Source organism: Pinus tabuliformis, chromosome 7 (genome assembly GCF_031772625.1).
Source record: "Pinus tabuliformis cultivar Carrire ecotype Pingquan chromosome 7, CPIR1, whole genome shotgun sequence".
Taxonomy (NCBI): Eukaryota; Viridiplantae; Streptophyta; class Pinopsida; order Pinales; family Pinaceae; genus Pinus; species Pinus tabuliformis.
Window position 1 is genome coordinate 756,332,301 of NC_142293.1, and position 288,358 is coordinate 756,620,658.

At 36.3% G+C, this 288,358-nt stretch overlaps 3 protein-coding genes and 1 long non-coding RNA gene across 9 annotated transcripts; 2 read left to right on the forward strand and 2 right to left on the reverse strand.

Annotated features, from left to right (window-relative positions):
* Positions 1-22,338: 22,338 nt before the first annotated feature.
* On the forward strand, positions 22,339-23,689 carry LOC149249727 (uncharacterized). Its single transcript, XM_089453454.1, has 4 exons — positions 22,339-22,431; positions 22,557-22,758; positions 22,998-23,439; positions 23,538-23,689. The coding sequence occupies exons 1-4, from the start codon at positions 22,339-22,341 to the stop codon at positions 23,671-23,673; spliced, it is 873 nt and encodes a 290-aa protein (XP_089309580.1). The 3' UTR covers positions 23,674-23,689.
* Positions 23,690-24,548: 859 nt separating this feature from the next.
* LOC149249728 (uncharacterized) lies at positions 24,549-27,616 on the reverse strand. Of its 5 annotated transcripts, none has more exons than XM_089458771.1 (6): positions 27,223-27,616; positions 26,815-26,973; positions 26,056-26,729; positions 25,744-25,836; positions 25,120-25,648; positions 24,549-25,006 (listed from the first exon to the last, which is right to left on the reverse strand). In XM_089458771.1, exons 3-6 carry the CDS (start codon positions 26,112-26,114, stop codon positions 24,875-24,877), a joined length of 813 nt encoding a protein of 270 aa, XP_089314897.1. In that variant the 5' UTR covers positions 26,115-26,729; positions 26,815-26,973; positions 27,223-27,616; the 3' UTR covers positions 24,549-24,874. The 5 variants fall into 5 exon arrangements, 4 of the variants coding, with proteins under 4 accessions (XP_089314897.1, XP_089314896.1, XP_089314898.1 ...); XM_089458770.1 differs by having other exon boundaries at positions 27,192-27,616; XM_089458772.1 differs by having other exon boundaries at positions 24,550-25,006; positions 26,090-26,729; positions 27,105-27,613.
* A 1,244-nt stretch (positions 27,617-28,860) lies between these two features.
* On the forward strand, positions 28,861-163,498 carry LOC149249729 (polygalacturonase-like). The gene is made up of 11 exons (XM_089453455.1): positions 28,861-28,902; positions 29,005-29,067; positions 29,183-29,258; positions 31,661-31,740; positions 137,766-137,900; positions 138,002-138,139; positions 162,033-162,053; positions 162,173-162,380; positions 162,492-162,573; positions 162,653-162,761; positions 163,067-163,498. Exons 1-11 carry the CDS (start codon positions 28,861-28,863, stop codon positions 163,196-163,198), a joined length of 1,086 nt encoding a protein of 361 aa, XP_089309581.1. The 3' UTR covers positions 163,199-163,498.
* A 20,053-nt stretch (positions 163,499-183,551) lies between these two features.
* On the reverse strand, positions 183,552-184,782 carry LOC149249730 (uncharacterized). 2 transcript variants are annotated; one of them, XR_016265895.1, is made up of 5 exons: positions 184,654-184,763; positions 184,409-184,482; positions 184,269-184,331; positions 184,147-184,183; positions 183,552-184,047 (listed from the first exon to the last, which is right to left on the reverse strand). It is a non-coding gene; the product is annotated as an uncharacterized LOC149249730 (long non-coding RNA). The 2 variants fall into 2 exon arrangements; XR_016265894.1 differs by having other exon boundaries at positions 184,409-184,782.
* Positions 184,783-288,358: the final 103,576 nt, after the last annotated feature.

The following is a 288,358-nucleotide window of genomic DNA, read 5'->3' on the forward strand; positions in this document are numbered from 1 at the left end:
TCTCTCAGTCTCTCTCTTCTTCACTCTCTCCCTCCTCCATTTATATCTCTATCATCCTCAGTATCTCCTTCTTAGTCTCTCTATATCACCCCCAAAACATACACACACTCTCTCCACATCTATCTATACGTCCCTCTCTCCCTCTTCTCTCCCTCTCTCTTTCTTCCCCCCCCCTCCGCCTCCCCCCCCTCCCCCCCCCCCCCTCACCCCCCCCCCCCACCATTTCTCTCTCTCTCTCTCTCTCTCTACCCTCCAAATATGTCACTATCTCCCTCCCTCTCCCCTTCTGTCTTTGTCCCTCTTCCCCTCCATATATGTGTCTCCCCTCTCCCTCTTCCCCTTCTCTCCATCTCTCTCCTCTCCTTCTCTCTCTCTCTCTCTCTTCCCATCCTTTCCCTCTCTCCTCTCCTTCTCTCTCTCTCTCTCTTCCCTCATTATCTACTCTCTCTCCATCTCTCCCTTGTCATGCCCTTTGTCTCTCCACCTCTATCTCACTATGTATTTTTCCCTCCCTCCCTCTCTATTCCCCTCCAACTTCATTTCTCTCTACTTATCTCTCTCAAGTCCTCTCTCTCCCTTTCTTTCCCACCTTTGTTTGTCTCTCCTTCTCTCTAACTCTCTACTCTCCAACTTTATCACTTTCTCTATCCGTCTCTCCTTCTCTCTCTTCGCCACCCTCCCCCCTCCATCTCCATGTCTCCTTTCTACCCCTTCCCCTTCTTGTTGGAAATAATACTGAGAGGGGGGGTGAATCAGTATTATCAGATCAATCAAACTTTTCAATGCTCAGAAACATATACGCTACTTCAGTTAAGTGAACCAGCGTGTACACGCTACTGTGACTAAGTAAAACAGCGTATAAGAAGAAAACTCACAATTTAGTTAGCTTATTCTTCAGTTAAGTGCATCAGGACATTATTCACCACATTAACAGTAAACATGTGCAGTATAACAGAACAGATCAAAAGCCACACACATGAACACCAAGATATAAGGTGGAAACCCAATGTGGGTGAAAACCACCTGCTGCAAGTTGTCTCTATCTTTCTTTAATATGAAACTTCAGTTTACAATCTTTTGTACTGGTGCAGCCTTATACCAGTACGCAGGCTACAACCTGCAGAAGGCTACAACCTTCTCTCGTTCTCCAAACTTCCTTGGAAGGGAGCTCCAACCCCCTTTGCTCTTGTACTAGCCAAGATACTAGTACGTAGGTGCTGACCTACAATCTTCTTTCTTTCAGGTATCACTTTTCATACATTTTCAGACTTGGATATTCCTGAAGCACAACATTACAATCTGAAGACCACAATTCATTCAATTTCCACAACAGATCATTGAAGCATAAAACAACCAAACTTTGAATCACTGAACCACTGAACCCTGTCAATCACCAGTTACCAGAACACAGAGCAGACTACAGAACTCTGCAATAACAGTCAGACCCCACTGTAAACCCAAAATCAAGCTTCAAAAGATATACGCTACTTCAATGAGCAAAACCCGCGTATACACGCGCTTTTACCGAAGCCAACCTGCGTACAGATCTAAAAATAAACTTTCTCAATTTGCAGCTGTACCAGACATTAATTGCGACAATATGCAGATCTAGAAATACGCATAATCAACCATATCATGATAGTGCATTTCAAACCATTAGATCCCGATCTATCCTTAGATCTAGTCTTCCATCAACCGATGTGATCTCTCCTTGGCTTAGATCAAGCAACCCAGAACCTGCATATCAGATCTCTTTCTCTCTTAGATATTCAAGCCTTGTCGAAAGATGATTTTGCCTAATGATCTTCTTCTCCTTATATAGTCTTAGGCCTAGCTCAATACCAAGAGCCAAAACCATAGTAACACAATACCATCAACTTCAAAACTAGGGATCGACACGCCCGTCGAGACACAATGGTCCGAAATCATAGGCACAACTTCCAAGGACTAACCACCATGGACCAAAGATACTTTTCCACATACACGCGCTTTTTCTGAATCCAACTAGCGTGTACACGCGACTTGGGCTTAACGAACATGCGTATATGAACTTCCTTGGCATGCTGTACTAAGATCTGTCTTCTGATTAAGTTGCCATCACCTGTACCAACCTCTGAGCACCTGTACCATCCTCTGAGTGAGTTGCCATCAAGGACAACACTTGAATCATAATGCCAACAATCTCCCCCTTTGGACTTGATGGCAACCACCACACCAAGTCACTCTCCCCCTTTGACATCAAGGGCAAAGGGCTGTGCTCCCCCTGAGGACATGCTGATACCTCTGCTTGGCTGTGCTGACTCGTGCTCCCCCTGACAGTAGGCCAGATCTGCAAAAGATGTTCTTCAACAAGAACCAAGACTTATATCACCAAAAGACTCAATACATACATCCATACTCCCTACCAAGAGGGGACATATCAGAAACAACCAATTATATTACAGCATTCATCCCAGGCATAGTGGGGAAACCAACATAGGCCGTTACATGACCTTGACACCATAAAAGAGATATGACAAGAGAGATACATGACATAGAGACAACAGATCTAGACCAAGACTTAGGAAAGGCACCAGCAGCATCTGATAAACATCTTGTTAGATCAGCAACCAGGATTTCTTTCTGAGCTCCTTCTCCTGAAACCAACAACCAAAACATCTGAATGCCAACAATGCTTTATGAGACTTTTAAGCTGCTCCCCCTGAACCTGTGCCTGTTGCACTCCCTGAAACTGTGCCTGAAGAATTCTGACATTCCCATTGCTGTTCAGAACTCCAGAGTTTTCCCTTGCTGTTCAGAACTTCATATACGCGATTTTTCCTGTATAAAACGGCGTATGTACGCGGATATACTTTCTGCAACAAGCGTCCAGCATACACGCGACTTACCCATCATGAAATCGCGTGTATACGCGCATATCCCTTCCGTAACCTGCGTATACCAACTTTTCTGTAGAACAAACAAACTTCAACAACAGGATGAAGCATCAACTACTCCCAGCTTTTGTCTGAGATATTCAAAAGTTTCCCTGGGCAGTGGTTTTGTGAGAATATCAGCAACTTGCTCCTTAGAAGGAACATACTCCAACTTGACCTTCTGCTCAAGCACTTGTTCCCGAAGAAAATGGTACTTGATTGGTATGTGCTTGGTCTTTGAGTGCATGACTGGATTCTTTGAAATGCTGATTGCACTTGTATTATCACATAAGATAGAGACAGGTGGAGTGCAAGTGATTTGAAAGTCCTGCAAGGTCTGCATCATCCAAAGAAGTTGTGTGCAACAAGATGCTGCAGCCACATATTCTGCTTCAGCTGTAGATAAGGCAATCGAACTTTGTTTCTTGCTGAACCAAGATACTAATCTGGAACCCATGAAGAAAGCACCTCCACTTGTGCTTTTCCTATCATCCACACTTCCAGCCCAATCTGCATCTGTGTAAGCATGAAGAGTGAGATCTGTATTTCTAGGATACCATAAGCCATAGTTTTGGGTCCCTTGAAGATATTTGAAGATTCTTTTGACTGCCTGAAGATGAGTTTCCTTTGGGTTGGCTTGAAATCTTCCAACCATTCCTACTGCATGTGTAATATCTGGTCGAGTACCTGTCAAATAAAGCAAACTCCCAATCATGGATCTATAAGTGGGTTGGTGAACTGCTGCTGATTCATCATTTGCACTGAGGCTGCATCCTGTAACCATGGGTGTACATACTGGCTTTGACTCTTCCATGCCATACTTCTTCAAGATCTGCTTGAGGTATTTGGTTTGAGACAAGAAGATACCTCCTTCATTTTGTTGGATTTGCAATCCAAGAAAATATGTCAATTCTCCAAGAAGTGACATTTCGAATTCTTTCTGCATAACCAAGGCAAAGTTTTGACTCATAGTCTCTTCATTGCTGCCAAAAATAATATCATCTACATAAACAACAAGAATTAGCAATTTGTTATTTTCAACTTTTATATAGAGATTGCTATCTGCTGATCCTTTTGAAAAGCCTTGTTGGTGAAGATATTTGTCCAACCGATAGTACCAAGCCCTTGGAGCTTGTTTGAGCCCATAGAGTGCCTTTTTCAATCTGCATACAAGGTTTGGATCATTCCCAAGAATGAAACCATCTGGCTGCTCAATATATACTTCTTCTTCTAAGTCTCCATTCAGGAAGGCTGATTTCACGTCCATTTGAAATACCTTGAAGTTTTGAAAGCTTGAGAGAGCAAGGAACATTCGGATGGCCTCTAGTCTTGCCACAGGAGCAAAGGTCTCTTCAAAATCTATTCCTTCTTGCTGTGCATACCCTTTACAAACAAGTCTGGCCTTGTTTCTAATTACTTCTCCATTTTCATTTAATTTATTCTTGAAGACCCATTTTGTTCCTATTACATTCTTATCTTTTGGTCTAGGAACTAATTCCCAAGTGTTGTTCTTTTCGATTTGCTCAAGTTCTTCATCCATTGCTTTGACCCAACATTCATCTTTGCATGCTTCTTTCACATTTTGTGGTTCAATGGAGGAGAGTAGAGCCAAGTAGCTTGAAGCTTCTGCAAGTGTCCTTCTTGTTTGTACTCCTGCTTCTTTCTGCCCCACAATCTGAGTTTCTGGATGATTCTTTTGGACATATCTGGATGGAGTCTTCTCTTCTATTCTTGTCTGCTCCTCTGGTTCTTCTTGAGATTCTTCTTCTTCTTGAGGTTCTTCTTCTTCATCATTTCGCCTTTGAGAGTAACCTTCATCTTCTTCAATGTCTTCATGATGAACTTGCCTAGGAATATATCCCTTCTCATCAACCACTATATCAATACTGTCAACAATTCTGCCAAGTCTTTTATTGTAGCACTTGTATGCTTTGCTATGTGGAGAATAACCAAGAAGAATGCCCTCATCTGCTCTAGGTTCAAGTTTGCCAAGTTGCTCATCAGTATTCTTAATATAACATTTGCTCCCAAAGATTTTGAAATGCTTCACGGAAGGAGTTTTACCACTCCAAAGCTCATGAGGTGTTTGAGTGCTGTTTACTCGGACATTTGTTTTGTTAAGAATGATAACAGCAGCATGTGCAGCTTCACCCCAGAAGGTTGCAGGAGTACCTGATTCATCGAGCATAGCACGAGCCATTTGTTGGATAGTTCTGTTCATTCTTTCCACAACCCCATTTTGCTGAGGAGTTCTAGCTGTAGAGAATTCTCTTCTTATCCCATGTTCATCGCAGAAATCGAAAAATTCATTTGATGTGAACTCCCCACCTCTGTCAGATCTGAGGCACTTAATTTTGTGTCCTGATTCATTTTCAGCCAATGCTTTGAAGGATTTGAATTTTTCGAATGCTTCATCTTTGTGCTTCATAAGCCCTAACCAAACAAACCTTGAGAAATCATCAATGAATAATATCAGATATTCTTCTCCTCGAGGTGTCCTTTTCCTAAATGGACCACATACATCTGTATGGACTAGCTCAAGAGGCAAGCTAGCTGATCCTTCCTTCTCTGGAAAGTTAGTTCTGGTTTGCTTTCCAAACTGACAAGATTTGCATATGGTGTTGTCTGGAATTTTGATATCTGGAAGATCGCGAACTGCCTGATATTTGCATGCTTTCCTTATTTGTGAGAAGCTTAGATGTCCCAACCTTCGATGCCATAACCAGTGCTCTTCATCCTTGCTAAGATAGCATTGTTGTTGTCCTTCTTCAAATATGTACAGATTATTTGGAGTTCTTTTGCCTTTGAGAACTGTTTTACCTGTATCAAGATCACGAACAAGACATCCATTCGATCTGAAAATAACCTCGGTTTTTTGATCACACATCTGGCTGACACTTAGAAGATTATGCTTCAATCCATCAACATACAAAACATTTCCAGCCTTGACCTTTTCTTTCAAAGGAGCAATACCTTTTCCTTTTATAGTTGCAGGAGTATCATTTCCAAAAGAAACTTTCTTTCCCTTTTCTAAAGTAGAATAAGATTCAAGTTTTTCTTTATCACCTGTCATATGTTTCGAACATCCACTGTCAATGTACCATAGATTTTCCTGTCCTTCTGCATAAAAAGCTATCCCACATCTTTCTGTCTGAGGTTCCTTTATTCTCCATTTTTTGGTGCTCGTGGCTTGTTCCTTTTTCTCCTGAAACCTGCTCCTGCATTCAGATTCTTTATGACCAAAATTATTGCAAATAGAACATTCAACTTCATTTTCAAGAACCGAAAAGTTGTTATAGGTCCTCTTTGTAATCCCTGTCATACTTCTTTGTTTTTGAGCTTCCCTAGTCATGATTGTTTTATATGCAACACATTGAGCTGCTTTGTGACCAAAGTTATGGCAAGAAAAGCATTGTCCATTGAAGAAGCTTCTGCGGTTATTGAATCTACCAGCCAACTGATTGTAATTTCTATTTTCATCTATTCTTGTGCCAAACTGAGAAGATTTTACCTGTGGTTGGTTGTAGCTTTTGTTCACCCTTAAGAAGGATTGTCCCTGATAGTTTCTGTTTGTAATTCGTCCCTGCTTTACCTGATTATCTTCATTGTTCTTCTGCTCATTTCTTCTTGCTGCATCAAGATAACTTTTTGAGGTGGATGCTTGAGAGGTTTCTCCATTATAGCCCAAACCTGTCTTGTTTAGAGGAGACCGCTGCACATTGATAATCTCATCCAAAGTTTCAGATCCTTTGACAAACTTAAGATTAATAGCTTTTGTTTTCTCAATTTCTTTTCTGAGACCAACAATTTCACCTTCTAGTTTTTCAAGATGTTTTTCCTTTTCATCAATTTGAAATTGCAAAGTATCAATGATCACACTCTTTTCTTCTATGCATCTCTTGAGTCTAGTAATTTCATTATAGAGATTATCCACATCTACAGCATCCTCATAATCATCATCTTCAAATGCCATTAACAGCTTATATTTATTACCTTGTTCATCTTCATCACTGTTTGATAAGCCATCACTATCTTCATGGGTGTAGTAGCTTTTCTTATTTGCACTTTGTTTCTTGTTCCATCTAGCAGGTTCTTTTCCTTTATCCTTATAAGGACATTTTGCAGCATAATGACCTACTCTTCCACAAGCAAAGCATTTGAAAGGTAGCTTACCTCTGAACCTTCCAGCACCCCTTTGAAGATTTCTGACAAAATTTGATTCTTCTTCCTCTTCTTCTGGAACATGGCTTGCTTCATAGTAATCTTCTTTTCCTGATGCCTTAAAAGCAGCTTCCCTTCTGTCTGATGGACCTCCCTTTCTCATTTCATAAGCAGTTAGAATTCCATGTAGCTGAGACATAGTGAGAACTTTGAGATTTTCCTTTTCTTCTATTGCAGATACTTTAGATTCAAACTTGGGGGATAATGATCTTAGAATCTTTTGAACTACTATAGTCTCTTTTATTTCTTCACCCAAATTTTTCATACAATTAACAATCTCATCTACCCGAAGAAAATAATTAGCCACACTTTCATCATTATACATCTTGAGAGTCTCATATTGAATCCTGAGAGTTTGAAGTTTAGCTTGCTTTACCTGTTCATCTCCTTCATAGCTAGTGATCATTTTGTCCCATATCTCTTTTGCTGATTTGAAGTGCATGACCTTCATGAATTCTGTTTGAGATATACTTCCTAATAGAGTACTGACTGCTTTTGCATTTGTTTCATATGTCTTTTTCTCAGCTGGATCTGTAGGAGTAGCTGAAGGAAAAGCATAGCCTGTTTCTACAATGTCCCAAACTTCTGTACCAAGAGATTGAAGATATGCAGTAACTCTTACCTTCCAATAATTGAAATTTGTTCCATCAAAAACCGGTGGCCTGATTGATGCTTCTTTCTCGTAGTTGCTCATGATGAATGATCTACCTTCAAGCGATCAAGCTTCTCTGAAGGACCTGCTCTGATACCAATTGTTGGAAATAATACTGAGAGGGGGGTGAATCAGTATTATCAGATCAATCAAACTTTTCAATGCTCAGAAACATATACGCTACTTCAGTTAAGTGAACCAGCGTGTACACGCTACTGTGACTAAGTAAAACAGCGTATAAGAAGAAAACTCACAATTTAGTTAGCTTATTCTTCAGTTAAGTGCATCAGGACATTATTCACCACATTAACAGTAAACATGTGCAGTATAACAGAACAGATCAAAAGCCACACACATGAACACCAAGATATAAGGTGGAAACCCAATGTGGGTGAAAACCACCTGCTGCAAGTTGTCTCTATCTTTCTTTAATATGAAACTTCAGTTTACAATCTTTTGTACTGGTGCAGCCTTATACCAGTACGCAGGCTACAACCTGCAGAAGGCTACAACCTTCTCTCGTTCTCCAAACTTCCTTGGAAGGGAGCTCCAACCCCCTTTGCTCTTGTACTAGCCAAGATACTAGTACGTAGGTGCTGACCTACAATCTTCTTTCTTTCAGGTATCACTTTTCATACATTTTCAGACTTGGATATTCCTGAAGCACAACATTACAATCTGAAGACCACAATTCATTCAATTTCCACAACAGATCATTGAAGCATAAAACAACCAAACTTTGAATCACTGAACCACTGAACCCTGTCAATCACCAGTTACCAGAACACAGAGCAGACTACAGAACTCTGCAATAACAGTCAGACCCCACTGTAAACCCAAAATCAAGCTTCAAAAGATATACGCTACTTCAATGAGCAAAACCCGCGTATACACGCGCTTTTACCGAAGCCAACCTGCGTACAGATCTAAAAATAAACTTTCTCAATTTGCAGCTGTACCAGACATAACATTGCGACAATATGCAGATCTAGAAATACGCATAATCAACCATATCATGATAGTGCATTTCAAACCATTAGATCCCGATCTATCCTTAGATCTAGTCTTCCATCAACCGATGTGATCTCTCCTTGGCTTAGATCCAGCAACCCAGAACCTGCATATCAGATCTCTTTCTCTCTTAGATATTCAAGCCTTGTCAAAAGATGATTTTGCCTAATGATCTTCTTCTCCTTATATAGTCTTAGGCCTAGCTCAATACCAAGAGCCAAAACCATAGTAACACAATACCATCAACTTCAAAACTAGGGATTGACACGCCCGTCGAGACACAATGGTCCGAAATCATAGGCACAACTTCCAAGGACTAACCACCATGGACCAAAGATACTTTTCCACATACACGCGCTTTTTCTGAATCCAACTAGCGTGTACACGCGACTTGGGCTTAACGAACATGCGTATATGAACTTCCTTGGCATGCTGTACTAAGATCTGTCTTCTGATTAAGTTTCCATCACCTGTACCAACCTCTGAGCACCTGTACCATCCTCTGAGTGAGTTGCCATCAAGGACAACACTTGAATCATAATGCCAACACTTCTCTACCCCTTTTCTCTCCTCTTCTTCTCTCTCTCTTCCCTCTTTCATTTATTTCTCCCTCACTCTCTATCCATCTCTCCCTTTTCACTCCCTCTCTCTCTCCACATCTATATCTCTTTGTTTTTTTCTCTCTCCCCCATCCAAATCCATCTCTCCCTCCCTCCCTCTCTCCTCCTCTCTCTCTTCCTTCTTCTCTCTCCCCATCTCTCACACCTCCTTCTCTATCCCCCCCCCCATATCTCTCTCTATGCCCTCAAACTCTATCACTATCTCCCTCCCTCTCAACTTGATGTAGGATAATTATAGTTGTCACAAATACTCAAAACTCTTCCTCTCTTGGCCTCATTCTACATTCATTTAGCCATTAGCTTTTCCCGTAGTATTTCAATGATTAAATAAAAAGTAAGAATAAAAGTATATTTTTCTACATCCATAAATCACTCCTAATTTATTCCCTAAATCTCTCATGATTTATTCCATAAAGATCTCATGAATTATTCCATAAAGCTCTCATGCTTTTCAAGGTAAATTAACTTTTTTCTTATGGACAAAATCTTTCCTATCCATAGTTTTTTTTTAAAACTATTCTATAATGATTAAAAGAACTAAAAATATTTACTATTAAGGAATTATAATTCCTTTACAATATTGAAACCCATTTTTGCTCTATATCTCCAAAAATCTTGATGACTTGGAAGCTCTAATGCTCTTACATCAGACTCCCAAGGTAGAAAAAATTTCATGGTCTCTTGACCATGTGTTGTTTTTGTTGACATCCTCGTGGATCCCATACATATTTTGATGTTGATAGTCAACTTTGTCATGTTTATGTATTATTCCTTCATGAATTCCACTATGATTCATCTTTTTCCTTCCTTGCTGCAAACCAGTTGTTTTGAAATTCATACTGCTACTCACTATTTCAAGAGAAAATTTTCCAAAAAAATATGCAATCATCCAAGTATATATTCAACCCCATTCCACGCTTGTAAAGTTTCTCTCTAAACTATCTATCTCACTTCAATCTCTTGATTGAGCGTTGTCTCCATGCTGCCAACAAACTCTTTCTCCTTTGACTTTATTGCATCCTCATTCAAAACAACTTTTACAAGTTGTTCACCCTTGGTTTTAGTTTCACTTGCATTAGTTTAAAAATTGATAATCACTTTTGCTGCAACTACATGCACACAATCAATGTGAAAACTGAAATTTTTCTCTGCCTTTAGCTCATCATTCATTATGAGCATGCCATTTAAGTATTTCTCCTTCTCTTTACTGAGAACAAAAAATGAACTTTGTTCTCCTCTATCTTCCTCTTTCTTCATGACAACTTCAAAGGGTTTTTCATCATCAATAACACATACGACCATAAACAAATCATTAAGAAAAAATAAAGCTTTTCAACCTCATTTGATGTCTCAAACATCAAATATCCATCAACATTGTTGTATTCTCCATGGATTTCTCCTTACTCAATTCACCTTTGTGAATTGCCTCCTCACACTCTGTAGCTTTGAGTTATTCCTTCCACTTGTGTCTTTGTTTTTATCTATGCTTCTTGGCCCAGTATCTCAACATGACACTTAACTCTTTTCCTCAGGTTCCACCCATACATCTAACTCTTCGCATTTTGTTGTAGCATCTCTGTAAGCGCATTCAACTTTGCTTTTATCTCAATGTGTTCCCTGTCGTATTCTTCATCACTCATTTTCCTTATGCCAACTCGTTTGGCATCTTTGTGGCTTCCTTCTAAATTATTCAAATGAATTCCCATAGTCATCTTCATCTTCCCATTTCGTGGGCTTCCTGCTACCGACTGTGACTTGCAAATCACCTCTACAATAGAAAACCTCTTTCTCACTACACACACCTCACCAATCTTCTCCTTTGATATTAGATTGTTGGCATTCTTGGTCCACTCCTCTGGAACTTTTTTCGAGCATTCCTTTCTCTTGAAGTTTCTGTACTTACTCTTTTTTCTCCATCACAACTTATGCTAGCTATCAAAATTCTCACCACATCATCTTCCTCAATTGCTGCCTCATATCATCAATATCCACAAATTATAAAAAAACCCAAAATCAATTTACATGCCGCTATCTTAATCTCGTTATAATTTTTTCTCCATATTGTTGCACTAAAGTTTTATGTTGTCTTCAGATGTCCCTCTTTGATACCACTTGATGTAGGAACATTTTATTTTTCAAAAATACTCAAAACTCTCTTCCTCTCTTGGCCTCATTCTACATTCATTTAGACATTATCTTTTCTCGTAATATTACAATGATTGAATACAAAGTTAAAATACAAGTATATTTTTATACATCCATAAATCAATCTTGATTTATTCCCTAAAGCTCTCATGATTTATTCCATAAAGATCTCATGGCTTATTCCATAAATCTCCCATGTTTTTCAAGGTAAATTAGCTTTTTCCTTATGGACAAAATCTTTCCTATCCACAATTTTTTCTAAAACTATCCTATAATAATTAAAAGAACTAAGAATATTTAATATTAATGAATTATAATTCATTTACAATATTGAAACCCTTTTTGGAGCTTCATCTCCAAAAAGCTTAATGACATGGAAGCTCTAATGCTCCTGCGTCACTACTTCTCTCCCCCCCTTTATCTCTCTTTGCCTCTCTCTCTATCTTTCTTTTTCTTTGTCTCTCCCCTCCATCCATATGATTGAGAATTGTCACTCTATGTAATCAATAATAAATGTAAGGTATAATATAATAATACTTATAATGGAGACCATTATTATTATAATATATTGGAATAATAATAATACATATTTTTTATTATTATACCAATATTAATATATAGAGAAATAACATGTTAAAGAAACAATAATATGTTAACTTTACATTATAGACAAACTTGTTTCTTCTGATCAAATTGGTAGCTCTGTGCCTTACATTTCGCGTTATATTTGACATGTTGCATTTTATATTTTAATTTTTGATTGTGAAATAAGTTATGGATTGATATAATATTGTAACAAAACCTATTTACAAGTTAAATAATATCCATAGTAAAGTGAGGGTGAATATATATAGCTAGAAATCTTGTTATATTGTACACTTATTGTAAGTATTAAGATTTTACGTGCTTATTTGTTCTTAAGTTTACTAGTTCCTTCTAAAGCAAGACTATAGAATGATTTTCCTATGCATGACTATTAATTTAGCATTGACCAATATAAGTTAAAATTATTTATGTAATTATTGAGAACATAATTTGTAACTTGAGTTGAGGGACTAATCTTCCCTGCAAAACAAAATTACAATATAATGAATTGAATTTTATTATTTTTATTCCTTTTAAATTACATCACATCTCTATATCACTTTTAAACTTGTACTATTTTTTAATTGAGGCAATATCTAAATGTTAAATGTTAAATGTTTACAAGCATTTACGCTACTACAACCTTACCCCATATTGAGCTCTAAAGCACTTCTAGGGGCAAAAATATTTTTATTTTTAATATGTTCATTAATTAAAAATTTTAACTTTTTCTATGTTTATTAATTATATATGCCGAAATAGTTTAATTATGAATATGATTCATTATTATTATAATTTAATGTACAATATAACCAATTGAATTGAATTTATAATAATAATTTAATGTACAATATAACCAATTGAATTGAATTTATTTATTATTTGCATTAGTTTTAATTTTATATTACTTTTTCCAATTAAGTTAATTATTATTATTATAAATGTAATAACATGTTAAATTTTTTTTATTTTTAATATATTCATTAATTAAAATTTTTAAGTTTTTCTACATTTGTTAATTATATTTGCTGAAATAGTATAATTATGAATATAATTTATTATTATTATAATTTAATGTACAATATAACCAATTGAATTGAATTTATTTACTAATTTTAATTTTATATTACTTTTTCCAATTAAATTCACATTATTATTATTATTATTAGATTTAATTTTCATTATAAACGTAATAACATATTAATAAAGAATTTGATAAATGAAAATATTAAATTAACTTATACTTCTACATACTTATTTGAAAAATTGATATGGTTCGGAAAAAGTTTTAATATTCTTCCAATAAAAGAATTAAATATCTATTTGGTAATGCAATACACCTTTTAAAGAAAGAGATTTTAGAAAGATTAAATGGTAAGGATCAATTATTCTTAGTTTTAGGTTGGATAATAGTGCGAGAAACTTTGTTGATTTGACTTGCCTTAGGGTAGTCATTAGTTTGCAGAAGCGGGAGAGATACTATAACATGGTAAGGTGGGAGGATTAAGTATTATTGGTTTTATGTAGGATCATACCATGAAATGCTTTGTTGGGTTCGGATCAAGAGTAATCAGTACCTAGGAGCTGGTATTTGTAGTTTGTTTAGATTTTGGAGAGCTGGTATTTGTAGTTTGTTTAGATTTTGGAGAATTATAGATTTGAGTAGAAAATAAGTTTCTTTAAATTTGAGGAATTTAATGATTTGAATAAAATGAAGGTTTGAAGAATTATAAATTTTAAATTAAACTATCGTTAGAATGAGTTTCGAAATTTTCATGTTTATCCAAGAATGCAAGCATTTTGTGTTCAATTTTAATGGTAAATGGGATGTATGAGATAAATTATTAGATTGGAATAGAATAGAGGTTTGAAAAATTATAGATTTTGAAATAAATGACAGTTAGAATGTTGTTGTTGTTGTTTTTTTTGGTAGGAGAAAATACTATTATGAATTATTATATTAATAAATAATTAAAATATCAAAAAATTAAAAGGAAATTATTTTCATGTTTAATTACGTTCAATTTCAATTATAAAATAGATGTGTAATATAAATTACTAGAACACTTATGAAATGAATAAAATTTATAATAATTAAAAATCACATGGCAAAAGTGTCATCCATATATTAAAGCTTAGCATTTAGAATTTTTAATAATTATTAACTAAACATCTAATAAATTATGAAAGAAACTTTAAGACTATTTGATGTTAAAGATGTATTATTCTTATTCATTATTAAACACTATTTTCAAATATATTCATGATGCTTATAATGAAATTCAAAACATTAAAAGATTTGTTAAATAAAAAACATCATTTAAATTCATTTTTTTTAACATAATTTCAATCAATTTAATAATTTATTATTAATATATAAAAATATTCTATTTATAATATAAAAATATTCTATTTATAATATAAAAATATTATTAAATAAAAAAACTTATTTAAATTTAAAATTTCTAATATAATTTAACTAAATTTAATAAATGATTACTAAACTAGCAATTGTCCCAAAAGGTACAAAGAGAGGCCGATAGGATTATTAAATCGGAATTGTTGAATTTTTCTAGAAGAGATGTTGGTTCAAGCCTAACGAATGAGCAATTTGAGTTGGCTAAAGGCTTTCTAATTGTTTTTTATTATGGTAAAATTATATTGATAATTCATTGGTTTTACTTTACTTTCAAAAGCTTGAAGGAATTTGAAAAGCAAGTATAGAATTGCTTTGTGGGATTTGATCCCAAAATCATTGCTTTGTAAATACATACTCAATGAAATGTTAATTGGTTGAAACCCTGCAAAGAACACATTGAATGTCTTATTTCATTTTAGTGTAAGTTAATTACCCAAAATCAAAAAACCTCTATAGATGGCCAAGCATATACGAAGCTTGCTAGTGACCAAGGCAATAACCACCATGACTATCCCCTACCAATATATTTCATTCAAAACCATAATTGTATATTGCCTTTAGAAAGTCAAAACATAATATTACAAAACATATTGATATATTGCTATTAAAAAGTTGATTCCATTAGAAACCATGATATTATCGGATGCCTCGGATCCATCAAGACTGAGGCTGAATTTGTTGATCGTAAGGGCTGTATTCCACAGCCTCCAACCCACAACGTTGACAGCTGAGTCAACAGTCCCAACGAATTGGGCCAAGATTTCAATTCTGCGCAATCAGAAACCCACAACTTCTTCAAGCTGCTAAAGTGACCTAGAGAACAGGGCAGCATTTCCAACAAAGCATTTCCCAAAGAAAATTCTTCCAAACTGCTTAGGTTTTCAATATCCTAACAATTCTTTTTATGTAATTCTGAATTTTCTAATTTTTTTAATATAATTATCTGATCATTAACTTGCAATTTCTAAATCTGTTCACATAATTTTCAATTACTAAAATGATTAATTTGTCAATCAAGTGAATTACAAAAATCTACTTTTTAATCTAGAAGGATTTCTTATTGATATTGAAAAGTTTTAAAACAAAACTAATGCATTGCTTATTATGCCCTTTGGTTATTAACTTATTATGCTTTGTATGACCAAAATGATAACCCTACTAATAAATTTGAGAAGATAGGTTATGCTTTGTAAGACCAAAATGATAACTCCACTAATAAATTTGAGAAGGATGAGCAGCAGAACATTGAAATAAGTCATCCGTAAGTTGTAACAAAAGGATTTAGGATTTCCAACCTGCCTAAAACGTTGGGAAGCCTAAACAAAGTTCAACCCGGTTAAGAGGCTGGAAGCCTAGACAAGTTTAGTCAAACCCATAAGGGTAAAATGACCCTATACACTGAACAAGGGTGTTAACACCCATGCTGGGGAAGAGGCAAAATGAAGCAGTCTCCAGGTCCTCCCTCATGACGCATGATGTAATCTACTTATTTTGCAAAGTAATATAAGATGTATTCTCTTTCTAGAAATGGAAAATAAACAGATCAAAAGAACAAATCCGGTTGAGAAGATTGGTTATGCTTTGTATGACCAAAATGATAACCCTACTAATAAATTTGAGAAGATAGGTTATGCTTTGTAAGACCAAAATGATAACTCCACTAATAAATTTGAGAAGGACGAGCTACAGAACATTGAAACGAGTCATTCGTAAGTTGTAACAAAAGGATTTAGGATTTCCAACCTGCCTAAAACATTGCAAAGCCTAAACAAAGTTCAACCCGGTTAAGAGGCTGGAAGCCTAGACAAGTTTAGTCAAACCCATAAGGGTAAAATGACCCTATACACTGAACAAGGGTGTTAACACCCATGCTGGGGAAGAGGCAAAATGAAGCAGTCTCCAGGTCCTCCCTCATGACACATGATGTAATCTACTTATTTTGCAAAGTAATATAAGATGTATTCTCTTGCTAGAAATGGAAAATAAACCGATCAAAAGAAAAAATCCGATCTAACTTCATTTGTAAAAGCTACAGTCCTTAAAGGTGTCTCTGCAAGAAAGATATCATGGGATACAATTCACATTTAGGCAGGGAGAGTCAATTTGTGATTCTATTCAACTTCAACCAAATGGAAGGCAAAAGAAAACCGATCTGGAAACCAATTTATCATCCTTTTGAGAGTGAATCCCCTAATCTTGTAGAGTGAATCCCATCATATTACAGAATGAAATAGAAGTCTAAAGGATTTATCAGAGACATTACAAAGAACGCTATCACAGTGGAGAGCTGCTTCACAAGGCAGGACATGGATTCTGCTTATTCACCACAGAAACTCTTGTTGTTGAAGATGAGAAGCAGCACAAAAGTAAGTCATTCCACAACTACTTCAAACTTACAACAATATTAACATCCTGCAAATATTCTCATCTATGAGGAGCTTTGGGGGCCTATAGATTACAAGAGAATCGCAGAAATTCTTCACTAAACATGTTAGTAGCGTACTGATCATCTTGGCGGTTGGAGACAGAACTGGTGTTGAAGCTCTCTTTCCTCACAAACCCAGCAGGGGCTTTCTTGTCATAATTCTGAGTACAAAATTTGACTGTCATTTTCTACATCTTTCTATTTATATACATTGTTTGAACTCCTGTACAAAATTTCCCACAGAAGAGAAACAAAAGATATTACAATCATATTGTAAGAGAAAAAAAGATATTACAATCATATTGTAAGAGAAATGATCTGGCTACTAACAAATGAAAACCAACATGAAATGATGATTCAAGCACTACAAAGCTAAATCCTAGTTTTCAAAATACATTCTATATTAACTACATGTGGGCATCAGACTGTCCTTGTACAGTGACTTAAGCTATTTGGCTAGCAAGAAATGAAAAGAATTCAAAACAAAGATGTTATTACTAATCAAGTTTGACACAAGAATAGATATGCATATTAAGGGACACAACCACCTTTAAAGGAAAAGAAACAAATAATACTAAGATCCCCAGATATATATAACAATAGTGTGGATTTATTTCAACGAGGCTTGTCAAGGTAATCCCAGCTATTGTGGATCACAAGGCATTACTTTAAGAGACAATTACGAGATCAGTTTCAAAGCAGAGATGTAGGAGATGGATTAAACAACAGAGCAGAACTTTATGCTTTTTGGTAGATTCTGAAAATAGCAACAGAGAAAGGTTTAAATTGTCTACAGGTGATAAGAGATTCCAAACACATTGCAGAGAGGTCAAATGGAAATTTCAATCAGGAAAATTTGCAGCTGGCCCATGATTGGACGGAATCAGAGAAGCAAGGAAAAATTCCATGTCATTATCTTTTCAGCATGTCTGCAAGGGATAAATATGAAGGTTGATATAGTGTTCAAGTAAGCACTGAGGATGCAGAACAATGGATGGAGATGATTGAATACCCCATCTGGACCTTCTCATTCAATCTATTTCTAATCAAGCTATTATAGTAATGACCTTTTGGATGGCTGTTTTGGAAGCAGTTTGTTGTAAAATTTCCATGTTTAAGAAACTGATCGTAAGTAGTTTTCTTTGGTGTCTTGAAAAACCTGGAGGATTGCATTAGGTGAAGGCTTTTGAAATTTCTTAAGAGTTCATGTATGGCACAACACACACACATATATATGAGAGCACTAGATTTATCAGAGGGTTGATGGATGGGAGATTGTTGAAGAAGTTGTGGTCTCTTTCCCAATTTCCCTGTGATCGCAGTTTCTGTGGGAAAACTCTCAACATCCAATAAAAGTTGCCAACTACACTCAAGGGAATCAAGTTTTTCTTAAAATCTCAATGAAATTTTGTTTTTTCCTTCTAGCAGAACCCTTTCATTCAGATGTGCTTTTGCATGCTGCAAGCTAGAAAAACTTCTTGTCACTTTCATCGTGCCAAAACAGAGAGATACAGAGCATGAGATGTGCAATAAAACCCTAAGAGGGAACTGAGATGGCTAAATACCGGCTGTGTTTGCAATGTACATAAACCACCAAGAACAAACATCTAAACATCTTCAAGAACAAACTTCATTAATTCTGAAATAAATATAGACCCAATTTAACAATAGTATATAACAATTTGTTTTGAACAACACCAATTGGTATTGAGGCACCATTAATCTCCCATTCTCTGTTAAAAAGCTATTAGATCATATTTGAAGAGCATGATCGTGAGGAAGAATCATACAAAATGCACATAATCTGTAGCTTATGCAAGAGGTATTGACCAGGCAATTTCTTTGTAGCATACAGCTTACAAAATAATGTTACAGAAAATCACCTTGTTGAGATTCAAGCCTGAATCTGCTTAAAATTGAACAATCTGGTTCTAGTCTTTCACTGGCAAGAGACCTCATTAGATCCATAGCTAATAGCAGCAAGGCTCAAATCCGACATGTTGGTTGCCCATCTTTTAGGTCTTCCTGCTGGGCCTTCAATGTTGTAAGCATAAGAAGCCACAGTTGAACCTTCACAATCCTGCGCCCTATCCATTCTCATGGTCCTCTGCAACACTATGAGACTCAAAAATGTAGAAAAGCTATTCCCCTCAAATGTATCAGCCTGCAGGCATACTTCATAATCAATTGCAGATTGAATGAGATAGGGATACTTTGAGTAGATATCCAGCACGCCCAGTTTCTTCTTTTCGTAAGGGGCTGGTGTAGCTGACCATGAGCTAGGTCTCGCTGAACCTGGCAACCATGATCGAGAGGACCATCTTATTTGTGGACTTCTTTGGATTTGTATGAAAACAGTGCTGAGGCACCATAAACGCTGATGATAAAATACAAGAATTGAAACATTAAACATTCGCTTGCATGGATGCAATTATGACCAGGAACATTTTAGGAACCATTTTAGTAGCAGAAAGCGCTGAATTCGACTCCATGAAGTATTTTCTGTTGTTTTGATAAGAATAGTATGCTGGAAAATTAATCATACGAGAAAAATAAATTCTAAAACAAGCAGCATCTCCATTGAACGGGTCAATTCAAGAGGCATATACAAATGAAATTAAACGAAATGATGATTGTCGTAAGCCAATTACGACCAGGAACAATTTTAAGACAACTTTGGCAGCAGAAAGCACTGAATTCAATTCAATAAAGTAATCTCTGCTGTTTTGATAGGGACAGTATGGTGTAAATTAATCGTACAAACAAAAATCCTAAAACATGCGGCATCCCCATTGGACAGACCAATTCAGCAGGCACATACATATGAAATGAAACGAAATCCAACGGACTAAATGCTCATTGCTAATTGCAGTAATGCAGTTAGAAGCAGGAACATTTTTAAGACCACTTTAGCAGCAGAAAGCACTGAATTGGATTCAATGAAGCATTCCCCGCTCTTTTGATAGGGACAGTACGGTGGAAATTAATCATACGACCATAAATCCTAAAACAAGCAATATCTCCATTGAGCAGGTCAATTCTACAGGCATATACATATGAAATTAAACGAAATCCAAAGAAATAAATGCTGATTGCAGTAACAAAACTACGAGGAACGTTTTTATGACCAGTTTAGTAGCAGAAAGCACTGAATTCAACTCAATGCAGTATTCTCTGTTCTTTTGATAAGAACAGTATGGTGGAAATTGATCATAAGGGCCGAAATCCTAAAAAGACCAACATTTTCATTCAACGGGTCAATTTAGCAGGCATATACAAATGAGATTAAACGAAAATATCCAAAGGACTCAATGCTGATTGAATAACAGAATTGAAAGATATTTTCAGCGGACAAAATGGCATTTCAAGAATATTATAAAGAAAAAAAATGTATATCTCAAAGCCCTCAAAGGCTAAACAAGAACATCCTACGAGTCGTTGAAGACCTTAATATTGTCTTCCTACACAGAAAATCAAATTATTTTCGTTATTAAGGACATCAAAAGAGAAATAAGCTTCTTTACAAGGCCATTCAGTGAGTTAAAAACGTAAAAATCAAACAACACTGTAACAGAAAATAACTAAAGTATGAAATTAGAAAATCCCAAGATAGGTAGAAGACTGCCAGCAGCTATAAACAACAAATTTCTGATAGGAATACATTTTTGAAAAGAATGGGAGATATGGAAGGGCTGGCACCGTTAGCTGCAAGGAAATACCTTCTCTGTTGATCAGTTTATTGTAACAGTGATTTTAAATTGAATCACCATTAACTCTCATATTATGACTAATATGATTACATGATGAACACTTCTTTTTAGCAAGTTTCTGTTGTGAATCCCTCTGTTGTGCACTCTAATTTGTGTCAGTTGTTGCATCAATAGCACAAGCCAGGGCCAATTTTAGAATGTTATAAAGTAAAATATAGGTAATGCGTTCAAAAAGCTGCCAAATCCTACGCACTGTTACAAACCATAGAAATGATAAGAACCATAAAAGTTGATGTTTTTAAACCAAAGGACTAAATTTACATTCTTTTGCATCTATAACAACACAAATTTCAGTGCATTGGAGGTCAAATCAAACCACTGCAGGAAGGACTTAAATTAAATTTCCAAAGTTAATTGGGTTAGTCGCACACCAACCTCACACTGAGATATTTGAGTCTAGATCTTCCAGTTGCAACAAATAGCAATTTTACCAATCTTCATGATCAGATTCATAACTATGGAGTTCAAAGACACTGCACCACACAGAAAATATTCAACGTGCAGAGGCTATGAATTTGTCCCAGTCATAGAATGGATACATCATTTTGACTAACCCAAAGGACTAAATTTACATTCTTTTACATCCATAACAACACAAATTTCAGTGCATTGGAGGTCAAATCAAACCACTGCAGGAAGGGCTTCAATTAAAAATCCAAAGTTAATTGGGTTAGTCGCACACCAACCCAACACCAAGATATTTGAGTCAATAGATATTGCAGTTGCAACAAATAGCAATTTTACCAATCTTCATGATCAGATTCATAGCTATGGAGTTCAAAGTTACTGCACCACATAGAAAATCTTCAACGTGCAGAGGCTATGAATTTGGCCTAGTCATAGAATGTCAATGGAAACATCATTTTGACACATAACAAAACATATATCGGATATGTGAGAATGTAATATAGTATATTTAAACACCTCCAACGATTTTAACATATAGACCAGCTCAATACTTTATTTTTTTTTTCTGGGATTAGAGCTGTCAAAATGCATTACACAGTACAATTGGGTCGAACAAATAAATCCTGTTACCGCATATTGTGGAGCAAATGTAATAGACCCAGAATTATATAATATATATAAATATGCATGCAATATAGAGGAACGGAGTGAAACTTACAAGCCAGAATGAATGTGTGACTGCACTCTTCTTCATCACCTGTGTGAATTTTGGTTTGCCTTTCTTGACTGAATTGGCAGTTTTATCTTCCTCTAGTTCCAAATCATGCATATATTAGGTCAATGAGAACAGATCAAACATTTTTTTCTTAAATTTCAATTGATAATATACCTTGCTAGAGTTATAGGAATTTTTGAACTTACTACGGGATGCACTTTCCCTTGAAGAACCTCTGAACTAAAATGATAAGATACCTCATCTGAGTCTTCATCGTGGCTATATGACGATAAAGCTTGAGAATCAAATTCTTCTTCACTATCCAAAATAATAGGGTCCTTTGCAGAGGAACCCACTTTATTTTCAGAGAAGTTCCAATATGATTTTGGAAGCCTTAGTTCTTGTTTCACATTGATCTTCGGATGGGCAGGGAATTCTTGTTTTACAGTAGAATGACGTCTACCATTGGGAATACAAGCTTCTGCAAAATTCTCAGTGATTGCCACCTTCAATCCTATGCTTCGAGTAATTCTCCTCGGCACATTGTTAGCATCCCCAGAGGCATCCTTAAAGGGATTTCCTTTAACAGTCTGTCCAAAGGTAGCTGCTCCTGTGCCATAGATGCCTAGCTTATTCAAGTTGTGAGATTCACAATTTTTAACAGTGACAGTGTTTTTCTTCTCATATCCACTATCCAAAGCTAGAGTGGCAGCCTGAGGTGAAACCTGAACCAGCAAGTGCTACTTCATTATTTCCTGCATCTGATGCAACATCAGCTCAATCTATACAGCACGCTCCATCATCTGGTCTTGGACCATCTGTTGCTGCTGCCAGCTCCCCATCATCAACTCAGACTCCTGTTCACTCAGGAGGTATGATTTTGATGCTTATTCCTGTAGATACTGAATCCACATTGTGAAGACAATTCTTTCTTAATCTACAATTAATTGAATTAGGTTATAATCCCAGCTTAATTCCCATGCTCTGTGGTCCCAACACTGCAAGTGCGGACTTGATACATTTAAAGCTATGTTTTAGCTGTGTTATTTTACTTCCAAAATCTTCTTTCATTTCACTTAACTACTTTCATTTCACTTAACTATATTGGCAGCACCCAAAAAGAAACGGCCACATGGCTCAAAGGTGAAGGTTGGGGGAAAACCAGTGGCATCAACTGCTACTAGCCCATGCATATCGGCCACTTCATTGGGAGTTGCTACAGAGTTTGTTGATGCCAAACAAGTTCAGCAACAGACACAGTCTGCCAGAATACCTTCAGCAGGATCAATAGTAGTCCCAGAGATATCATTGGCAACTGGCTCCTCTACCTCAACTGCTGTGCCAGTATCATCTTTGCCAACTAAACAATTGCAAACGGTGGACAATAACTTTGCAACGAGTGATAAAAAATCATATAGAATTGAAGTCAGTGGCCATGCACTGGTGGACAACACAAGTACCAAAGAATCTGTAGCTGTTGCTGACAAGAGCGAGGATGTTGTTGGGAGCTCTGTTGCCAGAGAAGACATGACTAAAGTTGAAAATGAGGAAAGGTAAGTTTAATTTCTGGCCTTTGTAATTCTGAATATGTTGGTCTAGCATAAATGCCACTGATGTGCTATTCTAACAATGTTATCCATGTTGCTCACAGATCAATGCCATCACCCCCAGTTGAAGTTGCTTGTACTACAAAAGTTGAAATTGATTTGATGGTAAGCTTTAGGGTAGTCGCTTTTGCAACTTACGGATATATTCATGTGTGTTGGAAGTTAAATGGGCAGTCCTAAATGGGTTGCTTGTGTTTAATTTAAGAAAGGCGGGAACAATCTTGTAGCTTCTGATCATGTATTATCTATTTTGAATTATTTTTTGGACATATTGTACACATAATTGTGTCCAACCTGGATATTGAATTGTATTTATGTGACGATGGCTGTCTTTGGCTTCTTTGCTATTAGAAATAGCTGTTTTGATCACTTTTTTCATGAGAGTTAAAAGTTGTATGGTTTATTCGTTATTTTACAGGTCCTTGCAATTTTCTTTTACAGTTCCCTGCATGCATCTGCCCTTTTTTCTTAAAAGAATGTTCAAAATTAATTTTTGGTCGCCCTCCTAGTGAGCTTTTGTAGGATACAGAAAAATGTTTGGACTTATGTAATTGTAGATTTAGCAAAACAAAATGACATTTTCTAATGTTTGGAAGATATTTTGTAATAGTCAGAGGACTGTTTGAAATTATGTAATTCTAGCTTCAGCAAAACAAGACTGAAATTTTGTAGATTCAGCAAAACAAGACTGTTTGGAATTTTGTAATGTTTGAAAGAGATTTTGTAATCGTCAGAAGGCTGTTTGTAATTGTAGATTCAGCAAAACAAAATGCCATTTTGTAATTGGAAGAGATTTTGGAATTTTGTAATGTTTGGAGGAGATTTTGTAATCGTCAGAAGACTATTTGTACTTGTAGAATCAACCAAACAAAATGACATTTTGTAATTGGAAGAGAATTTGTAATAGTCAGAAGACTGTTTGGAATTATATAATGGTAGCTTCAGCAAAACAAAACAAGTTAATGGAAAAATAACTGAAATTAGTTGGCTAATATTTTTCATAGTGACCAACAAAACTAAAAAAAGCAGTTGGCTCTTCTCCATAGATTTTACCAATCTTCATGATCAGATTCATAGCTATGGAGTTCAAAGTTACTGCACCACACAGAAAATCTTCAACGTGCAGAGGCTATGAATTTGGCCTAGTCATAGAATGTCAATGGAAACATCATTTTGACACATAACAAAACATATATCGGATATGTGAGAATGTAATATAGTATATTTAAACACCTCCAAAGATTTTAACATATAGACCAGCTCAATACTTTATTTTTTTTTTCTGGGATTAGAGCTGTCAAAATGCATTACACAGTACAATTGGGTCGAACAAATAAATCCTGTTACCGCATATTGTGGAGCAAATGTAATAGACCCAGAATTATATAATATATATACATATGCATGCAATATAGAGGAACGGAGTGAAACTTACAAGCCAGAATGAATGTGTGACTGTCACCTGTGTGAATTTTGGTTTGCCTTTCTTAACTGAATTGGCAGTTTTATCTTCCTCTAGTTCCAAATCATGCATATATTAGGTCAATGAGAACAGATCAAACATTTTTTTCTTAAATTTCAATGGATAATATACCTTGCTAGAGTTATAGGAATTTTTGAACTTACTACGGGATGCACTTTCCCTTGAAGAACCTCTGAACTAAAATGATAAGATACCTCATCTGAGTCTTCATCGTGGCTATATGACGATAAAGCTTGAGAATCAAATTCTTCTTCACTATCCAAAATAATAGGGTCCTTTGCAGAGGAACCCACTTTATTTTCAGAGAAGTTCCAATATGATTTTGGAAGCCTTAGTTCTTGTTTCACATTGATCTTCGGATGGGCAGGGAATTCTTGTTTTACAGTAGAATGACGTCTACCATTGGGAATACAAGCTTCTGCACAATTCTCAGTGATTGCCACCTTCAATCCTATGCTTCGAGTAATTCTCCTCGGCACATTGTTAGCATCCCCAGAGGCATCCTTAAAGGGATTTCCTTTAACAGTCTGTCCAAAGGTAGCTGCTCCTGTGCCATAGATGCCTAGCTTATTCAAGTTGTGAGATTCACAATTTTTAACAGTGACAGTGTTTTTCTTCTCATATCCACTTACGTCAAATATTTGCACAAGAAAGTGTGCATCATCCACGTGCCTAAAAACAACAATATCTTCAGGCTGTATCCAGTGATCAGAAACAAATTTTTCCCAACCCTCTGTAAAAATTGTTAATTTATCAGAAAAATGCACCTTTGTCTGCCATAAGTGACCACATGGGCCTTCCAAAATTGCAACTTTGAGACCCTTAATCTGACTTCGTTTAAACCAGTCTGAAGGCACCTCCTGTGAAAATAAGATAGAATATCAATTATTAGGGCCCAACTTTTCATGGGCACAGATACATTAAAAAGGTACCTACATTATTTCTTTTAATGAATAATCGTTCAAAAACCAAATGGAAGCAAGTAGCTATAAACTTCTAAACAGAAATATACAGCATTGAACAAGCCAAATACTAAGAACATAGAGCTAAAAGCAATTGAGAGAAGTTTTTGTACATACAGTAATATTTTTGCAGAAAAGTTGGGTGCATTACATTGCAGGGTAGAATATATGTTCATTTTCAGGTTGGTGTTCCACCCATAGTGAATAGGTTGTAACCTCTACGAATCTCTGATTCCTTGAAATAGTTCTCGGCCTTACGGCACCAAATCCACAATATAAATTCTAGCGAAAACAGCATTCTGCATCTCATTCCTAAGAGATAAATTATAAAAATCCCTCCGAATGTCCCCACCGATTCTCCTTTCGTGGCGCCGGTATTAAAAATATTTGGCCATTGCATAAAAACCCTTCTACGTTTTCTCACTGCTCCTTATTATATGCAGGGCCGACAAGATAAACTCAAATACAAATCTACTACATGCAATCTCGTTATGTTTTCCCTTGCTTTCCCATTTCCCACTCTTCCGGACCACAAAAAGAAACCAAATTTTAGAGGCAAATATTTCTCAGAGGCTTTTACGACCGTACAGCACCAAAGCCTCCCAGAGCAAACACACTTTCACTTTTAAATTATTCCTACCAAATTGCACGTAATATACGCATACAGCCTTCAGCAATTTTCCCAAGGCAAAATTTCTCAAGCCGGTTCGCGAACCGAAGCTTCTTAAATTTCACAGAGTAAAAAGCGGTGCCAAATATTCTTTACAGTGCCTTCAAGAGACCGGAACCAGCTGCGCTTCAAACACATACTGAACTTCAAAATCTCGAAAATGTTAACAGAAAACCTACCAAATTCTCAGCCATAAAGCAAATTACCTTTCAGACAAAGCCGAAATTTCTAGCTGTGAAAGAATTCAGCAAAGAAGACTTCAAAGGAAACGCCTTTCTGCACTTTATTTAAAGTTTCAATGTACCGGCAATTAAAGAAAGCAGTCCATCCTGCGGGAACCGCCCGCATTGAACCCCAGCCGCAACCTGCAAAAAACCCATCGACACGTTTAAATCTTTAACCATTATCGTTATCAATAAACAGACAAAATAATAACTAAAGCAGCTCCTGCGGTACGAAGAGCATTCGACCTCACAAATCAAAACGATAGCTCTACCTCAGAAATTAAACCGACAGCTCAACTTCCGATTGATCTTTTGCAGAATCTAGAAAAAGAAAATGCCAAACCGACAAAGAAAATTGCATTTTCTGCCGCCAAAGCCAAAGAATTGTACGAGGAGCAGAGCTGACAGAAAATAAAACCAAAAATCAAGCCCTGCGAGCTGCAGAGCGACGACGGCCTCAATTCCGTGGAATTCACCGGTAAATCCAGCGGTTTATCCGCACACCGTAAAACGGAGGAGCAAAAACAGAGCCAGTTATACTGTAAGTCTGCACATTATCTCTTTGCCTCCGCTGAAGGTAGCCATCCAAATGGTTTATCAAATAATTCTGTAATGTTCCAGATGTGCCATATCCCTTTCCACTGTCCACCGCCGCCCACTCCCAACAAAAACATCGGAAAAATTACGGGAATTCATGCTGATTATGCGAACGAAGCCGTTGCAGAGGGAATTGAAACGATGGAGCGAGAAGAGCCGATCGACCAGGTGTAGCATGAGAACAAACACTAATCAAATTGCCCAGCCCGCCAGGTGTCAGCATCAGAAGCAGTAGGACGACGAAAGTCCCTTTCAAAGGGAGGTCTATCGGGCTAACTAAATATAAACTTAATTTTAACTAAATTTAATAAACAAATACTAAAATATAAATTTAATTTAATAATTTGGTTTTAGAGGATGTTAACCACCACCATCATCATCATAATATATATAAATAAATGTAATTTATACCTAAATTCAAATAAAAATACTATTTTTTTTTTTATTATAAATAAAGTTTTTAAAGATATATATATATATATATATATATATATATATTTTTTTTTTTTTTAATTTTAAAACTCCAATATTATAATGGACACTTCACTCATTTCTTCAAACAAATTAAATCTTTCATTAAAATGTATTAGAATGAAATATTATTGATTTTTTTTTTCTAAATTAATTTATATGGAATGCATTAGAATTAAATATTTAGAATAATTTTTTTATTTAAATTATATAAAATATATGTAAATTAAATTAAAATAAGTTAAAATTAAATATTATTATTTTTTAAATATAAAAGAGTTTTAGAAATATTTTATTTTAATTTTAAAATCTCAGTGTTTTAAGAACACTTTACTCATTTCTATCCAAATAAAATTAATAATTTTATATAAAATGTATTGGAATTAGATATTCATTACTCATTTCCATTCAATCAAAATAAATTTTATATAAAATGTATTACAATTAGATATTCAGAAACCTTAGAATGTTTAGTTAAATATGGATGTTATTTATTTATAATGAATAATTAAAATTATTAAAGCATAATAATTACGGGAGAAAATAAATAATCAATAATTACAATTATATTTAATAATTAAAATATTAAAAATTATGTTTTTGAATAAAGTAATTGGTAATGTGAGATATGTGAAATTGTTAAAATTAAAAAATCTTAAATTCATTTTTTTTTTTTTGGAACCCAGTGATGCTATATATTAATTTTGAATCCACATTATATATAGTTTAAATAGACTTAATAGTTAAAAGTATATACTTCTTCCTCAAATTAAATTTTTCTTATATATAAAACTAAACTAATCCTTTATATTAAACATTTCTAAATATAAAAAAAATAAAATATACATTAGTTTTCGTCTTGCAATTGGCCCAACCATGCTAATAAAATATAAAGATTAGATATGACAATCTTATTGATTAAGTACTTAGGTGTCTTAAAGAAAAAGTAGATCCACGGTGATGTACACTCCAAGGCGATCTGACGGTGGAGCCTTCGCCAGAGTTATTACAAACCCAAATGCTTATGGAATGACTTCAGTTGTTTCGTATTTCCCTCCGCGAGTTTGCTCTGCAGCGGCCTGTTACGCCTGCCGTGCAGTTTAGGTGGTCGATGGCACAGTTTGGGTCCAGCTGCACGTTCTGGCAGAGGGTTCAATATGTTTTATAGTTAATACTTCGGTTTTCATTAGGCTCTCGGCCCTTTAGTTCTTTCTCCGTTGAATCTGTTTAAAACCCTGTCTGAAAATGCTAATCAGCTTCGTGTGTTTTACATTGCAACAAGGGTTGCTGGAATTCTCGGAGATGGATTGATCCTCTGGGCAGGCGACGACTCCACAACACCTTGCTTCCAGTCACGGGTAAGCTTTTGCCCCGAATTAAAAAGGGTCCGAGACAGGGTTACGATTATGCCAAATTTTAAGTCTACCTCTTCGACTGCAAGAGGAATGGAGTTTATTTAATGGGTTTGAAGTCCCGAATGTAATTTATTTTTCTGGAAGCACAGGGAGCTTCTCATTTCAGACATCACCCAGATTATATGTTATTAATGTATTCATGTAGTCTCGTTGTCTACCCTCTTATGAAGACGAAATTCCCAAATTGGCACAATTTTAATTTGTTATGAGATTTGGCTACCATAGCTGGCAGTCGTGTGCTGTAATTCAATGATTTGTTCCTGATTTACAGTTAAACTCGCATATTTTGTTCTGGGTTCACGGCTTTGTTTGGAATTGTTTACTATGGTGATATATGTATTCTGTTTCTGCTCACTTATGTATACGCTGTATGTTATTTTGCTTTCCAAGTTACAGAAAAGGGTTTACGTTATGAAAGGTTGTAAATCTATGGTTGAATTTTGCGAACTTGCCTGACCTGTTCACGTCTTTGGGTGCTGTTGGCGATTTAGTCCACCAGCTTGTCTCTATCCCTTACATGCTCCATCCACTGTATTACAGAGTCTGCTGTCCCCGGGCTTTCCAGCTTCCAAATTGCCCCGGAAACTTGTGCTCCTGTTACCCCCGCTTCAGGGTTTCCTCGGCTAGGAGGGTTCCCTTTCCGGCATGGAGAGGGGTCATGGTCGCAGGATTCTGCTGGTAAAAAAAAATGAAATATTCGAACCCTCCCTTAGCTGCCAGCGCCCAGTGGTTTACTTTTTTTTGTTTGTTGCCTCTTTTATGGTTGAAACCGCATCCCTGAATGCCTTATATTCGCACGAGAAGGTGCTTCCACGAGTCTTTGTAGTTATCGGGGCTGTTAAGCTACCCGGTTTCGAGTCTCACCACTCAGAAGTTTTCAATAACCAGGTCTGGGTACGTGCGGCCTGCGGGTGTGTATCCACCCGCATTCCAAGGCTGGAACAGTTTTCCGGGACCTCTCGTTATAGTTTGAAATTTCAAGGCAGAGGCGAGTTACTGGTATCCAGGCTACGATTCTCTACTTTATTCTGTTTTTGCTATGCATGCATGGTTCTTGCGGTTTAAATTTATCAATAGCCCCCTCCTCATGCGGCTATCCGCTTCCAGTTTTTTTTTTAATTGTATCTTATTAAGTTTGTTTTACTATCGGGGTTAATTAATTTCCCTCGTCCCCCTATCTATCTTTGGAACTAGCTGTCCCACTAGCTGTCCCACAGGTTATAACTTCTCCTAGGCTACTTCCCCAAATGAAATACTGACAAACATGCTCATTCTTCACAAAAGAAAATCTGCAAGCAATAAAATTTCAACGTTGCAAACTTCAGTAGGTATATCTACAGTAAATTACTTTGCCTTTCTGCCATAATCACGGATAAGCAGAAAATCTACCCAACCTCCCGACTGTTAATCTTTATCTTATTAAATTTTAAATTGCAAAATTACAGATAACAGGAACATTTTTCTTCAAATACGAGTCAGAGCTTGCATACCTGGGTTGCTTCTGTAGAGCCCTGAGTCGCCTTCTGTTGAACTCCTTTTTCCTGTCGAAAAGTATTATTACCACTGTCTTTCGCAGCTAGTCATCCATCTGTCTTTGAGACTGTTTGAGACTGTTTTTCAAGGCCAGTCTCTCCTTCTAGTTGGCTCGAAGATGCCCCTAGCTGGCTCAAAAATTACTGTCTTCGTTTACAGGCGTACTATGCCCTTACCATCTGATCCTCACCCGACTTGGTAAATTTTCCATCCTTCTCTGGTTGTCTGTCCCTACAGCACACCCCCCTTCCTCTTCCTGGAAAACACTCCACGGTTGGAAAAAAAAGGTAACCAATTCTGCCATTATAAAACATGACCTCCTTGTCATTTTATTTCCATTTACTTAAAAAAAATACAAATTTATACAACTGATAATGTTCTTGTTTTTTTACTGCGGTAATTAAAAAAAATATTTACAATACTCTGAGATATGACACAAGATTCCAAAAAAAATTTAAATATTATAAGATACCTGAAATCTAAGAAGATATTGACGTCGACATCCCTGAGCGATAGAATTTTGATATAAGTTGATAAAGGATAAAAACTGAGGTCAGTGATAAGGAATAACGTAAGGACGATGGAAATTGATGGGTATTGGGCTTTAACGAAAGGTTATGTTTATTTTCTTTTGCACATTTCATTTAAATTCATCTCTGATTTATTCTCTTGTTAGCGTCTAGATTGTTGTTTATTAAGGTACACCTTATTTTCCTTTCCAGTTATTTTAATTCTAACTTATTTTATAGTTAGCGTCTAGATTGTTGCTCACTTATTTTATTTTAATTCTGACTTATTTTATGGTATTGCAGCAGTGTATAACGTGGATACTTATGGAGCCAATGAAAACGGTGCCTGCGGCGACTGTCAGAACAAAAATATTTACTCACAAGTAATCCATTTATTTCATTCTTTCAAGTTGATGGTTGTAGTAAATGTTTCGAGAGGTTAGGTTAATAAGGCATTTTTGCGATAGGTCGTTGGTTTAAATTTTCGTGGATACTTATCTACCAAAAAAATTTTATTTATTTATTTATAAATAATTCTATGTAAAATTATACAAGTATTAAATTAATATAAATTAATGTTAATTTATATTAATTTAATTAATTTTATATCTTAATGAAATCTTTATATATATAGACAGAAAATAAGTTTATTGCATAAAGAATAAATTACATTTTGCATATCTTTAAAGCATTTATGAAAATTAAGATCATAGTTTTATAAAAAAAATAAACTATCTTTTAGCCCAAAAAATAAAATACAACAATTAAAAAAATTAAATGTGATAAAATCTTAACTTCTTCTTCTTTCCTTTATTTTTTTTACCCCATATGAACCCCATGATGGGGTGTATCTATAGCCATTATTGCCAACTCTGGCACATTCACCACAGGGGGATATTCTTTGTGAGAATCATAATGTGTTGTTGGTTCTTGCTATCCCATTATCTTTAAGTGTGGATCATGAGTTGTCTCTGTGTCTTGCAATTTCTGCGTTGCAATTTCTGCATATGTTGTGAATTTGAAATTGGATTCCAAGGGTTTATATCATCTTTAGAGAGGTGGTCTTCCTTGTTCTCCTTTTTTTCATCCTTAGAGAAAATGGGTTCCTACGTCTTCTAACTTTGGGATCTACCAAGTTGCCCTTTTTTCTTTTTTGGAAGTTTTTTAACTAATGGGAGAAATCCTGCATATGCCCTATTCGAAAGCATGCGTGACATATGAAGACTGTGTTTTGATAAACTAAAGTCAAGCATGCGTGACATGTGAAGACTGTGTTTTCATAAACTAAAGTCTATCCATCACGAAGATCTATGATTTAACAAATTACAACTTGGTAAACCTTCATTGAGATCAATTTACACACATAGATGAACAAGGGTAAGTAATCCTTTCTATAATTTTCCACTATCCATCTTTATGAACTTGCTTAGAGTATTCCCAATTTCTTCAATGACCTTTTGATGCTCTAAAGGAAGAAGGAGATGTGACCATCTAACCCAAACTAGGTTTTTTTACAACCATGTTAAAGGGATCAAATTGCGGAAACCATGGAGTAAGGAAGAGCCCTAGTCTTCCCCAAAACTACATCCTAGATGCCATACATTTGTCATAATCTTCTTGGGAATCAAGTTGTACAATGAAAAAACCATTGTAACATGAATAAATATAACATTTTTTCCCAAGTTGAAAAGTTCCATTGATGCAATGCTTTTGACTTTGGCCAGAATCCATTGCATCTACAGATGATAACTCTAGTTTGTAGGAATGTGAAGAGATTCTTTACCTCTTCGTTGTTTATTTCCAAAGTAGGAATTTCTTTCATCGTCTCCACAATATATGGTCTTGGAAGAGCTTGAGGTTGGACCATTGAGATGAGATCTTTACCATGTACAATGTCCTTGTATGAGGATGAAGTAGAAGGCCTTTTCAAACAGACGACTCCTTTGCAGAGTCTCAAGGCTAAAAATATAAACAAATTCTTGGATATTTTGCATGCACTCAAATGGAAGGAATCCAACAATTGTTTTCCCTCATAAATAAGACACTTTAAGATTTAGGAACTCAAAGACATTGTTCCAATATATATTTCAAATCCTTCATCTTGTCTTTTGCATGAAACTAGAATGGTATAGATTTTCCACTTAGGGTTTTAACAAAAAATTGAAACCCTTACATGAATTTTAGGCTTTCAATATTGTCCATTTCCCCTTTGGAAAGGGAATTTGGAGGGATATTCTATAGATATACATATACCAAGGACGCATGACTTTGTAAGAAAATGAAAAACTTGTAGATCAACACATATGAGCCTAAAAATCCAAAAAGTGGTATCTTTTCCCTCAAAAACCGAACCAAAGGCTTGGAACAAGAAAGGGAAGGCATTCCATTGCATAAAAACCTAAAAAATTTCCTATATCTAACTAGATCTTGTAATGGTCCTCCTACAAAGAAAGGATTAGTCACCATCCTTACCTCTAATAGGAATCAAACTAAGAGAATGACACTTGGTAGGGGCAAATCCCGTAATCATTCAAAACTAAAAGTAGCCTCACAAAGCCCTTGAAAAAGTAAGAAATTTTCTGCACAAGCAAATGTCGATTGAAAAAGATGAAGGGGCTCACATGTGAGACCCATATCACTCTAATAAAACCTTGCATCAATGGCCAAATCTCCATATAGAATATCCAGTGTATATATATGCCATATCATGGCTCCATGTTAAAGGAGGTAAGAAGTTACACATCTCCTTTATTTTAAAACACATATATTATTTAAGATAGATATTCAAATATTTTATTTGAGACTTAGTAATAAATATTTTTAAAAAGTGAAGGACACATCTCTCTCAAAGTGCATATATATATATATATATATATATATATATATATCAACTCTATGTTGATTAGAAAAGGAATGACATGTCTCTTTCATACTAGGTTATGATATCAACTATCATATATTTGTGTTAATCGAAATCCAATAGGTGTCAGGAGGGAAATCTTCAAGACCAAACCTTTTTTTATAGTGCAAAATTTGGGGAAATATTTGCACCTCCACAAGTTTGATTCCTTTAAGTGCTTGGTAAATCTAGAGTTACAATGGATCTATGTTGGTCCTTTATATATATATATATTAAAATCTTGATATGCAATGGGCATTTTTCATGTTAATAATTTTTTAATGTGATGTGCATAACATTGATTATCTATGTAGTTTGCAAAAATTTTATTGTATGTTTTATATGCTTATTCATTAAATTTTGAATATAAAATTTTGAAATATAATGATTGTCATTATTTTAATTGTGTCGAGGCTCTCTCTAGCCCAACCCAATATGGAAGAGATGTTAAAATGTCCCTTTTTTGTCCTATCCTATAAACAAATAAAATAAAATAATAAAATAATAAAATAAAACCAACATGAGTTAAAATAAAATTAAGATATTCACCCATGGTATTCATGTAGAATATGACCTATTCAAAGGGAAAAGGGCTCTTTAAAAGGGAAAAGACCAACCTAGATCCATCTTCAGATCTAAAAAACACCATCTAGACTTAAGGTGGATCTAGGTTGGTTTATATAACCAAACATATTTTAATTGGGTCAAGAGCCCAATATTGAAGATATGTTGTAATGTTTTTTCTTGTCTTGTTATGTAAACATTTTGACTTGTTCAAATTACATAAAAATAAAAATAAAAATAGAAATAAAATTCAATTTTAAAAAATAAAATAAAATTAATAATTAAAATAAAATTGAGGTAAAATAGTCGATCTAGAATTTGGTTCTAGGTTTTGACAAACCCATGGTTTTTCCAATGGTATTCTTATATAAAAATAAATACATACATACATACACTACTAGCTTAGATTTAGAGGGAGGTTTTGACAAACCCATGGTTTTTCCAATGGTATTCTTATATAAAAATAAATACATACATACATACACTACTAGCTTAGATTTAGAGGGATCAAATCGATCAAACCTCTTTTCATTCTAAAAGTGGCTTCCACCTCAATATATTTGATCCCTTTGGACACTTGGTAGGTCCAAAGTTAAGATGGATCTAGGTTGGATTATAACTATTATTTATATTTTATGTATATTTCACATCTCTATGTAAAAATATTATTATATCTAGATTTATTAGGATTTTATACATTTATGTTTTATTATTATTATTATTTTGATACAATATTTCATGTTACATACCACTTCTCCACACCACAACAACAACAACAATAATAAACTAATCAAATAGATATATTTATTTTTTATTTTTCTTATAGCAGATATTGTCCTTCTCATCTAAATCCAACAAAAGAATCACATTTTTTAAAATGCCTCCCCAAAACTTATGTGTGTGTGTGTGTATATATATCAATCATAAACTTAAAAGCTCTATTGATTAGCAAGAAAAACCATACATTATACTATTTTTGTCCATGGTTTGCCACTGGGGAAGCTAGACTAGCGATGGAAATATAGGTCCTTGGTTCAAAAGTTTAGATGAACAACATAAAACTTTGACGAGGCCACAGAGTATCAAAATAGACTATATACATATGCAATCTAAAACAACTAGCAAATGCAAAATCATAGCCTCTCTGCCTATAGTACATACTAAAAGAAATGACTATCAGATAACAAAGAGTAGGTATATAGGTCTATTGGTGCCATAAGGGTACCTGGAGATGCTGGACCTTTTCCTTTGGATAGTATAACCTTAATTATGGTTAGCAGCATGACCATGTCGCATTTCTCCAAGGACATCCTCATGGTTTTTGTTTGAATGATGCTTAATTTGAGTGAAATATTGCTTTTATTATCTTCCTTATCCTCCAAATCCTTTCCCAAGAGTGTCTTAATGTGCTAGTAGTGTTCCACTTTGCACATATACTAATGTTTTTGCCCATGAATGTGCCCAGGGTTTGCAATCCAATCAATAGTGTGAGTGAGAATATCTTCATTTTTGTGGGCATGCCTTTCATGCATAGCTTTAGTAGTAATTCGATCGATTAAATTTTGAATGTTTTTAGGAAAATTGTCCTATTACGCATTTTCAGTGATCTTGACATCTTCCTTTTGCCTTGCATGCATAGCCTTGTCTGTAATGCATGTGCTATTGAGGCATGGTGTTAAGAGATAGCTACTGAGGGACCAAACTAGGAATATGATGTCGAATAGATGGGAAGGATACAATGAGAGGAGACAAGGTGGTTGTATAGGATGTAACACCTCTAAATATTGCTTTTATTATCTTCTATGTCCTCCAAATCCTTTCCCAAGAGTGTCTTAATGTGCTAGTAGTGTTATACTACAAACATATACTAATTTTTCTTACCACTAGTGCGCTTGGGGTTTGCAATCCAATCAACAATTTGAGCAAGAATATTGTCATTTTTGTGGGCATGTCTTTCATTCATAGCTTGAGTAATAGATCAATTGACTAAATGTTGAATGTTTTTAGGGAAATTGTCGAAGTATCTATGTGAAACATATTGGGCCCTTCAGTGATCTTGGGAGATTCCTTTTGCCTTGCTTGTAGAGCCTCTTTTGTAGTGCGTGTGTTATTGAGGCATGGTGTTAAGAGATAGCTACCGAGGGGGCAAGCTAGAAATATGATGTCGAACATACATGAATGCTACAATAAGAGGAGACAAGGTAGTGCAATAGGATGTAAGTGATTGACAATTAGGAGGAGTGCATAAAGGTTCAAGATGCAACCAATAAATTGAGGATGGCATGAGATGGTGACATGGTTGAGCAACTAGAGTCCAAAAATGAGCAAATTACTCAATAGAGGTTGTCACATAGGGAAAGAGACTAAGATGAAAGCTAGAGTGGAAAGCAAAATACTTGTACGTAGAAATGAGCTTGCATAATAGATCAATTATCAAAGCATCCATGGATGGAGATAAATATATACCAAGAGTAATTAGAGACACCTATGTGTTGATGAGGCAAGGCTTGAGTTGTTGTAACATAGTTGCTAAATTCCCTTCACTGCAAGTGCACTAGGGTTCCCCTTCTTTCACCACTCGTGGAGCTAAAACAACATGTAAGGGATGAAAGCCTCTTAGCTGACAAATTGCTATGAATTTTGAAATTTGGGGAGCCCGGACCTGGTCCCACCCTAGTGAGTGAGGAAATCCACACCAGTATGTCGAAATATATGGTGATAAAAATATTTATAATTATTAATAATATAAAATTAACAATTTACTAAAAGTATTGTAGAATCTAACTTGTTTTTGTAACTAGATTTCAAGGAAATTGACTCCTCATTCCTCGTTCTTTTATTTGATATTTTCTTCTTTATTTAATTATTCTATAATATATTTCTTTATTTTAATAATATTTAAAATTTTTACTATTCTTTAAAATTTATTTATTTAATTTTTACATAACATAAATACTGAGAAAATAATCATAGCATTATAATTAATCATAAAAATAAAAAATAATAATAATTATTTTTAAATTTTAAATTAAAATTAAAAAAATAAGTAAATATTATAATTTTTTAAATAAAAATTTCAATTTATGTTGAATGCACTCGTCCTCCTAGCCTTTTCAATTTCCTTCATTCTCATCCCAATGGTGCTAACACACTCTAAACCCTCTCGCAAAAATACATGTAAGGTAATCAATTTTTTTTTTTTTTTTTTCAAAATTGTCCGAAACAGTAGGAAATCAGAAATAATAGAAGATATGAGGAATATAAAACGAAATGAAAATTAACATGTTGAAGTGTAAAAAGGAATGGTTAACAAAGCGGCTAAACCTTGAATGGTTATTCTTATGCATCGTTGGACTGAAATGGTATATTTGTAGAAGAAAAAGAATCCAAAACATTGAAAAAGGTGCTAGGGGTAGTGAAATAGCTTTAATCCTTAAAAATTAAATATGTCTCTAATTTTTTTAATTAAATTTATAAAATAGTATTTAAGATAATGCAAAAATGTGAAAAAACATTATATCAAAATGATAATTAATGGAGGAAAAGTCATGATGATTCATTGGTTGAATAAGATTCCTTCAATCATGATAAATGTTAATATATCAAATCCCATGATAAAATAAATTGATTATTTCTGAATCTCATTTTAATCCATATAAGTTTTTCATTCTTTTCAACCAGGCTCATGAAGGATATGCTTCACCTCAAGTGCATTGATAAATGGATCAATATAATTTTTTGAGATGAACGAAGGGACCGAGGAAAGGCTGTTTATGGCCTCTCATTTTTAAGTTAGTTGTTAAAAAGATTGAGTAAAATTATTCATAATTAAAAATGAATTGGTAGACTAAAAAGGTGTAAATTTTCTCATAAGCTTAATCTATATCTTATCCTTTACTTGTTTATGATGTTACCCTTCAAAGCGCGCGCACAAGAAAAATAAAGGAAAGAAATATTAATTACATATTTCTAAGCAACACTAGTTTATTATTTATACTTATCTATTTAATTTAATATAAAAAATGTGTCTTAATTTTCTTTGGAAGAGTCGAAAAGGAAAATATAGGTATTCGGAAGGATAATGGCTATAATGGTTATAGAATATTAATTTTTTTATAATAAAATTTTGGGTGGATGACTATATGGAGATTAACGTGACCAATAAATTATGCTATTTCACTATCACTTATGTAGAGTATTAAATGTAGAGTGCTAAATCCTATTAAAAGAATTTTACTATATTATTTCAATATCACTTGTGTAGATTACTAAATGTAAAGTGCTAAATCTGATTAAAAGAACTTTACCATGTGAAAAGAAATTATATTAGCATTTTTTTATTTATAGAAATTTAGTTGGTATGGAAAGCATCAAATCGAACTAAGTTTTGGGTACTACACTCATGGGTTAGGCGTGATGTTAATGATAAATTAAAATGATGAGATTATTAAAGGTTTTAGAGAAAAATGTATTAGTAAATTGGAAGTTATGGCCAAACTAAGTGGAGGTAATATGTGGAAAAATAGAAGAAAATATGTAGAGGATTCACATTGGAAAAAACAATGTAGAGAAATAGAGATTTGACAATAACAAGCTAGAGATCAACTACATACATGACTGTTTTTTGTGAATTCAATGATTAAAAAAATGATATAGGTTGTGAAGGAATGTGTGCATGTAAGAACATGTGCAAATTGTTAGAAATGTATGCACATTCCTAATGTTGGGCCTTGTGTGCTCATTCAACCACCACACACACTTGCCAACTTGAAGTTTTTAGAAATGTGCACATGTTCTTGAGTTGATTGAGCATGTGTTTAGGAACATGCACATGTTCTTGACTAGAAGAATGTACATTTTTAGGAATGTGCACACATTATAACTTAGGAACTCATGCACATTCCTTCGTGTATTCTTCTATACGTTCTAATATTTTTGAAGCGATATCCAAAAAAGTTTTCTGAGGGTTCCCACCTTATAACACTAGAGAGGGGAGCCTAGCCACCCCAATGTCCTCATGCCTAGTAGCAGTAACGATTCTAATAAAGCCACCACTTTTTACTAAGGTAAGATTCAAAGTAATACTAGAATATTGACGAAAATGAGTAGAAGAAGAAGCGCTCCCACAAAAAGAGAGCCAGTAGAATCCATTACAACCAAAGAAAAATAAGGTAAGCGGAATCTAGTGAGACGAATTTCAAGATATGACCAAAGTGAACTAATGATATGGATTAACGAAGGAATGAAATGAAATACAAATTTAAGATAGAAACACAAAGATGCAGTGAAACTAAACTTAAACTAATAAATGGAAAATGTTGAAACTATTTAAATACAAAATAAAATAAAATTGGCTTGAGCGATGATAGCTCATCTCTAAGAAGAGATGTGACGGCTACTCGCCTCCCTGAACTATGTTACAATGATGCTAAAAGGCATTTTTATTATGAAGAAACAATGAGGAAGTCTAAACATCCAAAACCTTAATGCTAGGAGATGGAGCACCAAAGGTTTATAGGCCCAAATGGGGTAAGTTGGAATGTCAACTTCCCAGGGTATTAAGTTTGACATACGATCTTTGTTTAGCATGAATGATAGCCCATTATAAAGGTCTATTCAAGGAGAACAATTTTTTATTGCAAATATCAGTGAAAGACACACATTTTTTTGTTTCCCAAAAATAATTATGTTTAGGACCTTAAAACGACTCTAGTAGTTTAGGACCTAAAACTGTCAAAAATAGGAAAACTATGTTGAGAGCCAGTGGAATAAGTTGGTGGCCGCCAATATCCACCTATGTAAGTCCTCCACCCTTAGGGAGCAATGGTCTCCATTGCATTGAGTGTCTACATGAGATGAGGATAATTTTGTTGAACTTGGTCCATAGTGAGCCACTTACCTTGGTGCAGGAGTTGGCTTTCTTTAACAACCTAATATAACTGGATGTTCTATTAGAAGGTGTTCGTAATCTATGTCCCCATAATTTGATTAGACATGGCCTATTTAGTGCAATCTAGGTTGAACTCTGTCAATGCCAACTACTCTACAATTTATAATGTGTCAAGGAATGGTGGAGGGTATGGTTGAAGGTGATCCACAATGACAAATGGGTGCATCCCATGGAATGGGGGGATACTAAGATAAAAATAATTATCATCCATAGCCTTGGTAATCATTTAAGGTCCATAGTGGAGTGGTCGAAGCTTTTTATGGGTCCCTGCAAGGTGTTTCTTCTGTAAATGTAACCAAACCTTGTCTCCCACTTGAAACTTTTGAGGCATCCGGTGTTGATCATGATGTTATTTGTACTTAGTATTCGATTTCCACAAGATATCATGAACCTACTGGCCAATGTTCTGACTGTGTTCAATAAACATGGTGGCTTTATCAGCTTCAAATTGAACATGTGTTAAGTTTGTTTGTGTAGTTGTCAAGGGAATTAAAACATTAATGAGACACAATGGTTGAAATCACAGGCCCACTTGAAAGGGGTTGTGGTTAGTGGAGATATGGAGAGCTTTGTTATAGTTGTGTTGAACATAAGGGAGACTCTTAGCCAATGTTTCTGGATTATTGGAGTTTTACATGCATAATATCTTCACGATCATGTTAATGGCGACCTTTGCCTAACCATTAGTCTGTGGCTAGAAGCAAGTTCGCTTTGTGAGCTTGGTGTACAACAATGACCAAAGGCTTGCCTAGAATGTTGAAATTGCTATCCAAATCTGATATGATGGTTTTTGGGATCCAAAAATGTACCTATGCATGTTCAAAGAAAAGCTTGGTAGTGGATCTGCTATGATAGTCTTCTTGTTGATAGGAAACATGATCATCTTACAAAATATATGAATGACCACAAACACACAGTCATTACCATGCTTGGTAGAAGGAAGGGAAAAAATATAGTCCATTGAGGTGGATTTCCAAGGAAAACTAAGAGCTGGTAGAGGAGTGTACAAGCCTTGCATCTTAATGGATAGCTTGGCAATGGAACAAACAATGCAAGGTTTGATATATATCCAAACATCTTGTCAAAGTTTCAACCAATAAAAATAATTACATAATATCGCTACTATCTTCTCCACACCAAAGTGCCTTGCTACTCAAGTGTAACGCACCTCCCAAATCAACTTGGCATGCTCACTTAAAGGAATGCGGAGGATTCCTAGGTAGCACAACAATGCTTCCTAGATGTGGAAGTCTGGAACTTCCTTTCCTTTCATCATCATCTAGTATGTGTCATGGAATTTTGGATAACTGTTGTATAGTTGCAACCATTCATAAGCCTCATTCCCACAAGATTTTATAACAATGGTCAATGCCACAACTCGGGGCCAACTAAGGCAATCTACAACTTGATTGGTGCTACCTTTCTTGTATTTAATGTTCAAATAATTTTTTTATAAATATGTGGAACATTTCTGATGACAATTATTATATAACTTACTTTGTGTTTTCATAAATTAAATAGGTCAGTGATCTGTGTGGATGATCGTCTCCTTCCCAAAATATAATTTTTCCAATCTTGACATGCCTACCAATGGAATACATATCCTTATCATATGTGGATATGTCCAAATAATATTATGGAGTGTCTCATTGTGATAGGCCATTAATTTCCCTTACTAAGTGAGGACTACACTAATAGCATAGTAAGAGGCATCTATATCAATCTCTAATGGCTATTGCAGGTTTGTGATGGTGAGGACTGGTGTAGAGAAAATCTTGTGTTTCAATTCAATGAATGCCTTATTTTGTGACTTGGACAAAAAAACACTTCTTTTGATCCACCGTTGGTAACTTGACTTAAGGGTCAAGCGATATGAGAGAACTAAAACATGAATCTTCAGTAGAAATTAGCAAGGCCTAAGAAGCTGAGAAGATCTATGATAGTTCTCAAGGCCAACCAATACCAAATGACTTGGATCTTAGCTAGATCCATATTCACACTTTTCTCATCAATAATGTAACCTAGATATTGGACCTTGTCTATGCCAAAGGAGCATTTTTTTAAGTTAGGACATAACTTGTGCTATCTCAAAGTATGAAGGACCTAGCGAATATGTTGCAAGTGCTCTTCCTAACCCTTGCTGAAGATGATGATATCATCAAGATATACAACCACGAACAAGTTGGTGAAAGGTTGCAAGATATCATTCGTCAACCTCATGGAATTTTTGGGGGAATTTGTCAAATCGAAGAACATGACCAACCATTCACAAAGACCCCCCTTGGACTTGAAGTTAGTTTTCCACACATATTTGGGATCTATTGGAACTTGATGATAAATAGACTTCAAATCGATTTTGCTGAAATACTTGACCCACTTGAGTTGGTCAAGAAGCTCATCAATCCATGGAACCACGTATTTGTTCTTGATTGTGATTCTATTTAAGGCTCTATAATCAATGCAGAGTCTCTAGTACCCATTATTCTTTCGTACTAGTACAATTGGGCTCCCATAGGGTGAGGAACTTGCTTAGATGTTCTCTTTTTGTACCAACTCTTGGATTTATCACTTTCTTTCCTCGTTTCTAGAAGATAGTGGTATTATATTGGCCCCTTGGGTAGAGGTACATTGGGGTTCAATCGATTGAATTCTCTACGTTACAGTGTAAAGGTACCCCTGTGGGTGAGAAGAAGATATCTTTGTACACTTCCATGTGTTAGGCCCCTATACTACTACTGTAACCCCTTATTGTTAATAGTACAACCCACTTATTATATTGACGTACTCATGTAGTGCCCATATTGTTACTATTGTGCCCCATAGAAGCCCACTATTGTTATTATTGTGCCCTAACATTATTATTGTTATGTCGGCTCTGATTATGTTATGACCCCTTAGACTCTTATATATAGAAAGGAGGTCTTTTTATTTGTATTATCCAAGAATTGTTCATTTATGTAATGTAAAGAGGTTGCCCCCTCGAAGAGGCTGAATTCTAAGGTGTTGAGTTATCTTTTCTATTTTTTTGTGAGCTGGTTTCATAACATTTGGTGTCGGAGCTTTGGCTTCTAGGGTTTCGTTGTTGCAAACAGGTCATCGTGGCATTTTTGCTGTAACTTTTTTTTGTGACGTTTCAGAAGCTAAAAAAAAAACCCATTTGAGAAGAAATCGCGCTGAACCTCAGGTCTGAATTTCAGAACTTTTCGCGCTATATTTGCAGAGATATGATCTGAGGAAGTTGGTCTTTTGGTAGACTCCTGACTTACTTTCCAAACAGGTGACCTGGGGAAAATCGTCATAACTTTCTTTCTAAGCATCAGATTGAAATTTCGTAAGAAGGTACAAAAATAGGAAGGACTGTAGTTTCTTGTATATATTTTTCAGAGCCAAAAGTCGAAACAGTGACTCGTGCAACTTCATACAAGTTCGCTCTTTTGGAAAGGTCTATAATCAGGTCACCTTGGGAGATTGTGCACAAGTCTTTCTTGGAGAATCCAATTTGGATCAGACTTGTGGAATTGGAAAGAGCATGTAGAGGGCTACTACAGGTCGCAATTTCATAACTTAAAGATTTGAAATTACAAAGTTACAGTCGTTTCAAGATCAAGCTCCTAAAATAAAGAAAAAGCAAGACGAGGAAGTTTGATGGCAAGGATCCGTTAAATTGGATACTTCAGATGGAGCAATATTTTGATCTACATGGTGTATCATTGTTACAAAAGGTATGTATTGCATCTTAATATTTAGAACTGGATCAATTTTTATGGTATGAAGGGCTTTGTTCTCGTAAACAACTTGTTACGTGGTCAATTTTCACAGAGGAAATGATAGCACATTATGAGGATACAAAGAGCAACACCTTTAGAGCAACACCACAACAATTGGAAAGAATAAAAGGGCTTTGTGACATAGTGGAAAGCAAAATTATGGAAACCAGGAAGCATACCCCTCACAACTATAAAGATGGAAGTGTTGTTTCTCCTAGCCTTCCATAATCTACAAGGGTTACACCACAACAACTGGAAGAAAAACAGAGAAAAAGGGCTTTGCTACAATTGTGATATCAAATGCACTAAAGGTCATAAGTGTGCTGAGAAGAAATTATTTTAGATATAATATGAAGAGGAGGAAGAAAATGATCAATAAACATCAAAAGAAGAGGATATATGCCAGGACCCCACCCTAGAGAAAGAAGAAATGAATTAGACCATATCTCGTAAAGCATTAGCAAGAAGTACCACTCCTCAAATTCTCAAGATAGAAGGACATATCAAGAAGAAAAGGGTGCAAGAAGTGAAAGATCACATCGAGAAAGAAGAAATGAATCCAACCATATCTTGTAATTCATTGGTCGAAATTACCACTCCTCAAACTATCAAGATAGAAGGACATATCAAGAAGAAAATGTTTAAGAAGTGAAAGATCACATCGAGCATCAAGAAATGAATTTGACCATATCTTGTAAAGGATTGGAAGAAATTACCACTTCTCAAACTCTAAAGATAAAAGGACATATCAAGAAGAAAAAGGTTCAAGTAGTGAAAGATCACATTGAGCATCAACAACAAGTTCTCGAACTTTTAAAGGATAACGCCACTTCGGTGCAAAATCAAACGAAACAACAGGTAGATCAACATCGTAGTGAAAAATGTTTTGATGTAGGTGATTGGGTATTTTTACTGCTACATCTCAAGCAAGTTATTTATGAGAAGGAAATGTTGGCAATACTACATGCACTTAAAAAATGGCGACCTTACCGAATGGGAAGACTCTTCAAGGATGAGGATGTGGAAGCATTGTTTTGTGCTATTTCTATTATCCAACCAGATGGGATAAACGAAGCAAGGGATGAATGGAAGAAGGACGAAGAAGTATGGCCACTTATTCAAAAGTTGAAAAAGAATTCAAACAATATTTCCAGAAATTGAAGAGGAAGGAAAAATCATATTGGAACCTGGAGCAGTCACAGAAACTAAAACCCGACAGTTGCGAAATCGATCAATTTCAGAGTATCTCATGAAGTGGAAGAACTCACCCGCTGAAGATTCCACATGGGAGGACAAGAATTTTATACAGAAGCAACGCTTTTTAAAGGAGCGGGGCATGTTAAACCCCTATACTACTAGTGTAACCCCTTATTGTTATTAGTACAACCACCTTATTATATTGATGTACCCATGTAGTGCCCATATTGTCACTATTGTGCACCATAGAAGCCCACTATTGTTATTATTGTGCCCTTACATTATTATTGTTATGTCGGCTCTAATTATATTATGACCCCTTAGACTCCTATATATAGGAAGGAGGTATTTTCATTTTGTATCACCCAAGAATTGTTCATTTATGTAATGTAAAGGAGGTTGACCCCTCAAAGAGTCTGAATTCTAAGGCGTTGATCTATCTGTTCTATCTTTTCTTGAGCTGGTTTCATAACATTTGGTATCAGAGCGAAATTTTTTTCGGAGGAAATGATAGCACATTATGAGGATACAAAGAACAACACCTCCTTTAAAGCAACACCACAACAATTGGAAAGAGTAAAAGGGCTTTGTGACATAGTGGAAAGCAAAATTATGGAAACCAGGAAGCATAACCCTCTCAACTATAAAGATGGAAGTGTTGTTTCCCCTAGCCTTCCACAACCTACAAGGGTTACACCACAACAATTCGGAGAAAAAAGAGAAAAAGGGCTTTGTTACAATTGTGATAGCAAATGCACTAAAGGTCATAAGTGTGCTGAGAAGAAACTATTTTACATAGAATATGAAGAGGAGGAAGAAAAGGAAACATCAAAAGAAGAGGATATATGCCAGGACACCACCCTAGAGAAAGAAAAAATGAATCGGACCATATCTTGTAAAGCATTGGCAAGAATTACCACTTCTCAAACTCTCAAGATAGAAGGACATATCAAGAAGAAAAAGGTGCAAGAAGTGAAAGATCACATCGAGAAAGAAGAAATGAATCAAACCATATCTTGTAATTCATTGGTCGAAATTACCACTCCTCAAACTATCAAGAAGAAAAATGTTCAAGAAGTGAAAGATCACATCGAGCATCAAGAAATGAATCTGAACATATCTTGTCAAGGATTAGAAGAAATTACCGCTCCTTAAACTCTAGAGATAGAAGGACATATCAAGAAGAAAAAGGTTCAAGCAGTGAAAGATCACGTCGAGCATCAACAACAAGTTCTCCAACTTTTAAAGGATAACGCCACTTCGGTGCAAAATCAAACGAAACAACATGTAGATCAACATCGTAGTGAAAATGTTTTGATGTAGGTGACTGGGTATTTTTATTGTTACATCTCAAGAAAGCTATTTATGAGAAGAAAATGTTGGCAATACTACATGCACTTAAAAAATGGCGACCTTACCGAATGGGAAGACTCTTCAAGGATGAGGATGTGGAAGCATTATTTTGTGTTATTTCTATTGTCCAACTAGATTGGATAAATGAAGCAAGGGATGAATGGAAGAAGGACGAAGAAGTATGACCACTTATTCCAAAGTTGCGAAAGATCCTAATTCAAACAATATTTCTAGAAATTGAAGAGGAAGGAAAAATCATATTGGAACCTGGAGCAGTCATAGAAACAAGAACCCGACAGCTACGAAATCAATCAATTTTAGAGTATCTCATCAAGTGGAAGAACTTACTCGATGAAGATTACACATGGGAGGACAAGAATTTTATATAGAAGCATCGATAAAGATTCCACATGGGAGGACAAGAATTTTATACAGAAGCATCAATAACTACTCAAGTGTTGAGGACAATGCTTTTTGAAGGAGAGGGGCATGCTAGGCCCCTACACTACTACTGTAACCCCTTATTGTTAATAGTACAACCCACTTATTATATTGATGTACCCATGTAGTGCCCATATTGTTACTATTGTGTCCCATAGAAGCCCACTATTGTTATTATTGTGCCCTTACATTATTATTGTTATGTCGGCTCTGATTATGTTATGACCCCTTAGACTCTTATATATAGAAAGGTGGTCTTTTTATATGTATCATCCAAGAATTGTTCATTTATGTAATGTAAAGGAGGTTGCCCCCTCGAAGAGACTGAATACTAAGGCGTTAAGCTATCTTTTCTATCTTTTTGTGAGCTGGTTTCATAACACCATGACTTTATCCACTTTCCTTTATTGCACAAAGGCTCCTTGTGTGGAGACCATAGATGTGGCCATTATATTTTCATTACTTTGAGATAGAATCAGGAGGAATACAAATTTATTAGTCTGGGAGATGATCTTACTGCATTGCTTAGCAGAGATCATAGAAATAGTAGCAAGCAGAGATACATATGATATTTTATATAGTTTTTTTGCCTAAAGTAATAATAATAGTGCAAGGTTTAGAATCATATGGTTGGACCAAAAAAAATTATAAACTTCAAGGGAAACAACATCACAAAATACTTTATCCATGAAAGGCTTGATGTGGTAGGGTAGGAGACATTATTGGTTGACACAGAGACCTTGCCCTTGGTGGAGCCACTTGATGGTGTATGGTTGTGGGTGTTGTGTTTTTGATAGGCCCAACCAATTAATAGCCTTTATTGAGATGAGGTTATTTGGACTCCTACAATTGAGAATGAAACATAATTAACCACGCTTCATCGACATTTTTGAGTGGAAGAGATGCTTAGCTTCCTCTGGATCTTCAAGATGACTTTGTTGGACCTTGGTGGTAGCAATAATAGAAATGGGTTTTGTATAAATGATATTTTTACCCTTATCGAGGTCCAATTTAAATTCTAAACCTACATCTCACTCTGAATCTTTCATCTCGACCACGAGTGACTACTTTGCATGATACTCATTTTGTTACGAATAGGGATCTTGTGGAACTCGCAACACTTTCTCGTGTATTTATTGATCTTCCAATTGCTATTATTTTTTTATGAATTCATTGGGTTGTCCTAGGATGCTCCACCTTGGCTTTTTCCTTTGTTCTCTATGGTAGAGGGAATTACTCCCCTAGGGCTTTTTGGGTTGAAACCCTAGCAGACTGAAAGTTATCTATTCAAAGAAACATGCATTCATATAGCCATTATGCTATTGTAAGCAAATTCTATGATAAGGGTACGTACCTTTGGTCCTACGTTTGAGAAGGCCTTTAGGGTCCAAACCCTTCTTGGAGTTCCCTTCTTCTCTTTTGTCCTGCAAAACAACCAATTCAAAGAACACAGCAGTACATGGACAAAACTTATAAAGAAACCATCTTCATGTTATAAAGAAAGGTAGTTAGTTATGAAACCCAAACAACCATTTACATATGAATTCTAAACATAACTATCATTAACATAAAGAAGATCCATTTCGGGAACCAAGACATGTGTTTCTTTTATTATAGACAAATAAAGTACATAAAAAGGAATATGTTCACCTGAATCACCTTCAGCAGGCTCCAAGCAAAGCTTCCTTCCGGATCCGTTCCAGCCTCAAGCCTCTAACAAAACTCCTTCCATGAGTCTCTCCATGATGTCATAAATGGTGCATGAACATCAACACACAAGGAAACAAAGGTTTCCTGTACAAAATGGGGGAAGTGCAGAAGGCACAAGGGACTTCAGACCTGGTCAAGGGAAAAATCTCAGCATAATAACCTTTCTCTCTATTCTCTCCTCCCTTAGGCCTTCCCTTTGAGGTCTTTTTATACCATCTCCAAAGTAGTTTTTTAGTTAGGAGTTGGTTGGGAACAGTTGGGCCACAAGCACTAACAGGTGATCAGCAGGGAAAATCCGCGATCTCCGCCCGAAAATAAGGAGTGTTATATTTTTTTAAGTGTTTTAATACATACACGCGGGTTGGCTATACACATACCCGCGTATACACGCGTTTAACTCAGGTCAATGTCGCGTATAAGGGATAAAACACTGTTTTTTAAATTTTAGGACCAGGTCTGGAAGGAGGGGTTGCCCTAGGCCATGAGTACAGCATCACAAACCATAAGAGTGAGATTTGGAGCTATAACATATGCCCCCTAATATATGAGGTCAGAAGGGGTACATGATGGCCAAAATATATTATGCGAGTACATGGAAAGGAAGTCTGTCAAAAACTGAGGAGGACTTCACCAGAATTCAGCCTGCCAAGCCACCAAAGGAGATCAGAAAGAAACACTGTCTGAGGCGGGCATACCCATGGTCAGAAAAAGTAAAGCATGTCCGCATATCAAGTACAAGCGGATCCACTAAGTATACAAGTATAAATGACTGAAAGATACATAATGGATCATCTGATCATAATGAACAAGTAAATGTCTGAATATTACATATAAGACTGTCAATGATGCTGAAAGATGCAACGGATCACTGATATCAAAGACTGATCCCCAAAAGGTACCAACTGAACATGATGGAATAGGATGGTACGACACTGCAAACTCAGGTGCCAGCATATAGAATGTCGCCATGACTGACTGCAACATATAAAGTGAAGTGGTATCAACTGGCAGCAACAGGAGCAACTGTCAAGGGAACCAATGAATGCTGATACAACCTGAGGTCTTCACCGACCGTCGTGGTACATTTCTACACCATGGGAATAAATGATCTGAAGTCGACCATGTGAGAAATCGTTTGATTACCGGTCATTGATGTATACCGTTAACAAACGCGAGACTACTCACCGATAATGATAATGAGCGTCAAGGTACCCAGTACAATCTAACAAGTGTGAATAGATGAGCTGGAGTCGAACACCTGTAAGAATCTATCGATCAGGAGACAATGGTGGTTTCCCACTGTCGATAGCGAAGGGTTTGCCACTAATGACTACAAACCCCAAGGTACTGCCAAATGGACTCTAGATCTTTGCCCCAGAGCAATGAGTCGGAGTCGATACTGAAAGATCCGCTAGAAGGAAGGCATTAAGGCATCCTTCATCAATCTAGTGCGAGTGTAACCCGTAGGCCAATAATGTGGAAGGAATCGGACGAAAAAAATGTAGTAACCCAACCGAAGTACGTTTCCGGCGTACACAAGATGTGGCTAGCGCACGGCAGAAACCCTCTGAACCAACCAATAATGAAAGCTGACACAGAGGCGAGGTATCCACCAATAGGGTCAAATGGAAACCAAGGTGCTGCACGAATCCCAATGTGTGATAATGTATGCTGATGTCGAACACAAGGGAAACCACTCAGTGAAAGATCCATGATACTGATCGATGCTGAGCACAAGGTAACCTATCAATAATGAAAATAGGGCCAGGGTGCAGCTCTAGGCCTGTCCTCAGAGCAAGATGTCGTCGTCGATAAGGACAAGACCCGCCAGCAAGAAGTCAATGGGGACCTTCTCAAACCGGCACGAGTAAAGTACCAATATAACTGATGTGATGATAGACATGACACTGACAACCAGGGATGGCCGACTGAAAAATGAGTCAAGAGACACTGTAGAGAGGTCGACTCAGGCTAACTTCCCTTGAACAAAAGCACGATTCAATGTGACTATGTGGCAGCATATGATGACTCTGTATAAGTTCGCCATGCAGGAGGCACGAACGAACCCTACATATGATTGGAAGAGATAACCAATCGATGGAGAACTGACTCAATAACAAGGTTATGGTGTACCTAAGTCAAACTAAATCCCACCCATACGGAGGAGACTTTGTTTTGAGTGCTTTGTTGAAGGGCGACACGACTGACTCTAGCTGCCAACAATAAATGGAAATAATGTCCCGTTCCCGCTCTTTTTGGAATATTTAATTCTTTTGTCTTTTTCTGTTAAGCCGGAAAAAGAATAAAAGAATGCTATGGTACAGTGGAAAGAACGAGTGTCGGTGAAACAGATGATCTAGTTCCTGGGAAAGGAACGTTCCTATGCTTAATGCAGGGAGGTGAAAATTGGTCAGTGACACTCAAAGGTATGTTCCTTCCACGGGTCAAGGTGTGTCAAGCTGCAGAAGTCAAGGGTATGCAAGGTTGATTTTGTAGATTTCATGGTCAAAAGTTGGCTTAAACACGAGTCCAAGTGAAGGCGGCTCTAGGCCAAAAGGTGCAAGTGGTCAACATGCAATGCAGTAGTACAACTCAACACAAAAGAGCCTCTAGGGTATAAGGCCAGAACAAAGCAGAGAAGCTAAGAGGAATGAGTCTTCAACGCATAAGTCATGGAGGTGCTACAGAGGGCTCCTGAGCCTAAGGATGAAAAATCAGCATGAGTGCCAAGCAACAACAAGGTACTAACTAGGGCACCCATGATAGGGTAGGCTCTACCGCACAAGTCATGATACTTCTAAGCAATGAGAAGGTTCCGCACCATAACTTGGTGGGGTCGATCCTAAGGCAAAATGGGAAAGGAAACTGACAAGTGCACAATGCAGGTGGAAAAACCTAACCTATATGCCAGTTTCGAGAACCAATACCTGTCAGAACGAACCAACCATAAACTTCCAAAGGAGAAATCTTCCAAGTTCTGTAAACATAATTAGGAACACTAGGCACGAAGTTAATACATCCCACATATAAACTTCATATAAAATCTTTGTGTTATAGAATACAAAACTTGAAAATGTGTACCTCATATATACAATATGGTACAGGGAACCACGCAGCCTTGCGGCTTACGCATAATAGTTCTGCTGAACAAACCCCTTGCAGGGCTCAGGCCAAGGACTCCTTTGGTAGTCATAACTCATGGTTTCGAAGAGTTCCTCCTGTGAAGGCAAAGCAAGATCTGAGAAATCATGAGAACTATAAGGATTAAAAGAGGGAATTAAGGGGTCACATGTCCCTATAGGAAGAATCTCTCAGTCAACTGCCGGGACCAAGTCCCAAGAAGGAGAATAATAGGTCAAAGGATCCTTCTCAGAAGCGATTGAACATTGAGGATTCAATGCCACATAATTGACCCGTAGCGGGGTAGAGTCTACTTGAACACTTGGAACAAACCAAGGGGCATTCTGCAGTAAAGTCGAATTAGGGTGGTGATTATTAGATGCAAGCTGGTCAATAGTGACAATATTCCCGTTATGAGGAAAGCACACTACTCGAAAGAGTGAAGACACCACAACATTCATAGCATAGACATAATCACGCCCAAGTAGCATATTAAAGTCTAAAGGGCTATCAACCACCATCATATCGATTAAAACAGTCTTCCCTCCTAAAGTGATAGGCAATTGAGGAAGAACACCCATAGATTCACCAGGTCTTCTATCATAGGCTAACAACTGACTCTGAGGTGTCAACAACTTTGGGGAACCCAAAGCTTTCCAAGTCAAAGAGGATATAATACTTGTAGAGGATCCTTCATCCACCATACATCGATAGACATTTGTGGAAATAACCCTGACCTTTATTTGGAAAGGTGCAGCAGAAGGAAGACGAGGCTCAACAAGACTATCCCAATCAAAGGAAACACTCTTAGCACTTGGAGGGGGAACATTCGAAGTAACCGGAATGCCCCCTATACTAGAAGACTTTGTACTAGAGATCAAACAAACTCTTTTGTTAGGCACTTCACCCCCCAAAAGAGGAGTGTAATCGGCCAGCGATTGCACTGGCTCTACCACATTATCAACCAACGGTTGATGGGATTGATGAGAAACCATATCAGATCTAGGAGTAGAAGTACTTTCAGACTCGGACCATATCTTTTGAACCTCTGGAATACCAGGGCATAAATGAGTAAGATGGTCTCCCTTGCATATCTTACAAGGGAACTTAGGTTTAAAACTTCTACGTCCAGGTTTCTTATCAACCTCCATTCCGCCAACATGACTAGGAGTGGTTTGCGGAGAGTCCTGAACATGACTTGCAGAGGTCGGTGACTCTTTGCTAGTATGACTCATAGTGACTAGACCTGTGCCCCCAACATGACTAGCAGTGGCTGAAGGCTCATCTCTAACATGACTCGCAGAGGTTGAAGATGAAGTGCTAGTGTGACTTTCAGTGACTAGACTTGTGCCCCCAGCATGACTAACAGTGGCTGAAGGCTCATCTCCAACATGACTCGCAGAGGTGGAAGATGAAAGGATATAATTATTCTTCTTCTTTGACTTCCTCTTTCTCCTCTTTTTAGATTTCTTGGTACAAGAAGGAGGAGGAGAAGGAATCCCAAATTTCTCTTTGAAAGAAGATGAACAATTAGCACCCATGTGATGCCCTTGAAATAAAGCATTCAACCGAGAAGCTTCAAGAGCATTTGGAATATTCGGAGTGGACCACAGCTAAATGGGTAGTCCAACATTCAACCCAGGAACATTCAAAGTGGCCATCAAGGGAGTGCCAACGTTTCCAAAGAAAGGAAAAGCACAAGGATCCCCTTTTGGAAGGGTACCTTGGTTGGATTCCACAGGAATATTGGCCATATCTAACTGATCCAAAGACCCTTCCCTTACGGGAATATAGAAATAAATTTTCAAGGAATATGGATAAGCAATCAAAACCTTTGCCCTTGAGGAGGCAACTCCACAACTTCTGAAAGAACAACCAAAAGCCTTTCAAGATCGGTAGAGTGGTAAGCTAGTCACTCAGAACACAAAGTCCAAACGTGACTAGACAAAAATACCTAAAGCCAACTATATACAAGGAGCAAAGAGCACTCACTAAAAAGTCCCTAAAGATATCAGCCAGTCAAACAACTTCCAAGTATTTCCGCTCCGGGTGATGAGGACCGGACACCAAAATAGAAGAAAGTGGAGTCAGGGGCCTTCCGAAGATAGTTTGGGATAATGACGGCCCAGTCCTATCAGAGAAGGTATCAGAGGAAGTTACGCTGACCTCCTAACAACAGCCTGCGTCGGTGCAAGCCCCCAAGCTTCGCAAGGGTGCCCTCTAGTAGTACTGTCGAGAGTGATGCAACGTCGACCTCAGGTGCCACGGGATTCCCCTTCGCAGCCACCTGTGTAGTTCCCTAGGAGTAGCAACTATGGATACCAATTCATCGCAGAAGCCAGGCGGAACAGTCGTGAGGTAAGTTCGGACAAGTAGGAGAGGGGGTATCTCTCTTCCCTGTCTTCACAGACCCTCGTGCTTAACTCCCAGATCCGGAGCTTTCCTGGTCTTCCTAACACTATTGGATTTTCTCTCGTTATTCAGACTCCTACGTTTGACGTTTATATGGCCTTGGAGAGTTAACTCTCCACTCGCCTAATCCAAGGCCCTAAAATCCTAATCTTGTTGGTGTAACTGACTAAAACAAAAAGTTCTAGTGAATTTTAGTTAGCGCTTGATTTTATTAGGCTGTTCTTTAAGTCACAAGGTAACGGAAGTGAAACTAGTGGTGTTTTTTGACGCAAAAGAAATTAATAAAAACTTAACTACATGCACATGCACTTTTTCGTTTTTCGATGAAGAGCAATTTCTATAGGGTTCAGAGGTACTTCTAATAAAACAAATTTTCCTTTTCTTTTTGTTAATGCACACTTCACACTCACAAAAACTAACAAAGCTATATATGCCTAGAAAGGGGATGCAAATCTATCCTAATGCAACAACTATATGTGGATGCAAGATCTAAAACTACTCTGAAAACAAAAATGAAAGTTGCTTGCTTATCAATCTTTATCTTGCCACTTACAATGCCTAGATGGAATATGAGATGTTACCATTCATTTCGTCTAAACACTAAAAACAAGTTCTAAGACAAACATAAAGCATTTTCACTTCACTAAAAGGAAACCAAATGAAAAGCAAGTTCAAGAAAGCAAAACTAAGATTTTCAAAAGATTTTCTTCAAAGCAACAAACAAAAAAGTCTTTTCAAAAAATGCTCTCAACAACACTGAAACTTGTGATTGAAGAATAGGCAATTAAACACTTTTGCGAATCAACACCACTCAATGGATGAAAACCCAACAAAAAATAAATGTGTTTGAAATCGCTCTTAACAATCAAAAGCAGCAATGAAAGCCTTGGCAATGAAAACCAAAAAGATCAAAAAGACAAATTCCAAGAAAGTGTCAAACAACAACTTTAATGAAACAAAGAAGTGGATGGTCACAAAAAGCGACCTTGTCAAGCAAACAAAAAGTCACCAAAAGCAAGATTAACACAAAGATTGTGATCAATCTCCCTACTCCGATGAATCAGAGTAGCCAAGATTCCTACCAAGAAATCTTGCGTGATTTAGCAAAAAACGATGACGCTTGCAATCAACAAAAAACAAGACCAATACTCCTTATAATCAGAGAGAATTCAGAACGAGATGTTCGCTGTAAAACAAATAACTGATACTGGAAAATGACTGTTTTAGACTGACTCAAACCACCAGACAAACCTTCAGAGACTAAAAAATTTATAAATCTTGAAAATTGCAATATATACGCCACTATACTTAAGTACATATTACGTGTATACGCGACTGTGTTTGAGGAAACCTGCGTATACGCGGGTTCACTCAAAGAAACAAGCGTATATACGCCTCTGTATCTAAGAAAAACAACGTGTATGAAAAGCTTCAAGAAAAATAAAAAACAAACTGAAGAAACTGGCAAAGCTTAAAGTTCAAGAACAGACCAGACAGTAACAACAAGCAGACAAGGCAGCTGAGCCCTGATTGGCTTGAAAAACACCCAAACTAGGAACAACAAGAGTGTTGTCCCCAGCGGAGTCGCCAATTCTGGTAGAGGGAATTACTCCCCTAGGGCTTTTTGGGTTGAAACCCTAGTAGACTGAAAGTTATCTATTCAAAGAAACATGCATTCATATAGCCATTACGCTATTGTATGCAAATTCTATGATAAGGGTACGTACCTTTGGTCCTACGTTTGAGAAGGCCTTTAGGGTCCAAACCCTTCTTGGAGTTCCCTTCTTCTCTTTTGTCCTGCAAAACAATCAATTCAAAGAACACAGCAGTACATGGACAAAACTTATAAAGAAACCATCTTCATGTTATAAACAAAGGTAGTTAGTTATGAAATCCAAACAACCATTTACATATGAATTCTAAACATAACTATCATTAACATAAAGAAGATCCATTTCGGGAACCAAGACATGTGTTTCTTTTATTATAGACAAATAAAGTACATAAAAAGGAATATGTTCACCTGAATCACCTTTAGCAGGCTCCAAGCAAAGCTTCCTTCCGGATCCGTTCCAGCCTCAAGCCTCTAACAAAACTCCTTCCATGAGTCTCTCCATGATGTCATAAATGGTGGATGAACATCAACACACAAGGAAAAAAGGTTTCCTGTACAAAATGGGGGAAGTGCAGAAGGCACACGGGACTTCAGACCTGGTCAAGGGAAAAATCTCAGCATAATAACCTTTCTCTCTATTCTCTCCTCCCTTAGGCCTTCCCTTTGAGGTCTTTTTATACCATCTCCAAAGTAGTTTTTTAGTTAGGAGTTGGTTGGGAACAGTTGGGCCACGGGCACTGACAGGGGATCAGCAGGTAAAACTTGCGATCTCCGCCCGAAAATAAGGAGTGTTATATTTTTTTAAGTGTTTTAATACATACACGCGGGTTGGCTATACACATACCTGCGTATACACGTGTTTAACTCAGGTCAATGTCTCGTATAAGGGATAAAACACAGTTTTTTAAATTTTAGGACCAGGTCTGGAAGGAGGGGTTGCCTAGGCCATGAGTACCGCATCACAAACCATAAGAGTGAGATTTGGAGCTATAACATATGCCCCCTAATATATGAGGTCAGAAGGGGTACATGATGGCCGAAATATATTATGCGAGTACATGGAAAGGAAGTTTGTCAAAAACCGAGGAGGACTTCACCAGAATTCAGCCTGCCAAGCCACCGAAGGAGATAAGAAAGAAACACTGTCTGAGGCGGGCATACCCATGGTAAGAAAAAGTAAAGCATGTCCGCATATCAAGTACAAGCGAATTCTCTAAGTATACAAGTATAAATGACTGAAAGATACATAATGGATCATCTGATCATAATGAACAAGTACATGTCTGAATATCACATATAAGACTCTCAATGATGCTGAAAGATGCAACAGATCACTGATATCAAAGACTGATCCCCAAAAGATACCAACTGAACATGATGGAATAGGATGGTACGACACTGCAAACTCAGGTGCCAACATATAGAATGTCACCATGACTGACTGCAACATATAAAGTGGAGTGGTATCAACCGGCAGCAATAGGAGCAACTGTCAAGGGAACCAATGAATGCTGATACAACTTGAGGTCTTCACCGACCGCCGTGGTACATTTCTACACCGTGGGAATAAATGATCTGAAGTCGACCATGTGAGAAATCGTTTGATTACCGGTCATTGATGTATACCGTTAACAAACGCGAGACTACTCACCGATAATGATAATGAGCGTCAAGGTACCCAGTACAATCTAACAAGTGTGAATAGATGAGCTGGAGTCGAACACCTGTAAGAATCTATCGATCAGGAGACAATGATGGTTTCCCACTATTGATAGCGAAGGATCTGCCACTAATGACTGCAAACCCCAAGGTACTGCCAAATGGACTCTAGATCTTTGCCCCAGAGCAATGAGTCGGAGTCGATAGTGAAAGATCCACTAGAAGGAAGGCATTAAGGCATCCTTCATCAATCTAGCGCGAGTGTAACCCGTAGGCCAATAATGTGGAAGGAATCGGACGAAAAAAATGTAGTAACCCAACCGAAGTACGTTTCCGGTGTACACAAGATGTGGCTAGCGCACGGCAGAAACCCTCTGAACCAACCAATAGTGAAAGCTGACACAGAGGCGAGGTATCCACCAATAGGGTCAAATGGAAACCAAGGTACTGCACGAATCCCAATGTGTGATAATGTATGCTGATGTCGAACACAAGGGAAACCACTCAGTGAAAGATCCATGATACTGATCGATGCTGAGCACAAGGTAACCTATCAATAATGAAAATAGGGCCAGGGTGCAGCTCTAGGCCTGTCCTCAGAGCAAGATGTCGTCGTCGATAAGGACAAGACCCGCCAGCAAGAAGTCAATGGGGACCTTCTCAAACCGACACGAGTAAAGGACCAATATAACTGATGTGATGATAGACATGACACTAACAACCAGGGATGGCCGACTGAAAAATGAGTCAAGAGACACTGTAGAGAGGTCGACTCAGGCTAACTTCCCTTGTACAAAAGCACGACTCAATGTGACTATGTGGCAGCATATGATGACTCTGTATAAGTTCGCCATGCAGGAGGCACGAACGAACCCTCCATATGATTGGAAGAGATAACCAAGCGGTGGAGAACTGACTCAATAACAAGGTTATGGCGTACCTAAGTCAAACTAAATCCCACCCATACAGAGGAGACTTTGTTTTGAGTGCTTTGTTGAAGGGCGACACGACTGACTCTAGCTGCCAACAATAAATGGAAATAATGTCCCGTTCCCGCTCGTTTTGGAATATTTAATTTTTTTGTCGTTTTTTGTTAAGCCAGAAAAAGAATAAAAGAATGCTATGGTACAGTGGAAAGAACGAGTGTCGGTGAAACAGATGATCTAGTTCCTGGGAAAGGAACGTTCCTATGCTCAATGCAGGGAGGTGAAAACTGGTCAGTGACACTCAAAGGTATGTTCCTTCCACGGGTCAAGGTGTGTCAAGCTGCAGAAGTCAAGGGTATGCAAGGTTGATTTTGTAGATGTCATGGGCAAAAGTTGGCTTAAACACGAGTCCAAGTGAAGCCGGCTCTAGGCCAAAAGGTGCAAGTGGTCAACATGTAATGCAGTAGTACAACTCAACACAAAAGAGCCTCTAGGGTATAAGGCCAGAACAAAGCAGAGAAGCTAAGAGGAATGAGTCTTCAACGCATAAGTCATGGCGGGGCTACAGAGGACTCCTGAGCCTAAGGATGAAAAATCAGCATGAGTGCCAAGCGACAACAAGGTACTAACTAGGGCACCCATGATAGGGTAGGCTCTACCACACAAGTCATGATACTTCTAAGCAATGAGAAGGTTCCGCACCATAACTTGGTGGGGTCGATCCTAAGGCAAAATGGGAAAGGAAACTGATAAGTGCACAATGCAGGTGGAAAAACCTAACCTATATGCCAGTTTCGAGAACCAATACCTGTCAGAACGGACCAACCATAAACTTCCAAAGGAGAAATCTTCCAAGTTCTGTAAACATAAATAGGAACACTAGACACGAAGTTAATACATCCCACATATAAACTTCATATAAAATCTTTGTGTTATAGAATACAAAACTTGAAAATGTGTACCTCATATATACAATATGGTACAGGGAACCACGCAGCCTTGCGGCTTACGCATAATAGTTCTGCTGAACAAACCCCTTGCAGGGCTCAGGCCAAGGACTCCTTTGGTAGTCATAACTCATGGCTTCAAAGAGTTCCGCCTGTGAAGGCAAAGCAAGATCTGAGAAATAATGAGAACCACAAGGATTAAAAGAGGGAATTAAGGGGTCACATGTCCCTATAGGAAGAATCTCTCGGTCAACTGTCGGGACCAAGTTCCAAGAAGGAGAATAATAGGTCAAAGGATCCTTCTCAGAAGCGATTGAACATTGAGGATTCAATGCCACATAATTGACCCGTAGCGGGGTAGAGTCTACTTGAACACTTGTAACAAACCAAGGGGCATTCTGCAGTAAAGTCGAATTAGGGTGGTGATTATCAAATGCACGCTGATAAATAGTGACAATATTCCCGTTATGAGGAAAGGACATTACTCGAAAGAGTGAAGACACCACAACATTCATAGCATAGACATAATCACGCCCAAGTAGCATATTAAAGTCTAAAGGGCTATCAACCACCATCAAATCGATTAAAACAGTCTTCCCTCCTAAAGTGATAGGCAATCGAGGAAGAACACCCATAGCTTCACCAAGTCTTCTATCATACGCTAACAACTGACTCTGAGCTGTCAACAACTTTGGGGAACCCAAAGCTTTCCAAGTCAAAGAGGATATAATACTTGCAGAGGATCCTTCATCCACCATACATCGATAGACATTTGTGGAAATAACCCTGACCTTTATTTGGAAAGGTGCAGCGGAAGGAAGACGAGGCTCAACAAGACTATCCCAATCAAAGGAAACACTCTTAGCACTTGGAGGGGGAACATTCGAAGTAACCGGAATGCCCCCTATACTAGAAGACTCTGTACTAGAGATCAAACAAACTCTTTTGTTAGGCACTTCACCTCCCAAAAGAGGAGTGTAATCGGCCAGCGATTGCACTGGCTCTACCACATTATCAACCAACGGTTGATGGGATTGATGAGAAACCATATCAGATCTAGGAGTAGAACTACTTTCAGACTCGGACCATATCTTTTGAACCTCTGGAATACCAGGGCATAAATGAGTAAGATGGCCTCCCTTGCATATCTTACAAGGGAATTTAGGTTTAAAACTTCTACGTCCAGGTTTCTTATCAACCTCCATTCCGCCAACATGACTAGGAGTGGTTTGCGGAGAGTCCTGAACATGACTTGCATAGGTCGGTGACTCTTTGCTAGTATGACTCGTAGTGACTAGACCTGTGCCCCCAACATGACTAGCAGTGGCTGAAGGCTCATCTCTAACATGACTCGCAGAGGTTGAAGATGAAGTGCTAGTGTGACTTTCAGTGACTAGACTTGTGCCCCCAGCATGACTAACAGTGGCTGAAGGCTCATCTCCAACATGACTCGCAAAGGTGGAAGATGAAAGGATATAATTATTCTTCTTCTTTGACTTCCTCTTTCTCCTCTTTTTAGATTTCTTGGTACAAGAAGGAGGAGGAGAAGGAATCCCAGATTTCTCTTTGAAAGAAGATGAACAATTAGCACCCATGTGATGCCCTTGAAATAAAGCATTCAACTGAGAAGCTTCAAGAGCATTTGGAATATTCGGAGTGGACCACAGCCAAACGGGTAGTCCAACATTCAACCCAGGAATATTCAAAGTGGCCATCAAGGGAGTACCAACGTTTCCAAAGAAAGGAAAAGCACAAGGATCCCCTTTTGGAAGGGTACCTTGGTTGGCTTCCACAGGAATATTGGCCATATCTAACTGATCCAAAGACCCTTCCCTTACGGGAATATAGAAATAACTTTTCAAGGAATATGGATAAGCAATCAAAACCTTTGCCCTTGAGGAGGCAACTCCACAACTTCTGAAAGAACAACCAAAAGCCTCTCAAGATCGGTAGAGTGGTAAACTAGTCACTCAGAACACAAAGTCCAAACGTGACTAGACAAAAATACCTAAAGCCAACTATATACAAGGAGCAAAGAGCACTCACTAAAAAGTCCCTAAAGATATCAGCCAGTCAAACAACTTCCAAGTATTTCCGCTCCGGGTGATGAGGACCGGACACCAAAATAGAAGAAAGTGGAGTCAGGGGCCTTCCGAAGATAGTCTGGGATAATGACGGACCAGTCCTATCAGCGAAGGTATAAGAGGAAGTTACACTGACCTCCTAACAACAGCCTGCGCCGGTGCAAGCCCCCAAGCTTCGCAAGAGTGCCCTCCAGTAGTACTGTCGAGAGTGATGCAACGTCGACCTCAGGTGCCACGGGATTCCCCTCCGCAGCCACCTGTGTAGTTCCCTAGGAGTAGCAACTATGGATACCAATTCGTCGCATAAGCCAGGCGGAACAGTCGTGAGGTAAGTTCGGACAAGTAGGAGAGGGGGTATCTCTCTTCCCTGTCTTCACAGACCCTCGTGCTTAACTCCCAGATCCGGAGCTTTCCTGGTCTTCCTAACGCTATTGGATTTTCTCTCGTTATTCAGACTCCTACGTTTGACGTTTATATGGCCTTGGAGAGTTAACTCTCCACTCGCCTAATCCAAGGCCCTAAAATCCTAATCTTGTTGGTGTAACTGACTAAAACAAAAAGTTCTAGTGAATTTTAGTTAGCGCTTGATTTTATTAGGCTGTTCTTTAAGTCACAAGGTAACGGAAGTGAAACTGGTGGTGTTTTATGACGCAAAAGAAATTAATAAAAACTTAACTACATGCACATGCACTTTTTCGTTTTTCGATGAAGAGTAATTTCTATAGGGTTCAGGGGTACTTCTAATAAAACAAATTTTCCTTTTCTTTTTGTTAATGCACACTTCACACTCACAAAAGCTAACAAAGCTATATATGCCTAAAAAGGGGATGCAAATCTATCCTAATGCAACAACTATATGTGGATGCAAGATCTAAAACTACTCTGAAAACAAAAATGAAAGTTGCTTGCTTATCAATCTTTATCTTGCCACTTACAATGCCTAGATGGAATATGAGATGTTACCATTCATTTCGTCTAAACACTAAAAACAAGTTCTAAGACAAACATAAAGCACTTTCACTTCACTAAAAGGAAACCAAATGAAAAGCAAGTTCAAGAAAGCAAAACTAAGATTTTCAAAAGATTTTCTTCAAAGCAACAAACAAAAAAGTCTTTTCAAAAAATGCTCTCAACAACACTGAAACTTGTGATTGAAGAATAGGCAATTAAACACTTTTGCGAATCAACACCACTCAATGGATGAAAACCTAACAAAAATAAATGTGTTTGAAATCGCTCTTAACAATCAAAAGCCGCAATGAAAGCCTTGGCAATGAAAACCAAAAAGATCAAAAAGACAAATTCCAAGAAAGTGTCAAACAACAACTTTCATGAAACAAAGAAGTGGATGGTCACAAAAAGCGATCTTGTCAAGCAAACAAAAAGTCACCAAAAGCAAGATTAACACAAAGATTGTGATCAATCTCCCTACTCCGATGAATCAGAGTAGCCAAGATTCCTAGCAAGAAATCTTGCGTGATTTAGCAAAAAACGATGACGCTTGCAATCAACAAAAAACAAGACCAATACTCCTTATAATCAGAGAGAATTTAGAACGAGATGCTCGCTGTAAAACAAATAACTGATACTGGAAAATGACTGTTTTAGACTGACTCAAACCACCAGACAAACCTTCAGAGACTAAAAAATTTATAAATCTTGAAAATTGCAATATATACGTGACTGTACTTAAGTACATATTACGTGTATACGCGACTGTGTTTGAGGAAACCTGCGTATACGCGGGTTCACTCAAAGAAACAAGTGTATATACGCCTTTGTATCTAAGAAAAACAGCGTGTATGAAAAGCTTCAAGAAGAATACAAAACAAACTGAAGAAACTGGCAAAGCTTAAAGTTCAAGAACAGACCAGACAGTAACAGCAAGCAGACAAGGCAGCTGAGCCCTGATTGGCTTGCAAAACACCCAAACTAGGAACAACAAGAGTGTTGTCCCCAGCGGAGTCACCAATTCTGGTAGAGGGAATTACTCCCCTAGGGCTTTTGAGTTGAAACCCTAGCAGACTGAAAGTTATCTATTGAAAGAAACATGCATTCATATAGCCATTATGCTATTGTAAGCAAATTCTATGATAAGGGTACATACCTTTGGTCCTACGTTTGAGAAGGCCTTTAGGGTCCAAACCCTTCTTGGAGTTCCCTTCTTCTCTTTTGTCCTGCAAAACAATCAATTCAAAGAACACAGCAGTACATGGACAAAACTTATAAAGAAACCATCTTCATGTTATAAAGAAAGGTAGTTAGTTATGAAATGCAAACAACCATTTACATATGAATTCTAAACATAACTATCATTAACATAAAGAAGATCCATTTCGGGAACCAAGACATGTGTTTCTTTTATTATAGACAAATAAAGTACATAAAAAGGAATATGTTCACCTGAATCACCTTCAGCAGGCTTCAAGCAAAGCTTCCTTCCGGATCCGTTCCAGCCTCAAGCCTCTAACAAAACTCCTTCCATGAGTCTCTCCATGATGTCATAAATGGTGGATGAACATCAACACACAAGGAAACAATGGTTTCCTGTACAAAATGGGGGAAGTGCAGAAGGCACAAGGGACTTCAGACCTGGTCAAGGGAAAAATCTCAGCATAATAACCTTTCTCTCTATTCTCTCCTCCCTTAGGCCTTCCCTTTGAGGTCTTTTTATACCATCTCCAAAGTAGTTTTTTAGTTAGGAGTTGGTTGGGAACAGTTGGGCCACGGGCACTGACAGGTGATCAGCAGGTAAAACCCGCGATCTCCGCCCGAAAATAAGGAGTGTTATATTTTTTTAAGTGTTTTAATACATACACGCAGGTTGGCTATACAGATACCCGCGTATACACGCGTTTAACTCAGGGCAATGTCGCGTATAAGGGATAAAACACTGTTTTTTTAAATTTTAGGACCAGGTCTGGAAGGAGGGGTTGCCCTAGGCCATGAGTACAACATCACAAACCATAAGAGTGAGATTTGGAGCTATAACACTCTAGTTTAGGGGTGCCCTTTCCCTGCTTCAGAGTCACAAATCCAAGTCTCACTTCTTTTGTCTAAATTTTTGCTTGATTCTAGTAGCATATTTGTATGCTGTGACAAGCGAGGAAATTTCCAAGAACTCCATTTATGTGTAGATTCATTTATGTAGACTTCCATGATACTTGAGCACCAATGTCACTAAAAGTACTTGATACCAAAATTTGTGCACAGGGCATGATATATTTTTGTGAACTATGGCATTTCTTGGTCACTATCCTACCATAGTGGTCCATTTTATATATTTATCTTCATAGCTTCTAAGAGGGAAATATTACTCCTTAACAACATCCTTAAAATATTTACAAAAAGACGCGACTAAAAATAGTGTGGAATCCTCTGTTGCAATTGTCTCATAGTATGTTTCCCACAAGTCCTTGACATTGCGGGCAACTTTAAGTAGTGCACAAGTGATCTTTTCTCCATCAGAAAAATTATGGACTGAAAAATATCCTTCTATTAGATTTAACCATTTATCTAAAACATATGCATCTATCTAGCCTTTTAATATAGGAATATCAAAATTAACTTTCGCCTTAAAGGGGATGGTGCCTCTGAAGTGGCTTCTATATGAAGATGCATTTCCTATTGGTATCCACTAAAATATATGGGAAAATTCATCCATCATTTCATTCCTTTAGCTCTATGGGGCTCCTTTGAGAAATAATAGTGTTGGGCCTCCTTTCTTATGCCTTCAATACCCCATATTGTTGTTTATTTTTTTCCAACCCTACCATAGTTGATAAATCTATTCTGTCAATAGAGTCTTTAGTTTTGTAGTTTTCTATTAGCTTTCCTTGTTAGCTCGACAAGGGCCCACCGAAGCCGTGAAGGCAAGTTTTTATTACAGTTATTGTGAATTTAGTTTGGTTTATATCTGAAGAGTAGGTTAGTGTTATAATTCAATTTCAAAGCATTTGATATGATTTTAGTTTTGATTCTATGCAAGTAATATGTTTGAGAGTGTGTGATTAAAGTCTGGAGATGTTAGTTTTTGGGTGATACTTCATTGGTTTTATGAATGCAAAATTTATTTCTCACGCTTTATGTTTAGTTTTTGGTTTCTATTTTGAAGAATAGGAAGAGTTAAGATGAGGGATCTCATCATTCACATGCATGTGTTGTTAAGTGAAGACTCTTTTCATACCTAACATTTCTTGTATAAGAATGCATAGTTTCCTTTAGAACCAATTGAATTAGGAATGATTGCTTTGATTGATATTTAAGTGCAGTAAGTTAATTTGAGCTAGTTGCTACAAGAAAATAGAGTTGAATCCATATTTTTATTTCACAAGCGTGTAAATAGATAGATTATTACCTGAGCAAAAACCAATAGATCACATGCTTGTAGAGATTTTATTTTTGAGTTTTGTTTTTTTATCTTTAAATTGTCTGAGGAAATTAGATTGAAACTTGTAAAATGAAGTATTGGTTTTGGATGTTTCTTATCTAGATGTGTGCAACAACTCCCCCATTTATTTATATATAAATCCCTTATGAAATTATTATATAAATAAATGGGGACTCTTTAAAATTTAAAAACATAGGAAAATAAAATAGTTTATGATTTTAAAAGGACAAATTTGTTTTTTTTGAATAAACAAATCCAAATTCATTAGGACCAAGCAACTTGAATAAGTCTGGCTTAAACAAATCTCGACATATCGCATGTCGCAAGTCTCAATGAAAAATTCCTTGTTTTATCCTTTCGAAACTTGTGATGCAATAAATAATAGCCCTTGAGAACCAAACATGTCCAAAACTCAAAAGGCTCAAGTATTGTCAAAAAAATACTTCATGTCAGAACTTGCTTGCATCAGAATTTTATAACGAACACGATATATGGAAAACCCAATGACCATTCTGATTGCGATTAACCATCTAGACCCAATAAAACAATTAATGCAATCCATAAACATGTCACATCCGGAGGGATTGCAAATTAGCAAAAGGCTCGCCACTCTTTTCACCTTCGATCTTCCGATTGCGATAAAGATACTTGTTAAAAGGTGCGCTTTAATAAAATCATAAGACTAAATAACGTAAAGGAAAAGCCGTGTTCATGAATCATTAGTCAGGCCTGCTATAATGCCACTTCATTTCTTGCAATTTCGCAATCGTGAAAAGCCTTTGGCTATATCCATTCCCCTTTACTCCAAAACCTCCAATTACGATATTGCGACATCGCATCACACACTTTCCATACCCGAAGAGACGATATGATGATATCGCTATCGCATATCGGTAGAACACATGGAAACATGTTCTAAATACCGTTTGAAAGGTTTTTGCGATGCAATCCATCAATAAGATAATAAATTACCATGTGAAGACATGATTTCAATTATGAAAGACTTCTAATGGTATTTATGATTTAAAATCCCAAGGTGATTTGATGACCAATATATATTTGTTTAGATTTAAACTATGCTTCCCGTCATTTCAATCCTTGTATGTTCAAACACTTCTGCATTTCACATGTATTGCTCTTCATTCCTCTGTGTTTCCAATTTGCAGGTTTAACCCAAGGATGCCTAAGACAAAGAAAGGAAAGAAAGCCATGGAGACTTCACAATCCGCACCTTCTGCCCCTAATGTAATAGAAATGCCCCCATTTTTCTTAGATACTACATGCATAATAGATAGTGGAACATCCTCTTGGGAATCCATGTACCAATTTCACGAAAGCGAAGGGACTAATGTAATTCAAAGGGTGGCAACAATTGACTCTACTTCCTCTTCTGAAGCCTCCAACTATGAAGCTTCCAACTCTTTTCTTCACAAGATTGTTGCTCGATCTAAGATCCTTCCTTGTACGAATATGGTAAAATGGATAATTGAGAATATTAACATTGCCAAGGAGTTACGCTACCCATACACCAAGTTGTTTTTGACAAAAGAGCCCCAAGATTGTCTAATGAGGCCAAAATTTATTTCATGCCAATAGGCGGGTGGTTTGGAGAAGAGATTTTTACCTATGTTTGAGTTTATGGAAGTCTAGCACCTCCTCATGTTCTCCCATTGTATATCCTGAAAAAACTACTGGCTAGGGAGATTTCTTATCAAACTGTAGGGGATTGATTGAAAAAGGCCTTAAAAGAAGCCAAGAAATCTATTTAGCCTTCATTCCCCATCCAATGCGGTGTTTATGCTCTACATGATTTCAAGCATGTTGTGCTTGAAATCGATAATATTACATGCTTGAATCTTGCTACCATTCCTGGCAGACAGTTTGACCGTAACGAAGTTGCAATAATTTCACTGCCCAAATGAAATTAGACAGCTCAGTCATGAAGATGACGAATCTGATGAACTATTTTCACAAGTGCAACATTTCACAACTGCAACATTTGGCCACATTAAAACTAGATCCAGAAAGGGTAGCCCAATTCCAACAATACAGAGAAAAAATATTAAAAATGCCCCTTTGGATCTATTGAGGATCCCTCAACCGATTGTCCAAGAGAAGGGTTCAGAGCAAGACTCAGAAAAGGGATCAGAATAAGGTTCACAACAGAATTCAGGGCAGAAGTCAAAATAGGGCTTAAAGCAATAGTAAGAGCAGAATTCAAAGAAGAGTTTAGAAAATAATTCCGAACAGAAATAAGAAAATGTTTCCAGGGATATTGAAGTGGAGGATAAATCTACATAAATACATACTGAAAAAACTCCCTTCAAGAATCAGTTGGATGAACTCTAGAAACAATTTGATCAATAGCTTAGAGGACAACAAGGGGAAACAAACTCGTTTAGTGATAGGGCTAATGATAAAGTTGTATCTATAGAAGAAGTTGAGACCATCCCGACATTTGACTCATCTGAGATAGTCCTTTAAAGTGGAAGAAATCCCTCTTCTTGATGTATTTTATAGTCCCAAACATCGAGTTGTGGTTAAAATTCAAAGGAAAAGGAGAATAACAAAGCCATCATCAACAGTCATTTCTGGTGATGTACCTATGGATATAGTATGGAAGGATACTCCAATTGATCCTTCAGAAAATTTGACAAAGTTGTCACAATTTGCAGGTGCTCATGCATCCTGCTACAATTGACAAAGCACCAAAGGTTCGACAACTAGTCAGAGAGAAAGAAGAGAGAATTCAATAATTAGAGCAACAGTTGGCAGAAGAGAGACAACGGATTGACCATCAAATTAAGACACAAATGTCCAATTTACAATAGAGCTTTAATCAATTAAAGCTCCAATATCAGGCAGAGACAAGTACTAAGGATGTCCAAATACAATAGCTCTAGTTTTCACTTGATCAATTGAAGGAAAATCCTAAAGTGGATGATTTTATAACAAAAGAATTGGAGCTCGACGCTCTGTTGTCAAGGCAACAAGCAATGTTTTGGCAAAAGCTGTCTATCATCAATCCACTGTGTGTTACAAGTGATTCACTGATGCATCAATCATCTGATCTGAGGGTGACTTTCAATTATATTGATGATGATAAAATCTTGAGATTTATAACATGGCAGGATACTCCAGAAGGAAGAGCAACAAATCTTCCCAGAATAGAGGAATCACACAAGGAAATCCTCTTTATTGATTGGTACATTCAATTGAAACATGAATAAAGAGTAGTCTCCAGAGCAACTGATGCTACAAGTAACATCATTGAAACTATCAATGATAACTTGCATAATGCTAACCTAATTCAATAATTCCCACCTAGAATTCTTCCTGATATCAAGTCTTGGAAAAGCAATGGCAAGAAACTTCAAAAGTAAAGGAAGAAGCAATTAAAATGTTGACCAAACTCTACTGGCAAGTATATTGGAAATATCTGGTGAAGCCACATAGTCGGTGGCTATTGCTACATTGCCTTGATGACTCATCCACCCATATGCTTCCTACAATTTCAGATGCAGTGTATACAGGACAAGTACACATGAGGACAGGTCAACCTCCTGAAGTTAAGCCAATGATCGATATTTACGAGCTCAGAGAGTGAATGAAAGAATAGACACAATTGCCTTCTTGAGCTTGTCATTTTAACAATTTCTATTTCTGTATGTATTTTAATGGGAGTTGTTTTAACCTCCTCATAACTTTCATGTAATATCTATTTGTATACTTCATTTTTCTTATATAAACCCTTTCATGTCTACAAAGTCATGGTCCCCAAATATTATAAAGAAAAACTTTGAAAGCTTGCACTACTGTACTTTTGAAGTTTGTCTTATTAGAACGACCGGATCATAGTCCTGAAGTTTCGTAAAGAAGGATGTGGAAGCTTTCACTTTTGTACTTTTGAAGCCATCTTAATGAAAAAGACTTGACTGGAACTATTTCTTTCATGAGAAAAGTCATATACATTGGGTACTTTTATCATTATATATATTTTTTTGTTTAAGAATTGATAGTCATTTCTCTTTATATTGTTTACTATGTGCATCTCTTCTAATGCAATTTTGTATTAATTCACTTCTGAACATGTTAGAATCATCATCTTTAATACATATATCAGCAATTTTTGAACGTTATTTGATGTGATATATGTTTCATCAATTATTTTGATTAACTATTTAATCAAAATAATTATCTTAAAATATTTTCATTTCTATAAGTGTTTGATTAATCTTTATTATCATACACTAAGGATAATTATTCTTGATCGCATAAACATAAGTAAACCTCGAGTAATAGATAGATTAATATAAATATATTCTAGTTTGTAAACCACCCCATCTATCACTTAGTTTTTGGTCATAAACACACTATCCATTCTATGACATTTTTATTGGGAAACTGGTCCCATTATATCCAGTCAAAGCCACTATTCCAAATGGATAAGGGACAATATTCAGGTTCCTGACTGGGTGGTTTTTTCCCATGTTGTTGCAATTATTTTCGAGGCTTCAACACTAGGCTATACTCATTAGACATAGGGACTTATCTGTTATCGGCACATAGTGTATCAAATCTACTGATTACGAATCGCTGGTTGATAACTTAATTTGTGGAAATATATCCTTCATATAATTGCCCCAACAAATATAATAAAATCTACTTCTCCCTCATCTTTCTTTTCTTCTGCCATGGGAGGCCATCGGGATTAGTTAGGACAATATTGCAAGACCTCAAGCAGTTTGATTCCCAACTCCTTATATCTTGACCTCTTTGGGGACATGAATAGAAAAATAAAGAAAGAGAAAATTTATTTAATTCCACTGATTTATATTCATGAAGGAATGGAATGAAATACAATTTTAAAATAGAAACATGAAGATACAAAGAAACTCAACTTCAATTAATAAATAGCACATGTTGAAACTATTTACGTGTAGAGTGAAAGAAAACTAGCTCGAGTGGTGGTAGCTTATCTTTGAGAAGATATGATGATAACTCGCTTTCCTGAACTATGTTATAATGAGGATTTAAAGGTCTTTTTATTATGAATAAATAATGAGAAACCTTGAACATCGAAAACCCTAACCATAAGATATGAAACATCAAAAGCTTATGGGCCCATTTGGTGCACGTGATAGCCTATTAGAAAGGTATATCCGAGGAAGAAAAATCGACTACAAACATCATTCAATGACTCATGCTTTTTATGGTTCCTCAAGAAAGCAACATTTAGGGCCGCAAAATGGATTTGGAATTTTATTACCTGAAACTCCCAAAAATAGAAAACTGGCAATATAGGAAAAGTATGTTGTGAGCCAGTGGAATAGGTGGGTGGCCATCCATATCCATTAGGATCAACTAAGCATGGACATGGGATGAGAACCTTAAACAAACTCTAGAAATGTTAGATTGCAAGCTAAGAAGCACAAAGTTTACCATGAAGAATGTATCCCAAGCTATTAGCTGCTTCAGTTGGAGATGAAGAGTTAGTGTAGTAGTGATTGACCACAATGTGAAGTTCAGATTTGAAGGTCATCGTTGTTTCACTTATGTTACACCATCGAAAAGGATCCCTCACCCAACTAAATCTCTTCTACAATTGGAACTTGATTTTTTGTGCCTAGCCACCATTCACTTTTGTAGCACCCGTGAAATCCCAGGATTCCTCAGGCCCAGGGTCGAGGACAAAAAGGATCAAAGGAATGGCATCCCCTCCATAGAAATTCTCCCCCGTGAAATCCCAGGATTCCTCGGCCCAGGATCGAGGACAAAAAGGATCAAAGGAATGGCGTCCCCTCCATAGACATTCTCCCCCTTTCCACAAGTTCTGGATAATCGCAATTGCGGTGGGGGATATTCATAGTAACACCATGAATGCTAGAATAAAACCTCCCTTCAAGCATGAATGAGACCATATTGATGGCTATTTATATTAGTAACCCAGAAAATTTAATCCTTACAAACTTCTTCATGTGTGGCCCATCCATGCTAGCCCCCTCTTAAATGATTCTTGAGGTGGTGGGGTGGCGGGCTTGGCCCCTACCTCTTGAATTGCATCGTTTTCCACCCTCACCAGTGAGAATGTGTGTGTATTATTGTGCGTACCTTCCATTTCAATTTATTCAATGGCAATGACAACAATAACTTACACATTCACTGAGTTGAGTGCCTTTAATTTAGGTTTATAGTGACAAATCTAGTGGTTTGTCCTAAAATAGATTAAAAACCTAATTTTTTAACACCTTTCATTAATTTTATATTTTACATTGTTTTGTATACGTTACAAAAATCCATTTGAATGAAACCAATTATTTAGATTCCAAGTCAATTGGATGTCTCTATGTGGTTAAGAGGAATGGATATTCTTCATGGCAGATATAAATATATTCTTCAAAAAGAAAATGTAAATTCCAAATAAATAATTCAAAATGTTTAATATTTATTATTATTTTAATATATTTTTATGTTGATATATATTAGAGATAAAATATACACTTTTTTTCATTATAACTTTTTATTAACTTAAATACTTTAAAAATAAGCTATATCCCACACTAGAATATATCAATATTTATAATCTAGAAATAATGTGAAATAGTTTGATAATGTTAAGACCCTCATACCTTGTACCAATTCAATTCTTTTTCTTTTAATTTTTAAGATATAATGACTTTAATAATTAAAAAAATAAAAAATTATAGCATCACTATTATAAAGTTTGAAAAATTAACCCTACACTATAATAATGTGTTCCCTAAAATTATATATATATATATAGCATTAGGTAATCAAAGATTATACTAATTAAAATATATACATTATATTTAGTATGAAAGAAAAATTAAATTTCTCATAATTATACATCAATTTTATAAATAAAATTTTTGAATAATTTATAAATAAAATTTATATATTCAAAAAGCTAATTCAATTTTCTAATTTTACCTATTTAAATAATATTCAAATTGATTATAAAATAGACAGCTTAAATAATCTCTTCTAATTAGTATATTGTTCCTCATGTTTACATTTCTACTAAAATAACATCATTAACATGTTTCCACCCACCCTTAAGTAATAAAGAAAAATTTATTAGTCTAGTCATGAAAACTAAACCTAAAGAAATATATAAAACTAAAATCTAGTTTTTTTAATGAAGGAAGACAATTAAATATCACAATATATGTTATTATAAAACCTTTATATGTTTCCTAAAATTTTTATTTTACTTTCAGGTAGTTAACTTAATACTCTTTCTACTTAATTTTATTTATCTTTTATTTTTATAAGAAAATTTATAATATAAATATTTCTCTTATATTTATATTTCGTTAATGAAATGCATATTCTAAAAAAATCTATTAAACACTTTGTTCATTTTTAATAATTACAACTATTATAAACTAATGAATTACAATTTTCACAATCTAATAAGAACACCAACTAAAACCTACCTCAATAGCATTGGCAAAAGTAACTAACTTGGTGATATGAGCTATGATTTCCTACCTCTAATTCATAGCATTCCACCATTAAAATTTACCCACTAAGTTATTTATCTACACTTAAAAAAAACTTCAAAACAACTTGATAAAAGAATAATTAATTAAAATGACTGAAAAATAAATAAAAACCAATAATACAAATTTCACTTCATATTCAAGCTCTGAATATATTTTCCCATTAACTTTATCACCCACTTCTCACTGAATTGAGTACCTTGTGAAAATATCTTAGTGTATTTTTCCTTATAAAGTAATAACATCATCAGAATGTTTTTGATATATTGTATTTTAGTGAACTCCAAATAGGAAAATAAAATTACAATTCATTTTCGAAATTTCCGAGGAGAAGAAAAAATAAATCCAATAGGGGTCGTTAAGTTTCCAAACTACTTTTGAATATGTGTAGAGTGTGAATTACATGAAAAGTAACAAAGATATGTAGAATATGGAATACATGAAAATTACTATGTTCAGGTGTCCAACCAAAAGTAAAAAAAATGTGGTAGTATATCCCTTTTAAAAAAACAAATTGATATATTAGGACGAGATGATGTGGTTCTTTTTTTCATCGAAGTCTCGAGATAACTAATACAATAATTTCATTTCTAGTATTGAAAAGGATATTTATGTATAATCAAAATTATCATAAAATAACGATAATAATATCATTATAAATTTTTTAAAACAATGATTATAAATTATGAAAATTAGAAATGTAAAATAAAATTAATAATAAAAAAAATTATATTAAAAAAGTTATAAAAATAAATTATATTGATATTGAAATCAAGACAAAATTTTATTCTTTATTTAATTGTTTTTTTTATGATATGCTAGAGTGATGAATGTTTGATGACAACATTTTTCAAATTAAATGCTTAGTATTGGATGATTTAGATTTTGAAATGCATCTACAAGAAGTATTAATGTATGTTTCTTGAGATAAATTTGGATTAGGAAATTAATTTGATATCAATCAAATTAATTGTAAGTAAGGAATTTGATTTAGATTTTTCACTTACATTTTTAAATAAGTCTTTTAGGATCTTTCAAGCCAAAGTTTTGGATAATTAATTGTTTATGTTATGAATTTAACATAAAACTTTGATTATGGAATTGGAAAATTTAGAGCTTTATACAACAGAACAATGAGCAAATGCTCACAATTGATTTTATCCATCACATAATAGTTTACATTTATAAGCACACCTTAGAAGACTTTTAGACAAACTAACTCCTAATAATCCCGATTTCACATTCTAAAAATAGCAAACCACCTCAAATATACTAACTACAACAAAACCAACTCAACAAATCTAACAACTATGAAGACACCTCCATGCTTCTAAGGCAACTAATTGGTGGTTGGAATTACTTCTTCCAACACTCTCTCTTAACTACAACCACAAACATTTCAAACATTAGAAACCTACAACCAAATACAATGTCACAACTTGACAAAATAATTTAAACTAGGATGTTTGCTGGTATGAGACTCAGTTAGGCTTACAAATATGATTGAAATATTTCCTTTTCACTTTCTTTGCCTCAACATATTAGTGAAATTCTTTCTTGAATTTGTTGCTCCAAACTCTGACACTTTCAACCTATTTTTTGTTCTTCTTACTTGAGATCATGAACTTTGGATATTGCTTCTTTTTGCAACTAGGATGATGCCAATCTATTTCAACTCCTTTTTCAACAAGTTCACTTTTTCATCAATAGATTTTGTTTCATTGGACAACTCCCACATCAACCCATAATCATTTTTAACGTCTTCAAGGCTCCAATAAATGAAAAATTCATTAACTTTTTCATTTTCTACATCGCCCATGCTATCTCCAACATTCATTGTTGCAAATTCTATGTAAACTTCATCAAAACATGTTGTTTCAAGCCATGCTTGAAGGAAGTTTAATTATTCTTGAAATTTTGTTGCTTCTTCCTTGTTGTTGCTAACACCTGCACACTAAGAAACATTTATGAGATTCACAAAATCATCATAATTTCAATTCTTTTCATTTTCCTCCATTTATTCATCTTTGTCAGATCCCGATTCTTTTCTACATTACAATCATTGTACTTAGTTTCATCTTGTTCATCGAGTTGATCTTCAACTTGGGTTATTGCTCCATTGAGCAATTTATCTACAAGTTGTTTTTCCGGCAACATTTGGAAACAACTTTCTCTTAAAAGTTATTCATTATCAGATTTCACTTTATGTTCCTTAATTCCTTTAGTCTCTTTTTCTATAACCTTCTCTATCATTCTTCTAGTGACTCTTCAAACATGTTTCTCCCCCTCACACTGTATTTCATCTCTAGGATATCCCAAAATTCTTTTCCCTTTTTATTTCACCAAAAAATTTAAAATTCTAGAAAGAATATTTTCATCCATTGATGATATAATAAGATATAATTCTATATCTCCTTTCCTCTTATCATGGAGGTTAACAAATTCTTCTTGATCATAAAAGGAATAAATTAGCTGAACAAAATAAATATACCATTTTATTTGCCCAAGATTCATAATTGAAGCTTGAAAAACATGGTAGAATCAACATTAATCGTTTCAAGTTTTCATCTATTTCTTCGATTTCTTCATTGATTTGGTCCAGTTATATATTATGATCCTCATGGATGGGTTCTTTTGCCAAAAACATTCCATATTCTTCTACAACTTCTGCGCTTTGATTCTTTCTCCTTAGTTGTTTAAGTTATCTTAGTAGCTGCTTCATTCTCTTTTAGTGATCCATTATTTACTTTTTTTCATAACAACTTACATAAATAAATAAATATAAAGACATATTTCCTGCCCACCACTTTATCTTTACCATTACCACACCAATTTATCTTTACGGTTACCACATAGCCAAATATGCAACTTCACAGTCTAAATTAATAAAAGTAAATGCATAAACTCAAGATAATTTCATTTGCTTTCTTAACTCCCACATTCAATGCTCCACACAAAGGTTGCTCCCTCTCCTTGATAATCGTTCCTCAATATTACTCGGCCACTACATGTACACATGGCCATTGGGAAGTCAGACATCAGAGAATGGAAAATGATCTTAGAGATACTCTATGATTTTGGGCAGGTAACATGGTTGATGATAAAAAAAGAGAAGTTAACATTGATATCATTGTACCATAATAGGGATAGAATGTTGGAAATCACTGCTATGTTTAGTGTTCAATCCACGTCTTTGGAGGTGGGTTTCAAATATATTGGATTCATTCTCAAACATATTAGATATGACAACGACTAATTAGAGGAAATTTCAGCCTAAAAGTTCCCATGAATTTTTCACGTAATTTCCATGTCAAAATATCTAAACCAATCAAAATCTTTTAAATTTAAAAAGAGGTACATGTAAATATTTTGGAGGGAAAATAAAAACTACTTTTTTTAATTGTATTTATAGCTTATCTTCATATAGGTTTACTCAAATTTCAAGTGTACACACTTGTTGGACGTGGAATTAAATTCCACATTCAATGAGTACCCATTATGCAAACTTTTGAGAAGACCTACATTGAAAAAAATTGAAGATACATTAAAAAAGTGTAGGTCTTCTAAAAAATATGCATAATGTGTACTCGTTGGATGTGGAATTTAATTCCGCATCCAATGAGTGTCTACACTTGAAATTTGAGTAAACCTATATGGAGAGAAGCCAAAAATACAAGTAAAAGGTAGTTTTATTTTTTTCCCTCCAAAATTCATAACTCTTATCTTATTATTTTAACTTTTACTTCAATATTTTTCCTTAGGAGTCCACTTTTAGGCTGAAATTTCCTCTAATGAGTCTTGGCTAATATAAAAGTTTGAGAAGTGACTTTCAATATGGTCACAAAAATGAATTTCCATAGGCCGCAGTCTCATCTTAACTAATTTTGTCTTGCATAACACTTAAATTTACTAGATGCACATCTTTATAATTCCTAAGGGAATCATCAAGAAGATTATATCCATCCTTTACCATTTCCTTTGGTCAAGTTCCCGTAGGGAAAAGTAGAAATTTCATGTTGCAGACTGGACAAGCTAACAAGGCCTATTATGGCTAGTGGTTGGGGCCTCAAAGGCACTGAAAATTTCTACGTGACATTACCTGTTAAGAACCTTTACAGGGTTGTCAACTGCGAAGGCCTGTGAAGTAGGATCATCAAAGAAAAATACCTATACAATATGGAATTACAGGGGTGGATTCGAGCAGGAGCTCTAGTTACTACGAAGATTTGCCAATTGTGGAGAAGTATAATTTTAACTAAACATTGGTTCCTAAGAAATCTATCTTGGAACATTGGCTCAAGATCCACTACGAAAATTGACATCGACATTTTCTCAGGTATGGTCGGATCACCCTCCCTCTCTCTTCCGTTGATCTCTTTGTTGCATGGAATGGATATTCGGGTGATCAAAGATATTTCATTATACTTTTTGCACCATCCATTTCAACTCATTGGAAAGATGCCATTGTGCTTAACCTTTTTGCTCATGTATTCCAAGAATGGTTAGACTACATTCTTAAATTCCAGCTTGTTGGGATCTCGATATCCCTTTCAAAGGATGTCCTACAATGAAATGATAGTTTGCACAGAGGACAAATCCTTGTTAAGGAGGCATATAACATAATAATTCAGCGTGATGCCCCAAATCCGATCTGCACTTGGTTGCCTAAGACATGGATATGGAAGGTGCCTTAGAAGCTCAAATGCTTCCTTTGGATAGTGGCTCACAATCATATTTTAACTTGGGAAAATCTCACCAAGTGGGGATTTTAGGGTCCGAGACATTGTAGCCTATGCATAAATCATGGAGAAGTGATCTCTCATATTTTCTTACACATGATTCTATAGATCGGTGATGTAGGAGAATTAGACCGAGTTTGTGTTGGAAAATGAAGGGGGCTTGGTATGGTGGTGGATTGGCCACATGTTGGGCTAGAAAAGTCAATTTTGTCTCCTTTAGTGATATTTTAAATAATATAAATACAAAATTAGAATAATATGTATATTTTAAGAAATGAGGAGTCATTTTCCTTGTGTCTTTTCGACTTCCCTCAATTAGAGAGAAGAGGAAGCGAAACAATTTCCAAGGATGTGCATAAAAAGAGTTTAGATTGAGAGGAGAGCTTTTTCTCTTGCCTTGAACTTGTACCTGTGAAGTAAATAAAAGAAATGTGTAACATATTATTTCCATATCTCTATTATATTTCTCTACATGGTTATCTCTATGTTCAAATTATATATACATTTTATTTAGGTTTAGAATCAATGTGACCCTAGGCTTGTAACATTATGTGTTGGTGGACCTTCGATTTATAAGTTTCGGTCATTATTCACAATTGTTATTGAGACCCAAATCATTAGTTTGCAGAGTCATTGTTTTGTAGGAATTGACACAGTTATGTTGACTAAGCATGCTCAATAATTCGATGAGTGGATGTTAGGTGCAGACACAGCTGGAGGAGATCATTTTTTGTAAAAGACAATGAAACAAAAAAACAAAAAAATAAAACCTTAGTCAGTCAAGCGCTGGACATAAAGACTTTGTTATGAACGTTGTCTTGGTTATGTTGGAAGCTGAGTGTAGCCATTGGTAAAGGTGATAAGGGAGTCCATTCTTAAGTGTGGAGGGTATGTTCAGAGGTGGAGATTATAGTTTGTAGACAACGCAGGCATTCTTCCTTCCCAGAGATGAAAACAGAGGTTTCAGGGGCACTACGAAAATATTTCATAGCACGCTACATAAATATTTAGTAGTGCCTTCAACAGTGTATTTATGCACGATGTTATGCCCAATTTTGCATATGTTTCCTTTGTTCCATCAATTTTTTGTATCAGAACGAGTTTGTGACAGAGCTACGCCTATCAAAAAGTTACATTTAGTTTTGGTGGTGTTTTCTACTGAAAAGAGAGATGGCAATGTGAGCAAGAAGAGGAAAAGGTCATGGAGGGAGATCTGTAGCTAATGTAGAACTTTGAGAAGAGATACAAAGGATACAAGCTTGTTTAGAGGCCATGGAGACCATTAGGCAGTGAGACTCTTAACGCTGGAGATGGTAATGGATCAGAGGAAGAAGCTACATCGGAAAGAGGGAAAACCTGTGGATGAGGCTCCACAAGCTAAATTATTGAGGTTAGTGCTAAGCGCAAATCCAGACCAAAAGTTAAGTTTTCCACCTATGATGACAGTTTGGTAGCTGAGAATTTGATGGATTGAACTAGAGAACGAGACAAGTATTCTAAATCGAAGAGATTGAAGAAGATAAGCAAGTGAAATTTGTTGTAACTAGGTTGAAAGGCCATGTTGTATTGTGGTGGGATAATGTGTAGGCTGAAAGAAGGAAAAAGGGGAAACCATTGTTCGAAATTTGGGACAAGATGATAGCCAAGATGAAGGGGAAGCTTCTGCCAAAAGACTATCAACTATCCCTCTATAGGCAGGTGCATAACCTAAAGTAAAGGTTGCTAATAGTTAGAGGATATACTAAGGAGATTTACAAGGTGAATTTGAGGGCAGGTTATGTAGAGGACACCTCGGAGAAGACAAGGAGGAATATCAATGGCTTGAATCTTGAGATTCAAGATGAAATCAACATTCTTTCACCCCAAATGATGGATGAAGCATACTAGTTTTCCTTGAAGGCAGAAGAGAAGATAATGAGGAAGCAAAATTCAAGCTTAGGTCGTGGTTTTATGCGAAAAGGATAAACAACTGGAAGATGGAAGGCTCCATCCCAAGAGAATGAGGTAGGTAACCCAAGGCATCAAGGACAATAAGGGAGAGAATGTGATTCTAGAGGAGGAAGACCGAGCAGGTGCTTAAAATTAGGGTCAAAACTCATACTGTTGTAATCTTGATAAACTTAGCTTCGGATCGAAGAGCTCATCGTTCTGATTTAAATGGTGCGAACGACACTCAAATCTAAGCTCATATGCAGAAGTTAGAGCAAGTGAAAGTTCAGGTTTGACTTGGACACATGGTAGGATTGGATGATGTGGGAAGGTTCTTCAATGAATGAGGAGGCTCCAAGTTGCAAGTTGCCATTGGCCCTCACATGTTGCAAATCACAATCGTAGGTAGGTAGGCGTGAAAAATTAACCCTAGAATAGTCAAGGTGTGATGTGATAAGGCAGGCGGGAAGGCTTTCAAGAATCGGTCGGACGCATGATGCGATATCGCAATCACACACCGTAGGAAAATAGAGTCCCACATTATGATTACCCGTCGATTCATTTCCAAACAACGATTTGTGATAAGTTCCCGGATGCAAGATGTTTATCGCTACCATTTTATAGTGTTGTCGGGTCCGCCACATCGCAATCACACAATCGCTTGCCACATACACAAACCTTAAGCCCACCGATCCTTGCCGATTGCGATTTGCAATGAATAGTCGACCGATAGAATATGGCCTGCCTTGCGGTGAAATTTTCTCCCAGTTAGAGAATTTTTGGGGCTAATTTTTAGGATCGTGCCGGATGGGGCAATTTGTGGAGCGAATAATGGGAAAACAAGGGGAAGCCATAAATTCTTCAAATTTTCAGTAAACTGGATAAAAAAAGAGACTCGATAGCCATTTTTGGACATTTTGGATTCATTTGAGCAAGTTTTAAAAGCATTTGAACATTGTAAACACATTTTTTACACTTTGGAGCATAATAGAGAAGCCCAAGCCCATTGGAAGTTGGACCAAGGAGACGTAGCTCAGGAGGGGTGAACTCCTTTATCATGTGCTTGTTGTAATGGTTTTTTGATGATGTTCTGTATATGTTTGTGTTGTTGTTCAGTTTTTGGTTTATGTTAAATTACTCATAAAATCATCATAAAAAATCATTATTTCACTTGCAAAAATTGATGAATCATTAAGCACAACGAAAGAATTTTGTTTATAATCTGAGGAGGATCTTAGCACTGCAATCTAATATTCTAAATCACATCAAATTTGGTATCATAGTAGTAGGTTTTCTCTGCGAAAGAAGGATTTAATTGTTTGCAAGTTTATGTCATGATTACAAGGTTAAAGCTCAAAAGAGGTGAAGGAAAGCTAGTTGGAAGCCCTGAAGTTGGGTCAAGGGGAAGAAGAGCAAGGGTGCCACAATCTCCAACACCAGTTCAGCCTCAAGTTGCACTTGAGACTCCAGAGATCATGTCTCATGAAGGAGAAGCAACAAACATGACAGAAGATGAGAAGACCTTCAGAATGTATTTCTTTGATATGACAGAGATGGTGAAGGTCCTCTATGAAGAGAGGAATAACATATAGCAAGGAGAAATTTCCAAAACTCCCAAAGGAGAAGGCTCTTTAGGAGGAGGTAATGGAAAAGGAGGTAATGGGAATGGAGACAAACCTCCACCCTCTCCACCATCTTCTTCTTCACAAGAATCTTCACACTCTTCCAATAATACAACTCTCAATCATGCTCATCATCATTCTCCAAAAAGAACTCGTAAATAAGCTTTTTTAAAAGTTGATGTTAAATTCAAGTTGCCCATGTATAATGTTGAAGTGAATTTAGAGAAGCTTGATAATTGGATTCATCAGTTGGAGGTCTATTGCAAGATTCAAAACCTTCAAGAGGATGACATAAATATTCATTTAGCTTCCTTGAGAATGGAGGGTGCAACACTAGTATGGTGGGAATCAAAGACCCAAGAGGAGATTAAAAAACATGGCAAGATCTCTATTTCTTGGAATGATTTCATTGCTGCAATCAAAAGACAATTCTACCCTCTAGTTTATATGTAGAAAGGCATCATGAATTGGCAAAACTTTAGACAACTTAAAGGTCAAAATGTGCAAGATTACACCCAAGAATTCAGAAAAAGGTCTTTGATATTAGGTGTAGATTTGCAATCATAGAACACTTTGCTGAAATACATAGGGGGTTTACACAGTTACCTTAAGAATACTATCTTAATGTTTAATCCTAGTAATATAGATCATGTGTGTGTGAAAGCCACTCATCTTGAGGCAAGAGGGAAAAAAAATCTTAAAAGAAGGTATTAAAAGGTCGTTTAAGAGTAAAGAGAAAGAAAAGGGTTTCAAGGGAAAGAAAAATGCATCCATTAAAAAGGAAGGAGAGAAAACAATTTGTAAACATTATTACAAAGAGGGTCACAATGAAGCTCATTGTTGGAAGCTTCATCCCGAAATGAAACCAAAGAAATTCAACAACAAAGGAAAAGAAAAGACAACTACAATCACTCAAGAAGAATATTTGGGATTTGAATCGGGTGATGAAATGAAAATCACAACCATGGGGTTTCAAGGAAAGGAATACAATGTTAGCACTAGTTCTTCACACTCGCAAAATGAAAATTCAAATGAAAAGATGAGAATAGAAACGTTTCACGTAAGGGTGATCTAAAAACATAACAAGATTGATACATTGTTTGATAGCAGCTCTCAAGCCAATCTTATCTGAAAAAACATTATTTAGAGTTTAAATCTGGAAACTATTCCACATCATAAACCGTATCCACTTGGATGGGTATGTGACAATGCACAATTTCAAGTTATGAGAAAGTGTAAACTGAAATTTACAATCATTTCAAAATTCATAGATGAAGTGGTCGTTGATGTTTTGTCGTTAGATATCTGTGGCATCATTTTGGGCAGCCCATACCTTTATGACAAATGTTATTTTCCATTGACATAAAAATAAATATCACATATTAAAAATGGAGTAGAATATATTGTGAGAGCTCACAACAAAAAAACAAATCTTTCGATTGTTAATGCAAGGTAGATGAAAAGACTGGTGAATTCGAGCAAAAATCTTGTTCTTCTCATGATCAAACCTGAGAATGATATTGATTATGAAGTATTTGAAGGTTGTAATTCGAATTTGAAAACTGATTTGGTCGACGTTGTTAACCAATATGATGTAATGTTTCAGGAATCAAAGGGATTACTTCCCAAGAGGGGAATCCAACTTGAGTTATAGTTGTAGCAAAAGTGTCTTCTTCCTAACATTGGCATGTACAGGATGTCAGTGATGGAAAGCGTAGAAATTAAGATGAAAATGTAGAGATTGTTGAATAAAAGGATCATCCAACCTGCTCTTTTACCATGTGGTTCACATCATGTTTTAGCACTTGAGAAGAATGGTAAGCATTTCCTTGAATGGGATTCAAGAAGTAGTTTTCATCAATGTAGAGTTGTTGAAGGAGATATAGGGAAGACGACATTCAAAACCAGGCAAGTTTATTTTGAATGGCTTGTTATTCTTTTCGTTCTTTGCCATGATCCTACTACTTTTATGCATATGAAGAAAGATGTGTTGAAGCCATTTCTAGACAGGATAGTCTATTTGGATGACGTTTTCATTTTCAAAAAATTTCATTATGAACATGTCATTTGTGAGAAAAAAATACTTGATGTCAAAGTATATGTTGGATAAAACTTCTTTGATGTACTTGAGCCATGAAATTGGTTCTTCCAAGTGTGTTCAGGTTCCGAAAGGATTTTTGGCAGTTTGCGTGGGACATGGAATAGGTGAGTTGAAGTTAGACCTCTCCAATATTGATGTCGTAACAATCTATGGTGGTGTTGACTCCATTCTTGTAGACACAGGTGAAAGAATCATACATCCTTGTGAAGCCACATATGCCTTTTCTATGCTCGCAATTTACACAGACAGGGTCAAGATAGTCATTTGGATAAGAGGTTTTTTGGGAGCAACCTAATGTTGGAAGATAAATTTTGTTAATTTTTCTTCTATTGTAGTTCATTTGCATTCGTTGGCAGTTGTGAAAAAGGTCTTCTAGTGGAGAGGCAAACAACGAGAGGCATTTGAGGCTTTAAAACAAAAGATTAGTACAACTCCAATACTTGATTTTCCAAACTTGTGACGGTCATTTAAGTTTCAAGTTGTTGTATGTGACTATGCCATGGGCCTAGTATTTTTGCAATGTGGTAAACCCATTTCTTTTCATTCAAAATTTTTCAATGATAAAGTGTTTAAGTTGTAGCGACAAAGGAACTTCCATTGGATGGGTTTTATTTTACTCTTCCACTTGGTCAAAAGGTACAAGGAAGGTATAAGTGACAAGTTTGTTGATGTACTTTCCAAGCCTATAGTTTGTATAACTACTTTCCTCAAGCACCATTTTGTTTTACATGAAAGTTATGTTCAGAAAAATACATACTTTCAAGATGTATATTCAAGCTTGAGTCAGAGGAATCAAGTGGAAGAATTTGTTTACCATTTTCATCATAATGTATTGTATCATCTTGGCAAGAAGGATGTTGCTATTGATAGTAACATGGACAAGGCCAAAGAGTTCATTGAATGACTCCAAATGGTACCTCAAATAGTGGAAGAACAGATTGAAAAGGTTAAAGGAAAGTACACATAAAGGCACGACAAGAATCGTGGAGATCATAAGTTCCAATTCAATTATCAATGGATCGAGATTGGAAAGGTGAGGGAACTGTACCCTCACTTGCTGGTCAATTGAAAGTGATCTTTTGGGGTCGCAAAGACTTCCAATAGGGAGGAGTGATCAGGTGCTCAAAATTAGGCTCAAAAATCAAAGTGTCGAAATCTTGATAAACTTAGCTTCGAATTGAAGAGCTCATCATTCTGATTCCAACGGTGTGAAAGACACTCAAATTTGAGCTCATATATAGAAGTTAGAGCAAGTGAAAATTCAGGTTTGACTTGGACAAATGATAGGATTGGATGATGTGCCAAGGTCCTTCAGTGAGTGAGGAGGCACCAAGTGGCAATCCACCATTGGCCCAAGCATGTCATAAAATTCAATCGCAGGTGGGCCGACGTTAAAAATCAGCCCCAGAAAATCCCAATGCGATAAGGCACGTGGGAAGGCTTTCAAGAATTGGTTGGAGGTGTGATGCGATGGATCGCAATCACACATCGATGAATGGAGGTGTTACAGAATTGGCCCTGACATGTTCGGGTTGCAATGTGATATCATAATCACACATCGTAGGAAAACAAAGTACCACATTATGATTACCTACTAATTCACTGTTGATTTGCTATTTACGATAAGTTCCTGGATGCGAGATGTTTATCGGTTCCAGTTTATAGTGTCGTCGGGTCTGCCACATCACAATCGCTCGGCGCGTACACAAACCTTAAGCCCACCAGTCCTTGCCAATTGCGATTTGTGATGAACAGTCGACCGACAGAATATGGCCCACCACGTGGTGAAATTTTCACCCTGTTAGCGCATTTTTGGGGCTAATTTGTAGGATCATGCCGAAATGGGGCAATTTCTGGATCGAATAATGAGAAATAAGGGGAAGTCATAAATTTTTCACTTTTTCACCAAATTGGATGAAAAAATAGGCTACATAGTCATTTTTGGACATTATGGACTCATTGGAGCAGGTTTCAGAAGCATTTGAGTATTGTAAACAAAATTGTTTACACTTTTGAGCATAGTAGGGAAGAACGAGCCTTTGGAAGTCGGACGAAGGAGACGTAGCCCAGGAGGGGTGTAATCCTTTATCATGAGCTTGTTGTAATGTGTTTTTGATGATGTTCCGTATATGTTTATGATGTTGCTCAGTTTTTGGTTTATGTTAAATTGTTCATAAAATTAACATAAAAGCTATTCATATCACTTGCAAAAGTTGATGAATCCTTAAGCACAATGAAAGCATTTTGTTTATAATTTGAGGAGGATGTTAGCACTGCAATCTAATATTCTATATCAAAGATCTTATCATAGGGTTAGAGGTTGAGGAAGAGGCAGCGAGACTGTCTATCGGTGCTATAAATGTAAGCAATTGGGTCATAGACGTTTTGATTTTCTTGGGAATGAGAATGGAGGACAAAGAGATGCATATGCAACTTAACCAGAAGAAGAAGAAGAACATGCACCTATGGCAGAGAATGCACCAGAAACAAGAGAATCTTTAATGATGAATAAGGTCTTATTGAAACCAGCCAAGGAGAGTGTTGAACCAACATAGATGAAAGCCTTGTTTAGGACTGTTTGTAAGGCTGGAGGAAAATGCTGCAAAGTTGTGATTGACAATGAGAGCACTGACAATCTAGTTTCCACATAAATGGTGGAAAAACATGGATTGAAAAGTTTGATGCATCCGACACCATATTTAAAAGTGTCAATGTTGTAGAAAGTTCACCAATTGTTGGTAAGTGAGGAGAGTAAAGTAGAGTTCCAGATCGGTCGATATAAGGATAAGGTAGGTTTTGACATCATGGTAATGAATGTATGCCACCTTCTTTTGGGATGACCTTGCCAGTTTGATAGAAGAGTAGTGCATGATGGAGAGAGAAATCCCTATAAGTTTGAAAAGAATGGCATCAAGCACATCTTTGTACCATTGAAGAAAGAAAGTGCAATTAGGAAAAGTAGCTCAAAGTCATTGTTGTTGGGAAGAAAGGAAGTTTTGCAATAAATGGAGGAAGAAGAGGTCATCTATGCAGTATTTTGCAAGCCAAAGGTAATACTTCTGCATACTGAAATTATATATTTACTTGTTGAGATTCAAGAGATGCTGGATGAGTTTATTGATATTGTGGGAGATGACTTGCCAAGTGAGCTACCACTCGAGAGAAGTATCATCCATCACATAGACTTGATACCAGGAGCAATCCTTCCGAATAAAGCTACTTAGCAAATGACACCCAAGGAGAATGAAGAGATAAGGAAGCATGCTCAAGGATTGCTAGACAAAGGATTGATAAGGGAGATATTGAGTCCATGTGCTTTCCCTGTGGTACTTAGCCCAAAGAAAGATGGAGAATTGAGTATGTCCATAAATTCCAAAGAAATTAACAAGATTACAATGAGGTACTGATTACAATTGTGAAGGATGAATGACATTATGGATTGTTTTGAGTGGGGAAACCAACTTTTCAAAGGTTGATTTGAAGAGTGGTTACCATCAGATCCAGATCAGAGAAAGAGACGAGTGGAAGACAACTTTCAAGACCAATAGTGGACTATATGAATGGTTGGTGATGCCATTTGGACTAATAAATGCATTGAGCACCTTCATGTAGTTGATGAATGAGGTCTTGAAGGATTTTGTTGGTAATTTTGTTATCGTTTATTTAAATGACATATTGATTTTTAGTTGAACAATGGAAGAACACCCTAGGCATGTAATATATGTTCTAGAAAGGTTGGAGCAAGAGAAACTATTGATTAACCTGAAGAAGTGTACTTTCATGTATTCTGAGTTGGTATACTTAAGCTTTGTCATTTCAAAGGATGGGTTAAAGATGGATCTGGAGAAAATAGAGGCAATTGTGAGTTGGCCTTCACCCAAGAGCATATTTTAGGTTAGAAGTTTTCATGGTCTAGCTAGTTTCTATTGGAAGTTCATCAAATATTCTAGTGGTATTTGTGCACCTATCGTTGAGACAATTAAGAAGGATAGATAGCCATTTTGTTGGACAATAGCAACTGAGAAAAGTTTCCATCTCTTGAAGAAAATGATCACTAAGAAGCTGGTGTTGAAGCTACCTGACTTCAATCAACTTTTCTAGGTCATATGGGATGCTAGTGGTACAACCATTGGAGTAATATTAAGTCAATAAGGCAGAGTTGTTGCTTATTTCAGCGAGAAGTTGTGTGACTCAAAGCATAAAAACTCCTCTTATGACAAGGAATTTATGCGGTGGTTCACGCATTGAAGCATTGTAGGCACTTTTTGATGTCAAGGGAGTTTGTTTTATTATCTGACAATTCTGCATTACAATATATAATGCAGAAACATAAGTTGACCCATAAACATGCCAAGTGGGTGGAATTCCTACAAAGTTTCACCTTTGTTCTCAAACAAGTGAGTGGACAAGAGAACAAGGTAGTTGATGCTTTGAGCAGGAGGAGCTTGATCATGCAGGAGTGCCATGTTCAGATTTCAAGCTTTGACTATTTAAAGGACTTGTACAAGAATGATGTTGACTTAAGAGAAGCCTTTGAAGCATGCAAGAACCCCGTGAGTAGAGATACCAACCCCTGGAGGGAGTTTATGTTGCAGGATGACTTGTTGTTAAAAAACAGTCAATTATGTATTCCCCGTTGTTCATTTAGAGAGAATTTGATGCAGGAAAATAACAATGGAGGATTTTCAAGGAATTTTGGTGTGGACAAGACACTTGGGCAGCTAGAGCACTTCTACTTATGGCCGAAGATGAGAACTCATGTGCAAAAATATGTGGCAGATGAAGAGTATGTCAGCATGCAAAAGGGGTGAGTCAAAATGCTGGGTTATATACTCCTCTATCCATCCCAAGTACAACATGGGATTCAGTGAGAATGGATTTTGTTTTTGGTTTTCCGAGGATGCAATAAAGTAAAGATTCTATACTTGTAGTTGTGGACAGATTTACGAATATGGCTCACTTTATCCCATGTTGCAAGACTAGTGATGCTACACATGTGGCTCATTTGTTTTTCAATATCGTCTAATTACATGGTTTTCCAAAGAATATAGTATTTGATAGGGACATCAGGTTCACATGACATTTTTGGAGGACTTTGTGGAAGAAACTTGGAATGAAATTGAACTTCAACTCAGCCTATCACCCACAATTTGATGGGAAAACTGAAGTTGTGAACAGGAGTCTTAAAAACCTATTGAGGAGTCTCATGGGGGAGCATCCCAAGTAGTGGGTTTGTGTATTAGCTCTAGTTGAGTTTGCATACAATGATTTGTGAAATAGGACCACCAAGAACAGTTTGTTTCAGATCTTGTATGGAATGCACCCTGGAGGATTTTGTGAGATGAGAGATTTGGGAAAACTCGAGCAGAGGAGTGGTAATGGGGAGGATTTTGTAGTAGCAATGAATGAATTACATGAGGAAATAAAACAAAAGTTACATGATGGTAGCCACAAATACAAATAAAGAGTAGATTCAAGAACGAGGGAGGTAAATTTTGAAGTAGGGGACATGGTTTTAGCATATTTGAGAAAAGAGAGGTTCCCAAGAGGGGAGTATAACAAGCTCAAAATGAAGAAATAGGACCTCGCCGAATACTCAAAAAGTTTTCTATAAATTCCTATGAACTGGAGCTACGTATGAGCGTAGCTATTGCGCCTATCTTCAATGTGGTTGATTTGTATCACTATCAAGTTGGTGATGAAGGTTCCACTACAACAAGTGGGAGTAGTAGGGAGGTCAGTGAACAACATTGGATAAAGTATATGCTTATGGAAGAGGATCTAGAGGTTGAGAGAGTTATGGACACGAGTGTTGCAAAGAGCACCAAGGGAAAGGAGTATATGGAGCGTTTAGTGAAGTGGAAGGACCGTATGAATGAGGATTCTACATGGATGAGTGTTGCAGTGCTACAAAAGGGATGTTTTTCTATCGAGCACCTTATGAGAAAGAGCTCATGTGTTTTTTCCTTTTTTGGGGATTATGATGTAGGAGCATTAGATCAAGTTCGTGGTGGAAAATGAAGGGAGCTTAACAATGTGGTGGATTGGCCACATGTTGGGCTGGAAAATTTGATTTTGTTTTTTCTAATGAGATTTTAAATGATGTAAATACAAACTTTGAATAAGCTGTATAGTTTAGGAAATGAAGAGTCATTTTCCTTGTGCCTTTTCGACTTCCCTCAATTAGAGAGAAGAGGAAGTGAAACAATTACCAAGGATGTGCATAAAAATAGCTTTGATTGAGAGGAGGAGAGCTTCTTCTCTGGCCTCGAACATGTGCCTATGAAGTAAATAAAAGAAATGTGTAGCATATTCTTTCTATAGCTCCGTATTATTTCTCTGTTTAGTTATCTCTATGTTTAAATTTTATATATATTTGATTTTAGTGTAGAATCAGTGTAACACTAGGCCTATAGCTTTATGCGCTAGTGGGCCTTCGATTTTTAAGTTGTGGTCGTTATGTGCTCTTGTTATTGTGACCCAAATCATTAGTTTGCAGAGTCTTTGTTTTGCCCGCAATGACATGTTAGGGTCACTGAGCGTGCTCAATAATTCAATGAGTGGATGTTGGGTGCAAACAGAGTAGGAGGAGATTATTTTCTGTAGAAAGACTGCGTGAAACCAGGAAACCAAAAACAAAAACCTTAGTAACTCGAGCGTTGGACAGAGAGCCTTCGTTATCAATGTTGTCACAGTTTTGTTGGAAGCTGAGCATAGCCATTGGTAAAGGCGGCAAGGGAGTCCATTCCTGAGCGTGGAGGGTGTGTTCTGAGGTAGAGAGTCTAGTCTCTGTAGAGAGCACGGGGCACTCTTCCTTCCCAGAGATGAAAGCAAAGATTTCAGGTGCACTACGAAAATATTACTCAGTGTGCTACGAAAATGTTCCACAACGCGCTACGAAAATATTTTGTAGCGCCTCGAGCAATGTATTTTTGCACGGTATGATGCCCAATTTTTGCATCTGGTTGCCTCTGTTCCATCAATCGGTATGGTTAGGAGCGCTCAATCTTCTTGACTTCAAAGATGCTATGGACTGGTCAAACATAACAAATTGCCTCCTTCAGTGGTCCGCTGTCAACAGGAAACAAAAAATTCTCCCCTTCTTTCTCCTGTGGGGCATTTGGCGGGCTTGCAATGCTCTTTTCACTGACTCAGCTCAACTAGAAGTTTTTAGGACTTGCTCATCTATAGTGGCATTCTACAAGGAATCTTCTTCTACTTCCATCGAGACTCGCCCTTCTCGCCCCCACAAGGATCTATGCACTACTTGTTGGCTTCTTTGACAGAGCCATCTCGTTCGATTCCTGTAGTGGTGGCATGGTGATCCACTTGGACCCTTCCCATTATTTGAGCTTCTATTGGCATAGTGGCTCGGACTCGAACACTAGGTCCAGATTACTGGCATTATGGGGCGTCCTTCATTGTGCTAAGTGGATTAACTTGTCTAAGATCGCCATTTTTGGGAATTCCAAGTCAACATTTGACCGGGCGAATGAGCTTTGCTATCTTCAAACCCTGGTTCTTCACAATTGGCAAGAGAGGATCAGGTTTTTAACGTTGTCCTGCCAAAAGATCTCTGTCGCTCACATTTTTCGTGAACAAGACAATGTCGCCGACAAACTATCTAAGCGTGGATGGTCTGCGTCCTCGGGCTTGATACTTTTTCAGGAATTTGCCTCAGATCTTCTGCTGCGATTGCGCCAGATAATCCTTTATGCTTCTGTTCTCAAGTATTTATCTTTTGCACTCTGTTCTTGGGACATTATGATATAATTCTGCTTAACATCGAGCTTGACTTAATGATTTGTTAGTTCTTTTTTCAGATGATATAATTCTGCTTAACATCGAGCTTAACTTATCATAATGATTTGTTAGTTCTTTTTTCAGCGAAAATTTTGATCTGTCCTCTGTGACATCAATAGTTGGGGCTAAGTTGGCTGCCCTCGTAATCCTCTATAATTTTGAACAATTTGGAATCATGACTTATGTATTGACATTAAACTTTCATTCACTTTTGATGAAAGCTTTTTTTTTCCTTTCCGAAAAAAACAACGTATCACACACAATCTCCATACAACGTATCACACAACAGAATTAGGATGGTTTCGCCAAACCCACATGCGCTTCTGCAAACCCCAAAATCCTTCCAGCTGTGCGATATCTACCATTTACCGAGAACTCTCCATATAGTGTTGCGCATTGCTTTCCACTAGCATGCGCCAGTATGGGGTCAGCCAAGACCGGATCTATTCCACAACAAACCTCTCCAACTTCAAACAATACACAGCTCAACGGCAGAATAACAAAAGCAACGACAGATTCAGTTGTAAAAGCAAGACACGCCCTCCAATGAGGACAATGATTGGGTTACGCACTACAGTCGCTCGTTTTATAGAAAGAAAGGAAGGATTGTCGTGTAATACTACTGCAATTGTCACTGTTTTATTCCAATCCCTTGAAGATCTCTACCTCAGTTGTCCACGGTGGTTTCTGCTGATGACGATGCAAATTCACTGATCTGATTCAACCTGGTTGCACTTCCATAAAACAATCTGGTTCTTCTTCTAATAACACCGTGCCAGCATCAGCTCCACCACAGCCACAACAGAGAATTTCACCGATGGTTTCTCCCTTTTTTAAACACATTTTCACCCAGCAGAAAACGCACAGCACGAAAAAAGCGTTTATAAAGAATGATGAAGGCCATTGCTTCATTGCCAACACACATCTCAAGCAATCGCGTTCAGCAAATTCAACACAAGCACGATGGCACAACAATCACGTCAACTCAGATCTCGACACACCGATCCGTCCACATCGTTCTTCACACAGCAAACACACCGTGTCGATCCTTCCACATCATTCTTCACACAGTAAAGACGCCCACACTAGGAATCTAGATCAGAGCTCTCATAACGTGGCATTTCTTGGGGCTGATACCAAATTAGAAAAACCAAAGTTTTCGGTAATTGGAAAAATCGATTTTTCCACAACAGAACAGTGAGCAAATGCTTACACTGGATTTTATTCGTCACATTATAGTCTACATGTATAAGCCCACTTTAGAATACTCTTGGACAAACTCGATCCTAACAATTCTGAAAAATAGCAAACTATCAAATCTACGAATTAAGACAAAACCAACTTAATAATTCACTCAATTATGAAGACACTTGGATTGAGAGTTAAGACAATTAAGTGGTGATTGGAATTGCTTCTTCCAACTAATGATATAGTGTGGAGGATGAATATTATTCATTTTGTATGGGAAGATAACATCAAAAATTTCTTAATTTGGGTTTACAGAAACCTTTTTTTTTCAGAAGAAAAAACACACTATTATCTACGAATGAAAACGAGAGATAGTTACAAAACATGGTTTAGAAACCCCAATTCAGAGACAGTGAGACGTTGGATCTCAGAATACATCAAAAGAAACTACAATTAATATCAGAAGATGTCCAAAGTAGTAAATAAAAACTAAATGGATCCTAGTGTACATCAAGAGAAACTACAATCACAATCAATATCAGAAGATGCCCAAAGCATAAAAAAAACTAAAAATATGCACCACTGCTAGCGAAAGAGACGGTTAGACGTCCAGAGTAGGAAGAACGAAAACCTGCTCTTTTGCCAGAGAAAGAGACTGTCAATATCGAATATTAGAAGCCATCTGCTTCAGAGAGCCCAATATTAAAAATCTGAAGAGGAACTAGAAAGCAATCTGTCCCGATCGAATTAGAGTGTCTGAGGAGAGTTCCTGAAAGTGTATCCAGTCAGGAGATGCAAAGACATTGTTTTTTGACAAAATATCAGCCTCCTTGTAGTTATAGAACATATGAAAAGAGAAACAGAGAACAGCAAGACAGATGAAAAGAGACACAGAGAATAGCAAGAAATCGAATGCTCAACTGAAATTGGATCGGACTGTTTTATTGAACAATGAGTTTTACACTACATGGCATTCAATATATTCATGTGAATAGCTACCGTTACATACATAACTAAACTACCCGTTACATAAACCGTTTAACTACATTTACCAAAAAACCGTTGTCAAACTAACAAACTCCACCTTGACAACAATTTTCCCATTCATCATCTCTCCTGCAAGCCAAGAGAAGCTAAACACCACCGCAACTTCTCTACTGTAACTGGCTTTGTGAATATGTCTGCACAATTTTCTCGTGTATGGACCTTTTTAAGAGCTACTTTGCCACCATCGATCACATGTCTCAGAAAATGATATCTCACATCAATGTGCTTGGTTCTGCTGTGATAGGCAGGGTTTGTGGCCAAGTGAATAGCACTTTGACTGTCACAAAGTACACTCACTTTCTCCTGCGTTCTTCCAATTTCATCGAGCAAACCCTTTAACCAGATTGCTTCTTTACTGGCATCTGAAGCAGCGATATATTCAGCTTCGGTAGTGGACAATGCAACCGTGTCTTGAAGCTTTGACATCCAACTAATTGCTCCACCTGCAAGAGTAAAGACGTAACCTGTAGTAGATCTTCTTTTGTCCAAATCACCTGCATAGTCAGCATCTACATATCCGCAGACTGATCCTTCACTACCATTAAAGACGATGCAATGATCTCTTATGCCTCTTAGATATCGAAGCACCCATTTCACTGCTAGCCAATGTTCTTTACCTGGATTTGCCATGAACCTGCTGACAACTCCAACTGCATGTGAAATGTCAGGTCTTGTAGATACCATCGCATACATTAAGTTGCCTACCGCATTTGCATATGGTACATGAGACATATACTGCTTTTCTTCATCAGCTCTAGGACTCAAAACCGAAGAAAGCTTAAAATGGGAAGCTAGAGGAACATTAACAGGTTTCACATTATTCATAGAGAACTTTTCAAGTACCTTCTCCACATAATTCTGCTGTGATAACCAAAGCTTACCATTTTTCCTGTCTCTGTGTATCTCCATGCCCAAGATATGTTTTGCTGCTCCAAGATCCTTCATATCAAACGCCCTAGAGAGTTGAGCCTTTAACTTGTTGATCTCTTCCATGCTTTTGCTTGCAATAAGCATATCGTCAACATACAAAGCTAAGATAATGAATATGCCATTGAAACTTTTGAAGTACACACAATGATCATACTCACTTCTTATAAAGTTCTGGCTCACCATGAAGGAATCAAACTTCTTGTACTATTGTCTGGGAGACTCCCTCAGACCATACAATGATTTTCTGAGCTTGCAAACTAATCTTCCGCTGCGACCTCGTACAAAACCTTCTGGTTGTTCCATATATATCTCTTCGTTCAAATCACCATGTAGAAACGCTGTTTTAACATCTAACTTCAACCTGAGAATACCCTTTTGCTACCAGTCTCGCCTTATATCTTTCGATACTACCATCAACTTTCCGTTTCAGCTTGAAGACCCATTTACATCCAACAACACTTCTCCCTTCAGGAAGCTCTACAAGATCCCAGGTATTGTTCTTGGCTAAGGAGTCCATTTCTTCTTCCACAGCCTTTTTCCATTTCTCGCTATTTGTATCATCTATCGCTTCCTGATAACAAGACAGTTCCCCATCTTCAGTAACCAAAGCAAAAGATGAAGCAGAATCTTCATACCTTTTGGGAGTTTTCCTTTCCCTTGTTGACCTTCTCAGAGTGACTGGTTGTTGAACTGGTTCAGAAACTTGCACTGGTTCAGAAGCTTCAACGGCTTCCTTTGTGTCTTCAACACCTTTGTCTCCAGAAGTCTCTCCTTCCTTTCGACTGTCACCGAAAGATCTAGCCTCCAACTGAACTTGTTGACTCGGCGATACCTGTTCCTGTTCAATTCTTTCAACATTTGATTTTAACAAAGAGGATTCATCAAATGTTACATCTCTACTAATGACTATCTTCTGCAATGTAGGATCCCACAACCTATATCCTTTCACTGCATAGTCATACCCAACAAAGAAATAACATTTCGACTTTGGATCTAATTTTGAACGCTGATTTTTCGGAATAAGAGAATAAGCATCACAGCCAAATATCCTCAAATGAGAATAGTCACAAGACTGACCTGTCCAAACTTCTTCAGGAATTTTACAATCAATCGCTACTGAAGGTGATCTGTTAACTAAATAACAAGCAGTAGATACTGCTTCTGCCCACAACTCCTTTTGCAAGTTAGCATTGTTGATCATGCTTCTGGCTCTTTCCATAAGAGTCCGATTCATACGCTCAGCAACACCATTTTGCTGAGGAGTATAAACAGCAGTTTTGTGTCTAACAATGCCCTCATCCTTACAGTATTGTTCAAACTCAACAGAAGTGAACTCACCACCATTGTCAGTTCTTAGACATTTAATAGATTTGCCTATTCTTTTCTCTACCATTACTTTAAATTGTTTAAAGACATTGAATACATCAGCTTTCCTTTTTAGCATATAGACCCAAACTCTACGAGAGTAATCATCAATGAACGTTAAAAAATACAATGCACCTCCATATGACATAACAGGGGAAGGCCCCCACAGATCAGAATGAATGTAGTCTAAAACATCTCTACTATTATGATTGCCAACTTTAAATCTCTGTTTACACTGTTTCCCATACACACAATGTTTACAGAAATCTAAATTCAAGGATTTCAGACCGGGAAGAGATTTACGTTTCATCAGTATGTGAAGACCTTTCTCGCTCATATGACCCAAATGCTGATGCCACAGACGAGTACCTGCTTCTTCCTTTTTTGACGCAACCGTTGCTTCACCGACCTGAGTACTTCCTTTTAACCTGTAAAGATTCCCGACCTTTTCTGCCTTCATAACCACAAGGGCACCTTTGAAGACCTTCAAAACGCCATCCTGACCTGTAAACTTATAACCATCTGAATCCAACACTCCCAAAGAGATTAAATTTTTCTTCAAATCAGGTACATGTCTAACACTAGTTAATGTCCTAACTGTGTTATCATACATCTTAATCCTGATATCTCCCATCCCAACAGTCTGACATGACATATTGTTACCCATAAACAGAGAACTACCGTTTACATTTTCATACGAAGTAAACCAATTTCTATGTGGGCACATATGATGCGAAGCACCAGAGTCTAATAGTCAGCTATCAAAACTCTGAGAGACATTACATTCAGGTGAAGTTTCATCTATCATACACAATTCTTCAGCAGATAAAACTTCGTCTACAATACCTGAATCAGCCTGATTCGCTTCGTTCTTCAGGTTTTCGGATTCCTTCCGTTTCCAACAGTCCTTCTTCAAGTGTCCAACTTTACCGCAGTTCCAACATTTTGCCTTGCACTTTTTGCCCTTCGATTTCGACCTGGAAGACCCCCTTGGTTTGTCTCCTCTTTCCTTTGAGCGTCCTCTAGCGACCATGGCTTCTGATGTAGTTGTATCGGTGCTGGATTTTCTTCGTACTTCTTCAGACAGAAGAGCTCCCACCACTGATTCAAACTTCAAAGAATCAGCAGAGCTGAAGCTGATTGAGGTTACGAAGTGATCCCATGATTCAGGCAGAGAACACAGCAAGGTTATGGCTTTATCTTCTTCCTGTATTTTGACTTCCATATCTGTTAATTGACAAATTAGTGTATTAAAAACATTCAAATGTTCTGCAACGCTTGAACCTTCTTTCATTCGAAGACTGTATAACTGTCGTTTCAGATAAATTCTGTTGGTTAATGATTTTGTCATATAAAGGTTTTCAAGTTTTTCCCACAAACCTGACGCCGTAGTCTCTTCAACGATGTTGAAGAGAACTTCATCCGCTAGACATAACCGGATGGTACTGAGAGCTCGGGCATCCAAGTCCTCCCAGTCTGAAGTAGTCATGGTTGTAGGTTTCTTAGTAACCCCATCCAATGCCTTGTGCAACCCTTGTTGCACAAGCAGATCCTTAACCTTCAGTTTCCAAAGAGCAAAATTGCTCTTTCCGGTGAATTTCTCCACCTCGAATCTTGCATTCGACATCTTGGCCATTTTTCCTCCTTCCTAGGATTTCAGGCGTCTAAAAAAAAAATAACTTCCCCAATTCAAACAGAAAGACAAGTTTCAAATCCTTTGTTTCTTGCAAACCCTTTTGTTTTTCTAGTTTCACAACATTCGTGCAAATCCCTTGCAAACTTGTTCTTCTACAACATTTGTAAAAACAACACTCTTTTCAATCTCTGCTGTCTTAAAAAAAAATTTCTGAACAACCTTTTCAATCTGCTGTTCTACAATACTGCTGTCTAAAAAAAAATTTCAACCTTTTCAATCTGCTGTTCTTTTAAAAAATTTCTGCAAACCCTTCTTTTTTTTTTCAATATTTTTATAAAACCACAACTTTGACTTGATTTCAAAAAAAAAAATTCTGCTAGAAAAAAAAACAAGTCTGGAAAACCCGATCAATACCCGGATTTCACGCTCTGTCACAAATCCTCTGCTCTTCTGGCTCTTCACGCAGGGACAGCACGTCTACAGGGGTTTAAAAAAAAAACGCTTGCAATTTCCCTCACGCACAGCAGCAATCCAAGATCAGCAGGGTTTTGGTCACTGGACAGCCTCACGCAATGGTCACTGGACAGCTTCACGCAATGGTCACTGGACAGCTCTCCTTCACGCAGGGTTTTGGATACACGCAGCACACTCACGCTGATACAACCACACGTTTTGGATACACGCAGCACACTCACGCTGATACAACCACACGTTTTGGATACACGCAGCACACTCACGCTGATACAGCCATTTCCCAAGCCTCACGTCTCCGTCACTGGACAGTTCCCAAGCCTCACGTCTCCTTCACTGGACAGTTCCCACACACAGCACAGCCTCACGCCCAGGTTTTGGACTCACGGCTCTGATACCACTTATCGAACAGATGAAAAGAGAAACAGAGAACAGCAAGACAGATGAAAAGAGAAACAAAGAATAGCAAGAAATTGAATGCTCAACTGAAATTGGATCGGACTGTTTTTATTGAACAATGAGTTTTACACTACATGGCATTCAATATATTCATGAATAGCTACCGTTACATACATAACTAAACTACCCGTTACATAAACCGTTTAACTACATTTACCAAAAAACCGTTGTCAAACTAACAGTAGTGTTCATGATAAATGTGTGAGGAGGAGACCTGTAGGAAAGAGAGATATAGATTCTTGATCTGCTACTGCCATGAGAGAATGTTTGGAGCCTATCCTAGAGATTGTAACGGTTGGTGGCCCAGTCGAAGATGACTTTAGAGTCTCCATAGATGGAAATGTTATTTAGTCCAAGCCATGAAGCACAGTAAAGAGAGCCCCATAAGGCCAATAGCTCGACCCTAGTGTTCGAGCCCATTCCATCGAACCAAGAGAATCTGAAGTGGTGACTAAGATCCATAAATATAATCATTCCGTAGCCACAAGAGCCAAAGCAATAGGCTCCATCAAAGAAGCCAAAGGGAAAGGAGGACCAAAGATCCAAGGAAGTGCGGCAGGACGAGGAGAGGGCGGGCGGCGCACAGGTGAAATTTTTTTGAAAAATGCCATGGTTGAAGAGCTGATTCTACAAACAGAAGGTTGGGAGGAGTCCAATATTAGAGCATTATGAGCTCTCTAGATACCCCACAATAGGAAAAAGGGAAGGGTCCTGAGGGATGTGTGTAGGGAAAACCAATGTTGGATGCAGCTAGGGATGTGATCCCAGAAAGTGATAGCAGGGGAATCAAGGAGACAAAGCACTTCTAGCCACACCGCTGTGGAGAAAGGACAATGAAGAAAGAGGTGTGAGGCATCCTCACCAATATCCTTGCAAAGGTAGCATCATCCTGGACCCTGGAACCCCCTTTTGGACAGATTGTCCCAAGTCAAAATTTGATTGTGGGCCACCAACCATAAGAAACATTTGATTTTTAGAGGCACTTGCCAACACCATGATCTGGGGAGCGATGGAAAGTTTAGCACTGAATCTGGTTGAGGAGAGATGATTTGATAAGGCATGTTCAGCATTTGTTTGCCCATTGAGGAAGCGATGGAAAGTTCAGCACTGAATCTGGTTGAGGAGAGATGATTTGATAGGCTTGTTCAGCATTTATTTGCCCATTGAGGAAGCCTCCCTTCCAAGTAAGTTTGTCCTCCACTTGTGAAATCGAGATCCATGAGAGTTGTAGATTATGAATATATGTAGACCATTCTGAAGATAGATGGGCTCGGATATTCAGAGAGTGTGCTTCTAGCCAAATGGTGGTGAAGAAACCTGCTTCCGAAAAGACTGCAATGAAACCTGCTTCCGAAAAGACTGCAATGTCTTTGAGGACCTGAATATTCACACCATGAAGAAAGGAAATCAGAGGAAAAGAGAGGGAGTGGGGACCATCCATACCACATAGGATATCAAGGCCAATTTTAGTAGTAGCTTCGTTGCCAGTGTTCCAAGATAAATTAGCTAGGAACCAGTGTTTTGAAATGAGCAAACTTCTCCAAATTTGTGAGGTCTTCGTCGGCACAAGAGCTCCATCTTGTATCCATCCTGCCAGGTCCTTATTAAGGAGGTATTTTGATTTGATAATCCTAACCCAGAGACCTTCGTCATTTACAGCCCTACCAAGATTCTTCAAAAGAAGAGATAAATTGAAAAATTCCATGTTTTTGACGCCGCAACCACTGAGTGCAACGGTCTAGACAGCGAATCCATCTTGACAAGATGAAATTTCCTCCGAAGTCCACGAGATGCAACCCAAAGGAATTGAGAAAAAATGCTATTGATCTTGTGAATGATTCCCTTGGGGATTTTATATATGTGCATCCAATATACGAATTTTCTGTGTAAAACAGATTGTATGAGGATGAGACTTCCACCCAAAGAGAGCCATTTATGAGACCAAGAGAAGAGGTGCCTTTCTAGCTTGTCAATCAGCGAGGACCAACTGTTGTTCCTGTATCTTGTCGATTTCGAGGCGAAGCCCAAGTATGTGAAACCCTCTTCCAAGGGGATGGAATGGACTCCAAATATCGCTGCAATTTCCAGCAATATTTCCCCTCGTGGTCTAGCGATAGCAAGGTAGAGTTATCTTTATTCATGAACAATCTTGGTATCTAGCCAAATTTACTGAGGATGTCATGTAACACCATCCATTCGTTGATGTTTGATTTGCCTATGGCCAAATGTGCAAACATTAAATGAGAAATTTTAATGTTTGTGGAGATGCATCATCCAAAGAATCTAACATCTGTCCTAGCTGCTAGAATGCTTCTGATCAGCCCATTAAAGACCAAAAGGAAGAGAAGAGGAGGGCACAACCTTGCCGAAGTCCTCTTGATCCAACAAAAAAATCCGTGGGACTGCCATTTATCAGAATTGCAAAATTGACCGAAGTGATAGAGGTGCTTTAATCCAATCTAACATGATTTGTCCCAATCCATTTTTTTGCTAGAATCATCCATAAGAATTCCCAATAAACACAATCAAAAGCTTTGGAGATGCTAATCTTCATCAAGCAAGCATCAATGTCTAGTGTTTTGATGGAATGGATGCACTCTTGTGCAATGCCTATTGCATCGTGAGTCTATCGCTTCTCAAGGAAGCTAAACTGTTCCAGAGAAATGAAAATAGATATAAGAGGTTTAATCCGGATGGCTATTGTCTTGGAAATGATTTTATATATTGTGTTGCAGAGATAAAGCGGTTGAAAATTTGAAAATGATTCCAGCACTCCGTATTTTGGAATTAGGGCAATAAAAGTTGCATTCGTCACCCGAGATAGCCTGCCAAGCCTGCCAAGTCTTCTAGACTCCTCCACTAAGTCAGCGATTTCATCGATCATTATCTCCTGGAAGTGTATGAATAGTTCTGTGGTCTATGGTCCATCCGTCTGGACCAGGGCTCTAGGCCCTTGCCATCCCTTTAAGAGTATGTAGGATTTCTTCTTTGTTTATTGGGCGTTCCAGAAGAGAGGTGGTCTATGGATCTATCAAATGTAGAAAAAAAGAAACAAATTCCATATAGTTCAGAGAGGGAGAAGTATCTTTGGCTTGCAAGGAGGATTGGAAATATATGAAAGCTTCTATTTGGATTTCGTTTTGCCTATATAGCATTTCCCCCGAGCCATTTTTGATTTGCCAGATTGTGTTTTTCTGTCGATTCCTGGAAGTCTCCCGTTGAAAAAACTTGGTATTTTTGCCCCCTTCGCAGACCCACAGCTGTCGGCTCTTCTGTTTCCATTCCTCTGCTTGATGCAAGAGGATTTGAGTTTTTTCTGTCTAAGTTTGCTAATTTCAGTTTCGAAGTCTCAGAGAAGTAATGAGAGGATTGGGGATCTTCCAGATGTTTGATGCCTAAATAAAATTAATAAGATTCCTATTATGTTTATTTTAGGGGTTTTCCTTTTATGTTTTGTTTAGATGTTGAGAGTCAAAGACTACTTTGTTTTAGATAATTGAGGCTTGAGAATGAGATGACTCTAAAAATAAAGGTTTTTGAGAGTAACAAATTTTGAGCCATTGGTGATTATCATGAGCATGAATATCTTTCAAAATAATATTTTTTCCTAAACATGTGATGACTGAGAAAACTATCAAATTAATGAGTAATTCTAATATCCAAACAAAATAAAAATAAATTCAATTCAATTTCAATTATAAATTAGATAGGTAGAAATATGTCATTACGATGAAATAAATTATGATGAAATAAATCAAAAGTATAATAATCAAATATTACATCTCAAAAATGTGATTTATAAATTGGAATTATTAATTAGTAGTTTAACTTTAGATAATCATTTAAAGGACAATTTTTCAAATCCATTTAATTTTAAATGGCTTATTCTTATGTTCTCATGCATAGTTAAAGTAGCAAATATCTTTTTTTTTTTTTTGGAAAAGTAATAGGACGATAAATGAGTAATTCTAATATCAAAACAAAATAAAAATAAATTCAATTCAATTTCAATTATAAATTAGATAGGTAGAAATATTTCATTATGATGAAATAAATTAAAAGTATAATGATTAAATATTAGATCTCAAAAATGTGATTTATAAATTGGAATTATTAATTAGTAGTTTAACTTTAGATAATCAGGACAATTTTTCAAATCCATTTAATTTTAAATGTCTTATTCTTATTTTCGCATTCATAGTTAAAGTAGCAAATATTCAATTTCAATTATAAATTAGATGGGTAGAAACATTATGATGAAATAAATTAAAAGTATAATGATTAAATATTACATCTCAAAAATGTGATTTATAAATTGGAATTATTAATTAGTAGTTTAACTTTAGATAATCATTTAAAGGACAATTTTTCAAATCCATTTAATTTTAAATGTCTTATTCTTATTTTCTCATGTAGATTTAATTTTAAATTTCTTATTCTTATTTTCTCATCCATAATTAAAGTAGCAATTTTTTTTTTTTTTGAGAAAAGTAATAGGACGATAAACTATAATGTTTTAGGAAATTTTTTCCTAAGTTTTATTATTAATTATAATAATAATTTAATTTTATGGTATTTGAAATAATATTTTTTTTAATTAATATAAATCTATACTTAAGATAATAAATAATTAAAATAAAAATATTAATTATTAGTGAAGAGATAAAAAAATTTAACATTGGATAAAATTTAGTATTATAAAAATATGACGAAATATTTAAATTTTTGAAAAAAAAGCTTCAGTTGAATATTTAAATTTTTTATTAATATAAAATGATTAAAATTAAAATATTAAAATTATAAATAATAAACTACTAATTCAACAAAAATAAATTTAATTAACTATAGATAAATTTAAATTTAATAGTAAGTTAAAATTTTTAAATAAACAAGTATATAATATAAAATAAAATAAAAATAAAAAAATTTAAATTTAATTGTAAGTTAAAAATTCTAAATAAACAAGTATATAATATAAAATAAAATGAAATGAAAAATTACAAATATGAGGAATCACAAAACATATAATCTACATAAATGTTAAATTATCTTGGAATATTTAATGAATGAATATGAAATCAAAGAATATTTAAGAAGAAATTGAAATATCAAAGTGGAAATAGCTAAATTTAATATAAAGTTAGATATCTTGATGGCGTTTTCTTTAAAGGGAAAAAATAAAAAAATTATAAAAACTGAAGGGAGAAATACAGAAAAGTTGAACGATGAATATAAGAGTTTTCCCTGAAATGGTTAGTTTATTTTTTTATTGCAGTCAATATTTTGTTTAGAGTAAAAATTCTTATTGCTTAATTAAAAATTAATTTAAATTTAACGTAAAATACTTAGTTTATTTTTAATATTTTAATTCTGTGTTTTATGGTTTTTATTAACGTCTGCATTGTCACGGAATAAGATAAGAATATGGTGTACAGACTGTTGGAAAACTTAAGCATCTGGACGCGATTATGCATCGTCAGCGTATTTCTGTGTAGTCGAATAGAGTGTAATTTTATTACTACTGCACCAGTTTTTAACGTGGATGACTATGGAGCCAAAGGAGACTGTGTCACTGACGACAGTCAGGTAAAACGTAAATCTAACCATTGTCCTGATACTGCTGTGTAATTAATAAATTAATTTTTTCCTTAGGTCTGTAATTTATTTATATAAATATAAAACATGCATAATCATATATAGTCGACTCTTATTTAAATCTATTATGTATACTTTAGATATAGCACCCTACCATAATAACGCACAATTAAGTCAATATTTTATTATTTCTTAATTATATTATATATTCATTCATTAATTTATCAACTTGGTCAAGTGGGGACATTTGCTATTTTCTTAATGTGTAGTAGAATTATTATATACATCACATTCGTAATTCGTAATAAAATTTATATTTTATTTTAAACATTTTTATTTTTTAATAAAATTTGGAGAAAATTTATTATTAGAATAGTTTTAGAAATTATAATAAGGTAAATATATATTTTGTATTTACTTTATTTAAAATAAAATAACTCTATTCACACTTTAATTTTTTAATAATAAAATTTTAGAAAAGTATATATTGATATATATTTAGAAAAAAATATAGATTGCTTTACAAAATATAAATTAAATGAAAAAGTGAAAACTTGTTACTTTACTAGCTCCATTACTATTGCAAGTTGGATATTGTTCTGGGATGTTAATGGAGTCATTCATCTATGTTATTTTTTCTAAGGTGAGTAAATCATCTATGCTATTTTTTCTAAGGTTAGTCATTTGTGCAGTCAATCAGCTATGTTATTTCCAAGGGTAGTCATTTGTGCTATATTATTCTCATTTTTTCCAAGGTCAATGATTTGTGCTACATTATTCTCTTTTTCATTATTCCCTTGAATTGAAACCTATCCACTTGATTCCATTGAAAAAGATTCATTGCTCATTTTTTCTACCCTATGGTTGAGCTGATTGCACTACATCAAAATAGTTAATTGTTGTTTCAAATAGAAAACTATATTCATAATTTAGTAGATCATACATTGTTATCCAAAATATTTGAATTTTGAGACTAGAGAAAAGATTCATGTGAGTCCTTAAAATTATTCTAAATTCTATGAAATATCTATGTTTCATTGTGAGAAAATAACCATAATCATTTCCTCAAAATGATTAAAACCTGGATTTTCAAATATTTACAATTTTTCTTGGTAATCAATGTCATTAGGATAATTTAGAGGTAAAAATTGGGTCTCAAACCATAAAAAAACATATTGTACAAATTGATTTCAAAAGAACCCATATGATTCACCATGAAAATGCCAAAGGGTAAATTTTTTTGGATGGAAAGGAAGAAAACCATAATGTTTTAATTGTGTATTTGACTTATCTCGTTATAGATTTATGTAAGTGTAGGGATACTTTGGATGCACAATTAAATTATGCATCCAAGAAGCACCAACTCTATACAGTTTTGATAAACTCATATGAGATAAACTAATATATGAAAAGGTACATTTTTTGAAAGTTTTTGGTAGAGGAGCTTTTGGAATTCTATTTTTATGTAATTATTATAGTTTAGCTTATTATGAATATATTGAAAGTATGTAGAGTGACTACTCTTTGGGTGTGGAATTTAATTATGCAATCATTGAGACCTTGTTTGTAATTGAGATTTCATTAAACCTACAAGGACATAAGTAAAAAATATAATTTAAATGGATAACTTATTTTATCTTCAATTGAAAATTCATAATACTATTAATTTAAATATTATTTAATTATTTTTTATATCCATATAAACCTTAAATTCCCCCAATTCATCCTTTATTTTGAATGAAACAAATTACAAGAAGCCAACCTTTAGGATGGTGTAAAGGATATCCTTGATCAAATGGAAAGACTATTGTTGAGGTTAAAATATTATAACTTCTATGGTTGATAAAGCACTTGAAAATGATACATGTGATCCTAACATAAAATAATTAATGAAGCACAAAGAAGAAAAAATGTAAATAACTATGCATTAAATCAAAATTGAAAAAAGGAAAACTGGAAAATATATGAAAAATATATTTATTGAAAAAATAATAGCTAACAAAAAGTAAACATGAAAAGAAACAAACAAAGAAATTTGAATTCCAATAACCCATAAATCCCAAAATTTTAATTTTTTATTTCCATATAAACCTTAAATTCCCCCAATTCATCCTTTATCTTGAATGAAACAAATTACAACAAAAGAAGCCAACCTTTAGGATGGCCTGAAGGATATCCTTGATCAAATGGAAAGACTATTGTTGAGGTTAAAATATTATAACTTTTATGGTTAATAAAGCACTTGAAAATGATACATGTGATCTTAACATAAAATAAGTAATGAAGGACAAAGAAGAAAAAATGTAAATAACTATGCATTAAATCAAAATTGAAAAAAGGAAAACTGGAAAATATCTTCAAGTATATGAAAAATATATTTCTTGAAAAAATAATAGCTAACAACAAGTAAACATGAAAAGAAACAAACAAAGAAAGTTGAATTCGAACGACCCATAAATCCTAGAATTTTAATTTTTTTATGTACATATAAACCTTAAATTCCCCAATTCATCCCTTATCTTGAATGAAACAAATCACAACAAAAGAAGCCAACCTTTAGTATGGTGTAAAGGATATCCTTGATCAAATGGAAAGACTATTGTTGAGGTTAAAATATTATTGCTCCCATGGTTAATAAAGCACTTGAAAATGATACATGTGATCCTAACATAAAATGAGTAATGAAGCACAGAGAAGAAAAAAAAGTAAATAACTATGCATTAAATCAAAATTGAAAAAAGGAAAACTGGAAAATATCTTCAAGTATATGAAAAATATATTTCTTGAAAAAATAATAGCTGACATAAAGTAGACATGAAAAGAAACAAAGAAAGAAAGTTGAATTCCAATGATCCATAAATCCCATAATTTTAACTTCATTTCCTTGTATACCATTTTGCCTATTTACTTGTTATTGCAACAAGCATAAAAGCATGTAATTTTTTTGTATCTTTGAGGCTTCATTATGTGCTTTGGACAATATAGAGTTAAGCATATGATTTGCGTATTTTTGTTGTATTCATTCCTCTACAACTATAGAAAAATCCCAAATTACATTTATTAGTGAAACATCCCTTCGAAAATAAATAAACATTTTTCTCGTTTATCTGTAAAGATTCTCAACCCCTAAAACATGAAATTTCTAGTGTTCCTCCAAGATCGAAAAAGATCCACTACCCTTACCCTTCCTATATTCTAGTTGAATTTTTTATGAGGAAAATTAGAGATTCCTTGTTTGAAACATGTTCTTTTTCCAATGTTCCTCAAGATTGAAAAATATACCATCCCTTATTACTTTTGGTTTTATAGAAAAATCCCAAATTACATTTATTAGTGAAACATCCCTTCGAAAATAAATAAACATTTTTCTCGTTTATCTGTAAAGATTCTCAACCCCTAAAATATGAAATTTCTAGTGTTCCTCCAAGATCGAAAAAGATCCACTACCCTTACCCTTCCTATATTCTAGTTCAATTTTTTATGAGGAAAATTAGAGATTCCTTGTTTGAAACATGTTCTTTTTCCAATGTTCCTCAAGATTGAAAAATATACCATCCCTTATTACTTTTGGTTTTATTAATGAATAATATTAGAGATTCATAGTTTGAAACATGTTTTGTTTCCCAATGTCACTTGATGTTGTTGGAATATTGAGAAGGGATGAGAATCAACATTTCATAAATTTCAACAATCTAAATGTCACAGAGCATTAACCAATCACAACACAATAAAGGTACATAAGATTTATAATAACAATTTATTTATATCTGGATGGAAGCTAGAACTTTCAATTTTACCAACCACTACTGGAAATGGCTACAACCCCTATTTATCTACCAACTACTACTTTAAGGAGCTATAACCTCAAATCTACTAGCTCCCATTGTAAAGAGGTGACAACCTCCTGAAGGAAGCTACAACTTCTTTGCCTAGCACCACCCTGCCACTCTTTAACAATAAAATATAGAACAAAAATTTTGTGCTCTTGTACTGAGGAAAATGTCCCACTTGCAACAATTATCAATCCTCTTCAATAAATCACTATCATGACACTTTCTCTATAGCTATGTCATTGAAAACTCATTGGTTGCATTCATTCAAAATTTTGTTGTCATCGAAATACTTGTTCTTGAACTACTTCCACTAGCATATCCCAATGTGCATTCTTCCTTGTGACCTACTTATACTAGTCTCAATTTGATATAAGAAAACATAGACTCACCACACTGTCACCTTCAAAATTAGGTCTACTCCTTAAATTCATATGTCCAATTGTAAGCTACTATAACTCCACCTTCCAATCTATGGAGATCTTAAAGGTATACAATTCAACAAAGAGGTTGTAGGTCATACCTTTAATTAGCCCCCATTCAACAATTAGGAAAACCCTAACTTGGGTCTCAATTCCTTCAACATAACTCGTCAAACATGCCAACAAGCTTCCTTAAGATAAGCCGAAGAACATGCTTAAATGTTCTTGAGTAAGGACCTTAGCTTCTACCTCATATTTCCTTTTTAGATGCTAACACCAGTCTAGCTAATCTGTGCCTACCTCAAGTTTAGATCTGGATCAGGCTCCCTCACATTGGGACCACTAAACATAGACTGACCACACTATCACCTTCAAAATTAGGTCTACTCCTTAAATTGATATGTCCAATATGTAAGCTACTATAACTGCACCTTCCAATCTATGGAGATCTTAAAGGTATACAATTCAACAAATAGGTTGTAGGTCATACCTTTAATTAGCCCCCATTCAAAAATTAGGAAAACCCTAACTTGGGCCTCAATTCCTTCAACATAACTCGTCAAATAGGCCAACAAGCTTCCTTAAGATACGCAAAAGAACATGCTTAAATGTCCTTGAGTAAGGACCTTAGCTTCTACCTCATATTTCCTTTTTAGATGCTAAAACCAGTCTAGCTAATTTGTGCCTACCTCAAGTTTAGATCTGGCTCAGGCTCCCTCATATTGGGACCTCTATCTCAGATGGATTTCTTCCTCGTGAATGGGTCTCAAACCACAGACTACCTCAAACTACCACATGTTTGAATCTATCCAAGAATTCAAATCTATGTCAGGAATCCCTAGGTTTGGATGCCTCAAACTCAATCTCAGAATAACATGTGATTCATCCTTGGGGAAACTTTAAATTCAACCTCAAAATAGAGTCAGATTCTCCCACTGTATAAGACAAGAATTTGCCTCAAGGGGAGCTAAAAATACGACTCAGAAGTAGCCTTCAAAGCCTTGAATTGTCCCTTGTCCATTCCAACGAGGAGACCACATAAAATCTGAACAATAATTATTAACCACCCAAAAAAAATCACTCTATTCTACCTTAGAATGTCCAACGAAAACCACCACAGAAATATAATCCAAAACCATTGAATCTCATCCTCCTTTTCGGATGTTCAACACAACTTGTTCACCTCAAATTGCTCGTTATATACTTTTGGATTAGATGCTTGAAATCCCCAATTGGAATGACCCTGACTAGGGTGAATATGTATAGATTGAAGAGGCCTATTATTTGATTGAATTGATCCTTTTAAAACACATGTCATTCACTGGAGATGACATGAAACAATTAGAGTAGAATTGGATACAAAAGGTTAGGTGACTGTCATTGCAAAGAAAACCTTTATTGGGACGGCTTGAAACATGAGTAACACGTTTTCTTTTTTTAATTTCATTATGGATCCTTTTATGGCTAACTTGGACACACGGACTTAGGATAATTTAAATTACAATTTTGTCCTTCTTTTATGGGCAACAATGAAATCCTAAGGCCATAAATTTTTGGTGCTAGATCTAGTGATGCATTCATCCATTTGGGGCATCAAACGTTAAACATGAATATCTCTTCAAGGAATACTAATATAGAATTTTCTTACATTTAAATTCTCTAACATGTGCACACATATAATCAAACAAGTGTTGGGTCATTCACCCTTTAACATCAATGACAATTTCTTCCAACTAATCATTGCCATGTAATTTATTCAAAATGGATATATAATGTTGTGAGATACTAGTGCATATTAGGAACATGTGATACTATTAAAAAAGAAAACTTTAATATCTTGTGTGCGTTTCATAACACAATGATGATGGTGATTATGATGTTGATTAAGATGCATTGATACCATAATTGATATATCAAACCTTAAAAAAGGCAAAAGATAGATCAACGACCTTAAAATTTAGCCTCTTCGAGGGGGAAACCTCCATTACATCACATAAATAAACAATTCAAAGATGATCTTAGTATATATAGGAGTTTAAGGGATCACAATATAATCAGAGCCTACATAACGATAATAATGCAAGGGCACAAAAATAACAATATTGGGGTACATGGGCACAACAATAAAAATAGGGGGATACACTAATAATAACAATAAGGGAGCTGAACTAGTACTATGGGGACCTAACATGCTCTTTTCCTTCAAAAAAAGTATTTTCCTCAATGCTTGTAGTTTTGGATTCTTTTGTATACATTTATCATCCTCCCATGTGGAACCTTCAACTGATAAGTTCTTCCACTTAATGAGAGGCTCTAAATTGATTGATTCCGTAGTTGTCAGGTTATTATCAACATTGTCTACTTTAGGCTCTAATATGATTTTTCCTTCTTAGTCAAATTTGGCAATACTGTTTGAACTAGGAGCTTGTCACTGATAACCTTCTTGTAACACTCTCATCCCACATCTCTACCCAAATAACTGACCAACCAGGGTAAATATGCAATGAGAGGATCCATCCCAACTAGCTAACCACTCAGGCAACCAACCCTTGGTTCCCAGTAAGTTTTTAGACCATTAAATTGTTGAAAAATGGTAGCATCAGATGTGCTCTTAGTCTCAAATTTTGCAGGGAAGCTTGAGCATATGTATTCTAAAGAAATCAGAAAGTTTTTTTGGGAAATTCCACTCGGAGACGGTTTTATTAAAATAATTAATTATTTTTAATGGGTCCCTAGTCTAAACTTAGGACATTAAAATATTTAATGGGTATTAATGTAACTGTGGGTGTAAATTCTAAAAGAAGACAATGATCAAGAAGAAATGATCTTAGTCATTGATTATCTTCTAATATGGGTCTTTTAATTTCAATGAGAAGATTATTTAAGGGGGCTTGAGGGTTATTTGGAATACACACAGAGAGAGTTTAGAAGATCGAATTTCTTAAGCAGAGCAACTTCCAGAGAGAGATTCAAAGTGACATTTTGCAATGAGGGGCGAGAATAGTATCCAAAGGGAATTCTTTATGGTCGAAGAATACTCAACATAGAAGACAAAGGGAGATCTAGTAGTGGTAGCGCAGAGCCAGGTAGGCTGAGGCAGATCTATGAAGACGCACGAAGAGGCAGTGTAGGTTGACGCAAAGGTAGTACAGAAGCCAAGAGGAAGTCTGAAAATATGTTGGGACATCGATTTTTGTGGCTGGATTCATGGGTGTGAGACCATGAGAGTAGAAGTTAGATTTCCAGAGGGAAATCGAGCATCTAGGAAGAGTGACATAGTTTCTAGATAGTGAGACGTTGGGCTGATGTAGACACTATGCAGAGGCAACCATGGGTCGTTCACTCAAGGGTTGGATCAACTAGGATTTCCAGTGATAGGGTGAGGTGATCTCACTTTTCCTTCTGTCAGTTACATTTCTCTGTAACTTGATTGTCGGGAGGGCATCCAATGATTGTATTCAGATTTAATACTACATAGTAATAAAAACCTCAGAGTTGTTGCACTGGTTTTCCCGCATTGGGTTTTTCCAGTGACATTTGTCCAAAAATAGCGATGTCACTTGTGTTGTATCTCTCTATTGTTCAATTTCTTATTTCAACATATTATTTTAAAAGGTGTAGGCTACAGTGTATGTATTTCAATGTTTTCCATAGGAAACAACAATTAACTTGTTCATGTAAATCTAAAAAGAAGGAGAAATATCATTAGTTGATGTTGTAGGGATTCCGGGTTAAGGATTTTTCACATGGTATCCAAGCAATGTAGGTGAAGCAAGAAGAACAGTGCCAGAGAACCCAACACTGAGAAGAAAAGGAGATCAAAATAGGTGCACGAGGCAACAATTCGAATTTCCAAAGGGTTTGCGCAGTGCAAGCTAGGAGGGATAAAGCTTCAAGGAAAGTCTCTCTCTGAGTGAGTCGACAGAGGAAGGGATTTCAGATTGAGATCTGGTCATGGTAGAGGGATCAATTGTGAGACTTAGTGTGATGAAGAGTTGGTGGGATGCAGTTTTTCAGCAAGCAGATTGCCGGGCTGAAAAATGTCAAAAGAGAGAGAAGAAGCACATTGAGGAAATTTTTCCTTAGTAGACTTCCCGTCAAGGAGTCCGTTTTCTTATTGGCTGAGCAACAACAATAGTACGGATGCAATGTTGATAGTGGCAATGTTAGAGCAGTACAGTGGTAGAAACAAGGCAGTAGTTGGTGGAAAACGTGTTAGATATCAACAACGTAGAGGATGATGTTATGCTTGGGTGGGAGGCATTGCTAGAGTACATTCCTCGCTAATAGGGAGTGTTGATTTTTGGTAGCATCATATGTGCTCTAAGTCTCAAATCTTGCAAGGAGGCTCGGGCACATGTATTCCAAAGAACCTAGAAAGCTTTTTGGGAAATTCTAGCCGAAGACAACTTTATTAAAATATTTAATTATTTTTAATGGGTCCCCAAGTCTAAATTTAGGAAATTAAAATAATTAATGTGTAGTAATCTAACTGTGGGTCTAACTTCTAGAAGAAGATGAGGATTAAGCATAAATTGTCTTAGCCATTGATTAGCTTCTAATCTGGTTCGTTGAATGTCAATGAGCAGATTATTTAAGGAGGCTTGAGGATCATTTGGAATATACACGCAGAGAGTTCAAAAGATCAAATTTATGAAGCAGAGCAGCTGCCAGAGAGAGATTTAAAGTGAGATTTTGTAGTGAGGGGAATGGATAATATCTGAAGGGAATTCTTCTCGGTCGGAGAATACTTTAGCAGAGAAGATAGAGGGATATCCAGCAGTGGAAGTGCAGAGCTAGAGAGGCTGACGCAGAGCTACGCAGGCCCATGGAGAGGCATCGCAGAAGCCAAGGGGAAGTTTGAAAAGATGCTCGAAGATCAATTTCTGTGGCTAGATTCCAAGGTGGGAGACCGGGAGAGTAGAAGTCAGATTTACAGAGGAAAATCAAACAACTGGGAAGAGTGACGTAGTTCCTAGATAGTGAGATGTTTTCCTGGCCAGAGGCAACACAGAGGCAACTAGGGGTTGTTCACTCAAGGACTGGATCAGCTAGGATTTCCAGTGATAGGGGTCAGGGGATCTCACTTATCCTTTTGTTAGTGACATTTCTCTTTATCTGGATTGTCGGGAGGGCATCGAGTGATTGTATTCAGATTTACTAATGAATAATAATAAAACCCTTAGAACTGCAGCACTGGTTTTCCCACATTGGGTTTTTCCGGGGATATTTGTCCAAAAATAACTATGTCACTTAAGTTGTATATCTCTATTGTTTAGTTTCTTGTTTCAACATATTATTTTAAATGGTGTAGGCTGCAGTGTATGTATTTCAATGTTTTCGTAGGAAGCTGCAAATAACTTGTTCATGTAAATCTAACAAGTAGGATAAATATGATCAGTGTTGTAGTAGGGATTCTGGGTTAAGGAATTTTCACATAATCCCCGAGACGCTCCCTTGAGACACACACTCGATATGGACAAGGGTGCGTCTAGGAGGCTCCAGACGCTCCCACAACATGGATATGCATGTGTTTGGGGACTTTTCCCCTCATACCTTTGCCTATGACTCTGGGATCTATGCCACGTTTTTAGGCTGATAGCCCAGGTCACTTCACAGAACCCAATTCCACTTTCAGAACTGAAAGATAACAATATAATAATGATACAAATGCAATTTCTTGAATAAGTACTTAACTGAAATTGAATTAACCATGATAGGAATTTCGTTAAACATGTCACAAATATGTAATCTACAAGTTTAAACAACAGATCTAAGCATAGGGGCCTCATACTTATTTGAGAATCACTAAGAAATATTTTATCTTTATATCATTACACGCATTGTCATTTATTAGGTCATAGATACATTGTTCATTCATTTACAAATCAAAACATGAGGAGATCCATACATCATCACTATCATAAAACATGCTTATAACCAGCATAATAACAGCAAAAATATCAAGGATACATCAGTCATAGAATCCACATATAAACTAGTACATTTACACATAAGATGTTAAGGAGAGAACATTTTATTAATGAATGCAAAGGCCAACCCAAGATGGGACTACCACGTTCCACCCAACCATAGATTGGTTGAGCCAAATATCTCTTTAGTCAATCACCCCCATGCCATATTCCAAACATCAATGTGGGGCTTAAACCAAAATAACCAACTAGGGCATCTTGCGGCTAAACCGCCTCACTCTCAATAGAAAACAGGCTTTACCATAATCCACACCAGATCCCTAGGCCAACACAATAAACATGTAATGATATGATTTACCATGATCTCCACCAGATCACTAGGCCAAAAATAACATGGATGCCACCGAATTTCTTAACCTACACCATGAGGATTTTTCTTATCTCCTAGTTTCTAATGATTTACTGCAATCCAGAGTTCGATCCAGGGATCACTAGGCCCTAAACTGAGACTCCAACCTCTATGTGTTATCGTATATCCCTCCATTCACCGACAAGGATTCCTAGGACTAATCAAGGGAAACCACCTCTAGGATTTACTGCGTATCCCACCATTAACTGGTAGAGGATTCCTAGGCCTATGAGGCACACAATACTTGGCTTTACCACAACCCACAGTTCAGTTCAGGGGTCACTAGGCTAGTGGATTTAACACAATCCATAGTACAATTCAGGGATCACTAGGCCATATGTTTTTTCGTTCGGAGATCCACCTCACTCATCTTCGAATTCAATTGGAAATCCAACTCAACCAAAACATCAGAACCACATCACACTATGGCTATCTGGAAATTGAAAGTCTGGGCCAAAAACACTGTCACACTTGGCAAAATGCATGCCATAATATAAAAGAACCACATGCAATACCATGCATGCCAAACTTAGCAAGGAAAACACACATGAAAATCGATACCTGCAAAGAATCCTACTATAATTGCTTGATCCTTCTCTTCCTTTCTTGCTCCTTCATTCCTCTTGCCTCCTTTTCCTTTGTTGATCCCATGCCAAAGTGCTCTAAGAAAATTCTAAGTGTCCAAGAGTGAGAGAGAGAGAATAATGAGAGAGAGCCAAAAATGAAATGACAAAAGGGTACCAACCGATTCTCGGCCTTTTTATCAATTAGGCCTCTATTTTCTTCATTTTCCATTATTTTCTTTCATTTTCTTTCTCACATGCAACCTGTGACTTTTCACCTTTATTTTCTCCTAATTTCCATTATTCTCATAAAAAAATGTGCCAAAAATTCCATTTTTCCTTTCTAAATCCTTAGCCATTGCCTTTTCCAATTTTCTTAGCCATAATAAACCAAATGAATACCCACACTAGAATGTTTTTCCCAACATTCATCTTGGAATAAGTGTCCAATCAACTGTGGTTATTATTTTTCCTTTATTAACTTTTATTACATCGAATTTTCACTATGGCTGTCATAGAAGCCTCCCCCTTAGGGGACATTGTCATCAGTGTTCAACCAGATCTATACCTTAGCAAAAACGCTAAAAAGAAAACATATTTCCCATGGAGATTTATAAATTAACTCGATGCAGTATTTACAATGATTACCTTGTTGAAAAGAAAACCAACATGCCAACATAGCAACATAACAACTATAATGACATGACCCCCATACCACTTATTGGAACTTTATAACTTAGCTCATGGCAGTGTTTACATCCACATACATATGTACATATACCAAACATCACCAAAAAATGTACCGAAAACATATAACAAAACATCTGCTCAATCAACGAATAAGGAAGGATACATAGCCCACATCTAATTCACCATCTCCCATGTAGTTTCATTGGGCCCAAAGTGATTCCACTGCACTTTAACCTACTCGATTGTTCAGTTTCATAGCATGAGCACTTTTCTTTGCAAGATAGACTAAAGCTCCGGATGGAATTCTCCATCTGGCTCCACCTGTAATACAAACCAATTTATCACATGATCAACATCTTTAACATACTTCTTAAGCAATGCCACATGGAAAAAATCATGGAATTTTACTGTCGGAGGCAGTGCTAATTGATAGGATACTGGCCCAATCCTCTCCATAATCCCGAAAGGTCCAAAAAACCATGGTGCCATCTTGGCACATTATCCAATCCACAAGGATCTTTTCTTCGATATGATGTGAAAGTACACCTATTCCACAACCTGAAACTCCTTAAACGACCTATTCCGTTATGCATAGTGTAGGAATTTACAGGGTAAGTTCCTCAGACAGAACACCAAAGGACACCGCTCACAAACAGATCGCAGATCAATACACCAGTGCTTTTGACGTGGTTAAAACCCTCAAAGAGGGAAATAGTCCACGGCCTGAGCCAACGCGGCCACTTCAGGCAATTTATTAATAAAAGAATGAAAATTTACATAAGCTTCTCTCATAGACGGATTACCCTACAAATGGCCTTCCATGCTCTTTAAATAGATATCATGGACCAATCGGGTGTTAAGCCACAGATCAAGTGTCGGTAATACTGAGGAGAGAATGAACCGTCGGATCACTACATATCGTGACCGTCGGATTGTAAGTTACAAAATGTACATAGTAAAGAAACACACTTTACCTAACTCTATACTAGACCAAGTTGTACTTAACTATTTCCTATGTGTCGGAATATCCTAACATCCCCCCTTAAGAACAACTTGGGATAGGATTGAAGGATTTACAAATATGACACAATAGGAGAAGGAAAGAGGCACTAGAGCCTATCCCCCCTTAGTGACAACTTCCTGAACTCCAACCATAAGTCGAAGTTTAGTGAACTTCGCCTCTGTGAGAGCCTTTGTAAAGATGTCTGCAACTTGATAATCTGTTGAACAATATTGCACTTCAAGAACATGGTCGTGAATGAGCTTTCTGATGAAGTGCATGTGCAGTTCAATGTTTTTGCTGCGCTGATGTTGGACTGGATCTTTGCATCGCTGAATGGCACTTTGATTATCACACCAAAGTTTAGTCGGATGCTGCTGCTGAAAGCCAAACTCTGACAGGATCTGACGAAGCCACAAGGCTTCCTTACTAGCTTCGACGGCACCACGATACTCTGCTTCTGCTAAAGAAAGAGAAATGGCACCTTGTTTCTTGGAAGCCCATGTAATAGGTCCTGAACCAAGAGTGAACACATAATCTGCAGTAGACTTCCGATCATCAGGGTCACCAGCCCAATCGGAATCAGTGAAACCAACCAATGGAGGAGATGCTTCAGCACTGTAATGAATCCCAAACTAAACTGTACCTCGAACATAACAAAGTATTCTTTTAGCTGATTTCCAATGACTTTCACGTGGGTTTTGCATAAATCGAGCAACAAGGCCAACAACAAAGGAAAGGTCAAGACGAGTATGGGTTAGATACAAAAGTTTTCCTACAAATTGACGGTATAAGGTAGCATCAACTTCAGGAGAAATACAAGTGACTGAAAGTTTTACTCCAGACTGTAAGGGAGAAGGGTTGGCTTACAGTCTTCCATGTGAAAGTGGCGTAGAATATCACAGGCATACTTGGACTGAGAAAGGGAAATACCTTCCTTGGATTGCAATACTTGAAGACCGAGAAAATAATGTAAGTGTCCTAAGTCTGTCATTTCAAACTTCCTTTTAAGGCTAGACTTCACATGGTTTATAAGGTTGGGATCACTACCAGTCAGGATAAGATCATCAACATAAAGAACAAGAATGATAAGAGACTTGCCCACTTTCTTGGTGTAGACAGTATTGTCAGAATGACACCTAGAGAAGCCAGATTCTAAAAGAAAGTTATCCATTTTGGCATACCAAGCTCGAGGAGCTTGCTTGAGACCATAGAGGGATTTCTTAAGCCGACATACAAGGCTGGAGTCTGTTTGTACAAAGCCAATAGGTTGTTCCATATAGATTTCTTCATGCAAGTCCCCATGCAAGAAGGCGGATTTAACATCCATCTGATGGACTTCCCATTTGAAAGAAGCAGCAAGGGAAAGAACAAGGCAGATAGAGTTCATTTTGGCAACATAGGAGAAGGTTTCAGTGTAGTCAATGCCTTCAACTTGTGAAAAACCCTTAGCAACAAGACGAGCTTTATGTTTATCAACTTTCCCATCTGGTCCATACTTGGTTCTGTAAACCCATTTGCATCTAACAAGTTTTCGTCCCTTTGGTAGAGGAACAAGATCCCATGTATCATTTGCCAATAATGAATGGTATTCTTCATTCATAGCTGCTTCCCAATCTGGATGGCCTGAAGCTTCTGCAAAGGTGTCAGGATCATAATTCACTGAAGCTTGAGCCAGTAAAGAAGAGGCTCTCTCGAACTGAGAACATGTACGTCGCTGATCTGTAGGATCACCGGCAAGATCACCTGTTGCATCCCGAGTAGCACAGACCCATTTTGGAAGCTGAGGAGCTGAAGGAGGATCCTGAGAAGGTGGGGGAGGATTTTCATCCTCGCTTTCATCATCTGAAGAAGAAATATTTTCAAAAGTAGAAGAGATAGGGAGAGGTGGCACATCCACCGAACTAGGCTCGTAGGCCGATACATTTTCAGCGAACTTTACATCTCTTCTAATGATAACATTTTTGGACTTAAGTGGAATAAGTCTATATCCTTTGACATCTTCAGAATATCCAACAAAAATACATTTTTCACTCTTAGGTTCTAAAGCTTTATGTTTCTCATCTGGAATATGGGCCCATGCTTCACTTCCAAAAACACGAAAATGACTTACATCTGGTTTGATTGAGCTCCATGCTTCTTCTGGAGTGATATTCTTTAAAACCTTAGTAGGAGTGCGGTTTATTATGTAATTTGCACAGTTAATTGCTTCTGCCCAATAATTAAGATTAGGTCCTTTAGATTGAAGCATACAATTAGCCATTTCCTTTAAGGTGCGATTCTTCCTTTCAACTACACCATTTTGTTGTGGAGTATATGGAACAGTATGTTGCATTTGAATTCCATTCTCAGTGCAAAAGTTGATGAATGTGTTTTTAACATATTCTCCGCCATTATCAGATCTTAGCTTAAGAATTTGATGTCCAGATTGTTTTTCAACAAAGGTCTTAAAGGCCAAGAACATGTTAAATACTTCACTCTTGAGTTTTAAGAAGTATACCCAAGTGCGTCTGGAGAAATCATCAATGAAAGTTAAGAAATACTTGTAGCCAGAGAATGAAGCAACTGGAAGTGGACCACATAAATCACTATGCACGCGCTGTAAAGGGGCTGAGGCGTGCCGAGAGGCACGTTTTTCAAAATTGTCCCGATGATGTTTTCCGAGTACACATCCGGAACAAACACCATCTCTGCAAGATACCATTGGAAGACCTGTCACCATATTTTCTTTACATAGATTCTGAAGAGAGCGATAGTTTAAGTGACCAAATCGCTCATGCCAAAGTTTGCTCACTTCATCATTATGAGCAACAAATACTAAGGGAATATTTGATGACCCAAAGTTGTGAAACTTATACAACTTTGTAGAATCATCGACAATACCAGTAGCCAAAATCTGTCTAGGATCTCTTAGATCCTTAATTACAACATCGTGAGGTGAAAATTCAACGATTTTACCTTCACCTGAATGGGTTATCTGATATACAAATAGAAGGTTGCAGGATAAGGTTGGAACACATAATACATCATTAAACTGATCATTGTCTAGATGAACAGTTCCAGTCCCTACAACACTAAGAGATCTATCATCACCAACATATATATTTTAAGGTGTTACAAGAAGAAAACATGGCTTTGTTTTTGGCCATGTGATAAGAAGCTCCAGAATCAATGAGCCACTCATGAGAATGAGAAGAAGAAGATACATTTAGTGCATAGCCAGACTGAGATGCTTGACAACCACATGCAGAAAGTGCCATTCCTGAAGATGAAGTTGAAGTTGAAGAGTGCTCCAAATGGATGTTATGCTTCTTCATTGCTGCTTCCAAGGCTTCCATCTTCTTAAAGAATTTGGATTTTAAGTGGACATCTCGATTACAAAAGTTGCAATGTCTATCAGTGTTCTTCCCTTTGTTTTTATTTGTCTTATCATTTTGTTGAAATGATTTTTCATTTTGAGGCTGAAATTGCTTAGGACCCTTGTTTGGTTTATGACCATTCTTTTTAGGATACAACTTCTTAGGATTCTTTGGATTTGGTTGCTGCTGGGCGGCTAACGCTTTCTTAGAAGAGTTTCCAAGATGAAGAAGACCAAGGTGTAAGAGTTTTTCTTGTTCTCTTATTAAAGAATCACAAAAGGAATCAAAGGATGGGGACTTGTAGGTTTGTCCTTGAGAAATGAAGGCTTCTCTTGTAGAATGGAAGGTGGAAACAAACACAGAATAGGCTGGTCCCAACTTAGTAAGAATGGAGTAGATAAAGCTACTATCTTCTTTCTTAACCTTAACACCTTCCAAGAGAAGTCTAAAGGTCTTGAACTTGGACAAAAAATCTTCAATGCAAGAAAAATTATTGGGGTCCAATGTAAGAAATTAATTTTCAAGTTGATGGGCTTTAAGTTCATTTTTAATTCCAAAGACTTTAGTAATTTGTTGCAGTGCTTCATCAGGAGTATCAAGTTCTGCAATATGGAATCTAGATCTGGAGAAATAGACATCCCTATCAACCCACGTGCTTGGTCTTGCCTATTTTCCCATTTAGCTGCCTTATCTTCATCTTTCGGTTTGGTCTCTTGGCCTGTGGCTATTCTGTAAAGACCTTTACTTCTAAGTAAATCCACAATGTAGGACCACCATTGGAAGTAGTTAGTGCTATCAAGAATGACTTGGCATGGAATTTTCATTTTTAACAGAAACTGAAGCTGTAGATGCTGAAACTAAGTGTACCAATGGAAAGATATCGAAAAATTAGGCCGTTTAAAAAAAACGGTTCTGAAAACGACTTTCGGATGAAGACGTTATGGCTTTTTAAAAAAAAAATTGACGAAGTCGCCGACGAAGTGTGGGAATGTGCGGAAATGAAAAATCCGCCTCCACAAAATGGAGACTTGAACCCAAGACCTCTACTCTCATAAATTAGCTTTGCACCAAGTGAGCTATACAAAAAGTTTGAGAGAGAGAGAGAGAGAGAGAGAGAGAGGGTGGGTTGATGCTTTGGGTTGCGTGCTTGCTTTGAGAAAGCTCTTTTTCCCTACAAAACAAAAAACACAAAACCCAACACGGACATACAAAAAAAAACGAACCTTGCGGCTCGAAGTTAGCTTTAGCCGGAAACTAAATATTTTCAAAAATGAACCTTGCGGCTCGAAGTTAGCTTTAGCCGGAAACTAAATATTTTCCTCAATGTTTCTGATTTTCCGAGATCACACTAAGGCGCAGTGGAAAAGAGCATACGCATGAGAAAAATCCTTCCTTTCTGTTTCTGATTTGCCCAGATCGCACAGAGTCGCAAGGCAAAGAGCATACACAGAAATGAAAGGTATAGATCCGGTAATAAAAAAGCTAAATAAACCGAAACCGCAATAAACAGAGAGAAAATAACCGTAAACTGCAAATAAACATTGTATACCTCCAGATCTTAAAAATGACGCAGCTAGGGCTACCGGAAACCTTTTCGCGTGAAACGAAAGGGGTTCCTCACTGGAACAGATACTCCCAACACAACACAGCAGTCCTCTCGGCTCGAAAGCAGTCATAAATAGTAGATCCAGGAAACGGTAGTCGGATGCAGTTCTACCGGCTTCAGATTTGGATCACCAACGGAGGCGGCCCTCAAATAGCTCTGATACCATGTAAGAATTTACAGGGTAAGTTCCTCAGACAGAACACCAAAGGACACCGCTCACAAATAGATCGCAGATCAATACACCAGTACTTTTGACGTGGTTAGAACCCTCAAAGAGGGAAACAATCCACGGCCTGAGCCAACCGGCCACTTCAGGCAATTTATTAATAAAATAATGAAAATTTACATAAGCTTCTCTCATAGATGGATTACCCTACAAATGACTCTCCATGCTCTTTAAATAGAGATCATGGACCAATCGGGTGTTAAGCCACGGATCAAGTGTCGGTAATACGGAGGAGAGAATGAATCGTCGGATCACTACATATCGTGACCGTCGGATTGTAAGTTACAAAATGTACATAGTAAAGAAACACACTTTACCTAACTCTATACTAGACCAAGTTGTACTTAACTATTTCCTATGTGTCGTAATATCCTAACAGATAGCTCTTCTTCCTATCTTATGTTGCTTTCAAATTATTCTTGATTACCTGCATTTCTCGCTCCATGTCTACCAAAATGTCTGGCCCAATAAACACCTTGTTAATTGCATCACTCCCACTGATGGGAGTATTACAACTCCACCCATACAATGCCTCAAATGGACTCATCCTCAAAGATTCGTAGTGCCCGTTGTTATAAGCGAACTCTACCATTGGAAGATACTCCTCCCACTTTCACTGTTGATGCATCATGTACATTCTCAACATGTCCTTTAATATCCTGCTAACCCTCTCAGTCAGTGCATTCGTCTGTGGATGATAAGCTATATTGAAGGCTAATTATGTGCCAAAACTTGCAAATAAATCCTTCCAAAACTTGGAAGTGAACTTTACATCCCTATCTCATACAATATTATTTGGAACTCCATGCAATCAAACCACGTCCCCGATTAAGACCTGTGCTACATCACTTGCTGAGAATGTAGACTTCACTGGAATAAAGTGCGCTACCTTTGTCAACGTATCCACAACTACCATGATGCAATCATGTTGTCTCATTGTTCTCGACAAACCTGTGATAAGGTCCATGGAAATGACCTCCCATTTCCATTTTGGAATCACAATCAGTTGTAGCAATCCACATGAATTCTTACTCTTTGCCTTCATATGTTGATAATCAAAGCACTTAACCATAAACTCTACTACATCCTTCTTCAGATTCAGCCAATATTAAAACTTCTATGCTGTGGTTATTGTCTTTTGATAGCTTAGTTGTCCTGAATATGGTTTCGCATGAAACCCCTCAATATCACCTTCTTGAGCTCACTATTGTCTTTCACATATATCCTGTCTCTAAATTTGATCAATCCATATGTCGTGAGATAATAGTGTACATCGTGTGCACCTATACCCGCTCCTGTACCTATACCTATACTTTGTTGTAACCTATGCATAAGCTCTCTATACCTATCATACTTCTAACTTTCCTACAAGATCCTATCCAGTAGATATGTTCCATAAGAACTCATAGTTGCTATATGATTTACCTATATCCGCCTTCCAAGAGCATTTGTGACCTTGTTCTCCTTTCCTTTGATGTATCTGATTTCAAAATAAAACTTATTGATTGTATCCAACCATCTAGCTTTCCTGGCCTTCAGATTCGGCTGGTCAAATAGATACCTCAATCCACTGTGATCACTCATCAATGCAAACCTCCTACCAAGAAGATAGTGCCTCCACATATTCAATGCATGTATGATTGCTACTAGCTCAAGATCATGCGTTGGATATTTTTCTTGTGCTTAATCAGTTTTCATGACTCATAACACAGTACTTGTCCTTCCGGCATAAGGACTCCACCAACTCCTCTCTTGCAAGCATTTGTACATACTACAAATTCTTTGTCTGGATCTGCGATCATTAACATTGGAGCATGTGTCAACAACTTCTTAAGCTTCTCAAAATTGGCTTCACACTCCTTTGTCCATTCAGACTTCTTACCTTTCATTTGCAATGATGTAATAGGATAAGCAATCTGTGAGAAGTTGTTGATGAACCTCCTGTAATAACATGCCAATCCCATGAAGGATCTCACCTCATCTACAGTCCTAGGAGTTTCCCACTCCATGATAGCTCTTATCTTTTCCGGATGCACTGTTATGCCGTCCTTGGAGACAACATGTCCCTAGTAATGTACCTCAGTCTGAAAGAAACTGCACTTGTTGAGCTTAGCATACAATCGATGCTCTTTTAACAATCTCAACACTAGTGTTAAATGCTTGGCATGCTCTTTCTAATTTTAGAATATACCAATATGTCATCAATGAACACAATAAAAAACTCGTCCAAATAAGGACATGACACACTATTCTTCAAGCACATAAAGGTAGCTAGAGCATTATTCAAACCAAATGGAACTATAACAAACTAAAAATACTCATACCTAGTTCGGAAAGTTGTGTTGTAAATTTCCCTCTCTTTAATGCGTACCTCATGATATCCTCATCTCAGATCAATTTTCGAGAACACTGCTTCTCCATTTATTTGATCAAATAAGTTATCAATCCTCAACAATACCTGTTCTTGATGGTCACTTGTTCAATTACCTGTAGTCAATGCACAATATGAGAGTACCATCCTTCTTATATACAAACAATACTGGTGTGCCCCAAGGTGATACACTTGGCCTAATGTATCCTTTGTCAAGCATCTCTTTTAGTTGCAACTTTAACTCTACCAACTCAGGTGTTCTCATCTTGTAAGGTGCTTTTGACGCTAGAGCTTCCCTTGGCACCAACTCAATAGAAAAGTTTACTTCCATGTGAGGTGGAAACTCCTAAATATATGCATAAAATATATTTTGAAATTTCTATAGAACTGGGCACCTGGTCAAAACATCTACATCCTCAACTTCCTTACCTTTGTCACTAGAGATATGTACTTCAAATAGCATACACCCTTTCTTGTGACTATGCTTGTCCTGCATAGTTGTCACCATCCTCACTGATGTGGCTTTCTTCTTTCCTTGTAAGACTCTTGGTTCCCCATTGTCATCCAAGCACTCAATGGATTTGTCATAACAGTCCACCTTGGTCTTGTGAAGGTATATCTAATACATACCCAAAATAATGTTATACGATCCCAATGGTAATACATTAAAATGTGCTACTGTAAGCATACCATTTAACTCAAATGCGCAATCTCTTACCCAATGGTGAACACTCTTCTTTGTACCTATATCCAACTACACTAACCAAGATTCTTCATGCACTTATTTATTCAAACCACACTTATCCACCATGTTAGGAGTAACATAACTATAATTAGATTGAAGGTCAATCAAAATAGAAAAAATTGTTCACAAAGATTATTGTCCATCGCAATGATAGATGCCTAATTATGTGCTTGTCTGTTATCCAGTGCTACATAGATACGAGGAATTCTTTGACCAACATCCACAATAGTTTGCGCCTCCTGCGTACTATAGATATGAGGCCTACTTCCCTGATTATGTGGACAATCTCTCTTAAGGTGTTCCTTACTGCATGTTCAACACTCTAACTATCGTGTACCATCACCTCTATGTAGTTGCTATGATCCATGTCCATGTCTAGCTACACTTAACTTCTTTTGTGGTGCCACATTTTCTTTCTGTTCTGCATTATGAGGCTTTGCTCTTTTTGGATGCCATTTACCCTTACCTCTATCCTTATCCTTCCCTTTCCACCCTTGCTGAGATTCATTCTTATGTTTTGAATGTTCATAACAATGCTTCAATTTTCCAATAACCTCCTCAAGTGACGAAGGTTCATCATACTGAATTTAATTTTTAAATGCTCATGGAAAACCACTGACAAGTCATTGAACTTTAGCCTTCTCATCTTTGAGATACAGTACATACCTTAATAGCTCCATGAACTTAGTCATGTACTCTTCATCTATCATTGATCCCATTTTTAGCTCATAGAATTGTTTGACCTTACCATCATAGTACCTTTCTGATAAGTACTTCTTCCTAAAAATCCCCTTGAACTCATGCCAACTTAAGTCCTTCGTCCTGATGTCTCTGACCCACTTCACATATTCCCACCAAATGTCTATTTTACCTTTCAGACTGAAGATAGAAATTATGGTCTTAATGTTTTCTGTGTACTCATGCAAGTCAAAGAACTTGTTCATCCCAAGTATCCAAGCCTCTACATCTTATGGTTTATTCAAGTATCCATCAAATGTAGGTGGATTTGCTTTCTTAAATTCATTTGGACGGTATCCACTATCACTCCTATTATAAGGATGATAACGATGACGGTCACGATGTCTGTTAGAACCAAAACTAGAATAATACCTGTATCCATCACCTCTCTCTCCTGAGTATCCAACAATTTGCCATCTCTAACCATGTCATCTCTATCTCACCTATGACCATAATGAGACCTACTTCCATATGCCCCATTAGTTCTATCCTCCTTCCCATGGTTGATTCGAAGTGGCCCATGTTGTTGTAATTCTGACAAACTCTGAAGGTGTATTGCATTAAACGTTGCTTGTTTCTCTTGTGCCTACATGGTTTTGTCCTTTTCCACCTTACAAATCCTTATTTCTTCTTTCAAGCTTCTCAATGTAACTACTAAGTCAGACAAGTGCCCAACACCACCCTGCTCATTTGATTCATAGGAAGAATCTCTATAGTATACCATCTCTCTAGTCATTTTCATCTTTTTCCTGTGAGGCATACTATTTCACCTAAACCAAATCACAATAACCAACGTACCTTAACAAAATTAGGGGAGGATATATCATCTTCAAGATCAGCCAATTAAATTAGTACATGTATAACATAATCATGGCAACACATATACATATAATAGATAAGCATATAACCATGTAACCATCATTCTAGCTAGAGTCCAATCATCAATGCATGACCACATCAACTACACATACCATGACCTCAAGCATGACAACGCAAACCATAACAATGTACACTGACAATACGTAAGAATAAACAACATGTAACCGATCATACACTCATGATGACACATTTAACAAAAACAACATCCTCTTTCACATGGTGACATCAATACAAGTCCAATCATCAATGCATGACCACATCAACTACACATACCATGACCTCAAGCATGACAACGGAAACCATAACAATGTACACTGACAATACGTAAGAATAAACAACATGTAACCAATCATACACTCATGATGACACACTTAACAAAAACAACATCCTCTTTCACATGGTGACATCAATACAACCATGACCAACACCATGCACATGCAACAAGCATATATACCACAAGGATGATTAACACATGTGCAACCGACGTGAATTCATGTCCAATGCACACCTCCCAGTGAGTCTGGGGGTAAAACATGCTCTGATACCACTTTGTGGTATCAGATTTGACACAGAGAGTGCAACCTACTCTGATACCACTCTGATACACCTTGATCCCACATCTACCCAAGTAACCATCCAAGCGGGGTAAATATGTGATGAGAAGCCACTATAATGGGATTCAACCTCCTAATTCACCTTAAGAAAGCGGAATCGATAGACACACACCATATAGACCTTCCACATCAGCAACAAAAATCCCAGGATCCATCCCAACTACTCAAGTAACCAACCCTTGGGTCCCACTGAGTTTTTAGAGCATTAAACCGCCAGACGCTCCCCTGATATGGACATGGGTGTGTCTGGGAGGCTCCATACACTCCCACAACATGGGTATGCATGCATCTAGGGACTTTACTCTTCAAATCTGTGCCTGCGACTACGGGATTTGTACCACTTTTCCAGGCCTAGAGCCATGGTCACTGCCCAGAACTCAATCAGGGTTTCAGTACTGAAAGATAACAACATAATAATGATACAAATGCAATTTTTTGAACAAAGACTTTAATGGACCCCTACTAGCCATGACAGGAATTTGGTCAAACATGTGACAAATATGTAATTTATAGGTTTAAACAACAAATCTAAGCATAGGGGTCTCATGCTTATCTGAGAATCGCTAAGAAGCATTGTTCCCTTATATCATTAGATGCATTATCATTTATTAGGTCATAGATACATTGTTCATTCATTTAAAAATCAAAACATGAGGAGATGCATACATCATCACTATCATAAAACATGCTTATTAACTAGCATAAGAACAACAGAAATATCAAGGATACATCAACCATATAGTCCACATATAAGAAAGTACATTTACACATAATATTTCAAGGAGAGAACCTCTTATTAATGACTGTAAAGGCCAACTCGAGATGGGACTACCACGTTCCACCTGACCATCGATTGGTTGAGCCAAATCTCTCTTCAACCAATCACCCCTGTGCCATATTGCAAGCATGAATGTGGGAGTCAAACGAAAATAACAAACGAGGGAATCGTAAGGCTAAACCACCTCACCCTGATCAATAGAAGCCAAGCTTTACCACAATCCACACCGGATCACTAGGCCAACACAATAGACATGTAATAATGGGATTTACCATGATCTCCACCAGATCACTATGCCAAAAAAAACATGGATGCCACTGAATTTCTCAACATACACCGTGAGGATTTTTCTTGTCTCCTAGTCTCTAATGATTTACTGCAATCCACATTCTGATCTAGGGATCATTAGGCCCTAAACTGAGACTCCACCCTTTATGATTTATCATATATCCCTCCTTTGACTGACAAGGATTCCTAGGCCTAATCAAGGGAAACCGCCTCTAGGATTTACTGTATATCCTGCCATTCACTGTGTAAGGATTCTTAGGCCCACGAGGCACACAATACCTTGATTTACTGCTTCCCACAGTCTGGTTTTGTGGTCACTAGGCCAGTGGCTTTATTGCAATCCACAGTCTGGTTCAGGGATTGCTAGGCCATGTACTCTTTCTTTCGGAGATCCACATCACTTAACTTCGAATCCATCTGAAAATCTAGCTCAACCAAAGCATGAGAACCCCATCACACCATGGCTATCCGAAAATGGAAAGGATAGGCTAAAAACATTATCACACTTGTAAAAACCCATGCCATAATAGCAAAGAACCACTAACAATACCATGCGTGCCAAATATGTCAAGGAAAAAACATGTTCAAATCGATGCCTGCAAATAATCTTATTGTAGTTGCTTGATCTTGCTCTTCCATGCTTTCTCCTTCCTTCCTCTTGGCTTTTTTGCCTTTCTTGATCCAATGCCAAAGTGCTCCAAGAAAAATCTAAGTTTCCAAGAGTGAGCGAGAGAGAGAGAGAGAGAATAATGAGAGCTCTCTTAAACTGAACTGACAAAAAGGTACCAACTGATCATCATAAGCCTTTTTATCAATTAGGCCTCTATTTTCTTCATTTTCCTCCTCACATGCAACTTATGACCTTTCACCTTCCTTTTCTCCTAATTTCCATTATTTTCATAAACAAATGTGCCAAAAATGCCATTTTTCTTTTCCAAAGCCCTAGCCATTGCCTTTGCCAATTTCCTTAGCCATAATAAACCAAATGAATACCCACACTGGGACATTTTGCCTAACATTCAGCTTGGAATAAGTTTCCCATAAATCGTGGTTATTATTTTTCCTTTATTAACTTTTATTATATGGAATTTTCACTAGGGTTGTTACAATTCTTTAAGCATGAAACATGGAAAGTGGTTGTACTTGGGAAGATGTAGGAAACTCAAATTTGTATGCCATAATACCAATATTTTGCAACATCTTGTAAGGACCATAATACTTGGGTGATAATTTATTATCCTTCTTAGATTGCTTGAGGTTAATTTTTTTGTATGTTTGTAACCGTAAAAGTACACAGTGGCCTACAACAAAAATTCTTTCACTGCGATGCTAATTTACTACTTGTTTCATTCGATTATGGACCAGAGTAAGGTTATCCTTTAAGAGTTGGAGAACTTCTTGTTGATGCTTGATTTGATCTTCCACTGCTTGAACCTTAGAATTTTCTCTTAAAGATGATGTGATGGATGGTTGATGATATCCGTAAAGTGCCATAAAAGGGGGTCATTTTTGTTGCAGTATGGAAGGAGGTGTTATACCACCATTCAGCTAGAGATAACCACTAGAACCATTGTATTTGTTTATCATATAAAAAACATCGAAGATATCCTTTTAAACATTTGTTCACTATATCAATTTTCCTGTCATATTGAGGATGATAATATGAGCTATGAGCTAGTTGTGTACAAAGATAAGAAAATAATTCCATCGAAACATTTCTAGTGAAAATGGGTATCTCTGTCACTTACAATAATCTTCGGGTTTCCATGTAGCTTTTGAATTGATTCCTTAAATGCAGTAGCTATTGTACTAGATTTGAAAAGATGAGATAATGCATAAAAGTTGCATACTTGGTAAGTCTATCAACTACCATCATGATGAGACTCTTTTCTTCAGACTTATGTAAACTTGTGATAAAATCCATTAAGGGCTCCTCCCAACATTGACTTGGAATGGATAACGTTTGTAACAGACTCGAGGTCCTAATAGTTTCTACTTTATTTTGTTGGAAAACCAAACATTTTTCCACCAAATTTTGAATATTAGATTTAAGGCCATCTAGAAAAAAATCCTTCTTGACCCTATAGTGAGTTTTTAAAAATCTTGAGTGTCGTCCTAAAGGTGAGGTGTGCAATTCCAAAAGAATCTTCTGTTTGATTTGGGAATTATTACAAAGATATAAGCGATCTTTGTACCATAATGAGTCATTTTTCTAGATAAATGTATCAGAGGTATTGAGATCTTGTTGAAAATTTTGAATGAGTGTCCACACCTCTTCGTCATTTTTCCATTCATCCCTTGCTTCAGTTATCTAATCAGGGTGGATAATAGAAATGGCACCTAGAAATGCTTGCAGATCCTCATCGTTTCTTGAGAGTGCATCTGCTACAATGTTTTGCTTCCTGTTTTTGCAGATGATTTGAAAAATCATAACCCAAAATCTTTGTGACCCACTTTTGTTATGCTTCTTAAGATAATATTTGTTCGAAAAAGTATTTAAGAATATCATGATCTGTTTTTACCTTGAAATTTCTTCCCATTAGGTAAGGTCACCGTTGCTTTAGTGCATGTAGTATTTTCAACATTTCCTTCTCATAAATAGGTTTGTGTAAATACTTTCCCTTCATTGGACGACTTTCAAAAGAAATGGGTCTTCCTTCTTGCATTAAAACAACACCAATTCCATTTCTTAAGGCATCACATTAAATAATAAAGGTTTTTGGGAAGTTTGGTGTAAGCTAAGACCGATGTTTGACACATTTCCCCTTTAAGATGTTTGAAAGCCTTAGATGCTTCTGGAGTCCAAGAAAATGAATCTTTCTTCAGTAATGTTGTTAGAGGCGTAACTATTCTCCCATAATTCTTAAAAAAATTGCAATAATACCTTATCAACCCGAGAAATCCTCAAAGAAGCTTCAAGGTTGTGGGGATTTTCCATTCCTTAATGGGTTTAATTTTGTTAGGGTCTACTTTAACACTCTCATAAAATACAATATGACCCAAATATTCCACCTCATGCACTCCACAGAAAATTTAGGGGTTTTTGCACATAATTGTTTCTCCTCCAGTAGATTAAGGACCCTATCAACATGTTGAACATGATCCTTCCAAGTCTTGTTTTAAATTAGTATATCATCGAAAAATACTAACACAAATTTTTTAAGGAAGGCTTTGAAAATGGAATTCATCAAGCCTTGAAATGTGGAAGGTGCATTAGTGAGGCCAAAAAGCATGACCAGAAATTCATAATCACCTTCATGAGTTATGAATGTTATTTTTGGAATGTATTCAATCTTCATTTTAATTTGATGATATCTTGAACGAAGATCCAACTTGGTGAAGTAAATTTCTCTATGTAATTCATCCAATAATTCATTAATGTCAGGAATGGGAAATTTATCTTTAATGGTGTTCTTGTTGAGCTCCCAATAATTTAGAAACAAAAACCATGAGCCATCCTTCTTGTGCATCAATACTCCTAGAGCAGGGAGAGAACTTTGACTAGCTTAAATCATACCAGCGTCTAGCATTTCTGCAACCAAAAAATCAGTTTCACTCTTTTGGGCATAGGGATATCTATAAGGCCTGATGTTTGGAGGAACACTTCTTGGAATCAAGTGAATAACATGATCATAATCATGAATAGGTGGAAGGCCTTTGGGAGTCTCAAATATCTTGGAATGTTTGTCCAAGGCATTTTGGAGATTTGGAGAAATAGATGATTTCGATGTTTGAACCTCTAGTGAGCATAATTGTGCAATTATGCCACATTGTTCTTTCTCCAAAAGATTTTTCATGCCATTGGAGCTCATTATCTTCCCTGATTTCCCTACAATACTCCTTAATTAAATTTCCTTTTCATCCCAAAAATATTTCAAGAAAAGTTATTGAAAATCGAAAGTTATCATCCCCAAATATTGTAACCATTGGACTCCTAGTAAAAAATCAACATTACCCATTGGAATGGAATGCATTGGACTATTCAATACATATTCCCCCATGTTTAGATTGATATTATGTCACTTTGGAGAGATTTATATTTCCTCCATTTCCAACCATCACTTGACACTATGAAGTTGGATATAGAAAATAATTCAATTCTTTGGCTATCTTACAATGAATAAAATTATGGGTACTACCCAAATTAATCAACACTATTACTTTTTTTTTTTCTTGATATATCCTCCTATCTTGAGAGTTTTTGAGGAGTTATAATTTCAGCCAGTTCATTACAATATATAGTCGCATTCATTTCTTCTTTTTGTGAAGTTAGTTCTTGGTGTATATCCACTCTTTTGATGTTTCTTGTTCCTTTTCTTCCCCCTCTTCAAAATCTATGTAAAATAAAATCACAATTGTAACAAAGCCCTTTTTCTTTTTTTTTTTCGTCCAATTGTCGTGATTTTAGCGTTGTAGGTTATGGAAGGCTAGGAGTAGCAACACTTCTATCTTTATATTTGTGAGCGGTAGACTTCTTTATTGCCATAATTTTTCTTTCAACTTTTCTTGCCACCCTGAATGCCTTGTCTAATGAATCAGGTTCCCGGAGGTAAACCTCATATTATATGTTATCCTTTGAAGTCCTTATGAAGGCATCAATACTATGCTCCTTTGTACTGTCAGCGACCCTGATATTTAATTTTTGGAAGTCCTTGATGTGCTACACCATTGAACCCTTTTGTTTGAGATTTAATAATTAGCTAAAGTAGGTGTTTCTCTTTGTATCCTCACAATGTGTTACTATTTTCTCTGTAAAAATTAACCAAGTGACTAGTGGTTTATGATAACAAAGCCATCGATACCATATAAATTGATTGGGTTCTAAATATAAAGATGTAATGCATACCTATTATGTGTGTTGCACATCATGTAGATCACAATATTGATCCATCTGTAGTATCCATGTTATCGGATCCTTGCCATCAAACTTATATCTATATTTGAAATGTGATGGGTCTTAAACCCAAAATTTGAGTCTCCAAAATCATAATTCATATTCTTTTTTTCGTCATCATGATTTTCATGGATTATCTTGTCACGATTGGGAAGTCTTTCTTCTGGCAACTTTTCCAAACCTTCCTTCAACCCTTTTATCTCGAAATTCATCATTTCTTCCATATCTACTTTTAAACCATCATTCAAAACTCTTATGTCCCTTTTTTTTGCCGTCAATTTTAACATTCATCATGACTTCCAATTTAATTTTTGTTACTTTTTGCGAGAGTGAAATTTGTTGCACTTGGTCTCATAATTTTGATATATCACGTTGCATTACTTACTAGGTGTATGCATTATTTTGTTTCTAGGCATTATAGAATCAAACAATGATATATATGCTTTACTATGCCCTTTGAATCACTTCAAATTATTTTTTCAAACAAATGTTATGAAAAAAAAATACACATCTTTTTCTTGTTTTTAGGAGCTAGATCTTGAAACTATTGTATCTATGTAATTTCAGCGCCCCCATGATCTAAGATTATGTCTTGTGGTAGAAATCTAAGTCTTCTTTCCAAGGCCAATAGTCATACTAGGAATGGATTTTTCAATATAAAGTTATGCCAAATCTCCCACAATGACCTGATTATAGAATAGTTCATTAGAGCTCAATTGTAAGAGATTCCACATGTCACTTTTCCAAACTGCTTCCCTAAAATTGACACACAAAAAAACCATAGTCGATGCAATTGCAGTGATTTTTTACAGGATTCAAATGTGATAGTTGAAAAGAAATTTATGTTGATTTTCCCTAGGTCACTTGCTGGAGACTGAATTCTGGAGCATGGAAAAACCATAACTACTTTGGACGAAATCTCAAGAAATATAGCGAACCAAGATATGAGATTTCTACACTAAGTTCACCAAGATTTCCACTCCATGTGGTCGAAATTTAAGCTTTTGAATCTTTCTAGAAAAAATGTTATAGCAAAAAATTCCAATATGACATGTTTGAAGTAGCAAAAGCCTAGAATCCAAAGCTCTGATACCAATTGTTATGCAACCATATAAAAAAAAACAAAAAAAAGGTAGATCAATGACTTCAAAATTAACCTATTTGAGGGGAAAACCTTGTTTACATCACATAAATGAACTATTCTTGGATGATACAAATGACAAGGCCTCCTTGGTGTATGTAGGAGTCTAAGGCGTCACGATGTAATCAGGTTTACATAACAATAATAATGTAAGGACACAACAATAAAAAGAACGAGTTTATATGGGGTGCATGAGAAAACTTAAATGACAACAAGTGTACGAAACGTGAAACAAACTTGCTTGACTCCTGTGATACAATTAAATTGTTCAAACCACTCCTTAATGTTCCTAAATGTGGCAATGGAACTTTCATACATCCTTACATAACAACTCTTAATTTATAATGAGATTTTAGCTCTCTAACCTATTCGAAAGGTTAGTCCTAGGAACATTGTCAATTTTTTTTTGTAAAATAAACTAAAAAAAAAGAATATTTGTTCTATTATTGCATCATTCTTCCACAATGGTCCTTAATGTAACAAGATGGTCCTTTAGCTCTATTTTTGTGTACTTAATCTATATTATTATATTTTTTCCAAAATGCTTATATAAAAGCTAGCTAAGAGGGGGCTAAACATAATGGTCCTATAATTAGAGAGATTATTTTTATATCCACTTTCAAGGAGAGAAACAATGAGACTTTGTGTTAGGTTTTAAGGAAGACTTGCTTGGTCACTACTAAATAAAAGATCTTGTGTATATATGAGGGATAAGGATAAACCTTTCAATTTTCAAGATTTCAACTGAGTAGCCTTTGATGCCCTTAGATTTCGTTTTTGCAAGTTACAATGTTCAGGGTCAAGGATAAAAGTCTATGATCAAACACAGGCTCATGGTCATTTAAAATGTCAAATTTTACTATTTGATTGTATATAAAGATATCTGAAATCACCTAATCTACGAGAGTACTATCCAACCCATGGATACAAATCATGTTGTAAGATTTTGGCCATTTCATTAAACTATTACCAATTGTAATATCTCCAATATAAGTTATAGAACTTGATTAGCTCTGTTCCAAATAATTTTTTTGGTAACGTTTTCACAGTTTCTTTTGTACATTTCATTGGAAACATGGTTGTGATAGGTTAGAAGAATTACTTGGTTAAGAGGGTATTGCCTTTATTTCTTAGGGTGTAAATATCTTATTCTATGCTTTTGTTGAGTCAATTCTTATTTATATAGTTTTTCCCATAAAGTCTAGAATTGAGAAGCATAATGTAACAAACTGTTATATACATCTAGGATATATACATCTTCCGAGCAATAATATCTAAAATTTCCCTCGAGGTGTACTTATTAAGAGGGTCTTTCTTGTACTACCTTTATCTCTTAGGGTGTAAATATCTTATTCAATGTTTTTGTCGAGACAATTCTTATTTATATAATTTTTCTTATAAAAGGTAGAATTGACAGGCACAATGTAACAAACTACTATGTACATCTTCCTACATTAATATCTAAAATTTCCATCCATCTGGACTAATTAAGAAAGTTTTTCTTATAATAATGAATAATACTTGTGTTTATGTAACAAACTATTCCTAGAGTCCCCCTATAGGAGGATTATTCAAGTCCCTCAATGTGGAGGAGGTTAGTTTACTCATATTCCCAAATTTCAAGAAGAAATATAATATGAATTTCTCTAGAGATGAATTAGAAATATAGTATCAATTTCTTTCTAGATCAACCATGACAATACCATGTAATCATTTGGAGTGTAAAATATTCATATTTAGTATTATAATTTTTTTTTTTTTTTAATTAATTGTTTGTCATTTTCCTTTTCTCTTACCATTTTTAACTTCAACCACAAATCAATTTATCACATATATATATAATTTTATGTGAATTATATTTTATTTTAGAATTATTCTTTTATAATAAAATAAAAAATTGTAATATTGTTAGGTAATGTATTTTCTATTTAAAATTTTTATGTAATATTAAATTGATTTTTTTTTAATAAACAATTAATAACATAAAATATATAAAATATATTGATTCATATCATATGGATTTAAACTTTAAATCTCATAATTTATATAATACTTTATAAACTAATTATCCTTAATAAAAGGAGTTGTCTTGAAATCTTGATTTGTGTTATTTAAACTAGTTTTTTGACTCGATATATGGGTTCTGGAAAACCCCTTGGGCACTTTGATTGCACAGAATTGCCCAACAAGCTTGTGATTTCAATAAATTCTCTCTAAATTTTAGAGAAATTACACCGGGAAAACCCACCATAAAAACTTCTGAAAAATCACACTAAAAACAACTCCCTAATAAAATTACCACATAAAATAAATATATATATATATATATATATATATATATATTTTACCTTTTCTATTTAATATCTTATGCATTTATTGATTCTATCGACATATCTATCTAGTGTGGGTGAAATGCTTGGCAAATTAGGTAGGGATAAAATCACACTATAAAATGTTAACCTTAATTATGTGATCAGGCGTTTGGGGCAGCTTGGAATGCAGCATGCAACAGCAGCTCGGATTCTGTTTTTCTGGTTCCAAATGGGAAATGCTACCTGGTTAAACCCATCAACTTTACTGGTCCTTGCAAGTGTGTCAATTTGACTGCACAGGTAATAATCAAGACCCTTTAATTTTGCAATATATATTTTCATATGAATATAAAAAATTAAACATCGCTTGCTGTCATATAACATCCCTGAATATATAACAGATATCAGGCAGAATAGTCGCCCATCCTGATACATGTGGCCGGAATCTCCATGCTCCCCAGGAATGGCTTATGTTCTCCATGGTCCAAGGATTAACTATTAGTGGCGGAGGCATTATTGATGGGACAGACCGAAACCATGTAAGACATTGCTTGGCAAAATAATCATGATGTGATTTTATAGCCTAGTTCATTAGCTATATGGTATCTAGTGTTAAATAAAAGGATTGTTTTGGCATTTCATCCATAGTGCGGAAGGTGAGAAGAATTTTATTTTATTTCATTTTTTAAATGATATAAAATATTTTAATACAAGTTTTTGGTTTTTTGTTTTTTTATGAGTTTAAATATATTTTAATTCTAGATTTAAAAAGAGGTTATTTCAAGAGATTTGATTTTTTTAGTGATAGATCTAGGTTTGTTCCAGAGATTTGATTTTTTTAGTGATAGATCTAGGTTTTTTTAAATATTTATAATTGAAAATTATAATTTTTATTTTATTTTATTTTTATTTTTATGTAATTTGTTTTACTCAAAATGTTTTAATTAATGCGTATTTTAATTTATTAATGAAATGACTTTTTTCACGACATTTTTTTTCTGGTTAATTATAACTAAAATGTGGCAAAGACTTTAAAATTTTTTTATTGACGAAATGACTTTTTTTAATGACATTTTCTCTCGTTAATTATAACTAAAATCTGGCAAAGACTTCTAAAAACTCCAGTTTAAGTTGTTTAATTTGTAGATAAACTCTAGTTTAAGTTGTTTAATCTTTAGATTTTTAGTGCACCCTAGAGATTTTCTAGTGGTAAATCCATTTATACATTCAAAAAAGCATTTTAAACGACAAACTAGTGAAAAAGAGCATAATAAAAAAAAAATTAAAGTGTAATCTACCAAATCCCAAGAAGGATAAAATCTCTTGAGATGAAAATCTATTTTATAGTGAAAAGGGCTTTAATCCTTTTATGCTCTTGGTAGATTCGAAGTTAAGATAGATAATTGACTATTTTATGTCTATTTTATTTTAATTATTAATTCTATTTTATTATTATTATTAATTTTGATTTATTTTGATTACAAACGATTGACTACTTTACCTATATTTCATTTTATTATTAATTTTATTTTTTATTTTATATATATTCTTATATAAGAATACCATGGGAAAAACCATGGGTTGAAGAAACCTAGGAAATTGACTATTTTACCTCAATTGTATTTTAATTATTAATTCTATTTTTTATTTTATTTTATTTTAAATTTTGTTTATTTATTTTTAATGTAATTTGACCTAGTCAAAATGGTTACAGGATAGGACATTACAACATCAACATCTTTACCGTACCTCACAAGGCATTACAACATATTTACCTGGCTTGAGGATGTTAAATATTAAATAAACAAGTTGCCTTTAGTGAGACATTTTGGAAGCTTAATTATTGAAATCACAAGTTTGATGGGTAACCCCTTTATTGAATTATTGAAATCACAAGTTTGATGTGTAATAATTATTGAATTATTAAATTCTTTTAAATTATAACAAATGTAATGATTAATTATATTATCAAAAAAGTGGAACGTGGGCTATGTCTCTTACAAAATTCAAATTGTTCTCCAGAGACTCTGTATTCTTCATTCCAAAATGCTCACAGCTTGCTACATTCTTTCTACCATCAATTTGATACATATACTATCTGTAGACTATAAAAAAATTCTAGTATCAGTTTATATTTACATAACATAACAAAGTACTAAGTTTCAACAAACTAATTAACATTAGATGGTCCCTCTGTGGTCCTTCTGTGTGAGCTTCAACTGACTGTGCAGATTCTTGGCCCTCATTTTATTGTTCCCCGTCCAGTTTGACCAACATTTTGTCTGGATCCTTGCTAGACTCATTCTTTGTTTATTATATTTTTAATGTAATTTGACCTAGTCAAAATGGTTACAGGATAGGACATTACAACATCAACATCTTTACCGTACCTCACAGGGCATTACAACATCTTTACCTAGCGTGAGGATGTTAAATATTAAAGAAACAAGTTGCCTTTAGTGAGACATTCTGGAAGCTTAATTATTGAAATCACAAGTTTGATGGGTAACCCCTTTATTGAATTATTGAAATCACAAGTTTGATGTGTAATAATTACTGAATTATTAAATTTTTTTAAATTATAACAAATGTAATGATTAATTATATTATCAAAAAAGTGGAATGTGGGCTGCGTCTCTTACAAAATTCAAATTGTTCTCTAGAGACTCTGTATTCTTCATTCCAAAATGCTCACAGCTCGCTACATTCTTTCTACCATCAATTTGATACATATACTATCTGTAGACTATAAAAAAATTCTAGTGTCAATTTATATTTAAATAACATAACAAAGTACTAAGTTTCAACAAACTAATTAACATTAGATGGTCCCTCTGTGGTCCCTCTGTGTGAGCTTCAACTGACTGTGCAGATTCTTGGTCCTCTTTTTATTGTTCCCCATCCAGTTTGACCAACATTTTCTCTGGATCCTTGCTAGACTCATTCTTTGTGTCCTTTTCCTAGTGACCATTAACAAATTTCTAATCTATCTCATTCAACCATATCTCCATCGCAATGATTTATGTCTTGCATTCCAACTCCATTTTTTTTGAAATTTTCCTTCCAGTAAAATCTGCTTCGTTTCCAGTAGTTGCATCTTGGCCCACATCCTTTGTTTGTCCAATTCAATCCTCCTTGTCACTACCTGCATCAATTCTTGAATTATCATTGATAACCAATATAAGAATGTGTCCAATATCTTATGTAGTTGATTGTGACACTCATCATCATTTCTATCCATTGCTAATCGCCAAAGTGAAAGAGCTCTTCGAAAGACTGGAGTTTGACCCTACCCCCTGTTGTTATCTCTCCTCTATGAATTTTCCCTACTTCTTAGAAGAGTGATTACATAGAATATATAATTCCCACCACCATGAAGAGCCATTCCAGAGCTCTTGAATGCAAATCTTCAATGCTTGTGTGAACTTCGCTGCAAATTTTCTGAATTGAATGTTAAGGGAAAAACATAGTGAACAAGCGAAGGAAAATCAAGGCCCTTATGCATATGAAAATACCAATAAATCATCTTCCTGCACCATCACCCTATTATTGGATTATGATCCTTCCTCCATGTGCTTGCGCCATATATTACTTGGGTGCTCCAGGGGTTTTTGTCAATGTAACATATATACTCCACCTTTATTATGTAATTACAATTCTCATTATTGTGCCATCTTCCAAATATTGAGGGCACTAGGGATATAACTATTCTTGGCACCAGAGTATGTTGGAATTTCCTCAAACTGTTTATGAAGGAGAATTTCCAACAAAGATAGTTAGATGAATCGATCATATGAATTCTGTTTTCATTCAAGTTGTTCATTGAATAGGTTGGAAAAATGTTGAACCTAGATGTAATTCCATAATCCCCTGAGCCAATTTTGTTCCTTTATTGAACATTTCATCTTCCTCAGGGTTGAAATTTCTGTACACATGATAGAGTTCAATGTGATCAAATTGATGTGTTTGCATAATAATCCTAGGATGAATTGAAGCAAGGGAGGAATTCAAATTTTCCCTGGCTTTTGAAATTTGCCGAATCACGAGCATTGAATCAAGAAAAACCAAAATATTAGAGGTTTTACTTATTATTTATTATTCTAAACCTTGACACAATGCTAAATATTTAGGCTTATTATTAGATGAATGTCCCAATCCCCAAGAAAATTTAACTTTTTTTCATCAGGTCAATAGATAACCAATCTCGCACTTTCCACACATAGTTTTCCTTTAGAGGCTCCATATAAGAATAGAAAATGTTGCCCTTTGCTTGCTTGCCACCATTAAAATTCAGAGGAATCCATTCTAATGAGCCAGTTCTATTTGGAAACTGGACGAAGTTTAATTATTTTGACTTGATGGGATGGAGGACCTAAATTTATCAACTCCTTTTTGGGTGGTTATATTTCTCCTAGCTTATATTGTTCATATCCTCGAGTTGTGATAGCTTCAAACAATAGGCACAATGCATTATGAGCCACCATTGTTGAAGAAACTTGCTCCCCTTTGAAAATTGATTTATTTTGGGCAAGCGAAATTAACCAACATATGTACTTGGGCATAGATTCCTAACATCTCATTGAAATTGATGTTGGTTTTCTAGGCCACAGAAATTTATTCCTCCATTTTTAAAACATATCACTCCAGGATTCCAGAATTTTGATGATGATAGTTACCTTTTCAAAACCATCTCACCAAACTGATAAAGAGAAAGGTAAATACAAAAAACAAGTGAGGTATATTCTCCTCATCAGCCTTGCAAAGCACAAATCTTGATGGTCCATGTACATTCCCTTTTTCAATATTTTTTGTAGTTAATAATTTGCCATGAATCAACACTTAGCATAATGTATTGACTTTAGGGATTCCATCTCTTTTCCATATTTTCTTCCACATTATATTAGGCAGAGCACGTGGAATCCTTTTCACCAACAACTCATATGCCACTTTGGCTAATTATGTCTGATGCGATCCAACGATCCATGAGTGTTGATCTTTGATAGTCTCCAATATGGACACTAAGCCTTTTTACAGGGAGGTAAATTTATTCCATTGAGGCGAAAGGTTTAAAGGAAAATCAAGACAAAACCAACCTTTCTAAATGCCTTGATAGTCCCCTTTTGATATATATTTCAACCTCACCCATCATGTGCTTTTCATCTAGCTCCTCAAATCTCCTATCTCATCTCATTCTCCCAATGGACCATAATGAGATTAAACAATCTTTCCAAATGTTTATTCATGCTCCATTGCTAGCTCTCCAACTTAGATTATCCAATATTATATGAGTTTCTTTTTTGCATAACCTCCATACATTTGAACCAATCCCATTCCACTTCGCTTTTTTAGCCCTAAGGAGCTTATTTTTATGAAAGAATTTATGGACAAGTCTTTCTTCCACCATTCCTCAGAATCATAGAGAAATCGTCAAACAATTTTGGCTCCCATTTCTAGGTCCATAAGATGTAGATCTTTGATCACTAGACCACCATATATTTTTAGAAGGCGAACAACATTACAACAAAAACATGGGACTTCTTCTCAACTTTTTTACCTTGTTTCCATAAAAAATTGTGACTTATAGTGCTTATTTTATTAACTACACTTTTAGGGGAAAGAATGCCAAAAAACAAGTAAATTGGAAACGCCGATATAATATATTTGATAATAACTGTTTGTCCTACTTTATTAAGCCCTTACACACCCCAATAATGGAGCTTTTTCTTGAATTTTTGAATCACCTCATCCCAATCCTCCAAATTTCAGGGACCCATTGATATGGGAACTATGAGATATTTGAAGTATTTCCACCTCATTTTCATAGAAAATTCAAGGGAGCTAGATATTTCTCTCAAAGTTTCTTTAAAGCATATCCAACCATATAGTTGAATATTTATTTTGTTAATGATACCACTAGAGGGATCCAAATAGGAGTCAATGTCTCTTTTAAATCTATTGCCTATAATTTTGGATGCTCCTTCCACTAAGAATGTGTCATTTGTGAATTGTGAATTTTGGATAACCTCCTTTACGTCATATAAATGAACAATTCTTGGATGATACAAATGATAATACCTCCTTGGTATATATAGGAGTCTATGGGGTCACAATATAATTATATCCTGCATAAAAATAATAATTTAAGGGCACGAGAATAACAATAGTGGGCTTCTATGGGGCACAAAAATAACAATATGGAGGAGACATGGACATAAAAGTAACAATAGGGGGCTACACTAAAAATAACAATAAGGTGGGTATGCTAGTATTATAGGGACCTACATGTCCCTCTCCTTGAAAAAAGTGTTGTCCTCAACGTTTGAGTATTTCTAGATGATTATGTATAAATTTCTCATCCTCCAATGTGGAATCTTCAGTGGGTAAGTTCTCCAACTTAATGTGATACTCTGAAATTAATCGATTCCATAACAGTCGGGTTCTTATTTCCATGACTTCCTTAGGCTCAAATATGATTTTTCTTTCTTTTTCAAGTTATCACAACACAATTTGAATTGGGATCTTGTCACCGATTGCCTTCTTTAAACATGAAACATGGAAAACTTGGGTTACTAGGGAAGATGCAGGTAGCTCCAATTTGTATGCCATAGTACCAATATTTTGTAACACCTTGAAGGGACCATAGTACTTGGGTGATAATTTATTATCCTTCTTAGCTTTCTTGAGGGACATTTGTTTATATGGTTGTAGCCATAAAAATACCTAGTTGCCTACATCAAAACTTCTTTCACTGTGACGCTGATCTGCTGCTTGTTTCATTTGTTTCTACGATAGAGTGAGGTTATCCTTTAAGAGTTGGAGAACTTTTTGTTGATGTTCAATGTTATCTTCCACTGCTTGAAACTTAGAGTTTTCTCTTAAATATGATGTGATGGATGATGGATGATATCTATAAAGTGCTATAAATGGGGTCATTTTTGTATATGCAAGGAAGTGTTATACCACCATTTAACTAGAGGTAACTACTTGACCCATTATGTTTTTTTATCACATACAAAGCAGCGAACATATCCTTCCAAACATATTTTCACTATCTCAATTTTCCTGTCAGATTGAGGATGATAAGATGAGATATGCGCTAATTGACTACTAAGACAAGAAAACAGTTCCATCCAAAAATTTATAGTGAAAATGGGATCTCTATCACTTACAATAATCCTTGGGTTTCCATGTAGATTTTGAATTGTTTCCATAAATGTAGTAGCCACTATACTGGCTTTAAAAGGATGAGATAATACACAAAAGTGTTCATACTTGGTAAGTTTATCAACTACCACCATGATGACACTCTTTCCTTCATACTTGGGTAAATCTGTGATAAAATCCATTGAGACCTCCTCCCAATGTTGACTTGGAATGGATAAATGATATAATAGACATGGGGTCTTAATTGTCTCAACTTTGTTTTTTTGGAAAACCAATCATTCTACCACGAACTTCTGAATATAAGATTTAAGTCCATCCCAAAAAAATCCTTCTTGACCCTGTGGTAAGTTTTTCAAAATATTGAGTGCCCTTGATGCAGGAGCATCTACACTTAGCCAACAATGTGATTATGTGTTCACATGTTGTGGCTAACAAGGGTTGGAGAAAAAAATTGATTATTAATTTTCTTGTTAATTGTTAATTTTGTAGTAGCTAGTTTGTTGTCAAATTCTGGATAAAATAGGAATAAATGGAAAGTTGATCCTCCCTGCGAGGAGATCAAGCCAAGTATATTAGATCATTAAGTTAGGATATGATTTGGTTTCTAAGAAAATAGTAAACTCCTTCATTTGTGGAATGACACTGTTAGTTAGTGATATTGTTTTTTGATTGTAATCTCGAGTGACGGGAGACAGAGAGACAAAGAGGGAGAGTGAAAAATCAAGCCATCGAGAGCCAGATGGGATAAGACCCAATTTCATGAATAAAATTCTATTTTTTATTGGGTATCGAAGGGCTTTCTATTTATTTTGATCATGGAGTAGTTTTGTTGAGTTGTTGATGACAGTCAAACATTGTGACACAGTGAAACCTTCGATTGTACATCCCTTACCTTACCTAAACCATACACACAGTATTAAGATCTGGCTGGATCACAAGTCGTAGAAGTTATTCCTCTGCACGGCCATGAATTTGCTAAGCATTGATTCGATGGTAACCTTCACAATTTTATTTTCAATCCTGTAGATCATGCCTCAACAATTCGACAAAGGAGGAAACCCCAAAAAAAAAAATTCCAGAAGAAAATTAAGTTAAATCGCATTCCTGAGCTCGGGGCTGCATTTTTCTTTTTGGCACTGCATTTTTGTCAGTTAGCACTATGCTTCCCCTCTTGGCATTGCCCTTTTGTCTGAAATTGCTCTGTTTTTGTGTATAATGCTGTGCTTTTGTCAGTAACCTGCTAATCAGTTTTTCTCAGGGCCAAAGAACCCTCAAATCGACTCCATTAATGAGGAAATTCCTCTCCATGATCCACCTATAGTTTTAATCTGGTTATGGTTTATCTGAGCTTCATTTTAGGTGGTTGTGCAGAGAAATTTGTAGGTTGTTGTGGTCCTTTAAGTTGGTTCTACATCAATTGGTATCAGAGCTGACATGAACTGAGTTATGCTCTTAGAACTTCAGCAAACATGCCACCTAGGAGAGGAGCTGGCATAGGTCGGGGAAGGCCTATAGCCAATGTAGTTTTACTTGACAAGATTCGACATCTTCACACAAGAATGGAGGCAATGGAAACTACTCTGAGGAGAATACCTGATGAAGGGGATGTTGGCACTACAGAGGAATCTTTTGAGGAAGAAGAAGACGAAGACATTGAAACAACTAAAGTCCTTAAGATGTTGGCAAAAGTTAGTGGAAGACCAAAGATAGAAATACTTCTGTATAAAGGAGACTATAATGTGGAAGAGTTGATGGTTTGGATCAATTCATTAGACAAGTATTTTGACTATGAGGAGGTCGATGACAAAAAGAAGGTGAAATTTGCAGCTACCAGATTGAAGGGCCATGTAGCCATCTGGTGGGATGAGCTACAACTATCCAGAGAAAGAAAGGGAAAATCAAAGATCAAGCAGTGGGATAAAATGGTGAGTAAATTAAAAAGTAAATTCATGCCAAATGATTACCAACTTAACTATTTCAGAGAGTTGCAAAACCTCAGGCAGAATGGAATGACTGTCAAGGAGTACACAAAGGAGTTTTACAAGTTGAGCATTAGAGGAGGACATACTGAGGATGATACAGAAAATGTAGATAGATATATCAATGGATTAAGATATGACGTATAAGATGAAATTAGTTTGCCGAGTCTGAAGACAATTGAAGATGAATATCAAGTAGCTTTTAAGGTAGAGGAGACAATATCAAGGAAGCAAAATCAAAAGAGATCAAGCAGTGGGATAAAATGGTGAGTAAATTAAAAAGTAAATTCATGCCAAAGGATTACCATCTTAACCTTTTCAGACAGTTGCAAAACTTGAGGTAGAAAGGAATGACTGTCAAGGAGTACACAAAGGAGTTTTACAAGCTGAGCATTAGAGAAGGACATACTGAGGATGATACAGAAAATGTAGATAGATATATCAATGGATTAAGATATGACGTATAAGATGAAATTAGTTTGCCGAGTCTGAAGACAATTGAAGATGAATATCAAGTAGCTTTTAAGGTAGAGGAGACAATATCAAGGAAGCAAAATCAAAAGAGCAGGGGTAAAATTCCAGCAACAGGAAGAGGATATTCCGGACCAAGGTTCCATCACTCTCAAAATGAAGCAGGAGGTTCTAGTAGTCTACCACCACAGAGAGTAGGCTTTGGTAGAGGGAGATTTGTACCTAGAAGTAGAGGTTGAGGAAGAAAAATTTGGCGTTACATATGTTGAGAATTAGGACATGGATCATGGGACTGCCCTCATAACAAAATATCAAACCAATGGAATGTGAATATAGCGGAGACAAAAGAAGAAAACCCTTAGGTCATGGGGTAAGAAGAGCCACCTGAGGTAGGAGAGTCCTTATTGTTAAAAAGATGTTTCTCAAGGCAAATAAGGAAGCAAATGAACCAGTGTAGAGGAAAAGTCTATTCAGGACTATATGCAAGTCTAAAGATAAATGCTGTAAGCTTGTGATTGCCAGTGTGAATATTGATAATCTTTTCTCCACAGAGATGGTTGAGAAGTTGGGGTTGGTTAAGATGGTACACCCTACTCCTTACAAGGTTTCATGGCTATAGAAACGACATCACCTTCTAGTGATAGAACAATGCAAAGTGGAGATGCAGATTGGTACCTATAAAGATGTCATATTGTGTGATGTGATGCCTATGGATGTGTGCCATATATTACTGGGAAAACCATGGCAATTTGATAGGAAATCCATTCATGAAAGCAAGAGGAACACATATACCTTAGAGAAGGGTGGGAAGAAGCACACATTGCTACCTTTGAATGATGAACCAAATAAAGGAGCAGTTGGAGATAATGTTTTGTTGATAAGTGGAAAAAAATTGATGCAGGAAGTCAGAAAGGAGGAAGGAATGCAGTTTGTTGTTGTGGGAAAACCAAAGGTAATTTTGACTTATACTAGTTTAGACAATCTACCTATGGAAATTAAAAATCTGTTGAATCATTATACTCATATTATTGTTGATGAATTACCAAATGCATTGCCACGAATTAGAAGTGTTAGCGATCACATAAATCTAATACCTGGTGTGAGTTTGCCAAACAAAGCAACATATAGGTTAACTCCTTAGGAGAATGAAGAAGTTTGAAGGCAGGTACAAGAATTGTTGGATAAAGGTCTGATAAGCGGGAGCTTAAGTCTGTGTGCAGTACCAACAGTACTTAGCCCAAAGAAAGGTGGTGAATGGCGCATGTGTATTGACTCTAGAGAAATAAATAAGATCACTATCAAGTATATATTTCCCTTACCATGTATGGATGATTTGATGGATTGTTTGAGTGGGTCAAAATATTTTTCTAAAATAGATCTGAAGAGTGGATACCATCAAATAAGGATTAGAGAGGGGGATGAATGGAAGACTATGTTTAAGACCAACAATGGGCTGTATGAATGGTTAGTGATGCCTTTTGGGATCACTAATGCACCAAGTACATTTATGAGACAGATGAATGAAGTCTTAAAGGATCATGTTGGAAAATTCGTGATAGTTTATCTTAATGACATTTTAATTTTCAGTTGGAGTAAGGAAGAGCATCTAGAAGACCTTAAACTGGTTTTAAATAATATGCAAAAGGAGAAACTGCTGATAAATTTGAAGAAGTGTAGTTTCATGAAGGAGGAGCTCATTTACCTGGGTTTTTAACTCTCAAAAGAAGGCTTGAAGATGAACCCGGAAAATATTCAAGCAATTTTGAATTGGCAAACTCCAAGAAGCGTATTTGAGGTAAGAAGTTTTCATGGTCTTGCAAGTTTTTATAGGAAGTTTATAAGAAGTTTTAGTCATATCTATGCACCGATAGTTGAAACAATAAAAGAGAGCAACCAAATATTTAAGTGGACAGAGGTAACAGATCGAAAATTTAAAATGTTGAAAAAGAAGATCACTGAAAAACTTGTTTTAGCCTTACCTGACTTTGGTAAAACTTTCCAAGTTGAGACTGATGCTAGTGGGATAGAAATTGGAGCTTTCATGACCCAGGAGCAGAGACCTATAGATTATTTCGGTGAAAATTTGAATGAGTCTAATTGGACGTACTCATCCTATGATAAAGAATTCTATTCTATTGTTGCAGGCTTTAAAGAAATGGAGGCATTACTTGTTGCCTAAAGAATTTATTTTGTATTTTGATAGTTATGCACTACAATTCATAAATAATCAACAAAAGTTGAGCCAAAAGCATGTTAAGTGGGTGGAGTTCCTGCAGAGTTTCACCTTTGTAATCAAGCATACAAGCGGTAAGTCAAATAAAGTTGTTGATGCTTTGAGCCGAGTAGATCTGGCTGTGCAGGAACTGAATATTGGCATCTTGGGGTTTGAGGAGATGATTGATATGTACAAGGAAGACACTGATTTTAAAGAAATATATGCAACTATTCAAAATCCTGTGATTCATACCAGAAGCCAGTGGTTAGACTACCAAATTCTAGGAGGTTTATTATTCAAGAGAAATAAACTGTGTATCCCTAAATGCTCCGTGAGAGAAAATCTAATAAAAGAAAAGCACAGTGGGGGACTATTTGGACACTTTGGGTAGGACAAAACATTCACTCAAGTGAGTGATTTTCATTATTGGCCAAAAATTAAAATTGATATCAAAATGTTTGTTGAGAAATGCAGTGTTTGTCAACATGTCAAGGGAAGGAGCCAAAACACTCGATTATATCAGCCATTACCAATACCGAACAGGCCTTGGGATGCGGTCAGCATGGATTTTGTTTTGGGTTTGCCAAAAACTCAAAGAGGATATGATTCTATCTATGTTGTTGTAGATAGGTTTTGAAAAATGGCTCATTTCATTGCTTGTAGGAAAACTAGTGATGCAACTCACATTGCCAATTTGTTTTTCTTAGAAATTGTAAGATTACATGGGCTTCTTGTAAGCATTGTTTCAGATAGAGACACCAAGTTTGTGGGACATTTTTGGAGGACCTTGTGGAGAAAACTAGGTACAAACCTTAGTTTTAGTTTAGCCTGTCATCCTCAGACGGATGGGAAAACTGAAGTGGTGAACAGGAGCTAGGGAAACATAGTAAGGAGTTTGGTTTATAAAAATCCAAAACAGTGGGATTTGGCGCTTGCTCAAGCTGAATTTTCTTACAATGATACTCCTAACCGGTGTACCAGAATGTGTCTATTTCAGATTGTTTTTGGCATGCACCCAAGAGGAGTATATGAGCTTAGAGATTTGGGAAAGCAGGAAACCAGTAGTGCAAAGGATGAATAATTAGTGGAACAAATGCAGAAATTGCAGGAAGATGTCAAGCAAAGGTTACAAGAAAACAACAGGAAGTATAAACAAAGGGTCGATGAGAAGAGGACAGAAAAGGAGCTTTAAGTGGGTGATTTAGTTATGGTTTACTTGAGGAAGGAAATATTTCCTGTCGAGACGTATAAAAAATTGAAAATGAAAAAGATAGGTCCATGCATAATTTTGATGAAGTTTTCCTCTAATGCTTATGAGATTGAGTGGTCGGAAGGAATTGGCATATCTCCTATCTTTAATATTACAGACTTGTACTCGTAAAAGGAAACAAAGGCAGAATCACAAGATGAACTTGCAGAAGAGGAGGTTAAGACTCTAAATTGGGAGGAACAGATGCCAAAGACAACAAAGAAGGAAGTAGAAGCCATTCTGGAGAAAAGAGCAACAAAGAAGACTAGGGGCCAAACATATTATCAGTATCTAGTCAAATGGAAGGGACAACCAGTTGAGGATGCTAATTGGATGACAACAACAGAGCTACAAAAATACCAAGTGAATCCTGAAGATTTGATAGACCAGTCTTTTTCTTCCCTAGGAGTCTGATGCAGGAGCATCTAGACTTAGCCAGCAATGTGATTGTGTGTTCACATGTTGTGGCTAACAAGGGTTGGAGAAAAAAATTGATTATTAATTTTCTTATTAATTGTTAATTGTGTAGTAGTTAGTTTGTTGTCAAATTCTAGATAAAATAGGAATAAATGGCAAGTTGATCCTCCCTGCGAGGAGATCAAGCCAAGTAGATTAGATCATTAAGTTAGGATAGGATTTGGTTTCTAAAAAAATAGTAAACTCCTTCATTTGTGGAAGGAGGCTGTTAGTTAGTGATATTGTTTTCTGATTGTAATCTCGAGTGAGGAGAGACAGAGAGATAGAGAGGGAGAGTGAAAAATCAAGCCATCGAGGGCCAGATGGGATAAGACCCAATTTCATGAATAAAACTCAATTTTTTATTGGGTATTGAAGGGCTTTCTATTGAATTTGATAATGGGGTAGTTTTGTTGGGCTGTTAATGACAGTCAAACTTTGTGACATAGTGAAACCTTCGGTTGTACATCCCTTAACTTACCTAAACCATCTGCACAGTATCAAGATCTGGCTCGATCACAAGTTGTAGCATCTATTCCTCTGTACAACCATGAATTTGTTGAGCATTGATCCAATGGTAACCTTCATGATTTTATTGTTAATCCTATAGATCATGCCTCAACAATTCGACAAAGGAGGAAACCTAGAAAAAAATCCACAAGAAAATTCAGTTAAATCGCATTCCTGAGCTTGGTGCTGCGCTTTTTTCTGGCATTTTGTTTTTGTCAGTTGGCGCTATGCTTCCCCTCTTGGAACTACCTTTTTGCCCGAAATTGTTGTGTTTTTGTGTATAACGCTGTGCTTTTGTCAGTAACCTGCTAATTAGTTTTTCTCAGGGCCAGAGAGACCTCAAATTGACTCCATTGATGAGGATTTTCCTCTCCATGATCCACCTATAGTTTGAATTTGGTTATGGCTTGTTTGAGCCTCATTTTAGGTGGTTGTGTAGAGAAATTTGTAGGCTGTTTTGGTCCTTTAAGCTGGTTCTACATCAACCCTCCTAAGGGGGAGGTGTGTAATTGAAAAAGAATATTTTGTTTGAGTTGGGTATTCTTACAAAGATATAAGTGATATTTGTACCATAATGAATCATTTTTCCAACTAAATATATTAGATGTCATGGGATCTTGCTGCAACTTTTGAATGAATGTCCACACTTCTTCATCATTATTCCATTCATCCCATGCCTCAGTTATCCAATCAGGTTGGATAATAGAAATGGCACAAAGCAATGTTTCCACATCCTCATCCTTTTTTGAGAGTGCATCTTCAATAACATTTTTCTTCTCTTTTTTGTAGATTGATTCAAAGTCATAACCTTACATCTTTGTGACCCATTTTTCCTGCTCTTCGGAAGATAATCTTTGTTTCAAAAAGTATTTAAGACTATCATAATTTGTTTTTACCTTGAAGTGTCTTCCCATTAGGTAAGGTCACCATTACTTTAGTGCATCTAGTATTGCCAACATTTCCTTCTCATAAATAGGCTTGTGTAAATACTTTCCTTTGATTGGACAAATTTTAAAAGAAATGGGTCTTCCTTCTTGAATTAAAACAACACCAATTCCATTTCCTAAGGCATCACATTCCACATTAAAGGTTTTTGTGAAGTTTGGCATAGCTAAAACCGATGCTTGGTACATTGCCTATTTAAGATTTTCAAAGGCATTAGTTGCTTCTCGAGACCAAGAAAATGCATCTTTCTTCAGTAATGTTGTTAAAGGTGTCGTTATTCTCCCATAATTCTTAACAAACTTGTGATGATATCGTGTCAACCTGAGAAATCCTCGAAGATGATTTATGGTTGTGGGTATTTTCCATTCCTTATGGATTCAATTTTGATAGGGTCTATCTTAACACCCTCATGAGATACAATATGACCCAAATATTCCACCTATTGTACTCGAAAGAAACATTTGAAGGTTTTTGCATATACTTGTTTCTCCTCCAATAGTTTGAGCACCCTTTCAACATGTTGAACATGATCCTTCCAAGTATTGTTGTAGATTAGTATATCATCAAAAAATACTAACACAAATTTTCTAAGGAAGGGTTTGAAAATGGAATTCATCAAACCTTGAAATCTGAAAGGTGCATTGGTAAGGGAAAAAGGCATTAAAAAAATTCATGATGACCCTCATGATTTCTAAATACTATTTTCGGAATGCCTTAAGTCTTCAATCTAATTTGATGATATCCTAAACGAAGACCCAACTTGGTGAAATAAATCTCTCCATGTAATTCATCGAACAAGTCATCAATGACAAGAATGGGAAATTTATCTTTAATCACCAGCTTATTGAGCTCCCATTAATCTAGACACATGTGCGATGATCCATCCTTTTTGTGGACCAATACTACTGGATCAGAGAAAGAACTTTGACTAGGTTGAATTATACTGACCATTAGAATTTCTGTAACCATCCATTCAATTTCACTCTCTTGGGCATAGGGATATCCATAAGGCCTGATGTTTGGAGGAGCACTTCTCGGAATCAAATTAAATTCATGATCATGTAATGAATAGGTGGGAGGCCTTTTGGGAGTCTCAAATACCTTGGAATGATTGTCCAAGACTTTAAAGGTCTTGAGGAATAGATGATTTCTATGTTTGAACCTCTAGTGAGCATAATCGTGCAATTACTACTCGTTTTTCTCTCTTTAAAAGCTTTTTCATCCCATTAGAGTTGACTATATTTTTTAGTTTCCCTACGATACCCTTTAATACAATTCCCTTTCCTTCCCAAAAAAAATTCAAGAAACATTCTTGAAAATTAATAGCTATCGTCCCCAAAAATTGTAACCATTGGCTTCTAGTACAACAACAACACCCATTGGAATAGAAAGAATTGGACTATTAAACACATATTCCCCTATGGTTAGCTTGATATTATGGAACTTTCTTGAGCAATTTATAGTTCCTACATTTTCAACCATGACTTGACACTCTCGTGCTAGATATAGGGATCAATTCAATTCATTGGCCATCTTACAATGAATAAAATTATGGGTACTACTAGATTCAATCAACACTGTTACCATTTTATTCTTGGATTGTCCTTCTATCTTGAGAGTTTGAGGAGTGGTAATTCCTGCCAATGCATTACAAGATATGATCAGATTAATTTCTTGTTTCTCTGGGTTTTGTTCTTGGTGTATATCCTCTTCTTTTTAGATTTTTTGTTTTTTTTCTTCCTCCTCTTCAAAATCTATGTAAAATAATTTATTCTGAGCACACTTATTATCTTTGGTGTATTTTCTATCACAATTGTAACAAAGCCTTTTTCCTCTTTTTTCCTCCATTTGTTGTGGTTTTAACCCTGTAGGTTATGGAATGTTGGGAGTAGAAACCCTTACATATTTATAATTGTGAGTGGTAGACTTCCTTGTTGCAATAATTTTTCTTTCAACTTTTCTTGCCACCTTGAATGCCTTCTCTAGTGAATCAAGTTCCCAAAGGTGAACCTCATGTTGGATGTTATCCTTTAAAGTCCCTACGAAGGCATTAATCCTATGCTCTTATGGTATATCATTTACCCTAATATTAAATTTTTGGAAGTCCTCAATGTGCTCTACCATTGAACCATTTTGTTTGATATTTATCAATTGGATAAAGAAGGTGTTGCTTTTTGTATCCTCAAAATGTGCTATCATTTCTTATGTAAAAATTGCCCAAGTGACAAGTGGTTTACGAGAACAAATCCATCGATGCCATACAAATTGATTAGGTTCTAAACATAAAGATTCAATGCGTACCTTTTGTGTGTGTTGCACATCATGGAGATCAAAATATTGCTCCATCTGTAGTATCCATATTATTGGATCTTTGCCATCAAACTTCTTTATATCGATATTTGGAATATGGTGGATCTTAATTCCAAAGTTAGAGTCTTTGAAATTATGATTAACATTCCTTTTGTTCTCACCGTGAGTTTCATAGAATACCTTTTCGTCATTAGGAAAAATTTCTTGTAACAATGTTCTCAAACTTTACTTCAAACCTTTCATCTTAGCTTCCATGTCCGCTTTTAATCCATCCTTCAAACCTTCCATGTTTTCTTTTAATCTATCCTTCAAACCTTCCATGTCTGGTTTTAAAGCATGCTTCAAACCATCCATCTTAGCTTCCATTTATTTTTTGGTTACTTTTTGCGTGAACGAAATTTGTTGCACTTGGTCTCGTAATTTTGCTATATCATGTTGCATTTCTTCCTCTTCTTCATGCGTCATAGTAGAGCTTTATGGTTGCTTACTAGGTGTTTTCATTTCCTTTCTTCAAGTCATTTTGGAATCTAACAATGATATTTATGATTCATTATGCCCTTTGAATCACTTCAAACCGATTTTCAAGTAAAACTTACGCAAATTTTAAAAAATACACACCTTTTTCTTGTTTTTAGGAGCTCGATATTGAATTTGTTGTGGCTATGCAATTGCGGAACTCTAAGGTCTTAAATTTAGTTCTATGGTAGTTCTCTGAGTCTTCTTTCTAATTACACAAATAAAAATGAGATTGGATTCTTTAAGAAAGAGTTATGCCCAATCTCCCATGATGACTTGATTGTAGACTAGTTCAGTAGAGTGAACTTGTACGGAATTCCACGTGTCACTATTTCAATTTTAGACTCTAAAAATGATACATGACAAACTATAGTTTGTGAAATTTCAATGACTTTTTATGAAATTCAAATCTGATTCTCAAAGATAAAGTTACGACTATTTGCCTTAGGCGACCTATTTGAGACTGAATTCTGGAGCCTGCAAAAACCCTAACTTCCTCGGATCATATCCCCGAAAATATAGCGAAACAAGATTTTAAATTCGTATACAATGTTCACCATGATTTCAGTTCCACGTGGTCTCAATTTCATTTTCATAAGCATCATAGAAAAAAAAATATGGAGAAAATTACAAGGTGACCTATTTGAAGAAGTGAAACCCTAGAATCCAAAGCTCTGTTACCAAATGTTATGCAACTAGCTCACAAAATAAAAGAAAAGATAAATCAACGACTTGATAAATAGCCTCTTCAAGGGGGAAACTTCCTTTACATCACATAAATGAAAAATTATTGGATGATACAAATGATAAGACCTCCTTGGTATATATAGGAGTCCAAGGGGTCACAATATAATTAAAGCCCACATAAAAATAATATTGTAAGGGCACAATAATAACAATGTGGGGGATAGAAGGGCATAACAATAATAATAGTGGACTACACTAAAAATAACAATATGGGGGATACACTAGTATTATAGGGACCTAATAGTTTAGAAAAGCAGAAAGTATAAAAGTGGTGAGAGAGGACACCCTTTCCTTAAATGCATATTTTCCATGAAGAAGGGTGATGGTCTATCATTTACTAAAGGAGTTATCCAAGTGAAACCTATACAAGATTTAATCCATTTAATGAAATATGATTTGAATCAATTTTTTTCCATATTTAAAAAGAGGATGGAGTATTGAACTTGATCAAAAGCATTGGTCATATCCAAATTAATTACAATACCCGATTTTCCTTTTTCTTTACTGGTATGAAGAGCTTCTTGCTCCAGAATAACATTATCCAAAACATGTCATTACTGCATGAAGATGCCCGATTTCCAAAATTAGAACTAGTAATATTTTCTTTAAATGATTGGCTATAACTTTGTTTAGTATTTTGTATGTTGCGCTGCACAGAGATATGGGCTTGAACCTTGAAAAGTTAAGAGGCTTAGATTCCCTTGGGATCACAACCAGGATGGATGAATTTATACCTACCCCTAATTTTTCTTTTTCTCTAGAAAAATTTAACATATGCATCAAATGTCCTTTTATTAGTGACCAAAAGTTTCTATAAAAGGCAATTGTAAATCCATATGGTCTAAGGGCTTTGTTAGGCTCGACAGACTAGATTGCCTCAACAACTTCTACTTCCATAATTGGTTAGAGTAGATGCTAATTTTCTTGCTTATAACCTATTGCATGGAAACTTGATAAAAATATCTTTACATCATCTAGATCTATTTCTAGATATTCATATTAAAGGGATTGAAAATGCAAGAAGGCCTCCTTTTTTATATCAACAAAGGAAATAGTTTTAGGATTACCTTTTGGAGCAATATCACTTACTTGATTTTTAAATTCCCTAGCCTTGGCCTACTTGTTAATAAGAAAATGTATTATGATCACTAGCTTTTAGCTAGGTGTTATGAGATTTCAATCTCCAATACTCCTCCTACCTCTTTAGAGAATGAGTTTTTTGGGTTAACTCCTTTTATTTTTGAATGTTTGATTCCTTCACTTGAGATATTTCTATCGCAGGATTACCTCTTTCATTTTTTGGCTTGGGGGTATATATTTATCCTTTGCCTAGAGCCACAAAGCCTTCTTAACCACTTTTAACTTTATTTCCCAAACATAATAAGGAAATCCTTTAACTGAAGTCACCCAGGCTTGCTTAATGATATTAGTCATTCCTTCCAATAGTCATAATAGATTATATATGAAAGGTATTGGTCCTAAATTCTGCATGGGTTCTATCTCTAATGAAATCGGTCAGTGATCTGAGTTACCTTGAGCTAATATTAAGGAAGTACAATCTTTTCCTTTAGTCATCCAATTAATATGTAATAGGTATCTATCCAAGCATGTTGCTATGTGGCTGAATCCATATTTAATAGGGATCTTCCATATTTTCATGAAAAGGATCGTCACAATATTACCAGCATGATTTTCATAAGAACAAAGGATTGTTTTGAAGTATCTTACTACAATGCTATATAGATGCCATTGTAAATATTTTAAAGCCATCAATGAATTCCATAAGTCACTTTATTCTCTATACTTGACCGGGGAATATACTTTTATAATGGGGATTCTTTCCTTCAAATCGTTCCTTTCGAGCAAGATTGCAATCCAATGTTGCAACTTCATGAATTCATGTAAAGAGAATAGAGAATGGAGACCTAAAGTACCTAAACCTCTTGATGTGTCATGGGAGTCTTGAACCACCCCAATGCAATCTTGCTAAAATTTCTTTGCATATTCCAAAGTGTCTTTTTCTTCTAACTTTGTTTCATATAGTAGTAATATCTACAACTTTGATTGGTTAACTAGATCTTTGAATGATAGGGAATTTTCGAGGTTTCCCAATCCCCTTATATTCTTAAAAATAACATTCATTTATTTTTAGGAGGGTTGATTTCTTTTACCTCTGTCCATTTTCTCTTGCTATTGATTCGAAACTATTACTGGTTTTAGGAATTCAGTAATTTGGAGTTTGATTCCCATATTTTTTTTTTTTTTTTATGCTTCTTCTTATCTTATTTCCCTCTTAAATGGACTCCCTTTTCCTTTTTTGCTTCTTTTAGACTCTTGATTGCTAAATTTATTTCCCTATCTCATATTTTTTTCTTTTCTTGTTACTACTTTCCCAAGTTCTACCCCCTTATCCTTTATCGTTGATGGGGCTTCATCATTTCGTTAGAGTTCTTGAGGGTTGACTATTGTTTCCAAGACATAAAGATTTTGATTATCCTCTAGTGTTACTTGTTGATGAAAGGAGATTTGAGGTAAACCAATTTCTCCTTTATTTATAAATTTCGATCTTGAGGCTTGTGGGTTATGGGCCACAAACTTATCAGAAGTGTAAATTGAAGGCTTAATCCTTTAAATCGGAAACATACTTCATATCGGAATACACAGGAATTACACGGGAAACACAGAAACAAGGTCCCGTACACATAAGGTTGGACTTCAAATATTTATACAACCCGCATTCATAAATCGTCGGGACCGCACTCCCAGTCCATTGCCTTCTCGCTGTCCTTCGTTATCTTTGATCTCCGATCGGTGCTCTATCTCTATTGGCGCATCGCTTAATCAACATTCCATCGCCCATTGTCATTTGACTTTGCCGAAATGCGATTGCCGATCAAATCTTGACCGTCGATCTGGCGCTCGATCCGATGGTAGGACTTCACCCAATCAACAAAGCATAACGACAATCCTCCACCATTGATCACCTCCTTTTGATCCGATGGTTGACATTGATTTCGGGTAGACAACAAGCACGGGGATTAACTGCCCAATAAAGCTGTTTCCTATCTCCACCCTTGTGCTACGTGTCACTTGATATGTGGAATCGGGTGCTCACCCTTCAATACCACTTACCACTTAGACCTTGCTCGAAATACCACTCCCTGTTGCGAAACCACTTCTTTGCTGATTATCTCCCACGCTCTTCCACCATGCGATAATCGTTGATCTAAACGATCGATGGTTCTCGTTCTTTACCACCTACGCTGTTGATCTTCTGCTTATTGATGGATTCTGTATTAAAACACAGATCTGCCACATTCGTTTAAGCATGCCACAGTAGTTATATATAACAATTAACTCTATATTTTTGGATTGCCATCGATCCTTTCAGTGATCGATGGTCGATCAACAATCTAGCAACACAAAACTTTCAGACTATCTCTAATAATACACACAACGCACAACTTCATTACTGAAAGACACTTTTTCTATTATATACAGAACTTGGTTAGAATCTAAGGCAATTCAGCCTTAGTCACACTTCCCCCTCTCGACTACATTGAATCTACACACTAGTTACACAAATTTCTATCTATTGCTCTCTATCTATATCTTCCATACCTGTCTCACGATATATATATATATATAAAACACGCAGGTTCATCGTTACAGGAATATTGGATTGGATCACTGAAAGGATCCGATCAATTCTCTCCTTGATTTCCTCAACAACCCTTAAATCTCTCTATTCGTATACATATGGTAGATTACATTACATTAATCAAGTCTTCTAGAGACTTATTGCTTCCATCAAACTAGCTCTATTTTAACATAAATGTCCCCTATTTAGCTTCGATGGTCCACATCTCCTCCTTGTTTCGCTTTGGATTCCTTCTTTAATGAAGAGTGACGGATGCTCCTACATCACTTGTTCATTGCTCCTCCAATGCCTTTCTTCTTCATTTTCTAGCTCTCATATTTCCCCATCCTCCTCGTCCATCTCTTCATGCTCCTCCTTAGGAAAGTCTTCCCCTACAATGCTTTTTGTTATGTAACGTAGGTTTTCTTCCTAAGATTGAAGAATCTCAAAGGGGCTTGTTGATGAGGAGGTTGCATTTCATTTGGGAAGTGATTCGTTTTATTTTTCACAGCTCTTATGGATTTTCATTTTTACCTTCCCTGCTTCTAAATTGCATTTTTTGCAATCCTTAGTGAAGTGTCCATATTCTTAGTAGACCCTACACTTCAAAGACAATTTTTCATAACTGAGAACCTAGCAATGACACCATTCACCTTGAGTTGGATTAATTTCAAATGGAAACTTTGTCCATATCAAGTTCAACACATACCTTAACACATGCACACTGGTAACCCCTGGGCTCTTCTCTATCAAGATATCTACCTAGTCCATTCCCAATTTCTCTCAAATAGTAATCACTCTAGCTAAATAAAGGTCGTCTTGGAAATTTAACCCATACTAGAACTAGCATAAATATGTCATCATTCGAGTCAAAATCTAATAACTAGAAATTCAAATATATTCCATGGGCTCTTAAAAAAACCTATAATCCATTACAAATAATAACATATATTAGTTTAAACAAGAAAGCAAAGAACTCATTACCCACATGCATAAAGACCTATGTTGGATTTCCAAATTTTCTTGATCCACAACTTCGTTGATATAGGTGAAGAACACATCCCAATGAACTTAGCAACCACAGCGTGGTCGAAAAATGTCAAAGAGGTATGGCAAAATTTAGCCCCCAACACAATAGTAGGTCTCACCTCCTACTTTTTGACGAAACGAGAATGGGGTTTTGTCCTTGGTTTTTTCTTGATAGAGGAGACTAAATCTTGAAATGTCGTTGCGTCGTCTAGACGAGGGGGGACCCCCTCCCAGCCTTTGGCCTTGAGGCCTAAGTGTAAAGTTTTGCCAACCGTTGAAATGCGTCTAGGTTTACAAAGCATAACAAGGTAATATTAGTTATAAATGTTCATTTTTTTAACTTTTACATGTATAAAATCGGAATGAAATAAAGAAGATTAGTATGACTTAACACGTACACATTTAAAATACAAATTTTACCGACTCAAAATGGAATAAAATTTAGTTGTTTTTGAAGACAATCTCTAATAAAATAATTTTATATAATCTTTTATTAGATTAAAATTTTCCATTATTATAATTATATTTTAAATTTATAAATAAGTTAATTATTTTAATACTTTGTTATATATATAAAATCAATTTTAAAAATTATAATAAAAATTTATAATTTTTTTTAAATTAAATATATATACCATTTAATCAAGTTTAATAATCAGGAATATATATTTTTTCATAAAAAATTATAGATTTAAATTTATTAATGTGTACATTTTCTTAAATGTTAAAAGTCAAATTGTGAATAGCAATTTAATATATAAAAGTTATTTTTAGTGTGATTTTTTGAAAAAAAATGGGTTGGTTTTCTGATTTAATTTCTTTAAAATCCCACACAAATTTATAAAATCACAAGCTTGATGGGTAACCTTCACACAATCAAAATGTCCTATAAATTTTTCATAGTGCTGAACCCATATATACAATAAAAAAAACGGATTATAATTCTAAAAATATTATAAACTTTTCTAAATCTTTTATCTTAAAAATAAAATGGTTAAAAGTAAAATGGTTAGAAACATACACAAATTCCTTATCCAATAAACAGATGGTGACCTTAAATGTGAATGATTATTATTACAGACTTTGACTTTAAAAGCATATCATTATTGTCATTATTATATTAATTTCTTTTATGTTAATACTTCTCTTAAAAATATTTTTATTATTAACATTTTTTATTTTTTTATTGTGTGTTATACAGAGTTGCCCGAGTGTCCCAACCGTAAGCTTACCTAAACATTCCTTCTGTATTTTCTTGAGCTGATTATGAAACTCAAAGTTTTACCTCAATTTCATAGTTCCTTTTTTTCTTAATCATTGCTCACCTAAAATTGAATGCAGGCACTTGTGGTAAATTCTATCTCAAATGTACATTTGAGAAATTTGACGTTCCATGTCAGTCCAAAAATTCACGTTGAAATAGCTCAGACAACATATGTTCAAGCTGAAAACTTGAAAATTGTTGCTCCTGGTGACAGTCCGGATACAGATGGAATTCACGTCTACGCTTCCCAACATGTAGTGATTCAGAATTGCACAATTGCAACAGGTAATTGGTTACCATAACTCATAATATTCTTTACTTTCTTCTTTTGTGCTATAATTGATTGTTATGCAGAAAACAAGATTGTAATAATCAAAATGATATCAAACTGTATAGGAGATGACTCTGTTTCAATAGTTGAAGGAAGCTCAGATATTCAAATCGACAAACTAGTTTGTGGGCCTGGACACGGAATAAGGTAACGACGTGCTCTAGCTTAATATCGAAATTATATCGTACACAAGAAGGAACTGTTAATGATGTTTTTGTGTGAGCAGTATTGGAAGTCTTGGCAGCGGTAATTCGGAAGATACAGTTTCAGACGTAATTGTTAATGGGGCTTCTTTGATTGCCTCGCAAAATGGAGTATTCCTAGAAACTGGGCAGGTAATTCCGATATTGAATCTTAATGTATCATCAAATTGCTTCTAGTTTATTCAATCGCAGTTGATAAATTATGCTCCCCAAGGAACAATTTTCCAACATGTGAACATGATTAATGTCTCAAATCCCATTATTATCGATCAATATTACTGTGCCGCTCCATCGCCATGTCACAATCAGAAGTTAAAACCATGCAAGAATGATGTAAGTAGAGTTCGCTCCCTATTTCCTTGAAACAAAGGAAAAATTTGGTACCAAGTTTGCCTCAGAGCATTGAGTCTCCTCGTTTGTTGTTGTGGTGAATGTAGAGTTCCGCTGTTCGAGTTAGCGGGAGCCTTCCATCTACGAAAATTGTGATGGAGGGTGTAAGCGTCCGCGCGGATAGCGGAGACCCGGCGACTTCTTTCTCGGATAATGTGCAAGGTTCTAGCGATGGCTAAGTCATTCCTCCCGTTAAATTCACGTTACCGGGATTGGAAGCAACAGATTGATTTGTTACTGCGAGTCATCGGTCCTTTCATTGGCTTTGCAATTATCTATGTCGGCCCCGTGGTGGTGGGCACTTCCAGTTTTTAGCGTGACAAAATATTTAAAACTAAGTTGAAAATTATATGTGAATAGCAATGTAATAAGTTAAGAAAAAAAATCCTGACAAACACTAATATTGATAATACGTAATGATATCATGTTTATGTTTTATGGATAATACTTATTGATATCATATTTATGTTCTTCTACTATCTCATCACACTTTGATGTTGATTTTGGAATTATATTTTTTTATTTGATAAATTTATGATTTAAAGATTGTTATTAATATTTTTTTTATTTGATTTTTAATTAAAAATGATTTAAAAATTAGGTTAATTTTAGAAAAATTATATTATAGAAAAATAGTTCCAAATTATAGAAAAATTCTTCATTCTACTAAGTTTCCATAAATATGAATTTAAAACCGTTGATTTTCATAATGATAAATTTAATGCTACTATATTCAAATACGATAAACGTGGCACATCTAGAATCATGAAAACTTTGGATTGTAAAAAGAAATTACTTCAATTCTGGTCTTGTTTCTCATACAAACATGTTTTATGAAGTTGTAGTAGTCAAATTACTAACCTTGTATCGAAGGTTATTGATGTCCTCCTTCACTGTAATGTGAAAGTTCCTTTTTCCTTGCAATCCTAAAACCCACAAGTTTATGAACAACCTAAAATTCATGTGAATAAACATAATAATTTTGTTTCGTCTAAGAAATGGCGTTGGAAACCTCTACATATTTTTGTAGAAGGAACATACATAGTGCCAAACAAATAAGAATGAATTAGCTATGCAAGTTTTCCACATGTTTTATAAGTAGAATTATGAAGAATTATGAAATTGCTTTAGTTTATTAGGAATAGTTAGAAAACCAAAAACACCATTCTTTTTTAGTAAATAAAGATTTCCATAATTAAGATATCTTAATATTTTATGCTATAGAAGACTAAATCGAAATATACTTTCATTGTGCTAAGAAAGGTATGCATATTTATGTGTATGGAAAGATGTTCCTTCCAACTTCAATAGTCTTTCCTCCTCTACTTTAGTCATCAAAACCATGTTGTCAGATACTTTCCTTATTTATACTTTTCCATGATACACATGAATAGAGTGGCCTGGCTGGAAAATGTGAACAAGTGACAATAGACTTTTTCTCATCTTTATAAGATAGAGTACATCATGCAGAAGAAAATTAAGAAGTTTGGGTAGTTTAAGCCTAATGGTTTCATGTCCTGAATGATTGAGACTTGATTTCTCCGTAAAATGCACCGTGCAATCTACATTTTCATTGAAATCTATGAAAATATGTTTTTGAAAGGTATTTAGTAGGTTGTAGTTGTCTCGAATAGCCATGGATCTCCCCAAGAAATAAATGAAGTGTGAAAGATATCTTCAATTACTTCGACATTGTAATCATCAAATTCTGGTTCTTTACCAATAGTTTGATCTTATGTTTTACCTTTGTATTATTTCTTGTATCATATTTCTTTGATTCTATCCCAAGGGATTTTTCAATTTATCACATCCTGTCCATCTATGTTGAAGTAAATGCAACATAGATCAAGTACTTCCCCTTGATGGTGTCTACTCCCCTTGCCTCTAAATTTTTTTCTGCAACATCCTCTTCTACTACCACTTTTAGTAGAATAATGTTATTTACTTTCCGTTTCTGATTAAGTCACACTACTTCTTTAGGGGATTTCATTTTTTCCTTCATCTTCCCAAAATCCCTCTTATTGTAAACTTCTCCACAAGATGTCATAAGTAATGGACTTGAATTATTCATAAGATTGTATGAATTCAAGATAATATATAGGGTAGAGGGATTTGACAAATGTTTTGACTAGGATTTCCATCCTAACTCCAATGACATACATCATGCATGATGACTCTAATTTCATTGGCTAGGGCTAGGGGATCGTGATCTTCCAACTCAAGGTTGAAGAGTTAGACCATCAACTAAAAAACCTCCAATTCTTAGTGTGAGTCATATATATATATATATATATATATATATATATATATAATTCCTTTTAATGAACCATAGGATTTCATAATTGAAACTATATAATGACTCATCTCTTCATTTATAGAAGTAATAATCGAGGCATAGGATTTGTTTTCCTTTTTCTACCAAATGATAGCTCATTATATGATTTGGGCATGGTAGGTGCATTTTCATCCTCTCCTTCATAGATATCTCTCCATTAGTCATTAAAAATGAGGGTATGCTTGATATTTCTTAACCATTATTTGTAGTTATGTTTCCTAGTTAGTACTATTTAGACTACATAAATGAAAGAAGAATTTTTCAATAAATCTCTCTACTAATACCTGCCATACAATGGCAATGGTCGTTGCTAGTGTTAAGTATCACATGGCTCCCATAAACCAAATATACTTCATTTATTAAGTACATGTGATAAATAAATGGAGCTAGATAATAGAGGAAATAAAGTGAGACATCATAGATCCATATTCCATATAGATATAGATTGAGGGTTGAACATTTATACATGAGTAGTGAAAAATAAACCCAATACTTATTACATTATTTGTCATCGCATGGTCCAATGCATGAAAAATAGTTATTGATGTGATCTAAAATGAAATATCTTAGTTAATTGGGACAAATTTAGGAAAACCAATGATCCAAAATGTCCAAGGAATGAGACAAACAATGACCATAACAAAATGTTACAAGTGCATCAAAGAAATAACGTAGAGTAAATTCATATGAAAAGAGTTTAATTATATTTTTAAATGGTAAAAATATCATTATACTACATAATGGAAAACATGACACAACTTTACAATAGTGAAGACCTGTATTTATATTATTCATAGTTCCCTTTCTCCTAGAGTCATGAACTTTCATCATATATCCAATACCATGGGCTACAAAAACCATAAATCGTTGTCGTAAAAAATAATGAATATTTGTATATTGTAAATATTTTTTTGTATGATTATACTTTTATTTTATTTTCATCCACCTCTCCAACACTATGGGTGGATATCATAGTTGATCAAAACCATGAGTTTGGAAACCATGCCAGTAGAAAATAATTATTGACGGTGGTAATTTGATCAAAGAGGTAGATAGCCAACAATTTCCTCTATGATCAATCTTCCCCCCATAGGAAGCAATGGTCCCCAATGATCCAAAATGTCCAAGAATGAGACAAACAATGACCATAACAAAATGTTACAAGTGCATCAAAGAAATAACGTAGAGTAAATTCATATGAAAAGAGTTTAATTATATTTTTAAATGGTAAAAATATCATTATACTACATAATGGAAAACATGACACGACTTTACAATAGTGAAGACTTGTATTTATATTATTCATAGTTCCTTTTCTCCTAGAGTCATGAACTTTCATCATATATCCAATACCATGGGTTACAAAAACCATAAATCGTTGTCGTAAAAAATAATGAATATTTGTATATTGTAAATTTTTTTGTTGTATGATTATACTTTTATTTTATTTTCATCCACCTCTCCAACACTATGGGTGGATATCATAGTTGATCAAAACCATGAGTTTGGAAACCATGCCAGTAGAAAATAATTATTGACGGTGGTAATTTGATCAAAGAGGTAGATAGCCAACAATTTCCTCTATGATCAATCTTCCCCCCATAGGAAGCAATGGTCCCCATTGCATTGATTTCCCCCATTATATGGGGAAAACTTCAACTAAACTAGGCCTTGGGTGAGATTCCTTCCTTGGTGCATGAGTTTCCTTTCTTTGAAAACTCAATAAAGTTGTATCCTCTGTTGGAAAGATCCATTAACATGTATTTCCATACTCTAATGAGTGGTTTCCTATTTCAAGTAATTGGGATTGAGCTTTGTAGGTGTCAACGTCTCTGCTATATTTGATGTGTCCAATAATGGTGGAAGGTATGGCTAAAGGAAGTGCACATTGAAAAACTGGGTGTAAGCCAAGGAAGCGAGGAATAATTAGCTCAAAAATATTGTCACCCATAGCCTTGGTGATGGTGTCAATCCCACAGTAAAGTGGATGAACCTTTCGATGGGTACCTTTAAGGAAACCTTTCTACAAATACAACCAAACCTTGTTTCCCATCTAAAACTTGTGCAACACTCAATGTTGATCATGGCATTTCTTGTACTTGGTATTAAATTTCTCTAAAATATCATGGACTTGTTAACAAATCTGCTAAATTTTCTTAATGAATTTAGTGGCTTTGTTGACCACAAACTTAGCATGGGAAAAATTTTCCTATGTGGACACAAGGGGTAGTACTACAACACTTGGATCCAATAGTTGAAATCCTAAGCCCACATGAAAAGGGTTGTGTCCAATCAAGCTATAGAGGGTTGTATTGTAGTTGTGTTGGATATACGGGAGACTTTCATCCCACGTGCATGGATGTTTAGTGTTGTACATGCACAAGATATGCATGAACACCTTATTGACAACCTCGATCTAGCCATTAGCTTGGGGGTAGAAAGATGCAGATTTAGCGAGATTTGTGTTCAATAAGGACCAAAAACTTGGGTAGAATGTGCATAGGAACCTACTGTTTCAATCTGCTATGATGGTCTATGGTATCCCAAAACGTACACACACCCATTTGAAGAAGAGCTTGGTTGTAGCCTTTGTTGGGATAGTAATTTTGTAGGCTTTCAAAATGGCCATTTTAGAAAATTGGTCAACAACCAAAAAAACACATTTAGTTCCCTAATTAGTTGAAGGAAGACCAAAAATGCAGTTCATTGAGATGGATTCCCCAATCCTGTCGAGAGTAGGAAAAGGGGTGTATAGGCCTTGTTTCATAATGTTTGGTTTTCCAAAAGCATAGGTAGTGCAAGTCTTAATATACTTCTTGACATCTTATCAAAGTTTCAACAAATATAAATACATTTGTAGTACCTCCATTGTCTTTTCAATACCAAAGTGGCTTGAGTGAGCTTTCTAAATCATCTTGGCACACCACTTAAAGGAAAATAGAGATGATCCGGACAACATAACAATCCATCCTTAAGATGAAAATGAGTGGTTGCCATTCATGTGCTCAACATCTAGTAAGTGGTAGTGAAGTCAAGATTGTTATCATAGAGTTGGGCCTTGTAATAAATGCAAAGTCACTATATCCCTTCTTTCTTTTGAACCTGTACAATTCGGTTCTTGGAAAGTGAGAAACTTGGTCGAATGTTCCCTTTTTGAAGAAACTCTTGTAACTGGTGATTAATTTCCTCATTTTCTAGAAGAAAGTGGTGATAGAATAGCCCATTGGGTAGAGGTGCGTTGGGGGTTAGATCAATTAAATTCTTGATCTGATATTGCAAATCTACCTGAGTGGGTGAGGAGAATATGTCTGTGTACTCTTCCATGACCTTTTCCACTTATTTTTGCTACTTGGAGAGTCCTTATGTGGAGGTCAAGGATGTGGCTACAACCTTCTTCTCACTTTGAGATTGAATAAAAAAGAAGACAAAATTCCTAGTCCAAGAGATGACCTTCCTACGTTTCTTAGCAGTGATCAACGAAATGGAAGTAGGTGAAACTACCTCTAGTATCCTGTTCAATTGTTTGCCCAAATTAATAATGACAATGCAACGTCTAGACTCATAAACAACATGATGCTTCCACAAACTTCAAATAAACATCAAAAACTTCAACGAGGGAGATATCACACAATGAATCATCCTTGAAGGGCTTAATGCCATTGGGGAGGAAACAATATTGATTGATACAAAGATCTGACCCTTGGTTGAGAAACCTGATGGTGTATGGTTGTGGGCTTGGTGTTGCTGAAATGTTCAACCACTTAAGAACATTCTTCGATATGAGGATATTTTGCCTTCGACTATTGACAATGAAGTGCAATGGAGCACCCTTCACCTATATCTATGAGTGGAAAACCTTCTCACCTTCCTTTGGTACTTTTAGATCACTTGGCTAGACCTTGGTGGGAGAAATGGTGGCACCATGTTCTACATCAATGATCCATTTCCCCTTGTGGAAATCTAATTTAGAGTAGAAACCTACATATGACTTTGAGGATTTCAACTCAGCCACCAATAACTTCTTTGAGAGACATTCACCAATGTTATTATAGGGGATATTATGGAATTTATACCACTTTCTTATGTTTTTATTCATCCTCCTATTTCCCTCTTTTATTTGCAGCTTAGATGGTGTGTCCTAGTGTGTTCCATCCTAGTTCTATTCTTTATTTTGTAGATTTTGGCTACCTTTTCCCTACTTTTCTATGAGGAATTCATAGATCCAAAACATTTCTTCTTCTGTTTAAAGTTCTACTCAATTTTGACATCATATTAGTACGCTACAGAGAGTGAAGAGATGTCCAAAAATTGCATTTCTATCTAGATGTATCCGTGCAAACCACCACAACATTTGAGCACCAAATGTTGCTCAAATTATTTGATACCCAACTTGGTGTAGAAGGTGTGGAAGATATTTTTGAACTAAAACACTTTTCAATCCTTCTCCTACTACAACGTGGTCTATCTCATGTACTAGTATTCATAGCTTCCAACAAGGTAATATTGTTCCTTTGTGGAATCCTTGAAAGAGCTCCAAGTAGGTGCCATTGCAAAAATTATGGATTTCATTATGGCCCTTTTCTCACAATAAGTCTCCCACCAATCCTTGACATGGGGGTGACTTTAAGGAGTTAAAAGGTAATATTTTCTCTATTGAAAAAATTATGGAAAAAAAAATACGCTTCCATCAAATTATACCATCTTTCTAGAGTATCTGTATCTATTTGACCTTTGAATACAAGTATGTCAAAACTAACTTGTACCTTGAAGGGTGTGGCACCTCCAAAGTGACTATTTAATGAATATGCATTAGCGATTGTCATTTGTCAAAGGCTTTGGGAAAAATTATCCATCATTTCATACATTTGTTGCAGCAAGGCTTCCTCGAGTAATATTTTAATAGGATCTGCTACTGCCTCGTTTTTCTTTCTTTCCACCATGGGAGGTCGATGGGGTCTAGGAGGATGATTTTGAAAATGATCAAGTAGATCAAGCCTTAATTAATTATAAATTGAGCTCATTAGGGACATGCATGAAAAAGGATTAAGAATAGGTCACTATGATACCATTGATCTAGGCTATATAAGGAATGAACTAAAATAATGAATAGTTGTATATGGTAAAATTCAATGTAAGATTATATTTCTATTTTGTTTTCTTCCACCTCTTGAATATAATGGGTGGATACCATGGTTTACCAAAACCATGGAATTGAAAACCACCAACAATAGAAAGCAATTATTGACCATAGTGATTTGAAGGAAAAGATCAATAAACACCAATTCCCACTTGGATCAACCAAGGCTTCAACAAACAAAGCAATATTCTACACCCAGTGCAAAAGGTATGACATAAAAAAATGGATAAGGGAAGTAGTTATAAATATTCTTATGAAAATATTGAAAACAACATCTAACGAACACCAAACAATGAATTTTCCTTGCATTCAATTTGATACCAAACAAAATGGTTTTTCCTTACCTTCAACCTCCATGGAGCCCTTATGAATTCATGATGTTGTGAAGGGAAAACCATGGTGTCGTAACACAAAAGTGGGAAAATAGTCCTTCAATGATATTTCAAATACTCGAGAATGGGGGATACAATTGATTCTCCACCCAACTTGTAATCAATGCAGAGTTTTGTTGGAAATAAACCATGTGTGAGCCCTCTGAGAAGTGAAGTTTTTCGTAGTTTTCTTTTAATATAGTTCAAAGCATAGGGAGAGCAAGGCAATGTCAACACTGCAAGAGGAATTTCAATAGAAATAGGATTCGATGGGTAATCAAGGAGGCATTAGTGTTGTGAGAGGAAATGAGCATTTCTCTACTTGGGAAAGAAGAGTCATGATAAAAAAAAAATGGGCACGAGAGAGAGTGTTGAAAATGAAGAGGTGTGAAACAAGGATATTTTCAACCTTAGGAATGAGTATTGGAATGTGCATTGATCAATAAAAATAAACATATTTTGGTAGAGGTATAGGATTTTGATAGGGAGAGGAGTGACACTAAATGATATAGGGGTATAAACTTGGCCATAGAATTACCATGTTAGGCCAATGTAACTCACAAAGCTCAAAGAATTTCCCTTTAACCAAGAACACATATATACAATGATGTCATGACTTTTGGTTTCAATTTCTAAAGTAAGTATGATGATTCTTCTTATTTTATTATTTCATATTCAAATTTACATATTTCGTCATAGGAATCTGCCATCCTTAAGTCGATTGCAGATTCTTGGAATATTCCGGGATCCGACAGACATAAGCATGGTCAATTTTTTGACCGTGCCCATGTCCATCGGTTCCCGAAATATTCTGGAAATCTGCAGTAGACTTAAGCTCACCGATAGGCATCTCTATATTGACCTGGGCCGGGAAGATAAGTTGATGTTGACTTTTTTATTTTATTTTTAATGGACCACCGAGATTAAATGTGAAGCGAATATGCTTCGTCTGAGTCCCAAATCCATGACCGTGGCACGAGGAACAACACCGTCATGTAAAAAAAATTTTGAAATCTTTTTGAAAGTTTTGATGACTTAATTTGGTTGCTCGTTACGTGGAGCACACTTGTGTGAAGTCAAACAACCCGCTTCGATTCTCCTGAGAGGTTATTGAATAGGTAGCGCCATACAAAATTCCATTATTGGAGATGGCCTTCCCAGAGTAATAAAGATAATACACCTTGTATGCAACATTTACCCAATAGGCAACGCCAGGGAGGTTATTCGATCGTCTCAGTGCTTTGTTAATAATAAAAAACCACAGTGTATCCATGCCCATCTGGAGACGTTGTCGACAATATGAACAACAAGATAATGAAATTCCTCAATGAAACCGCGCCAGACGCGATGAGTTCTGGGGGAGAATCGATCATCGACTCAGATCCTTGAAAAACTGGTTCAATACTGTCGTCCCCGAAAGAAAAATGCAGCACAGACGAAGTACATGGCCATGTCTCAAAGACTGGAAATGGTAGAACACACGTCCTAAGCATTTCACTGTAATTTGAATCATCAACTACCAACACCTTTTTTTAGTTATTTTACGTCCAAAAACTTTCTTTCATTATACCAACCATAAGGCAATGATTTGTTTGTGGGGTTCTATATATATATATATGAATTTAGTTTCTCGATAGTGTTACCTAAAATAATTTAAAGAATGGACATAAAATGGAAGGGAATTTCAAACTCACAAGATGGAAATTTTCGTAGTATTGCATATAATGGATGTGACACACAACGAGATATCACAAGTTATTTTCATTTAGTTTAAAATTGCATTTATGTTTTTGTTACTATTAAACTTTTGGGCTTAAAGATAGCTAGGAAAAACAATGTTATTTATTATTTAAATATTTTGGACAGATTGTTAAAAGAATAAAAAAAGAAAGAAAGGGAAAACAATTACAATAACGCCTCAAGTAGTTGGAAACAATTGCCACTATTTTTCTCCAAAAGGGAAAAGGAAAGGGCAACAGGGGGGCTGCATGAATTTTTCTTTGAGCTAGGTTGTGATATTAGTCAAAATATTTTTCAATATCGATGGCAAACAATCGAATGATTATGGGACTTGAGGTTGGACTTAAGTCCTGACGCCCAAGATACCCGACTGTATTTGTTCTAACCGATAGGAGAAGTAAGTGCTCGGTGGGGGACCATGGACGTAATTGCCAGGTCCATGGCTGGGTGGTGAGACCTTCCATAAGGACTATTAATTTTCATGAAGTAAACAACTCAAGCAGATAAGTACTCAAAGGAAAACTTTAATTATTTCGGGCCATTAAATTGGTATGCATTAGAAGTAATGACATCAGTGCCCGTCTTAACTTGACACTGAACAACTAAGGAAAGTATTTGATTACCATACTCATTCACATTCTAGAGAAGAAAATGAATGCATAATATTCTTCTAGTTGTACGGTTCATTTACTCTAACCTAGCAGTTTTGTAGAATCTTGAATTTATTTAATATCTGCTATGTAAAGAAGAAAATTACTTTACTGTAGAATCTTGAACTTATTTAATCTCTATTATGTAAAGAAGAAAATTACTTTAATGTAGGATCTTGAATTTATTTAATATCTGCTATGTAAAGGATAAAATTACTTTACTATAGAATCATGAACTTATGTATATCCACTGTATAAAAAGGAAATACATTTATTGCTATCCTAACAATAGAGTTTCAACTCTTATCCATAGCCTGTCAAACTGTAAACTACTAGAATGGAAACCAAATCATACTGTCTGTACATGTATCCTACTTTACAAAAAAAAAGGAACTAAACTGGTTTACAATGCATTCTAAACAAGAAAATCCACAACACTATGTGGAAGGACTTTCATGGTTATCAAGAGCGAAAACAAGTAACAAACTTATAAACATTTACACAAAAACTGAGTATACTTCTGTGTTTTCAATATTCATGTCATGCTAATACCATTAACTCCATTAATATCGCATTCACACTAGACCATTCATAGAAATAATTGCAAAGCTCAAATAGTTAACAAACTAGATTTAAGAGAAGCATGAATTCCAGAGCAATTCAAGAAGTGAAATAATATATATATAATTTGAAGTATTTTACTGTCCTAAACCTCGGCAGATGTTCTACCTCTACATATCTTCATATAAACTTCATTAAAAATGTTGTTATAGCCCACTGACTAAGGACTGAGGCTAGGCAGTGGTCCATGACCTTATTATAGACACAAAAGGGTTCATACAACAAGAACAAACAATGAATGTCGTATCCATATTAAAAATAGCTCGAATAGTTTAGAAAGACTCCTTAAACACTGTTGCGAACCCAACAGGTCGCATTAATTCTCTAACCTTCACTTTCTAAGAACCCTTGCGGAACTTCGGTTGTGGTGAGGGTTTGACTGTGTCGAAGGCCAACAAACTCTCTCACCTCCTTTTGGAGTCAAGCAAGCATCTTAGATAAGCAGACAAACAATAGAGGTAAGGTAACCAACCTGTCGAAAGTAGATATGTTTGGTTCAGGGTATTCCCCTTGAAAGACCTTTCAAGCAACAATAGGGCCGAACCATACCTGTGCAACAATTCAAATAGCCAGTTAGAACCAGACATCGAGTTGAATAGCGGTAGTGAATGCTTAAACAACAAAAGAATAGGGCAAGGAATTTATTTCCTAAGAAGAATGGTGTCGTTGTTGGAACTCCGTATGCTTGGAATACAAACAACATTCACCATTAATCACAAATCCGAGATGAGTCTTAAACCATGGGGGTGTTCGAACCAGAAAGAGCCTAACCTTGACGACGGAAGCTCATTGTTGTTCGGCTCTCGGGGTAAAATTCCAAAATGTAGACCATACATGCACCAGCGTTGAGTTAAGCCATGAATGAAAAGGCATTTGTGTTTCCAACCAAAAACTAGAGTGATTCACTTCCCTCCTGTTCCTATATGATTGTTGCCTTCGAAAATCAGCAAAACCCCACTCAGGAAAAGGAAACCCTTCCTTACCCTGCACATTAACAAAGTTGTGTCTCCACCTCTCACAGTGCGGAAGAAGGCGAAAAACCATAACAACAATTCATTTTAGGGTAAATATCTCTACCAAGTCCAAACACTGTGCACCAAAATTTACCATTGTATTAATCGCCGAGTAGAGGAGCCATTACCTCTACCGAGGTGTGAGCAGGTGGCATGCGTGTACATCGCCTAATTAAGGTTGTCATGTAGGAAGCCTTTGTGTCATTCAAAACCGTTAACCTGCGCCAAGTTGGGAGTCATTTCATTTCGCCTAGAGTGGGTTAAGGTGACACATAGGTTAGATGAATAGGGAGGTTACATAAAGTTTTTATTATTAATATTGTGTACTAATTATTTTGGGGTGTTACAAATGGTATTAGAGCCTAGATTCGTACACTGAGGCTTCTGGGTTGTTTAAACAGTGAATTAAGTTGTGATGTTTCGATATGTATGTATATAAATAACAAAATAAACTAAGTTTTGACTAATTGTAAACACAAAGAAGAGAAAGAGAAGGTGAATTAGCATCAAGAGTACAATGCATAGGAGTCCTAGATCATCGAGCCAGCGGGAGGTACATTATGTGGAGGCCAACCTAGAATTATGGGTGCAATTGGGAGAAGAATCAACACAGGGTAATGCCACCTTACTTGAGACAATGTAGCAACTTCGAGTAGAAATGATGAACCTGAGATCAGACAATGAACATCTCCGACATGAGTAGGAAAAGATTCTTAAAAGTTTTTCGGATCGACAAAATCAAAGAGGACTAGATCCGAGTACAGAAAATAGGGAAAAGACCCCAACTGCTCATAATGAAGAAAATCAGGCAGAATCTGTGGAGGGTCACAAAGAAGAAGATGAAGGATGTTTAGATAACATTTTCGACTAGAAAAAGCCAAAAAGACCAAAGATAGAACTACAGGGTGAGCTCAAAAAAATCAGACCCTCACTGTTCGAAGGAGAATCAGAAGAAGTGGCAAAAGCTTAGCTGATAGACATGGGTAAATACTTCCAGATTTATGAATACATTGAAAAGCTTAAAGCGAGATTGGCAGTACACCAATTATGAGGAAAATCCACCCTCTGGTGGGAGGAGATTAAAACTGTAAGGAAGAATGATGAGGAACAAGTGACATGGTAGGAATTCCAGAAACACTTTAAAGACAAATATTTTACAGAACGTTATTATGATGAGAAAACGAAAGAATTCCATGAATTGAGACTGGGAACCCTGACCATGGATTAATATGTAGCATGCTTTACTTCTCTATTGCGTTATGTTCCATATATGCAAAATGAAAAAGCTAAGATTCAATGGTTTATTAGTAGTTTTCCCAACTTCATGAAGGAAAAATTAGAATTTGATTACCCCAGAACCATAGATGATGCAGTCCGGAAGGTTCGCATCTGTTATCAACAGATGAAGCAGAAAATGAAGGTTCCAAGGAAGTTGCTGCCAAGAAAATGAGGAACTTACTACCAAGCAGACATCCGAAATCCATGCATAGCAGAAACAATCAGTGAAGGAATATTGGAAAGTTTGCAAGAAACCCACCCAGGGCTCAAACATTCACTGAAAATAGACAACCTAAAGGAATTAGCAGGACTGTTATTGAACAACCAATGAAACTGCCACTATAGTGCTGGGGATGCGGAGAGGCACATTATTACAAAAACTGCCTGCAGAGAGCTCGGGCTGAGCAACTTTCCAACTGGTGGGCCCCAATATTTCAACAATAATGCTACAACTCCTGGGACTCCCTTCTTTAATTTTATCAACCCGGTTATTCGTAACAAACTTGGAAGCGATGGTGCTATATGCGCAAGTACTAGCTCTTGTGGCGACTGTCACTTGATCCGCTGGCACAAGTCCGCTGGGAGCTTAAGCCAACTTCTATGAGTGCTTAAAAGAAGATTTTAACTGTGATGGATGAAAGCTAACTCAAAAGAGGCTAGTCCACTTGCAGAAAGAAGCTGATCGCTGAAAGGAAATGCAAACCCTAGCAAACCCTAGTTTTACCGACTAACCCTACTGGTGCAAGAAAAGAGATGAAAGTGGTGGAAATGGATGCCATTGACTTTTGGAAAGGTAAAATGCATGTGACTAAGCTACTTCTGAAGAGAAATATGAAGAAAAAATCTTTTTGTATTTTTGAGTAATTTCGCAGAATTATTATGCATGTGCTTTGACTATTTTTTACTGTGCAGAGGTTGATGGGCGAAAGGAAATGGAGTGGGCGCTTGCAGGAGGTTGGGAAGGTGAGAAGAGGGCCTAAGGGGTCCCTAACACCATTCCAGAGAGTTTCACAGTGATCAGATCTCAAAACACTGCTCATGTGAGCTTCTACAGGAAGTCTGTAGGGGTTCTACAGGATGTTCTACAAGAAGATCCGAAAGAGGATTTTGGAGGGTTGATGGTGGAGAAAAGGTGGGAAAGTGGAAATGGAGGCTGGATGAGGATGTTAAGGGGTCTAGGACTTGGTGAATGAGGCTAAGGAGCAATTAAGGCGATTAGATTTGTTCGAGGATGGAGGGAGTAGTGTTGCACAGGAATGTGGAAATTAGGGCAAAGTGAGAAAATGTGGCAAAGGAATGAAAGAATCTGAGTTAGGGGATGGAGTAGGTTGTATTGATGGAGGAAGGGTAGGCAGGGAGGTAACACAGGTGTTCTGCACGTTATTTTCCAAAACTAATCAACAAAGATTAAGAAAACCAAAGATCTAGCTATTTTGACCTAATTTTACCTAGAAACCATAAGCATGATGAGCAGAAGTTTATTGGCAGAAAATCATGTAAGATAACTATGAAAGCTAAGCAAGAATGGATCTAAGCATGTAGTCACAACTGGTACCAAATTTTGAAACTAAGAATCTAACACTAGCAATTGCATGAAAAAGCAAGAATAGTGTTTTTGTGGCAACAAGGACACTTTGGTCTCAGCTCATGGCCCCGAAGAGGGAGCGCTGAGATCAAGGGTTTCTTGATGGCATTTTTCAAAGATCTTCTCTGTTATCAACCTATCAAATCAATCTGAAACATGAAAAGCTAATTCAACCATAAAAAATGACCTAAGTAACCAAGCAAGATTGTAACCTACTAGCAGAAATATTTGAAGGCAGCAAAAACATATAACAGTACACAGAGGAGGTCCTGGAACTTGGGTTGGGTCCAACCCCAAGAGCTATAGGCTCCTAAGAAGAAGCTTAGAGCTTAAGCAAAATGAAATTGATCTCCATTATTCAGAAAATAACCATGTCACAAAAAATGTTTACAGCGAAAGCTTCAAAAATGAGCAAAAACAGAGCAGCACTAGAGTGCTAACCCACTGACTAAAATATAACTAAAATCTGACTAACTCCTCACTAAAAACTGACTAAATGAAATGAGGCCCTAAGCCTTCTTATTTATACAAATTGAGGAGCCCAACAGTCTTCCTAAACTTTAGGAACTCGGCTGCCAAAACTTGCAGTTAACAACAGTCCTACTTGACTTGCTTGGCTGCCCCTTGTGCTCCGAGTTTTTGATGGAGAATTCGAGGTAAGGGCTCATAAATGAAGGGGACACCTTCCTACAAATCCTCTCCCTTGTTCTTCCACGAATTTGGCTGCCAGGTGCTCAATTAAACCTTTGATTTTGTCTTAAAATTGACCAAAAATCTGCATAAAGCACACATTAGACTTGTTGGCATAATGACTAACCCAATTCACTCTATTAGCATAAATATAATAAAAAACATGCAATAAACTAATGAGAATGGTGGATTAAGTCGAATTAGGAGGCTGAATGAGCCCATATAATTACTCATTTCTGGGGCTCATCAACAATATGCAAGAAGAATGTACGGTAGGGGATATCACAAGGAGCATGCCCAAGAGCAATGCAGCATTGGACGATCATCAAGCTAAATATTATCCCACCATGATTGAATGTGAAGGTATGATTGTTGGTCAATCTATTTCTATTTTGTTTGATCTAGGCGCTATCTTGAGTTATATTAGTCTTAAGGTGGTAGAAAAATGTCAATTGCAAATAAGTAAATACAAACAGTAATGGCTAGTTCAACTAGCTGCTGGTACCAAAATGAAGGTGGCAGCGAAAACAAAAAACTTCCCAATTATAATTTCAAGACAAGCTATCCAGGTCAACTTGAATATTCTTCCCCTAGGCTCATATGATGTATTAATAGGGATGGATTGGATGGAAGGTCACTAGTATTTGGTATATTACAAATAAAAGTCCATAAGTTATCTTATTGAGTCAGGACTGTGGAAGGAAATTCAAGGAATTAAGAAAAATATCAAGCAGTGCCCTATTAAAGCCAATCGACTCAGAAAGTGTATAAGAAAAGGGTGCCAGATTTATGCTGTTCAGGTAGGGTACAACAATGATAAAAACAAAATTCCCTCTTTGGAGAATATTCATGTAATACAAGATTTCTTAGATGTGTTCCCTGAATCTATTCCAGGATTACCGCCCAGGCGAGACATTGACTTCACAATTGAACTAATCCCTGGGGCAGCCCCTATTTTGAAAACCCTTTATCGTATGAGTGTTCTGGAATTCACTGAACTCAAGATGAAACTACAGGAGATGTTGGATAAAGGATACATACGCCCAAGTGTGTCTCCTTGGGGGGCCCTAGTGCTATTTGTACGCAAGAAGGACGAAACCTTACGATTATGCATCGACTATCGCCAGTTGAATAAGCTGACCATAAAGAACAAATACCAACTACCTCACATAGATGAATTATTTGATAAGTACAGGGGGCTAGTGAGTTCTCGAAAATCGACTTAAGGTTCGGATACCATCAAATCAGAATAAAGGACGAAGACATCTGTAAAACTGCGTTTCGAACTTTCTACGGACATTACATGTCCGTGGTACTGCCTTTTGGCCTTACCAATGCACTAGCCACATTCATGAGCCTAATGCATGGTATTTTCCAACCTTTTCTAGATAAATTTGTACTGATCTTCATCAACGATATACTAATATACTCGAAAAACCAAGAGGAACATGAAGGGCATTTGAGAACGGTGCTGCAGATTCTGCAGGAAAACCAGCTGTATGCAAAGTTCAGCAAATGTGATTTTTACAAAGATAAAATTCAGTACTTGGGCCATGTTATATCAGCAGAAGGAATAGTGGTGGATCCAAAGAAGATCAAAACTATTATGGAATGGACTGCATTGAAAAACGTGGCTGACATAAGATCCTTCTTAGGCTTGGTAGGGTACTACCATCGATTTATCAAGGACTTTTCGAAAATCACCTTCCCAATGAATTCACTTCAAAAAAAGGGACGAGATTTCCTATGGATGGTGGAATGCCAGCAAAGCTTTGAGCAATTAAAACAATTACTTACGACCGATCTAATGCTAAAGGTAGCAGATCCAGAAAAATCATTTGTAGTATGTACCAATGCAAGTAAATAGGGTGTTGGTCGAGTACTAACTCAGGAAGGAAAGGTCATTGGATATGAGTCTCGAAAGTTAAAGGATTACGAACAATGTTACTCTGCCTATGATTTATGGTTGACTGTAGTAGTACATGTACTAAAGATGTGGCTGAACTATCTCCTGGGGAAGACATTTTTGTTGTTAATTGACCATAGATGTTTGACAAATTTCTTAAATCAATCTAACTTAAATGCTCGCCATGGTAGATGGACCACATTTCTGAGTGAATTTGATTTTGACTTGAAACAGATCAAAGGAAAAGAAAACTGAGTAGCGGATGCTCTAAGCAGGAAAATACATTGCATCTATGAGGTACATTTCAGTCGTGCGTAATCTAACCTACCGAAAGTTATCCGGGAGGCTTCCCTCAAAGATCCAGAATATGCATTCTTATGGCAGCAAGCTTCGGAAGCCCAAGAAAGAGGGCAGCAAGGTGAGTATGCAATTAATTCTGATAAAATGTTAACATTTAGAAATCAAATTTATATTCCTAATCAAATTTTCGTGAAGCAGATGTTACTCGATGAGTTTCACAGGAAACCTTACGCTGCCCACCTAGGATACCAAAAATTGTATTCTGCTATCAAGAGAGATTATTTTTGGCCCGTCTTAAGAAAATATGTGGCGGAATATTTATCTAAATGCTTAGAGTGACAGTTAGTGAAAGCAGAACATCAACATCTTGTGGGTTTGTTGCAACCACTACCCATTCCGGAATGGAAGTGGGAGACCATAACTCTGGATTTTATTACAGGGCTACCTCGTACCAAAAAGCAACATGACTCAATCATGGTGGTTGTGGACAAGCTAAGTAAAACTGCTCATTTCATTCCTATAAAATCCACCTACAAAATAGTGGAGATTGTAGACATATTTATGAGAGAGATCTTCCGGCTACACGGGATACCCCGAGTGGTGATCTCTGATAGGGATGTAAAATTTACATCCGCTTTCTGGAAAACTCTTTTTGCAGGACTAGGGACCCAAATTCATTTCAGTACAACTTACCATCCATAGACAGATGGTCAAACAGAACGAGTAAATCAAGTTCTGGAGGATATGTTGCGCATGTTTGTAATGCAACAACCACAGAAATGGGAGGACTACCTCCACTTGGTAGAATTTGCCTACAATAATGGGCATCATGAATCTTTGGGTATGAGCCCCTTCGAGGTACTTTACAGACGCAAGTGTCGGGTACCCATGGATTGGAATAGTCCAGAAAACAAATTAGCATTGGGTCCTAACATGCTAGCAGAAATGGAAGCCACCATTAAGAAGGTTCTTCAAAATTTTAAAGCGGCAAAAGATAGGAAAAAGTTGTATGCAGACAGGAAGAGAAGTCATAAAGAATTTTCACTGGGCGATCATGTGTATCTAAAAGTGAAACCTCGGAAGAACACCTTACAGTGGAAAGGCTGTGCAAAATAGGCGCCCTGATATTGTGGGCATTTCCAAATTTTGGAACGGATTGGGCCTGTGGCATATAAATTAGCACTACCAGGGCACATGCAAGTTCACAACATCTTTCATGTGTCCTTGTTAAAAAAATATATTTACAACCCTCGAAATATTATTAACTGGGAAAGTATTCAGGGAATGATGATAGAAATGTAACATGAGTAAAGTATTATTGTTTTCGAAACATTTTGACAATACAATATGAATGTGCAGGTAGAACCTGAGGGAGAATTCCTGACAGAGCCTCTTCGTATCCTCGATCGGAGAGAAACCACCTTGCAAAGGCGAGCCATCATCCAAGTTAAAGTGCAATGGAAGCACTTTGGCCTGGACGAGGCTACCTGGGAGGAAGAGGAGGTCATGCGAAAAGCTTATCCTACGTTGTTTACATAGAGAAAGAACACCAGGGATAATGTTCCTCTCGAGGGGAGGGAGTTGTAACACACAACGAGATATCACAAATTATTTTCATCTAGTTTAAAATTGCATTTACGTTTTTGTTACTACTAAATTGTTGGGCATAAAAATATCCAAAACAGATATTATTATTCATTATTTAAAGACTTTGGACATATTGTTAAAAGAATAAAAAAAAGAAAGGAAAACAATTATAACAACTCCTGAAGTAGTTGGAAACAATTGCCACTACTTTTCTCCAAAATGGAAAATGAAAGGGCAACAAGGGGGCTGAAGGAAGTTTTCCTTGAGCTAGGTTGTGATACCAGTGGGAAGATGTTTCAATATTGATGGCAAAGAGTCAAATGGGTATGAGACTTGAGGCTGGACAGAAGTCCTGATGCCCAAGATACCTGACTGTATTTGTTCCAACTAATAGGAGCAAGAAGTGCTCAGTGGGGGACCATGGATGTGATTGCTAGGTCCATGGCTGGGTGGTGAGACTTTCTAGAAGGACTATTGATTTGCACGAAATAAACAACTCAAGCAGATAAGTACTCAAGGGAAAACTTTAATTATTTTTTGCAATTAAATTGGTATGCATTAGAAGTAATGACCTCAGTTCCAGTGTTAACTTGAAAATGAACATTTAAAGAAAGTATTTGATTACCAGACTCATTCACATTATAGAGAAGAAAATAAATGCATAATATTCCGCTAGTTATACAGTTTATTTATTCTAGCCCAGCAGTTCTGTAGAATCTTGAATTTATTTAATATCTACTATGTAAAGAAGAAAATTACTTTACTGTAGAATCTTGAACTTATTTAACCTCTGTTATGTAAAGAAGAAAATTACTTTACTATAGGATCTTGAATTTATTTAATATCTGCTATGTAAAGAAGAAAATTACTTTACTATAGAATCATGAACTTATGTATATCGACTATATAAAAAGGAAATACATTTACTGCTATCCTAACAATAGAGTTTCAACTCTTATCCATAGCCTATCAAACTGTAAACTACTAGAATGGAAACCAAATCATACTGTCTGTACATGTATACTACTTTAAAAAAAAAAAGGAACTAAACTAGTTTACAATGCATTCTAGATAAGAAAACCCACAACACTATGTGGAAGGACTTTCGTGGTTATCAGGAGCAAAACCAAGTAGCAAACTTATAAACATTTACGCAAAAACTGAGTATACTTCTCTGTTTTCAATATTCATGCCATGCTAATACCATTAACTCCATTAATATCGCATTCACACCAGACCATTCATAGAAATAATTGAAAAGCTCAAATAGTTAACAAACTAAATTTAAGAGAAGCATGAATTCCAGAGCAATTCAAGAATTGAAATAATATATATATATAATCTAAAGTATTTGACTGTGTCCTAAACCTCGACATCTATTCTACCTGTACATATCTTCATATAAACTTCATTAAAAATGTTGTTATAGCCCACTGACTAAGGACCGAGGCTAGGCGGCGGTCCATGACCTTCCAGTATTTATTACAGACACAAAAGGGTTCATAGAACCAAAACGAACAATGAATTTCGTATCCATATTAACAACTACTCGAATAGTTCAGAAATACTCTTTAAACACTGTTGCGAACCCAACAGGTTGCATTAATTCTCTAACCTTCATTACTTCAGTCATGGTGAGGGTTTCACTGTGCCGAAGGCCAACAACTCTTTGACCTCCTTTTGGAGTCGAGCAAGCATCTCGGACAAGTGGACGAAAAATAGAGGTAAGGTAACCAACTTGTGGAAAGATGATAGGTTTGGTTCAGGTTATGCCCCTTGAAAGACTCTTCAACGAGCAACAGGGTCGAACCATACCTGTGTAACCATTCAACTAGTTGGTTTGAACTAGACATCGAGCTGAATAGTGGCAGTGAATGCTCAAACAACAAAAGAACAGGGCAAGGAATTTATTACCTGAGCAAAAGGGCACTGTTGTTCGAACTTTGTATGCCTGGAATAAAAACAACATTTACCATTAATCACAAATCTAAGATGAGTCGTAAACCATGAGGGTGTTCGAACTAAAAAGACCTGACCTCGGCGACAGAAGCTCATTGTTGTTCAGATTTCAGGGTAAGATTCCAAATTACAGACCATACCTGCATCAGCGTTTAGTTAAGCCATGAATGAGAAGGCATTTGCGTTTCCAAACCAAAAAACAGAGTGATTCACTTACCCCCTGTTTCTATATGATTGTTGCCTCCGGAAATCAGCAAAACCCCACTTAGGAAGAGGAAACCCTTCCTTACCCTGCATACTAACAAAACCCCACTTAGGAAGAGGAAACCCTTCCTTACCCTGCATACTAACAAAGTTGTGTCTCCACCTTACACAGTGCGAAAGAAGGCGAAAAACCATAACAACAATTCATTTCGGGGTAAATATCTCTGCCAAGTCTGGATGCTGCATACAAAAACTTACCATTCCATTAATAGCCGAGCAAAGGAGCCATCACCTCTACTGAGGTGCTCAGTGCGGGCAGGTTGCACACATGGACATGGCCTAATTCAGGTTGTCGTGCAAGAAGCCTGTGTGTTATTCAAAACCTGTAACCCGCGCCAAGCTGGGAGTCATTTCACTTTGCCTGGAGTGGGTTAAGGTGACACGTAGGTTAGATGAACAGGGAGGTTAAATAATTTATTATTATTATTATTATGTATTAATTGTTTCGAGGTGTTACAATGGAAATAATGAATTCTGAGATTTTGGTATCAAGTCATATGAGATACAACTGCACACATATTTATACACACTATCGCATTCTTTTTCTTAAAAGAAATAGTTAATGAATCCTTTTTGAATCTTGAATGGTTTATGTTATTAGTTTTAATATGTGAATAGGAATGTCTTTATACATATTAAACATAATGTCCTTGTAGTGCATCATATAAATAACAAGGGCTGAAAACAACGATAGTCCCTACTTGGAAAGTCAAAGCAGAAATTGGGAAACCGTAATAATGCATTGATGCGAATTATGGCAAGAAAAGATTTGTGGATTAAAATGCATTGATGCAGTAAATCCAATCCTTTTTTGGAGCTTCTCAGCAAATTCAAATGTTGATGAATTAAGATAAATTAAGAAAAGTGAATCTAATGAGCTCATACTGAGGTGATATCGAGATTAATATCTATATCAGGCTGGATGAGCTTGGATTTTCGATTCTTGTACCTGTCAAATGTTGATGAATTAAGATAAATTGTGAAACTAAATCTGATGAACTCAGATTGAGGTGGTATTGATATTAATATGTATATAAAGCTGGATATCCTGGTTGTGGATAGGAAAGGTGAAAAGTTAGAGTGAATCGGTGTTGTGAAAATTTAATAACAGGTATAAATTTTTCCATTATTCAAATAAAAATTAATTAATTAATTAATTAATTCAAATAGAAAATTTATATTCGTTTATAAAAAAACTATATTAAAATTATAAATATATATTATATTTTTTATAAATAAAATATTTTTTAGGTTTTAAAATATACAATTGAATATAAAATTAAGAAAATTAATTATGTTGAATAAATAATCACTTTGACCTTGGCAAGGGATCTTCATGCAACATGTGTTAACACATAAGCTTGCTTGTAATGCATGCGACACATGAGCTTGCTGGTAATACATAGTTGAATGCATGACATGTGTTTGAACATCAAAACAAATAAATTGTTAAGGTGGCTTCACATCCATATGAAATAGCCTTATTGTAATTTTGTTATGCCTTCACATCTAGCTTGTAATTGTCGTCTTAATTGTCTATTGTTGTCGTCCCTACACAACTACACAATTAAGATAGAGGCTTGCACAATTTCATCCAATTATTTATTCTGGTAAAGCAATCTGTTGTAACTATGAGGAGGGAAAGATATATAATTCCATCGTTCCAATAGATCGCTAGTTGGGCTTGTTGGTATGGGGTAAGAATGCCCTATATTCCTAGTTGAGCTTGTTGGTATGGGGTAAGAAGGCCCTATATTCCGCATATCCACAGATATCAGTGGTTCACTGACCACTACATCTGCGGATCTCGCCAAATCATTCAACCTGGTGGCTGCTGAGGCAAGATCCAAATGAAAGTGTGCTCGAGCAACTACTATGGAAGGGGGTGCAAAATGAAATGCTGGAGCAACTACAAGAAAGCATCTCCAAAAAGGATTTCATTTAGCGCCCAGATAATAAAGGGTATGTTACCAGCCGGTAAGAGCTCGTGGAAGCGTTTATGGGTGGATTAAGTGGAAGCATCTATGCTTGGAAGCGTAGTATCTATTTTTAATTTTGTAATATTCGAAGTTATTGTACAATCCCAAGTTGTTCGCTGAGTATTATTCTTTTTTCAGGATGTTATTACTGTAATGGCATATTGTTATCCCTGTAATGACAACCTTTCGTATAGTTTACTTATGGTACTTTTTCAAAGGTTCCTCCACCAGTTTTGTCTAGCCTAGATTCAATGAAAAAGTCTAACAAAAATTCCTAAAGAAATGACATCGTTAGAATACTGCAAATCTTAATCAAAATGGGAGGGAAAAGTACCAGCAAACCTATGATAAAGTATCGTCTATATTTTTTGAAATCAATTTTTACAGTCAAAATACCCTAAAAGAACAGTTTAATGGAGTTCTAATTGCATTATCACAGGTTAATTAAGACTACCGTTGATATTGTTTCAAAAAAGTAACAGTCCAATGGAGTTCTAATTGCACTATCACAGGTTAATTAAGATTACTGTTGATATTGTTTCAAAAAAATGACTATGAACCCTTGAATAAAATAACTAGTATTTCAACCATAATATGATATGTACAAACTATGTATGTTCCTTGAAAGCCCAAGGTACAGAAGGTTGATAGTTGGTTAGATGTTGTACCAACAAAAATTGCGATTTAGTCACCTCAATTTAAGGGGTAATATCTGAGCATAAATTTCAGATGAGAGAGAGTTGAGAGATGTAAACCAGCAAAGGAGAGTTGTATTCACTTATCCAGGATGCATCATAGCTCTCCCGTTTTATTCTATGGAAATATCTATCTCTAAAGCTTGAGTCAGACAAGACTGAGTCAGCTAATAGAAAGTACCTAGAAGACCGAGGCTTTGCAACCAAATGCCCATACTAGAACTTTTTTGTCATTCAATTTCAATGTTGTTGGTTGATTTTCTACCCACTACCTGCAATTGAATTAACATTCAATTAGCTTCAAGTATAGAATATAATTAATTGTGTTCACAATAACACTATTTTTCATTTACTTGGATTCATTTGTTGATTTGATAACAAATTTGATTTTGCATTTGTTGATTTGATTTTGCAGGTGGAAAGAAGAAATAAGAAATAGAAGACTACTCCACTGTCTGCAATTGAATGTTTTGCAGGTGGAAAGAATAAATAGAAGACTGCTCCATTGTACTACTCCACTGTCTGCGACCGGGAGCACCTCCTCGGGTAAAGGCTTCTATAGCTAGTTGACCAAAATGAGGATCCCAAATTGCATGAGCAATGGGTCTTACATGTAAGGGATCGCGTACCCATGCTTCAAAATTGCCTTGCCAAGCCACAATTGATGAATGTTATCTGGAATTGAATGTTATCTATAATTGAAATAACATTAAATTAGTTTCAAGCATGGAATAGAATTAAATATGTGCATGGAATAGAATTAAATATGTGCACAATAACAATGTTATTCCTACTAGAATTGATTCGTTTACTTGGATTTGTTTGTTGATTCATTTACTTAGATTCATTTGTTGATTTGCTTTTGCAGGTGGAAACAAGAAATAGAAGACTGCTCGGGCAGAGGTGGTGAAGGAGGTATGGAAGATGTGGTGAAGGTGCAGAGGCGGTGAAGGAAGTGTGGAAGATGCGGTGAAGGTGTTTGGAGGTTGGTAAGAAAATCCTCATGAGCTCAGTGTTGCTTCTAGGAATTCCCTTAGAAAGGAACTGTATAAAGAAACACAACACAACTGCTTCACCGGGCTTGTCTAGTATCCACAAACAAGAAAACAAGGCTTGCATATACAAACAAGTAATCAGGGAGATAAATCGTCGAAGAAAGTAAATAGGGAGGTAAACAGCAGAAGAAAGAAGATCAAACATTTATGAAAGATATAATTATATAATATGTACTAAAGGGTAAAGCAATAGGACATGTGGAGGAGAGTTGTGGACATGTGGACAAAGGATGGCTACGGGAGAAGTGTGAGGTTGACATGGGGCAGTGTAAAACTAGTTTCAAAACTTTGCATAAAAAGTAAAAAACATCTCATTGAATTGTTGGACATGGAATTGTTCCAATTTTGGGTAAAAAGTTAAAAAAGCTGCATGAATTTTTTGAAAGTTTGCTTAAAAGTTTGTTGAACATTTAATATAGCCTCGAGACAAGTGAAGGTTCCAATAACAGGTAGAAATCAAAATTTTGTGAAATTAATTGGTGAATCGAAATTGTAATTAGAAAATTTGGATAAATTTGGATGAACTGGAATATTGTTTAGTCAAAATACAAATTAATAGCAGGTCAACCCTCTAGCGATCGATAGAGTCCCTGCACTGCCCCAGGCAAGGACTAATAATAAGGGAAAAGCTAAAATAGTGGAACTCGCAAGCAGGCTTGGAATTTCAAATCCTCTCTTCCCGTCAAATGAAAATTTGATGACGTTTTGGCATTTTTCATTCTTTTCATTTTGCGTTCTACTTAAATTTCGTTTTGCATTTTTCATGCATTTTATTTTACGTTCTACTTAAATTTGTGAGTGTCAACTTCCCCTTATCTAGAAATTCTCTTACAACTATTCCTTCATTTCAACTTCCTTTAATCTCCCTATGAGAGTGCTTTGTTTCTTCTCAGCATATATATTTCACCATGTGTCCACTTCTTTTAATCTCCCACTTAGAGTGTCTTGTTTCTTCCAAAGTTAGCATATGTGTTTCCACCTGGTATACAACCATAGTTTTAAAATTTTATAAAGCTTTTTAGACTTTGGTAGTTAATAATTTTGATTATGTACATAAATTTTGACATGTGAAAGAAACTAAAGGAATCCATATAGTTAAGATGATGAGGATTCTCAACCGAATTAAATGAGATAGATTTATTTTTTTAAAATATCAAGAATTTAACTACTGTCCGTTTTTATAATTTATTTAAATCCAATAATCTACTACATATGTCGAATTTATTAAACATTAAATCCAATAATCTACTACATATGTCGAATTTATTAAACATATATTTACCTGTTTAACTATTTCTTAATAACTTATTTTCACCAAATATTTTATTTACAAATGGGCACACACATCTTTATTTTCTCACTACATATTTTATTTACTGAATTCTTTATTTATACCAAGATAACTTTAATCCCTATAAGTGCACTTTCAACCAAGTGTGAACTACTTGAAGTACTAATAAATCTAGTAATGATAGCTAAATATTTTTTATAACATTTTTATATCCTTTCAACTAATTTGATATCCATTACACCTATTTGGAACACATTATTCCTAAAACCATGTTGCTGAAAAATGTCAAGACTACGCAAACTCTGCAATCTACGAGATAAACTCTGCAATCTATCTATGAGGCAATCAACTCTTCATCTGCATTTGAACATTGTTAACTAATCATTTTCATAATATCTTAAATATGAGCCTATGATTTCCTCGTCTTAAAAAAATAGATTCACATTACTGTCCACATCATAGACTAAATATACAGCCCAACCAATTACACAAAGAAATCCTTCCTATTAAACATTGCTCTAGACAATACCATCACTTATTCTATTCATGTACTTAGTACGAGTTGAATCCTCCAAATACAACTATATTAGAAGTGGTTGACAATCTAAATAGGTATGTTAAATAAATATGAGTTTGTAACATCTTCAATAATTATTTTTATTGTAAGAAAGATTTAGCTTAATAACTATATGATTATTTTTTTAAAGAGAAATTCACTACGGTAAAAATGAAGTTGATTTTAGAGCATTTAGTAAAAAAACTTGAAATACAAAATTAGTCAAAATAAGTTAAGTCACTCAAAAAAACAAAAATAGTCAAAATAAGCTTGGGTTTTTCAAAATGGTAATTGAGCGCTTCATTATACAATAAATCACAAGCTAGCACTGAAAAACAAAAATAGTCAAAATAAGCATGGGCTTTTCAAAATGGTAATTGAGCACTTCATTATGGAATAAATCACAAGCTATTTTTCTAATATTTAAGACATTTTTTCAACGTGACATGATATATTATACCTGTAAAAGAATGGACTTCAGAGAAATTCATTTTGACAAGCCTGTATAATTTCACAACTTTTATTTCACATAAAATAAATACTAAGAAAGAAATAAAAAAAACAACAACCGAATGAGATTGAAATTGGTTGAAGACTTGGGGCTTGAAAACTGGTAAATCTTGTCGATTTTGAAGTAAATGATGAGGGCAAGTTTAGTAGAAAGCTCCAATATTTATTTTTAGCGATTTATTTTTGGTTGTGGTGTTGTCTTCCGGAGTTATCACATACAAATTTTTGGAATCCACGTTTCGAACCATCTTTCGTGATTCATGAACCACCGAGAATGGTTCGAAACGTCGATTCCAAAAATTTGTATGCAATGGCTCTGAAAGACAACACCACACATAATATAGATCGCAAGAGCCTCAAATCAATAACTATCCTTGCTTTTCAAGAAAATAGCATGGCAGTGACTACTATTTTGAATAAGTTTAAGGTCCACCTTTTGCTTACCCCTTTTCGTTGTTATTTTGTTGTCTGTTTGTTTGGGAAGGTGAGTAGCAATGGTAAACCACCTATTTCCCAGTGAAGCATGAAGTTGAATAATAGTATTCTCTTCCTGCACGCTGAATTTTTCCCCTTATATTTGGTCTTAGATAGTTAGCCCAATGCAATCTTTAGCTCTTTCTTATCTCAACACCCAACTTTCTGCCATAGAGCCCTCTAGCTTCAATGGCTCTACTATAATAACAAGCTTCTGATTTTCTTTGGGCATCCAGGGCCCTTCTTTAGCCCAACTTTTTAGCAGCAGGGAGCCCTACCATTATTTATGATTTGGTGTGACTTCTGATAAGCCTCGACAAAGATGTTGTTGATTTAAACATTGCAACTGCCCTTCACGTCACCAGTTGTTCCTCGGCTGCTTTTATTTCTCGATCTCACTTCTTCATTGATGTTGGAAGATGGCATAATCAAGCAAGAGCGAGAGTGTGGAACAATTGAGGGAAGCCTAAGGAACAAAAACAGACCCACCACCCCTTTATGCATGTATATTTTTAGTATTTTTCAATCACATACTAGCTTACAGTTTGGTCGCTGAATTCACATTCTTGAGATACACTGGTTGGTCGGTTCCTTGAATGTAACACTTAGTTTACAATGTAGTTGTTCTTAGTTCCCTAGGGCAAGATCTCCCTTCATAAAGTTCAAATCTACGAAATGACTATGGCCAAATAATTTTTTATACGATTCAAATCTATGAAAGTGTGTCAGGCTCTATTGTCATATGAGTCAGAGGTATTGTATGCATTTGCGTTAGGACCCTGGGCCGGGTACTATAAATTTTGACGAGACAAATCCTAAATTAAATGTCAAAATGACGGTTTTTTATTTATGAAGCAACTATCAAATACGTCTTAAAATATGAAATACATTATGAAATACATCCTGTGAGACGTCAAATTCCAGGCCTTCTCGCAAGGCTTTAGTAATTGAAAAGTGCACCCAAATTCTTGAGAGATGTTAGAGTAAAATGTGGGAGACTTGTTTTAAACTCGGTTAGATTTGAGCATGACATTGCCATCTTTCTCTGTCGCATAGGGAAATACTTGAAGCGTCGTCTGCTGTCTGGCCTACTTTTAAATTAGTTTTGGGAAAAAAATTTAATCAAATTTTATTTTCCATACTTTGACACACAACATAAATTAAGAACTTCAACTGAATCCCACTTACAAGAAATAACTAAAAGTTCACTCGGAAAAGTTGATAAATGACGAGAACACAGTACGAAGAAACGATAAAGGAAGTATCAACAACATCCATTGTTATGCGTCTTTGGCTGAATTTTGCTCGCCAAAGTTTAGTTATATTGGTTAGGGAAAGGTCGAAATCTGTAACTGGTTTTCTGACTGCTCTAAAAAATATTACCAAAATAAAGTTATTATCTGAGAAAAATCAATGTTGGTAGCTCTCCATTTTTTATTGTGTGATTACACATCTCCTGCAGTGTGATTAAAGGAGTACACTAGACAGCGGAATGCCATTTGCAAGGATGGTCAACAACAAATAAGATAAGTGTCCGTCCTTTTCCCATGACGTTTTCATTTTAACGTGGGAACTTAGATAAGAATAACTCGGAGAAACACTCGAAAACGTGACCCTGATTACTATATTTTAATGTGGAGAGTATTTTATATAACCGCCAAGGAAAAATTAAGGACTAATAAATGTGTATTCTAAACATCTTAATATAATTAAATAAGTTTATTTAATATTTTTTAAATATAGTTATAAATTTATTTATCAAATTATCCAACATTTATTAAAAACAAATATGTGTATTGAGAAATTAGTAATTTATTAAAACTATGAAAAGAAAAGTTTTCCATTTTTAAAATATATAAAATATTTAATTTTTTCCAAAAACATAAAAATTATAAATCAGAATGAGTATAGTTAGGTTAATAATTAAATTTGGATTTGAATTAATTAACAAAAAATTAAAATAAAACTTAAAATTAAATGTATAATTATTTTAAAAAATTCCTTCGCACATGTGATTTCATAAAAAAATTATATAAAATTTTCCTCCTATTATGATTTAAAAGATAATGAAAATATATAAAATTTTCCTCCTATTATGATTTAAAAGATAATGAAAATTAAAAATAAATACATAATTATTAAAATATTTTAAAATTATATATAAATTAATTTGGTAAAAATATATAATTTTATTTCATATTATAATTGAAATGATAATGAAATTAAAAAATAAATACCATATTAAGAGAAAACTTCAAAATTATAATAAAATTAATTTTATGGAAATTATCTCCTATTTCATTTTATTACAATTTAAAGTATAATAAAACCTAAAAATAAATATATCATTAAAGAAGATTTAGAAATTGTAACAAAATTAAAATTAAAAGATTTTAAAGTTTTAATTATTTTATTTAAAAAAAATATTATTTTATTTTTATTTGATGGATTCATTAAAATAATAATAATAAGATAATTAAAATTAATATAATTTAATATATTGTAAAGCCTCTTATGCCATGGAATTAACGTGATGATGGTATTCAAATTATTATAAAAATAAGATTTGGACTCACACCAAACCAATTAAAAAATTTTCTTTAATGGTTCATGGTCAGATTGTAAATATGTCTCTAATAGCTAGTAATAAAGACATAATATGACATATATAGCCACTCATCCACTTACCAAAACAAAAATACACTTTTAATTCACTAAAGTTCATTATTATTAATTATTAATATCTATTTATAAAGATTTGATAAATTATTTTATTATTATTATATCTATTAGACCCTTGGGTTTATAGTATCAATCCCTTGGGTATTTTAATCTAAGGGTTCGTATTCTTAGGGTGTAATATTGTCCATAAGGTTTATAATATTTATTCTAGGGTTTAATATAAATCCCATGAGTTTATAATCATGGTCAACCATGGTCATCCATGGTCCAATGTCATATTGTAACAAAGATTCTCTTAATATGAAAATCAACTATTGTTAACCATGTTCAATCATGGTCAACCAAAACCCACCATGGTCCAGCGTTGCATTGTGACAAAGATAGTCTCAATGTTAAAATTGATCATGGTCAATCATGGCGAGTCAGGGTCAACCATGGTCAATAATGGTTAACCATCAGCAACCAATGTCAACCATGGTCCAACGTTGCATTATGAAAAATATTGTATCAATATGAAAATCAACCATGGTCAACCATGGTCACATTGTGTTAAAGATTGTCTCATGGTCCAACGTTACACTATGACAACCATGGTCAACCTTGGTCCTACGTCACATTGTGACAAAGATGGTATCAATATGAGAATCAACCATGGTCAACCATCGATAAACATGGTCAACCGGGGTCCAATGTTTCATTGTGAGAAAGATTCTCTCAATATGAAAATCAATCATGGCCAACCATGGTCAACCATAATCCAACATCGTATTGTGATAAAGATTTTCTCAATATGAAAATGAACTATATTCAAGTGTGGTCAACCATGTTTATTTTAGGGCTTAAAATATTTATCTTAGGGTTTATATAGCTTGGGTTTAAAAAATTAATCTCCCGGGTTGAATATTATTCTCTTGGGTTTTTAGTATTAATCCCTTGGGTTTATTAGTGCCTTGGGTTTATAATATCAATCCCTTTGGTTTATTAATCTAGGGGTTCATATTCCTAGGGTATAATATTATTGATAGGGTTTATAATATTATTCCTAAGGTTTAATATAAATCCCTTGGGTTTATAATGCATTGGGTTTATTAATCCCTTAGGTTTATAATGATGCAAATATGGGTTTGTGACATATATTTTCTCAATATGGAAAGTAATTATGGTCAACCATGGCCAACCAAGGTCAGTCATGATCAACCATGGTCAATAATGGTCCACATTGGTCAAACATGGTCCACCATGGTTAATTATGGTCTACCATAGTCCAGCGCCACATTGTGACAAAAAATTCATCAATATGAATATAAACCATGGTCCACCAAGGTCCAACATTGTATTGTCAGAGAGATTTTATCAATATGAAAATCAATCATGATCAATTATGGTCAATATTGGTCAACAATTGTTAATAAGCATGGTCAGATTGTTACAAAGAGTGTCTAAATATGGAAATCAACCATGGTCAACCATGGCCAACCATTTCCAATCAGGTTTAATCATGGTTATCCATGGTTAACCATGGTCCAAAATCACATTGTGACAAAGATTTTTTTGAATATCAACAACAACCATGGTCAACCATCATTAATCATGATCAACCATGGTCGAACGTCGCATTGTGACAAAGATTGTCTCACTACGAAAATATAGCATGGTCAATAGCCATGGTCATCCATCATCAACCATGGTCCAATGTCGCATTATGACAAAGATTGTATCAATATGAAAATCAACCATGGTCAGTCATGATCAAGCAGGTCTAATGTCACATTATGATAAGTATTTTCAACCATCATTAACCATCATCAACCATCATTAACCATTGTCAACAATCGTCCAACGTCGCTTTGTGACAAAGATTCTCTCAATATGAAAATTAACCATAGTCACATTTTGTTCAGAATTATCTAATGGTCCAACATCACATTGTGGCAACCATAGTCAACCATGGTGCAACATGACATTGTGACAAATATTTTCTCAATATGAAAATCGACAATGGTTAACCATTATCAAGCATGGTCAAACATGGTCAATCATGGTCCATCTTTGCATTGTGGCAAAGATTGTCTCAAAATTAAAATCACCCATGGTCAACTGTGGTCAACCATGTTTATTTTAGGGTTAATAATATTTATCTTAGGGTTTATATACCTTAGTTTTACAATATTAATCCCTTGGTTTTAATATTGTTCCTTTTAGTTTTTAGTATTAATCCCCTGGGTTTATTAGGGCCTTGGGTTTTTTAATACAAGGGTTCACATTCCTAGGGTATAATATTATTGATATGGTTTATAATATTATCCCTAGGGTTTAATATAAATTCCTTGGGTTTATAATATAATTTCCTTAGGTTTATTAATCCCTTAGGTTTTTAATATTAATCCATTGGGCTTATTAATCCCTTAGGTTTATAATAATGTCAATATGGGTTTGTGACAAAGATTTTCTAAATATGGAAAACAACCATGGTCAACTATGCTCAATAGGGAAAATTTTAAGAACCCCCCCAAATTTATATGTATAATAAATGGGCGAATCTTCATGGTATATAGGAAAAATGGAAGGCGATTTTATCAATAATATAATATGTATATATAATTTTTTGGCGAATCTCTCACTAGGCATGGCAAATATTTTACTCAATTATAAAATCTTGTAAGATCTTGGTGAGTCTTTCACTAAATAATAAAACTTTGTAAGGTCCTAGTGAATCTTAGCATTGTGAACTCTTAGAGAATTTTTTGAAAAAGTATAAAACCATATATGACAAGAGCCACATGGTGGCAATATCATTGTTTTTTTCACATTTCCACGAAATGGAACTTGTTTATAAAATTATAAAAAAGCCAACCAAGTCCCTTATAATATGCAGGTAAGCTTATAACAGAGTCTGATACATCTACTATGCTTGTCTTCATTCAAGTGTCATAGCTGCTATACTTAACACTGTGAATCACAACTCTCTCAGAACTCAACTCTATAGTGTAATTAAAACCTTTGGAAATTGAATCTGACAACTCTATAAAAAGGATTAGTGAAATAGAAGCTTTTTTGAACGAGCCCACTAATTTTCACTACTAAACAATCAATCCATACTATGAAGTCTTCCATCTTGATCATAATCGTGCCCACGATCAAGGGAGTGCGACCACCTAGCCTGACATAATGGCCATCGTAGCTTCTAGTAATCAACAACCACCTTGCAAGGACATCCTAGCTCATGTCTCATGAATTTTATTCATCAATCTTAACTAATATAAATCTTATAAAGATAATATTAGAATCCTCTTCGGATTCACTGTTAATACAAGGGTAAAGGGAATTTTCTAGTTCAAGGCACTAGCTAATACCAACTTTGGTATTTGTGACCCCTTTGTGGGGATGCACCTCCCCTGCCCCGTTGGGTTCTGCCTTGTAACATAGTTCAAGGATCACAAGACTTTCCAATCTTCCTACTCCATTAGACACACTTTATATGCTATACATAGTGAATGGAAAAGAAGCATTATAGAACACACAATTTCACAGAAGGAAGAAAAATCTTAGCCAGTTCAATATCAAAATCTCAACCACTGATTAATAAATAATAACAAGTAGTGTAATGAATTGTTTTGAGTTATTTATTTACAAGCTGTAAAGAATGTAGTGGAAGGGAAAATATTACATAGGCAACCCTTCAATATTTTCTACTAATATGTCTATGAATGTACATATGAAATTAAGAGCATTGTTGAATACAAAGTTTCCTTTTCTCTTGCCTCCATTTTGACAAATCAGTGTGAAATCAGTGTCACTTTGAATCTCCTTTCCTATGTGGATGTTTTGACAAATCAATTTGAAATCAAAGTCACTTTGAATTTCCTTTCCTGCGAGGGATCACATCCACAATTGATTAGTAAAATATAATCTACTATATGTTATGTTCAAGAAACTGACTGCAATCTACAGTGGAAACGAGACCTCAATTCTTATTCTGAATTTGAATATCTCAGGACAACATAAGAGATAAAAATGCATATGGCCTTAGTAGCTAGAAAACAATCACTCCATCATTACAAGACCACCTAGATTTCGGCACTTAATCTAAATAATGGCACTAGTTGTAGTGCTTATTTGCATTAACACCTTGGAAAAGCAACAACAATGTTTCAAAGTACACTTACTAGAAAAGTTGTAACGTTCTGAGAATATTTAATGATAACATCTGAACCTCATAGCTATGGTGGGGAAACTAGGGAACCCAAATATTGGAAGATATCTCATACCAAATCTGAGAAACAAATAAAAAAGGGAAAAAATCAAAATCTATAAATCAAGCAATGAATTGTTTACAAATCAAATACAATTCCTTTAACTAACAGTTAAATTGTGGTGATATATTTAAATATTTAGTAAGAGGGTAAATTCAAACCATGGAATATTACCTTTGTCATTACTATCATCCCTTAGTGACTGAGATTACAAATCAATACTTATGGAAATATTGTAAGAAATTATGTGAAATAGTAAAGCGTAACCTCTATTTTCAAGCAACAAAATCAAGACATTGTTACGTCAAGAGCCATAATTGATACATAATCAATGAATCAAGTCCTTGTATGGCACAAGCATGTTTCAAAACCTCTATTTTCTCAATAACAATATCAAGACATTGTCTGTGGTTATTTCCAAAAGGAAACTGCGTTCTAATTTGGAATAGGATATTATCAAAAGACATGGATTTATTCAAAGCTACAAAGCCTAATGGGTTACTGAAAAATAAGTTGGAATATGGGATCATGATACTTAAATTGAAAAAATATGCTTTCCTTTTAGAAACATTACAGTTATACAATGTTTTTTGAAAGCATTAGAATTTGAAATTGGGCCTTTCTATCAAGACAAATTTTCATTAACAGAATGTACTTTCCTACCTGAAATGTTGTAGATATCCAAGAAAAACTTGAAAAGCATAAGAGAACTTAGCATAATGTACTTTCTTTCCTTCCTTAACATTCTTAAAGAGTTGAGGTTCCCCAAGTCATCAGGTAACTTTCGAAGGAAATGACTGTTAGTAATAGTCCAATTCACAACTGAAGATGTGTCACAAATATGAGGGGGCATCTCCTACAAATCACAAAAGTGCTCGAGGTTAAAATCTAGCATTATTGGAAGCTTAATGCTCGACTGGTTGTTGTTGAACCCAGGCATTTTTCCATTCTTCATTAAAAGCTTAAAGATAGCTTCTCTAAGTTCTACATGACTTTACTATCCTCTTGAAGTGGGGGCACATGCAGGCTCTCCAAGTGAATAGTCTTAAACTAAGTGAAGATAAGGCCGATAGATCATTCAGTGTGGATCTCTTTAACCCATAATTGAATACTATGTCTCTCTTGAACCCATAATTGAATACTATTAGGACTTTCAAATTTTTCATGGAACTCAAAAATGTTGGAAGAAAGTATTTTCTTCCAAAAAGAGCAAAAAGAGTAAAACTAAAGCCTTTGCTTGAGGACAATTGATGTCACACCACTAACACTTCTCCATGGAATCTATATAGGTAAACCACAAATGCAGAATTCCATTAGAATATTGTGTTTATTGAATACACAAATGAAATCATTGCATTTCTTTAAAATACCTTTTGAAATCAAAATTACTGAAATTACATATCGATACCATAGTGGGTGTAGGACAAAATTCACCCGCGTCATTCACAGAAAGCATGAGAAAAAAACCTAATACTATATATAAAACCAAGAAAAATTCAAATTCATCACTTCTAGGGACCTCCTAACCACCCTGCCAATACACAAGTATGTTCCTATTTGCAGTTAGAAAAATTACCCAAATTACAATCTGTTTACTCCAGCATATGTTGGAAAGTTATAGAAGGATGACCAGTGCAATCAATCCATTCCTTTTAGCCTTGGATTTGTTTCAGTTTAAAACAGAAGTATACAAATATACTTGTCCAATGTCTATGCTTTAACCACTCACCTTAAGATGTTTTTACAATATAATTTCCTAAGTCTATTTAATATCTTCATTATCATAAAAACCAACCTATATCCATCTTAACTCCACATCTACCACTCTTAGGGGGATGAAATCTATTTATCCCTCTGAGCACTTTGTAGACCCAGAATTAAGATGGATCTAAGATGATAGAATTTCCCCTTTAAATAGTCTATGCTCACATGAATACCATGGTATTACCATGGGTCAATACCATGGGTTATCATAAACGTGGAGCTTAAAAATTACTATTAGTAATTTATAAAAATTAATAAAATTAATAGTTGAATTTTATTTTATTTTTTATTTTAACGAAGCTAAAATGTTTAACATACATTAAATTACAACATCCATTTTTACTCTTGATTGGAGGGATCAAATATTTTTTCACTCTATGCTAGTTTGCATATCACGATATTTGATACCTCTCGGGGGTTAGTAGATCCAGAGTAAAGATGGATCTATGCTGGTTTAATTCCCGCATTTAAATAGGCTACATTCCAGGTGAATACCATGGGTCAATACCATGTGCCATTTTTATTTTTATGGGTAAATATAAAAAGAGGTTTTATTTATTTACCATATGTCTAGTTTATTTTTTTATTTATTTATTTACCATACCTTTTGGCTAAGTATAAAATGACGTTTTATTTATTTACCATACCTCCACTTTACTTATATTTTTATTTGTTTACACCCTTGCATGTATATAAGGTGACTTATGGAGTAAATATAAAAAATGTTTTATTTTTTTACCATACCTCTCATTTATTTATATTTTTATTAATTTACCATACCTCTTTTATAAATATGGTATTTGGCTCATAGGATTCACTTAAATAAAACCTATTCTTGAAAATGGGCGAATGGATTCACTTAAATAAAACCTATTCATGGAAATGGGCGAATGTAAGGTTGTAACTCCTAGTTTCAAGGGTTAAATTTACCTTTTTTACCCTCTCCCTTAAAATAAGGTGGGATATTTGAGGTGATTTGTAAAAATGTGCTATGATACAAAATATTCGCCCACTAAAAATTTAAAACCCCTTAATTTTGCCAAAGGGCGAACATTCACCCCTAAAATTTTCTATGATGCTCAACCATGGTAAATCATGGTCAATCATGATTAGTAAGCATGGTCATATTGTCACAAATATTGTCTCATTGTTTGACATCACATTTCGACAACCATGGTCAACTATGTTCAATGATGGTCCAACGTTGCATTACGACAAAGATTGTCTCAATATGGAAATAAACCATGGTAAACCATGGTCCAACATCATATTATCAGAAAGATTGTCTCAATATGAAAATCAATCATAGTCAATCATGGTCGAGTGCCGCATTGTGACAAACATTATCTCAATATGAACATCAACGATGGTGAACCATGGTCAATCATGATCAACTATGGTCAGCCATGGTCAAGCATGATCCAATGTCACATTGTGACAAAGATTATCTCAATATGAAAATCTTCCATGGTAAACTATGGTCGGTCATGGTCATCCATGGTCAATAACCATGGTCAATTATGGTTACCCATGGTCAATAGCCATGGTCATCCATGGTTAACCATGGTCAATCATGGTCAACTAGGGTCCAACATTTTTCAACTACCATCAACCATCGTTAACCATTCTTAACCATGGTGTAGCGTAGCATTGTGACAAATATTGTATCAATATGAAATTCAATCATTTCCAATCATGGTCAAATAAGCATGGTCTCATTGCGTCGAATATTGTCTAATGGTCTAATGTCACATTGTGATGACCATGGTCAACCATGGTCTAATGCCACATTGTGACAAAGATTGGCTCAATACGAAAATCAACCATAATCAAACATCGTCAATCATGGTCAAACATTTCCAACCATGGTCAACCATGGTCCATTATTGCATTATGGAAAATATTGGTCAATTGTGGTCAACCATATTTGTTTTAGGGCTTTTAATATTTATCTTAAGGTTTGCATACCTTGGTTTGTAATATTAATCCCTTGGGTTTATTAGTGCCTTGGGTTTATAATATCATTCCCATGGGTTTATTAATCCAAGGATTTATATTCTTAGGGTATAATATTATTGATAACGTTTATAATATTATTCCTAGGGTTTATAATCCATTGGGTTTATTATATTAATCCCTTGGGTTTATTAATCCATTCAGTTTTAGTATTAAACCCTTAGGATTATTAATCGCTTAGGTTTATAATAATCCTAATATGGGTTTGTGACAATTATTTTCTCAATACGGAAAGAAATCATGGTCAACTATGGTTAACCATGGTCCAACATGGCATTGCGACAAAGATTGTCTCAATATGAAAATTAACAATGGTCAACCATGGTCCAACGTCACATTGTGACAAAGATTATCTGATGGTCCACTGTCAAATTGTTGCAACCATGGTCATCCATGGTGAAATATGGTCCAATGTTGGATTGTGACAAATATTTTCTCAATATGAAAATCAACCATGGTCCAATATTGCGTTATGACAAAAATGATCTCAATATGAAAATCGATCATGTTCAATCAAAGTCCAATGTCACATTGTGACATTGATCTGTGATATTCATATTTTCTCAATAAGAATATGAACCATGGTCAACCAAGGTCCAACATCGTATTGTGAGAGAGATTTTATCAATATGAAAAACCAATCGTGATCAACTATTATGAATATTGGTCAACCATGGTCAGATTGTGACAAATATTGTCTCGTGGTCTAACATTAAATTTCCACAACCATGGTCAGCTATGGTTAGCCATGGTCCAATGTTGCATTGTGATTAAGATTGTATAAATATGGAAATCAACCATGATCAACCATGGTCAACCATTTTCAATCATGTTCAGTCATGGTTATCCATGGTGAACCATGGTCTAATGTCACATTGTGACAAAGATTATCTCAATGTAAAAATAAATCATGTTCAATCATGGTCCCATGTCACATTGTGACAAATATTTTTTTAATATGAATACCAACCATTGTCAACCATCGTCAACTATCATCAATCATGATCAACCATGGTTATCCATGGTTAACCATGGTCCAACATTACATTGTGACAAAGGTTGTCTCAATATTAAAATCTACGATGGTTAATAGCCATGGTCATCCATCATCAACCATGGTCTAATGTCGCATTGTGGCAAAGATTGTCTCAATATGAAAATCAACCATGGTTAACCATGATCAGTCATGGTCAACCAGGGCCCAACGTCGCATTGTGATAAATAATTTCAACCATCATTAACCATCATCAACCATCATTAACCATTGTCAACCATGGTCCAGCGCGACATTGTGACAAATTCTGTAAATATGAAAATCAAGCATGGTCACATTTTGTCTAATATTGTCCAATATTGTCTAATGGTCTAGGATAATATTGTGACAACCATAGTCAACCATGGCCCAACATGACATTGTGACAAAGATTTTCTCAATATGAAAATCAACAATGGTTAATGATGAGCCTCATAAATGGGTAATTATAGGGGCTCATTTTACCTCCTAACCTAGTTAAATCAACCATTCTCTTAGCTTATTGTATGATTTTCTAATTATATTTATGCTTATAGAGTGAGTTGAGTTAGTTATGATGCCATGTGGTCTAATATGTGTTTAATGCAGATTATTGATGAATTTTGTGGTCAAAGTCAAGGATCCAGTGGACAAATGGCAGAAATAACTTGAAGTGGACAAAGGAGAGGACTTATAGGAGGGAGTCCCCCTCATTTATTACTCCTCACTTCGAATTCCCCTTCATTCAGCTCGGAGTACAAGCAGCCAAGTCATGCATTAGCAGGCAGCCGAGCAAGTGGAGGATGACTAATGATTATCTCGAGTTTTGGGAGCCAAGCCTCCCTGATTTTAAGGAAGTTGTTGGCAACTTCATTTGTATAAGTAGAGAGACCTGGGGCCTCACTAGGGTCGAATTTTTGTTGGATTTTTGTTGTACTTTTTCTTATCTAAACTCTACTCAACTTCGAACTTATTATTTTGACAATTTCATGTAATCTTATTATTATTTTGGAAATAAAGATGGAATCCTTTTTGAGTTAGCACTAAGTTACCTCAGAGGCCGAATCTCTTAGATTAGGGCCCAATCAAAGCAGCCAAACTCCTCTTTAATTGTATTTGTATGTTTTATTTCAGTTGTAGATTAGATTGCTATTAGATGTATTTCTTCTATGGTTAAGAATAGGTTGCTTTTGATGATTCAGTAGTTTGCTTCCATTTGTGCTTTCTATAGCAGGTTAAGAAGTGATAAAGATAAGATTCAAAAGGCTAGCAGCAGTGCCTTGGCCTCTCTTCCTCCCTATAGGACCATGATTTGAGGCAAAGACCATCTTGCTGCCCCAAAAACACAAATTTTCCTCATTCATAAGACTTCTAGTGTTTGCAGCTTTTTAGTAGGTTAATAGTCCAAATTTTCTTTGCTTCAGATCTTCTTCATCATGCTCACTTCTTTATTTGCAGTAATCTCCTTTCATTCTTTCCTTTCTTACAACACTTCTCAGCATTTCCTTTCTTAGATCATAGTTTAGACCATTTTTATGCAAAACTCTATTTTTCTAGATGCACTCATTTCATTGCTTGTTTGATCTTATTGGTTGATTGTCAGTTCCTTTGCAGTAGATCTCTTCTAGCAGTATGCCAGCCTATCATCCATCCCATCCTCCATTTGATCCACGCCCTATAGGTTGCCCAAGTCTCACCTCAATTCTACTTTAGTTTCCTGCATTTTCCATAGAACTTCTTCCTCTCTCCTTGAGCAAATCCAATCATCTTTCTCCCTCCTGGTGTTTCATGGTAGACCATAGGTGCCCTAACACCCCACTCCAACATTCATCCACCTCTTTCACCCACTCTCACACCCTCAAAATAGTGAAATCTGCTCTCGACCTTCTCTTGTAGGCCTCCTGTAGAACGTTGTTTTTCCTCCTGTAGATTTCTTGTGTCCTCCTGTAGATTTTCCTGTAGGCTTTCTTTTGAAGGCAAAGTGCGGGAAAAGCCTCCAGAAGGCCACCTGAGACCTCCTAGGACCCATCCACACCATCCTACATCCTCTCAAGTCCCAAAACATCCCTTCAACACCACCTATTCACTGCCACATTCACAAACAATAAATCACACACATGTCAAATTCATATAAAAATATATAAAAATCCAAAAAGATGTTTTTTGCTCATTTACTTCTAGAAATAGCTTAGTTAGATGTTTTTTACTTCTCTGAATAGATAGATGGCATTATTTTCATGGTTTCCATAGTGCTTTATGCAAAAGTAGGATTAGTTGGTTAAGTACGATTTACTTGGTTTGTTTTATATTTCAGTCTTTCTCCTTTCCGCAGTTAGAGTAATATCTGTAGAGTAGTCTTTCTCTCCTTTCATCACATATAGAGCTTCTTCTGGAATCCATAGAAGTTGGCTTGAGCTCCTAGTGATTTTGTGCCGACTGACCAAGTGACAACCTGCAGTAAGAACTAGTACTTGTGCATACAACACTGTCGCTTCCAAGTTTGTTACGAACTACCGGGTTAATAAGAGTAAAGAAGGCAGCCCAAGAGTTGCAGCATTATTGCTGCAATATTAGTGCTCACCAGTTAACCATCATCAAGCATGGTCAAACATGGTCAACCATGGTCCATCTTTGCACTGTGGCAAATATTGTCTCAAAATTAAAATCACCCATGATCAACCATGTTTATTTTAGGGTTTATAATATTTATCTTAGGGTTTATATACCTTGGGTTTAATATTATTTCCTTTGGTTTTTAGTATTAATCCCTTGGGTTTATTAATCCAAGGGTTCATATTCCTAGGGTATAATGTTATTTATATGGTTTATAATATTATTCCTAGTGTTTTATATAAATCCCTTCAGTTTAAAATCCATTGGGTTTATAATATAAATTCCTTAGGTTTATTAATCCCTTGGGTTTTAATATTAATTCGTTGGGTTTATTAATCCCTTAGGTTTATAATAATGCTTATATGGGTTTGTGGAAAATATTTTCTAAATATGGAAAAGAACCATGGTCAATTGTGCTCAACCATGGTCAATCATGGTCAACCATGGTTTATAAGCATGGCCATATTGTCACAAATATTGTCTCATTCTTTGACATCACATTTCGACAACCATGGTCAACTATGGTCAATGATGGTCCAACATTGCATTGTGACAAATATTGTCTCAATATGGAGATAAAACATGGTCAACCATGGTCCAACGTCACACTATTAGAAAGATTGTCTCAATATGAAAATCAGTCATAGTCAATCATGGTCCAATGTCACATTGTGACAAATATTGTATCAATATGAACATCAACCATGGTCAACCATGGTCAATCATGGTCAATCATGATCAATCATGGTCAGCCATGGTCAAGCATGGTCCAACATCGCATTGTGACAAAGATTAGCTCAATATAAAAATCTACCATGGTAGACCATGGTCAATCATGGTCATCCATGGTTAATCATGGTTATCCATGGTCAATAGCTATGGTCATCCATGGTCAACCATGATCCAATGACGTATTGTAACAAATATTGTCTCAATATGAAAAATATCCATAGTCAACCAGGGTCCAACATTGCATTGTCTCAAATATTTTCAACCACCATCAACCATTGTCAACCATTGTCAACCATCGTTAACCATTCTCAACCAAAGTCGAACGTAGTATTGTGACAAATATTGTCTCAATATAAAATTCAACCATAGTAAACCATGGTCATTAACCATGGTCACATTGTGTCAAATATTGTCTAATGGTCCAGCGTCACATTGTGATGACCATGGTTAACCATGTTCTAACGTTGCATTGTGACAAAGATTGGCTCAATATGAAAATCAACCATAGTCAACCATCATCAATCATTGTCAAACATTGCCAACCATGGTCAACCATGTTCCAACGTTACATTATGGAAAATATTGGTCAATTGTGGTTAACCATGTTTGTTTTATGGTTTTTTATATTTATCTTAGGGTTTATATACCTTTGATTTGCAATATTAATCCCTTGGGTTTAATATTATTCCCTTAGGTTTTTAGTACTAATCCCTTGGGTTTATTAGTGCCTTGGGTTTATAATAACATTTCCATGGGTTTATTAATCCAACGGTTCATATTACTAGGGTATAATATTATTGATAGGGTTTATAATATTATTATTGAGGTTTATAATCGATTGGGCTTATAATATTAAACCCTTGGGTTTATTAATCAATTTGGTTTTTAGATTTAATCCCTTAGGATTATTAATCCCTCAGGTTTATAATAATCCCAATATGGGTTTGTGACAATTATTTTTTCAATACGGAAATAAATCATGGTCAACTATGGTCAACCATGGTCCAATGTCACATTGTGACAATATTATCTGATTGCCCAATGTCAAATTGTGACAACCATGGTCATCCATGTTGAAACATGGTCCAACGTTGCATTGTGACAAATATTGTCTCAATACGAAAATCAACCATGGTCAACCATGGTCCAACATCACATTATGACAAAAATTGTCTCAATATGAAAATAAATCATGGTCAACCATGGTCCAACGTTGACAAACATTGTCTCAATATGGAAATCAACCATGGTCAACCATGTTTGTTTTAGGGTTTATATTATTTATCTTAGGGTTTATATTCTTTGGGTTTACAATATTAATCTCTTGGGTTTAATATTATTCCCTTGGGTTTTAGTATTAATCCTTTGGGTTTATTAGTGCTTTGGGTTTATAATATCATTCCCCTCGGTTTATTAATCTAAGGGTATAAAATTATTGATAGGTTTTATAATATTAATCCTAGGAATATGAATATAAATCCTTTGTGTTTGTAATCCTTTGGGTTTCAATGTAAACTTTGAAACGGGAACTGATACTGTTACCCGTTTCGTAGAGATAGCAAAAAATGACCCGATTTTCAAAAGTGGTGATGCAGAATACACATGTTTTTTTTTAGAACATGGTTTTTGGAACTTTAATTTTTTTCATGTGCATTAAGTTTTAGAATGGTAATGATTTTCATGCTGATTTTAAAAAGTGAGTATTCTGCATCACACCCTTTTTTTAAAAGACCTATTTTTTGACTTTAAATTTTCTAGTGTGTGAAATGTAAATAATTATTTCGTAACCCTTTTTTTAAAAGACCTATTTTTTGACTTTAAATTTTCTAATGTATGAAATGTAAATAATTATTTCGTAAATTTAATAATTTTGGAAGTGATCTTCTTCTTCATATTTTCTAGTTTTTATTTTGTTTATTTTTATTTTTGTAGTGGGGCTTTTATTGATTTGCATATTTAAAGAAGAAGGTCGATATTTTACATTTTCGATATTCTACATATTTATACATCATTAATTAAATTTTCAATCCACATGAAATAATTGTCTTTAAAAAAAAAATATAAAAATATATATAAAAAAGACAAAAACAAAAAATAAAAAATGTTAAAAAAAATTATATCATAAACCATAAAAGAATTTGGAAAAAAAAAAAAAACAATTATATATATATATATATATAAAATTAAGTAAGTAAATATTGAGAAATAAAATATATATATATATATATATTAACAAAAACTAGGAAAAAAAATAGAAACAATCTAGTTTAAAGAAAAAACTAGAAAAATAACGAAAAAAATTTAAAAAACTAGTGAAATTAATATTAAAAAAAAAAAATGTAAAAAAAATAAAATCTCACAAACCATAAAGAATTTGGAAAAAAGAAACAAAATTAAAATATATATATATATATATATAGAGAGAGAGAGAGAGAGAGAGAGAGATTAGAAAAAACTAGGAAAAAAATAAAAATAAAAATAAAAACAAACTAGTTTAAAAAAAAAAATAGAAAATTAACGAAAAAAATAAAAAAAACTAGTAAAATTAATATTAAAAAAACAAAAATAAAATAAAATTATAAAAAAAATAAACCAAAAAAATAGTTATTTTTTATTAAAAAAAACAAAAATACAATTATCTTTTATTAAATATACCTATTTTATTTAAAACTAAATAAATAATTTTTTTTTTTAAACAATCTTGTCTTTTATTAAAAAAAATAAAATAAAAAATAAACAATTTTTATTATTATTATTTTTTAATTTAAAAATTCAAATTATTAAAACTACATTTTATATTTTCAAAAAAAAAAATAAAAAAATTAAACCTACATTTTATGTTAAAAAAAATAAAATAAAATTTACATTTTTTTTAAACCATCCTTTTTTAATTAAAAAAAAAATTATAATGTTTTTTTAAACAATATGTTATTTATGTCAAAATATAAACCATAAAAAAAAATTAAAATTAAAAACCAATTTTAATTTTTTAATTTAAAATTTAAAAAATTAATAATTTTTTTTTAATTAATATATTAAAAAAATGAATTATCATTATGTGTTGTATAAAAAAATTAAAAAATATTATTAAAGTTTTTTTATTTTTTATTTATTAAAACAAAATTTTTAAAACATATTAAATTTTTTTAATTATTATTAACGTTTTATTTAAAAAATAATTAAAAATAATTATTTTTTTTGTTTTTTTTTTTACATTTTACATTTTTATGATTGATTTTATTTTTGATGTTTGATTTTTTTTGTTTTGTGTTTTTTATTTTATGTTTTGTTTTTAGTATATATTTTTATTTATGTTTTGTTATTTTTATTTTTTTGTTTTGTGTTTTTTCATTGTTTTAATTTTAATTTTAATTTTAATTTTTTGAAATTTTAATGTTTTTCGGGGTCATGATAAAATATTTTATGCTATTATTTTGAAATGTTGAAATTTCACCCTTGAAAAAAAAAATTGTTATTCCAGCATCAACACTTTTCGTTTTGAGGGTGTTTTTTGCACAAAATTTACCATTGAGAAAAAAAAAATGTTATTCGATCATCAACACTTCGTTTTGAGGGCGTTTTTTGGACAATTTTTGCACCAAAAATTGGTTTTCACCGTCATTTTTAAAACATGTTGAAAATTTAGCTTGGAAAAAAAAAGGTGTTATTCCAGCATCAACACTTTTCGTTTTTAGCACTGTTTTTGATGTTTTTTCGGGGTTTTTTGGCCAGAGTTCCCGTTTTGAGTTTATAGTTCCCGTTTCAAAGTTTACATTGTTTTTATATTATAAATTCCTTAGGGCTATTAATCGCTTGGGTTTATTAATAGTCACTTATGGTTGTAATATTAATCCCAAGAGTTTAATCCCTTAGGTGTATAATAATAATCCCTTGTTTTATTAATCTTAGGGTTTATATTCCGATGGTTTGATATTATTGCTAGGGTTCAATGTTATTCCTTTGAGTTTATAATTCCTTGGCTTTTAGATATTAATGTCTTAGGTTTGTTGATCCTTTGATTTTATAATATTAATCGAGGTGTTTATAATATTAATCTTAAGGTTTTATGTTTATCTTAGGGTTTATATCCATGAGTTTATAATATTAATCCCTCTGGTTTGTGACAAATATTTTCTCAATATGAAAATAAATCATGATCAATCATTGTTAGCAATGGTTCAATCATGGTCAACATTGATGCAAAACAAAGATCAAGACAAGAATTCACTGCCTGGTCAAAAGTATTATGCCAATAAAGCGCAGAAATATGTCAACTAGGGTGGCATCTTTCACCACCGAAATTGACAAGTGAGGAAAGGGGTCTAAAACCCTAGAGATAACTATCACGAACAAATGAATTTATTCACACTTCTTCCTCCAAAATGACTTCAATCCATTTTCATTTATAGCATTCTAGAGTGGCTTCAACTTTCTTGAGTGATTAAGTAATCCTTACTCCAAATCCCAAATTTGGATTTTTAAGCCCAACTGCCCAAAACTTGCCCAGTAATGGTTATTTTTGGGTTTCCCCCTTTTTATAGACTATAGCCTGTGAGAATGTATAGGATAATGAGTCTTTTTTGTCCTCAATTTGCAGAGGACGTTACATTTATGCATTCTTGGTGGATTTTGGTTGAAGAACAACCAAATATATGATTATATATGATTCATTCAACATATGATCATCTAGGAATAGGCTAGAGTTGGTTCCTTTGTTTTTTGTTAATTTGTTTAGGATGCGGGTTTGGAACAACCTCAACCAAAAAGATACCCTTGAAATAACTGCATGTATCTCCCAAATCATAGACATTGTGGAGAAACCACTCATGATTCACCTAATTGGGGATGTCCTGGAAAAAAAATGTCTCATATTTACGAAACTCTTCCTCATTTCCTCGAAAATTGCACCTAAAGTTAGTTGCTCAATTCTACCTGGCACAAGCTTATTGTTGATCATGAGATGGAGTCTTGTAGATTCAACCTAGGTACAATATAGATAATATGAAACCATGTCACCAACTCTAGGAACAAAACCGATGTCCATAAATTCCACTTGAAGCTTCATGTCTATGCCAACCTTGAAGGTTGGCTACAAGATTACATAAGAGTTACGGGAACAAAATTAGGCAAAAAAGGTCCTTAGTAAAATCAAGCATAATTCTCTATAATTCCTTAAAAATGAAGGAAATAAATGAAAATTAATTTCTTTATCATTTGTAAGCTTATCGTGGTATATTCATGAATAAACAGGGTAAAAAGAGTAATACTCATGTGAAGGGAGGATGTAAAATGATAAAAATCCTTGTTTTGAATTGTGGAAAAGAAGACAAAATGGTGGCTCAACATCTCCCCATGTTTGTACTTTTGCATATACTCATGCAAACAAGATAAAGTTGACCATTGATATTTCTAACCATGCTTGAGGGATAATTATAGATAGTTTAGTAAGTTCTATGTGATGCTTAACCATCTTTAGAAATATATGCATATGACTTCAATCCTTTTTTAGTTTTGAAGGAGAGAAAATTTGATATATTGCATACTCATAAACTTAAAAAGTACACAACTAGATGCTTTGAAGTATCCTCTATTATCTTGGATTATTTAGTGCAGAATGCAATGCCTTTAAAAGATACTTCTTTACTGCTACGTATTCCTCCTTTTATCCTTAATAACTAATGCAATAAGTGCTTTATCAGGCGGAAATTCTTGGCAATTTCTTAGAGTAACCTATAAGGGTTACAAGGGTTTTGCCTTATCTCTAGTTCGTGTTGATTTCTAGAACACCATGACTAATCTCTTGAGTATATCCCACTTGACTCAGCAATTCTTTTTAGGTATTCGTTTTACTTTAAAAGTTGCTGCAATTATTAACATTCTTTGAAACCATGATCCTTAGGTTGGTTTTCCATTGTACCATCTTATCATCATGGTCAGCTATTTTCTCTTCCAATTGTGCACATGTTCGCTTCAAATATTAAAAAAAAACACTTTTCTTGTGTTGTGGTCCTCTTTTCCTCCCCAAAAGTCTTCTCATACAAGGTATTATCCTGATCTGGGTCTCTAGTGAAAGTAGGATGTCACTTACATCTTTTTTGAAGCATCCTTTCTTGAGAACACTATTAACCTGAAATTGAAAGGAGTCGATCTTTGAAAACTATCACAATTTTTTTTCGCCATATACAATAGTGGCTAGTATAACCACATATTTATGTAGAATAGGGATAGATAGAAATGCACTCCCATGCATTATTCATGAATATATTATTCATGAAATTGTATTAATACAAAAAAATGAAGATGTATGCTTGGAGTCTGTAGAAGATGAGAATAGTTCTAAATAAGCAGATTTTGTTATGACTGTAGTCTAGAATAGTTTTTACTATCTTAAAAATTAAAATGATACCTTTTGTTGAATTGTTGATACTGCCCTTTGACAATGACGCTAAAGACATTGTAATAAGTACTCCTTCCACTCTTCATACTAAAGAAGCAATTTGCTTTATTATATGTCCCAAGACCTGGTCACTCTCGTGGGTTCTTGCATGAGTATTTTCTCAACTACAGGGTGGCATTGTAGTACCAAAGTGGAGGAAATCAATGCCCTCCAAGATCTTGAGGTGCATTATCATCTTTACTAGTTTCCTGACCAACAACAATTTAGTTTTTAGGTGCATTTTCAATCAATTTCTATTTCTGAATTCATGCTTATGTGATTCATAATGTCTAGAGAAATAACTCTTTCGGAATAATCACAACAAAATTTTAGATCCCATGTTTTGGACCCTCCACTATGATTCATCATCAAAACATAATTAATATAAAGATAGGCACGAAAATTCCAAATATATATATATATATATATATATATATATATATATATATATATATATATATATATATATATATATATATAAACTTAATATTAAAATACATTATAAACAAAACATTTATATAAATAATGTTATTTGTAGGGCTATATAATTAGTAATATGAATTGATAAATATGATAGAAAGTAAAATATTAAAGAGTTATCTTTAACCAAACACAAAAACTAAAAAAAAATAGAATTTATATAATTTATTTAAAAGAATAAATACTTACACAATAAAAAAAAAAAATAGAAAATAGAAAATAGAAAAATAAAATAAAAATAAAATATATGAATAAATTTAAATAATTATATAAATATATAAATAAATTAATTGATTTTAGGTTTTTTTGATCCAAAGTGATGTCTTTATAATTAATGATATTATGTTTCAAACCATTTAATGTCGTACATAACTTGGACCAACAAAGATAATGTAATTAATGAGAAAGACATTTGCTAAATATAAATAAATTAGAACTAATAAAATATATTATTAGAACCTACAATGAAAAACCCTGTCACCCCACGATTGGGGCGTGAGTTGGACCCAATGGGTACGCCATGGTCCACAGATTAATGCAAATCTCAAAGAAATCTACAACCACCCTCTGCATGCATGCAACACTTGGAGAGGTGCTGGTGTGCATGCAAAGGTTAATTTTAGATCGGGAAGGTGGCAAAGCCATTAAGTCCGACGAGAAAGTGAGTTCCTCCTCTATTACGCTGGGTAAGTTGGTCTGTGTGCTTTGTTCGCTGTGGATTTGGCCTGGGTTGTTCATTTTGGGGAAAATGTTGGCTTAGTTTTTGTTTGGTAAAGGATTCGGTCACTAGTATGTCTCCTCGTTTAATTTTTCTCCCTCTGCATATATGGCTCTTTGTCTCTGCCCTCTGATATCTGGGATGCATGGTACTATGGTAGGTTGGCAAGATTGGAATAGAATGTCTCTAGAGTGTGGCATGGTCTGGTCATTACTATGTGTTGAGTCATTAGTTTTCTTTGTCCATGTGTCTATGGTCTATGAGATTAGTTATCGCATATGGGCTCATGCGGGGTTATTCCAGAATTGTGAGGGTTTTAGTTTTTGCCAAATTTTGTTTGGTTCTTGGGTACTCGTCTTATGTATGGTTTCAGAATAGGGGCATCATTGTTTGTAAACACTAGCCTAGTCCTAGTCGGTACAGTGTCGCGGTTTGGGGTGAATTGTGGAAAATGTTTCGTGTCAATCTCATCCTAGCGATAAGGGTTTATAGTATCTGGTTCCACCGCATGGTTATGGGTGCATTCTGGTCAAGGGGCATCTATTGACTCAAATTATGTCAGTATAGGCTTGACTGTCGGCATTCTAGTCTCATCTTTGTGACAAGGGAATTTTGCATTTTATTTTGGCGCATGGTTGTGTGTGGGTCTTGGTCAAGTGACAACTCACGACTCAATTGTTTCCTCCTATGGTGCATGGTTCTATTGTTCGAATTAATTAAAGATGAGATTCACTCGAATCATTCTAGGTTTTTTCTTGTGGATGGTTTGGTCTGTCAGTTTAGGCCCATATGTGGGCATTGGTAGAAGCGGGACCATAACGCCTTGTTGGTTGTCGATTGATGACAAACTTTTGAACTGTTTCCAAATTTGGTTGGTTTCTTTTGTAATTTCATTGGCAGGTCTTCAGGGCTAGAGCGACCCTCAAAAACGTTTTGATTCTAAGCTTAGATTATGTTTGGGGCGACCTAGAGATTTTGACATAGGTCAGTATTGGGTTTGTAGGTGCAAAAATATGGTTCAGGCCTCTGGTAAAGGAAAAAATTACTGAAGTGGTCGTGTCCATGGGAAGCAGAGAAAAGCATCCCCTCCCCAGGCTAGTGAAACCAGCTCATCTAGGGGGACTATGCGTGGGCATAAATCGACATCTCGAATTATTTAGGAAGCCACTCAAGCATATCACTCAGGAAGTTCGACTCCGGTCAAGCAGCTCATCACAGATTGGGAAGAATATATACGACACACTAGGGATGGTTTGGAAATTTATTTAGATGAGTGGCATACTTTGATCCCTGACCCTGGCCATACCCATAGCAGATCCTCTCAATATAAACAGATAGTCCACCTATTTTGGATGATGAAAACCATTTTGGCTAAAGCCTTGGAGCAGTCTCCATCTGATACATGTTGGTCCTCCCATGGACATAAGGATTATACTAAAAAGATTCAAAATACCCAGTTCGAATTGCAGTGGCAAAATGGACACCTCAACCGCATAGAGTAACACATCCCTTATATTTCCCAGAAGGAGCTGCTAGGTTCCACAGTGAAGGACCCTGCTCCAATGGATTCAACTAATGATGAGTAGTGGTAGTACACCCTTGGTTTTAGTTTTGTATGAAGCAGTTTCAAGTTTTTAGGCATATTAGCAGTTATGTTTATAGGTATCTAACAAGTAGGAAGAACAAAGACTCTTAGACATATACAACGTGGCTTGTAAGACTTATTATTTTTTGTTTCTAGATGGCATATTTTGTGGTTAGGTGGCAAACAAACCTAGTTTCCCTCAAGGCTAGTTGAGGCACCTAACCTTCAGATATATGGATGTAAATTGCTTGTTATTAGAAAATTAATGAAAAGGTCAAACCAAACTTACAAAAAAAATATACCCTGTCACAAAAATATTTTATAATTGTATAATAATACATAAATAAGGTTATATTAAGGGATATGTGTGTGTGTGTGTGTGGGGAGTGAATATGATACACAAAAGAGTGAGGGTAAATAATATATTTGTATTAAATTGGGTTTTTTATTAGATAAAATTATTAGAAAATATACATATTATGTTAAGTATGATTACTAATAATATTTATTAATTAATTGAATAGATAAAAAAATATTTAATAATTTATATTAAATAATTAAACATATAAGTAATAATATGTATTATTAAATCTGATCATTAAAATGAATGATGTTCTAATATTATTTATAGTGTATATTAAAAAGTCAATATTAATAAAATTAGAAATGTATAATAAAAATAACAACAAGAGTTAATCGCACAATAAATGATGATAAGACAAGGGATTTTTTCCATTGGAATTCTCTAGAGCATCTTCACATTATTTATTTTTCTTGTTAGATTGGGTCCTCCGTTTATGTCCTAATGATGAGCCATAGTGGAGGGTTCAAAAATAGACTCTATATTTTTTGTTGTGATTATTCCGAAAGAGCCATTTCTCTAAAAAATTCCATTTGTTGAGGTGTGCATTATTCAATGTAGCTCCAGGTAATTTTGTCAAAGGTGAATTCCCAACAAAGTACCCACAAGGTTTAAGAACCCAATCAACTTCAATTAGAAAATGCATGATCTTTCTTCTCCAAATCAATGCCATACCTTGCACAGTGGACCATATAAAAAGAAAATGGAGGATTGTCTAGAAATAAAAGATCTAAGCAAGCTAATATCTAATATACACTATCTTGAATTAATTTTGATTCATTACGCAACTAATGAATTCTATCATTGAAAACATTTTACGTAATGAATTTGGCTTGGAAGAACAAGACCCTTTCCATCCACACAATATTTTTTTATAGTAACATGGAAAGGATTCTTCAACAATAAGGTAGCACTTGAGGCTTGATATCATGAACCTTATTCTAATCATGCCAAAGTTATAAGGAGAAACATCTACATCCTCAATATTCACTTTGGCAAAATGACACCATGAGTTGAATGAGGGAAATTATGATCATCAAAAGGAAATCAAGAAACCTTTCCTTCACGATCAAATTTCATATATACTTTAGATCATTATACACTTTGTATTTTTGCTTGTGATGAATTTTAAGAAAAAAATTGACAAATACCATAATTTATGTCTCTAGTAACAATTCCCAGAGCAGTTATATTTTCAGTAATATCATTTCCAAATCAAAGCCACTTTCTTAATATCTCACAATGTGTCGGGATTTGGTTTGAACAACCCTAATTACATTATTTTTTTGTGTCCAAGGATTTATTTTTGATGGTTCCAAGTGCACCTTCCTCCATTAACCATGGCCTAGACCAAGTATCTCAAATTGGGAGACTGAATCCCATCATCATTGGTCATAAGAACAAAAGGTCTCATTGAATCATAATATTGAGAAAAATAAAGCAATGATTCAACATTATAAGTCAAGGAACTAACTTCACCAAAATGTTCTATCTGCTAGTTGATTTGAAGGGGACACAACCTATCTTGTATGATCCATGCATCAATAAATTCTTCTTTTAATGGGTTTAGTATACTCTGTTTTGTTGTCTCTTTTTAATCATATTTTTTGTGACACATTTTATGATAGGTTGTGACAGCATAGTGAAAGTTTCCTACTGATTTTTATTATTGTCATAAAATTTAATTCTTTGATCATGGGAAACAATACCACCATAAAAATTCATTACAATCAAGTATAATAATGTTGGATCATGCTGAATCAAAATGGAAAGGATAATGGATTAAGGGAATTGTTTGATGATGGTATAGTGGAATGATGATCAAAGATAAGGGAAAAAACATATTGGAAATGTATGGAGATGAAATGAAATGATAGGACATGAATGCAAACTTAGAGTAGTTTTTTATCATTATTCCCTAAATTTTCAACAAATAAAAGAGTTTCAATGTGCTTTTACCTCAAGTTTTGCCTAAATGTCTTGAAGATTCTAGGCATGTTGATGAAGAGACTCAATTTGAGACCTATGTTTCATTGAGATAATCCAAAAGAACGTTGATGTAGTCCACTACTATGTTAAAAGGATAATGCTAATGAATATTGATTGTGTAAGGTTGATGTAGCAAATGTCAATGTTAAGAGAGATCTATTTTTGTTCTGCTTAACTGAGAGGAGTGAAGCTTAAGCTATATACATGCTTGGAAACTATAGAAATGTTGATAGTAAGCTAAAATCAAAGGACCGTAAGAAACTTGTTGTTAGAAACACGAACTAGATAGTCTTCACCATAAACCCTCATGTTTAGCACAATTCTATATATGTGAATTAATTTTGTTGAAGTTGAACATAGAAATAAATCATTGGATTAATGATCGTTAATGGATGTTATTAAAGAATTTGAGACAACTCACCATTAATTTCAATGAGTGTCAAGGTGCAAGAGTGAATTCTAATAGTTATGAGTGAATGTGCTGAAGTTGAGTTACCTACAATATCTAGAAATCAAGAGAAATTGAGGTACTCCATTGTTTTCAGCTAGGAGATCTTCCATTGACGTATCCAAACTCCAAGGCACTCAAAAGGATATCTGATCTTGGTCCCAGATAAGGTGTTGGAGTCGATGGGACAAGATATGTTAGAAGATGGGACTTAAGGAATCCCACATCACCCAATTCAAGCATAAAAACAAAAAATATTTTAAAGAACCATTGGAAATTTCATGAAATTATGGAATTTATTATAAATCTTGTACAAAAGTCACTTGATTTTCAAGTAAGGTTCATGTCTAGTTGCGTCGATTACCTAGTTTTTACAACTAGAATTATTTTTATCTTTACTATACAATTCATTTATCTATAATGATATCCTATCCTACTATGAGAAAGTAAATTCTCCTTAAAGTATAGGAGTATTTCCTGTGAATCAGTGTGCATAACACGATAACAAATGTAATCATACTCAGGTTTAAAAATGATTCTTTAATGTATTCCAGAGCATGAGAGACCAACTACTTCAAATAATATAATGAGAAGAAATGTTAAGGAAAAGTGTGGTACTTTGATCCGGTGATTGATTGGAACTACCATTCAATATAGTTATAATGTTCCTGGATCTCTTATTTATTTGGTCCACTCAGAATGTCCTCCTTTTCCATGCCATGCATATCTTATTCCATTGCATGGTTGGTTTGTTTTTTGAGTTCATGTTGGATCTACCGATAGGCATGTTAGGAACTCCTCGATATTAGATTCTAATAGCTACTCTCCATCAAATTTAATCCATGATTTTTTGGTCCCCTCGACAGATTGTGAAGGGTGAATAGAAAAGGCTTGTGGATTTTCTTATAGAGGAGGCTCATGGAAATTTTTTTCTTCTATCACTTCTAGAGAGACAAATATCCCCTTGACTACTAGTATTTTATGTTCTTGAGAGGCATAAATTTTCCAATTGTGGATTATAATTTGAAAATGTTCTCAGAGTAACATTCTTTAAAACTCCTAATTAACCTTGAGTTCTTATTATTAGTTTTTTATCCCTGTCTAGCACATGGATTAGTGTATTAGGTGGGGGGGTGCGGGGGGGGGGGGGGGGTGGGGTGGGGGGTTTCTTACAACACCCTGAGAATTAAAACTTGCTAAAGAAAAAAATGAAATATGTTAAAAGAAAATGATTTCAAAGAAAAAATTATCATGTACTTGGATTCCCTCATGCTAATAAGATCTTGTTGTAACCAAGTTTCTTATTGACATGATTTAGCTTCTTCCTTTACATGAACCAAACTAAGAGAAATCACATTTTCATACAACAAACATAATGTACCAAAACAACAAGGACCCATAGAGACTCACCAAAGTAGTTGCACAGGTTCTTACTTCCTATAGAGATTACAAGATAGTGTATTTTATGCATTATTATTATATTTTTGTTGAGAAACAGCTAAATATATGATTACATATGATTTAATTAACATAAAATCATCTAGTAATAGGTTGGAGTTGGTTTGTTTGCTAGATGATTATTTTGTTTGGGATGTGGTTGGGAAAAATTGCAAACAGAAAGATACCCTTGAAAGAAGTACACATAGCTCCCAAATCAGGAACATCCTTGGGTAATTGTCTAAGATTCACATAATTGGGGATATTATGGAAAAAAACCCATGTCTCATATTTCCTATATTCTTCTTTGTTTCCTTGAAAATGATGCCCAAAATTAGTTGTTTAATTATTTCTAGCACAAATTGTTTGAATAGTTGATCATGAGTTGGAGTCTTGTAGAGTCAACTTCAATAAAATCTAGATAAAATGAAACCATGTCAATAACTCTAGGAAAAAAACACGTCTCTGAATTTCACTTGGAGCTATGAATCCATGTTAACCTTAGAGGTTGGATACAAGACTACACTGAAGTTATGGGAGTGGAACTAGCAAAAAATCGTTATTAGTAAAATCAAGCATAATCCTCTGTAATTCGTTAAAAATAAATGAAATAAATGAAAATTAACTACTTTATAATTTGTAATCTTTTCATGGTATATTCATGAAGAAAATGGTAAGAAGGGTAATGAATAAGTGAAGGGATGAGGTAAAATGATAAAAAATGGGTGTTTTGAATAGTGGAAAAGAAGAAAAAATGGTGAATCAATAGAAAGATTTACATATGTGGAGTGGAATTACTCCTGGTCATTATAATAAAAAAAAAATCACCATCTTAAACCAAGGGTGTTTGTGTATTCTTCCAAGTAGACCTTTCCTTGTACAATTGAGGAAAAAAAGTATTTTTTTCTAGGCATAAAAGCACTAGTTCATGTACCCAGTATTGAATGTAGATAATAGATAAAATTTTGTTTTGAAAATTGAGTTGAAAGATTCATACTGAAATTATCTACAAGTATTTACAACAAAGAAATAAGATGAACATCAGAATTAAAATTAGTATATTCACAACATTACTCTACAATAAAGTTTACTTATCTCGGTATGGGGATCCTTCCATTCCTCAATGAGCACACATGAACAGCTATCACACCTTAAGAATCAAACAACACTCATAACTCATGATTTGGAGAAAATAATATTATTCATGTTGAATGAAAAATCATAAATCTGATGCTGATGAAAAACTGATAATTGTTCTCCATTCCTTTGAAGGATGTTCCTCTTATTTATACATGAAATAGGGATATCTACTCAATAAATGTAGATCCCTTAAATATATACTAGATCCATACTTGTCTCAACTTATCCCTAAATACTAGATACAAATCCCATGACACATCAAAATCTCCTTGGTCTTTCTCCTTGGAATATGGTCCACCTCTTGAGTTGAAATTCGAATTTGATCTTGGGAGGCCACATAAGGGTGCCTTGGAAGATTCCAAATGATCTACACATGTTATCAAACTCAAGCCACTTTTAGGTATAAGAAAATACATGCTATTTCTCTATCTTTTAATCATAAATTCACTCTAAATACATAAAATTAATAACTTTGGAAAATGTAGATGTGAACTCATGTAGTAATGATAATGTAGGTTTATGTAATGATAATGTGATGGAATGAGGTGACAAAATGAGGATAAAGGTGAAAAATAGAGTGAGAGTGAATGTTAATTTGGCGTCCCAACAACCTGCAGTATTTTAGGTATCACAACCTTGAAGCCACCCTCAACATTATTAGAGTTAGCTGATAGATCAGTAGTCAGGCCTAAAGGTATTTTGGAAGATGTTATTATATCTATGGATTCTTGAGAATACCTGATAGACTTTCTGGTTATCAATCCAAGGAATAGATTGGACGGGCACCCTCTGATATTAGGGAGGCCATGGTTGGCAACAATAGATGCATATATAGGATTCTGAATAGGCAACATGACAATTACCAAGGGAAACATCAACAAAAACTTCATCCTATATCCATCTGCTAAATCTAACCTGCCTATTGAAAATCATTAGCCATGCCCACATAGATACCAGGAAGAAAACTTGTGCTCCCCTCTTACATTAGATGAATCCCTCGAACTTAAAAATCAAACAGAAGACGATATAATCAACGACTTCATCAACAGACCGTCTACCATAGGGAATCAAACATGTCAAATGTTGAAAGTTATACTTTATAATGAAGCCCAAGAAGATTCATTAGAAATTCCAAATAATGACCATATACCCAGGACTGTCGTTCATAATAACATATCAATTGAAATTGAACTAGGTAAAACCCTTAACATTAATGTCAATTTGGATAACCAACAATAGTAAAAACTAATCTAGATTCTTCGTAGATATAAATAGGCATTTGCCTAGGAATATTCAGATATGAAGGGTATTGACCCACAATTATGTACTCATCACATTTATATAGAGAAATATGCCCGTGCTATTTAGCAACCCTAGAGAATACTAAATCCACATCTCAGGGATATAGTAGAACAAGAATTACAAAAATTGTTGGATGTTAATTTTATATACCCTATTTCAGACATCCATTGGGTTTGTCCATTAGTTGTCGTCCCTAAGAAGAATGGGAAATGGAGGATTTGCATAGAATATAGAGAACTCAATAAGGCTATCCATAAATACCATTTTCCCCTTCCATTTATAGATCACCCTTGACACTCTTGCTAGAAAGAAGTTTTTCTCCTTCCTAGATGGTTTCATTGGTTATAACCAACTCTAGATCGCTCCTCAAGATCAAGATAAGACCACATTTACCTTCGCATGGGGAACATTTGCATGTAGGGTTTAACCTTTTGGGCTGTGTAATGCTCCAACCGCTTTTCAAAGAGCGATCTTGAGTATTTTCTCTAATTTAATTAATTAAGGACTTGAGTTGTATATGGACAACTTTACTCCATATGGTGATGATTTTGATCAAGCCTTAAAGAATTTGGAAAAAGTGCTTAAACGATGTATTTCTACCAGATTACACCTTAGTCATGAAAAATGCCATATGATGATGACCAGAGGTGTAGTTTTAGGACATTATATTTTTGTTGCAGGTATTTAAGTAGATCCGGCAAAGATTGAGGTAATTCTTAATTTACCCATGCCTCGTACATGAAGATACGTACGCAGTTTCCTTGGCTATGCCAGATATTATCGCATATTTATAGAACATTTCTCAAAAATAGTTGCACCATTATATTTTTTAATAGGTAACGTCAAGTTTGAATGGTCTGACAAATGTGTTGTTGCTTTTTCAAATCGTAAGAAGCTAGTTTCAACAACCCTAGTACTAAGAGGAATGAATCGGAATGTTCCCTTTCATATCTCATCAGACACATCAGACACAACAATAGGCATTTTCCTTGGATAGGAAGAAAGAAAGAAACCATACGCCATTTACTATATTAGAAAAAAATCGTACACCAGCTAAATTAAATTATACAGTGACAGAGAAGGAATTTTTAGCTGTTGCATATGTTATTAATAAATTCCCTCATTATATAACAAGATATCCAATATTTCTATACACTTATCATTCTGCTATTATATATTTAGCTAGAAAACCTATTAGTAATGGTCAGGTGACTTGATTGTTGCTTTTATTACAGGAGTTCGATATTACCATCAAAGATTGCCCAGGAAAAGAAAATATCATTGCAGATTTGTTGTCTTGAGTACCTAAGATAATTGATCCATCACCAGTGGATGATCAATTTCTGGACGGACATCTGTTTTCCGTAACAATAAAGACACCTTGGTACGTTGATGTGGTGAATTACTTGGTAGCAGGGAAACTGCTAGCACATTTCTCACCACGATAAATGAAAGTAATTGTCTAACACAATGCTTGATTTTCCTGGATAAGCGAATATCTCTTCCACACGGGCTCTGATTTTCAAATTCGCAGATGCATTAGGGAGGATGAAATTTTTGATATTTTGAAAGCCTGCCATGATGAACCCTGTGGTGGGCATTTTTTTGATCATATAACTAGACACAAAGTACTCCAGATGGGTTATTACTGGCCCATGATATGTAAAGATGCCAAAAATTATGTCCAAGGTTATGATAGCTGCCAAAGAATGGGCCATCCTGGCCAAGCTGACGAAATGCCTCTACAGCCGCAACTACAAATTGAGGCTTTTGAGAGATGGGCATTAGACTTCGTGGGTCATTTTAATCCACCATTGAACCAAAAAGCATACATATTAGTTTGCACAGACTATGTGACTAGGTGGGTGGAAGTAGTATCCCTTCCAAAAGCCATGGAAGAAGAAGTTATTAACTTCCTATTTGAATTTTTTGTGTGATACGAATTAACAAGAGAAGTAATAATAGATGGGGGATCACAATTTTCCACTTATAAGATTTCAGCCATCTTTCAAAATTATCATATCAAACACATAATTACTTCTCTGTACCACCACCAAGAAAACAGACAAATGGAAAGCACTAATAAAGTCCCGGAGGAAATTCTAACGAAAACAATATCCACGAATCATTGAAATTAGGCAACAAAACTTCTAGAAGACTTATGGACTTATTGGATGACATGTGCAACACTACTGACGATTCACCATATCATCTTGTTTTTGGCAAGGAACCTATTTTTCCAATTGAATTTGAATTAAAGACTCTTAAAACTGCACAAGAAGTTGGACTGGATTTTACAGAACCACAGAAGCAACGATTACAACAACTTAACGAATTATATGAGGCCTGCCTAGTTACTCTCCAACACACAATTGTTATTTAGCAACAGAGGGCCAAATGACATGATCGTATTACTAAAAAGAAGTTGTTTCAGAAAGGTGACTGGGCGCTGCTCTACGATTCCAGATTTCAGGATTTTCCAAGAAAACTCCAGATGAGATGGGTTGGACCTTATGAGATTGTTGAAGTTCATGATAATTGTGTGGTAACCTTAACTACCATTGATGGATCCGGTACCTCTTTTCTTGCAAATGGACATTGATTGCGTCTCTACTGCCAGCTAGTCACAAGATAGTCTTTTTACCACAAGATAAGTAATGATTCTAATTTTTAGATCGTAGTTGACTGGGGAGGTAACCTAGTAGCTACATCTCCTTGAAATCTAAATGAAATATTTACATTTTTTACATAATGTATATATATATATATATATTATGAAATTTGGTTAAGTCTTTTTGTTTTCTTCTTTTTCTTTTTGGTAGTAATAAACTAAGGGAAGAAGGATAGATGATTCTAAAATAGCTTGGTAATTTTATTATAGTGTTGTTTCCAGATCACAGTGTCGTTCCCCTAGTTACAACTGCTATCCCTTATAGTACAACATGATGTTCCTTTGTCGATGCTTCCTTATCGCAGTTGTTGTTCCCTTGGCCACAACTATTGTTCCTTTACAGAACAATTGTTATTCCTTTTGTTACAAGGACTGTTTTTCTTGATCGCATTTGTTGTTCCCTCAGTCACAGTCGTTGTTTTTTCCCCTAGGAAAAATCGTAATTTTATTAATAATAACAAAATTACATTTTGTATATGTTGAAGCACATATCCAATAAGAAAGTCAAAGACAGCTATTCAAAAGTCACAATTAACAGAAAGAAAATAAAGTACAATTGGGGGGAAATTAAACTTTTCTCCCCTTTTTCTTCCCAACCTTTCGCCACTCCCCTTGAGTCGGCAAGGACGAAACAAGTGCTAGAGAAGGGTCCTCCACAGGGTGAGGATTTTCCTTTTCTGAATCTGAGTGATCTGAAGTATGATGTCTTTTGGTGCCATTGGTATCCATTGTGTCTGGGATCTTCCTCAGCAAAGTGTCCATCAAATCATGTGATAGAAATTCCTCTGTGTCTGGTTCCTTGAATGTTGGGTTGTTCTCTTTGGGAATGGGGTGTTCCTTTTCCTCTTCTTCCTCCACATCATGGACATCAGGGTCTAGTGGGGACAATTGCCATCCCTTGTGTTGTTTCCTTCTTTCTTCTTCCTATGGACATCTTTTTTAGCTTCTGGGCATGTATTTTGAAGATGTCTTGTTTGGCAGCAAATTCTGCATCTGAATGTAGTGTTTTCATAATCTAGTATCTGTGTCCAACACCCCCGTTTATATTTGAGCTGAATTTGGTCTGGCAATCCTTTGCTGAGATCTACTTCCACACAAATGTGTAAATTCCTTCCTCCTTTCTTTCTGTGTCCATTTTAATGAAACACCCAATGGTGTTGCCTATACCAGACAGGACTCGATGGCTCCAAAAATGTAATGGCAGGTTGTGAAGGAAAACCCAAACCGGCATCTGAGATACAACCATTGTATTTGGATCAAAATTTGGAAACCATGGAGTAATGAAGAGACCCATGGATCCCATGAACCATGGTCCTTCCCGCATAATGGTGTCCCTTTCCTCTGATGTACGAAATTTTAAAATAAAGAATCCTTTGGAACAGAGATAAATGTCACATGAATTAGTCCAAGTTCTGAAGACCCAATGGAAAAGGTCCATAGTTTTGGGCCAAAAATAGTTGAATCTACATATTATCGCTTGTTTTTCCATTGTAGAACAATACTCATCTGTTTCTGGAATATTTGTATTTAATTCTGGGGTGAAACTCAGTTGATCCACAATGTATGGGGCGGGTTCTGTGCTAGCTTGCTTTATTGATGTTGTTGTTGTTTTCTTTCCTTCAAGAATGTTCTTGAAAGATAACCCTTCACTTTTTTGTTTTTGATGCGTTTATGGGATTTTTACTGTGTTGCATCCTATGCCACTGCCTGGAGGACTTGTTTTGTGTTGGTCTGCTGCACCTCCCCTCAGCCTCAGATTGAGAGTGATGGTAGACTCAGGTAAAATTTTGTAGACCATAAGAGGTTTGTAGTCTTGGAGTACTCTGCCTCCAAAGATCAAAACCTGTGATCCTGTAGGATAACCAGTATGCTGGAAGATGCTGTGCTTCAGATACTGTATAGTTTTGGTAACCTGCACCCAAGCCAGATGTGTCCTCCCAGAAGGGGTTTTAATAAAAACTTGAAAGGGAAGAGGGTTTACCAGTGATTCAGGTTCTGGTTCTGTCTGAGTGAAAATTTTCCCATTCTCCTCAGATTCACCGCATAGCTTTGTATTCCCAATGCTTTTCTTCGGGGACTGAAAACAACAAGAATGGGTGAGATCTAGTTCTGGTTGAGTTACACCAGATGATCTGTTGGGTAGAGACCAGAATGGAGGTCAAGGAGAGTCCAAGGTCAGTCCATTCGCCACTTTTTCCATCAATCTCTTTTTTCCTTTGGCCCTGGGCCTGTTTAGATCCACTAGATCCTCACCGGTGTTGATAGTGATCCTCCCTCTCGGTTGACTGTGTTGCCCCTTACCTTTGTCCTGGGGCCTGGTCTATTCCGCCGCACCCTCTCCTGCTTTCGCTATAGCTGAAACCCTATCTCCTGCAAAGGCCCTCTTGAGCCTCAATTCGTTCATTCCATTTTTGGCTTTGGGAGGCTGTGTTACAGTCATGGAAACCCGGTGTGATTTGGCCAAATCTGCATGCAGGGCCGAGCTGTGCTTGATACCATGGCAGAATGGCAAAGGCACGGGGAAATCGGCAGTAAATGAGGTGCCATATTTGGGAACTTCAATGCATTCTACAACACAAGCAGTGGACGCCATTGTAAAATTCAGAACTGAAAGTGGAACCTGTGTCTTGCCAACAACCTTGGCATCGCCAAGAGCCACAACCTCTCCCCCTTCGGGTCTTTTCCAAGATGTGGGGGGTATGAAGATACCGCCTTGGGTTTTCTCTTCCGCTTGCTTAAGCTTAATCAAAACTTGGTCACCTAGGGGCTTCAATGTAGAAAACTTGGAAGCCATGGAAGTTGTAACCCTGACAGAGAGCGTGGTGTAGGAAAAGAATCTGAGAGACACTGAGGACGACGTGATAGACAGATTGCTAGGAAAATCCGGTCTTAGGCCCTCGTAGGACTTCAGAGTAAGGCCCCTGCCCATCTCTGAGGTTGCCATTTTGAAACCTAGGAAAGCTTGACTAAAAATTAATCCTAATGCACTCACGCAGATCCACCTCCAGTCATAGTCGTTGTTGTTCCCTTCATCATAGTCATTGTTTATTTTATTACAACTTCTGTTCCAATAGGGTACATCCATTGTTCCCTTTATCACAGTTGCTATCCTTCAAACATAGTTTTTGTTTTTATTGCAGTTGTAGTTCCTATTGTCATATTCGTTGTCCCTTTGGCTACATATGCCATTTGTCTCAGCACAACTTGATGTTTCGTTATTTGTTGTTCCATTAGTGTGCAGTTGTTGTTCCTTCGATCTCAATTATTGTTCCCCCATGTCATAGTTGTTGTTCCATTGATCACAATCGTTGTTCCCTTTGGCACAATTGTTGTTCTTTTTGGCATGACTTGCTATTTTAATAATGATTGTTTCATTTTTAACAGTTGCCACTCCTTATCATAGTTTTTTTTTCCCTGCCAAAATCACTGTTATATTTCATAGTAGTTGTTGTTCCCTTTGCACACTATTATTGTTCCTTTGTGTACAACCATTACTTACATATGCGATTTTCTTTGCAGTTTTGAATCATTCTTCTTTTATTTATCATGGTGATAGACATGTCATTTCACTCATTACCTTATGAAGAATATTTTATTTTATTTAAAAAATCCTATCAAAATATAATTTTTTCGCAAATCTTGAATTTCCAAAGTAACATAAATTGTTCATGATCTATTATTACCACCTAAGTAGTTTTTGTTCTTCTCCGTAATAAGTGGTCATTTTCTACAAACATAAATTTATGGGAAAGAAAAAGACACTTTAAACTGGAAAAATTTATCGCAATATTTCTTACACCATCCCTAACTCTTAAGGAGTTGATAAGCCGCCATGTTCTATAACTTTTCATTAGCTTAAAAAAAAAAACCTATCAAAATATAGAAATTAATATTACATTTTCTCTTATAAGGATAGGAGCTCTCATCACGAGCCAACCTACCATGATCATAAGTCTTAATGCAGTGACATACCCATTATGGTTGCCAAGCCATGGTAATGGCCATTGACATTTTAGACACAAGGCAAGAGGTCTCATCACCAGCTAACTTGTAAACTTTGTTAAGATTTGGTGAGTGACATTTTTACTAACTGGTTACCACACCAAGATAACGGCCTTTGGAGAAAATCTCTCTAATGAAGTAATGAATTATAGATAAAAATCTTTAAGATTAGTCACATCATTGGGATTTGGTCGACGTTTCGAACCAACCAATGTGGTTCATCTTTAGGAAAAGGTCTCATCACGAGACAACCTACCTTGTACTAAGGATGAACCACATTGGTTGTTTTGAAACATCAACCAAATCCTAATGATGTGATTAATTTGAAATATTTTTATCTACAATATGGATCACAAAAGTCTCAGATATAAAAAAGCTATGAATTTTTAGTAAACATGATACTGGCATATCAATCAGTTAAAAGGCAACTCTGTCAAGGCTATGGATGCCTGTTGGCTGTAGAGGCTCTACCTATGGTATTGAAGTATAATTAGGATTTCCATATCAATATTGTGTCATTTTTACTTCCTTTTCTTTTAATCAAGGAGGAATCACCACCACCTATATGGAAATATTTTATAAACACTAAGGTGGCAAATCTTAAATGATATGAACATATTTTTATCTTAGGCATCGAGAACACATATATTTAATATATAAAGGAACTTTGTTAAATATAATCTATTTTTCTTCTTTGAAGGTAATTTTCCTATGCATATTTCTTTATCCATGATTTATTCTTTTTATATATGTTTTCAATTCTGCGAAGATCTTCTTACATCAACATATCTTCATATTAAGTATGCCTTATCGTTACACCAAGTGTTATCGTGTGATTTGAACACCCTCCATAACGATAATTAAGTGTATTAATGTAATGATTGACTTTCCTTGTTGCCAAAGGTCGTGGTCAACATTTTTCTCATTGGGGAGGGCAAGAAACACCACATGCATGACATGACTAGCACACTTAACAAAAATGGTTAATTATTGTAGTAATATTTTTCACATATGTTATGTTAAATTTTGCTACTTTTGGTTTAAACTATGTATACAGCTGCTGAAAATTTTCTTGAGAAACAACATGTGTATGTATGGGTGTCCGGTCAATTCGAAGTGAACCACCTCAACTTCAGGTTACCAAACAAGCTTGAATAATTTTGGAGCAGGTAGGATGGACTGAATATTTTTCTCGGCTACAAGGATTCGATAACTCTGTTTCTCTAAAGTTTTTATAGAATTTAAGTAATGGAGTAATGAAAGTCAGAGGAAGACAGATAACGATCAGTGAGACAATTCTAGCAAAAGTTATGGATCTTTCCATAGAAGGCGAAAGATGGGTAGATATGCATACTAGACTACATAGTTCTATGCTATTGTTTATGGATCCTGGTGAGGAATTGGCACAAAAAGGAAAAGGTTATCACCTTGCTTCCTTCCCAGAACCATGGAGGGAGTTAGTGGAGATAGTGAAAAGGTATATTATATGCGATGACCACTATGACGTAGTAAGACCATGACATTTGAAGTTGGTGGCAGTGTTGAAACAAAAGGTAACCATAAACTTACCTTTCTTTCTAAATTCCATTTTGCATGAAGTAGATGCTAGAATTGGTAAGGAAAAGGACCAAAATTCAATAGTTAGTCATCATTTCCCCATAAAGTTAATAGTCATCAGGGAATTAAACCAAGCACAAATGACCTAGAATAATTTGTCGGAAATAGTGAGCTACCACCCCAAAATGAAGCACATGCAATAGAACCGGCCCAACCAAAAGCAGAGAATGTTACACAGGAACAGGTTCAGACCTTAGTATCACAAAATTTAACTAGGGCTGAGAAGAGATTAACGTCTCTTCTAGTATCCCAACCTGCTAAGTGAAGAAGGTTTGATATACTAGATAAATTAAGGAAATTCATAGACTCTAGCGAACAATAGCTAGAGGAGAACATATTCTAGGAATCCCCTGAACCCCAAGAGACACAACAGGGTAATTCACCAGAAATCCATGAAGACGAGATAGCTAGAGTGTTGGAGATTATGGGAACTCCTTTCAATTTTGAGAAGGATGCAGGTTGTTCAGAGTATTCACCTAAAAGAACTCCTACTCCCAATTCTACTCCTAACTCCAATGATACTGAGATATTGTAGTCCTCAGAGAACCCTCAGAACCCCTCTTGTAAGGAACAATAAAGGGAATCCATCAAAATTGTTAAAGAAGCAGACTCTCCATTTGAAGGGACAATTTTATCATCTATTGAACATCAGGGGATGAGCAATGAACCAATTGATATAGTTCAATTCGATAAGGACGCTATAGACCCTATAATTTTTCCTACTGATGAAAGAATCACAACTGAAAAACTTGAAAATGCTTCCGCTGATCCCTCTACTTCTACCGCAAAAATTGAAAAACCTGCTGGAAGAACAGAAAGAAGAACTAGCCAAGAAATAAGGTTGCTTAAACAAGAAATCCAAAAATTATGGAAGAAAGTGGAAAAACTTAGAAAATGGTTAAGGAACAACAGAAGATGTCATAAGAAGAAACAGGAAACTAGGAAAACTGAAATCCAAACTAAAAGTTTCCTTAATTATGTAGAGGCACAACCAAAATAAATCCTTACTATTTCCACATAAACCCAAATAGACCTCAGTTCTATTGTGCTTAAATTTCAAGTAGCCAGCGAAACAAAATCATTGAATTCCATTAATAGGGCTACACAGACAAAATTTGTACCTCCATACACCCCATTGATCATGGATGTTTCTATCTAGGTGTTGAATAAAAGGATGGAGGAACAATGACAACTTTCGTGTCGGTATCGAGGAGAAGTGATACCTAGAAGGAACAATGGGATTTATTATAGAAGTTTAAATCATTGTCCATCACTGAGGATGAGACCTATGCTAAGCTTAGGGAAGTAAATAAGAAGATAGAAATGGTGTAGGGCCAACTTTAGAAAGCCTTAGAACAAACCCATGCGGTTTTCTCCATTTACTTATATGCTTTGTCTTGTAGGTGCCCAACAAAGTATTATTCTTTGTTGTTACTTGAACACTATCTTTTTCGTAAAATTAAAGTTATTTAGTTTGGACAACCCTCTGAGTTTAATACTATCTCTGATTTCATTAAATCTTTTCAACAACAAGATGAGAATGTAAGATACTTTTTGTGTGAACTATACATGAACAATTTTTTCTTAGAGGACTAGAGGGATGAAAATCCTAGCCCTTTTATTGGCGATGTGCAATTCTATGCCTTTATCTCTTTTGCTAAAAATCAAATGAAGTGGTCAAAAGATCATGACATGTACCAAAAAAGGGAAAATGGCCTTGACCTCTGGGTCAGAGGGGAACCAAGGAGCCCTTTGTGCACCCTCATTAAGCACAAAAAGTTTATGGAACAGTCAGGTGTTGTTCTTGCTCTTGCACCTGTGCATAATGATGTTCTTCAGGATGGTTTGGAATTCCTTGAGGAAATCAAAACAAAAACCCTCTATGAAGCCAAACAACAATGGAATATGTCCTCCGGTGAGGTGAAAAACAGGGAACCATTCATTTAGCAAAAATTTTAGGCAACAACCAATAGAGTGTGAGAGTATGCTCATTTGATACTATCTGAAGGACCTAATTGAATTGGTTGCAAGTATAGATGCCCTATCATCTAGTACCCTCCAAATGTTTACAATCCTGAGTATGAGATATCTGAAAAAGATAAAACCATGGCCTGCAAGGAAATCCAAAAGAGAAAAGGGTTTTAATATTATGGTGAATAATCTTAACCAACTTATTCCTTAACACTTACAGATGTTAATCATCTCTTTGCACGAGGACATGCAAAAAGGTAATATGGGGGTTGATGTTGGGCCATAGAAATGGTATGTTTCTTCCCTTTATTTCCTAGTTAATAATTTACTTTTAAATATTTTTACCTTTAGTTTATGATAATTCGAGAGGTAGAAGTTCTAGAAGAGTAGTTAATAATATCTTATTTAATTTAGATATTTAAGATATCAAAAAGTTATAATCAAAGTTAATTTATGTGCAGAAAGATATGTTGAATGACTGTTGTTCCTTTGGATTGCTAAAGAGAACTCAAGTGTGGACAAGCCTAATTTTGGCATGCTAATTGAATATCTATACCTATTTGCGCAAAATAGTCAAAGAAAATATATCATTCGCTATTTTGAAAGATTTTATGGTTTAATGAGAAACCTTGAGAATCTTTTGATTCTCAGGATAGATCCATCATAAGAATTACATTGTCATATATATATATATATATACATACATATATATATATATATATATATGTATATATATATATATGTATATATATATATATATATACATATATATATATATATATATATACATATATATATATATATATATATATATACATATATATATATATATATATATATATGTATTACATATATATATATATATATATCTATATATATATATATTAAGTAAAAAGACAAGGAGAGGATTATTACTTTTCATTCACTGTAAAACGTGAACAACATAACTACTTCAAGGTTCTACAAAATTTTCTGTAACTCATTTTGACATTAATGAAAGCTCAAAGGATTCCACTTTAATCTATTGTATTGAGTTTTTCTAAGGCAGTTACTTTCTAGGACCTTGGGCCCAGTTGCTAGAACGATTGTTGTCTTCCTTGTATTATTATTAATTGTTCCCTTCTACATTGAATGATTGTTGTAGTATTACTATTTGCTCCTTTTTGTATTGAACAATTGTTGTGCTTTGTGTAGGATGTAATATTTACAACTCCATTGTGAGAATTCCTAAATTTGTTGATTAGTTGTGTGATTTAGCTATATGCATGCTTAAGGTTTATTATTCGATTTAATGAGTTTTTCCTGTGTAATGATCTAGCTATGTGAAATTATAGAATTACCTCGTAACATAGTGATTTATCATTTATTGTTAGCATTTACAAGTACTTATAGTAATTAGTAAATTCCCTTTGAAAATCATTATATATTATGAAGCTTTGATTTGTAATAAGGAATAGTGGTTTGATAGAACTCAACATATTCTTTCGAGATAAGTTTATGATTTATGTATAAGCAATTAACTCATGTTATAGTTTGATAAGATTTAGTCTTTTCTGCAAGCATTCTTCTTTAGCCTCTACTTTGTAGTAGTCTTACACATGCTTGTATAATTTAAAATGTTATTCCTGCATAGACCATATGGATAACCTTGCAATAAAAATATGAACCTCAAGTTGATAGATTAGTGGAGAGAGGATTGAGTTAATTCCTTAAGAACAACTTAGTACCCAACACCTGACCCATGTGGGCCGGCCCCCAACGAGCGGTTCCATTTCAAATAGTAACCTACAAAAAAAACGCGAACCTGTCGAACAGTAAAAAAATATGCCACCACATTAAAACATAGCACGCTATTCTCGGGGTTCGGTGGGGTTTGAATCCCCAACCTACCTGTTGTTATTGTTATCTGCCACCAACGACCCAGTGGGACTCACATAAAGTTCTCCGTCAGGGACTTTATACTTAAACCCCGAATTCATTTGATTGGGGAGAAAGCAGATGAGTGGAGGCCGAAACTAAGAGGAGCTTAGAACCCTGCGCAATGGAGGGTAGACCTGTGGAACCATGAGCGAATGAGACGAAATGAAACCATGAGCCAAGGAATATGTGAGATGCCAAAAAGATTCTCTAAGAGGGCAAGAGATTCAAGTATCAAAATTTGTCAAGCTTATAGTCATTTATGCATGTTTTCTCGCCAAGAGTTCAAAGGTACAAGCATAATCTCCATTTGAGAAGCATAAATGAAGGTGTCCACCAGCAAGGAATCTTTGTAGAATCTAAAATATTCCCTTGGGGGTAGATTTTGACTTAGACAAAATTATGGCAACTTTATAGTCAATTTTCACAGAATTTCACATGGAGCAGAATGGTGTGCTCAGAATCTTCATATGAGCAGTGGATTTTTTGGCCATCTTCAAGAAGGAACCTTTGGGGGAATCTTTGAGATTCTCAAGGGTCTAGAATTTGACGGTGTCAGAAAGGGGAAGTTTATTGTCACTTGACACAATTTTTCACCACAAATTCAACAGTGGTGTCCATTTCAATAGTTGAGTTTTTCATTTTTCGGCCATCCCTGAAAGTGGAGGTATATTACACAGTTATGTCATACTTTTCTTCTGATTTGATGAGATGATGTTTTTGTTGTTGAGATCCATGATTACCATTGTGTTGAGGGATAATTGTATGCCACAGCATGTGAGATTTTACTAGCTTGACATGCTAAAGGAATGGCCATTTGAGTGAGAGTTCTTATAGGGAGAATGTCTCGTGGATAGACATGCCACTCTTATTGAGGGAATTTGCCCATATGAGTGAGATTTCCTGAGAACATCTCGTGGAGAGACATGCCCTCTAGTTGAGGGTATTCATCCTTGTAATGACAAAGACTATGCCATGTACATCATCATCATTTGCAACATTTAATGAAGAGACATTCCCACTCTTGACACCAAGGCCTAGAGACGTAACACACACTTGGTGAAATCCATTATCAGTGTGTTTTGTGTTCTTTATTTGATGGTAATTGTTATGTTTCATCTTATTTATAGTATGCACAGGTGGTTGTTTCATACTCATTTATATGAAATTATGCTAACATCACAAAAGTAAAAGATCTTAGATAATTCTTGTTGCTGAAGGGATCAGGATCAAAGAATCATGATATCTCCCTAGTGAAATAGCCTTGGGAATCCTGTAGAAATTACGGTGTATATTTTCAAGTTCTCATGAAATTTTAATCAAAATTACAAGACAAACCTATTCTACTGATATGTGGAATTCAATTCACAATTTAGAACATGAATAAAAAACATGCAATGAGAAATAACACACATGCACATAGTATTTTACCAGGGAAAATGATATAGAAATGGAAGAAAACTCCTCCTATCAAAACTGACCATCCTTTGACACTTTGCAAGTTAACAAAATGGATCTTTAAAGGTAAATAAGTTTCATAACCTCTTCAAAATGTGAGTTAATTTTTGCACATGAACTTTCAAGAGAAACAAATTCACATGCATCTCAAAATGAAAATCATGAAGAGAAGAAAATAGCATTTAATGATGTAGTTCACCCCTCCTGGGCTACATCTATGGGCTTGCTGCAACAGCTAGACCATATATCGATTTTAGTAGAAAATGAGTACATAGTGAATTGTTGTTAGTAGAGTGGCTTGTTTCTCCTATAAAGAAACATTCTCCTACAAAGAATTATCACTCAGAAAAATGACTCCCTACAACAAGTCATAAAAATGTCAACATAAAAATGACTCTCACATAATATGTCCTTGTACTCCATCAGAAATTGAAAGCATAAACATGTAACTCCTCCATAATGAAGAGTTTAAAAGGGCTTCTCTCATTAACACATTGAGAAACGACTTAAAAGAGCTGCTCTACAGAAGTAACAATTGCTTCTAATGAAACTGGAAGGCTGGAAAATCTCTAACTAGGCTTTCTCCATGCTCAAATAATATGTGTTGCAAGCTTAGAGAGTTTCCTATGCACCCTATATATATATCTATTTGAAAAGATATGCTTTGCTAGCCAGATGAAGATGGTAGAAGAGGGAATGGATCACCAAGATCCAAGAATATGACATGATTTTCATGCCCACCAAGATAATGAAAGGACAAGGGCTATCTAAGCTAATGGAAGAAGACAATTTGTAGGCAGTAGGCATCAACCACAGTGGAAGGTTGCATGATTGGCACTACCCTAGGGAAGGAGGAGGAATAAACTCATATTAACCCTTGCTACAACTAATCCACTTGGTAGCATGATATAGCCCATTTACTAATCACATGCCAATGCCATCAAGGAATGGAGAAAGAATAGGGAAGGTCACTCAAACTTAGGGTAATTCAGCATTGTGATATGAAAAAGAAACTAAATGGGAAAGACCCCGATAGTATATTACTCAAGTGAATGATGGAAGAATAAGTGGAATACGTGAACAAAGACATGCATTGAGGGATTTGTGATGGCCATTATGCAGTAAGGGAAACAACTTGAAAAAGATTTAGGTTTGGGTGACTCATCGTAGGATGCTCTGAATAGAGGTGAATGGAAATGCTGCCGAAAGAGATAATATACAACGTGCAAGCATGCTATGGAGCATTTGTGAATGGTTTCCCAAAGAATCAATGAATTTGGATAATGGGTACAAGTGAGGAGATAGATTGCGAGGGAGTCGGTGGATATTAGTGACCGCCAACAGTAATCGCGGATCAGCATGCCGCGGTGAAGCGGGCCCTTCCCACTTTGAGGGCGGGCGACAAATAGGAATGAATCTTAGGCGGGCGACTCGATAGGAAATGCTTGAAATACCAAGCGTCGAATGCGGAAGTTTCGATCAAGATATTCGAGGGAGGGTGGGTAACAAAAGAAGGGTAGGTTCTTCATAGGTAGGAAGGTGGTGGGTAAGAATATGTGTGATAAGAAGGTTGGTAGAAAGGTGACTGCCCCTCGTACTTGGTAACTCTTAGGGAGGAATAAAGCACTGCCTTACTCTAGACATGGTGGGCTGGTACGCTATATCGCCTAGGAGAGGCGTGCCTCCAAACTACTTCAAAGCTAACTTTTCCTCTAGCACTAAAGGACTTGATTCTATAAAAAGTACATCATAAAGTGCTTAAATAAAAAAACTGAGGTTGCAGTTGAGTCCAGGACACTCAAAAACCCCCATCTAGGCTCTTCATGAGCTCAAAAGATTAAATTGAGCAAGATATTCTTCTCCAAGCCAATCTTTACTGTCTATCCTGCAAATTGGAAATACTTGCTAGATTCTTGCTGCAAAACATGTGATTTTTTGCCTCTTTAATTTTTCCAATAACCCCTATGCGCAAAACCTGGGTCACGTGGAGTGCATAAGGCTAGGGGCTGGGGCCATCTATTTCCCCCACCAGCTTTAGATCCTTTTGCATCGAAGGGTGGTTACATGGTCACTGATGTGGTTGATGGGACCATGGGCGAGGACTTATAGTCTTGCCATCTCTGCTAAGTGCTTTACCTCTTGCCAGTGGTCACGTCCATCGCACATGGTTTGCGGTCAGGGCCTAGTCCCCATCCCCACTCTGCTTTTTTCTGTGGGCACATGGGTGATAACATGACCAGGGGTCGGGGCTCACCACTCGACCCATCCTCCCAAAAACTGAACAATATGAATTTAAATATATCCTAGTGGCTATATAAGTTAAGATTCATTATGATGTCTTGTTGGTAGAGTGTTTTTTTGTGTTGCGGGAGGTCGAGGGGTCAAACCCCATCGAGGCCTTCCGGCATATTACAAAAAAAATTGACCAATCATAGAGGGCCATGTGGCACCCTATGATAGGGCCACATGGTGCCCTCTGATTAGGCCATGTGGTGCCCTTTGTTAGTGGCACGTGGCACCCTCTGATTGGGACACCTCACAACTGCATGAACCAATCAAAACATGCAAAATGCACCATGTATGACGATGCCACATGTCAACATAGGATTTGACCATCTGAGATTGTACCCTGCATAGTCATCTGATGATGTCAACGATACGAACTTCCCACTCAGCAGCCTAGTCAACCTTGCTATTGACTTTTTGGTTATTAGTCAAAAACATCAAAACATCATAAATTCTTCATACGACATCGAATTGAGGCGATTCAAGCGTCATTAGAATCAGGACAATGAAGACTACAACTTGACCCTAGTTTTGGGAGATTTTGAGGACTTTCATTTTTCAGCTTATTTTTTATATCCTAATGACACCTCCCCACTGGGAACTTTTGGACCTCCAAAAATTTATCTTGTATCAATAAATAAGTGAGGAAAAAGCTCATTAACTTTCCTAGTCTCAATAATTTTTGTTCTATTTGAATTGGTGACTTAGATCTCCAATCAAGGTACTCCACCTTGCATCTGCGTGAAGTATTTATCTTCTTGTCAAAAGTTAAGCCACAATTCTTCTAAACGTGCAGGAACAAAAACTTTGATGGATGGAATCTGAACATTCTCTCCTAAACCATCTTCCTTTGGCTCAAACAAACTTCACCTTGAAGTCCTTCCTTGTTGAACCCAAGCTTGAATTTCCACCATGAAATCATAAAAAACTCAATGCTTGCCATGCACTGATTTGTACTTTGCTTTGCTATCCTCAAGCTGCACTTGTACTCTTAAATGCATTGGATGCATTTTTCAATGAAATGCCTATCTTTGTCAAAATAATCATGGTCATATTCTACACAATTTTTACCAAAGATTAAAGTGACAAACAAGCTTCATTTCGAAACATTTGTGTCAGTAGGTGCTTGACACAACTGTATACATACTGGATGAAATACAAATGTGTTAACACCAGAAAATCATACGCATATTTGTACAATACAAAAGACACCCACAGTTGTCTAGTAGAATGCACAAGTGATTATTTTCCAGTTGAATACACTATAAATATCAAAAAAATTAATTTCTCCTAAGGTCCAAAATATATGGAATTAAAAAATTGATGTCTGCGTGAATTTTTTCTTTGATAGACGCAATGATGTGTAGTGTTTTCTTTGAAAGTTACACAGTCAAAGGAATGGCTGACTCAGCAATTTGGGATCACTTCCCACACTTGGAAGATGATTCCCTGACAGTATTTAAGTCAAAGACAATTGAATTCGAGTTGCCCTTAATATATGCATCCCTAAATGGAAGCATCTTGTCCTACTCATAAGTCATTATCATTCACGAACCAAGAGAGGGAAGATGGATTCAATTTTTTTTATATGAACAGGCCATGGGAGAACCAAAACATGAGACAAAGTTATGCTGGCCAAATTGCTACCAGAGAAAACATTCATTTCATTGTTTAAGTATAATAAGTAGAGCACTATTGTGTTGGCATAATTTCTTCTTAGCAACCCATCACTCTAGTGTGGACAATATTTCACCATTGGGAGAGTATTGATACTTCTTAGATAAAGAAGAGAAGCTTGTGAAGAGAGTGAAGAAAAGAACCTCTTTGTTGAGGATTTTTGAGCACCATTTTTCAAAGAATTCTCTTCAAGTGTTTATTATTCTACTATTTGTATTCATCATCTACCACCAACAATCAATAAAGGGAGCCATTTTCAATAATTGTGTTGACTTGTTTGCTTCATTAAGCATTATTTTTGTGTCTATCTCTTTGTTTTAGTTTATGTTTGTGTGTGTATTGTTTCCACCATTTGTAATACTTTTTTTCTTCATGATTTTCCACTGACAAAAACCAAACTACTTGTTTTCCTTTGCAGGGAAGAACTTACTGCTAAGAAGGTGTTTTTCGGTACAACATTGCTACAAGAAAAATTTAACAAGATTGGAATATCCAATAGTTTCTTTTCTTTAACCTAAATGGTTGTGTTTACAGGACCTTCTCTCTACATAATCAACTTACAAGGTGTTCAACATCTCTCTAGAATTTTTGCAGGACCTTTTGGACCTGTTGTTGGCTGAGAAGCTTGTTGGTTCACAACTTCTTGTCGATTGTGCAGTTTGTTCTCAGACAGACACATGATCACATATGTGCATAACTAATCTCATGCAGTTCCCAGAACGCTGAAATTTCCTTGTACTTTCACCTTTTTTTTTTTAGATGATTGACAACCTTTAGTGAATTGTATTCACCTCTACAATTGTTTTCTAGCCAGTTTAGATTACTTAATTGATCTATTGATCACAATTAGTATGGTAATAAAATTATGCTTATTTTTTTTGCAATTCTCACATAGATTAATTAGGGGGAAAAGTAAGTGGCAAAATTCCACACATTCTTTTCAATCTATTTTAATAGTTTTTGCAACTCACATAGCTTAATTAGTAAAGGAGTAAGTGGCTTATCATCCACGAATATTGTTCACTAAGGAAATCATTTTTTCTTTCATTTCATTAGTTTTGGGACTAGGACAAAGTGTTATTACATAAAGCAAGTAATCTCTGCTTCCCTCGTGTCTTTAAAGAAAACCTGGGCTAGCATATGAAAGGTTTATGAACACACTTTTGTTTTCCATATCCCTTTAATCACACATAGTGTAATAGGAGAAAGAGTAAGTGGCACATTATACGCATATCATTTGTTTTTTATGCAAGGAAAAAATGAAATCTAGTGTAATTAGGAGGATATTGTAACAAATCATTGAATATCCACCTCTTATCACACTTTTCATGCTCACTTGATCACTGCACACAATTACACTTCACACACTAAGCTTCTATAAGTTTCGTAGTAGAATTCATCCAACTTCCAGAGATTTTGATACTTAGTTTATTTTAGCTTAGATCTCACACCCTAAAGAAAAGTAAAAACCTTAAAAGTAACCATAACCTGAACCAACTAAATTCCCCACAGGGGCCACCAAAGAATTTATAGTTCAGGTTAGGACCATTGGGGGAAGGCATCCCATAAGCCACCATGGTCATGTTACATCTTTAATAAATAGCAATTTACTTTTTAGGGAGCTTAAATTACTTCAATCATCCCACGAAAAAGAATACTCGAGCATGGAAGAGACCTGATTCAGAGGGGGTTCGGATTAGGTCCAATGTGTGTGGTACTATTTGGGGTTACCCGACCCGTCTAGTGCTCGGTACAAGTAAATGACTACCAAGAAGCTAAATAATCGAATGCTCACGTAGGACGAAGTTACTTTAGTGGCCAAAACCTAGGGCATCCATCCCTATAAGTGGAGGTGAGGGAAACACCAAAGGCTCATCTGTTACCTTAGTTGATTCTTTCACTACTGGAAGGCGTCGCCAATTCTTTCAAGATGTTGCCCCAATATCGATAAGAAGATATCTTCGCAAGTCCCAATTACTTTGATAGTGGCAAGGATGAATAGGTCTTCATAGGATGTTTTATCATACACAAAAGCAAAAACAAAACCATTTTTTGTTTTATTGATCAGATAGTCTAAAGTTAAAGGGAAAGTAATATTTTATTTTGGCTTTGTTTTATGTATTTGATATATTTTCTTTGAGAATCATCTCCTTCTCTTAATCACACAAAGTAACACACACTCTACTTGACACCATAGGGTACCCCATGACTCCCCGCCGATCTAGACATTTTCTAAACCTTCCTTCATTACCAAGAGGAGTGCCAGGTCTCTCACCCTTTAGGCACGAAAGACACCAACCAACTACTGCTATAGGATCTTCCTTTATCGGTGCAAATTTTATTGGAACTCCTCCTCATCAAATACCCCATACACTACCCCTCAGGGGAGCCCCCACAACTCCCCTCCAGGGAGTCCACATGATACTCACTAGGGTAACCACCCTCATCAGGGAACCCCCATTCATAGAGTTGTCCAAAATCATTTCATAATGGTGGACAACATGAAAGTCCCATTTTTAGCTTCTTTAAACCTTCCTGATTTAAGCAAGCTAACTAATGACCCAATTGTGTGTACCAGAATTGGCCAGCCATGACCACCAAGCTCCCTTCAATCATTCCAAACTTCAAAGGGAAGCAGGGAGAAGACCTAGGAAACCATGTCATTACTTTTCACCCATGTTGTTCATCTAATAGTATCACAAATGATACTATTTGATTACAACTATTTCAATGCACCCTTATTGGGCCAACAACGAAATGTTATATTGACCAACCTTCTGCGTCACATGGAAGCTTTAGTTCCCTAGCTAGAACATTCCTTACATTCTTCCAGCTCCCATTCCATCATGAATCGAGCTTGGAACTCCTCACCCACTTCAAACAAACACATGTTACACACATATTAGATCATATCCATGAATGGCGGAAACATCGTAGCTTATGTAAAGCATAGTTTGAAGACAAAGTCCTCCTGGAACTATTTTTGGGATATCTCACATCTGAAATCTCAAAATATGTGGAAAATTCACCCCCATAGAACGAGGAAGAGGTCATTAGCAAAGATAAACAATTAGAGCTTATATACACCTATTATGGATATCTCTACCATGTTTTGACATACATCCATGCCTACAGACTTATAAAGAGACACCAAACACATATAACATTGTCAATGGATTGATTGTGACCATAAAACAAAATCAACCTGATAACACTTTCCAGTACCCTGGATACAATTACAATGGCCAGCCATTTGGTGCCACAACACCACCACACCACACATTATATTACCCTGGACAACCTATGCCTATGCAGAATCTTGCTATGTAGGTTAACCAATACCAAACTGCACAGGGTGGCCAATACCCTCCCATGCAAGGTGGCTCAGACCCCCCAAGGAATGTGGAACCAATTCCTCCTTCCCAGAACTCATATGCCAGTTAGGGTCAATGGAACCAATATTTTTCTTTCCCCACACCTCTACAAAATAACCCACCTACACAAGATAATGTAGGGGTTAATATAGTGCAAACTTCTCTCTCTCAATAACAACAATCGGATGAACAATTGAACTAAGCTAACCAACCTAACATTGCTAAGAAAAAACCAAAGAGCAAGCAAAAAGGAGAGCCTAACAAAGGGGACAATCAACAACAACCTCTGCGGGCAACCCTAACCAGAATCAAATCTAGGGACCGACCAATAACAATCCACAAAAAAGAAACAAGAATACGAGTCTTTGGACTAACCATGCTTGTACCATTTGTGGGGAGTATGGTCATTACACCCATCACTGCCATCATCTTCTTGAGTTAAAAAGGATGAAATATAGCGGGGAGAAAGGGGGGAAAGCCAACAAACTACAGTGATGCAACATCCCTTCCCCCACCAGGGAGTGGTAAATACCCAATAGGAACACTCCCAAAACCCTTCTGGAGGATGTTCCCAAAGTGCCTCAAAGCAAGACATTTACATAGAAGTGGACTATATTCTCTTGTAGACATGAAACTGAGAGTACAAAACTCCACTAGAAACCAATCCTTTCACCTCAACTGCTGCACCACCTATAACACCTTTAACAATCCCTTGATACGCCATGGTGCCCATCCAAAATATGGTGAAATTTCCTTTACGACGAATGGGAAAAAACTCAAAGTCTGATCACAGCTATAACATAGTCGATGAATTAGCCCAAAGCCCTTCAATTATGTCAGCATTGGAATTTTTGCAATCATTCCCAAACCAATGGAAAGCCTTACTTTATGCATTCGGAGAAACCAATCCCGTCGATTCTTGTCTAATGGTATTTGACTTGGATAAAGCTACCCCATGTCTACCATCATTCATCGCTTTTGAAATCCCAGTCTTAGTCCTGAATATCACTATCCATCGTTTGATAGTCGACGAAGAGACATCCACATGTATAATGTCCAAATCAGTTTGGAAAATAATTGGATCCCTTGAACTCAAACCTTCTAAGATCACTTTCAGAGCGTACGATGGGTACCCTTAAGTTCCCATAGGCCTATACCAAGGCGTTCCAGTACAACTGGCCAGAAAAATTATATTGATAGACATCTAAGTATTGGATGCAAAGTTGGATTATGTAAAAAAGTGTTAGCAGTAGCATCTTCTGTATTTAGAGTAATGATGTTCGCCCATGACGGGAAAATTCTTAAAATATACCAACTCAAATATTATGAGAAGACATTAATTTCACCTGATGGTGTGCTACCTTTCGTCACATCTTATCCAAAATTGGTCACCACATACAACGAATTCATCCCCAACTAATTTATGCCATCAACACTCCTTGAGACATTTCGAGGAGATCTACCTGTGATAGAGAATATTCCTACAACCACAAGAGCACTAGTGTGCATGATGAGTTCATCAAACACCCCTCAAGATCAAGAACTAGTTTCATATACCAACAAGAATGTTGTTCCTGATCCCGCTTTCTTACCATATGATATCACCCAAACACCCTTCTTATTCCCCCCACCTGGTTTTTATCTCACACCAAGTCATTGCAACGCTATCATTTCCTAGTATGGATCTGGCGATACCGGTCTAGTATCTAGCTCCCTAGGCCATGTCGATAAGCTTAGGTATCACCTCGACATGCATCATTCATATACCTTCTCAGGATAACCCCCCACAACAAGCAACATTTGCAACAACACCAGTTGGTGCCAGAGAAAGGGATAAGAAAAAAGGTAAGAAGGTGGAAGCTTCAAACGCTTCCTCCTCTAAGGTACCTCCATCCCATGCTTTGTGTGAAGTAGTTGGGCACCCCACCAATACGTGCCCTGGGTTAGATGAACTCAAAGCTCTTCTACATGCCCCAAATTTACCAATGAACCCTCCTACCCCTACTGGAAAAAAGAGCACACCCACACATTACAAGGCATTGTGCACCAACCATGCATTCGACATATGCATGGAATACAAGAATTTCACTCATCACTACCCCAAAATCCCACAATATCGAGAAGCATTAGGTGCAATCACCCAAGCCAATACCCCATCGCTACTAGTAAATGATGGGTCTAAAACCATTTTCTACATCATGATGGAAGAAGCTTATTTCTCCTATCCCTCTTCTGGTCCCTCAACCTCCCACCATGATCAGAGGAAAATAGAATCAGTGACACCCCAACATACCTCCACGTGCACTTTATATGATGAATTAGACCATTGGATAAACCAATGTCCCGAATTATGGGCATTCAACCGATTGTATCTAGTTACCCTTGTTTCCCAAAGCAACAAACCCAGGCACAAATTTCATACCTTCCATATTTGTCCTAGAAACCATCACGTTCGACACTTCCCCCAACTTCCCCAATTCTACTCTAATGTTGGGATTCATGTAATGATTTATTGCTAAAAACTCTGGTTTAGTCGGATCAAATATTGAATTACCAAATCACACCACACCACAATGGAATGAAGCATCTATGTCCATATTATTTGTTTTTGATGAAAAAAGGCTACCAAAGTTTCATCCAGACCCCCACTAGTAAGTCTCCTCTCACCATCACTGACCTAGATCGGGAAAAGGACCAAATGATCTCAAGCCACTTGGAAAAAAAGATCACCCCTCACATGTGCCTATGCGATAGACCCAACCACCTGGTAAATCAATGTCAGGAATTGGTAAAAATAAGAGACATATTTCGCTTGTTAGTGCACATCCCACAAATCCATATCTCAAACCAAGAGAGATTCACACATTTTTATTTTCACATCTACTCACAAAAACATCACGTGAGGAATTGTTAGTACCTTCTATGTTTTAGAGTAGTGAGAGCAGCATTGAGACAAACCCACACTACTAAGACACCTCATGCTGATACTAAGATCTAGAGGTTTTTGACACCTAAGATTTCCCCACCTCATCACACCATTCAAGTGTCATCATCTCACACTATGGAAGATATTTACGCTCATACCATTTTTAGTGTTAGTACTAGTCATGTATGTAGTATTTGCACGAGTACCTCTTATAGTGTCGAGACATGTATATGTTACAAACATTTCAACAACTTAGGATTTAATGTCAAATCATCATGAGGAAGAATAATTGTCCCCTCAAACACTACCTAAGTTGCAAGAACTTCCTCCCACTCATTATCAACCCACTATTACAAGAATTCTATCACCACCTAATGTTGATGACATGCAACATCACATATGATTCATTTCCTCATCTGTAGGAACCATGATTCTTGTTGTATGATCATCATTTTTTGGTGTCGAGACTGCTAGATTCATCACGCTGGTGGTACCTTCACTAACGGTGTAGCCCCATCCTATCTGCACAATATCAACTTCACTAGGTTCTACGACGTCAACCATTGAATCCTATTCTTGATTATCAACCAACACAACTAGGACTGAACTTGAACTGCAATTCCCTACACAACCCAAGTCAACGCTAGATAATATTTTTCATTTAGATGAAGATATTTTGGAAGTCATGAAAAAAATTGAATGCTCATGGGACGCTATGCATCATCACCCATACTTTTTACCTGAAAAAGCATTTGTACCTATTGATGCACCTAGCCTTGCTGTTTATGTCGTAGAATGAAAATATTTCCTACCTTCAGGATAGGTAGATTGGTTTAAGAATCCTGTCCCAAAACTAGATGCATTTGAGGAAGGGAACATGGCAAGTATTTCACCTACCATTCAGGTCAACATTTTAAACAAACCTGGCATAGTTGAAGAGATCTCGCTAGGGACAACTTGCTCCCAGAACGAGGTGACCTCATACACTGCCCTGTTCCAAGAATATAGGGATATATTTGCATGGGCTTACTCTAAAATGTGAGGCATCAGTCACACCATTGTGGAACATCATAATGACAGTTGGCCTGACACCCATCTTGTTAAGTAGAAACAATCTCAATTACACCTCTCTAAGGCAGAAGAGATCAAGCAGGAAATTGAGAAACTCCACAAAGTTGGTTTCATCTATATTATCGCTCACACATATTGCTTTTCTACCCCTATACTCGTCATGACAAAAAAAGGCACCATACGAGTTTGTATTGATTTTCAAGATCTGAAAAAGGCATGCCCTAAGGACAATTATCTAATTCCATTCATCAACCAAATTATCGACGCTTGTGAAGGACTTGAGCCCCTATCCTTCATAGATCGGTTCTCTAGGTATAATCATATATAGATTTTCCACATTGATCAGTATAAATTACCTTCACAACCCCATGGGGCACATTTTCATATTGAGTGATGCCCTTTGGCCTTAAAAATGTTGGGGCCTGTTGAAAAATGGAAATAGGAAATTCCAGTTTAATTTGTCCTTGAACTAAACTGAGAATTAAAATCAAATTCTATTCTCATATCAACTTTTAAATAGTTAATTAAGTTTAATTAACTTAATTAGCTTAGGCATTTTGATTTGTAAGTATTTATAAAGTCATATATGTTCTCCCTAAGTTTTAGGGGTCCAGGATGAGTTTAATTTTGAGTTGTAATTATATCACTCAACTTACTGAGCTATGTTCAGTTAAATTAGTTCCAAACTGTTTGTGGAACTAATAGAGGATTACTAGTCAATTGGTGCACTAGTGCATCCACAAGTGTCACTCTAGTTAACTAAATATTCCCTCATCAGAAACTCATGCATGTCGATTTTGAGAAAGACCCAGTTGAAACTAGAGTGCGAGGATAGTTACTATGAGTTGTGTCATTTACTGAGTTGTAAATATCATGCTTGCATTCAGAGAAGGACCTATGTTTGGATTGCACAATTTTGGAAGTATGATTTCCATTTAAATATGGGATATTCATCCTAGGAATTATTAGGGGCTTGGAAAGCTGCTGAAGAGGCTAAGGGTTTGGCTTGAGCTAGCTTGTGAGTTGAGAGAGTTGAGCATACTTGTGCGGAATTTTTCTAGTGAGAACAAGCTTTGTATCTTCACTCATATTTCTGATATATGCAATACAGACAACAGGGTTTTGAATAGCGGCTTTCCCTAGATATATCTTGTGTTATGTGCCATTGATTTATATTCTTCTTGTTCATATTGTTTTCGTCAATCTATTGGCTTTCGTTGGTTGAAAGTAGAAGTAGATTCTTATCCTCTGCTTTACTAAATTGCATGAGCTTGTGAATCTATAGGATTTTCTACATGGTATTAGAGCTGAGAATAGTATAATAGAGGAGATTTCAAAGTTTTGAGTTTTGGGCTACAGGTGAAATTCAAATTTTCAATACATACTTCAGGATTGGCATATGGCATTCTATAGTTTGTGGCTTCAGTATGCCTTGGAAGGCAACTCAAATTTTATACTCTTGAGGGACAAAATGGAGTTTCTGCCAGAGGATAGCGGCTTAAAGGAATATGTTTATCAAGAAATTCCTAAGCCAACAACATCAAATGCACATAATTTGGCCGAGTGGAAGAAGTGTGTGGCGAAGGCAAGGCGGATAATCCTTGAGGGAGTTTGAGATCACATTGTCGCCGATCATGGGAATGAAGTGGCCCAATAGTACTTAGATAGTGGAGCTTCATTCCACATGACTGGCAACAAAGATTTATTCAGTGACCTAGATGATAAAGATCTCTAAATACATATCGAGAAGGGTGACGACAGGAAGTATAGTTTCACTGACTTGGGCATGATTACTTTTAAGAGGGAGCATGGAGATCCACTCACCCTGAATAATGTTATATATGTGCCCATGCTGAAGAAGAACTTGGTATCCATTGTCATGCTTGAGGATAGAGGCTATGATGTGATCTTGTCAAAAGGAAAGGCATTCCTTCGACACATAGCCACGTGTCAAGTAAAGAAGATAGGGATTTAGGTGAAGAATCTCTATAAGCTAGAGGTAGAGGAGTGTGCTTCTTTGAGCACAAAAGTAGAAAGGGCACATATCTAGACGTTGGCGAGTTGTGGCACAGACGATTGGGCCACTTGCAATATGGGGCTTTGAAGATATTGCAGCAGATCTCTACCGGTCTTCCCAAAGCTACACTTGAGCAAGTTGATACATGCAAGAGGTGTACTTTTGGAAAATACACCAAATATTCCTTTCACGATAGAGATAGTTGAGCAGAGGCTATTCTAGAGCAAGTCCATTCAAATGTGTGTGGACCATTCTCAACAACATCCACAGACAAAAACAGGTATTATGTCATATTTGTTGATGACATTTCTCGAAAATGCTGAGTATTTTTCATGCAGAAAAAGGATCAAACCTTCACAAATTTTTGTGAGTTTAAAGCATTGGTGGAGAAAGGTTTAGGAAAGAATATTAAATCTCTATGGAGTGATAATGGTGGTGAGTATGTCTCAAATGATTTTAAGAAATTTTGTGTAATGAAAGGGATTAAATGGGATTTGATGACACCCCATAACCCTCAGCAGAATGGGGTGGCCGAGAGGAAGAACAAAATCATAGTAGGGGCAGCGAGGGCAATATTACTTGATCAAGGCCTACCACTACACTTGTGGGCTAAGGCATGCAACACAATAGTTTATGTTCAGAACTATATCCAACATCAGATACTTGAGAGGAAGACACCAGAAGAGGCTTATTTCGGTAAGAGAGCAGATGTTGGTCACTTTAGGATTTTTGAGTCATCGGTATATTTCCATGTGACAAAAGATGCACAAAAGAATCTTGAGACGACAATAGATTTGGGGATATTTGTGGGGTACACTGATACACCTCAATGCATTCAGATGTACTTGTCGACCAGCAGGATGATAGTGGTTCACAGGGATGTCATATTCAATGAGGAGATGGCCATGCCAGTTTCCCTTGAGAGGGAGCTTGAGCTACTTGCAAATGAGGAGATTTTATCTCCTAAGGTTGAGAAGCCTCAGATTGATGTGGAGCAATGATATGCAGAGGATCTGGGAGTGGAGACATCCACTTAGGCAGAGTCTTCTAGAGAGGCAAGAAAGCACACCAAAGAGGCTGATAAATTGTTAGATGATGCATGGGAGAATGTGGGAGCACCCACTTCTCCACGTAGGTAGAGGACGTCACCTGAAATGTACACTAGATACATGGCTCTTATGGGTGAATGTGTTATTACAGATCCATCTTCCTTTAAGTAGTGCAACAATGGGTTTGGGTTGATGCCATGGTGGAGGAGTATGTCTCCATAGTTCGTAATAGTTTTTGGGATGTGTTCATGAGATCGGAGGACAAGTCAATGGTGAGCTCCCACTGGCTTTACAAGGTAAATAAGGCTGTAGATGGTAGTGTAGAGGAGCATAAGGCTTGATTTGTGGCCCGTGGTTTTTCACAAGTAGAGGGTATTGATTATGATGAGACTGTTGATCCTGTTCCAAGGTACTCGTGGATTAGATCTATATTGGCACTATAAGGACATATGGTTTGGAAGATACATCAGATGGATGTGAAGATAACCTTACTTAATGGCATAGAGTATCCTGAAGCTTTTGATACCTTTGACTGTGAGTCGCATGTGTGCCAGCGTAGGAGAGAATTGTATGGCTGAAGCAAACACCCCATGCTTGGTACACTAGGATAGATAGCTACTTAATCAGGTTGGGCTTCACGAAGAGTGAAGCGGATGTGAACCTATACCACATAGTGGCGGAAGGTAAATTGTTGATCATTGTACTTTATGTTAATGATCTCATATTGAAAGGTGATGATCAACTGATCAAATCTTGCAAGGAGGGCCTTCTAAGAGAGTTTTAGATGAAGGACATGGGGCTCATGCATTACTTTCTTGGCATGGAGGTGTGATAGGGAGATGGGGAGCTGTTTGTGTCTTAGGGCATGTATGCCAACGAGATACTCAGGAGATTCAACATGGAGAGCAACAAACCCATGGAGACTCCTCTAGCAGGTAACTGGAGGAAGGAGAATGCTACTTCAGGGGAAGTAGTGGAAGCTACTATTTACAGGCAGCTTGTGGGTTCACTCATGTACTTGGTGAACACACAACCAACTATGTGCTATGTAGTTAACCAGCTTAGTCAAGCGATGGTTAGGCCTACCAAGCTATATTGGAAGGTGACAAAACATGTGTCGAGATACCTCAGGGCCACTTCTCAGTATGGATTGTGGTACAAACAGATAGAGGGAGTTAAGATTCAAGGCTTCACTGATGTAGATTGTATAGGGAGTCCATCTGACTGGAAGAGAACATTAGGAGGGATCTTCAGTATTGGGTCAGTGACAGTTTCTTAGTACAGAAAGAAATGAATATCGGTTGCACTCGGTTTAGCAGAGACAAAGTACATGGCTTCAAGTCAGGCAACATGTGAGGCCATCTGGATGAGGAAGATCTTGGTTGGTTTGTTTGGTCAGTAAATGGATCTAGTTTTTCATGATAGGTCTAAACACATTGATATCTGATATCATCATCTCAAAGATTGTGTATTGACGTGGATTATGTTGTTAGAGTAAATTCCCACGGAGGAGCAAGACACTGACATTTTGACAAAGGCATTGTCAAGATGTAAATTCAAGTTTCATAGAGATAGGATCACGGTAGCTGATAACCCCTTTCTTGTTGAGAGGGATTGTTGAGAAATGGCAACAAGAAATTCCAGTTTAATTTGTCCTTGAATTAAATCAAAGAAATAGAATCGATTTCTATTCTCATAGAAACTTATAAATAGTTAATTAAGTTTAACTAACTTAATTAGCTTAGGAATTTTGAGTTGGAAGTATTTTTGAAGTCATGTATAGGTTCTCCCTAAGTTTTATGGGTCCAGGATGATTTTAATTGTGAGTTTTAATTATATCATTTAGTTTACTGAGTTATTTTAAGTTAAATTAGTTCCAAACTATTTATGGAACTAATAGAGGATTAGTAGTTAGTTGGTGCACTAATTCATCCACAAGTTTCACTCCAATTAACTAAATATTCCCTCATCAGAAACTCATGCATGTCAATTATGAGAAAGACCCAGTTGAAACTAGAGTGCATGGATAGTGTATTATGAGTTGTGTGATTTACTGAGTTGTAAATATCATGCATGCAATCAGAGAAGGAACTATGTTTGGATTGCACAGTTTTGGAAGCATGAATTCCCTTTAAATATAGCCTATTCATCCTTGGAATACTCAAGAGATAAGGTTCTTGGAGAGCTGCTAAAGAGGCTAAGGCTCTGGCTTGAGCTAGCCTGTGAGCTGAGAGATTTGAGCATACTTGTGCGGAATTGTTCTAGTGAGAACAAGCTTTGTATCTTCACTCATATTTCTGATAAATGAAATACAGATAGTGGAATTTTGAGCAGTGGCTTCCCCAAATACATCTTGTGTTATGTGCCATTGATTTATCTTCTTCTTTTTCATATTGTTTTCATCGATCTATTGGCTTATGCTGGTTGAAAGTAGAAGTATATTCTTGTCCTCTGCTTTAATAAATTGCATGAGCTTGTGAATCTAAGGGATTTTCTATAGGGCCACCTTCAAGCGAGCCGTGAATTATATCTTCCATGATCTGGCTCATATCATTCTCGCCTATTTGGATGACCTTACTATATGATCCAAAAAACGTGATGGCCATTTGGAGGACCTGTGCCTGGTATTTCAACAATGACAACATTATAACCTACGCTTGAACTCTCTCAAGTGTGTCTTGTGTGTTAATGTAGGATGTGTTATCATCCCAAGAAACTCTCCTAGGTTGTAGCTCGGAGATGCTCGGGACATCACAATCTCAACTTGATGTTGGAAATGGATGAATGGAGGGAATGATGCATATTCAACCCAGATAACCACTCCTACTTTGCTTGACTCCAGACATGCATGAACACCCCAGACTACAAGGCTTTAGACCACCAATTTCTCACAATTTAAGGATTGAGTGAATATGGAGAATACTGACCACACCAGCAGATGCACAGGACCCTGTGATGGCTGGCTGCAACTAGTAAAAAGGTCTGCAAATCTAATTCCCTAGTGAACAGACAGGATGATAGCTCTTTGTCACTAAGTGAATAGAAACCTGATCAATACATTCACTGATACATGCAAGATTATAACACAGAGGTAGGATGACAGCTCCTCTAATGCCACACAGCAAGAGTTCAAATAAAAATGCAAATCAAGCACAGCCTACAACAGAAAAGAGGTGGAAAGTGAGCAATTAACAACAAAAGAAGTTTGTATTAGCTGAAAATGCCAACGAGACGTTGCAAGTATCAAAGCAGTTACAGTCTCTAGAAGTTGAACCTTACATCAAAACATTTGTTTTCTGGGTATATAGAGTTTGATTACAAAATGTTCTACTATTCTATGCGTGGAGGGGTCCTAATGGACCACCAACCGCTTTAACTGCTTGGAAGAACTTCTGAGTGAAATTTGCTTGCTATAATGAACAAAATTGATCTTCTATGGATGCTCTGTTGTACTTCTTGAGCAGGTGGAGTGTCGTAGAAGATGGAACTCCATAACTGTTGAATGTGTCTACCTGCTCAGCTCTGTAGCTTTCTTTCTTGGCCATATTGCCTCTTGAATGTAGTTGTTGAGGAGTAACTGCGCAGAGTACCAAATACTGGCCACCTTCGTCCTTCGGATGCATGGGACAGGCTATGGGTGAGAGGACTGCATGGCGGAGGAAGGACTTCGGCCGTTGGATCGGATGGATGGATGATGGAGATCTCTCGGCGGGAGGTATCGGGAGGAAAGCGACCGAGAGCTGTTGGATCATGGGTAGGCAGATCCAACGGTGATCGGGCAGAGGAGATGTGTGGAGCTTAACAAGGGGGACAAGCGATTAAGGCGGTGGGCGGTATTGATCGCACTGCTTTGGAGGGTTGGGCGGTAATCATACGCGGGGGAGTGATGCTAGTCAACGCATGATGCGTGGTGGACTGGATGTGACGAAACCGCTTTGATCGCGAGTTAACGTTGAGGCGGTTTGAAGGCGCAGGAGGTGAAACTGCCGCTCGATCGTGGCGGGGATTGATCGTGCAGCGCGGATGTGATCGCACATGTTTTTATTTGATGTGACAGGGACATGACATACTACAGGTTTTGCGAAAGTGCAAGGTTATATGGGTTTCGGGATTTTCAATGCCTGGGGCTTAAGGAAAGGCATTTTATGTAATTTTTAACAAAGTATATGTAAAGGAGGTGAAAGGGAAATGGGCGAGGGATTTGAGAAAGGAGGGGATAACTGCTGCAGGCCTTCTTTGTCTAGAACCAAGGTCCGAGATCATTTCTGCTCTTTGAACATCGACACCCTGTAGCAGAGCTAACACTGGCTCCTTTTGGGGATGAGATCCTCCCTGTGAGGTCTCAAGAACTCGCAGACCAATGCCTTCCCTGTGAAAACAAAATAGCAAAATTTCCTAGTGTTCCATTGCGCATGGAGTCTAACTAAAACTGATAAGACAACATATTTACAACTTTAAGGCCAAAAGACTTTAAATCACATAAATTTTCAGAAAACGCCCATTAACTGGGCCATCAAAAACTGTTTCTCCTTCCATGCTTTTTAGCATGAAGGTATTGTTCCCCTGGATCTGAAAAATGATGAAAGGCCCGGTCCAAAAAGCATCGAACTTCCCATGGTTTCCTTTCTTTTCTTTCAATGCATCCCATTTCAGGATAAAGTCTCCAACCTGAAAATTATCTGATTTTGTCTTTCTGTCAAAAGCTTCCTTGACCTTCTTCTGATGTGCTGTAGACTTTTCGACCAGCTGTTCCCTGATTTGATGTACCTCTGCTAAGCTAGTGATCCTTTTTGCCATGTCTTCTTCCTCATTCTGTTCTTCTTGTAGGAACTTTGCCACAGGGAGAGTTAACTGAATTGGAAACACAGCCTCAGTGCCATATACCAGCTTGAAAGGAGAATTCCCTATGGATTTCTTGGTGGTCACTCTATCAACCCATAGTGCATATTTGAGCTTAGAATCCCAACTCCTTTTATTATCTTCCAACAGCTTTTTAATTATCCTTATCAGGCTTTAATTTGAAGATTCTGCTAGGCCATTGCCTTGAGGATAATATGAGGTGGAATGAACTAGCTTAATTCCCATTGAATCACACATGTCCACCAATCTTTTTGCCCTGAAAGTTTGCTGCATTGTCTGTGACCAATTTATGTGGACAGCCAAATCTGGTGAGGATATGCTCTGTCAAAAACTTCACGACCACATTATGATTAGCCTTCCCGGTAGGGATTGCTTCAATCCACTTGGTAAAGTAGTCAGTGGCTACTAATATCCATCTGTGCTGGCCACTGGAATGTGGATTGATTTCTTCAATGAAATCCAAGCCCCACTGCTGAAAATGTCCATTAGCATGTATTGGTTTCAAGGGCAGGGACTTCAATTGCTGCTTTCCTTCAAATATTTGGCACCTATCACAAGATCTAACAAATGAAAAGACATCAGAAAACAAGGTGGGCCAATAGTACCCAGCTCTAAGAATTTTGTGGGCTGTAGTTTTCCAATAATGGTGCCCTCCACATATGCTGGAATGAAATTGCTGCATGACTCCAATGGATTGTTCTTTGTCCAGACACCTCAAAAGCATTCCAGATGGGTCCCTCCAATAGAGAAGATTTTCATGAATGCAATATTTTGCTGCCCTGAGTTTAACAGTTTTGGCTTGACTTTGAGTAAAGCCTGGAGGGATTTCTAGCTTCAACAAGAATTTAGCTATTGCAGAGTACCAATCACAAGAAGCTAGATTTTCTGCCAATGATTGTTCTTTCCCTGGTTCAGCTGCTTCCTCTTCTTCTGTTTGACCATTTTCTGCAACTGTGCTTATGAGATTTATGTCCAATGATCTGCAATTTTCTTCAGCCAATAGTCTGGCAAGGCCCTGACCTCTGACCAGCTTGGTGGGCTTCAATTCTATATTAAATTCAATCAACTTTGCAATCCATTTAGCCCTTCTTCCATCAGCATCAGGCTGTGTTAAGACATATTTTATTGAAGCAGAGGGTACATATGCAATTATCTTGGAATGCAGAATGTAAAATCTGAAAGATTTCGAAGACTTGATAAGAGCATATGCATGTTTTTCAATAATATCATACCTCAGCTCAGCATCTCTTAATGTTTTGCTGAAAAATCCCATTGGATGCTCTGAGCCTTCTTCGTCTGCTTGTAATAAAATTGCTGCAAGGGTGTCATTAGAGGCAAAATAAAATATATGGAACTCCTTGCTGTAATCTGGATTTATTAAAGTGGGAGCTTCCATGATAGCCTTCTTAATGAACTCAAAGGATTTTCTTGCTGAATCAGTCCACTTATCTCTGACTCTTTTTTCAACATGGAGGTAATGTGCTTTACCAGTTCTGCAAAATTTGGGATAAACCTTCTCACAAAATTTATTTTGCCTAGAAAGGACTGAATGTATTTCTTTGATCTCGGGACAGACAAGGTCTGTGTTGCTCTTACTCTTTCTGGGTCAATTCGGACACCCGCAGTAGAAACAACATGTCCTAACAACTTGCCCTCCTTTAAAGGAAATTGTGATTTTTTAGGATTGACTGAAATTCCAAATCTTCTGCACTTCAGGAACAGTTTCTTTAAATGCTGCAAATGGTCTTGATGGCTGCTGGAGTATATTGTTATATCATCAAGGTAAATAAAGACAAATTTGTCCTCCTCTCCTACAAATGCTATATCCATATCTCTCTGAAAGGTGGCTCCAACATTCATCAGCCCAAAAGGCATCTTGGAATACATAAAAGTGCTCCAGGGAGTGGTGAATGCAATATTCTCTTGGTCATCTGGATGTACAACAACCTGATTATATCTTGAAAATCCATCCAGGAAAGACATTACTTTGACTCCTGAGACCTTCTGCAGCAAATGCTCCATCTTGGGTAGAGGGTAATTGTCTTTTTTAGAGCACTTGTTCAAGTTTTTGAAATCAACACAGAGTCTAATTTCTCCACTTTTCTTCCTCACTACCACTAAGTTGGCTACCCATTTGGAATATCTAAGAGGGACTATGATTTTGGCAGCTAGTAACTTCTTTATTTCTTTTTCAATCAAAGGAAGGAGCAAAGGATTTATTGGTCTCAGCTTCTTCTTGAAAGGGATGGTGTCTTTCTCTAAAGGGATTTTATGCTGGATGATCTTCTTGTCATAAGTTTTCAGGTCACTATATTCCCAGGCAAAGACATCACCAAATTGCTTCATTAAATTGCAGTATTCAGCACTTTGGTCAGCAGATAGGCGGGTGGACAAATTTATGTATCTTGGCTGACCTGGATTCCCGATATCGTGCTTACAAACTACAAATTGATCTTCTTTTTGGGCAAACTTATATGGCACATCATTTTGGTCAAACAACTTTTCTAATGGAATTAATGTTGGGTCCCTATAATACTAGTGATTACCCCATTACTATTGTAGTTATACCCCTTACTAATATTGTTGTGCCCCTATTGCCCCCATATTGTTATTACTGTGCCCCATAGAATCCCTCCATTGTTATTTTTGTGGCTTTATATTATTATTGTTAGGTCAGCTAGATTATATTGTGACTCCTTAGACTCCTATATATAGAAAGGAGGTTTTGTCATTTGAATCATCCAAGAATTGTTCATTTATGTAATGTAAAGGAGGTTGCCCCCTCGAAGAGGCTGAATTCTAAGGCGTTGATCTATCTTTTCTATCTTTTCTTGAGCTAGTTTCATAACATTTGGTATCAGAGCTTTGGATTCTAGGGTTTCGCTGCTTCAAACTAGTCATCGTGGCATTTTCACTATAACTTCTTCTTTTTTTTTTCTTTTTTTTTTTTTTTTTTTTTTTTTTTTTTCTGTGATGTTTCAGAAGTTGCAAAAAAAACCCATTTGAGAAGAAATCACGCTAAACCTTGGGTCCAAATTTCAGAGCTTTTCGTACTATATTTGCGGAGATATGATCTGAGGAATTTGGTCTTTTTGGAGACTCTTGAATTACATTCCAAATAGGTGACCTGGGGAAAATCGTCATAACTTTCTCTCTAGGGATTAGATTGAAATTTCGTAAGAAGGTACAGAAATAGGATGGACTGCAGTTTCTTGTATGCATTTTTAAGATCCAAAGGTATAAACAGTGACTCGTGGCACGCCGTACAAGTTCGCTCTACTGAACTAGTCTATAATCAAGTCAATGTGGGAGCTTTCACATAACTCTTCCTTGGAGAATCCAATTTGGGTCAGACTTGTGGCATTGGAAAGAGGACACAAAGGGCAACTGTAGTTCACAAATTTAGAACTAGATGATCGGAAAGTACAAAGATACATCAGAGGCAATATCGAGCTCCTACAAAGTGAAAAAAGGTGTGTAGATTTTCTTAAATTTTTGCTTAAGCTTGGTTTGAAAATTTATTTTGAAGGAATTCAAAGGGCATAATAGAGAATTATTATCGGTAACTGATGCCCCAAGGAAAGAAAATGCAAACACCTAGTAAGGAACTTAAAAGCTCTAGCATGACTCATGAAGAAGAAGAAGAAATGCTATATGATATATCAAAATTACAGGAACAAATGCAACAAGTGTCACTTGCACAAAAAGCAACAGAATCTAAGATGGATGGTTTAAGGAAAGATGTAGAAGCTAATATGGATGGTTTAAATAAAGGTGTAGAAGGTAAGATGGATTGTTTTAAGAAAGGCGTAGAAGCTAAAATTGATGGCATGGATGATAAGATGGAAGAATTGAAGATAAATATGAATAAGTTGTTACAAGAAATGGTCACTAAGGGTGAGAGGGTACTAAAAGAAACTCATGATGAGAACAAAAGAAGTGTCAATCATGACTCCATAGACTCTAATGTTGGATCGAAGACTCACCATATTCCAAAAATTGATATGAGGAAGTTTGATGGCAAGGATCCCGCCACATGGATATTACAGATGGAGCAATTCTTCGATCTCAATAATGTGCAAAACACACAAAAGGTCCGTATGGAAACTTTATATTTGGAACCAAATCAGTTTGTATGGTATCAATGGCTTTTCTCTCGTAAACAATTTATCACTTGGGCAATTTTTACGGAAGAATTGATAGCACATTATGAGGATACAAAAAGCAACACTTTTTTTTATCCAATTGATAAGTCTCAAACAAAAGGGTTCAATAATGGAGCACATTGAGGAGTTCCAAAAATTGAACATCAGGGTAAAAGATATTCCAAAGGAGCATAGGATTGATGTGTTCATAGGGTCTTTAAAGGATAATATCCAACATGATGTTCGCCTTTGGGAACCTGATTCATTAGAGAAGGCATTCAGGTTAGCAAGAAAAATGGAAAGCAAAATTATGGCAACCAGGAAGCATACCACTCACAACTATAAAGACGGAAGTGTTGTTGCCCCTAGTGTTCCACAACCTATAAGGTTGACACCACAAGAATTGGAAGAAAAAAGAGCAAAATGGCTTTGTTACAGTTGTGATAGCAAATACACTAAAGGTCATAAGTGTGTTGAGAAGAAATTATTCTACATAGATTGTGAAGAGAAAGAAGAAAATAAGCAAGAAAGGTCAAAGAAGAGGATATACTCCAGGAACAAAGCCTAGATGAAGAACAAATAAATCCGACCATATCTTGTAATGCATTGGCCGGAATTACCACTCCTCAAACCATCAAGATAGAAGGACAAATCAAGAAGAAAAAGGTAATAGTGTTGATTGATTCAGGAAGCACCCACAATTTTATTCATTGTACGGTAGCAAAAGAATTGAATTGATTCCTATATCCAGCACCAAAGTGTCAAGTGATGATTGCAAATGGAGGAACAATAAATTTCTCTGGAAAGTACCATAATATCAAGCTATCCATGGGAGAATATATATTGACTAGCCCAAAGCTTTCCATTCCAATGGCAGGTGCTGATGTTGTACTAGGAGTCCAATGGCTACAATCCTTGGGTACAATAGCTTTTAATTTTCAAGAACTTTTCATCAAATTTTCTATGGAAGGAAAGGAAGTTGAATTAAGGGGTATTGCAGGGAAACCAGTAAATATAATCAGCTCTAATGGTATGACAAAGCTTCTAAAAAAGGAGCAAAGAGGTGTAATTGCACAATTATGTTCGCTAGATGTTTCCACATCGGAATCATCTATTTCTCCATATCTCCAAAAAGTCCCGGACAATCATTCCAAGGTATTTGAGACTCCAAAAGGTCTCCCACCTATGTGTGATCATGATCATGCTATTCATATGATTCTAGGAAGTGTTCCTCCAAACATCAGGCCGTACAGATATCCCTATGTCCAAAAGAGTGAAATTGAACGTATGGTTGCAGAAATGCTAGAGGCTGGTATAATTCAACCGAGTCAAAGTTCTTTCTCTACTCCAGTCGTATTGGTGCACAAGAAGGATGGATCATGGTGCATGTGTCCGGATTATAGGGAGCTCAACAAGCTCACTATTAAAGATAAGTTCCCCATTCCTGTCACTGATGAATTACTAGATGAATTGCATGGATCAATTTACTTCACCAAGTTGGATCTTCATTCAGGATATCATCAAATCAGAATGAAGACTGAAGACATTCCGAAAACAAGATTTAGAACTCATGAGGGTCGTTATGAATTTTTGGTCATGCCTTTTGGCCTTACCAATGCACCTTCAACATTTCAAGGTTTGATGAATTCAATTTTCAAACCATTCCTTAGAAAATTTGTGTTAGTATTTTTTGATGATATACTAATCTACAACAAGTCTTGGAAGGATCATGTTGAACATGTTGACAGGGTGCTACAACTATTGGAGGAGAAACAATTATATGCAAAAGATCCAAATGTTCCTTTGGAGTCCAGGAGGTGGAATATCTGGGTCATATTGTATCTCATGAAGGAGTTAAGGTAGACCCTAGCAAAATTAAAGCCACTAAGGAATGGAAAATCCCCACATCCATAAAGCATCTGCGAAGATTTCTCGGGTTGACAGGGTATTATCGCAAGTTTGTTAAGAATTATGGGAGAATAACAACACCTCTAACAACATTATTGAAGAAAGATGCATTTTCATGAACTCTAGAAGCAAGAAAGGCCTTTGAACATCTTAAAGAGGCAATGTGCCAAGCACCGGCCTCAGCTACACCAGACTTCACAAAAACCTTTATTGTGGAATGTGATGCTTCAGGAAATGGAATTGGTGCTGTTCTAATGCAAGATGAAAGACCCATTGCTTTTGAAAGTCGTCCAATCAAGGGAAAGTTTTTAAGCAAAGCTATTTATGAGAAGGAAATGTTGGCAATACTCCATGCACTTAAGAAATGGCGACCCTACTTTTGATGCCCTGAAAATCGTTGCAACAACATTGGGGAAACCACCCGGTCCGGACCTTAGTGCAGCTCCTTTTCCGTTTGGAATAGTGGCTCCGACTGGGGATAATGGGACCAGTTTCCCAGAAATATAGATAAATGGGATGGATGAGTGACTTCTGAATTAAGCTAGCGGTAAGCGATGGACTTAAACTATTAGCAAGAATATAACAACTAAAATCTATCCCGGGGTCTTATCAATCTTTCAAAGCGTAGCGTTTGATAATCTATGCTTTAAGGCAGGCATATAGATGACTCTAACACTAAAGCATAGAGGTTTAAATCATTTAAGATTGCTCTGCATAATTAGTTATGCAGAGCGATAATAGCGAATTACTACACTTATTCATTTATATCATTGGCACACGCATGAGTAAAAGAGATAACAAATCACAAAACATTCAATAGTGAAATGAAATGAAGATTTGCTGTTATATCGCATACATGTATTCAACAATAGCAAAGATAATAACACAGCAATTCATATAAAAAGAAAGAATGCAGATGCAGATAAAAGTACCATGTAAGCTGCTACACAATCCAGTGTATCAATCGCTATGTCGCAGTTCTTCCTTCAAACCAGAAAGCATTCCAAACAAGAGACAATAGTGCACAATTGAATATAACAGCCTTCTCGTTAAATTAAGAACTATTGGTCGAATTTCACAAAAGAATATAGGCTGAAGCACAGTAGTGCAAACTTCAGCTTTTAAGTCTGTTACAAAATTTTACGACCCTTTCCAAAACAATGAAAGGGTCTATAAATACTATGCTAATCTAAATATCTAAAAAAAAACTGAAAAGCTACTAAATTGGCATTAACAAATATCATCATCTTTTCTGGCGATCTGGCAGTCGGCGGCGATGCTTCATTCGGTGGTCTCTTTGCCTTTACTCCTTTGCTGACATATCGCCAGCATTGGCTCTACTTCTGGTGGAGTGTTGAGACGCGAAGTTAGCTGGGCATCATATGTGGCATCCTGAATGTCGGAAATCAGGTATCGGAGGGCATCTGTTAAATAGTTGAGAGCCGACCTTTGAGAGTGTGGTTTAATCAGAAAGAGCCAGTATGCGTCGGAGGTTAAAGTATTTACTCCAGCGATTAACCTTCCTTGTTTCTCCAGATCAGGATAATTTCTCTGCTCAAGCATGTTTGCTGTTGTTATGCTTCCAGGTGTGCATTGGGAGATCATGTTTGCCAGATAGAGTGTGTCGTTGACTAGATTGATCATGTTGCTGGCAATCATTTTACATCTTGAGGCCGCCCTTTCCGCTTTCATTACCTGGGTGTTCCATTCCATGAAGAGTATGTCCTTGTACGTTTCATAAATTCGGGGGAAGTTTGCCACTTTCCCTTCTTCAGAATCTTGCCACTCAAGATATTCGGATATGGTATCTTCGGCCTGATCTAGCTCATTTCTGGCTTTCTCTATCTGCTGACATACTGCTGTGGATGTTTCGCATAATGACTCAGCGTCAGTAAGTTGTCGGCATAAGAGCTTGATCTGAGATATTAATGCGCCATTTATTCGAGTTGCCTCTGCTCTGAAATCGTTAACACTCTGGGTGTCCTTGATACTTTCGAGCTGTGCCGATAGCTGATCTATTTGCTCATCTTTTGATTTCATTATCAGATCATTCACCGTTCTCAACTGTGCCAATGTCTCTGACAATTCATTCTGCCTCTGGACTGCGCTCTGTTTTTCGATTTGCAGCTGCTGGGTTAACAAATTGTTTTCTTGCTGTTGAGCCAGCAACTGCTCTTCTACCTGTGCTGCCTTGTTTTTCGCCTCAATTACTTCTGCCTGTAATGCATAAATTTCATGGTCCTTAGTCTTTAACATAAGACTTACCTCTGATGCTTTGTCGATAGTTGCTGCCGAATAAGCTCCCGCGAATTGCGATAGCTTAGTTAGATCATCGGAGGGGTCCAATTCCCCTTTCCAGACCACATTGCCAGTGACTGTTTGCTCAGGAGAAATAGAAGGTTGATCAAGCCTTCGTCTCTTCCTAAAGCGCCTAACAATGGCTCTATGCTTTGGGCTGTAGAAAATATCCAGGGGAGGAATTTCTTCCACCTGGAGATCAACTTGATCGGACGAGTCTTGAGTGATTACCTCGACATCCTGTGAAATGGGTGGGCCGCTGGTTCTTTCTAGAACCTGAGAAGAAGTAGTATCGGGAGCATTGCTTGTTTTAGAGGTGTCTGAGTCTTTGGAGGCTTCCTTACCACTGATAATGGAATCGAATTGGTTCCATTCTTTAATCAATTCAGGATCAGTGGAGGTTTGCTCATGTTGCTCTGTGTGGGCTTTGCTCCGTTCTTTTTCTTGTTCTGCCCTCTGCTTCTCCTCCTGCGCTTTCCGCTGCTGCTCCTCCAATTCCTTTTTCTGCCTATCTTCCCGTTCTTTCTTTGCTTTCTCTTCTTCTTTCTTCTTCCTCTGTTCCTCTATCTCTTTCTGCTTTCTTTGCTCTTGATCCTTCTGTGCCTTTTGCTGCCTTTCTAACTGCTCCTTTTTCTGCCTTTCTGCCTGCAGCTTGTTTTGCCTTTCCTCCTGATGTTTATCCTGTTCTTTAGTTGTAACAGGAGGTGAACGTATCTGTTGCCGACCAGGCTCGCTTGAGGAAGATGCTGGGGTTGTGGATAATAAATCTAGAGGCAAAGTTTGCAACCTCTGCGCTCTAAGTTTATTAAACTCAGTTAACGCCACATCATTGTATCTTACTGCAGCAAGCTGTTTGGTTTGGCTTATTGAACCGGCACCTACGAACAGGTCATCAAACTCGTCTTCTTAAAGGACAATCTTTGACAGTTTGGCCTGTTCCAGGGCAATGAAAGCAGTCTTGTTTGGATCATAGAGTCTGTTTGGGATAGTGGCCAGGGATATCATTTGGAGTTTTGTTGCTTCTTTTTCTGCATGCTTGTAGTTAAGTAAAGTATAAACTCCAATTCTTAAAAGAAAAGAGGGCCAACCTCTTTTCTTCTCCTCTTTGAGAGTTTGTGTGACACTCTCGGACATAATCTGGTAGCAGATTTCCCGGGCTAACAGTTTGTCTGGGATGTATAAAGGGAGAACGTGTGGCCTAGCTTTGCTTCCAAAAACTCTAATATAGGTGAAATGCTCTTCCCCTAACCAATTTGCTAAGGCTGGTAAGTCAAAAGAAGCTTCATGAGAAATTCTTGGGATAGGTTTGTCGAAAATAGAATAGTGGATGGGCACCATGAAACCATTGCAAATTTGATACAAATGGTCCTTGTAAGAGGACTTCCACAATTTTCGATGGTACAAATGGATGGGTGTTGGATCATGGGTGGTCCATCTCCATCCGAGGACAAGAAACTCAGAATTAAAACACAGGGTATCCATAATGTAAGCAGAGTAATAAAACGGTGGGATTTTCCTTTCGCTGACTATGGTTTTGGCTCTAAATTCACGAACAGCTATGACCAACTTATCAGACAGAATAGTGGCCCAATCCATAATTGTACTATTGACAACCGCTTCCATTAGGGGAACCATGTCAATATGGATATTAGCGGAGTCATGTAATCCCCATAATCTACACATCATAATCCCCGCATAGCAATAGGGAGAAGCCAAAGAAGCATTGGAGTACTTACCCGAACTTTCATGCTTGTGTTTGGCTGGGTTCTGCCTCCAATCTCGGAGGGGTTCGGATGGTGATTCATTCTCGTTCGCGAACTTCTCCACGAAGGCTCTGTTATAGACTAGCTCCGGTTCAGGCAAATGATACATTCGCCTCAGGTCATCAGGCTTGAACGACCCGAAAATCCTTCCATCCCTTGTATGAAAAGTTCTATCAGTGAGGGGAATTTCCTCGATCGCCCAGCGTACCACATCAGTGAAAGGTAGGACCTGCTCTCTTGCTGCTATTCTGTGCAAAAAGGAGTTGGCCAAGTCTTTGAGAGTTGCATCAGAATTCCTTTGTTCATCCACGCTAGCCTCTGTCACTGTCTTCGCCGGTTGCTCGGCTTCTAACAGATTATATGTACCCTGCCATGTAGTGCTAGGAAGACCGGTGCATGTAGTATCTGAGATTAGGCCTTTCTTCGAAACTGTGGCAGCTTGACCTGCGACGGGTGCTGCAGTAGAACCCGCAGCCTTCTTGAACTTCTTCCCCATCATGTTCAGGCTTCTCTCGACAGCTGAACTCTACACAAATGCAAGAGAAATCGTAACGAGGAAATAACAATGACAATCCATAACGGCAAAGATATATCACTTGAAGCATGGCAAGATCAATTCTAAAAGGGGCTGCGGATCTAATTATTTAAGAAGACACCGCAGATGCAATGATGGTGATTTTACGGCCTGCAGCTCCATAAATGACCATTACATCGTTATTAGGCTGAATGACCCCTTAAAGCGTGCAACAGATTTTTTAAAGGTCTAATCGTAAGTGTTCGTTAAATCGAAGGGGAAAAGTTTTAAATACGCATGCATTACCTTATCCCTGCATTTAACGGCATTTTGAAATCTGTGCTTTATCAACCGGATTTAAATATAACTTAAAAGCTTGAAGCAATCACCTCTTAAGAACTCTAATCATCGTTACACGTCATCGCATCGCATTGGGGTGTAAGTGATACTATCATTTGGGAGCTGTTTTGGCGAATGCCGATTGCGACATCATCGAATTAGCGCATGAGCACATTACCAGATGTATGTCAAATGATTTGCCGACTTCCGATTGCGATATCACATCGCATCGGGGAAAAGACCTGCGCGTCCTGTGAAAGTGTTTGGGATTCCGCCGACTACCGATAGCGATATCGCATCGGGTCGGGGCTTATAACTTAAGGCGTTTTTCCATAAGAGGCAGCGCCGATAACCGATTGCCGATATCACATCGCATCGGGGTGTAAGATATGTGCTCTTTTTGTGTGTGCATTGAATACCGCCGATCGCCGATAGCGATATCGCATCGGCAAGGACCAAGGTGATATTTAAATGTGTTTCTCTTGTTATTGCGTCATGCGATCTTGCGATTGCTTTTTCGCACTAACCAAAAATTGCTTGATATTTATTCAAAAAGGCTCTCATTCACAAATTCGTTTGATTATCATACCTTTTTTTGAACAAATTCATTAATGCCAATTAAATTTTTAAAAGGGACCCATTTCATATGTTAATTGTTTGTGAATGAAAATGTTATGAAATGGGGGGTCGTTGTAGGGCACAACAATTGGCGATTCGTTGGTAGAACCAGTTATCTCTGGACTGATAAAAATACTTAAACTTTTTCAAATAGAATCTCTATAAGGGAAAGAAAATTTCTAATATAACTAGATATCTATTGATTCTGAATAAAGTAGAATTCTTCTGTTGACTTCCTCTTTTTGTAAAGAAAATAAATGCATTCTAAGTTTTAAAACAGGTCTTTAATGGTTTATAATGGTAAAACAGAAAACTTTTCCCAAATCAGCTTTTAAAGTAAACTCCTCTGTCATAGGTAGAGCCTCTGCTGCCAGCAAACGTTTATAGTCTTGGCAGGGTTACCTTTTAACCATGCTGTTGTCCATTGTTCCATTCACTTAAGAGTGTGACTAAACAGAATGAATTCAAAACATGTTTGCATATTTTGTACTTCATTTTCTTTTTTGTTTAAGATAAAAAGCCATTGTCCTGGTTTGGTGGCCATCTGTTGACAATGCCATTCACTGGTAGTAATCTAACTGAACAAGCTGGCTCGTGATGAGACCCCTTGTCTTGTAATTTCAAGCCATTACCCTGTTTGATATGCAGTTTTGGTAATGTCAGTTAAATTATTTTCCTATGAACACGGTAAGCAGGCTTGTAATAAGACCTCTTATCTTTAATCTTTATATTTTAGAATTACACTCTGAGTAATCATAAACTTTAGTGAATGGGATGAACAATTTTCTCTTTGAGAGTAAATGGATGACAGATTAAGGGTTAAAGATGCTGAAGATGGATTAGCTTCTATCTTAATATAGATAACCTTTGGAGACCAATTTTTAAAAGACTCACAATGACTCATAGAACTTTTACGTTTTGAGAGAAGTTTACAAAGTAAGACTGCGATCTTCAAAATAAAAAGATATCTAATTTCCTAGAAATGATCTTTCTTGTTTTAGGATTTTATTATCCAAAAGCAAATATTGATAGTGCCCCAGCGAGACAACTTTTGACTACAGCAAAAGGTCAATGGAAGATATCCTACACCCTTATTTTCTACAAATCCTACAAACTATAAAAATCTATCAAACTATAAGGAGAAGGGATTACCTCCTCAATTAAAGAATTTCTTTAAGATCAGACCATTAACAGGGAGAGAATCTCTCATCCCTGATAAATCTTGCAGTATAAAGGTTGAATGGCCTATCTTTTCACAGATCTGAAATGGTCCAAGCCATAGTTTCTGAAACTTGGAGTGTTTACCTTTGTCTTCATGGGCTTTGTCCCATTTCAGAACTAAATCGCCGACTTGCAATTGTTTAGGACTAGATGAGGCTAGATCAAAAGCTGTTTTAATGACTTGCTGATGTTTGGCGTGTGTAACCTTGGCCTTTTCCCTTTCCTCTTCAAGTTTGAGAATTTGATCATATCTGAGCTGGATAGAGGAAGAAGGAGTTTCCTCAATAAATTGCACTAGGGCTAGAGAGGGAAGAAGAAGATTGGTTGGTATAATTGCTTCTTTTCCATAGACAAGTTTAAACGGAGAAGTTCCTATGGAGGCTTTCTGTGTTATTCTATCGGCCCATAATGCAAATACTAAGGATTTATGCCAGTTCCTATGATTCTCTTCGATTGTTCGCTTAATAATTTTGATTAGGTTTTTATTAGTTGATTCTGCTAGGCCATTACCCTGAGGGTAGTAATTAGCAGAATACTTTAATTTAAACCCTCTTTTGATAGCGAAATCAATCATTGCATTACCTGAGAAATAAGAAGCATTATCAAAGACAAGAGTGTTTGGAACACCAAACCTGGTAATGATGAACTGATCTATAAATTCAATGATAGCCTCAGAGTTTGCTGTCTTTAACGGAACTGCTTCTACCCACTTTGTAAAGTAATCGGTGGCTGTAAGGATATATTTATGTTGCCTGGAAGAAGGTGGATTAATTTCTCCAATGATGTCCAATCCCCATTGTTCAAAAGGCTGTTCAATGTTGACTGGTTGCAAAGGGAAAGCTGGTTTTTGTTGTCTTCCACCAGAAGTTTGGCATTTGAGACATTTCCTTACATACTCGTGAGCGTCTTTAAACAAAGTAGGCCAATAGTAGCCAGCATGAATAACTTTATGAGCTGTTGTATCAGCTCCAAAATGTCCTCCTGCCGGTCCGTCATGTAGCTCCTGCAAAACCTTTTGAGCCTCAGGTTTTTCAAGACATCTTAATAGAACAGAATCATAATTTCTTTTGAAAAGTACATCATTAATAATCGAGAAATTCTTCACTTTTAATCTAATGGCCCTTTTGTTTTTGTAAGACAAATTCGGAGGAGCATAACCATTCTTTAAATAAACGATTAAATCTGCATATTGAGATTCGGAATCTATAGCACTTATCTGATTAACTTCTTGGGTTTGATCTGTATCGCTTGATTTCGGAATGTTAGATGCTCCTGCCAATATCCTGCAAAAACCTTGGCCTTTAACAATCTTTGCTGGCTTTATTTCTAGGTCATACTCTTGGAGCGCTGCGACCCAGTTTGCCCTTTTTTCACCCAATTCTTTCTGAATTAATAGTTGCCTGACTGCCGGGAAAGGAGCTATTACTTTAGTATGGGTTTTTAAAAGAAAGGGTCGATAATGCTTGACTGCCTTAAACACAACAAAAGCTTGTTTCTCAATGTCAGAATAATTTAACTCGGCGCCCTGAAAGTTTGAACTAAAGAAGGAGATGGGCGCTTCCAAATTGTCATCCTTTAATTGCGTGAGTACTGCAGCGTAAGATAAGTCGGATGCGATGGTATACAACGTAAAATGATTAGAAAAATTTGGAGTATTCAAGGCTGGGGCAGTGATTATTGATTGCTTGATAACATCAAAAGCATGTTTTTCTTCTGATCCCCACCTAAAGGTTGAATTTTTCTTAATCATCGTCTGGAGTGGTAATACTATCTGCGAAAAATCTGGAACAAATCGTTTGACGAAATTAATCTGACCCAAAAATGACTGCATCGCTTTTTTGTTGTGTGGAAAAGGGATTTCAGAAATTTCCTTAATCCGATCAGGATCTACATAAATGCCATCTTTAGATACAATAAAGCCTAAAAGCTTACCCTGGTCAAGAGCAAAGAAAGACTTTTTTGGGTTGAGAGAGATGCCATATCTTTTGCATCGCTGAAAAATCTGATTCAAGTCATGCAAATGATTATATCTCTTTTTTGAATACACAGTAATATCATCAAGGTAGACGACTACTGTTCGGTTAATCAACCCTCTAAAGGCTGTATCCATAGCTCTCTGGAACGTCGCTCCTGCATTTATGAGTCCAAAAGGCATTTTTTGATATGCATATGTTCCCCATTTTGTTCTGAATGTGGTTTTGAGTTGGTCATCAGGATGAACTAGAACTTGGTTATATCCTGAGAATCCATCAAGAAAGGACATCAATTCAGATCCTGCTACTGATTGGAGGATCTGCTCCATAGTAGGCAATGGGAAGTTATCTTTCAAGCTCGCTTTATTCAAGTTTCTGAAATCGATACAAATTCGGATGTCGCCATTTTTCTTCCTGACTGGTACCATATTAGAGACCCAATTTGAATGTCGGACAGGAAAAATAATCTTGGCTTTTAAAAGCTTGTTAAGTTCCGACTTTATCTGGCTCTCCAAATTTGGGTGGATTTTCCTTAACTTCTGCTGAATCGGCTTCTGATCGGGAAGCATAGGAATAGTATGCTGGATGATAGATGTGTCATATGTCTTGAGGTCATCATACTTCCAAGCAAAAACTTGTTTGTTTTTCTTTAACAGTTTAACAAATGCTTCCTTTTCTTCTACAGAAAGTCCTAATCCTAAGTTGATATTTTGAGGAGCTTGCTCAGTTCCCAAATTAATCAATTCAAACCTTAAGGTAGAGCTTTGGAGTTTTGCATTAATTACAGGTTTGAACCTGTCTTTAATGTCATAAAGGTCTTCGAGCTTTACCACGGGCTTAGGGATCGCGTTCTCTTGAGATGTTCTTTTCATTTGGGAATCATGCTCATCTTCTTCAATGATTTGATTGTCATAGGATTTTTCAGAGGTTAAGAATTGTAAGATATCTTCATCGTGGTTGAAAACCCTCCAATTAGTGACATTGTCAGGAATTGAGGGTCTGAAAAGTAATTCTATAGAAAATCTATCAAGGCTGTAGTCTTCAGAAGGTAGAAGCTTGGAAGCTACGTTGGCTAGTAAGTCGGCTGCTGAATTCTGTGACCTAGGAATTGAGGAAATATTGAATGCTGAAAAATGTGAGGTGAGATCTTGCACTAGCGATTGATAATGCTTAAGGTGGCTTGAGAGGCAATGAATTGCATTCCTTACCTGCTTAACAATGATCTCACTATCACCGAACACTTTAAGATATTGGACTTTAAGGCCGATCGCCTTATATAATCCTTGGACCAAAGCTTCGTATTCGGCTGTATTATTGGTGCACTCAAATTCTAGTCTACAGGACAACATTGTCTTTTCTCCTTGCGGACTAACCAAAAGGCAACCTGCTCCTGAGCCCTCGCTGGACTTAGAGCCATCAAAATATAAAGACCAAAACAAAGGATTATTAACAGACAAATTTACAGCTTTTTCATCATCATTAAAACATCTAGACAAATCTGTTTGTGAAAAATTCTCAATCTGAGATGTACAATGATTAACTGAAAAAGGAGAAGGTTGGGCAACAAAGTTGCCAAAGAATGATTCTGCTGAATAGTTCCCCAAGATGTTATTATTGAATGCCACAGGTTGGTTTTCTTGCTCGAATTCAGTAACTGTGTGGGTCATATGCTTCTCACGATCGATCCTTATTTGATTTGGCTTTCCCTTGTAGGGAAGCCACATATGTGACCAATCTGTGGAAATATACCCATGTAGTTTTTCGGACCAATCTCTGCTTAAAATCAAACCATAAAATTCAGGTATGTCAGCGATTAGGATGTCAATCCTTTGAACAATTCTGGGGTCGGCTGACAACCTGATGGTTACAGAATTAATTTCTCCCACAACCTGCACTTTAGTTCTTTCCAACTGTACAATATGAATGGCAGATTTCTGGGGTTCAATGTTCAGCTTAGAGCAAACTGAAGCTGGCATTATATTAGATGAGGCCCCTGAATCTATTAAACAATTGTGTAGGTTTCTATTATAAATCTCATAAGTGAGCAGGAAGGGTGGAGTGTGAGAATTTGATTTATCTCCGATTAAGACTGAATCGGTAATTTCAACCATACCTGCAGGAGGCTGGCCTTGATCGTTGGCAGCTCTTGTACTGGGAAGGGGAGTAGAGGGAACATCATTTAATTCTTTGAGAAGTAGCTTTTGCTGATGTTTCAGTTTACTAAGTTCAAACATGGTTATATTTGCCTTGGTTTTCTTCATATCATCAACAATGTTATATTCCATTGAATCAGATACCACTAGAGTCTTGGATGTTGAAGGAGAACTAGAAGTTGAAGGCTGGTTTTGAGGAACTACCACAGGTGACTTTTTTGGGGGAACTTTTTCCTTTGCTGTAGTAGCGCCTGCGCTCCTCTTCTTTGAAGTTGCCTGGGCGGGTTCAGGAGTGCTTTTACTTCTTGTAGTAACCGGAAAGGCTTCTTCTTCATTCTCCATATCAGAGTTTGGGAGTATAAAATCCCACATTCCGTGGCATTCAGCTACTTCTTCTTCATCATCGGTCTGTGAAGGTGTTTCCTCTTCCTCTTCTTCTTGGTCCGAATCAGCGTTAGATATAACATTAGGTGGCTTTGATTCGGTTTTCTTAAAAGTCCTAAATGGTCTTTTGCTTGAAGTTTCGGCCACCTGCTTTTTAATCTCAACCATTTCATTGGACAATGTTTTAAGGACCTTTTGTAAACCTTCCATGTCATATGGGTCCTTCGGGGTTTTCTTCTTGGAATCTTCTTTAAACGAGACTTTTTTAGCTTTTCTATCTTCTAGAGCAGCTTTCTTTTCAAGAGCATTGATGCGCTTTTCAACGGCAAGTGCTTCTTTCATATTTTTAGCTAACGTAGGTTTGCCAGCCCTGTCAACAAAGATAGCTATGTTGGCAGGTAGGGCAGTGATGTACCATTCGCTTCGGATTTGTTCACTTGGTTTAGAAGCGGTAGGGATTTTATTCAGTAGTTTATTAAATCTGGCATTAAACTCCTTTATTGGTTCCCTGTGCTCTATTCTCAAATTGGAGAGGTCATTTATTAAAGTTGCTAAGGACCTATCGTCTCCATATTTGGTGAGAAACTGCTCTTAGCATGTATTCCAACTGGTAATCGAACGAGAGGGTAAGGAAAAATACCAGGATCCTGCTGATCCTTGTAAAGTGTAAGGGAAAAGTCTTACTACGACATCTTGCTCTGTCACTCCTTTTAGGTTAACTGCTAACATGAAGTTGTTGATGTGTTCTTCAGCCTGGATCCCATCGTCTGGATTGAATTTAGGCAGCCATTTTTCAGGGTCATTGGGTAGATCATGCAATGGTCTAGGCATGTTGACTGCTCCTGGCCTAGTCCATGGATCTGCCATTATAATGGCAACAGTGGTTGGGACTACTGCTGGGATTCCGGATGTGTTGGAAAGGGTTGAAGATGAGGAGTGAATAGATTGGGATATTGAGGCTTCTGTTCCCTGGTGAACAACAATATGTAATGGAGGAGTGGGTGGTTGACTTTGCAGATGAGGAGATGAAATGGAGGATGTGGAAGAAAAATCCCCAGTATCAGATTCTTCAGTATTTTTCTTTGACTTTTTCCTTTTGGGTAAAGGAAACTCAGTGGGTTCAATGCCAAGTTTTTCGCTCTGAAGTCTGGTAAGAGGATGAGTGAGGTTGAACTGCGAAGTCGCACTGCTTTCTGATATCTCAGATTTCTGTGGTGAGATCGAGAAGCTCTGAAGTTTATGGATTAGAGACTGGACTTCAGGAGATTCAAGACTTAGCTGTTCTGGGATATGATGGGATTGAGCAGTGGTGGTAGATTCCTCTTCTTCTTGGTTATGGGCTGGAGACCTAGCATGTAATTGAGAAGAACGAGGAGGTTTGGAGGGAGAATTACTCTTAGAATGACTTGCCGATTTGGGTCGGCTTGCCATTCACAGTTAATGCCCTCCTTCTAGCGCCAAAAATGTTGATGCCCCGAAAATCGTTGCAACAACATTGGGGAAACCACCCGGTCCGGACCTTAGTGCAGCTCCTTTTCCGTTTGGAATAGTGGCTCCGACTGGGGATAATGGGACCAGTTTCCCAGAAATATAGATAAATGGGATGGATGAGTGACTTCTGAATTAAGCTAGCGGTAAGCGATGGACTTAAACTATTAGCAAGAATATAACAACTAAAATCTATCCCGGGGTCTTATCAATCTTTCAAAGCGTAGCGTTTGATAATCTATGCTTTAAGGCAGGCATATAGATGACTCTAACACTAAAGCATAGAGGTTTAAATCATTTAAGATTGCTCTGCATAATTAGTTATGCAGAGCGATAATAGCGAATTACTACACTTATTCATTTATATCATTGGCACACGCATGAGTAAAAGAGATAACAAATCACAAAACATTCAATAGTGAAATGAAATGAAGATTTGCTGTTATATCGCATACATGTATTCAACAATAGCAAAGATAATAACACAGCAATTCATATAAAAAGAAAGAATGCAGATGCAGATAAAAGTACCATGTAAGCTGCTCAACAATCCAGTGTATCAATCGCTATGTCGCAGTTCTTCCTTCAAACCAGAAAGCATTCCAAACAAGAGACAATAGTGCACAATTGAATATAACAGCCTTCTCGTTAAATTAAGAACTATTGGTCGAATTTCACAAAAGAATATAGGCTGAAGCACAGTAGTGCAAACTTCAGCTTTTAAGTCTGTTACAAAATTTTACGACCCTTTCCAAAACAATGAAAGGGTCTATAAATACTATGCTAATCTAAATATCTAAAAAAAAATTGAAAAGCTACTAAATTGGCATTAACAAATATCATCATCTTTTCTGGCGATCTGGCAGTCGGCGGCGATGCTTCATTCGGTGGTCTCTTTGCCTTTACTCCTTTGCTGACATATCGCCAGCATTGGCTCTACTTCTGGTGGAGTGTTGAGACGCGAAGTTAGCTGGGCATCATATGTGGCATCCTGAATGTCGGAAATCAGGTATCGGAGGGCATCTGTTAAACAGTTGAGAGCCGACCTTTGAGAGTGTGGTTTAATCAGAAAGAGCCAGTATGCGTCGGAGGTTAAAGTATTTACTCCAGCGATTAACCTTCCTTGTTTCTCCAGATCAGGATAATTTCTCTGCTCAAGCATGTTTGCTGTTGTTATGCTTCCAGGTGTGCACTGGGAGATCATGTTTGCCAGATAGAGTGTGTCGTTGACTAGATTGATCATGTTGCTGGCAATCATTTTACATCTTGAGGCCGCCCTTTCCGCTTTCATTACCTGGGTGTTCCATTCCATGAAGAGTATGTCCTTGTACGTTTCATAAATTCGGGGGAAGTTTGCCACTTTCCCTTCTTCAGAATCTTGCCACTCAAGATATTCAGATATGGTATCTTCGGCCTGATCTAGCTCATTTCTGGCTTTCTCTATCTGCTGACATACTGCTGTGGATGTTTCGCATAATGACTCAGCGTCAGTAAGTTGTCGGCATAAGAGCCTGATTTGAGATATTAATGCGCCATTTATTCGAGTTGCCTCTGCTCTGAAATCGTTAACACTCTGGGCGTCCTTGATACTCTCGAGCTGTGCCGATAGCTGATCTATTTGCTCATCTTTTGATTTCATTATCAGATCATTCACCGTTCTCAACTGTGCCAATGTCTCTGACAATTCATTCTGCCTCTGGACTGTGCTCTGTTTTTCGATTTGCAGCTGCTGGGTTAACAAATTGTTTTCTTGCTGTTGAGCCAGCAACTGCTCTTCTACCTGTGCTGCCTTGTTTTTCGCCTCAATTACTTCTGCCTGTAATGCATAAATTTCATGGTCCTTAGTCTTTAACATAAGACTTACCTCTGATGCTTTGTCGATAGTTGCTGCCGAATAAGCTCCCGCGAATTGCGATAGCTTAGTTAGATCATCGGAGGGGTCCAATTCCCCTTTCCAGACCACATTGCCAGTGACTGTTTGCTCAGGAGAAATAGAAGGTTGATCAAGCCTTCGTCTCTTCCTAGAGCGCCTAACAATGGCTCTATGCTTTGGGCTGTAGAAAATATCCAGGGGAGGAATTTCTTCCACCTGGAGATCAACTTGATCGGACGAGTCTTGAGTGATTACCTCGACATCCTGTGAAATGGGTGGGCCGCTGGTTCTTTCTAGAACCTGAGAAGAAGTAGTATCGGGAGCATTGCTTGTTTTAGAGGTGTCTGAGTCTTTGGAGGCTTCCTTACCACTGATAATGGAATCGAATTGGTTCCATTCTTTAATCAATTCAGGATCAGTGGAGGTTTGCTCATGTTGCTCTGTGTGGGCTTTGCTCCGTTCTTTTTCTTGTTCTGCCCTCTGCTGCTCCTCCTGCGCTTTCCGCTGCTGCTCCTCCAATTCCTTTTTCTGCCTATCTTCTCGTTCTTTCTTTGCTTTCTCTTCTTCTTTCTTCTTCCTCTGTTCCTATATCTCTTTCTGCTTTCTTTGCTCTTGATCCTTCTGTGCCTTTTGTTGCCTTTCTAACTGCTCCTTTTTCTGCCTTTCTGCCTGCAGCTTGTTTTGCCTTTCCTCCTGATGTTTATCCTGTTCTTTAGTTGTAACAGGAGGTGAACGTATCTGCTGCCGACCAGGCTCGCTTGAGGAAGATGCTGGGGTTGTGGATAATAAATCTAGAGGCAGAGTTTGCAACCTCTACGCTCTAAGTTTATTAAACTCAGTTAACGCCACATCATTGTATCTTACTGCTGCAAGCTGTTTGGTTTGGCTTATTGAACCGGCACCTACGAACAGGTCATCAAACTCGTCTTCTTGATGGACAATCTTTGACAGTTTGGCCTGTTCCAGGGCAATGAAAGCAGTCTTGTTTGGATCATAGAGTCTGTTTGGGATAGTGGCCAGGGATATCATTTGGAGTTTTGTTGCTTCTTTTTCTACATGCTTGTAGTTAAGTAAAGTATAAACTCCAATTCTTAAAGGAAAAGAGGGCCAACCTCTTTTCTTCTCCTCTTTGAGAGTTTGTGTGACACTCTCGGACATAATCTGGTAGCAGATTTCCCGGGCTAACAGTTTGTCTGGGATGTATAAAGGGAGAACGTGTGGCCTAGCTTTGCTTCCAAAAACTCTAATATAGGTGAAATGCTCTTCCCCGAACCAATTTGCTAAGGCTGGTAAGTCAAAAGAAGCTTCATGAGAAATTCTTGGGATAGGTCTGTCGAAAATAGAATAGTGGATGGGCACTATGAAACCATTGCAAATTTGATACAAATGGTCCTTGTAAGAGGACTTCCACAATTTTCGATGGTACAGATGGATGGGTGTTGGATCATGGGTGGTCCATCTCCATCCGAGGACAGGAAACTCAGAATTAAAACACAGGGTATCCATAATGTAAGCAGAATAATAAAACGGTGGGATTTTCCTTTCGCTGACTATGGTTTTGGCTCTAAATTCACGAACAGCTATGACCAACTTATCAGACAGAATAGTGGCCCAATCCATAATTGTACTATTGACAGCCGCTTCCATTAGGGGAACCATGTCAATATGGATATTAGCGGAGTCATGTAATCCCCACAATCTACACATCATAATCCCCGCATAGCAATAGGGAGAAGCCAAAGAAGCATTGGAGTACTTACCCGAACTTTCATGCTTGTGTTTGGCTGGGTTCTGCCTCCAATCTCGGAGGGGTTCGGATGGTGATTCATTCTCGTTCGCGAACTTCTCCACGAAGGCTCTGTTATAGACTAGCTCCGGTTCAGGCAAATGATACATTCGCCTCAGGTCATCAGGCTTGAACGACCCGAAAATCCTTCCATCCCTTGTATGAAAAGTTCTATCAGTGAGGGGAATTTCCTCGATCGCCCAGCGTACCACATCAGTGAAAGGTAGGACCTGCTCTCTTGCTGCTATTCTGTGCAAAAAGGAGTCGGCCAAGTCTTTGAGAGTTGCATCAGACTTCCTTTGTTCATCCACGCTAGCCTCTGTCACTGTCTTCGCCGGTTGCTCGGCTTCTAACAGATTATATGTACCCTGCCATGTAGTGCTAGGAAGACCGGTGCATGTAGTATCTGAGATTAGGCCTTTCTTCGAAACTGTGGCAGCTTGACCTGCGACGGGTGCTGCAGTAGAACCCGCAGCCTTCTTGAACTTCTTCCCCATCATGTTCAGGCTTCTCTCGACAGCTGAACTCTACACAAATGCAAGAGAAATCGTAACGAGGAAATAACAATGACAATCCGTAACGGGAAAGATATATCACTTGAAGCGTGGCAAGATCAATTCTAAAAGGGGCTGCGGATCTAATTATTTAAGAAGACACCGCAGATGCAATGATGGTGATTTTACGGCCTGCAGCTCCATAAATGACCATTACATCGTTATTAGGCTGAATGACCCCTTAAAGCATGCAACAGATTTTTTAAAGGTCTAATCGTAAGTGTTCGTTAAATCGAAGGGGCAAAGTTTTAAATACGCATGCATTACCTTATCCCTGCATTTAACGGCATTTTGAAATCTGTGCTTTATCAACCGGATTTAAATATAACTTAAAAGCTTGAAGCAATCACCTCTTAAGAACTCTAATCATCGTTACACGTCATCGCATCGCATTGGGGTGTAAGTGATACTATCATTTGGGAGCTGTTTTGGCGAATGCCGATTGCGACATCGCATCGAATTAGCGCATGAGCACATTACCAGATGTATGTCAAATGATTTGCCGACTTCCTATTGCGATATCACATCGCATCGGGGAAAAGACCTGCGCGTCCTGTGAAAGTGTTTGGGATTCCGCCGACTACCGATAGCGATATCGCATCGGGTCGGGGCTTATAACTTAAGGCGTTTTTCCATAAGAGGCAGCGCCGATAACCGATTGCCGATATCACATCGCATCGGGGTGTAAGATATGTGCTCTTTTTGTGTGTGCATTGAATACCGCCGATCGCCGATAGCGATATCGCATCGGCAAGGACCAAGGTGATATTTAAATGTGTTTCTCTTGTTATTGCGTCATGCGATCTTGCGATTGCTTTTTCGCACTAACCAAAAATTGCTTGATATTTATTCAAAAAGGCTCTCATTCACAAATTCGTTTGATTATCATACCTTTTTTTGAACAAATTCATTAATGCCAATTAAATTTTTAAAAGGGACCCATTTCATATGTTAATTGTTTGTGAATGAAAATGTTATGAAATGGGGGGTTGTTGTAGGGCACAACACCTACCTAATGGGAAGACACTTCAAAGTAAAAACGGATCATGATAGCCTTAATTACTTTTTAGAACAAATATTATCCTCTGAAGAGCAACAAAAGTGGGTCACAAAGATGTTGGATTATGACTTTGAAATCATCTACAAAAAAGGGAAGCAAAATGTTGTGGTAGATGCACTCTCAAGAAAGGATGAGGATGTGGAAGCATTGTTGTGCGCTATTTCTATTATCCAACCAGATTGGATAAACGAAGCAAGGGAGGAATGGAAGAATGAAGAAGAAGTGTGGGCACCTATTCGAAATTTACAACAAGATTCCAGTACATTTGATACATTTAGCTGGCAAAATGATTCGTTATGGTACAAAGTTTGCTTATACCTCTGTAAGAATTCCTAGCTAAAACAAAATATTCTTATGGAATTGCACACTTCTCCCTTAGGAGGGCACTCATGATTTTTAAAAACTTACCACAGGGTTAAGAAGGAATTTTTTTGGGATGGCCTTAAATCAGATATTCAAAAGTTTGTGGCAGAATGTTTGGTTTGCCAACAAAATAAAGTTGAAACAATTAAGACACCGGGTCTATTACAACCTTTATTCATTCCAAGCCAACGCTGGGAGGAGGTTTCAATGGATTTTATCATAGGTTTACCCAAGTCTAAGGGAAAGAGTTTCATCATGGTGGTAGTTGAAAAACTTACCAAGTATGCACACTTTTGTGCATTATCACATCCATTTAAAGCCAGTACAGTTTCTACTGCATTTATGGAAACAATTCAAAAGCTACATGGAAACCCAAATATTATTGTAAGTGATAGAGATCCCATTTTCACTAGAAATTTTTAAACAGAATTATTTTCTTGTCTTGGTACTCAGTTAGCTCAAAGCTCATCTTATCATCCTCAATCTGATGGGCAAATTGAGATAGTAAACAAATGTTTGGAAGGATATCTTCGTTTCTTTATATCTGATAAACAGACACAATGGGTCAAATGGTTGCCTCTGGCTGAATGGTGGTATAACATTTCCTTCCATACAACAACAAAAATGACCCCATTTATGGCACTTTATGGGTATCAACCACCATCCATCACATCATATTTAAGAGAAAATTCTAAGGTTCAGGCAGTGGAACATCACATCGAACATAAAAAACAAGTCCTCCAACTCTTAAAGGATAACCTCGTGTTGGCACAGAATAAAATGAAACAACAGGCAGATCAACATCGCAGTGAAAGAAGTTTTGATGTAGGTGATTGGGTATTCCTACGGCTACAACCATATAAGCAAATGTCCCTCAAGCAAGCTAATAAGGATAATAAATTATCACCAAAGTATTATGGTCCGTACAAGGTGTTGCAAAAGATTGGTACTATGGCATACAAATTGGAGCTTCCTGTAGCTTCTCGATTGTACCCAGTTTTCCATGTTTCATGTTTAAAGAAGGTTATAGGTGACAAGCTCCTAGTTCAAACAATATTTCCAGAACTTGACGAGGAAGGAAAAATTATATTGGAACTGGAAGCAGTCACAGAAACAAGAACTCGACAGCTACGAAATCGATCAATTTCAGAGTATCTTATCAAGTGGAAGAACTTATCCGCTGAATATTCCATATGGAGGATGAGAATTTTATGCAGAAGTATCCAGAACTACTCAAGCATTGAGGACAACACTTTTTTGAAGGAGAGGGGCGTGTTGGGTCCCTATAATACTAGTGATTACCCCATTACTATTGTATTTATACCCCTTATTAATATTGTTGTGCCCCTATTGCCTCCATATTGTTATTACTATGCCCCATAGAATCCCTATATTGTTATTTTTGTGGCTTTATATTATTATTGTTAGGTCAGCTGGATTATATTGTGACTCCTTAGACTCCTATATATAGAAAGGAGGTTTTGTCATTTGAATCATCCAAGAATTGTTCATTTATGTAATGTAAAGGAGGTTGCCCCCTCGAAGAGGCTGAATTCTAAGGCGTTGATCTATCTTTTCTATCTTTTCTTGAGCTGGTTTCATAACAATCAGACCCTTAGGTATATGATTTCTCGGCAGCTAGACAATGTTATCTTTACCAATTCTGTTTCTAAGTTGGGCTTGGGGACTTTCTTCCAAGGCTTCATTCTCTTGGTCAATTTGCATTTCAGAAAATTCATCAATGACTTGCATAAATCTATTCACTTCATCATCATCTTCAAAAACTTTCCAATGCTGGACGTTATCAGGCAAGGATGGTATATATTTCATTTGGACTTCATAAACTAGTCTGGGAGGCATTGGAGGGATAAACATACTAACAAACACAACAAGGGAACCAGCAAGCTGATTTTTGGCTCTAGGGATATATGAGATACAAAATTATCAAAAGAATCTTCGAGTCTCCATACCTCATCTCTGTATGCTTTCAGCCTTGGGTGCTTTGCTTGAAATGTTTTATTCACTTGTTGAATGATAAGATCAGCATCTCCAAACACTTTTATATTTCTGATTCCTCTATCATTAGCTGCATTAAGGCCCAATAGCAGAGCCTCATACTCTGCTATATTGTTTGTGACTTGAAAAGATAGCTTGAAACACAGATGTGTGCTTTCTTGTTTTGGAGATATTAGCACCACCCTTGCTCCTACAGTCTCCCTGGAACATGCTCCATCAAAGAATATCTCCCAAACCTGACTTCCTTGCTCTCCTTCGGCCTGAACTATTTGTTTCCTGAGCTGCATTGAGGCCTTCTAGGATTCTTCAATTTGGAGGATACAAGCTCCAAAATCAGTGTCCAAGGCATATATGGGATGATTAGAAGGATTTTTCTCATCACTGATGATGTAGGCCAGCTGTGCTTCTTTGTACAATCTCCTGCTTCTCCTCCAAAAACTGGGACGGTGGCATAAGATAGATCATTCTGCAATGTCCCACCTAGTCTCCTAATCCACCCTCTGGACAATAGCATGGCAAACTTAGGAGGGACATCTGCTACCACAATATCCATCATCATGCTCTTCATGGGCAACTGAGTCAAGGTAATGGGTAGATCTTTAATCAACCCCATACATTTCACCTTTATTGAATCAAATGAGAATAAATCATGATATGGTTTGGTGATGTCCAGGCCTAACACTTCCATGACAGCTTTAAGCATCAAATTGTGGCTAGCCCCTGTGTCTAGCAGGTAAATGTGGAGGATTTTGTCATGAATGGTCAAGGAGACATAAAATGATGGAGAATTATTATCAGCAGGTTCAATCATAGGGCTAAGCACAACTGCAGGTTTATCATCTTGCAAATTGACATAGTCAGTGGAGGTTTGTGTGGCTTTCATCTCAAGGGCATCGAGGATAGGCTTTCTAAAAACTTCACTCTTTACAAGTTCTAACAGAGGTACAAATATTTTTAACTTCTGGAATTTTGACTCAAAACTGAAAGGGGAAGGGGACTTATCAGGACCTATTACCTCTGGATCAGTTGTTGGCTTCTTCTGCTTGATATTCTATGATTTTATCTGGGTAGCAGCTTTTTGGGTAGGACTTCCCTCGACATTGTTTGCCTTTGACATCCGATTATATCTTTGCTGTTCACCAGTCTGCAGGACAGCCTCTCTGTCCCACTCTTGACTGTTTTGGTCCATTGGTAATGATTCTTCATATGCAGCCAATGTTAAAAAGGTAGCATTACCTTTATCTTCCATGCAATGAATTTCATCCTCCTCTTCAAACTACTACTCCTCCATGACTGCATTCTGGAAAGGAGCCTTAACCTTCTATTCTTCATTTACTTCCTTACCCCTTTGAATGATTTGCAACTGGTCATTTGCTCTTCTGAATGGATTTGGGTTTTTTGAAGCAAATGTGTTTTGAAACCTTGCTTACCCAGAACTCTGCTAAACTTTCAACTTAGATATCTCAATAGCCAATGACTCTATCATTTTAGTCATTTTATCTAATTTGGGTTCTGAAGATGAAGCAGAGGAAGAAGAAACCTCACCTCTTTGCCTCCTTCTATCAACATGTGTTTTAAGTTTCTTTGCAGCCATGATATTTGATTCCACCTCCAATGCTGCATCCTGCATATCAACTAGAGTGGCACATCTTATTTCTCTCAACAACAGGTAGAAATCTAAGTCAAAAGCATTGGCGTAAGTGAGTTTGGAAGAGGTGGGGGTAGGCTTTACTTCAGCTAGTATCTTACTATACATACGGTTAAATATTTTATTAAAATCAGGAAAAGATTCCCCACTTTCCCTCTTTAGGTTTCCAAACTCTGTATGGTAGTAGAGCAGGTCTTTTCTATCTCCCCATTGCTTTAGGAATGCATCATCCAATGCCTCAACATCTGTTATATTGGACCCATGGGGAAATTCTCTGAACCACTTTCTAGCCTCTCCATCAAGGCTCTGGACAAAAACTCTCATCCACACATCATCTTCACTGATATCTAAGTTATCAGCATAACTATAGAAAGATTCAAGGTGTTCTTCAGCTGTTACCCCCTCTGTACCAGTGAATTTGGGCATATATTTCTGATATTCTCTTGTAGGCATGGCATTCAAAGGAACAGGCAAGACTAGGGGTCCATACCTAGTAGCTATGATTCTTTCCATCTTCGTGGGAGCTTGCTAGCCTGCCATGAATGGGATACGTGGAAGGATACTCACAGATTGAATGGTATCCTGATGATAGGAATGAAGGAAATTGATGGACTGTGTGGGAGGCTTTCTTTGGACTGAGATCCAAAGGGGAACTAACTGAACAAGGAACTGTATGAATCTGTGAAGGTATTTCTTTACTAACAATGCTAGGCTAAAATCTTCAAACTGTATATCCTCAGTTATAACCTTCTCCTTCAAATATACATAAGATTTCTTGGGCTTACCTGATCTTGATGCTCCTTTCTGTGATGTTTTCTTCTGCTTAGCAATATTCTCAGGGTTAGGCACTGGGTCAGCTCGTGATTTCTGAGGATTTCTCTGGGTATGCCTCACAAACTGAGCCAGAACTGAAACGTGGAGTCGCCACTAGGTAGGTTCTCCAGTGGAGTCACTAGATAGATGATTACAACCAAAAATGTGTCCAGACTTTGTCTATCATCAAAGCATGGAACTGTGTCGTTCTCCTAGGGAAGCTGAGCTTCAATCTCCTCTCCCCGGCAACGATGACAATCGATATGATCACCCCAAGAAACTCTCCTAGGTTGTAGCTTGGAGATGCTCAGGACATCACAAGCTCAACTTGATGTTGGAAATGGATGAATGGAGGTAATGATGCATATTCAAGCTAGATAACCACTCCTACTTTGTTTGACTCCAGACATGCGTGAACTTCCCCAGACTATAAGGCTATAGACCACCAATTGCTCACAATTTAAAGATTGGGTGAATATGCATAATACTGACCACACCAGAAAATGCACAGGACCCTGTGATGGCCGGCTGAAACCAGTAAAAAGGTCTGCAAATCTAATTCCCTAGTGAACAGACAGGATGACAGCTCTCTGTCACTAAGTGAATAGAAACCTGATCAATACATTCACTGATACATGCAAGATTATAACACAGAGGTAGGATGGCAGCTCCTCTAGTGCCACATAGCAAGAGTTCAAAGAAAAATGCAAATCAAGCACAACCTATAATAGAAAAGAGGTGGAAAGTGAGCAATTAATAGCAAAAGAAGCTTGTATTAGCTGAAAATGTTGACGAGACGCTGCAAGTATCAAAGCAGTTACAGTCTCCAGAAGTTGAACCTTACATCAAAACAACAACCATCAACCCTGATTACATTTGTTTTCTGGGTATATATAGAGTTTGATTACAAAAATTTTCTGTTGTTCTATGCGTGGAGGGGTACTAATGGACCACTAACCGCTTTAACTGCTTGGCAGAACTTCTGAGTGCAATTTGCTTGTTGTAATAAAAAAAATTGATCTTCTGTGGATGCTCTATTGTACTTCTCGAGTAGGTTGAGTGTCGTAGAAGATGGAACTCCATAGCTGTTGAATGTGTCTGCCTACTCAGCTCTGTACCTTTCTTTCTTGGCCATATTGCCTGTTGAATGTAGTTGTTCAGGAGTAACTGCACAAAGTATCGAATACTGGCCACCTTCGTCCTTCGGATGCATGGGACAGGCTATGGGTGAGAGGACTACATGGCAGAGGAAGGACTTCGGCCGTTGGATCGGACGGATGGATGACAGAGATATCTCGACGGGAGGTATCGGGAGGAAAGTGACCAAGAGCCATTGGATCATGGGCGGTCAGATCTGATAGTGATCGGGCAAAGGAGATGTGCGGAGCTTAACGAGTGGGACAAGCGGTTTAGGCAGTGGGTGATATTGATTGCACCACTTTGGAGGGTCGGGCGGTAATCGTAAACGGGGGAGCGATGTCAGTCAACGCATGACACATGGCAGATGGGACGTGACGAAACCGCTTTGATCGCGAGTTAACGTCTGGGCGGTTTGAAGGTGCGGGAGGTGCGAATGTCGTCCGATTGCGGCGTGGATGATCGAATGGTGCGGATGTGATCACACATTTTTTTGTTTAATGTGACAAGGACACGACGGACTACGGGTTTTGCGAAAGTGTGAGGTTATATGGGTTTCGGGATTTTCAATGCCTGAGGCTTAAGGAAAGGCATTTTATGTAATTTTTAACAAAGTATGTGTAAAGGAGGTGAAAGGGAAATGGGCGTGGGAGTTGAGAAAGGAAGGGATAACTGGTGCAGGCCTTCTTTGTCTAGAACCAAGGTCTGAGATCATTTCTGCTCTTTGAACATCGACGCCCTGTCGTAGAGCTAACAAGATGACTACTAGGATTCATTATTTTCTAGCAAGGTATTAAGGTTGATCCTCTCAAAGTCCAAGCCATAAAAGAAATTTAACCTCAAAAATGTTTAAAGTAGCTCCAAATCTTACAGGGTAAATCCAACGTCATATCCCGCTTTGTTCTCGACTAGGCCATCTGTGCGGACGACTTCGTGCACTTGCTTCATTAAGATATCCTTTTCCATAGGGACCAGGAGGCAAATGAATCATTTGAGGCCCTAAAAGACACATTGTCTCAGGAACCTTTGATTAGCCCTCCTAACCATACTAAGGATTACACCCTTTACCTCTCAACATCTAAAGTAGCCATCGTTGGGGTGCTAGTCCAAGAAGGACCTAACAATAGAGAGCACATAATCTACTATGTCAGCAAGAACCTCTCCGAGCTTCCACTGAAGTATGAGCCATAAACAAAAACATCCTTAGCCCTCTTCCACTTGGTAAAGAAGCCTTAGCATTACATAATCTTATGGACCATTACTGTAATAGAAAGTATCAACCCTATGCAATACTTTCTCACTCGACATATGATGAAACACAAATACACTCGAGGGGTCGTTATTATGTAAGAATTCGATCTTCATTTTTCCTTCCTCAAGAGCAAGAAGGCACTTATCCTCGCTAATTTCATCACTAATCTCCCAATAGAGACCTATGGATCCCCCGTTAATGATGCATTCCCTGATGAACATTTATTCTTAGTATCAATGGTTGACCCCTGGTATGACAACATTCTCCTCTTTTTATGAACTCAAAATTTGAAACTTTAGCTTAATCATGACAACCGAAGGTGCATACACCACCAGGGCCCCTGCTACCTCCATTTCGGGGATGTCCTCTATCGATAAGGTGTTGACACCATAATTCATCGATGCCTTACTCACGAGAAAGAGGTCTTAAATAATTTCCATAGTGGGGATTGTGATGACCACGTCTTAGGAATGGCCACTGCTCAAAAGTTCCCCGTACTGGTTAGTTTTGGCCCACCATTTTTCGTGACTGTATTCAAACAGTCAAGAGATGTGAGCAGTTCTAAAGATACACTCATAAGATGAAAGCCCCACTAGTTCCCTTACACCCGGTCATTGTCACTGAACCATTCTACAAATGGGGCATAGACTTCATGACTTGCAACCCCCCATCATCAGGAAACCATAAGTACATTGTGGTTGTTGTCAACTATTTCACCAAATGGGCAGAGGTCATTCCCACATATAATAACACCTTAACCATGTCATAACACAATTTGTTGTTCCCAAGGACTTGTTATCCAATCACGACAAACATTTCAAAAACAAAATATTTTAGGAGTTATCCTAACACCTTGGTTTCTCTCATGTGTTCGCTTCTCCATACTATCCTCAATGCAATGGTTAGGTAGAAGCTATTAAGAAAGTCCTAAAAATGATGTTGCAATGTATGGTGAATAACCACAAAACAAACTGGAACCTTATGGTGTTTTCATCCTTATGGTTGTACCGCATTGTGGTTAAAGAATTTATAGATTTCACGCACTTCCAATTAGTCTATGGGGTCATATCATTCCTTCCCATTGAGTGCGAGATCCCTACCTTACACTCAGACATTGAAATTCTCACCAATACTTCACCTATAGAACAAATGTTGGTCCAACTCGAACAAGTTGATGAAAGTCGATGAGAATATCTCTAGCATAAGAAAGCACATAAAAAGTAGATGAAAGCCACTTTTGAACACATTATCAGCCCCCAAACCTTTACTAAGGGGGAGTTAGTCCTTCATTACGATGTGGCCAAAGAAGCATTGGGACCAAGGAAATTCTAGACATTATGGAAGGGTCCTTACATTGTCAAACATTGCCTCCTCAAGGGGGCATACATCATAGTAGAGCCCAATATGACTTGCCTCAAAGATCCCGTCAATGGGATCTATCTTAAAACGTTTCATCCATAGCATTACATGTATACCTAGAATGAAAATTTATGTTCCATGACTTATTTTTATGATGACCAATTCATCATGGATGCACTCCGGAAAAATTTCTTGCATCATGTGTCACAGATGGATCATCCACCAGCCTATCACCATGGGTTTGATGATGGTGCTTCTCGATGGTAGCAAAACCTCATTGCAGCAGCCTCGGCCATATACTCTCCCAAACATACATCATGTCTCACCAATGGATTATGTATAGGTTCGAAAAGCAAAAATCAAGTTGAATATGACATTGTCATAGGCCTCTTGGTCAATGTCTCCCATCTAGGTATTAGTCATCTACGTGTATTCCTTAATTCTCAGCTCGTTGTATCACAATTTAATAGAACCTTCAACATTAGCGATCCATCCCTCTTTCTGAAATATCTACATGCACAAAGGTTAGCCCATGGTTTTGATCATATCACATTTACACATATACCAAGAAGAAAATCATATAGTTGACTGCATAGTTAATCAAATTCTAGAATGGCATGTATCAAATATATATCGCCATCAAGAAACATGAAGCATAAATAAAATATCCATCACATAAATGCATAAATACATGACATGTATAGAAGAATATCATCAAGACACATCATCATAGATGCATATATATATATATATCTATATATATATATATATATATATATATATATATATATATATCTATGAGTACAAAATATAT

Bases quoted from the DNA above. Each gene is read 5' to 3' on its own strand.
- LOC149249728 (XM_089458771.1), bottom strand. From the start codon at position 26,114: ATGAACATATATTCTACCCTGCAATGTAATGCACCCAACTTTTCTGCA. The intron at 25,837-26,055 runs GTATGTACAAAA...TTATTTTCACAG, and splicing joins TTTTCTGCAAAAATATTACT to GAGGTGCCTTCAGACTGGTT. The intron at 25,007-25,119 runs GTAAGTTCAAAA...TTGGAACTAGAG, and splicing joins AAGGGAAAGTGCATCCCGTA to GAAGATAAAACTGCCAATTC.
- LOC149249727 (XM_089453454.1), top strand. From the start codon at position 22,339: ATGACGTCTACCATTGGGAATACAAGCTTCTGCAAAATTCTCAGTGAT. The intron at 22,432-22,556 runs GTTAGCATCCCC...TAACAGTGACAG, and splicing joins GTAATTCTCCTCGGCACATT to TGTTTTTCTTCTCATATCCA. The intron at 22,759-22,997 runs GTATGATTTTGA...CTATATTGGCAG, and splicing joins GACTCCTGTTCACTCAGGAG to CACCCAAAAAGAAACGGCCA.
- LOC149249729 (XM_089453455.1), top strand. From the start codon at position 28,861: ATGTACACTCCAAGGCGATCTGACGGTGGAGCCTTCGCCAGA. The intron at 28,903-29,004 runs GTTATTACAAAC...CGTGCAGTTTAG, and splicing joins ACGGTGGAGCCTTCGCCAGA to GTGGTCGATGGCACAGTTTG. The intron at 137,901-138,001 runs GTAATAATCAAG...AATATATAACAG, and splicing joins GTGTCAATTTGACTGCACAG to ATATCAGGCAGAATAGTCGC.